The 288,358-nt window shown below is 39.4% G+C and overlaps 14 protein-coding genes across 35 annotated transcripts in view; 5 read left to right on the top strand and 9 right to left on the bottom strand.

The window, feature by feature from the left end:
- clcc1 (chloride channel CLIC-like 1) overlaps positions 1-3,226 on the bottom strand; it is an 11,397-nt gene extending 8,171 nt beyond the window's left edge. For all 5 annotated transcript variants that reach the window (XM_068319971.1, XM_068319972.1, XM_068319973.1 and 2 more), the window contains exons 1-6: positions 2,878-3,226; positions 2,423-2,530; positions 1,872-1,982; positions 1,417-1,638; positions 1,014-1,154; positions 827-926 (exon numbers count right to left, since the gene is read on the bottom strand). In XM_068319971.1, the coding sequence (XP_068176072.1) occupies positions 827-926; positions 1,014-1,154; positions 1,417-1,638; positions 1,872-1,982; positions 2,423-2,530; positions 2,878-3,006 (811 nt within the window). In that variant the 5' untranslated portion in view covers positions 3,007-3,226. The remainder of the gene's footprint in view (positions 1-826; positions 927-1,013; positions 1,155-1,416; positions 1,639-1,871; positions 1,983-2,422; positions 2,531-2,877) is intronic.
- Positions 3,227-6,907: 3,681 nt separating this feature from the next.
- Positions 6,908-14,503, bottom strand: ftsj3 (FtsJ RNA 2'-O-methyltransferase 3). Of its 2 annotated transcripts, none has more exons than XM_068319379.1 (21): positions 14,356-14,503; positions 14,107-14,212; positions 13,508-13,554; positions 13,296-13,375; positions 13,048-13,147; positions 12,149-12,343; positions 11,955-12,070; positions 11,653-11,757; positions 11,367-11,467; positions 10,932-11,018; positions 10,712-10,843; positions 10,260-10,395; positions 9,934-10,130; positions 9,693-9,813; positions 9,468-9,549; positions 9,181-9,331; positions 8,964-9,058; positions 8,529-8,631; positions 7,863-8,046; positions 7,619-7,713; positions 6,908-7,525 (listed from the first exon to the last, which is right to left on the bottom strand). In XM_068319379.1, exons 1-21 carry the CDS (start codon positions 14,420-14,422, stop codon positions 7,291-7,293), a joined length of 2,535 nt encoding a protein of 844 aa, XP_068175480.1. In that variant the 5' UTR covers positions 14,423-14,503; the 3' UTR covers positions 6,908-7,290. The 2 variants fall into 2 exon arrangements, with proteins under 2 accessions (XP_068175480.1, XP_068175481.1); XM_068319380.1 differs by having other exon boundaries at positions 9,181-9,307.
- A 440-nt stretch (positions 14,504-14,943) lies between these two features.
- plaat1 (phospholipase A and acyltransferase 1) lies at positions 14,944-20,056 on the bottom strand. Of its 6 annotated transcripts, none has more exons than XM_068320008.1 (5): positions 19,952-20,056; positions 16,951-17,000; positions 16,374-16,512; positions 15,584-15,852; positions 14,944-15,109 (listed from the first exon to the last, which is right to left on the bottom strand). In XM_068320008.1, the coding sequence occupies exons 2-5, from the start codon at positions 16,975-16,977 to the stop codon at positions 15,008-15,010; spliced, it is 537 nt and encodes a 178-aa protein (XP_068176109.1). In that variant the 5' UTR covers positions 16,978-17,000; positions 19,952-20,056; the 3' UTR covers positions 14,944-15,007. The 6 variants fall into 6 exon arrangements, with proteins under 6 accessions (XP_068176109.1, XP_068176111.1, XP_068176113.1 ...); XM_068320010.1 differs by having other exon boundaries at positions 19,948-19,969; XM_068320012.1 differs by lacking the exon at positions 19,952-20,056 and adding an exon at positions 17,827-18,033 and having other exon boundaries at positions 15,662-15,852.
- Positions 19,470-33,375, top strand: mfn1b (mitofusin 1b). 3 transcript variants are annotated; one of them, XM_068320003.1, is made up of 18 exons: positions 19,470-19,610; positions 20,028-20,185; positions 20,397-20,532; positions 21,033-21,195; positions 22,582-22,706; positions 22,792-22,900; positions 24,397-24,504; positions 24,732-24,885; positions 26,192-26,259; positions 27,914-28,035; positions 29,012-29,138; positions 29,431-29,535; positions 29,672-29,774; positions 30,535-30,761; positions 30,847-31,026; positions 31,220-31,416; positions 31,850-31,984; positions 32,668-33,375. In XM_068320003.1, exons 2-18 carry the CDS (start codon positions 20,038-20,040, stop codon positions 32,735-32,737), a joined length of 2,277 nt encoding a protein of 758 aa, XP_068176104.1. In that variant the 5' UTR covers positions 19,470-19,610; positions 20,028-20,037; the 3' UTR covers positions 32,738-33,375. The 3 variants fall into 3 exon arrangements, with proteins under 3 accessions (XP_068176104.1, XP_068176105.1, XP_068176103.1); XM_068320004.1 differs by having other exon boundaries at positions 20,000-20,185; positions 24,732-24,870; XM_068320002.1 differs by having other exon boundaries at positions 20,000-20,185.
- Positions 33,376-34,981: 1,606 nt separating this feature from the next.
- On the bottom strand, positions 34,982-50,538 carry LOC137599213 (guanine nucleotide-binding protein subunit beta-4). The gene is made up of 10 exons (XM_068320005.1): positions 50,362-50,538; positions 44,876-45,088; positions 44,552-44,590; positions 44,125-44,231; positions 42,211-42,274; positions 40,918-41,080; positions 40,582-40,648; positions 40,076-40,277; positions 39,475-39,691; positions 34,982-38,093 (listed from the first exon to the last, which is right to left on the bottom strand). The coding sequence occupies exons 2-10, from the start codon at positions 44,930-44,932 to the stop codon at positions 37,987-37,989; spliced, it is 1,023 nt and encodes a 340-aa protein (XP_068176106.1). The 5' UTR covers positions 44,933-45,088; positions 50,362-50,538; the 3' UTR covers positions 34,982-37,986.
- Positions 50,539-56,839: 6,301 nt separating this feature from the next.
- On the bottom strand, positions 56,840-60,451 carry aldh7a1 (aldehyde dehydrogenase 7 family, member A1). 5 transcript variants are annotated; one of them, XM_068319198.1, is made up of 3 exons: positions 59,732-59,824; positions 59,233-59,270; positions 56,840-58,872 (listed from the first exon to the last, which is right to left on the bottom strand). In XM_068319198.1, exons 1-3 carry the CDS (start codon positions 59,793-59,795, stop codon positions 57,244-57,246), a joined length of 1,731 nt encoding a protein of 576 aa, XP_068175299.1. In that variant the 5' UTR covers positions 59,796-59,824; the 3' UTR covers positions 56,840-57,243. The 5 variants fall into 5 exon arrangements, with proteins under 5 accessions (XP_068175299.1, XP_068175301.1, XP_068175300.1 ...); XM_068319200.1 differs by lacking the exons at positions 59,233-59,270; positions 59,732-59,824 and adding an exon at positions 60,381-60,451 and having other exon boundaries at positions 56,841-58,872; XM_068319199.1 differs by lacking the exons at positions 59,233-59,270; positions 59,732-59,824 and adding an exon at positions 60,381-60,449 and having other exon boundaries at positions 56,841-58,877.
- Positions 60,452-60,531: 80 nt separating this feature from the next.
- Positions 60,532-71,298, top strand: actl6a (actin-like 6A). Its single transcript, XM_068320287.1, has 14 exons — positions 60,532-60,670; positions 62,534-62,610; positions 63,272-63,446; positions 64,803-64,903; positions 65,212-65,309; positions 67,646-67,740; positions 68,511-68,617; positions 69,146-69,235; positions 69,317-69,378; positions 69,673-69,787; positions 69,911-69,991; positions 70,239-70,334; positions 70,446-70,532; positions 70,659-71,298. The coding sequence occupies exons 1-14, from the start codon at positions 60,646-60,648 to the stop codon at positions 70,737-70,739; spliced, it is 1,290 nt and encodes a 429-aa protein (XP_068176388.1). The 5' UTR covers positions 60,532-60,645; the 3' UTR covers positions 70,740-71,298.
- A 29-nt stretch (positions 71,299-71,327) lies between these two features.
- On the bottom strand, positions 71,328-73,919 carry mrpl47 (mitochondrial ribosomal protein L47). 2 transcript variants are annotated; one of them, XM_068320289.1, is made up of 7 exons: positions 73,784-73,919; positions 73,152-73,255; positions 72,974-73,034; positions 72,797-72,893; positions 72,488-72,618; positions 71,894-71,989; positions 71,328-71,783 (listed from the first exon to the last, which is right to left on the bottom strand). In XM_068320289.1, the coding sequence occupies exons 1-7, from the start codon at positions 73,912-73,914 to the stop codon at positions 71,660-71,662; spliced, it is 744 nt and encodes a 247-aa protein (XP_068176390.1). In that variant the 5' UTR covers positions 73,915-73,919; the 3' UTR covers positions 71,328-71,659. The 2 variants fall into 2 exon arrangements, with proteins under 2 accessions (XP_068176390.1, XP_068176389.1); XM_068320288.1 differs by having other exon boundaries at positions 71,345-71,783; positions 73,152-73,300.
- Positions 73,920-74,154: 235 nt separating this feature from the next.
- On the top strand, positions 74,155-79,832 carry ndufb5 (NADH:ubiquinone oxidoreductase subunit B5). Its single transcript, XM_068319836.1, has 6 exons — positions 74,155-74,281; positions 74,909-74,991; positions 75,366-75,432; positions 75,561-75,622; positions 79,281-79,387; positions 79,618-79,832. The coding sequence occupies exons 1-6, from the start codon at positions 74,164-74,166 to the stop codon at positions 79,736-79,738; spliced, it is 558 nt and encodes a 185-aa protein (XP_068175937.1). The 5' UTR covers positions 74,155-74,163; the 3' UTR covers positions 79,739-79,832.
- Positions 79,833-81,382: 1,550 nt separating this feature from the next.
- On the top strand, positions 81,383-107,306 carry usp13 (ubiquitin specific peptidase 13). 2 transcript variants are annotated; one of them, XM_068319176.1, is made up of 22 exons: positions 81,383-81,411; positions 81,546-81,778; positions 83,646-83,771; positions 86,101-86,161; positions 89,161-89,282; positions 89,949-90,091; positions 91,278-91,462; positions 92,314-92,411; positions 92,501-92,691; positions 93,869-93,940; positions 95,496-95,589; positions 96,692-96,817; positions 98,064-98,217; positions 98,882-99,056; positions 99,189-99,277; positions 99,812-99,934; positions 102,070-102,093; positions 102,486-102,629; positions 104,183-104,352; positions 105,666-105,855; positions 106,842-106,926; positions 107,168-107,306. In XM_068319176.1, exons 2-22 carry the CDS (start codon positions 81,668-81,670, stop codon positions 107,262-107,264), a joined length of 2,580 nt encoding a protein of 859 aa, XP_068175277.1. In that variant the 5' UTR covers positions 81,383-81,411; positions 81,546-81,667; the 3' UTR covers positions 107,265-107,306. The 2 variants fall into 2 exon arrangements, with proteins under 2 accessions (XP_068175277.1, XP_068175276.1); XM_068319175.1 differs by having other exon boundaries at positions 95,496-95,601.
- Positions 107,307-115,527: 8,221 nt separating this feature from the next.
- Positions 115,528-211,098, bottom strand: pex5la (peroxisomal biogenesis factor 5-like a). Its single transcript, XM_068319261.1, has 16 exons — positions 211,029-211,098; positions 210,370-210,488; positions 157,942-158,046; positions 147,408-147,519; positions 144,050-144,262; positions 143,270-143,393; positions 142,285-142,378; positions 141,960-141,989; positions 140,136-140,231; positions 128,621-128,737; positions 127,653-127,796; positions 126,617-126,687; positions 124,544-124,762; positions 122,820-122,985; positions 117,290-117,447; positions 115,528-115,734 (listed from the first exon to the last, which is right to left on the bottom strand). The coding sequence occupies exons 1-16, from the start codon at positions 211,096-211,098 to the stop codon at positions 115,533-115,535; spliced, it is 2,040 nt and encodes a 679-aa protein (XP_068175362.1). The 3' UTR covers positions 115,528-115,532.
- Positions 211,099-225,267: 14,169 nt separating this feature from the next.
- Positions 225,268-228,815, bottom strand: LOC137598746 (leucine-rich repeat-containing protein 15-like). Its single transcript, XM_068319192.1, has 2 exons — positions 228,740-228,815; positions 225,268-228,568 (listed from the first exon to the last, which is right to left on the bottom strand). Exon 2 carries the CDS (start codon positions 228,555-228,557, stop codon positions 225,807-225,809), a length of 2,751 nt encoding a protein of 916 aa, XP_068175293.1. The 5' UTR covers positions 228,558-228,568; positions 228,740-228,815; the 3' UTR covers positions 225,268-225,806.
- A 1,355-nt stretch (positions 228,816-230,170) lies between these two features.
- LOC137598784 (slit homolog 1 protein) lies at positions 230,171-239,888 on the bottom strand. Its single transcript, XM_068319253.1, has 4 exons — positions 239,791-239,888; positions 237,670-239,635; positions 233,291-233,435; positions 230,171-231,896 (listed from the first exon to the last, which is right to left on the bottom strand). Exons 1-4 carry the CDS (start codon positions 239,807-239,809, stop codon positions 230,184-230,186), a joined length of 3,843 nt encoding a protein of 1,280 aa, XP_068175354.1. The 5' UTR covers positions 239,810-239,888; the 3' UTR covers positions 230,171-230,183.
- An 18,117-nt stretch (positions 239,889-258,005) lies between these two features.
- Positions 258,006-277,285, top strand: ccdc50a (coiled-coil domain containing 50a). Of its 4 annotated transcripts, none has more exons than XM_068318460.1 (12): positions 258,006-258,533; positions 260,841-260,903; positions 263,360-263,489; positions 266,557-266,647; positions 267,231-267,333; positions 270,034-270,933; positions 271,424-271,575; positions 273,476-273,523; positions 273,766-273,906; positions 274,045-274,127; positions 274,219-274,328; positions 275,264-277,285. In XM_068318460.1, exons 1-12 carry the CDS (start codon positions 258,479-258,481, stop codon positions 275,281-275,283), a joined length of 1,896 nt encoding a protein of 631 aa, XP_068174561.1. In that variant the 5' UTR covers positions 258,006-258,478; the 3' UTR covers positions 275,284-277,285. The 4 variants fall into 4 exon arrangements, with proteins under 4 accessions (XP_068174561.1, XP_068174560.1, XP_068174559.1 ...); XM_068318459.1 differs by having other exon boundaries at positions 270,034-271,008; positions 271,442-271,575; XM_068318458.1 differs by having other exon boundaries at positions 270,034-271,008.
- Positions 277,286-288,358: the final 11,073 nt, after the last annotated feature.

Here is a 288,358-nt window from a genome sequence, read left to right as displayed (position 1 = left end):
GTTGTATTTGAGTGTAATTTCTGGTCTCCCTGTTTCTTTTAGTTGACTGGGGAGCAGAGCACTTGATGGTGGCAATCAGCCAAGTGTCAGTAGGGCCCTGTGCTGACGCCCCAGTCCCTGGAGGAGGACTTCTGTTCAGTTTGGTTTTCTCTAGCTTTGGTTCGGCACCGCTCCCTCATGCACCTTTTTCCAACATTTGGGTTAATACACTCAACATGCACCCACATACATTCCACTCATGCATGCACACAATACACCACTGATTACTGACTTCCACACCTCATCTGTTTGTTTTGCTTTGATTAATTTGTTTGATTCATTCTTTTTGGCTTATTTAATAAATTAATTTACTATTTGTATACTGTGTCTCCCCTGTTTTGTTTGTTGTGTCTTGGCGCCCCTAGGCCAAGGTGTATCAATCACATAGAGGCGACTCTTCCTGTTTTCTTGTTTTTGTGTCTGATCTGTTCAGGACTTCTTGCGCTATTATTGAGCACAATTAAATTAAACAGGAGATCAAATCAAAGCCAGTGTGTTTACTGGATTGATAGAATACCACAACTACGACTCTTCTGTCAGATGTAACTGTGGTGTATTTTTCTTATACAACTAAAAACGAATTGAACCCTACCAGTAAAATAAGGAAAGTGAGCAAGGTTAAACTGGGCGAGCATCACCCATATTTTTCCTGTTTTGTTTTTGTTATAAGAGGTCCAACAGTATTAATTTTGTTTCTTAATGAGAATGTAGTGGGACATGTGACACACGTTTTCTTAAAGGGACAGAGATGATATCTCACATACATCCAAACACGAACCCGTCTCACCTTTCAAGCTGTCGCTCCAGTCAATTTTCTTCACTCCAGTGCATTTCTCGCTGATGTCGTCCAGCTTCACCAAGTTTTTTTGGTGATCAGCAAAAGCAGTCTGTAAAAAAAACATTAATGCAAACTTCAAAAAATAAATAGTATATCAAAAAACAGGATGAAGGGAATTAAAAGCGTTTTTCTTCACCTTGTAAAGGTAAAACCAGTTCCAGATAATGCTGACTATGAAGCACACAGCAAACAGTCTCCTGAACTGGATGAACCAGGACACCTTTGACCACCACTCAGTGCATATGATGGCCACAGCAACCAGAACAAACAGCCCAATCTGGAACCCAAGCAGAAAATAGCAGCAGCATTTATTTTGTGTTGAAAATGTAACTTTAAAACTGAAAATAAAAAAAGAAGCAAAGTAAGAAAGAGAGAGAGAAGAGAGAGAAGACAGGAACTTAAATCCTTCTTTGTCGTTCTATTGAGGTAGTATTTTATCTATCTTATATTTTACATTAATCACCTGTATCAACAACAACGACAACAACTGTCCTGTGATGAAAGGATAATAAAGATGTCAGACTGATGAATAAGCTTACTTTCAATAGTGTGTTAAGGTCCACACCAAAAGTGTCTTCAAACTGCCACCTCCACGCCTCATAGTCGTGTGTTCTTAGATCCACCAGTATCTGACTGATGGCATTGTCCAGAGCCCCTGTTCTCCAGTTCTCTTCACCCTCCAGAAGTGTTTGAATCTCCATTATAGATTGTCTGGACAGTCTGACTTTGGCATCATAGAACACATCAGCAGAGCCACTGGGCTGAGGAGAAAATGTAACATGAATTAACATGGCAATGCCGTTTTACCGCGTTGTACGTGCAACAATGCTGTAAAAGCATTTAGTCTGAATAGGTTTAAATGGAGCTTGATACATCAGGGATATCACATTAAAACAATGATTGTATAAATGAGAAGCTTCAACAATATATTTAGGATCAGACATGTTCAGAAAAAGACACATGACACAGTCCTCTATGAGAAAGGACCACATACCAAACCAACTCTTTCTATTTCCTTCATCAGTCTGCTGAGGAAACGCTTGAACACCGGGGAGCAAGTAGGCTGCTGAGAGATGTGCTTGATTTCCCTTCTTTGTTCATCAATCTGAATAAAATTAAAACAACACTTGTTATGTGTGACTTATTCTCTGAGTGTAAAGGCTAAAGTTTTAAAAATGTGGAACAGAACTATTTAGCAGAGCTCATGCACATCATTTCAGGGGGACTTTACTTTCTCCCACTATCAAAAACAAGCAAAACCGTGTCTCTAATGTCTCCAGTGCTCATGGCAGGACTTGTGTTTTATTTGAGATTTTTACAATCCCATTTTCTATTTATTATGTGGCTTTCTAATTTATCTTGCGTTTCTTTTGCATGCCTGCACAGCACTTGCAAAAAAAAAAAAAAATGAAGGCAAAGAACACTACATTTACTAATGAAAGATTTCAAGCATGAGATTTCCATCATCTGTTCATAGCAGTGTGAACTAACTGTGAAACTGTTTTTATTTTTATTAAATGCCTATAGTTGCATATTACAACCAACCTGTGCCTGGAGATCCACCAGTTGTCTCTGACATGATGTCTCCTCAGTGTCGATGGAGTCCTGAGAATACTCTCTTCTTTTGGTCGGTACATTGGGGTAGTTTGCTGGCTGTAAGACATACATACACAAGTTGAGCCAAGCAGTTTGCATTTAGAAAGCATTATAGGACTTCACAATAGAGTTTATCTGGATTATGTTATTATTTTCCAGTGACCAGACATTCCCCTATGATCAAGCACATGGTCATAACCGAGGGTGAGACGGTCTTCTATCAAGCAGAGCATAAGGTACAGAGATATAAAGCAACTATAACAGCAGCTATATTAAAAGACACTCACAAGAGTTACAACTTATTATCTACATATAAGCACCTCTAAATAGTCACAACGTGACAGAGCACGTCAACCATTGAGGTGTTGGTAGTAGGTTCATAGGTTAATTGAAGATCACTCGACCTCAGTAGGCTTCCTCATCGTTTTGGTGCTTGCATCGTAGTTGAACATGTCATACGGATCCACCCAGTCGTCTTGGATATGCTCAGTGGCCGTCAGTGACAGAATGACTGCCAGGACAACGGGCAGCATCTTGTCGGGTACGTGAGTAGGTTCCGCCCAGCTAACCCTTCAGTGCCAAGTTGAAAGCTAGCTAAACGACGTCAAACCAAAACTATGGTAATATTAGCGGGTTTCCTGCTGATCTGAGTATTCTGTTGCTTTGCAATTGTACGAGACATTTACTGAATATCAAGTAAACTTAATCAAACAACAACGAGCAGTTTCGACGGGAATACTTTTCAGTAGTTACGACAACACTGAACCAATTTACGATACAAACTGTTCCATCTGCCCATCACAAGTGTACAGTACTTACGACACTACCAAACCAATTTACGACACAAACTGCTCCGCACCACTTTTCGCAATCATTCATGGGGAGTGTAGTTTCCAGTATGGAAACCTCAGGAGAACGTCCCTACGTCTGTAACAAATATTTAAAAAGTGAAAGAAAAGAAGAAGTAACCCAATGGAGTTTTATGTGCAATGTCTGGTATTTTAATGTTTTATCTAGTTGACTCTGGATCGTTTGCACAATACATTTTACAATACAACTTAATCACAACAACATCAACATTCTTTTGGTTTTTAACAACATTCACATAAAGTGAATTATTCACCACTATCCATTGACTTCACCTCAGCAAATTTAAAAACATTCATAACCATCAATTACGTCTTTTTTTTCTTTGAATTTAGACGGAATTTTTATCAACTTAATTTCATCTTCCAAATCATTCCAGAGTTTCACTCCTTGTACAGACACACATCTTTGTCTGACAGTTGTTCTTGCTTTAACAGACTGAAATTGTAATAACCTCAGAGGTTATATGTGCTTTTTCTCTTATTTTATAAAAGGATTGAATGGTTAAAGAAATGTCCTTATTTACAGTTCGAAATACAATTTTTAACATATTTAACTTTGCAATATCTACAAATTTCAATAGATTTGATTTTATGAAAAGTTCATTGGTATGATCATGAAACCCTACTTTATTAATTACTTTTGACCTTTTTTGCAATTTAATCAGAGGATCTATATACAGTATGTTTTACATGTGTTTCCCCAGATTTCACAGCAGTAGGAAAGATATGGAAGCACAAGTGACGAATACAATATGTACAGACATTTCTTATTCAATATGTATTTAGTTTTTATTACAATATACCAAGTGTCTTTGATAATTTCTTCCTGATATACTGTAATGTTGCTTCCGGCAGATCTGATGATCTATGATCATTCCCAGAAACCTTGTTTCATAAACCCTTTCAATTCCAATCCCATTCCAAATCGATCTGACCTCTGCGCTTGACTTTTTGTATACAAAAATCATGAATTTGATCTTTTTCTCATTTAAAGATAACTTATTTAAATCAAACCATTTTTTAAAATTTTATCAGCTCTGACTCCACCTGGGAAATTAACTGAGAAATGTCCGGTCCTGAGCAATACATATTAGTATCATTTGCAAAAATGACCAGTTTTAAAATTTCATAAACTTTGCATATATCATTTAGACACAGAATGAATAATGTAGGCCCCAAGACAGGGCCTTGGGTTATTCCACAGGTGATTTTTTTTTCTGTTGTGATGCTATTCCATTGATTTCCACATATTGATGTCTGTTTTTTAAATAACTTTTCAGCCAACAATTTACAACTCCTCTGATCCCATAGCAGTCGCACTTCTGTAAAAGTAAATCATGGTAAATCGTATCGAACGCAATAAAAATTCCAGTTGTGTTTTCTTTGTTATCTTTGTTCTTTGATACATTCTCAATAAAATCCATTGCTGCAATGGATGTTGATCTATTGTTGCGGAATCCATACTGTTGATCATACAAAATGTTATATTTTTCACACAAAAAAAGTCTAGTTGATGATGATGAAAATTTTTTGTAATATTTTTGAAAATTGATCTAGTAAAGAAACTGGCCTAAAGTTGTTTACTTGTTGTTTGTCCCCATCTTTATAGATTGGAAGGACTTTAGCCAGTTTCATTTTATCAGGAAACATTCTATTTTTAAAAGAACTGTTACAAATGTAGGTTAGAGGCTGAACTACAGAGTGAATCACCTCTTTCATCATTGACATGTCTATATTATTACTCTGTAGATTTCCTCCTCTTGCATTTTCTTATTACAGTACCTCTAACACATCACTCTCACACACTGGCCCAAGATACATGGAATTTGGATTCTTGTGAATGCCAAGATTTTCATTTGCAACCTGTGATTGTGGTATTTGCCTTGCTAGACTTGGGCCTACATTAACTTTCTTTCATTTTCTGCTGTTGGTAAATGAATTTTTTATATAGCATTTTTTTCTTTCTGCATGATTTTTCCAGTCCACTTGTCATCCATTTATTCTGTCTGCCTTTGTGTTTCACTCTAATTTTTTTAATTGGACAAAAATAATCATAAATTGACATAAATGTATCAAGAAAAAGGTTATATGAGTCATTAGTGTCTTCCACCTCACTCCAGTCATGGTCACTGAGTGCTACTTTAAAAGCTTGAATTGCATTATGATGTCTTATTATCTGTAACTTATAAACTTATCATTTATCTTTAATTTAAATTCAAATATGACAAAAACTGGCAAATGATCACATATCTGTCAGCAATAATCCACTCTTAAAATTTTTGGTCAGTTAGATTAACAAAGATATTATCAAAGTTGCACTACTGCTAGTTATTCTACTTGGTTTAGATATTAAAGGGTACATCCCCATACTGAATATATTATTAACAAAATATTGTTTTACATGCTCAGAAGATTTAAGCAAATCAAAATTAAAACCCCCACTTACCAGCAGGCGCAGTGGTTAGCGCTGTCGCCTCACAACACGGCGGACCCGGGTTCGAGTCCCGCTCTGTGCGGAGTTCGCATGCTCTCCCAGTGTCTGTGTGGGTTCTCTCCAGGTTCTCCGGCCTCCTCCCACCTCCAAAAGCATGCGCTTCAGGTTGATTGGCCAGTCCCAAATTGCCCGTAGGAGTGAGTGTGTGTGTGCGTGGTTGTACGTCTTTGTGTGTGGCTCCGTGGTGCACTGGTGTCGTGCCCGGAGTGTCCCCCGCCTCACGCCCTATGCCACTGGGATAGGCTCCAGCTCCCCGTGACCCGCTGCAGCGGATGTAGCGGTGGTAACATGAAAATGACTGACTGACATACCAGCAGATTAGTTTTTTTAGAATAGAACTAATATTTTTTTGTTAAATTCATCAATGCATGATCCAGGAGTCCTATAAATACAACTAATCAATGTAAATCTCTTTACCTTTTCATCTCTTATTTCAACGGTTACATGCTCCATTAGATCATCAAACGAAAAAGTCATTGTGTCCATGACTTTCCACTGTATACCGTTTCACAAATAGAGCAACTCCTCCCCCAATTTTGTTATTCCCATTTTGCTTAAATAATTTATAATCTTCTAAGCAATCATTCAAATATTTACTTTCGCAAAGCCAAGTCTCTAAAACGGCTACAAGACTGAATTTAAATTTAAAATTATTAAGGTAATCCTTCATTATATCCATATTTTTATAGAGGCTCCAGCTGTTGAAGTGAATCAAAGAAAATTGCTCAATCAGTGCATTAACTTCATCTTCAGAGTAATATTTCCAATTCATATTTAAATTATTTGACAGATAAGATACTGCCAACAATGAACCCTACACACTGATAAAATCATTCTTGAACCAAACATGATCAGTGAAATGAGGAAATGTAGGTTTCAAACCCATTTAACAAAAGCTCCATCTGTATACTGGGGGCAGGTTCAACAGCCCCATGCATTTTTCACTGTTCATTCCCTAAAAACGATGTTCAGCTCAGAAATTTGTCTTCTAAAAAATAAATCTACAGTTCTTTAAATGAAATAATACATTAAATATTCAACAAGTTATTTAAACAAAACATTTATTTCAAGATGTGTGTATAATATTAACAATATTATTAGCAACATTTTTGGGAGCACATTTCTTATTATAAATTTGATTTGCTGTATTTCACAGTTCATTTCTATGAAACCACTCCTTTCTTAGACTTCAGCAAGACATGTATAACATGATCTTTTGAATAACTCCTTGTATGGCTTTGAGATGGATCAAAGCCATATACTTTGATCCAAGTGAAAGTATATGGCTTCTGTACATTTATGCCAGCTGGGATAGACTCCAGCTCCCCGTGACCCGCTATGTCGGATAGAGCAGAATAAATGAATGAATGAATGAGCTCACAAAGCTCCACAAACACCTGCCTGAAACTTGAATGTAGGCATGACTCAAAGAAAGGACACAGAGCAGCTCAAATTCATCTTCCTTTGCGCCCTTTACCAGTCTTTGACTGTCCACCTTTTCCTTTGCCCCCTTTAGAACGCTGTTCTTTCCTCTTCATTCCCCGCATGTCTTTTTTCATGCGGCTGTCAACCACTTTGAAGGCTCCCTTTATGCCTGCGGGCCGTCTCACCTTCCTTCCAGCTCCTTTTTTGGTCACAACATATGTTACTTCTCTTTTCTCCTTCCCTAGGCCTGCCTTCTTGTAAATACTGAAAAAATGAGACAAAAAAAGACAAAATGAAATTGTTACTGAATTAAGTGCCTATAAAGAAATGGATTTGTCATTGTACATGAAATCAGACCTTTTAAGCTGAGCCATCTTCTCCCTCTCGGAGATGTCCACTGTGTTGACAACGGCCTCAGCTTTCTTCTTAGCTTGTTCCATCTTCTTCAGCATCTGGAAAGGCCACAGAGAAATGACAGACTTAGATCTACAGATATGTTGTGACAAATAAATGATTTACAGTTTTCTAAAACTAAAAGTCTTCTTAAACTAAGTGAGAAGTTTTTATTCCCCCCCCCAATTTTTCATTTCTTTCCCCTTACCCTCCTCTTCTTCCTGGCCTTGGCTTCAGCTACTCGTTTGATTGGTCGGGCATCAATTTCCTTCCATTTTTGTTTATACTCCTCCACCATCTCCCTGGTGACCGGCACTGGCTTCTTTCTGTGCTTCCGTTCATCATCCAAGAACCACTCTGGCACCTCCCACTGCTGCTCTGAACTAGCAAATCTGTGGGGGAGATTGTATTATCTTAATGGAGAAACCCACAATTATTTAGTATTTTTCCTAAATGTTAAAAAAAATAACAATAAGAAAAATGTGAAGATATGCAGTCAGCAAACAAAAATATTTCTGCTAACCTTCTTACGGAATCAATAGAAGAAAATGTGACTCTCATAACTGTCCAGTTTTCATCAGATTCTGTGCTACATTTGAGGCGGATTTAAGTTTATATAGCAACTGGTCTCAGATTTTCGTAGTAGGGTGGGGGTGACTGAACTACACTCCCATGTTTGTTGCCACAAAGGACACAAAACATTTAATGGCTTTACGCACTGAGCTACACCAGACTTTGGCAACCGAACCTCAAAGCAGAATTAATATTTGCAAAATTTGGCCTTTTATTGAATTTGTTGGCAGTAAGAAACTAGAGAATTTCAAGAGCCTTATATCCTAAGTCCGTGGGCAGGTGGGCTCACCCACAGACACACCTGTGGAAGGAGCTGTCCACCAGGTCTCTAGCTTTCTTCTTAGATGTGGCAATCTGACAACCAAGAGCCAAACCTTCTGCATCCAGGATCCTGGCCTTCTTACCTGAGAGCACATCAGACAGAAAGTTATTCAACAATACGAAACAGAGATATTTACTGGTTTCAAGAGTAAAGAATTTAAAAAAAAAGACAAAAAAAGTTTCCCTTTTCTCTTCAAGTTCAGCAGCTTTCAGAGTGTGGGAAAAGGTAATACAGACAGACAGTGGTTTAATATTAGGATGGGGAAGGTTCATAAACGTTTAAATTACCATAAATAATAAATAGTTTTGTCGCTATATTGCGGAATGTGTTATTTGTGTGTGGTTCCTGGAGGAACGCATTAACCACGAGTAACGACGGCGCACTGTACACGACATATTAACATTTCTCACTCACTGGTTTTCTCTACAGGGACAACCTGGAAGTCATTGTCATCAGTGGCTCCTGGCAGCCTGTTGATCCCCTTGGACTCCTTCATCCTGCTAATCTCTCTGGAACAAGCAGAAAAATAAAGAGAGATTTGTTCAGGCATCATAAATAAAACATGACCCTTTATATAATATTTTGAAAACAAGCAAGCAAACATAGCCATCCATACTATATAATGTTTTACTTTTCATCATCACTGCTATCTGAGTCGCTGTCACTCTCCTGAACTTCCTGCAATGGTCCTGTTTCGTCTTTTGGTGGAGCAGCTTCCTCTTCCTCCACTTCTTCAGCTTTCCTCTTTTTGCCTTTTTCTGCAAGAAGATCCAAATGTCTTTCTACCTTACATTTAGAAAATGTAGTTGAAGAGTTCACATCCTTTTAAAAATGATTATTGTGAATTATGGAAATCTGGATTTAAATTGTTTTGATGAAAGTGTATGAATACATGAAAGAGAAGCAGAGCAAGCTGACCTTTTTGTTTGTTCTGAAGCCACTCGGTCTGTTGGAGCTCGTTCTCAGCGTCTCCTTCAAGGTCGATCTCAGAGAAGATGCCCTGCAGTGACAAAAAGACAACAGGCTCAGAGTCACAGCTTTTTACATTTGCAAACTGAGAAAGGTCAGGGATTATGTGAAGGAGTTAATTCACCATGATATAAACGGAATATTGAATTTTCAACCTGAATTTGTAAAATGTACCTGACTGAACCACAGGTTGGTTTCTCCTTCTTTTTTCTCATCTTTTCCCTCCAGTTCCACCAGCAAACCACTTTCCTGTCCTTCATCCTCCTCCTCCTCCTCTTCTGCAGCGAATTTCACTCTTCATGAAAAATACATGAATAAACAGTTGATAAAAAATGCAGTAATATGACTATTGTTATAATGGTAACCCCTTTTTTAAATCGAAATGCAGGTTTTTCTTTTATTTGAATGAAATTACTTCTTCTTTGGTGCTTTCCTCTCCAGTTCTTTCTCTCTCTGCTCCACATCTTCTAAATCCTCATCATCTAAATCAGAGGCCAAGGACATCTTGTCCTCCTCCCCATCATCCTCTTCCTCTGACAGATGGAGATCGTCTTCTCCATCCACCAGGGCATTAGCATCCTCCATGTCCCCCTTGGATATATCAGCGAGTGCCTGATGGAGAGGGATGAAAACAAACATTAAATAAAACTAGAACTGTAAAATTCAGCTGAAAAAACTAATATCTGCAGATGAACACTTTATCAAGCCATGTGTGAGTTTTTCATGTGTGTCAGTTATCACCTTTTTCTTATTGATGGTGCTGAGGGAGAACATGGATGAATCATTCGTATCGGCGATGGACACACCAGGCAGGTCCATCTTCAGCTCCACTCTCTCCCTTTGCTTCCTCTGCTCCTTCAACAGCTTCCTCTTCTTCCTAATGGAGCAGGACAGTCTCAAGATCTCTCTCTTAAAAGGCATGCAAACTCCAAGAACATAATTCGTATTTTTCCACTAAAATCAACAAGATGCTGGCTGAAGAAACACTAACCACTGTAAGAACAATAGTAACCGCACAACCCTTTCTGCAGGCTCTGTTAAATATTACTGTTCATAGGAAACTACAATAACACTATTTGATGCAAGTATGTAGAAACGTTCCAGAAAATTTAGGGAGAAAATTACCTATGTTTACAAAAAGGCAGCAACTTAACATAGCACAAAACATAAGTCAGGAAAAATTTTGCTCGCACCGTTTCAGCTCAGCGACCTCCTCAGTTTTCAGTTCTGTTAGTTTCTTCTCCATTTCTTCCTCCTCATTGTCCTCCTCCTCCTGTTTCTTTTCATGTTCTTCCTCTATATTGCCCTCTTCATCAGAACTCAAGCTGAAGAAAAAAAAATGAAGGTTTTTTTTCCTCTTTAATCCACTAGCATGTCTACTGCAATATATTTGTAAAATATGTTGTCCTTTACTCAATCGCCTGGTCAAGCTGTTTGGCCTCTGTCCTCAGTTTCTTTGCCAGATATTTCCTCAGCTTGGACCTCCAGTTCAGCAGCAGGCTGCAGATGAAGGAAAAAAAGCAATAGATAGTGTTGAGCAAAACAATTTGGAGTGTGACCTGGCAGTGGTAGGTGACAGTTCACCTCCTGAACCCTGCCGAGGTGCCCCTGAGCATGGCACCGTCCCCTTACAAGTTGTTGGTGTGCCCCACATGAGGGCTGCCCATCGCTCCACCTCCCACAATCTGCATGCCTCAGGTGTGTGTGTGTGTGTGTGTGTCTTGACAATGTGTGATATTAGAGTGGAAAAAACTAATTTTCCTACGGGGATTATTAAAGCATTGATTATTATTTTTATGGTAACAGAAAAATTGTCATTCTTAGAAGTGAGCAATGATAACGACTCACCGGAGATCTTTGCGGCCCAAGACCTTGATGTCACGACAGCATTCCTTTATCTCAGCAGTGGTAGTTGGATGACTCTCCAGTTCTTCATGGTCAAAGGTGATCTGAGTGAGGAAGACAAAGTTGGAGAAAATTGGCAATATTCTTCCACAATGTAATCTGTACAGCAACACAAAATAATGACACTTTCCTCCATCTCCCACCTCAAATTAGATCAAACAGGAATTCTTTATTTTTTTGGCGATAAAAACTTGTTTTTATGTTGGACAAAAGACAGCAGAGTTCTCACCTCACTGGCTTTGCCCAGGAAGTCTACAGCATTGTCTGCTTTCAGAAAAGCTGTCACTGTGAAACTGTGGAAGAGCGTCAGATCACCATCAGTGTATCCCTCTGCCTGGAACACAGAAACAGCTGCTCATCAATACATATAAAACTTTGGAATTAAATATTATTGACTCTAAATCACTAAAAAAAAAACATTGTGAGTGAAAAAGTTCACACACAACAAACAGCATGTTAAGATGGACTTTTACTGCACATCATTTTTTTTACAATGAAGTCATCTGTCTAATATACAGCATACATACATACCTTTGGTTTCTTGACAGGAATCAGCTCTCTCACTGTTTTGGCCTGCACCTCCACTTCTTTGAATGCATGTTTGGGATCGAAGAACTTGCTGTCAATTTTGTCTGGGGCAACAAAACCTGGAAGAGAGAAAACAAATTTGGTCAGATGGAAGTCAATTTTTCCTCTCTTCATCACAATCCATAGATGCCACTGACCCTGACAAATGACGAAGATCTCTGCAGATTCATTCCTAGACGCCTGTGGCTTTGTGGCTTGCACCTTCTTGAAGAACTGCTGAAATATCCAGAGCAGTGGCTGGTAATCTTTGGAGCGGAAGACCTTGGTGATGAAAATACCACCTTTGGTCAGGAACTCACAAGCCAACTTCAGGGCCATGAGGGTCAGTTGGGCTAAGGATGAAGCAGGGAGCACAGTGAGGTTTGATGTAATTACAACAAGTTGCTGTTCATCTTATATTTGGGGCAGCAGTAGCTTAGTCCACTAAGCCTTGGACTGGGGACCAGAAGTCACCGGTTCAAGACCTATGTCGGCCAAAAATATATACATTGTGAGCTGGCAGTGGGAGGTACCAGTTCACATCCTGAGCCCTTGAGCAAGGCATCGTCTCCTTACAAGCTGCTCATGGTGCGCCCCACATGAGAGCTGTCCGCCACTCCCATTATCAGCATGCCTACAGGCCCCATGTGTGTTTGTGTGTGTACGGACCTGCTGATATATATATTTGGAGTGGAAAAGAAGTAATTTCCTTACAGGGATTATTAAAGGATTTATTATTTATAAACTGCAAGGACATACTGTATGATTAGAACCAAAACTTTTCTTGAAATTATTTCAAGAACATTTAATTTTCCCAGATATTATAAGATGCAAATGTGACAAAATATGAATTCAACCCAAGTATTTATAGTATTTCTTGCTCAATTGATATTCTTTATTTAATCTAAGAAAAATGGAGATAAAAAACTTAGGTCAGGAATATAACTTCCTCAATGAAATAGATCAATTACATGTCTTCTTCTTCTGAAAATTTGTGTGTAGTAACTGCATGTTTTTTTCAGTCCAACCTCTTCGTATGTGCGTAGGAGGCACATACCTTGTGAGAAAGCGTCATGTTGCCAGTTGGCTCCCACATTGGGTGCGCCATCATTTAACACAACATCAACCTTCCAAGTCTGCAGCTCTTTTCGTATAGCCTGCACAAGAAAGACAGCATTTTACTGAACAAATTCATTGGAACTCTCTTAAGCCATGAAAAAACTATGTGCATAACTAGTATCTTATATTTATAAGTGTATTAAATGCACCAGTAATATTTAAATTGTGCAAAAGCCTTTGCCTCACCTGTCTGCATTTCTCAGTGGTGATGTCTTCTTGCAGTGTCACCACGTTCGGGATGGGCTTGATGGGCACCAGATCAACACCTGACGAGAGGAGACACTTCACAATTCTGACAGTATTTCATTCATCAAAATTACATTACAATTGAAAAAAAGGAATCTCCTGTAAAAGAAAAAAAAAAAAATTACAATGTGAACTGATGATATGACACTCACCAATAATGAGACTTGATACAGGCATGAACTTAGATGCCACCTGCAACCTGCAGAGAAATTTTCAAGCAAAAGCTGATTAATTTTCTTATTAATGTTACAAATTATATATTTAGTACATCCATCTCCCTCAGGAAAGAGCAAAAAATGGTAGTCCTAGTTGCGATTTTAACACGATTTTCTAATGTGATTCTCTTTTCTGCTGTACACTGCAACAGATCTAATAATAAAAAATTCTTGTATTTCTACAGTCTAAAGTTTCTCCAGGGAAGAAGAGCAGAATGTCTGAGAAAATATGGAATATGAACTTTGGCCTTATTCCAGGCAAAGGTATTTTCATATGTGACAGAAGGAAGACAGATATACAATCAGAAAGAAAATCTTTGCAGGTCCAGCCCTCTGCCAAATACTGTAATTTATATAAGATAACAATGCATAGTGTGTGGAGTGGATCCTCCTGTTCGTGGGGGGCTTTCGCGTTAGGAAGAAGAACATACCAAATACAAATTATCCCCCACATTGAATTTAATGTGTGTAATTACAGCCTTGGGACCACTGTTCATCATAAACTAGCATCTGATCGAGTTGACAAGTAAACTCACCATCCACCAGGAGCAGCACACAAGTCAACAAGAGCTCTAGCCTTCTGTAGAAACTGAAATTTACGGTTGAGCTGGATGAGTTTGAAGGAAGACCGAGAGCGATATCCTGAAAAAGACAAGGTGCATTAGTCAACATTCTAAAATCCGGATCTTTCTGCCATTAATGATCCAGCGAACAGTCCCACGAACCCCACCGACTACATGTATACTAAACATGTAAACGTTTTATTTAGCGGCGTGGTCCGGTACCTGTTTCTTTAGCTAGATGGTAGAACTTATCTCTTCTGGTTTTTCCTACTTTGACTTTCTTCCCCATTTTTATCGTTTGTTATTTTACAATTGACACGAACACAAAATTGTCTTAACCACTCGAACGGCCATGAACATAACACGTGTGGTTTTCTCGGCGCATAAATTATACGTCACTTAACAAATATTTCTTCTTCTGTTGATTTGTTTCTAGAATTTACCAGACAGTACCGCCACCTATTGTTTGTAATAGAGAATGCAAGGAACAGACGTGCTGAAAGAGAATCGTTCGAGTAATAAGAGTCAGAGAAAATCACAACAACAACAACAAAAAGGACCCCATAAATATAGACCTACCCTCGAAGCAGATTAGGTAGTACTTTTGTTCATACGGATTTTGGAATATATAGATTTGTGCTGCACCCAAGTACAAAAAGGAACGAGTGGAATTTTGTTCTTTATGTCCACTTAAATGTACCCAAAAACAACAAAAAACAAGAACAACAAAATAAATCACCTTCTGTATCATATGTTGTTTCTTAGGTTTGTTATTGAACAAATAACACGCTTTAATGCATTGTAATTAAAATTTTATTTTATCACAGCCGCATGAATGTTGTGAGACAAGCCCCTTCAGTGAGGATCACAGCTGTCAGAAAGGTCTGTTTCTGGATCGCGTGTTGATCAGCCCCAGGACAGAGAAGGCACTCGCAGCTGCTGTCACCAAACTGATGGCCCCAATGGCCCGCGTGGCCTGTGGAGACAGGAGGCAGAGGAGGCAGACTGAGGATCGCTGCATAGGAACGCAAGACATCAAAATTATCTTGGAAATTTCACCATAATAAATATAAACAAAAAATATGATCTTCTGTATTCCATTAACTCATAATTGGATGTGAAAATCAAAATGATTTCTTTTGCTTATGAAGGAATCGCAAACCGACAAATGGTTCTGTTAATACACAACACAATGTAAGGTGATATTCAGAGTATAGATGTAAGTTTAACAGTAAAACATAAATGTAAATCCAACCAGACAAGGCAGTCCTGGTAACTGGACTTCACTGACTTGCAGTATATGTTTATATACAGTGTATACAATATATACGGTATATACGGTATACAGTATATACACACACACACACACACACACACACACACACACACACACACACACACATACATATATAACACGCATGTATGAAACAAAATTAAGTGAGTGAGAGACCTGCTCAGACACCCCCTCCCCGTAACGCAGAAGGGTAACAAAGTGCTCGCAGTTGCTCCCCAGCAGATCATAAGACACCTCTTGGCCAATGAGGACTTGTGCTCTCTGGATGATTTCACAAATGGGCAGGGGTGTGTGGTTGTGGTCATATTTGTTGTTGACACGGTATGAGTCGCTTCCCACCACCTCCTTCAGCAGCTGCATGCGCACCACTGCCTTCCGGCTGAAGACGGACTTCACGCTTGACATGGCGGCTACAGGGCCTTCATCTGGAGAGGAAGAAGAACACGGGATCCGTAGTGTGACAACATTGATGACATCTATCCTTTCCAAAGTGAATAATTGGATTCTTGCATCTTATTTCTTGTAGGCGTAAGAAAGAAAGCCATTGTGGGGAGAACCAAAGCTTTATTAAACCAGTCGGTGTGTTTTATGTGCAGAATTGTTGGGTATTGGTTGCTGAAAGATTAGAGAAACACGTTTGAGTCTTGCAGGTTGCAGGTTTGAATCCCAGCACCAGCAGGATGTACTGTAGGTGTATAGGCAGTGTCTTTGAGATGACCCTTGACCCATGCTGCTTCTCTGGGCTGTTCAGCGTCCAGAGAAGCAGACAGCGATTGTACTGAGCCGCTAACTGCTATGAATGTGTGTAACTGTGTGGACGACAGGAGGGCATTCCTAAAACTAGTGACGCTTCTATTGAATCAATTAATGATAATGATAAAATGTCATCTCTTTCATTTAAGTTTGCTCCGCCAGTTTAGCGCCTCACTTTATGGTTTCTACTGACCAACAGGAGTTAAGTTGATGATGTAACCGTCTCCCAGGTAGAGAGCCCAGTGCTGATACGCTGGTCTGAAGATCTCAATCAGGTCACCTGGCTGCAGGTCAGCAAGGGGGTCAGGAAGGTCAGGGTCATTTGAGGCCATCTGCACACACACACACACACACACACACACACACACACACACACACACACACACACACACACACACACACACACACACACACACACACACACACACACACACACACACGCAAATGGAAAGAGATAAAGATAAAGCAGGTTGTATGTAGTAATTCTGTACATTTTGATGTAATACACAGTTTGAAATGGTCCTTTTGTGTCTGTAGGAAAGAAAATTTGGTTCAAAAATCTTGTTTGGATAATGGAATTATTGTATTATTGAAAATACTTAAAGTTGCACTCTACAAATTTAGATTATGTCATACTATTGTGTTAAACTATGACCAAGTCTTATATCTCTTGCTGTGTCTGAGCAGGGTCAACAGGGTCCTTTGTACTGCAAACTTTTTATACTACACTCACGCCTCAGATCACACCTACAGCCTTTCCGTCAACTTACTATGGAGTTTTGTTGTTGTTTATCCATCCCACATCATGCTTCCACAAATTCTGAGGAGAAAATATGTCACAGATCAAACAAACAAACCGAGCTATTTAATGTACAGACAGATGACTGGATGTGAGAACTGTGAAATTATATATATATATATATATATAAATCACACATATAAGCATGAGGAAGAACTAAAAGAGGAAGAGAATGCTGGATAACATTGAACAATGCACCCACACATGCTTTTAAAGACAACACACACTAGCTTACACAGACAATACACACCTGTGGTGCCACAATAGGAGCAACACAATAGGGAAGCCGGCAGAAAAATAGCTGGAGCCCAGGTTATTTCACAAGGGAAAAAAATACTCATAAAAATGTGTATATATATAATTTTCACAATTTCAAATCATGATTTAAAAAAAGTCTCTTGGGTCACTTGCACCAATAACTAATTCAGATTAAGTGAAATTCCACAGAGGCAGACCATAGTTCAGGTCAAAGCTACACATGATGGGATGAAATCTATATCAGCCCAGGAGAGCAATGAGTTTATCTATCTCATCATTAATGTATGATGAAGCCTAGCTGAAAACACAAAGCAACATATTATTTTACCAAACCAGAACTCTGTCAGATATGTTGGGGTTCCAACATTAAAATACACAATGTTTTATATCATGTGTGGAGATCTGGTATTTTTTCGTATAATCATATTTATTTTTAGTATAAACAAAACAATCTATTGAATTAAAATACAAACACTAGAGAAGTTAAGTCCTTTAAGTTCTTTTTGATGTTATAGCCTCACCACATTTAACTGATTCTCAAAGAATGAGTATAAAAAGGCTGAGAGCAACTAAGATACATAATACTTACTCAAACACCAAGAGCTTTTTCTTCCTCACCATCTTAATTCCCCATCATAAATCCACAGATCACCATAAAAATACAGCAAGAAAAGAGAAACAACGGAAAACCTTTCAAAGTTTCTAACGTAATAAATGGTTCGTCAAATATCTCAAAGCTAAACCAGAAGCTGGAGGTCCTGGTGGAGTTATTTCGGGATGTGCTGCTCTAACTGATGGCACTTTGTCAGCTGCTAAGGTCACACCTAATCGTACACCCATGGAGGCGTTTCCTCTCTGGTTCACAGGCTGCTGCTTTGAACAAAAGTTATTGTGTGCTTGTCATGGCACCGCTCACATTTGGTACTGACTTCCCTTAAAGCCAAGGTATGCTCACAATTTCACAGTCTGTTGTTAATTAAAAACATAACATGTAAAGTCATTTTTCTGATGCACTCTTGAGAATTCTTATAAGTGACAATCTTGATTCAGCTTGAAATGCTAATGTGATAGAATCCATTCTCCCTAAATTTTATATTCTATTAAATAGGCGCACGCGCGCACACACACACACACACACACACACACACACACACACACACACACACACACACACACACACACACAGTATAAACTTATTTAATTTATAATTAATAGTTGTTGTTTGCAGTATTAGCATATTTAAATTTCTTTGTTTGATTCCAGGTTTCCTATGTTATTAAATAAAGAACACGTGTCCTTTGTTTAATCACATATGTTCAGTAACAACACCGAATTTGAGTTTCGCCTCCAATAAAGGAGATCCCAGGGGTTGGATGCTGTCGTTGGTTGCTGATTGGCTTGCTAGAAATGTATGTCTCCACCCCCTATTCCGTAAAACGCAGGCGGATGTTGTATCAAGTTGACAAGAGAAAATCTATTTAGAACAAGATATTGGATGTTTGGTTTCAAAATAAAAGAAATGGAGGCGCACGAAGAGAACGGATAATGCGTGGCACACTTTAAATTTAGTTTCATAATGATTTAATCAACAACAATAAATATAGAACAAAAATGTAATTGCAATTAGAAACAATTAGAAGTTTCAAAGAATTATTTATAGATCAAAGCACTAACTTTGATCTATGAATGCACTAGCTTTGATCTACGGTCTTACATTGGCCTTCTCCGTCATCTTCTCCCTCATGATGTCTGAAAGTAGGTCAGAGCACTAGCTTTGATCTTTGATCTGCAAGTAGGTCAGGGTAAAATTTTGAATTTTTTTTGCTTTTGAATTTAGTTGTACTTTTTCCAGATAATGTTCAAATACACAATTTCCTTGAGAGTACCTTTTTATTGCAAACTGTTTAAAATCTTAGCTTCAAAACACATAAAGTAATATGGGTTTTATTAACATCTCAACAGTCACTGTCGGAAAAGTGATAAAAATCTGAACTTAGTTGATGGTATGATGACTCTTCCTAGTTGTTGAAAAACTAACATTAAACTCAAAAGACCCACTTCAAATAAATGAGAAGGCATGAGAAAGTCTAAACTATGTGAGTTTTAAGATAACAGTCACAGTTATTAGCATTAGCTAGCATATGGAGAGAAGCAGGAGCCACGGGGAAAGCTTGGCTCTTACTTTGAAAGTATTGACAGCCGGAAGTGTTAATGCTAACTTGACACGTGCTATTGCAAAAGGATACAAACAGAAGGTTAGCCGGCTTACAGCTGATATTTTTTTAAATCAAGGAAAGTGTTTGTATATACGATCTCAACAGAATCAGCATTGTTTTGTTATGACAAAGCGACACAAGCTGTTGTAGAACTGTGGTAAGAAAACACCGCCGGTTAGCTGCGCTGCTGTTATCCCTGCGCTTTCCACTTGTACGTGTAGCTAACGCTGCTTCAAGTGTTAGCTTGTTTGGTTGGCTCCGCATGCGCTCACTTGTGTACAGTAATTCTATATTGTTCGTAGTAACAATTTGGAAACGTCAAAGATACGTTTGTAAGTTGTATCTGAAAAAAGTTCCCCTTATTGTCATGCTTCATGCTGTCAATTTATTTCGTTCTATGCTACTGCTAACTTACGTCTACACTGACATAACGGTTTGATAACATTTCATGTTTGCATAAGAATTATTAAAAATAATTACGTAAGCTGTCTAACTTGCCATTTGCCCTGAAGACAGCTGTGTTTTCCGTGTTTTTTCGTCGAACAGTTGTTGACCTTCCGGCCGCTCTGTGTAGATTCCACACCATGGCTGCAGCTCCTCCACTCGTCCGATCAGATTCAGCTCTGGGGGAATTTTCGCCTCTGAAACACTTCGTCGTTGCAAAGAAGAAGATCAGCGATGTGTTTGAACAGCTTCTGAACTATGTGAGAGAGACCGCTGAGTTTGTAGAAGGTGATCTCTTTGTTTCTCTCTTTGTCATTTGTCACCTCGGTCTACTAAATAGTTATTTTATTGGAAATCAATAATGGTATCAGTTTTACAAAACTTAATTGCTCCTCATTTCATTTATGTGAAAGAACTTACAGTATATATTCAAAGGCTTGTTTATCACTTGGACTATGCTTTTTCTGCTGAATTGAGTTGTGTTTTCTGTGTTGTACAGAAACCAACAGGAATAAAGCTTTAGATAATATTGCGACTTTGGACCAGAAGCTGGAGATTCAGGCATATGCTGAAAAACTCGCTGTCATTAAGGAGGTGTTGATACGCAGACACATGAAAGTGGCCTTTTTTGGCAGGTAAACACAGCACAACAAACACCATATGTTACTTTCATTTTTAAATCTAATCTTTCTTTTTTTTTGTATATATTTTTATATATATTTTCCATTAATGGACCCTTTTCTGACACATTTGGTAAATTGTGTATAGATGTTGAAATCAAACTTCTTCTTTTACCAGTGATTCAAGTGGCACTTTTCCTTTCACTTCTGATGACTATAATCCATGATGTTGTTCATTAACTCGTTCATTTTCTATTGTTAATATCCAGCCCAGTTGAGACAGATGTTATTTGATCCATGCAATGCTTTCACTGATGTAATGGAAAAGCAATAAATGAACACACACAAAGATAATAGGAAAATATTTCATATGATTGGTTCAGGACCAACTTTCAAATTCCATTTTACGATGAATAATACAGTATGACATCTAGGACTCAACAGTTGTCTGTCTGTAGTTCAAAGCTTGAGTTGATTTATTTTCTAAATTAAAAATATGTTTTCCTTGTTTTTAGGACCAGCAATGGCAAAAGCACAGTGGTCAATGCCATGCTGAGGGACCGTGTGCTGCCCAGTGGGATTGGCCACACAACAAATTGCTTCCTGAGTGTAGAAGGAACTGATGAAGACAAGGCCTACCTCAAAACAGAGGGTTCTGATGAAGAGAAAAGCATCAAGGTACGTGAACCTCATTTAGCACGGAAGGTTCAGTCAGAAACAAATGTCTTCACACATTTTGATCTCTGTAACCTTTGCACTCTTATAAGTTTTTTGGCATAATGTTTCGTAAAAACAGATCTGAGTAACTTAGCCAATCTAATTGGTTGTTAACTTCAATCCATTATTATTCTGTTCTAGTGAAAACACATACTGTATATATTTCCAAATCTGAAAAGCATTGTTGCTATTCCCCACATTCCTTTGTTGATTGATTGTTGTTCACCTTAGGCAGTCAGAACGGCCGGGTGAGAAGATTGTTTCTGTCGTTGTAAATATTTTTGTACGTGCAGTAAATGGTCAGACACTTATGGATAGATGCTGATAAGGTGTGTGTTTTTTTCACCCTGATAACAGAACCATGTTAATGACTTCATAGTTGTTGTATTCAATGGTTTTATAAACAGCAGCTAATTTCTAAGAAATTTTATTAAATGCAACAATAGTAACAATGCTCATTCAATGGCGTTGATAACATGTTGGCTTCACTCACTTATAACTGAAACCCACTGAAGGGTATACCGTTGACAGTTTTTCAACATAATGAGCAGCTTTATCATTAACTTTCATATCTGTTAATGGTAGGACTAGGTCAATGTTATGGAACAACATAGGAAATGGTAGTGCAATTCACAACACTGTTAATTTACTACCTTAGTGGGTGAAACTGTAGTCTTAACTTTCAAGTTTTAAAGGGAAATGCTTGACTTAATGGTACATACGGTATATCTTGCTGTGTAAGTTAGAAAGCCTCTCACTAAAAACTAAAACAGTTCTTGCAAATAGTGATCAGCTCATTGGCTGCCAATGCTTTGTAGCAGTTGATCTCCTTTGGCGGACTTTCTCCTACACTCCAGATATTTATTGGTGTTTTCTTTCGACCGATCGCAAGATGTTTCACTCTGAGCCACACCATGTTCATTCACGGGTGGGCTCTGACATACGCAAACTTTGTTGCGTATCGTAAGTTATCGCAACTTGTCTGTCTTGCTCTGGTTCACCATTCTGTCCTCTACAACTGGATCAGTCGTTATGACTCTAAATTCCATGATTAGAAGCCTGATTTTTACTGACAAGCTCCGCCAGACTCTCTCAGCCCTCCCTGTTGAAAAATGTCAGTGGCAGCCAGGGAGTTAAAGACACAGCCTCGTAGTTCGATTTGCTTTTTACCTTAATCCCATGTTGCCTTAAATAAAGATTTCTGGAACAGTATATCACAAGGTAAAAATTATTTTGTTGGAGGTTTGTGACATTTAGAGGACAAACTTAATAGCTGCATAATGTTTGTATATTACAGAGGAATTATTTTATTGATAGGATAAATTGTCACATCTGTCTCCTCTGCAGACTGTAAACCAGCTGGCTCATGCGCTGCACATGGATGAGAGTCTGGATGCTGGCTGTCTTGTCCGTGTGTTTTGGCCAAAAGCCAAATGTGCTCTTCTTCGAGATGACCTGGTGCTTGTTGACAGGTAACAGAATGTTTCCTGGACAAAAAGTGTGATTTACACTTAGCTGTCAAGAATTTGAGTTTGTGACCCATCTTTCACTCCATAGCCCAGGGACAGATGTCACGTCACAACTGGACAGCTGGATCGACAAGTTTTGCTTGGATGCTGATGTCTTTGTTCTGGTGGCCAACTCTGAATCCACACTTATGAACACGGTAATGATTCTGAAACTCATGTCTGGCCAATATTCCTGAATTTACATATACTGGCAGTTGCTGTTGTTAACCTTCGAGGTTAACTAATGGGGTTTAAAGTTTACCTGTACATTCACAGTACTGGGTTAACAGCTGACTGCAAAACAGTTTTGCACCACAAGCATAAACGATAGCAAGATCTGTATGCTTCTAGTCATGTCAGCCAGCAGTGTTGACTAAACAGGTCAGTGTTGATGTTTTCTATGCTGACCGTCTACAGAGAGAATATTGCTCTGTGTGTGTGTTTCTAGCCACACAGGCCCCGTTCTTGGTTTTTCTGGCTCAGGCATTCATGCAATGTGAAGCTGCACACAGTCAGTCACAGAGCTACTTAACCCAACAGCAGCTCTTAAAGAAGAAGCAGCCTTATGTAAACCATGTCAGATCCAAGTACAGTGGTACCTCTACTTACAAATGTCTCTACTTATGAAATTTTCTACTTACGAAATTTCTGGGGAGGAAAATATTGCCTCTAGTTATGAAATAAATTACGACTTATGTAATGTAAAAATACAGTATCGGCTGATACTCACAGCTCCCACAGGTTCCTGAACGCACCATTCTCATAGCTGCTCTGCCATTGGCTATTACCTAGTATCTTCCTGGCATCCCATTGGCTAACTTTTTGAGTATTTGCTATGGACCACAAGAAAGTGACGTAGAAAAGAGGAAAAGAAAAAACGAAGAAAATAGTTTTTTTGTCCATACAAACAAAGCAAGAGATCATAGAAAAGCATGAAAAAGTGATGCGTTTGGTTGATCTCGCCAAAGGATATGGCCGTAATGCATCTACAATCGCCACGTTATTAAAACAAAAGGAAGTTTAAGGAGTTTAAGGTATTGCGTGGGTGATGGGAGAAATTCAAAAGGAGGACTGGAATTAGCTCTCTGGTTCGGCATGGTGAGGCAGGAGCGCATGAACCAAAAAGGGCAAAAACAATGAGGACAGCAGTTAAAAGATAAATGACCATCATTTTTATTCTTTATTCTTTGTTTTTACGTTATGCACAACTCTCATTTATTGTGTAATAATCTAATTGTAACATGTATTTGTTACATGTTTTGATGCATTTTTATGCTTTATAAAACGTTTATGTTGGAAGCTTGGAACGGATTAGGTCATTTGCATGGAAAACGCGTCTCTACTTACGTAATTTTCTACTTACGTAATTTCTTCCGGAACCAATTAATTTCTTAAGTAGAGGTACCACTGTATTAAAAGACTGTGTAATTCTCATCAGTATTAAAACGTTCTCATTTCAGTAAAAATAGAACGGACAAACAAACAAACAGTGATTTCTGTCTGGGTGTTTAATATACTTTACATTTGGGCAGTGAAATTAGGACTGTTTTGGTCAAATAGAACATTTTTATTTCACAAAATTGTTTTTGGAGAAAAATGACCTTTTTTATTTTCACATGTTTGATTAAACATCTTGCTTCACCTTTCCATCTAGGAAAAGCATTTTTTCCACAAAGTGAATGAACGCCTCTCAAAACCCAACATCTTCATCCTCAACAACCGCTGGGACGCCTCAGCAAACGAACCAGAGTACATGGAGGATGTGAGTCAAACCAAATGTTAAAATACGAAATTATCTTCTCGTCTTAACCACAATAGTGAAGAAAAAAATAATGTCTTGTGTTTTGGTTTGATAGAACACAATAAATCCCAGCGTTGACATTGAAAATAGTAATTTTATCATCTAATTTGAACTGTAATTCTATATAATTTATTTAATTTACTGCAATAAAGTGCAACACAAGAATGCAAGTCTTCTGCTGTCTCCAGGTGAGGAAGCAGCACACAGACCGCTGCGTGAACTTCCTGGTGGAGGAGCTGAAGGTTGTGGATCGTGATCAGGCGCCCAACCACATCTTCTTCATCTCTGCCAAAGAGGTGCTGAACTCGCGCATGCAGCGTGCACAGGGTATGCCTGAAACAGGTGAGGCTTTCACATCACAGTAGACAATAGAGCCACATTCATGAGGTGGAAAAGCGATCACTTGTCTGTGAGTCCAGACGACGACATGCTTGTTTGTCAAATCAAATTCATGTCATATAGAATTTTGAATATTGTCATGAAATTCAAAGTGTTACATGTGTTTCACAATCATCTACCTTTTTTTGAGTTTTTACATTTTGAAACTTTTCTATCAACACTTTCTTCAATTTTTATGGAAATACAGTACAGTAGTACCTTGAGATTCGAGTTTAATTCGTTCTGTGACCGACCTCGTAAGACAAACTACAGGTAGTCCTCAAGAAACAAATATCGGATTTACAAACATTAGTAGATATAAACATGTGTGTGCCGCCATAACCAACTACTGCACTTCCCCTTTCTGCCACAACCCCCGCCAAGCAGCATTGCTGTATATTTGAGTCTGCAACATTCGACTCCCCCCCTTGTCCTTGTGCATGTCTCTGTTTATTGCAGCTGATAAAGCGAAGCCTAGCACTAGTGGTACAGAGGTCCGTTAATTCCTGGAGGTTCTAAAAATGACAATACAGTAGGTGAAATCCACCTATTGCAGGCGTTAACGTTTTCACACTTTTCTCTTGTTTAAGCACAATCTTGATTTTACAATTCCAATATTTCCAGTGGACTGATATAAAGTCGAGTAAAGTGTTGTAAGCTTGATTATTATTTTTCTATGTATTGTTTTGGAAAAACAATATATAATTTAGGACGACGTAACTCAAACATAAGCCAAGGTGTAGCCGTATTTTATTTTATTATGTGTTGTTTTTATGTCCTGTTATTGTTTCTGGTATGTCTTAGGGATCAATATTTTTGTATTTAGAGTAGTAATGACATTTAAATGACCTCAAATGACAATTATAGATTGAAATTTGATAAATAATGTGTTACGAACATCCTCATGGAACTAATTGTGTTCCTAGGTGGAGGACCACTGTACATGTACTCGTAGCTCTAATAAATTTTCCCAATTTAATATACCAAATCATTGTAACTGTTCCAGCCTTGTAAAAAATCCCCAAACATCCTAAATTATAACAAAGAAAACATTTTTAAAAAATGTTTTCAAACAAGTTGTGACAGTGGCAAGAAATTACTGGATTATGTTGTGGAAGATTCGGGAACACAGTGTAAAATATCGGGACATTTGTTTAGCAAATGAACGCTTTATTTATTTATTTATTTATTTTTCTTTATTTTTGGCGACTTGTGCTGTAATGTTGAAGTACTGTACTCTTTATGTCTTTATTCCACTTTCATCCAACAGGTGGAGCCCTGGCTGAGGGCTTCCAGGAGAGACTGAAGGAGTTCCAGAGCTTTGAGAGGAGGTTTGAGGTGTGTGTGTGTGTGTGTGTGTGTGTGTGTGTGTGTGTGTGTGTGTGTGTGTGTGTGTGTGTGTGTGTGTGTGTGTGTGTGTGTGTGTGTGTGTGTGTGTGTGTGTGTGTGTGTGTGTGTGTGTGTGTGTGTGTGTGTGTGTGTGTGTGTGTCGTTGTCATATTTTAAGGCCACTTCTCACAAACATGTCTGAATTCAGTTCAGTCCTGTCTGAAAGATGCATGTTCAGTAAAACCTAGTTTAAAGTTTTGTGGTTAGTGAGTGAATATATTCCTCCCAGCTCTCCGTAGATCCAGTGAGTTGAAATCAGTGTCATATCAGATTGAGTCTAAGGTTTACATGACTACAAGACAACTGTTTCAATTCATTCTCAGCAAAAAAGTGTTTTTTTGCTGAGAATGAATTGAAACAGTTGTCTTGTAAACTGCCTCTAAAAGGACACCGATGCTGATGATGAAGTTATGGATGTTTGGTCATCAGTGGTGAATCAAATCAGTCTGTCTTCAAACTGGAGAGAGAAACCGAACTGGTGTTTCATTCCTTTCTTTACAAATGCAAACACTGACTGCCTGATGAGGTTATGAGCCAAATTTTAATTTGTTGCTCCAGCTATACTTGAGTTAGCTTACAAAAAATCCCTGCCTTGTGTTTATATATGTGTGTTACCAAAGCATGTTGTTAAATAGTAAAATAGAATGAACGGAGAAATGATAACAGGACAAGTCTTCTCTTGACTGAGCAACCGACGCGTCAGACCTGACTTACTGGCTCAGTTTCCTACCAGCCTCGCGGCTTGAAACTGGCCGTTGGGCCCCCCAGACCTCCACTGTCTCTGTGCAGTTTTCCATCAACCTGCGTCTTCATTGCTGAAGTCTAGATTCACTTTGGCGAGGACATCCATTTGTTTTCATTCTAAACTGATTTTTTTTTCTGTTGGTTTTCTTTGGATTTCTATATTTATTTTCCAGTATCAGTTTGATATGTTTTGGTTCTAGCAGCAATGTTACTCTAATGATCTATCAAGTACAAGCACGTGGTGTAAATGATCACTCTATTCCAGTACATTAATATACATTCATAATGAAATTTACTGTACTGTGACAGGGGATGTGAGTATTGTGCTTGTTCACCAACGCACAGTGGGAATCAGGTGGTTTGTAAATGTCCCTTAATGAACTTTCAACAGTAAACTTTCATTCACTTTGCATTACATTATTTAAGGACAGCAGCTTCTGTTTCTGATTTCAGTGATTTTACTATCAGGTTTCCCGATTTTAACTTGAAGCATTAACATTAGCAAATGTTCCATTGTGGTTATTGACATCACTAGAAGTTTGTCGGAGGTCAGTGAAATACAGGACACAAAATATCTGCACACTAGTGTCTTTTTCTATTTCTTTACGTCCATTCTTAATTGTGTACGCTTGATTTTATCATTTTGCTGTGGCTCCACTAACAGATTATTGTGACTTTTCAAAATGTGGGCTCTGGACACAAGATACACACCCTGCTGCTGTCATTTTCACGCCTGTGTTTCTAATGATTTGTTTCTCCTAAGTTCAAGTAGCAGGTGTCTATCTTGTCCCGTCGCATGCACCCTATCCAGAACAGCCCTCACTTCTGTCACAGTAACTGGTGTGTTGTGGCCTCGCAGGAGTGTATCTCGCAGTCAGCAGTGAAAACTAAGTTTGAGCAGCACACTATCAGGGCCAAGCAGATCACAGAAAAAGTCAAGAGCATCATGGATGCCATCAACATCAAGGCAGCAGAGAAGAGGTGAGTATCCTGTTTCATTAATTGTCATCCTCTTCTTTCAGCGGGAGTGTGTTCTGGAGGTAAAACTCTGATGCCGTATGGCAAAACCTTCAAGGGCTAATCCGTTAGGGATTTTTTTTGTGACACATATTGAGACAGACCATGCTGCATGGACTTGCTTTTCCAGTTAAAAAGTTGGTAGAGAGCGGTTAAAGGGAGAACAAATGAATAAGGTGGAGGATTTTAAGTACTTAGGGTCAACAGTCCAGAGCAATGGAGAGTGTGGAAAAGAGGTGAAGAAGCGTGTACAGGCAGGATGGAACGGGTGGAGGAAAGTGTCAGGTGTGATAGAAGAGTTTCAACTAAAATGAAAGGAAAGGTGTACAAAACTGTGGTGAGACCAGTGATGTTGTTTGGTCTAGAGACAGTGTCACTGAGGAAAAGACAGGAGACAGAGCTGGAGGTAGCAGAGATGAAGATGCTGAGGTTCTCTCTGGGAGTGACCAGGAAGGATAGGATCAGGAATGAGTACATCAGAGGGACAGCACATGTTAGAGGTTTTGGAGATAAAGTCAGAGAGGCCAGACTGAGATGGTTTGGACATGTCCAGAGGAGAGATAGTGAATATATTGGTAGAAGGATGCTGAGTTTTGAACTGCCAGGCAGGAGGCCTAGAGGAAGACCAAAGAGGAGGTTTATGGATGTAATGAAAGAGGACGTGAAGGTAGTTAGTGTGAGAGAAGAGGATGCAGAAGACAGGGTTAGATGCAGGGAATTGATTCGCTGTGGCGACCCCTGAAGGGAAAACCTGAAAGGAAAAGAAGAAGAAGAGGACGTCAAGCAAAATAGTCGTGCTGGCCTGGAAATTTATTCGTTGGATGTTTTGTCAAATCATAGAAGAGATGACTTTGATTCTTTTCTTGATCTCTATAATGAAATTTTTCCAATGCCAATGTGCATTTGTGAATTTTTTAACTGTCGGTGGGTCGGGTGTCAGGGTTGCAGCACTGGAGGACAGAGATTATCAGATGGACAGGTTGGAGTTTGTCAAGAAACAACTCAACCTGTTGATCAACGACATCAAGAAGAAGATCCAGGCCATCAGCGAGGAAGTGGCATCTAAGGTAACCATCGTTAGACGAGCTAGTAAATGTCCAGTTGAAAATGTTTTTCATCCACACTTATTTTCATAATGATGTGGGTTTCATCAGCATTTTTATTTTTGATTCCAAACTGATATATTCAAGTGGCCCAACATATGAAGAATTTAAATATTGTAGAAGACCATAGAAGGACATTTTCCTTTGAAAAGATGGAACCAGTCAATTCTGACATTTTTCTTGATTCAAAGGAGTTGTTCCTTTTTCCTAGACTCATGTTGTGTAGCTCACCATTGACTGGTTGGGTTTCATCCAGGTATCCAACGCCATGGGAGAGGAAATTTGCCGTCTCCATGTACTCGTTGACGAGTTCCACGCCGACTTCCACCCATCACCACACGTCCTCAAGATCTACAAATCTGTAAATAGTAATCTGGATTCGCAGATGAATTCCGTGTGATCAAAACTTTCTTTGACACAAGCTGGGACACTGGCTGTTGGAGAAGGAGACCAGAGTTTCTCTGTGTTCGCTGACTGATTCCTGTTGGTTTGTGCAGGAGCTACTTGCTCATGTGGAGGAAGGGATGGGCAAGAACCTGGCCTTCCGCTGCTCCAACGCTGTCGACGCTTCTGTCCAGACCTCTCAGAAATACATGACAGGTATTAAAACCGCTTATGTAGCGGTTTCAAAGAGAGATGAGCATATCTGGTAGTCCCAGTGGATTGTATGTAACTGATGATCAATAGAAGAATTTATGTAACTTGTAATAAAGACTCTGGAATAGAAATTTGCTTGAAAGCTTAAGTACTGCAATTCCGTCGTCATCAAAAATGACCTTGGCTCACATTTACAGTCAACAGTTATTTGTTTCACTTGTTGCTAAACGATTAAATCCTGTTGGTACTCAATGGGCTGCAGCAGCCGTCACTGTGCTATATTAATCTCCCTCATTCAATGCCATCATCCCATGGCCCCATTATGCCTCAGATGCATCACTGGGTCAGACATGAACACAAGCTGTGCCCAGTGACAGTTGTTGGAAAGGTGTTAACGTACCCCCGGAAAAGGACTCAGATGCTTCTGTGACGGTTATTTCTCTTCTATTAAGGAGAGATAACAAGAAGCAGGACAATTCAAATCTAATTCTGTTTTATTTACACGTTACGATAAATATTTTTACTGTTTTTATCAAGCTGTTATTTTTTCGCCATGTAATTCCCAAAAATAAATTTTTGTCCAGTGTAACTAAAAGTGTAATAGGTCATTTTAAATAGCCGATCAGTAAAGCTTTGAACATACTGCCTGTGCATAACTACAGCTTTAGAGTACAAACTCTATGGCAAATAATTCCATGACGTGATGGTTTCCATCTCTACCACTCACATAATTAAAATTCTCCCTCTATTTTCTAATCCCCAGAGACCATGCTCCCTCTGCTTCCCTCTGCGGCCCAGAACCAAGTCCACATGCTAGTGCCCAGCAGAAAGTTTGACCTGAGTTATGACTTAAACTGTGCCACAATCTGCAGTGACTTCCAGGAGAACATTGAGTTTCAGTTTTCTTTGGGTTGGACAGCATTAGTCCACCGCTTCCTTGGATCTGTCAATGCACAGAGAGCACTCAAACTGATGGATCAGAAGTTCCAGGTACTGTTGGCAAAGACCACCAACAGACTGGGATGTGATTAATGTCAGCAAGCTATAAATAAATAACTTTGCTTTTATTACTCAGGCATCTCAACCAGCACTGCCTCCTGCCACCACACCCTCGTCAGGACCCTGCTCCACAGTCGCCCCCGCCAACCATGAGACAGCGGTCATGACCCAGGAGGACTTGATGGTGGCCATGGCAACCAACGTGGCATCCCTCACCTCCCGTACATCAATGAGCATTGTCATTGTTGGAGGAGTGGTGTGTAAAGTTTCCAAAGCAGTTCTTGATAATTTCTGCATTCAGTTTGCAAAATTTTACGATGTAACCATGCACTGCATTACTTTTTATGCTTTTCACATTAGTGGGATCGTCAATGTTGACTTTTTTTTTTTTCCATGAGAGGATGGTGTAAATGTGAAGGTGCTGATTAACCTACTGTTTGTTTTTTCAGGTCTATAAAGCAGTTGGCTGGAAGCTAATTGCCCTGTCAGCTTCACTGTATGGCCTGCTGTACCTGTATGAGAAATTAACCTGGACTACGAAGGCAAAGGAGCGCGCTCTGAAGCGTCAGTTTGTGGATTACGCTACAGAGAAGCTGCAGCTCATCGTCAGCTTCACGAGCGCAAACTGCAGCCATCAGGTCCAGCAGTGAGTTGGATTCAGATTAATTTCATTTCTCAGAAGTCTAAACTAAAGAAAGGAGCGTGTGACACATTTTAATTTTAAAACTTCTTTTTTCCCCCATACACATTAAGATGGTAATTAGTCCAAGATGTTTTCTGGGAGCTCGTTGATTCTGTCTTGACATATTCAGGGATTACATCATATTTTCATCATTATAACAAGTAAAATATTTATTCTACTACCTCTGCTAGGTATCAAAGGTGAATTTGTCCTTTAAAGTGCACCACAGTGTTTATGCTGATTTCTAAATGATTATTTCCCTGCAACGTTGCTCAACGTCAGTCAGTCACCTACTGTTGCTCATGCACACTAAGCCGTGTCCCACCCAGCCTTCCCTTCTGCCATAAGGCTAAATAAGTAAACAAACGCTGAGACGCTGTCCCCTCCGTGTCACCAGGGAGATGGCCACGACCTTTGCTCGGCTCTGTCAGCAGGTGGACCAGACACAGAAAGAGCTGGAGGCTGAAATCTGCCAACTGACAGCAAAGATAGATCAACTGGAGACCATCCAGAGAAACTCCAAGAAACTGCGGTCAGTCTTTGTCCTGCTGTTGGAGGCAGCATGAGGGGTGGAGATGTTGGGGAGATTACATACTGTTTGAAAGACAAATGTCCTAAAATGATATAAATAGTCCGACAGAGAATGCAACAAAAACATCTACACTGTGTGCAATTATTAGGCAAGTGATTATTTTGACAGTTTCATTTTATCAATATTTTCCAACTCTAAGCTGCATAAATTTGAATTATTGGATTTAATGCACATCCGGTGATATGTTTTTGTGTAATGAGGGAGGGTGTGACCTCAGGCTATCAACTTTCTATATTAAGGTGTGCTTAATTATGTGGCAGATTATTCTCCCTAGAAAAAATTGGACTAAATGATATTCTTTTAAGAAAACCAAGTCCTCACTTCTGCTACTTAGAAGTTCAGGATAGAGGGTTTAATATTTTGAATTGATCAAGAGTGTTGCTGTTGTACAACAACATAAATCCTCAAAAATACAACTTGTCCAATAACTGCGCATGCAGTGTAAACAAATCCACAGAGAGTGTTTGCTAATACACAGAAAGGTGTGGCGTGAAAAAAAAGATATTTTGGCAGGTCTAGGAAGGAGCTGTTCACTCATGATCTACACAAACTGTTTAATTCTCTGAGTTTAGGTGTCCGTGGAGATAAAGTGGTCTGAGAATGTGGTTTTCTTTCCTCTGCAGACATAAAGCAACAGCACTGGAGAAACAGTTGGAGGCGTTCACAAACCAGTACCTCCAGCCTCAACAGTGAGTTCCTCCGCAACACTTCCCAGCTGGATTCTTGTTGAGTCAATAAGTCATCCTGCAGGCGCCGCCTCACAGTGCCTGGTCCTCATCACCTAAACTACACCACAGTGTCCCTGCAGAGAAGCGCTGAAAAGAGGACTCACCCTCCAACCAAGAGTTAATCTACAGATATTTTGATAATCAACCAAATGTTAGCTATTTTCAAGAGACGGTTCCCAAACATCTGCAGCCTCTCAAATATGAACTTTTTTTCGTCCTTTTTCTTAACTTTTAACTTTAATCTTTCTTTTTACTTTGTAGACTAGTTTCTATTTGGAGAACTAAATTAATCTGTAGCTTCACCCTTCGTAAACAGAGGAGCATGAAGACCCAGGCAGTATTGTCCTCTTCTCCAGACATTCATGTGCTTCAGAATCTGTAAAAACACAAAAAGACTCGTGCACAGACTCAAGGAGAGATGTGATCAGGGCTGGTACGAAGGGTAAAGCTTGGGTGCTACCTTCAGACACTTCCTAACTTGACATTAAATGTGAAAATGCCTTTTTTTTGGAAACAAATGAGATTTTGTGTCTGCAAGACTGTATATGTACTATATGTCCAAGCAATTAATTAGGAACAGAAAATAAATATATTTAATAACAAGAGGTTTGTTTTTCTCAATTGTAAGAATCCAGTCTGCAGAATTAGAAATTCATGTTTCACATACTAAAATATCTTTTATTTTCTTATATAAAAACTGTATAGAATGATTTGAATTATATTTTGTAATATGCGGTTGTATTTATTCACATAAGGTTTGTGATAATTCACCATTTTGAACATATACACTTCTCATTTTGTGTTTTGAAATACTTCCTAATTTGTCATGTTGAGTTGAATCGTTCAGTGTGAGCGATAATGTTCTCATGATCAGGACGTTTCATTCATACATGAATGTCTGAAGCTCGTGGCTGAACAGGCGGCTGAAGGGCTCTGATGGAGGACACGTCCAGCAAACCAATGTCCTCCTGCAGCTCCTGGAACATTGAATCTAGGCGGCTTTCATCGATGTATGTTTTATGGTTCCACCTCTGAAAGTAATTTGTCAAGCTATCCAGTGTTACAACACAGCTTTTGGTTTAAAGTACAACTTTTTAAAAAATGTTTCTCTGTCAAATAAACTGCTGTAAAAAATTGTCTTAGTTTTAAATCAGGAGCAAACTGCTGAGCTTTTGTAATTTTTACTGTAAAATACAGTACTCAGTTTTGCCCTGAAGTGTAACCTTTATAATAGCACAAATATGAAACCCTTCTGAGGTAAAACATGCTGAAAAATTTCCAAATCATCAGGTGCATGACTTGGATGCTTCATTGTTTTAGACGTAGATGAGTCAACAACACTGTTCACACTTCTATTCAGTCTTCATAAAGGAGGATAGCAGGATGTTTTATTGGTTAGAAGCTTTTTTTTATTGATTACAATAACTCATGGCAACATATTGGTATCACCAAGCCACTGTACAAATACAAAAAAAAAGGTCTGGTGTGAAAAGACTATAAAAATTATTCCGTAACAAGTGATTATAATTCCACACAATAGCACTGTAAGAGTTATCATGGCACCAAGTCCCTGGTCTTAACTGGCTTAAAAGAAAATAAGATTAAACATTGTCAGCACAATAAGCTTTAGAGTCAAAGGGCAGTGCATTATTCCATGATGGTGCGCTTGATCGTGTGACATTAATTCAAGTGGTGAATTCTTTTATCCTGTATAGTTTACCAGAAGCTTAAAACAACTTCTCCAATTCAAATACCAAATCAAAGTCATGCAAATACAGTCCTTCAAATACTGCCTGAACTTGACACTTTTTTTCACGTTTGATATCTGCTTGTTTGACTTCATACTACTGTATACTGTAAATGCACGGAGTAAGCCAATTAACAGAAAAACAATACACCAGCTGTGACTAACAGTTAAAACTGGAGACTTCATGTAAATACGACAGTAATGTAAATTAAATGAAGTCAAGCACCTTTTTTGAGTCGCGATTCTACTGCACTGTTTAGATGAGTGAACTGCACAGGCACATTAAGTGTTCCTATTCCAGGTTCCAGCTGCAAATACTGCTGAGTTAGCACAGAGAAGAAATGGTTGCTTGCTGAATATCACTGTAAGAAAAACACAGTCCCCTTTTCAGCTGCTAAGGGCTTTTGGTGTTTTTGGTTTTTTTTGTGTGTTTTTTTTTTTAATTACAAACTTTTAATTTAATTAAAGGATGGTTACATTTGGGAAATTTGTATATACCTTCTAGAATAGGGTTAACGAATAACGTAGTTGCCACCTATCTTAGCACAAAAATAGCAGGGGGCAGATGGTTACCCCGGCTCTCTCAAATGGTAATAGTCTGCTTCATCTTCTGTAACATTTCTCAAATATATAAAACTATGCCTCTAAATACATTTTTTAATCTGTGGTGCACACGAATGAAACAAACTTAGGCCTACAATACTGTTAATTTAGAAACATTTTTAGGGTTATAGTTAGTGTAGCTTCAGACAAACATCTACTTGTTTGATTGGAACACTTTGGTTGTGAAATACGATACTGTGACTTATCGATGGATATAGAGAAGTCTGGCAGTGGCACTTGAGTAGAGTGAGGGGAAAAAAAGTGTTTTTGTCACATTGATTAGATTTCAGTTCACAGCTCAGGGGTCTGCGGATAACATTGGCACAAACTGAAGTAACACTTAATATGTTACCCACATACATCAGTATACCCCCCCCTCCCCTCCCTCCAAACTGATATGCAATACATATCACATCCTACACACTTCAAAATTAGTCTTAACATTCTTTCAATATGTATTTGTCAATGCAAAGCCAGGTAGAAGCCGCTAAAACACTGAAGAAAGAAAAGGTCACCAGAATCACAGTAGGCCAGAGGGGTTTCATTGACCGCTGATTGAAGCTAAATATATACTACAAACAGTACGGTGGTAGTAGAAAGCAGGATTGTATAAAAGTGATGTAAAACCCTGGTTTTAAGAAGCTGTATGGAGTTGCATGTCATGGTAGTTTCTGTGAGCGTGCTTTTTAGTGTTTACTAGTATCAGACTGTGCTTCTATCTGAAAGACAAACAATTAACCTTTTTCTTTCCAAAAATGTAAAAAGGAATTCTAATTTCTGTAGTCAATGCTAGTATTACCTTTGATTATGAATGGCATCATAAGGCAAAATTAAGAATAGTGCCACATCTCACAAAAGCACAAACACTCCTTTATCCAGCCTATGTGGGTGAAATAGAGACAGCCACCTGAGACAGCTGATGGATAGGTCCAACTCACATTCATTATGTGTTTTTTTTCTTTTACTTAAGCCTTCAGAGTGACCAAAATAAAGCATGATGCATGATGAAATACTTAAACTCAGAAATAACCACCACTGGTACATAAATCACGTGTGCTCAATGGTTTACATTTGTACTACAGCTTGAGTGCATTTCTAGCTCTCTAAGTGTATATTTCTGTCTACAAAGTGTACTTTCCTTACTAGCAATATTTAAGAATTCATAACATTGTATTGGTGAAAGGGAAAAAAAATCAATGCAAGTGTGAAACTTGTTTATAAAATGTTTTCCTCTTCCTTTCTAGAGGCTTGTGGTGGCACTGGTGTGATTTTGGAGTGGCCAGCACGAGTTCTGTTCAGTACAGACACTCCGGTCACACCTCACTGACAGAAAGGATTTCTGGAACCTTCATTTAGAAGGGAAAAAAAAAGAGGCTATAAATGACACGGCCAGTTCTGACAGACGTTGCTTTGTGTTACTTCTTAAGTCCTCAGAGGTCCCCAACTGATTTGTAGCTCTCCTTTGTAGCCCAGTAGCACTCTGACAAAATCGACTGTTCTACCACTTTGTCCATGTGAGTTTCAGCACCGTCACAAGACCACAGGTAAAACATGACCTCTGCTCGTGGAGTCTCTCCATGATGCTCATCTTGACTTTAAAGAAAAGAGCATACTGTACTGTATAGGCCACAGCTGATGGGGTCATTATGATGCAGAAACCCCTCCTAGGACCATTTATGAGTAATTGATCATATCACCCAGCTTTATATATGCATGAGATGGATTTGGTCTTCAGATATTCATCATCCGATGCCATGAAACCGCAATGCATCTCAATAGAGGCGAAGCAGGCAAAGGAGTCGTGTTTCGTTTTAAACTGAGCCTAAAATGAAGTGATTTCTATCTGGTGCTTTGGCTCAATTCAAAAAATTTTATCCACACACTCCCTCTAATCACTGCTGCATCAGTGTGATGTTTCCTTTAAATTAACACTGTGGTGAAGAATCACAAGGGTCATGTTATATAGATATCTAAAAAAAACCCATCATAGTCATCATTAACATTAACACAACTTTTGTAAATACAGAATGCATGAATTATTCCCACTGCCTGCAACTATAATACACAAACACAGGTAAAGTGAGTTTAGCTGGGGCAAATTATAACTTTGCAAATCCTCTGGTTGTCTTATGAATATCCACTTCTTGGCCAGACAAGTGGCTTCGATCGAATCGGTAAGAACCAGAAATCTTTTAAACTCAATTGAGACGTTTGGTGAAATTACGCTGCATTGCTGTGTCGAACTTGTCTCACACTCAATCTGATCTTCAATGCAGACACAATAAGTCCTTCGGCTGTGAATATATATACACATTTGAAGCAAAACATGACACCCCCCCCCCCAAAAGAAAACAACCCAGGGGTGAGAAATTAACTACAAAAATATATACATACACATTATATATGCATATATGATGCATATATACACACATAATGCTATACATATATACTGTCTTTATATATACATTTACATATTACACACCAACACTCTTCTTGCTTGTTGTTAGTCATGGTCACGGACACTAACACCTACTAGAAAACTGCTAAAAAGGCCAAAATCTTTCATCATTTTCCTGATTTTTGATTGTATATCTCCTCTTAATAGTCTTATTTTTGTTTGTATAGTAGCTGGTCAAAAAAAAACCCCAAAGTGGTAGAAGCTGGTCAAAAAAAAAAGTCTTGGTAGAAAGTGTTGGTACTTTCTCACAGGCCAGCAGAGAGAATTGCAGGTGACTTGACAGGATAGCGACTGATGGTGTGGATGCCGCAGGTCCAGCCCAGCAGGTGAGTTGGGATATGTTAAGTGAGGCTGCAGGGAGGACGGTGGCCGGCAGTGATTGAGTACAACAGGGAGGAGGTTTGGTTTAGTTCCAGATCCGGAGGAAACTGTCCCAGGAGCCGGTGGCCACGGCCATGCCATCTTCTGTCACCCCTAAGCAGCTCACCCTGTTGTCGTGGCCTGCTAGTACACCTGGAGGTCAAAGAATCATCTCTTCAAATATACAATGACAGATTACAGAGAACTGACTTCATAATCTCTCAGAATAGGACTTGATTTTCCATTTGACATTGTACTTATTGGTAATTAGACTATCTGTTCATATTTATTCCAGGGGTCAACTTACTTTCACTATTAACCCGAGACAACCCACCAGTGTAACATGCACATTGAATGTCCCTGTTCCATATGGTCTACCTGGTTTTTGTTATAACCCCTATAATTTTTCTTTACAGATAAATGGGTGTGGGGTTAAAGCTGAATCTGTTAGTCAACTTATTTTACCCTCTGTGCTGAAGGTTATATTTTCATTTGCATCCATTCATTTGCTTGCCTGTCAAATGAATTACGCTGAAAGTATTAAATAGATTTCCCATGAGAGGACAGGTCTTTGGCTTGAATAAACCAGATGTCGATGCAGAACAAGCATTTTAATTTCTCACACAGAATGTGTCAATCGTGAAGAAAAACAATTTCTGAACCTTTTATGGGGTTGTTATTTGAATTTTTTTCCAGATTTATATATCTGGATCCACTTGATTTAAAAATGTTTGTTTAAGGTTTCAAGTAAATTGAACTATTGGGCTCAGGCAGAAGTATGTGCTCTACTGAGAGTCATTCCAGTCTGTTGGTTAGTTTGTGCCAGAACTATTAGATTTTGTAGTGAATCTGGATCTCATTAAATTTCTCAAGGAATAATTAACTGAGATTTATAAGAAAATACATATTTAGGACTGAATTATCAGACCCAAATATTGATCATGACAATTTATAGCAAACGATTATCCAAAGATCATTCAAAAATAACACTAAAAGCATCAGAAACTTACCAATTACATAAACATCAACAAACACTAGAATCAACAAACTATAGAATCTAAACCTAACTTCACATCAGAGAGGAAACTAAATTCTGAATGCATATTAAATTAATATATATTTCAATTACTTATTATTTGTTATTACTTATAGTTTAGGTGCGTTTTTCCTCACATTGTACAGTGAGAAATAAAAAAATGTCCTGTTTTGCAGTTGGCAGGACAAAAACAAATTTGAATGTAAGTTTTATTACATTATGTAACTGGTGCTTGAAATCAATATGTTAAAATAAATTAAGTGTTCTTATCAGGAGTTTCATCTGTAATGTAAATGTGGTTTGAAAAGTGGGTCTGTAAACTGTAATATTGCTTTTTTGTCAAAGCAATGAGAATACATTTAAGGCATCAATGGCTTGAAAATGACATCCCTGTTTTGGCTCAAAACTTCCACAAACTAGACTGTTTGACAGAAGGACAGCTTCCCCGTCAGGCACCCAAACAAACACAAAATTGAATGAATCAACTTTAGCTCTCACCTGCACGCTCGCCTTTTAGGGTGTCCCAGACGTTACAGTTGAAGTCATCATAACCAGCCAGGAGCAGTCGCCCACTTTTGGAGAAAGCCACGGATGTGATGCCGCAGATTATGTTGTCATGGCTGTACATCATCAGCTCCTGGTCGGCACGCAGGTCAAACAGCCTGCAGGTGGCGTCATCAGAGCCTGTGCCGAAGGCATTCCCATTGGGGAAAAACTACAGGATTTAAAGGAGAAATTAAATAAATTATGACAGCGATTCTTCTGCATTTTACTTCATGAGCTGCATCACAGATATGCGCTGCTACTTTTGTCAAACGCAGGACTGACGTGGCTTTCTGCTTCAAAATACAACGTGACTTTACACCACTGAATTCAGTGAGGTAGGAAGCCCTGGCACTAAAAGCGCATCAAATGAGACAGGGGTGGTGAGAGGAAGAGAGTGAGAGCGAGATATTTAGGAGGGAAAAAAAGTGTGCCAGAGAATCATCTCAATTCTAAGCAAAACAAATTTAAATGTACATTTTTTGCATAATTTCATAGCCCTAATTTCATTCCATTTATATACAGTGGTGGTGGTGTGATTAACATAGACACTCACAGTGACGGCATTGATATCGGACACGTGGCCGGTGAAGGACTGTCTACACATGCCATCGCGAATGTCCCACAGTTTGGAGGTGGCGTCACAGGCTCCTGACACGAAGGTCTTATAGTCAGGGCTTAGAGACAGACTCATTACATCTCCTGTGTGGCCAGTGAAGGTGGTAGCTTGTTGGCCTGTCTCTATGTCCCACAATGCACTGCAAAACAGGAATTTGACAATGCTTTCCTATAAATGGAAACTTTACAGCAACTGATAAAGCCTGGTCTACCATGACATCAGACATACTATAAGAGCCATAAACAACAGCACAGAGTTGAGGGGTTTTGTAGAATCCACACAAGGGCTTTCAAAAGCAGCAACATTAAAGTCATATTTAAAAGTCACAGAATGGATACTGGAGGGAAACCATGACTCTTTGGTCACATAACAATATTTATATAAAGTGACAAGCATAATTCTTCAAATGGTGCAGGTGGGAACCATTGGGAGTCATTGCTCACCAGGTGGTGTCTCCAGAGCTGGTCAGTATCTGGTTGTCATCCAGGAAACGACAGCAGGACAAGTAGCCTGGAGATAAACATAGTTTACACATCAGATAAGAAAACCTCTGCCATGCCAGTTGTGCTAATCCTCTATTTTAACCGAGAGCTAAAACCATGCAGTCCTTCAGGTAAGGACTACTCATCCAACTGTTAGATGCATACATTGGTTAAAGATGTTATGTTCATCCAACACAGCTGTCTTTGGGTGAATGATACTCGTGACTCTTTGTAAATAAAAATAAATAAGCTATGTTGATATATTTAAAGTGATCTCTTGGTGGGGTCTGTGCCTACCAGTGTGTCCTGGAAGCTCTCTGGTGACACGCACGTTGCCCTCTCGGGTCTTCAGGCTGTAAATGGAGCAGATGTTGTCCAGGCCTCCGCAGGCCACATAGTTCCCAGAGGGAGCATAGGCGCATGTCATCACCCAGGAAGAGCGCAGCGGGATTGCATGCATCTGGTAGCAAAGTGAAATTTCTTAAAAATTATAAGAAATGTCCCCTAAGTTAATTAAGTTCAAAAATTTAAAACAGTCAATTATTGTATTTGAACAGCCACTACAAGAGGACTGAGTGAGAGTCCAGGGTGGTTTGTTTATCCCTTTAAAATCATCAAAGCACTTTCATGAGAAGCCACCCTGCAAGTGAAATTTTCTTTTACACTGGTTATATAGTGATTGTTTCACAATTGTATCAGCAGCAATACACATATAAAGAACATCTAGGTAAAAGAACAAGTTATTTGGATGACAACTTATTGTAGTTTCTAATGTAATTACAGCAACTGTAATGTTCTGATCACAACAATTAATGGAAATTCATACGTGAATTCTTTGTAATCATGTAATTTTTAATTACAACTTATGCCCAATTTCCATTGTATGCTGTGAGTTTCACCATTCAGGTCAGTCACACATTGAGCCATGCCTCTATGCTCCCGCACTAACTTCCATGTTCATGTTTGAGAAGATGTAGACATGAATAGTTCACATGTCCAACAAGAATTATGCCTCAAGATCGTAAGAGGCAATTTCCTGCTGTTCTGCATGAACAAGCATGGTTAAATTATTTTGCACTGTAACTGAAAAAACCCAAAATAGCGCAAAACACACAGAATTGCGGAAAAATGTCAACAAAAAAACAAAACCAACCACTGTAACAGACGCTGCTGTGTCAAGATCAATTGCAAGAAAGAGTCAACATGAGTTTGATTTACTGGCTGTGGTTAGTGATAACATCCATGTAGTATAAATGAAGCGAGTGTTGTGTGAATGCCTGTTTGCATGATAAACTGCTGGTGCATGTTTGATGCATCACAACAGATGAGCAAAGCTGCAGCAAAATAGGGTATTTTAGGCGGCAACAATTTCAAAAAGCGTTGCAAAATCCTCAAGGGACTAATGTTTAAGAGAAGTGGTCCATCAATTAGAGCCATTACTAACTTATGTTGTGATTCAATTTCCATAACCCAAAAGTCAATATAGAAATCTGATAGCAAAAACCCTACATGTGCTGTAAGTCAGATAGTTTTTAATGCACCTGTTCTTGTACACATTGAACGACTAACAGTGATTATCAACCATCTCACCTTGTTTGTTGTGTAGCTGTCCCAGATGATTAGCTTTCCATCTTGTGAAGCACTGACAAGTAACCTGAAAAAAGCAGCATCAGACAAGTCTCTAAAACAGTTAAAAAAAACAAAAAACCTTCACATGATTTAAAGCACATGCAATTAATTCATTAAAAGCAATGGGAGCCAGCCATGTTGCAGACTACTGTGATACACTGAATGAGTATAAAGAGCCCTGGCAAATGGAATTCAGTGTGATGTCCCTACTTCCCATGTCCCCATTTCATATTCTATTCCTCTCCCCCTCCTGGCTGAGGTCTCATCATCCAGAGAAGCCACTTTTAATGTTTCACTTCATCCAATATTCACCACCCCAGTAAACTTAAGTTCCTGACTGTCGGTTACGAAAGCACCACAACAAAGCTGAGGCGGGGCAGCAGAAAAAGAGAGAAGAGGGTAAAGCAGAAACAGTTAGTCAATAGTGAGGGTTTTAAGTTGTGCAGATGCAGGAACAGCTGGAGCCCCTCCTCTCTCTTCCTAACAGGGGTTTCCATCTCTCCAGGGACAGGAAATAATTTGTCAGAATTAAGCTACAATCAAGAGGAGGGCTGTCATGTTGAAATGTCAGTAGTTTATACAAAACAGTCAAGTATGCAAGGTTACCAAGAAGGTTCTAGGCACTGGTGTCTTAAAATATACAAAATTCCACTTTAAATAAATAAAATACAAGATCTTTACTGATTTTTGTGCTCCTAATTACAGCACAAGGAAGCTTTAATTCAGGGATAAAACATGCATCAACAATTTTAGGCCTATCTGGACACAGAAACACATGAATTAATTTTTAATCATTTGGAAAATGTTCTAAATTTAGAGCTTGAAAACTCCATCATTAAGGAATATCAACATAAATGCCTGTGTTTCTGTGCCCAGTCAAAGTCATGAATGCAGTTATGATTTTGCCTGTGTTTCTGTGCACAGTCAAAATCGTAACTGCATTCATGAGCCTGTAAAATAGTGTGCTTGCACAAAAGGGAGGTGTCAGTAGTGAGTGTTACGTAAAAATGGTTGTATTAGTAGAATAACAGTGATAGTCGTAGTGCAATTAGTACTAGTAGTTGTATATCCCCACACCTGGGACTGCCGTCACTGCCCCAGTGCATTGCATTGGGAGACAGATGGACAGAGAGAAAGATAGTGACACAGATGTTGAGATGAGGGAAATAAACTGTTAAATAGTAATTCATGCTGCTGCTCTTAATTGTTCAACTTTATATTTGTAATTAAATATCTAGTGTGGTATTGTATGCCATCATACCTGAAGTGATAGACTGTTTAGCCCAGATATTGTCAGTCAAGTTTGTGGCATTTTTTAGGTACTGACAATAAGAATTTAAGAATAAGAATTTAAAGATTCATGTACGTTAAGGCAAGGATTAAGAAAATGCATCATGATAAATTAAGCTTGTGATAACAGTTGTCATGTTAAGAAAAGAGGCTGAACTATGTGGATTATCAGCATCCCTTTGTGCATTTTATGATGTTAGCATTTTACATGTAGTAAATTGTATAATATATCATTTTTATTATGTTTGTTTGATTTTATTACCTTTATGGGACCCGAGGAAGACTGGCAACCATACGGTGGGAGTAAATAGGATACTAATAAAGAATTTGTGGATCTGCGGTGGACCACGTAATAATTCATGTAACGTAAAACACAAATATGACTTTGCTCCAGTGTTTCCAGGGAATTAAAGCACTAAACGGCAAATTGAGAATGGCTTGAAGGGGATATTTAAAGTTAGATTACATTCTGATTTTCTCTGTAATATGCAGTAAAAATGAGCATAAGAAATATAAATGCTGAACTACAGTTTTTATTTCCACTCCCAATCTTAACTAAGCATGTTGTCTACACAACTACACAACCTGGAATCACTCCCCCAGTGCATTGCATAGATCTTGGCCAGGTGGCCCCTGAGAGTGCGCCGTGTCCGCATCTGTATCCGGCCCACTGAGTCCAAACCAGCTGTGATCTGCCAAAACACAGGAAGAAGAGTTAGCAGCGACACTTGAGGCCAACACAATCACTTATCACCCCAAACACTCATCACTGGACAGCGGAATCCAGCTGAAGCAGCAAATAGGCCAGAATCACTGAACAATGCTGAATAACAGTTGCATCTATATCGATGTGTAATGTCTGTCAACTGCGACTGTACATTCTAGTATATTTTGATTAACCTAACTTAGTTATCTAACATTTGCTACAACTCAAATTTTTACAGGAATAATGATTTATACAACAAGTAAACTACACTACTGCAGCATTGTTAATGTGGACAGGAAGTCTTACCTGTGACAGGGTGGAGTCACTGCAGGCTTTCCTGGCATCCTGCAACACAAGAACTACCTTAACCATTATGCTGACAAGCTCATAGTATCTACTTCATTATATTTAAGTGTCCAGAGGGTCGGAGAAAGTCCGCTGAAGGAGATCAATTGCTACAAAACGCTGCAAGCCAATGACTTAAAGACCAATTTCTAAAACTTGCAAAAAAAATATAAGAAGCTGACAGAAAAGTTATATTCAACATTGGTCACTGCATAACTGTGAGTCATAACTTCTAGTGGCCACAATGTGCAACACACATATGAGCACACACAAATGTTGTCATACCCGGATCTGATTGCGTAGTTGCTCGGCTTCCTGCCGCAACTGTTCCAGCTCGCTCATCGTCCCTCTTCTGTGTTCAGACCACACCCCACTCCAAATACTAACTGGGCTGCGAAAACACACGTGCTTCCACACGCACTCACACACTCACGCACACTCACAAACACACACACACATACACACACACAAGCTCAAATGCGCTTTGTCAGCTGACACCTGTAAGAGAGATAGTGAGACAAAAATACTATAAGTACAGTGTATTTAACAGAAAGTTAAGGATGGGAACTTCCATCCAACAAACAGCAGTATCACTATGGGTTCAGACCAAAGAAGCTGCCATAAAGAGTGGGGCAGGGTGGGGGCCTGGAGGGTGGCCTGGCTCTTCAAATACCCCCAGTCTGGTTCAAAAGGCCATGCTAGCCAGGCTCTGACCTTTCTGACGCCATCAGCCTTTTGTGTTGCTTCATTCAACTGTTTGCTCATGTGGTTGTATACAGTATGTGTCTGTTGTGCAATTTGGCCAGACCTGGATGTTTTATCATAAAATATGTCCAAATGTGGACGGCATATTTGGGGAATTTCTTTTTCTATGCATTATGTGACCATTTCTTATTTATTCAAACATGTCTGGATTCAAGTGTGTCAGATCGTGCATCTGTTTGTATGTGCACACGGGTGTGTGTGAGAATGAATGTTTGAGTGGCCTCTCCCTTTACCTTGGGGAGCGTGAATGTGGGTCACAAAGCACTTAGACACTCCTCAGAAATGTTTGCCCCCCTCCACCCCCCCACCACACCCCACATCACAGTTTGCTGTCCAGAAACCTAACCCTCCAAGATTAAAATTTCAGCTGCATTTTCTATAATTCAACATTTGGGCCAAGTCCAGCTCTTCCTCTTCACAGGAAATCATGCTAATGTAAAGAGGATGTTTGTGCTTCATTTTAATTTTACAGAGGGTTCCAGTCACTCAGCCATTGCAAAATGAAACCCAATTATTATGTTAAACACATATTAAACAACTATAAGATACTGCGTGTGGAAAGGTGCTGGACATTATGTCTTTGTGCTGTTAACAGAGGAGAAGATGCTTTGGACTAATTATTCTGAGTTCATATCTAAATCAAAGAGGCCTCCAACACTAACAAGGCACGAGGTATCAAGGAAATCAGGGAAATGGTTGAAATGCCTTCAGCTGCCCAGAAGAGACGTCATTCTCTCCTCCAGCTGACGCAATCCCTGAAGAGAGGCTCTCAGTAGCGGCTCAAATGTGCCACTGCTCTATGGTCCGTTATGGTGTCTGCCTCTGAAATCTACAGTGTCACGATCACCTCATGGATTATCAAACTGCACAATATGTCGTCTATATGCTAAAAATATACTTTAAACGTTTTCACCCTGAGTTTGTGACGTGAACAAAAGCACAGCCACATAAGCACCGAGGTGGAAAAAAACAGGTTTGATGAAAGAGAAACAGAGAAATGTGATGTGCCAGGGTGCTTTGCCATTACACTAATTAAAACTAATGTTAGTGATCGACAAAAGGTACATGATGAATGGTGTTGTAAACACAATGATATTAATTACTTGTAATTTAGAAAAACAGGCGACCTATACATGATGTATTACATATTAATAGTGAAAGAAGTCATCACACGAATAAATGGCCCACACAAGTTAACCTTCAACAGTGTGCAGTGTTTTTCCCTGTTTTGTGACTGGAATCACACACCCACAGGAACACGGACAACACAAGTACAGCTGTGTGCCAGAAAATGTGTGGCAGCCAGTTATATTTGATAGTGCTGCTTGGTACCACTACAGTTATGTCACTGAGGCTAGCTATGAGTTGCTGTTATTACTACTGCCCTGCTGAAAATAACTAAGCAGTGAACATGGTCAGACATGAAGCTACACACAGCTAGCAGCAGATATGGGACAGAGTGTTTGAGACGAAGATGCATTGTAGTACTGCCTTACTAATCCATTAATGTAATTAATCAGAACCCATCTAGATAGGTGACTGATCATGAAGTCCGTTTTGGACAAAATACTGAAGATGATATAACCATCACAGTAGAGGTAAAACGTTTGTGTATGATAAACTGACATGAAAACTTTCATTTGTTTGATAGTATTTTAGTCACAAAAGAAGGGACTCAGATGTCATGTTCTCCATAGTAAGGTCAATGTAATCAGCTATAGTTCTTGCTTTTCAATAATGGAGATTGGTCAAAAAATATTAGTAAGAGGAGACATTGTCACTGTGAGACATCGTAGTTCATGTCAGAAAATATACAACCACAGGATGTAGATGCTTCCAAAATATATCAAAAGTTCAGAAGCAGATTAAAGGGTTTCCATATGTCAAACCCAAACAACTTGAACAAATGGCAACAAACTGGTGTTATAGTACTGTTTAGTACTCCATGTGGACCACATACAAAGATACAGGAATAAGTTATTCTCTGCCTCAACAAGACACTGGTGACTAAAGCAACAGGAGGGGCAGGTAGTGAGGTTACACACAGGGGTCAAACACAAAAAGAAGAAATTATAAAAAGTCAGATCTGAACATCTTTTAGCGCCATTGTTTGCAGTAAAAATGACAAAGCACACAGAATGAGTTACAGCCAAAGCAGTACTCCAACACAAATTACATTAAAATGGATATTCTACCATTAATGTACTTTTTTGCATAGTAAGAGTAAGTTATTCATTATATATTATGTCAAATTACACATTTGGTTGAAATAAATATTTCACCAGCCTGTTGTCAATTATGTTAAATTTGTCAGAGTGAAACCTGGATGCAACAGGGCAGCTCTACCAGGTGTAAACTTGTTTGGATAACATGGACTATTCAGAACACGTGTAGAATGGAGGAAAGACAGATTCCAGTAACTCAAGCTGCCACATTTCTTCCTTCCAGTAAAGTAATACAATTAAAATAATATCATTTATATGTCAAAAAGCATGACAGGAAATGGAGCCACAACCCTGTGGTTCCTGTTCTAGGAACCAACATGTAGCTATTGAGTTAGATTACAAACCTCTAAATGCAGAGCAGTGACTATTTACTCACTAACATGTAGCTAGAAGTCTGCACTTTTTTTGGTATATGTGCATCATAAAGTTACCAAGAAAAAAATATATTTTAGATAAAATAGGGCATGAATGACAAAATAATGTTAAGTACCATTATCCAAGAACCGTGAATTGGTTTCATTGATCCCAAACAAAATTGAAAAACGATGTATTTTTTTTAGTTTATCATTATTAGCATTTTTCACAAAGCTGGTAAAAAGTGGGTTAAATGAATGACTAATGACGGTGGAACTTCTTTTGATTGCAGGCTTCACCAAACCCACAACAGATAGTTACATAATTCCAAATACAGTACTTCATCAAAACTACAAGAGCTGGATAGGGCATGTTTGGATAAAGCTATTTCACATCCATCCATCCATTTTGACATCCAGTAAGAAAAAAATTTGGCTGAAATGACATTATGGAAAAACTAATCTTTTAATCTATTGCCTGATGTACAACTGAAAATTGTGAAATATCTCTGACAAATTCACACATCTGAAAGTTAACGGCTTTAATTTGTAAGAGCCTAAGATCAAATGAAATCTAAAATTAACAAATCTTCATATTTGCCAGGCTGAGACCAGAGACTTATCTTTACAGACTGATACTTAATTGACTTAAATATAGGAGAGCTAATCAAGATGTTTGCCAATTAATTTTCTCTCTATTGACCTTGGATAAAAGTTATTAAATTGTGCTTGTTTTAGAACTATATTTGTGCTTTTTTAAAATTCCTATATATATGGCACTAAAGATGAAGATAACTGAAAGTCTATCTGCTTCATGTAAGATCTTTGACTTATACAAGACCTTTTCCAATATAAAACCTCATTACCTCCACCAAGTAAGTCACATTTTTGTCACCATTGTTTTCTATGTGTGTAAGTTAGCAAGATTATACAAAATGACTTGACGGATTTTCATGTGACAAGAAAAAAAAAGTTATTAAAACAGTGGATTTAGATGGGGATGGTGTAGGGGTCAGGAACTTCTTTCTAGGACTTTGTAAGATAGTGCGTTTCATTCCATTTTTTTCCAATTACAGTTAAACATTTTTGGCGGATTTCCATGAAACTAGGTAAAACAGTGGAGTATGTGTCACTGAAAATCATCAAATTGTGAAGACAGATCGTGACAGTAATCAACAATGAAACTATTTTGTTAAGTAACTATTAAGACAATTTTTCATAATGAAAGAATCATATGATGGCTAAAAAATCATGACTATTGCTCTTTGGTGTTTTGTTTTGTTTTGTAAAAGTGCACTCTGACTCCTGCGTAATTGGTTTAAATATTTTTTTCTACTTCAACATGACCTACTTTATATGACATTTATTGTTCACATTTGAATTTCAGGCTTTTTGGGCACAGTACTGCTTTATATATGTATAATCATGTTACACATTTTGTAAGTTTACTTTGGGTTACTACAACTTTTTTGTCTGGGTTAGGGTTTTTCATTGAGAGCATTGGTGCTCAAGCTTAAAAACTGGTATATCAATGAATGCATTATTTAACTAAAGTGACATTTCTATTCATCTCCATTCTTAATACACAAAAATCATTTCCCTAGATGTGTGATTAATTCAAATGACAGCACCTACCTGAACTAGTCTTATTACTAAAGCTTGTTGAAAAGTACTAGCTAATAGTCAGCACGCTGTAGGTTGATATTTCATCCCAGCAACATTCCAAACTTACTCTCAAGAACATCCAAGACTGGAAACAATCAGCTAACCTTCATGCCACACATATAATACATGACATTAAAATAATCTTGTGAACTGATTTGAATCCAGATACATTTTTATTACAAGCAACAAACAAATTGTCTTGAGTCGAGCGCCCAGTTGCAGCTCGGATGAAGGCAGTGTGGCATGCATTGTATATATATATATATATATATATATATATATATATATATATATATATATATATATATATATATAAAATGCATTTTATATATATATAAAATAGAAATTTCTATTTTATATATATATAAAATAGAAATTTCATATATATAGATATAAAACGCAGGGTGCCATTTAAACACAAACGGGAAACATCGTGCGAGAACAGATGAGTGAAGTCTCCTAAATAAATGCTTTGCCCCAACAGTTCCGCCTTACAATCATTTGACAGCCTGTTAAAAGGCCTCGTTTGGGCAGCAGTAAATATTCAGCAGTGAAAGCTTGGCTTAGAGGAAAAACAGCACAGGGGTAACAGTGGTCCTGGAACAGTTATATCAAGAGCTGTTCGTTGCATGGCCAACATTAAAGCTTACAAACATTTTAGCACCTATAGCCCTCGATATAAGCAAAATACATCCACCGTGAGCAAAGCAGGAAATAGTCAGGAAGACACCAAAAATACCAAGACAAGACTACTCGTCCTTACCTGAAACAGGCTTTTTGGCGCTTTGCGTCCTTCTAATTGGTTTTAAAGAGGTCCGTTTTCACACGACAACCATGGCAATAACTGTGACAAAAATCGCAAGGGATGACGTGTTGTTTTTAAAGCAATTTACTCGTTTCAAAAAGGCAGAAGCGGACGAAACTCGGGTCGACTAAGACTAAAATTTTCACCAATGCAAGCTAATCACCACACCCATGAAAGTGGGAACATGGCAACAGCCTGCTCTGAGGGGTGGGCGCTGGTGAATTCTAGGATATTCTTTCTAATCTAACAACGTTAACAAGTTTTGAAGAACAAAAACCTTGATCTATTTTTATATAATTACCGATGCTTCATTGCAAACCGCAATAATATTTTGTATTCTAGGGAAATAATATTAAATAAGTTGTGTAACCTACGGGCAAAATGGTATCGTCTATCAACCCCCTCAACAAAAAGGAACCGATTGGGATACAGGAAACAAATATTAGACCTATGAAGCCCGTAGTGGTAGTCGTGATTTGAATGGGCTTCGCATCAAGTGAAGCGACTTTCAAATCAAAAACTCCACTGTTCTATTGTTTGCATAACATTATACTGAATAAACTATTAAAGATATATGCAATATTTATTCAAAGCTGGAGGTGAGGACAGTACAGTACCTTTTCAATGAGGCGCATTGGCAAGTTTTTGGCTTGAGGGTATATCCTTGTTTATCCTGTTCATTTAGCATGCAAAACAGCATATAAATTCAAAATTGTTCATAGATCAAACCAAAATGATCTAAAAAAATATGTTATCTTTAGGATTTGCACTGACTTCCTAGATGCCACTACCACCTTCATATGCCTGATTAGTTTCATCTAGCTCCATACAGTATCACCTGGGAGCCTATATCACCGAATTTCAAAAAGGTTTTTAAATAGTATCCACGATTTGTTCTATAACAGTAATCAAATCTACATTAAAGTCAATAGAAGGTGTAATGTGACTCAATACCCATCCTCCAAGCCTCACTGAAATCAATTTAGTTAATTTTAGTGTAATTCTGCTGACAAAGTAACCGACAAATGGACGCACGAATGAAAACAAAACCTCCTTTTTGGAGGTAAAAATTAGTCAGTAAATCACTCTCATCAGCAATAGTTTGGATATTTTTTGATTAAATTGTTTTGTAACCAGAAATTCAGTGTTTCTAGTGCAAATATGAACATATTCTCCATCTGTCTGCTGCAATGGTGAAACTGAGTGCTTGGGTAGGTGGACGGAATAAAATATTTCTGGATGTCACCACATGCTCTGGGAGCCTTGATTCATTGAAATAGTGCTCAGGTTATTTATTTGGAACAGCCCAATACTGTATGCTCCCCCTGTAAGATTTGTATTGTGCCTGGAGGCAGTTGTGCCAAGCCTCACTTCAGCACTCCACATTTGGCTTGCAGTAGGTTCATTGAAAAGGATCTCTCTCCATTAGGACAGGATGAATTTTTAATGGGGCCAATGAAAGGGATCAGTGGGATAGACTTTTCCATATCTCTGCACGAGTCACAATCAATGGAGGGAAGATGAAAGTTGCCAAGCTCTTGGTTTCCTTTCGGAGTGGCATGGGGTCAGATTAAGTCTAATTGAATTCACACACAGCAGTGGTTTAGGTGTGTCATAACAATGTCTCCCTAAATACATGGTAAGGACTATCATGACAGAAGATTTTGGTTGATTTCTTCAAAGTGCACCCTAGAAATACACTGTTTTTAAAATATGGATCATTAGCAAATATAGAATTGTATATATTGTGGTAAGTGTTAAATCAGGTTTTTATTATAATGTGTGTGATGGAAGAAATGTGAGTCATCATAACAATATTCTTCTGCCCTTTTAGAAAAAACAGGAACATTTAATCTAATTAAGAAGAGAGCCAACTCTTCTGCTATGCTTCTGGTAAGCAAAAACATAAATTTTTTTAGCCATCCTAGAACCAGAGTCAAGGTGTCCAAAAGCACATCCTTAGCCAATGAGGTCCCTTGGTCCATTGCTTGGCAACCAAGAGGGGAGGGACAGAGCAAATTGACTCTGTAAAAATAGCACATCAATAGGCTGCTGTTTGAAAAAAGAAAGACACAAATGTTGGTGAGGCTATAAATAGCCTCCTGGAGCCTGAAACGGTATCCTGTACAATATCTCAGTTTTCCTGTCACTTACAAGGGAAATAATTTGCAACATGGTTTGTGCACAAGTTACTCAATAAAAAGTACAAGAACGTGCAAGTAGTGGAATGAAATTGTTTGAATTGAGATGGTTGTTGAGTTTAGGAGGATTGATAGGAGCTGATCCCATTTTTTATTACAAAAAGGCACAACTCTAATGTCAAGTTAGTATTTGTAAGAACCAGTTTTTTTAGTTGCCATCTGATATTGTGCAAATATGTAAAATTTCATTGACAACTGGTTCAATAATAAACTTGAATGCACTGTAACAATAAGCATTGTGCGTGGACAAGAGGGAATTCAGAGTTCAATGATGTACATGCACACTTTGGATGATATGCAGTCTTGTAATATTAACATGTAATTACATCTCCATATTGTTTGAAGACATTGAGTTGTGTGCTTTACTACTCTTTACATAACCTCATCACAACAGTGGTATATTTTTCATATGGGACATACACATTTGTCCTTTGTGTAAATTTAACAGTAGAGCACAATGTGTCCAAGAATAGATCCATCACGTCCAATCCAGTTTCACAGGACTGCTCAGAAATGAGCCCAATACGTGGGTGATCAAATCAAGTGGAGATAACGGGATGTCAATCTGAAGCAGCTCCTCTGTACCTAATTTTATCTGCACATTCCCATTTTTTGCCCACATGTGGTTAAGCACCCCAATGACCTCCATGTAATACTTCCACTGTATCAAAGGCAATTAAAATGTGTAGCAACAGCAAAACCTTAAAAGGCTTTATCAGGGCTGTCTTATCCACCAGACATCTCCCGGGGAGGTTGGCCGTTGCCAGGGTAACCCTCACAAATGGCAGCTGACGTCAAGAAGGTAGGAGAAATACCAGGGAGAGCCAGAGCTGCAATATGCATAATGGATTATTGAAAAAAGGTCCCTCTTGAAGAGTGTAAAGTGACTTAATATGCCTATCTTGCTGGGCCCACCACTGCTCCTTATTTGTGGTCTTTCTCTGATGAGGAAACTAGATGTTGATATTTTCATGGTTTTACCAGCACAACTCCTCAAATTTAAATTATCCATCATGAATTTAACACTGCTGATGATCTCATCAGGACACATTGTTGTCCTTCTCCCCAGGTTGGACCATGTCGCCCTACTAGATTGTATGTGTTCCTCTATCTAAATGTGATTTAAAAACTGACTCCTACTGTATTTCACTCACTCAGATCGTATGGCTAACTGTACAGCATCTTACCCAGTATGAGAGATCAGGCACATCACCTATTACCTTCCCCTGCAGACTGGTCAAGTAACATGGATCAAATGCAGCATTCATGAGTAGGTTCTCAGAAGTGACAGCTGTTGATGATGTATAAAAATGGTAACTACCATCACATGGGTCTGTACACTGTCTAGATCAGGTAAATATCTTAGTGTTGTAATTGACCAATTAAAGACTTTGTCTTGTATTACATGTTGTTCTATCATTAGCTGTGACACTGATTGTGCTGTCAGGTTTGACAATGACAGTCAAGTGCTTTTACATGCTAAATTAATATCTCTGTTGAATGAAGTGAGCTGAATTTATAAAAAAAATCTTGAAGACATTTCACCTTTCATCCAATAGACTTGTCTGAACAGCTGGAAGGCAGTTAGTTATATTTAATCTTTGACTTTATTCAACATAGAGATTTACCATGACATGGATGACATAATTTTCACAGATATCCAAAATGAATGCAACAAAACAGAAGGAAACACGTGCAAAGGATGATCAAAACTGTGTCCATATTGTGGTATAGGTGAAAAATAATGATTGACTGCATATATCATAAAATCACAAAAATGATTATCAGCATGACATTACATTAAATATTTGGATCATGTGATTAAAAACATCACATTCTAATCTCACATGATACTTTTTCTGATTCTGTAGATTGAAATAGAATCCATATAGAATTAGCACAAAACAAATAACAGGAACAAATGAAAGTTGGTGATAATCTAAAAATAAAATGTTTTTCGGTGTTTATTTTAAAAATGAAATGAATATGTCAATAAACTCATAGATGAGTGATCCTGTGGCTCATAGGATTTTTTAAATTAGATAAAGCACAGAACAACTGAAAAATGAGAGCTTTTAGTTAAAGGTAATCCAAGAGACTTCTGTACACCAGGAGTGCAAGACACGTCAGAAAGCATGAACTAACATGCTCTGAGGTTCTGAAGAAGTTCACACAAAACATGTACTGAGGAAAAAGAAATACAGGAAGTGAGGAATAACCCTTATGTGCTAATACCACACTTTTAAAAGAGCTTGTTACAGTTGCAACACTACGTTACCAGATGATCATTGTTTGCCGAAACCCACCAAGTGTTCTCACAATTTGGTGCACGAGTTTCCAAGCACCAAATAGTTTATGGAAATGACTTACAATTTACCTGAAAGCCAAATACAACTCTTGATACATGATTTGGATTCACACCCATCACTGTTTTGATTTAAATTAGCTTATAGTGTAATTACAGAACATGTATTGGTGCTCGGTGAAAGAGATACTAATCCACATTAAAGGAATTGGCTTCTTTTTGACTTCCTTTTTTTTTGTGTGCAAAACATACAATTTTTGATTTACCTTTGCTGGCACTGTAATTTTCTGTGACAGTGAATCACAGATGAATGAATCCAGAAGAAACGCAGGACAATAAACATTCAACATATACCAAAAACTCAGGAGGTTGAGGATCAGTTAAAGCTTCTGTACCTTTTTCCAGAAGAAGAAGTATACTTTATTTATCCCCGCAGGGAAATTACAGTCACTCAATACATGCTGTTGTGTTAGTTAGTTCTTTTTAACAATCAATGTATACACTGGCCCCCTGAACACAGCACACAAAGGGGCCTGCAAGCATGCAGTTAGTACACATCAAGCAACACACATCAAGCAACACACATCAGGGAGGCAGAGTGACGGGCAGCGGCTTCTGGAACGCGCCCCAATTGAGCAGCTTGTAGGGGGGACGGTGCCTTGCTCAAGGGCACCTTGGCAGTGGCTGGGAGGTGAGCTGACGCCTCCCACCGTCAGCTCACACTCCTGGTGGCATCCTGGCGGGAGCTGGATTCGATCCACCGATGGTTGGGATGATCTGTCTACAAGACGTCTGCTCTACCGCTGAGCCACTGCTGCCCCAGAGATGACATGAAGTCAGTGTTTTCTTCATATGTCGCAAATTGCATGGATTATAATACACAGCACTGTCGTTTCAGTTCTTCATTTCTGCTGAGTGTAGAAACTGCGGGGAGGAGCCGCAAATGGAGAGCGACAGAACTGGATTATGAGGTGGAGCGGGGCTGAGAGAAAGATTGAGCATGTGCACGGTACCCACGATGACAGATGAAGTATTTGTGGAAGAGATCATTATTTTTCCATTGTCGTCGTTTATCATTGAAAGTTACAGAAATTCTGTCCAATGACAAAGTTGTCACACTAGATATTCCTGAATATTTTCATACTAATTGACAATACCTATTAAGCTTTATAAAAATTAACTCCATTTTGCTAACATATAACACAATTTATCTGTAAAAAAAATAATCAGATTTTGAGGAAGAGTAATAGATTTAGTGTGAAGCTGAAGTCTACCTCAGCATGCACAGGGTATAAATTTATGAGACCCATACTGGTGATAATGGCTTGAGCCATGTCTTGAAATGACATCAGTTACCACAGCTGTTCCACTTGCACTCAGGTCACTTTCATTCTGTAAATTGAATTGCATATATTTTCTACTGATTGTATATAATTGCATATAGTTCAATGTTACTTGGCTTCGTCTCTTGAGCACCTGCACCTAATATCTTTTCCCATTGTGGGGTCTATAAAATGCATCTTATATTTTACAAATTCAAATTGAAAACAGTAATCAAGAATTCTGTATTAGGGCTGATCTCGTCCTCCAAGTCAGTTTATAGCTACTGCACAAATCATAACTAGTCCTATTGCCAATCCGTTCAAATAATTTCTTGGTCTTCAAAATGACTAAATAAATATTTCATCTGCAAATTTCAAAAGCAAAAACTTCACCGTGTGTTGCTATGAATATTTGATTTCAGTCTTAGGTGCAGATCCAGATCAGTTAACCCAATCAATAAGACAAATTCACAATGCTGAATGTTAAGTCAAAGAATGAAAGTTGAACAGCTGACACCCACAAATGTGCTTAAGCTCATATCTCACTGGTGTTATGGGACAAGTTTTGTTTCTTACCATATGTGTGTGTGTGGGTAAAGAATATATCTGACAGACAAACAGTCAACATGAGCCTCTTTTTATTAGCTTTCAAATAGTTTCCATGACTTACAATAACCATTCTCGTCAAATTTGACAGTAAAATGACGTATATTATAATTTTAATTCATCCAAACCCCAAACTGATGTAAAAGTGCTTAAAGAAGTGAACTATACCCATTTCAAAACATTGACTTTTTCACATAGCTGTTTTAAACCTGAATCTAAACACAACAAATATTTAAACGATCACACGATTAGAAAAATCAAGTATAAATATATACTTTTTTGTTAGTATTCTAAGTAATCTGAACATCTTAACGTAATGATTAAACTTCAACACTTAGGGTCAGTTATTGCGGCATTTAGTCTTTTGGGCTCATTATGTGTTTCAGCAATAAATCATCTCAAGGTTTCATTCAAATTTGATTCCCTGGGCCAGAGGAAGATCCTTGCTGTAGTTTATTGTGCAGGTTGAACGCCTCATGTACTGCTTCCATGAGTCACTTCCAGACTCTCTTCCACCTCCTGTGTGTTTCTCTCCTCCAAAGGCTCCTCCAATCTCAGCACCGCTTGTGGGAATGTTGACATTTACAATACCGCAGTCAGATCCTTTAGGTCCCAACCAGCGGAAAATGCGACCCAGATCTTTGGTGAAGATGCTGCTTGTCAGACCTTGATCAACCTCGTTGTTCCAAGCAAAAGCTTCTTCTTCGGTTTTGAACTTCAGGACATACAGTATGGGGACAAAGGTTTCGGTTTGGACAATAGGACTATCGTGAGGCAGATCCGTGAAGATGGTGGGCTCCACAAAATTTCCAGGTCGGTCAATTACTTTTCCACCACAGACCAGAGTGCCACCTTGCTGCTTTGCCTGCTCAATAGCTGCCAGATACTGCTCTACAGCTTGTTTGGTGTGAAGAGGCCCATACAAGGTGGTGGAATCTCCAGGGTCTCCAATGCGGACTTGTTTGTAGGCCTTGACAATCCTCTCAACCACTGTGTCGTGAACACTCTCATGCAACATCAGCCTCCTGGTAGTAGTACAGCGCTGGCCAGCCGTTCCCACAGATGCAAAAACAGTAGATGGCACCACAAGATCAAGGTCAGCATCCTCAAACACAATGATAGCATTGTTCCCACCGAGCTCCAACAGTTTACGGCCAAATCTTTCTTGCACCATCATTGCTACCTTCTTCCCGACTTGTGTACTGCCAGTGAATGACAGCAGATCCACACGCTTATCCTTTGCCATGGCTGTACCTATGTCGGCACCGCCGCAGGTCATAGAGCAGATAGCACCGGGCAAATTGTTCCGCTCCAGCACCTCAGCTATAATCTTAGTAACTGCAACACTTGTGAGAGGAGTGGTTGGAGCTCCTTTCCAGAGGCAGACGTTGCCACAGGTTAAACCAATGGCATTGTTCCAGCCATAGACAGCCACAGGAAAGTTAAAGGCAGTGATGACGCCAACAAGACCAACAGGGTTCCACTGTTCAATCAGGGCATGGCCTGGTCTTTCAGAAGGCAGGATGGGCCCCCCAATCATTCTAGAGAGACCAACAGCGTAATCACAAATATCAACATACTCCTGCACCTCTCCCACTCCTTCAATGTAGATCTTGCCCATTTCTAGAGATACAAGGCTCCCGAGTAGGTTAATCTTCTTTCTCAATTCATGTCCAATCTGCCTCACAATCTCACCTCTTTTGGGAGCAGGGACATCTGCCCATACTTTCCAAGCTTCTTTTGCTTTCTGGACTGTTTCTTCATAATCTGACAAAGTTGCCTGAGTTACTCTGGCAATCGGCTCATTGTTGGCAGGACAGTAGGACGTGATGACTTCTCCACTTCCACTCCAGCTTCCATTGTAAACACCAGGGTTGTCCTCAGACAAGCCAAGCTCTTTCATCCAGGAGTATTTGGGCTGGCTGATAAGGAGTCCTGACATAGCTGCTGACTGGTGGCAGTGAAGTGATGCAAGTTTTTTTCTCAAAAGAAGCCTGCTGTGCTGGGCAATGGTCAGAGTGAGGCAACGATGCATCTGTGCTGAAACATACCAGTTAAAAATTAATTTCAAATGAAATTTTAAAAAGGTTGAAGAATATTTTCTACATTTTTTTACTTGATTCAAATAACATGAAAATTTTTGATACTACAAAAACAGGACAAGCAGTAGATAATGTTCACCTTTTAGAACCCTTCCCAAACCATGATCAACAAAAAGTAGAAATAAAATGCTTCATTCCCTGTGGGGGCAGGGGGTGAGTATGTGCTGGAGCTTGACCTTGCAAGTTCAGGCACGACATGGGATAGAAGTCACCATGTTATAACACGGCTACAGACAGAAAGCCAAACCAATCGCACTCACACCTAAAATTAATTTAGTTATCAATTCACCTACTTTGTATGTATTTTTATGGTAGGATGAAGCTTGAGTAACTGGGAAAACAAAAAAAAAGACGTCGCAGGGAGAACATGCATAATTCACACAGAATAGTCAAAAGTCCATTTGACCTTGCAGCTTTCGTGCTGTGATGTAACAACTCTAACCAAATGTACCACTCTTTAATAATTTATTTTATTTATTTATTGACTAACTTCAGGCTCCTTTCTGGGAGGAGCTGTTCAAAATGTTAAAATAAGTTACATTAAATTCCACAGTAAGCAATCTTGTGCAACAAGGAATGTGGACAAACAACAGGTGTGAAACAGAGAAGGGTATGAAAATAACTTTTAAACACTAAAAAAAAAAGATTGTCCTTAGGGATTCAGTCAATTAAACAGATAAACAATACAAGGTTACGCATACACAATTTCATTCTAAATATTTGTTATTTTTATTATGTAAATAAGGCCAAAAGTGAGTGCCTCTTTATTAAGTTTTCTGATTTTAACTATACCTTCTATGAATATAGGCAGCTTTGAATTTTGCACTGACTTGTTTGGAGATGTGCTCTTGATCATTCCATTTTCCTATAGACTACAGCGCAGCCGCACGGTCACTTCATTAAACTAATGTAAAATAACAAAGAGTAGTGCACATAAAAATAAAGATCAGAAACCACAAATTAAACAATACATCAAGGACTTACTGGATGCATATAAATAAATTGGTATCCGTCTGTGCGTGTCATAAAACACATCTGCGCTGGATCAGGTGTCAAACATTTGGTTTGCACATCAGAGAAGTGTATCCACCATTTTCATTACGCAGTTAATCCATCTTTAATCAACCACGAGGCTGTGACGACTGGGATACATTTGTGATTCGGGCATATCTGACATACGAAACTTCTACTAAAATATTACCGATTGATATACATCGAAAAAAATAACGAAACCGTTCCATTTTAAACAACTTTTTTACAAAATAGAATGGTTCTCCAGCTAGGACATGGTTGCTAATGTAATCGATTCTGACCGACTGTGACCCAAGGTCTTGCAGTTATAACGTCTTGCTGTTGTAGATCATGTATGTTCATTACAAACGCTCCAGTCGTTAACAACTAAAAGCCAGTTTGTACCAACACTAGACAGTTTCTTACTCACTTGAACGTCAAGATCACAAGCTCACAACTCCCAAGAATAGACAAGGAATGAAGCATGCGTATACGTGTCCTCTACTAATAATATGGCGTCACTACCGCGACGGAAGTAGAAATGGTGAGCTGCATTCTTATTGGTCAGTCACCACAAGCGGTGTAACGCCTGTTTGGTTCGTTTTTTCAATGCTAACACATTTCCTTTGTTGTGACGACTGTGATTCTGCTGCAATAGACCAATTTAAACAGTTGCTGTTGAGATAATTTAAACAATGAGTGGTGGGGTGTATGGAGGAGGTGAGTGGGATTCATTTTCATTAAACGAAATCCGTCCATGCTAGTATGAAGCTTTTTTAGCATTGTTAGCTAACCTAGCAATGCTAGCTGTGCTAACGATTAAGCAGCTCCGTGGTGGGCGAAAGCTCTGCATTCTCGCTTGTGTTTTTAGTCGTCACATGTCAAAGAATTAATGTACCGGTACCTATGAATACACGTGGAGACAATTAAGTAACTCATCCTGGCACCGGCTAGGGTGCTCGCAAGTAATGGAGAGTCGGTTTGCTGGTCTCATGATCGCATCCCTTCCTGTGTGGTAACTTAATTCCCCAAACAAACGTGATATGCGCTTTGCCTTGCTGCCTTTCACACATTTTTATTTTCAGAATTTTTCAAATTTATATGAAGATTCAAGTTATTTACAATAAGCCTGTGTATCCAAAGCTGTTAAAATCAATCCACTGGACTTAAAGTTTCTTGAAGACGTCCTCTCATCCAAGAGGCTTCTTCAGTTCTCACTGATCCACTCCAGTGGTAACTATGACCTGGATAACTGGAAACCTACACAGACATCAATGAGCCTGTGATATATTTGTCTTCATTGTATTTACCTTTTTTTTTAGTTTGCCAGTCTTGTCTGTAAGCAGAATTAAAAGTTTTGGTTTAGGGGTCATAATTTCACACATGTGACTATTGCGTCTGGGTGAAGTTACTTATTAGTAACTGGGTATAACTTATTAGTAAAGGGATCTGCCTCAGTGGAGGTTTGAGCTCCGTGATTGCTATTCTAGTTAAACTCTGCCTTTGTAACGTACATGTAAACACACACACACACACACACACACACACACACACACACACACACACACACACACACACACACACACACATACACACACTGTACACATTTTTCCTTTCTTTTTTTGTTTAGTCTTGAAACTGTACAATCAAACGTACTTTGATGAAACCAATGACGATTAAAGTAAGTTAAATATTGTACTAAATCGAAGTGAAAGATTAATGTGCTGGCAAAGTCACTCCATGTTATTCAGTTACTTCAAAGAATTACATGTGTAATGTGTAAACCACATATTATGTTCAGATTCAGCTGAGAAGTCAAAGTAGCCATTTTAGTGGCTGCTGAACTGTATATGTGTAGTTTTACTTTGCAAATCTGTAATTAAAGTCACTAATTTTTTTCAATAATATAATTTGACACATTATTTGAGGACTACAGCACAAGCATCTATTTCATTTCTTTCAAATTGATCATTTTGATGGGTTAGGCATTGCTGTCAAACACTAGCAACAAAGGTCGGGAATGCACAGAGGTCGGGAATGTAAAATAGGTTAGAGTTTCTAGGCATGCATGATTTTTATATCCTGCTTCAATCGGGCTTGTGATTTATGGTAGGTAGTGTAGTCTGAGTAAAGACCAGTGATGACTTGGCTTTAAAATCAATGCATACCAGAAATACCAGAAAAAAAGTTCACATCAGCAGATAAAGTGGTTTAAAAAGGAAGTTTGAAGTTTGTAAATATGGTATGTTTTAATTCCTTTGTGATGTGTGTTATTGAAATTATTAGTATTTAATGAGTTGAAAAATATATTGTTCAAGAAGCTAATATTCATGTAATAAATTCAGTAGAAATATATTTGAGTAAGGAGACTGTGCTAACATTCCCCATAAGTGGCCAACTATTTAATGTTTTGCTACAGTGCATTTACATCTAAGCACACCAGATGCATGTATAAAAATGAGAGTGGCTGATATCAGTAGTTTTCCTCTGCATTGTAGATTACTGCATCCACAGCTGTAATCATTGTGGAAATTGATACCTTGATATTTTATCAAATTTCCAACCTTTTTCTCATTTTTGCAGATGAGGTGGGTGCTTTGGTGTTTGACATTGGCTCCTACTCTGTAAGAGCTGGTTACGCAGGAGAAGACTGTCCCAAGGTAAATCAATTTCTCATGGCCTGATTATGCACCCTGTATCCTTCCGTCATCTTCATCTTCCCTTCAGGCTATATAAATGTCACAAAATTAGGACTGTCACCCAGGAGACAGGCAGCATTAATTGAGATCAGGTTGTGCTAGAGTACTGACTTGGTTTGGATTTGTCTGCCTTTTAGGGGAAGATCTGTTTGAGTAACTCATCTATTTCACAAATGAAAGATGGCTGTTAATTCTGTAATTATTAATTTGTGTAATACTGGCCATGTGTAAATTTTATTAAATATTATCAAATATTAAATAACTTAGTGAGTTAGTGTGAGTATATCATTTTTCCTTTATATGTGTGATATATCATAGAAAATCTTGGCACCCAAAACTTTCCTGTTTGTTTTCTTTTTATACAAGTAGGATGCAAAAACTACTGTACTGATTTCTAGAAATTTTGGTGTAGAATCACCATTTTTTTCTTCTCCGCTTTCTTCAAAATTACAAACATACACAATATTTTTCTTATTTATATGTTAAATACTGAACTGATATCCATCAAACTCAATGTATTATTGTGTATCAGTAAGGATTTATTTGAAATGATCTCCTGTGATTGATATTATAAAAAAGGACATGTGGGAATATTGACTTATTTATCTTTGAATGCTCTCAGGCGGACTTCCCCACTGTGATAGGCGTGACGCTTGACCGCGAGGATGGCAGCACACCCATGGAGACAGATGGTGACAAGGGCAAGCAGAGTGGCACCACATACTATATTGACACCAACCAACTGAGAGTACCCAGAGAGAACATGGAAGTCATGTCCCCTCTTAAGAATGGCATGAGTGAGTGAGATTTTTTGAAATATCAGTGTTTTTAGCAGCCTTGATTGTGTAAAATATCAAGAGGGCAGTAAAAGTAGCATAGAGAGTCAATGTCTGTTGGTCAGCTGTCTGTGATGCAAACCTAGAACTGAATATTTATCGTACTGCCTGCTTGATCCATAGCTATAATTGTTCCCTTTTGTTTCGCCTTGCCTATAGACAACCGTCGTTCATTGTGAGCGTTAATGAGATTTCTTGATGACTGTCTAGTGTTTTCTTTTTTGAAGTTAAATCTGACAGTCATCGTACATTCCTGTTCTTTTGGTGTGTTTCTGAACTTCAGATGTGGTTTGCATGTCCATAGATGTTCATTTTGGTGAATTAGTTGGGCTAGAAATACATCACTGATCTTGGCTCGTTTTTCAATGCTTTGGTTTATAACTCAGTTTCCATTTTAGATTTTTTTTCCTCACATCTGTCCCACATTATGAGCTAGAATATCATTGTACATTGCATTCAGTTTGACAGCCAGTGTCTATACCTAGGCATTTAAATTTTCCGGCCAGACATTGGATGCATGCTATTTGTATAAAATGTCACAGAAGATAATTTGGAGTGATGTTAAAATTGTCATCATAGATTCCCTGCAATTGAAAACTTATTTCCCATTTGTTAGAAACATTTCAAGCTACAACATTTTGGACATTTGTGTGATTTATGTCTCCTTTGTGCATAAGTAAACGCGAGTATGGAATGAGTACCCTGACCGAACTGCTGCTGCTCATGCAAATCTGGTCTGGTGGAGTTTGGATATAAGGCTATTTAGAGATGAGTGTGACACCACATATAATTGCAGGAGAAGAGCAACAGGGGACCCCAGACTCCCTCGGAGGACTGACCTGGAACATTGGTGCCTGGTGCTTAAATTATTATCTGAAAAAGCTCATCATTGCTCTACTTTCTTCAACATCTGACCCAGAGATGATGATGATGATAATGATGATGATGATGATTATTATTAAAGATGTATTTTTTTCTGTTTTTAAAAAAAAAATTCTTCACTTGGAGCCACAATTAAAGAATGTTGTACATTTTTCACTGAGCGCCACTGCAATGTTATGCGTTACATGTTATGTCTTTGTGTTTAGGTTTTGTTACATCTGTATGTGTTCATATTAGAGAACATATCACACTAAAATCAATACGACTTATTTTCCAGTTTAGCTATGATGCAGTTGGCATTTTTTTGGTGTGGGTTGTTGAGTTATGCCAAAAAAAAACTGAAGAGAGACAAAGCTCTTGAGTGTTTCAAATGTATTTTCTGTGTGTGAGGGAGTTGACATTTATCAAACACTGCCTTTGTTTTTCTATTTACAGTTGAGGACTGGGACAGCTTCCAGGCCATTTTGGATCACACCTATAAGATGCACTTCAAGTCTGAACCCAGCCTACATCCAGTGCTTATGTCGGAGGCATCGGTGAGTTAGCTTGAGTTACAAGAAGGAGTCTGAACAACTCTCATTACTTAATGTTGAATCATTGCTCCAAGACTAGAAATATTGAATTACATTACTGTAGTTTGAATTTATCATGTAGCAGTGAAATCCCAGAGATTTAAGTTCTGCTTTTGCTTAAATTTTGCATGGTATTGTGAGGCAAGGAATTAGATGAAATTGATTGTCTCTGCTCTGTTCCCTATCACCTAACAGATTCCAAGTTGTTGTGTTATGTTTACAATACTCTTTTATATACTCTAAACTCGCTATTTTTTGTTTTGTGTCTGCAGTGGAATACTCGAGCAAAACGAGAGAAGCTAACAGAGCTGATGTTTGAACATTACAATATTCCTGCCTTCTTCCTTTGCAAATCAGCTGTATTATCTGCGTATCCTTCTCTATTTCACTTCGTCCAGAAAGGATAGGACAAAGATAATGTGGGTGTGTTATGTCTGTGTAGTTTCTCATTCACCATTTTTTTAAGTAAAAAAAAAAAGAGTTCTTCAGTTCTACATGACCGGTAGAGAGTCCACACTTCCCAATGTACAAGTTACAGCATTCTTCACTGCACTGAACAGCATACACTACATTGCACTGTTTGTGTTGTGGTGTTTTGTCCATAGAGTGGACAGACTATTTAGGATGTGTTTCTGCTCCTTAACAAACACACCTGGATTGTTCTTAAAGACATGTGGCTCTCCAAACAGGATCTTTGTCAAGACCAAAAAGTCCACCAACAAAAACAACAATGAAGAGGAGGGGTAAGACAAATGGAAACCTGAGGTCATCCCCTACATTGCTGGTGTTTCAGAAAAATTCAAGAACATTTTCAGGAAACACAAGATTCCCACACCTGGAAATGCTTTAAGACAAAAAGCTGGACCACCCTAAGGACAAAACACCACAAACAGGGCAATGTCGTGAATGTTATCTAGTGCAGTGAGGAATGCTGTGACTTGTGCATTCGGGAGACCAAACAACTGCTTCAAAAGCGTTTGACTCAACACAGGAGAGCCAGCTTCTCAGGATTGGACTCGGCTGTCCACCTGCATCTGAAAGACACAGGCCACTCCTTTGAGGACAGTCATGTCCAGGTTTTATCTGGGAAAACATGTTTGAGAGAAAAGTTGTCATAAGCTTTCTCCAGACTTACAAAAACACAATGCAGCTCTGTCTGGCCTTCTCTGTACTTCTCTATCAACATCCTCAAAGCAAATACTGCATCTTTAGTACTCTTTGTTGGCATGAAACCATACTGCTGCTCACAAATGCTCACTTCTGTCCTTAGTCTAGCTTCCACTACTCTTTCCTATAACTTCATTGTATCGCTCATCAGCTTTATTCCTCTGTAGTTGCCACAACTCTGCACATCTCCCTTGTTCTTAAAAATGGGCACCAGCACACTTCTTCTCCATTCCTCAGGCATCTTCTCACTATCTAAGATCCTTTTGAACAACCCGGTCAAAAACTCTACTGCCACCTCTCCTAGACACTTCCAAACCTCTACAGGTATATCATCAGGACCGACTGCCTTTCCAGTCTGCATCCTCTTCAATGCCCTCCTCACTTCATCCTGACTAATCTTTGCTACTTCCTGGTCCACAACAGCCACCTCTTCTAGTCTTCTAGTTCTCTCTCATTTTCCACGTTCATCAACTCTTCAAAGTACTCTTTCCATCTTCCCATCATACTAGTGGCACCTGTCAATAGACTTCCATCCCTATCCTTAATCACCCTAACCTGCTCCTTCAATCTTTGTCTTGCCAACCTGTATAGATCAGTCTCTCCATCTTTACTGTCCAACCTAGCATACAAGTCATCATAAGCCCCTTGTTTGGCCTTTGCTAACTCTACCTTCACGGTACGCTGCATCTCCCTGTACTCCTGTCTACTCTCCTCAGTCTTCTCAGTGTCCCACTTCTTCTTAGCTAACCTCTTTCTCTGTATACACTCCTGTACCTCCTCATTCCACCACCGAGTCTCCTTATTAACTTTCCTTCCAAAAGACACACCAAGTACTCTCCTACCTGTCTCCCTGATCACATTAGCTGTAGTTTTCCAGTCATCTGGAAGCACCTCCTGACCACCCAGAGCCTGTCTTAACTCCTTCCTAAAAGTCATGCAACAGTCTTCCTTTTTCAGCTTCCACCATTTCGTCCTCTGCTCTGTCTTTGTCCTCTTCATCTTCCTCACCACCAGAGTCATCCTACACACCACCATCCTATGCTGTTTGGCTACACTCTCGCCTACCACTACTTTGCAGTCACTGATCTCCTTCAGATTACACCGTCTACACAAGATGTAGTCTACCTGTGTGCTCCTACCTCCACTCTTATAGGTCACCCTATGTTTTTGCCTCTTCTGGAAGAAAGTATTCACCAAAGCTGTTTCCATCTTTTTACAAAGTCAATCCCCATCTGTCCTTCTACATTCCTCTCCTGGATACCAAACCTGCCCATCACACAATAACTTGAACCCACCTACAATGCAGTATTGATCTCAATCACCAGAAACCAAAACAACCATTCACATCTGAGTACAGCTCACCATAACAGCTCACAGGAGGGTGGGCGAACTGGTCAGAACTGAAGAAGCTTCCTGGCTGAGAGGTGAAAGTCTCTAACTTTAAAGCAAGTCCAATTGTCCAGGTGATTCTTTTTGTGTATGTACTTTCTAAAGTTAAATTCTTCTTCATAAAAAACTCCTTGACTGTAAGTGTCTCAGCTTTGCCAATGGGCGGTCTACAGGCTTGGTCTTGGACAGCGGAGCCACACACACCACAGCAATTCCAGTGCACGATGGCTACGTCCTCCAACAAGGTGAACAATTATAATGAATCATTTATCGTAAGTTGTGTAGTGACAGAAGACATGAAGGTAGTTGGGGTAAGAGAATAGGATGCAGAAGACAGGGTTAGATGAAGGCAACTGATTCGCTGTGCCAACCCCTAAGTTGACAAAATACCTGCAGATTTTTCTTGTGTTATAAATGTACAAGTTAGGGGATTAATGTAAATGTAATAATTTTAAACGCAAAATTGTGTGCTCCTTATCTTTAATTTATGGTGCCACCTGCTGGTTGTAGATTATATTTAATTTTTGCCAAACCAGCATTTCCTTCAAATGTTCTGTTATTAACAACCTCTATCACCATTTTGAAATATTTTTTGGTGGATTGTAAATTACACTTTCCCATCAGGTTTGTTAAAAATGATGATTCCTATTTTTAACAGTAAAGATGCAGATTTCAGAATGAAACTTGAACCAAGGCAGTCATAGACTGCAACATCCCACAACACCCCTGAATTCAAAATTTTAACCTGACCTACTTGCATAAGTCAAAGATCAAAGCTAACCAACTGGTTATTTTAGAGAACTTAGAGTAAGTAAAGGAAGGTATTGATCTTATCGTAGTTTCAAGTAAAATAAGTTTTCAGGTAAGATAGAACTTTATTAATCCTGAAGGATATTCTGGTGCAATTATCTTTGTGATTAATAAAGTTTTATCTTTAAAAGGACGTGTGGTTGCTGTGTTGTGTCATTATGGATGAGATTTACAGTTATTCCTGAATTCCTTTTTTTATTCACAGGGATTGTCAAGTCACCTCTGGCTGGAGACTTCATGAGCATGCAGTGTAGGGAGCTTTTTCAAGAATTAAGTTGTGAAATAATCCCCCCTTACATGATTGCATCTAAGGTATGATCTTTGCTGCAAATGCTAAATTCATCATTTCATAGCTGTAATTGTATATGTCCTAAATCTAACAGATGCAATATAACCTGAAATTCACTGTTCATTTTCTATTTTCAAGATGAACATGTATTTAAAAATATTTTTCACACTCCAGCTATGCTTTCAATGTTATGATAAAAATATATTTAGTTACAATTATGACTGTATAAGAACTGTAATTTTGTCTGAGCTGTCAACCATTTTGGATTAGTTACTGTTGTTTAATCTTAAATAACCTTTTTAAACTGCATGATTATAATTTTAGTTTCAATGGCTCTTGGGTTTCCATACGTGTTGAACAAAATGAGCTGAGTGATAACAGCCTATAGCCAGTTGCTGACAGGCCAAAATTCGTTGAAGAAAACATTACTTCACTCTTTCCAATGTGGGCTGTATTTTATTTTACATTGTGTGCCTACACATCTTATATAGGTCCTCATTGCTATCATTATTCATACCAGAAAGTGTCACTTTATGTGTTTGTCATTGCAGGATGCTGTGCGGGAGGGATCCCCAGCCAGCTGGAAGAAAAAGGAGAAACTACCTCAAGTCACCCGATCATGGCACAACTACATGTGTAATGTAAGTAACAAACTTACTCCTGGTTGAAGTATTCAATGTTATTTTCTTTCTGTAAATGTTTACCAATTTGCCTGTTTTCAGTGTGTGATCCAGGACTTCCAGGCATCTGTGCTGCAGGTCTCAGACTCGCCGTACGATGAACAGTAAGAGCATTACTTTATTAGACACTTGTTTTACACTAGTTAAACTGAGGCACAAGATCTGGCTTTGTGTGGATCAGGAAAACAGTTTGTCGTTTCAAAAGCCTGTAAGCACTGCATTTCAGCAACAGGTTCCTCACCATTGCTGTAAAATGACGTTATCACTGTGGTTTATATCATAATTATCATCTTTATTACCAGATGTACATGATCCTGTACTTTAAGTCTCAACCATTAGATGTACTAATGTCAATGTTTCAACCCCAGTCTAAGATATAACCCCCACTCCTTTATCAGGGTTGCTGCTCAGATGCCCACTGTACACTATGAACTGCCCAATGGCTACAATTGTGACTTTGGGGCTGAGAGGCTGAAGATCCCAGAGGGCCTGTTTGACCCCTCCAATGCCAAGGTGTGTGTTTTTCTAAATATACCACGCAATACTGTACTAAATAAAGAATTTTCGAGACGAAGTGTTTACATGTGTTGCTTTCCATGTTTTTCCCCGCAATGTTATTTGTTTTGGACGCTTTAGGGCCTGTCAGGAAATACCATGTTAGGAGTTGGCCATGTGGTGACTACCAGCGTGGGAATGTGCGATATTGACATCCGACCGGTAATTAGTTAGATGTGTCAAACATGTGTTCCACTGTTTTCTTGGTGGCCGGATCAAAAATGTTATCTTACATTAATTAAATTTGTGAATTTCGAATTATAGGCTGTTGGAAGACTACCTGAACTTAATAATTAAAGATATCCAGACCAATGTCTCTTTTTTAGTCTTGTAGCTTCAATTGAAATGTTAGCATATGCTTTTATTTTGTTGTTTTAGTTTTTTTTTTCCTGTTTCACATGTGTCATAGGGTCTTTATGGCAGTGTGGTGGTGACTGGTGGAAACACTCTCATTCAGGGCTTCACAGACCGACTGAACAGAGAGCTCTCCCAAAAGACCCCTCCAGTAAGTTAATACCTGTACTTCCTTACATTTTCTGGACATAATTCTCTCAGCTTAAGTGTAAGACTTCAAACTCACTGAACACCATCTTCTCTACTTCTGTGTGATTTACAGAGCATGAGGCTGAAGCTAATAGCCAACAACACAACGGTGGAGCGTCGGTTCAGTGCGTGGATAGGAGGCTCCATACTAGCATCACTTGTAAGGACACACACAAGATAAAATGGGAAATAATATGTACACCGTTGTGCGTGATATCCACAAGCTCTGTGAATGTATTTGAATTTATCCTGTATTCAAGTTCAGCTTGTTTCTTCCATCTCCCAGGGAACCTTCCAGCAAATGTGGATCTCCAAACAAGAGTACGAAGAGGGAGGAAAGCAGTGTGTGGACAGGAAGTGTCCATAAATTCAAGACACCCACTAACCAACAACACCCTTTGTCACAGTCTGCCAGAAACTCAACATCACGAGTTGTTGCCCTGATGCCAGACTCAGGAACCTACAAATGATTGCCATTTTTTATGATTTGTTTGTAAATGATTTCTTGTCAAAGTCAGACAAATACATTACCAAGTAAAACATTACTTTGTTGCCATGACAAAATTAGATTGTTTACCTGATGTCTAGGATGGTTGGGATTTTTTTCCAAACATTTTACTTAAGGTTTAATTGCTATAAAGTGATTAAATATTAGAATTTTAAAACATGCGAAAGTTTCCTCTGAAATACTTCCACAGAATACTGAGTGTCAAATCTGGCTGACACATTTGGAAGAATCTCATCTTTTGTGGTGAATGTCTTGTGTCCATAAACCTTGTGTAGAAAGTGAGCCCATCATCCATCAGTCAGTTCTCACCTGTTTATTGGCAAGTATCAATTCATATGAACCTGTATTTCATTTCCACTTTGCTTTCAATGGCTACATCTCTTTTTTTTTTTTAAATAAAATCCCTTTGTTAAACGTGTTTGAAATAATTTTTCAAGTATAATAGCCCACATATGCAGACATTTAAATTCTCTTTAGTTTCCAACAATAGGTGCATAGCTGTTTGAAATTACAGTAAACATTTCTAAAAGCATTCAACGTTCTCCAGAGTTGTACAGTCTCTCCAAACCTTTAATATTTTTTCAGAAAACAAGGTATACAAGAAGTGTGTTTGATATTAAGTATGGAAACTGACCAAAACATTCATGTTGATGAAGCATCATTTACAGCATCAACAACTGCACAAACTACACTCATACATGACAGGGAACAATAGTTTTAATGTTTTTTTAACATGAGCAAATGTATTCCAAACTCACAATAAAAACATGAAGAGGACTTTATAGCTGCCCTGAGGATGCAGGAACTTTCATGTGAGGAAATTTTTCCTTGAGTCTATCCCGAGTTTGTTTCTCTAATGTGGCTTTCCTGGTATTCTCCCGAAGACGTTTCTCTCTACGCAGCCTTTACGACAAGAAGAAAACAGTGCAGTAGGAAATGTCAATTGATAAAAGAACAGTACATTTTTATTACAAGACTTTAACCTTCAAAAAGAAAACAGTGACATATCTTACCTGATGAATGGTTCAACAAACTTGGGTGTGAAGAATGTCTTTCGCTTGTATATTCTATTCATGTACCAAGGTATGGCATACTCCCTGAATCTATACCTGAGACAAAGGAAAAATATCAGGAGCGTACCTCTCACTTTTTGTGTCCAAAGGCTAGCCATTTAGAGATATAGCTACTCTAAAAACCAGCTCTGAACATAAAAAACCTTTGTGACTGATGCCAGCCCTGTTTTTGTCGATGTCATTTATGTGTTTTGTTAGTAGATCTACAAAAACGTTGCTGAGTTGATTTACATTTAACATTTAATTTGGTGTAGATCCTTTTTGATAAAAGGCAAATCCAAGACCTTTTTTTTTCCCAGCTTTGATTTTGGATCAGGCTTGATTGAATTCAGTGGGACTACTGTGTTTTGGCAGAGGTATGCAGTCTACTGAGTGCTGTTCTACTTAAACATCAGTTTGATGTTGAACTGTAGACTTTTGCAATCCAGGAAAAAAAGCTCCAGGGATGCCACAGGGACATCATACAGATGCCATAAGATGTTAATACTAAAACTTCTGCAATATAATACATATGTGTAGATACTGTCATCTCACCAGGACGTGAATCCAAATATATTCCTCCTCCAGGCTCCCGGTCTGCCTTTCTCCCGTCCTGTCTGCAGCAGACGTAGTGCAATCTCTCTCTCTGTCACCACTGAGTCCAGTCTCCTCATCGACTGGGTAACCTGGGATGAGGAAGAAAGCAACATATTTTTAGCTAAGGCTGCTTCTCTACCACAAACACTGACCACAAAATCAACCTTTGTATGACAGAAAACTGTTAAAAGCTGTTGAGATTGACCTGTCCAATGTGATTGGCTATTTCTCCAATAACTGCTGAGATGTCACATTGAGAGCACAAACCTTTGTTAATCTTTCTGGACTTGGCATCATAACGTTTTGCCTTATTGCTTCCTGCTGAAGCGTGAGCAGCAAGTTCTTCTCTTTCAACAGCACATACCTAAGACAAAAAAAGAGCATGACACCACTGGAAATAGTTGCTACCCTGTGAAGTACCAATAGAATTGTCACTGTTCTTACCAGAGCTTGTGTAAATCTTCATTGCTCTTTATTCTCAGTTGCTTGGCGGTCCATGGTGCACCTACAAAAAAATTGCCAACTAAATGTGTGGGAAAATGCGTTGTGGCTACATCTGTGCTACAACACTATATTATATATATATATATATATATATAATTATATAAACTTCAAAAATTACCTGACTTCACAGCAGACTCTCCCCAGTTCTCAGGGTTGTCAAAAAACTCCTCCAGCCCTCTTCTGCTGATTGTTGTGTACAGCCCTCGACACTGTCCCACAGAGCTGGAAAGAATATTCCAAGATGACCCAATGGGCATCAACTTTTCCCTGGTGAGTGAAAGCGAAATGCTCAAAACAAAACAAAGTCATCTAAGAACATTTTTCTGAATCCATACCTCTCAGGTCATCTGCAGCTGGGAATTGAACCATAGACGTTCTATCTCCTGAGTGACAGCTGTGCATACTACCTCTCATAAAGGCTCTTCTTAAATCTGTCATTTCTGCCAGTAGCCATTAGCCTACAGTCCTTTACACCTGACTGATACTGTACGCTTACTATAATCAGTGAATACACAAGCAAACACCTCTCCTAAAATATGTAATGAACGTATTAATCAGACCCTTACTATTGGTTTGTCATTCCTGAGTATTTGTTCTGAAATGTAGCAAATACAACATTTTAGGCAAATGTCAACCTATGCCATAATAATAATCCGGACACTCATCTATAGTCCACCATTACTGGCCTTTGCATGTCTGTTATTCATCAACCGTGAAAAGCTCGATTCATTTTGCCGGCAGGTTTCTTACCTATCAGGACGGAACTTGAACTGCCCATTTATTGCAAGGTTGCGAGTATTTACAGCTGAAGGTATCTTAACGACATTTACAAATTGCTTGCAAAGAGTCAAAACGCGTCCTACTGATGAGGACGCCGCCATTTTTGCCGTTGTCCATCCCACAATACCCAGCATGCATTTCTGTGTCCCAAATTAATATTAATGGTTGTATTTTTTCTACATTACTAGTATTTGTTTGCTGTAGTGTTTGACTTTGTGCCAAAATGTATTATTTATTTCTCCTCCTGTTAAAAACGAGGTATTTATCATTACCAAATATGGCTATTTCCGTTTTACTTTTCCATCAACGAATCAGAGGTCGTGTTGTTAATTCGTCATCACTCAGTTGCAATGGTGGGCATGAGTGTTCTCAGGTCTGCTGCTTCCTTTGCAGCCAGACTGAGTCCTCTGAAATCTGGAAATAATGCGGCAAATTTACTAACCCGAACAATACCACGGGCCAATAATGGTAAGATACGCCATGGTCATTTAGAGAGTGAGAAAGTTTATTAGAAATATGGACGACGTTTCTTTTGACCTTGCGGCGGGGCTTGTTAGCTTGCTAACAGTTACTAGCCGTGTGTTTATCTCTTTGACAACAAAACCGAGTGTCAAACATATTTCAGTAATTTAATCATTACAAATACCTAATGACGGTTACTTACCATATTGTAACCCATTCTTTTATTTGAACAGAAGATAATGCGAACCTGTCTTTACTGAAGGTATAATAGTAATGTTAGGGAAATAATTTTTATTTGTTGTAAACCTGTTTCATTAAAATGATGTATGGGCACTTACCTAACGGGATTCAAATCAGTTTGTCAGACGGATTTAAACCTTATTAAATACCGTTTCATGTTTGCTTCACAAAGTTGCGTTGGCAATAGTAGTGATTTGGTTCATAGTGTCCACTTTTTATTATATACTGTATGTAATACTGTATGTTCAAGACATTGATCCAATCATTAAACCAATTACAGAAGTCAAAATGCCTGTAGTCTTATAACAGGATCTTGATATGATCGCATGTCAGTAGTGCATCAAACAAACTTTGAAATGCAGTCAAGACAGTAAACCATTATTTATCTTGTAGTGGCTGTTCGATGGGGTCATGGAAAGAAATTGTTCGTCGTCAAACCCAGTCAATATTATGACAAGAGATTTCTGCGCTTATTGGTGAGTCTTGTACTGTTATCTCATTTATTGCCCACGATCATTACTAGTTGTGCTATGTAAATAAAGTGGATTGGATTGGATTATTGCCCCATTTGTGAGGCTATTTGTGAAAGAAATCTAGTGCATTAAGGCAGAAATGTATCAAAAGAAAAATGATGTCCTTTACAATAATTCATTTTGACAGCTTGTCAAGTTGTTAAGCCAAACTAAAGATGGGCAAGACATCCGTCAGAGTTGTGGGAAGAGCAGAGGACATCCCCAAATCATCCTGAATGGGGTGTACATAATTCCCAGGATGTTACATTGTGTCCTTCATATGTTCTTCTTTTTATTGGTTACTTAAACATGATTATTTTTCATTTTGTTTTTTCTAGTACTATTACACCATGCTGACAGGCATTCCTGTGACTGCCTTTGTCATATATGTGAATGTCTTTATTGGTAAGTGAGCATGTGTCACAATTGTTGTTTTTCATTTTTTATTTTAGCACTTTCATGAAGATGAGGTTCAGTGAGTAAATCAGAAGATATTACGTTGTGTTTAACGTGAGTGTAATTGTGTTGTGAAGGTCAGGCGGAGCTCGCTGAAATTCCAGAGGGCTACGAACCAGATCATTGGGAGTACTACAAGGTATTAACTTTGCATCTTAGTGTCTTAGTGTGTTTTTCAGTATTGATTTGATTGATTTATTATTTAGTAAAGGACAAAATGCAATTAATTTGGACAACCATCATCTCTTTGTAGAAGTCTGTATTGTATCATATACATACCTTCTATAACTTTTCAGAATAATCTTCTCTGATTGTACTTTAATCTATATTCGCCATTTTAGGTTACTTAAATGTCATCACTACTCTAAATACAAAAGTACGATTACCCAAGACTTACCAGAAACAATTACAGGACCTAAAAACAACACATAATAAAATACAGGCACAGGTCGTTTCAAGTTAAGTCTTCTTGATTATATGTCGGCTTTAAAAAAAATACATGGAAAAATAAGTTTGTCATTTCGCTCAAAATATTGGACTCTTAGATCAGGACAGGGTGCCCAGAGAGGAACTGTGGTATTGTATGAGGAAGTCTGGAGTGGGAGAGAAGTATGTTAGAGTGGTGCAGGACATGTATGAGGACTGTAAGACAGTGGTGAGGTGTGCTGTAGGTGTAACAGAGGAGTTCAAGGTGGAGGTGGGACTGATTCAGGGATCAGCTCTGAGCCCCTTCTTGTTCGCTATGGTGATGGACAGGCTGACAGACGAGGTTAGACAGGAATCTCCATGGACTATGATGTTTGCAGATGACATTGTGATCTGCAGTGAGAGCAGGGAACAGGTGGAGGAGAAGCTAGAGAGGTGGAGGTTTGTCCTGGAAAGGAGAGGAATGAAGGTTAGCCGCAGTAAGACCGAGTACATGTGTGTGGATGAGAGGGACCCAAGTGGAAGAGTGAGGTTACAGGGAAAAGTGATCAAGAAGGTGGAGGATTTTAAGTACTTCGGGTCAACAGTCCAGAGCAATAGAGAGTGTGGGAAAGAGGTGAAGAAGCGTGTACAGGCAGGATGGAACAGGTGGAGAAAAGTGTCAGGTGTGATGTGTGATAGAAGAGTTTCAGCTAAAATGAAAGGAAAGGTGTACAAAACTGTGGTGAGACCAGTGATGTTGTTTGGTCTAGAGACAGTGTCACTGAGGTCAAAGACAGGAGACAGAGCTGGAGGTAGCAGAGATTAAGATGCTGAGGTTCTCTTTGGGAGGGACCAGGAAGGATAGGATCAGGAATGAGTACATCAGAGGGACAGCACATGTTAGAGGTTTTGGAGACAAAGTCAGAGAGGCCAGACTGAGATGGTTTGGACATGTCCAGAGGAGAGATAGTGAATATATTGATAGAAGGATGCTGAGTTTTGAACTGCCAGGCAGGAGGCCTAGAGGGAGACCAAAGAGGAGGTTTATGGATGTAGTGAAAGAGATTATGAAGGTAGTTGGTTTGAGAGAAGATGATGCAAAGGACAGGGTTAGATGGAGGCAAATGATTCGCTGTGGCGACTCCTGAAGGGAAAAGCCAAAAGGAAAAGAAGAAGATCACTAAAAAACCTTTAAAAGCACATAATATCATGTTACTGTACAATATATAAGAGTAAAAACATAATGTATTCAAATACAAACGTATATTTCCAATATCACCGTTAAGCGTCACTCATAAATCACACATTTGTTTTTAATTCAGATTCATTTATGGTAAGATTTTAATCCTTATAATTTAATCCCTGAGGGGAAGGAGAAGAAAAAACTACAAGGTAGTCTTGACCAAAGGGGAACTGCAGGCAATAATAGGGTATGGCTGCGCACATTTGTACGTATGTCCAAATGTTCATAAGTTGAATGTTCCTAAGTTGAGGACTATCTGTACAAGCAAGTCTACTACACAACTTGTTTTTGTTTTAAATTTGCAAAGTTTCAAGGTATTATTATTCCCGCTGCAATTTCAAAATTTGTCTGAAAATTGCAAAGTGTAGGTACATATTTCACACCCTGTTCGTACTTGCAAGCAGCATGTTTTTGCCAGGACATATTTTAAGTGGTACTTGGACCCAGATGTACCTGGGCTTGCGCTAGCCGTTCGCCACCTTGCCATAGGCGAAGTGAATTCCAGAGTGGCTACAAGGTTTTTAGCCTGTATAGCCACAGTGGCGTTCTTATTTTTAGGAAAAAAAGGCTAAAACGTACAACTTTTTTGGACTCGCGAAAATCCCCGAGCGATAACATAAGAAAAAAATAGCATGCGGCTATTTCTGCATGCCGACAGAAATAGCCAAAGTGACCCGAACGCTCCCGATCATTAAATACGCACTCGGGTCATCACCTCCTCTCATCCAATAAAAAAAAAGATTCTATTTTTACAAGCTAAACCCGCGAATTGGTGCACGACAAGGCGAGGACGATTGATCGAAAGAAAATGAGAATAGAGTGTATATTAGATTTCTAATTGAACAACAAATGGTGAATGCTGAGAGGGGGTAGGAGTGGTGACAGACCGGTCAGAAGGTAAATGAAAGATGTTATCAATACTTTTTTGTAGTCTTAGACTTTTGATCCCTATGACCGGCAGGAATAACCAGCGACTCATGTAAATCTGTATTCACCTCACTTGCTATTTTTCATGCTTTTTTGAATTGAAATGACAAATCATTATCGAATTTAAAAAACCCCCAACTAAACTATGGCATACCAATGGTGTTGTCTAAGTCAAAGTTTAAATGTCTTCTAGTCCAAGTAAAACTTACAAGTAAACATTGAGTAATATTTTGTATGACTGTATCTTCACATAGTGAATGCAAGTTTTCAATTGTTGAATCTCACATTTATACCTGTATAAAGAAGGATAGAAATAAAGATGGTTAAGCTTGAACTGTTGACCTTAGTGTATTTTTGTAGGTCAACTGAACAGAATATTTTGCCCCCAGAATGCACTAGAATGCAGGAAAACAATCCCACTTTCCAAAAAAGTTCACGGGATGCCCCCACACACACACCCCCACGACGAGTGTGGTTTTACAGCCCCCAACAATTGAAAACTTGCATTCACTATGTGAAAATACGGTCATACAAATATATTGTTCAATGTTTACTTGTAAGTTTTACTTATACTAGAAGACATTTTAACTTTGACTTAGACACTTTGATTTTAATAAATTTGATTCTTGGTATTACTCAATGTTTACTTGTAAGTTGTACTTGCTGTTATAGCAAGCCGCTGTCTTGGACACAGAATGTAGCTTTTTGTGGGTTACTCAATTCTTTTCCACTGAGCCACAGTGGCTTAGTCATACTACATCGTAGTGCAAGCCTAGTATACTAATGTAATTTTAAATTTAATCAATAGAACAATATAAAGGTTGTAATCAAGGTAATTGTTCAAATGATGTATGACATCATCTAAGTGTCAGTTGTGCAGCATTTTGTGGTATCTAGTGAGCACCCATCATCTCACTATTGTGACCTCATCAGGAGAAAATGTTTGACTTGCCCATTCTGAGCCACTGTAGAATAAGATGGAGGGGCAACATGGCTGCTCTCTAGAAGAAGCTGCCTCTGTAGATGTAAAGTCAGTCCGATCTAATCACAAACACATTTTTCAGTTGATTATATGATGATGATGTTATTGCATATAATACTGTATTGTATTTCAGCAGTTTAAATCCACTGAATACTGTAGCTTGACCAATTCATTTTTGTTCATTTGGATCAAATACATGTACAGTCATTAAAATGTTTCATTTGTGTGTCGTTGAAGCATCCCATCACCAGGTGGATTGTGCGGTACGTCTATGATTCTCCAGTGAAAGACTATGAAAAGGCAATGGCTGCAATCCAAATAGAGAAAGAGAAGGCAGAAGCGAGGTGAGAGGTTGAAGCCATTTTTACTGGTTTTAGGTTGAAGCCATCACCAAAGGCTGTTATGTGTAAAGGCTTGAAGCTACGATTAAACTTCAGCAAGGACAGACATTTGTAACTACATTATATATATATCATTAAAAAAAATTTTTTTCTCACATATCACACACATGGTCTTTCTAAAAGGAAATGTTTGATTTATTTTTAATGTATTTCTGTCTGTTTATTGTCACCAGGCTGATACAGCTCGAGGTGCGTCGACACATGAGGGAGAAAGGAGATGGTCCATGGTACAATAAGAAGACTATCGACAAGGCGTTAGTTGACAACAGCCCTAAGACAACACCTGACAATTGACCCAGAGGTGTCTGCCATCAGTTCGTTATGTGATCTCACTGTTTGTACATTTTTTTGCTTCCTGCATAAATAAATTGTCTATATGCCCTCTTGATATTTTTAGTTTCTTCTTTTAATTAGTGTGCCTGGAAAAAGGCTTTGTGTTGAAAAAGTCCTTAAAATCTTTAAGGAAATCTTTATTTTGGTTGTCATTACAGTGTGTGTGACGCTACCTGCATAGATGGTTCAGGGATAAAATCTGACAGTTGATTCAGGTCTTTGTCGAGTCAGCATATCACCCATGATGTAGACTTGCTCTATGATTCGGATTTATCACAGACTAACAATTAGCACAAACAATCGTTGATATAATGGTAGCCTGCCTCTCATCCATGCAAAAATACTATCCACCCAAAGTTTTATTGTGCTAGTTATGATTACATTCAGACTTTACAACTTGGGTATCATCAAAGCCTAACACAACCTGACCCTTCTGTGGTTTTTAATTTTTTGGTTAGCTGGTGTCAGTTTACAGTTCAATATCCAAAGTTACACAGCACTGTGGAAAGTGGATGTGGTGCACTGAAAAGGAATGTAAAAAACAGTAGAAAATAAATATGCAGTAAAAGAAGTTAACCAGCTAAAAAGATTTTAATGTTTCAAATAACTTGCAATATGCAAAAAAGTTATTAGAATATAATTACAAATAAAGCAATATAAATTATGATAAATACACCGACAAAAGGAGTGATACTGAATTAAATCAGGAGAAGGCAGACTCTCAACAGCAGTTGCACAATATAAAACTAAATATTGTCTGGAAACTGGAGAGACGTGCAAATGATTTACAAAAACGAAGAAATTCTTAATTTGGAAATGTACATTTTAATGCACCATTTCGCTTTTTGGATTTATCGCACACCTGTGGAAACCCCGCACTGCAGGTGCATGGTCATGCTACGTTCAGATCACATCGGAATTACCAGTTCACACTGAAAATAAGATGTTCATTTACATCGAAGTTGCATCAAAAGTCATGTGGGGAAAAAAACGTGAGAATCCACTGTACGGCTTCCAAACAAATGAAATAAACGCGGCATCATAAAGTACTAAACCACCTCTAGATCCACCCATGTCCAGATAATCGATCAGACCATGATCAGACCCTGGAATCTAATTGATCACCCTTAAATAACATGTAACTAAGCTTTCAGTTGCTACGTGGATTTTTTTTTTTGTAATTGAGGAGGGCGTCCAGATGGCGGCAGAGTTGTGCAGATATGGAGAACTGAGGTCTGCTCGACAAAGGATGGTGTGGATATTAAAATATTGAACATACATTACAGTATATGATGCTTCTCTCTCTGTCTCTTCACACAAGTGGCAGCCCACTTGATTCATAATATATTTATTTACTATGCGCGATAAAATATTCCTCCAATTGAATTACATACAAAATCAAAAATGCCAATGCAGGGAATATGATGCATTGATTTTGTCGGGTTTGGATGACACTGCAGTCAGCTGACATTAAACCTTGCAGTCCTGCCTCTGCTGGTGGAGGAAACACGCTGTGGCGACTGTGGCTTTGGGTGGCTTTATGAATCAGGTGGGAGGGGCCCTTCTGGGGGAAAATACACGAGTGTCAACGAAGCGTCACGACAGACAACGACAGACTGGTGATAACTACACTGGTAAAAAAAAAACCTGCTTTTACTAGAAAACAAACAAACAAACAAACAAAAACAACAGCTTCCATAGCCTTTAGCTGTGGAGCCCCTGGAGCAGACTCCTCACCCCTCTGTCATTTTATTTTTATGTTTTTCAGCGTCACATCCCGCTGGCTGGAGGAATGTAGAGACGGAGTGCTTTAAAAATAGCATCCTCTCCTCTGACATCGTTGCTCCGGTGGCTCCGCAGCACTGTGGTGCGAGGAACAGGAATGCGAACATGGCTGCAGACCTGGGAGAGCTGCTCGTCCCGTACATGCCCACCATCAGGGTGCCCAGAACAGGAGATAGGGTTTTCAAGAGCGAGTGCGCCTTTTCCTTCGACTCGCCCGTAAGTGTCCACATCGCCTTAGACGCGCGTTAAGGCGCACCGAGACACCAGCGTGTTGTTCGCGGAGGGGGACGCGCGTTGGGAGAGGGTTGACAAGTCTGCTATGGAGCACACGTGAATCTGCCGTAATGGACGCGTCTCAATGGCTGCGGAACGTGGAATAAAATAAATAATTTAGTGTTGTTTACGTCTCGGGAGTCAGGGATGGAGGGGTTCCCCTTTGTACGTTTAGGCCGCGTTCCCTTTCTAACCAGTGAAACCTTTGAACACATGAGACAGCACACCATGTCGACGTGTAGAGGAGGCTGGTTGTGGTTTTTCTGGGTGGTTTTACCCTGTTTGCCACTCATAACCCACCTGAAATGGACCTGAAGTGTGTCAGGGTCACGACATTTATATTATAGTGTCTTATTTGTGTTTTTAACCTGAGTACTCTTATCGTGAATACTTGGTGTAGTTATGCAGGTTAAATTAATAATTATGTAAATTTACAACAATGAAGTGAAAAATCATGCTTTCTCTTATACTAAGATAAGATAATATAACCTGTATTTGTCCCACAGTGGGGACATTTGTGCGATAATATATTCATAGTGTAGTGTTTTTATTATGTGGTTGGTTGTTTTCAAAGCATGGTGTGTCTGATAGCATAATTTCTCTCTATAATCAAGATGTTTGTAATTTATTTCGCCATTCCTGCTTCTTCCACCCAATGGGATATCAAAAAATTTGAATTGTTTTACTAATGATTTCAGCTTACAAGCACAGATTTGATGCAGACTTTGGCCTTACCTGAACATGTAAAATATTTTTTTTACTTTTAGCACATTTTACTTAGAAAAAGACAGAACTACTGTCTCAACTGAAACTGTATTTAAAGGTGAGTCAGCTGTCTGGAGTTCATCATGTTGGCCCTAGGACTGGTTTATTTTTATCCTTGCAATGGTGAAGCTCATATGTCGCTCTGGGCCACTTAAAGGTTTATCACAGGGCTAATAAGACCAACACAACTTTTAGATTTAAGTTAGATTTGATTGATTTTCTTTCTAATAGTTCATAACACCGGATAATGAGGGTCCCTGGTCCCATATGGATCTCTTTAGAATATGACAAAAAGTTTGACTCTGTTGTGTTAGATTACGTCCATCCTGATGTGACGTATGTGACTCAGTAGTGCTTTTATTTAATGGGATTATCATGTTTTAATATTTGAGTGAAGCCTGCAGACACCCTGGGCCTCGAAAAAATGGGTATTACATGGTCCATGATGCAGCAATACTTTTGTTTTCATGGCAAACATGATCTTTAAAATTGTTTTTATGATTTTTTAAACTATTCCTTGGCTAAAATTACATTTAAAAATCAGCTTAGAGTATATACAGTCACAGCAGCAGGCCTTTTCACAATTTACGTGAGAATTGTCTTGCTGAATTAGAGCTGGAACTGATTTTTGACAAGATGCAAAACATGTCAGTAATTGTACTTCGTGAGTCATTGGAACAAATCTCTTACTCGTGTTTCCGTTTGAGTACATTATGTTGAGCTTTAATATTGTATTTTAAGTGTGTCAAGTAGTATGCAACAAAGTGTTGTCTTAATGAATGCAGTCATTTTCCATTACATAATTGTTTTTTAAAGGAGCTAATATTCTGCTTTTCTGCTGTGTAGCTTTAGAAACACTAGTGAAGGGATAAACAAACAGAGCACATTTACCTTTGATCCACTCTGAAATCAGAAAAGATTAAAAAAACAGACACATTCTCAGGCCTTGAATGTTGTAAGTTAACAAAGTATTTAATGTGCTTAATGTACATGTGTTGTTTACCTTCAGCACCTGATCATTGTTATGGTTTGCTTCCACCTGTAGGAGTCAGAAGGAGGACTGTATGTGTGCTTGAACACATTCCTGGGCTTCGGACGAGAACATGTGGAGAGACATTATCGCAAGACAGGACAAAGTGTTTACATGCACCTCAAACGGCATGTCAAAGAGGTACGGTTACACCTCCATGGGTTTTGATGCCATTCCGTTTTATAATATTAGATCATGTGATATCAAGGATAAAACAGAAGACAAGTAAAAGTTGGAGGTGCTTTAACACTTTATCTGCATAACAGGTATTATCACAAAGATTTAATGAATGGCTTTAACAAACTTAAACGTTGCTGTAAGCCGATTTAATACATGAATATTTTATCTGTATAAAGAAATAAGTTTTTCAACCCCTCCCCCACACAGCTATTGAACAGAGGAGGTTGACCTAAATAATAATAAAGTGCAGCAAAATTATAATGCAGAAAAATTGTCTTTGTAGCAGTAACATGTCACCCAATCTGCAAGAACTACTTGACCACACTTAAACTGGCAGATCTTCCCATTAACATATGTAGGGTTTCAGGTTAAGGGATGTAACAATATAAGCTACGTTAGATTTTTTTTAAAAATTCATAGTGTAAAGTGAATTGTAAATATCACAATGCCTTTATTTTAAACATTCATTTACTTTTTAACCACTGTTTCATTAGTACAGGATATGACATTTTTTCATGTTCAAAAAGACATTCCTTTCAGAGTACACAACACAAGCTATTCAAAATTTGTTAGACAGGACTCATTCTTGACAATGTCATCTATCATTTGAGAGACATGGAGTATCAGGATCCTGATTTTTATTGTGCTGGTGACCTTTTGAGTGGCGACATTAATAATAGAACACATCACATGTATATAGTGGAGGGTGCATGGATCAGTCAATCATTCATTGTCAAGTGTCACCACCATTTGCTTGATGCTACACATCTCTGTCTCCGCCATGTAGAATTAATCATGTTGATTGAGTGCTGTGGAATGTTGTTTTACTCCTTAATACTGGATGTTGGTAGGGGCTGGAAGACACTGCCATACAAGTCGATCCAGATTATCACTGTATGCACAACTGGAGACATATCTGGTCTGTATGTGTGAGTGTGCAGGTCATACTAGAGGTGTCTTACTCAGGAATTGTTTAGTTTCCTGCCATGAGGTGCAGGTGAAGAGATCAGGCTATGAATATCCTGGTCTGGTCCAGTTCAGCTTGTAGCGGTTTGGAAGGTTGGTTAGATGTACTTCTAAGTTCTGTGAGATCATATTGACGATGTCTCGTTGTGGTAAAATGAATGCACAGCACTGGTCGATGTCCTGCAGCCAAGATGCCAACTGCTCACAGTCAAAATTTTGTAACATGTGTAATTGAATAATGTGATAAAGTGAACAGTTTAACTCACCTTTCATTGTACCTCATCTGTACCATAACCATCTTGTTTAATCAGCAGCTTGACAGGCCACAAGGGGATTGATCTTGGTAAAGGAGTAGTGCTGAGTAATGCCGATTTCAATGACTTTGTGCTTTTAAATGTGAAACGAATTATGAAGTACGAGTCAAATAAGAGATAATCTACAGTATTTGGTTATCCATATCACAAACCCTGTCAGCATTCCACTTTCTCAGAATTTGTTATGTTAGTATTACGTCTTGTAAATGCAATGAAGCATGACTGTCTAAAAATCAGCCCATTAATAAATAAAAAATAAATGAATAAATAAATTGATGTTTGTGAAGCACACACAAAAATGAGGGGAAACAACAAAAGCTTTAGTTGCCGCCCTGCTGGCTCTAATTGCTCTCAGATGAGTTCTGCTTTGTAAAGAGCTGCTATTTCCATGCCTCGATCTGGACAGAAACAGCTGCTTACATTCTGCAGGCTTCTGTGTCTGCTGTTTTTTCCCCATGAGTCTACTTGATTGCAAGTGTGTCAGCATTCTCTTTCTGTCTGCTGCCCGTGTCCTCCCCCCACCGAGGGAACAGGAAGTAGGCAACTGAACTTGATAGTATTGATATTTAACCAGTTGGTTACTGAATATATTTATTTATTAGTCATTTAGAGATCGAGGATCTAACTGGAACTTCCTGTAACTCTGGAGTGAATGAAGTGTAGATAGAAAGAGAAAGATTACACACTATGCTGTCAAAGACCAGATCAGCATATGACTTATAACACACTGTAATTGATACCAGTCGAAGTCAGTGCAGTTTGAACTGTACAACTTAAGCAGTTTTATTTATTATTATTTAAATTTGAACATGACATGGAAAGGGGTTTTTCCACATGCTTTGTAACCTGACCTGACAAGTAAAAGACCAAGGATCTATTTCTACCAAAAGCTTTTTACAGGATTTAGCAAAGAACATCTGTCAGTGGACAGTATTCCACATCTTTTAAGTTGGATGAGGGTGTTTTTACCCAGTTAATTTTTTTTAATTTTTTTTAATGTTCTCCCACAGAAAGCCACAGGAGCCGCAGGCGGTGCCATCCCGAGAAGAAGGAATGGTAAAGTGTTTTTGGGTAAGTTATGTTTGACTGTCAGTTAGAGGAAGTGGCTGTACAAGATCTCTCATTTTTCACCAAAATGTAATTTAAGTTTAAAAGGAAATGTAGAAAGATAGTCACTGCAGGGGATTTTCATATACTGTATAGCATTAATAGATAAGCTTTGGTACATCAGTGTTTGTATGTTAGAGCTGGTGGAGTTGTCTTAATTTGTTCTGTTGTATTGGGCACCTGTGATGTCTGGGAACTGTTGTCTTATTCTGTTCGGCAGAATATAACATGTAACAGATATAAGACAACATGCGCTGAACTGATCTGAATTGCCTCCTTGATGATGGAAAAGCTACATATGCAATATAATCTTTGGACTTTACTCAAAAGTTTGCTTTTTTTGTTGGAAATATTGAAAGCTTTATTGGCCCTGAAACAACTCCAGTCAGAGGTTGGAAAATACTGTTTTATAAACAATGAATTTTATTTGATATTAGTATGGATTCCTAAAATAATTAAAATTTTAATTTACATCTGACTATCACTCCCAGATATTTGTATTGGGAAAAATCTAGTAAAAATGTGTTACGTGTCATGATTCAGAGGTTTAGGGTTAGTATTGTGATATATTGTGATAAAGTGAGTTGATCTGATGTGTCATTGTTGTTTGTATTTGTGTTGGTGATAAAACACAACTTCTATCTGAAGAGACCTTAAGTTGAAATGAAAGAGTAAATGGCTTTTGATAAATGAATCACAGCGTTCTAACTAATAAGTAATGAAATTGATGTAAGGTTGTGAATCGGTTATTTCACAAAAGAGCATATGTCCGTGTATGTAGCAAGTAGGTGTATAAAATGACTTGAAATGGAATAGTAACTTCAAAATATTTTGTGTTTCTAAGTGATGTGTAATAATGTAATATCTGTCATTTTTGAGCTCTGATATTTTCTTGACAGCTCTGGTATTTTCTTCACTGCTCTGGTATTTTGGTATTTTCTCTGGTATTTTCTTCACAAACATTTCACAGTTCCAAATTAAATTTTGGATTTTCTTACTGAGTAAATTCAAAATTTGTAGTCAGAAATACTTCTGTTTGCCAAGTAATGCTATCCTCAAACATGAAAGAAGTGAGTCTCAAAAATTATTTTGTATTTTTCCACAAAACCTTCACACAACGGCCTATTGAAGTGGTGCTTTTTGTTATTTTGGAATTTTAGTTTTATATTTCTTGTGTTTCTTTCATTATTTATTTGGTTTCTATGGTTGCAGTTTTTAATTGTTTTTCATGTTTCCATGGCTGCAAATGGGACTTGGGCCCCTTATGGTGGGAGCAGATCTGATACTATTCAAAAAATTTCAACAAAGGTTTCGATATACAGAAGCATTGACCTTTTTGCTGTTTCAGGTATTTTATTTTCTGTGATTACACATCAGATTTTGGTTCATTCTGTCAGTGTGATTTGTCTCAAAAGTGTGTACACACCTCTTGTGCTGGGCAGCTTCCTTCTGGGAATTTTGGAATAGTAAGCATTTTATCTAATTACTAATCTAGTGTAATTTTGAAAATTGAATTTTCAGATATGCAACTAAGAACAGGGACAGCAAAACCTCTCCCCTCTAACATATTTCTTCAATGAAATGTGCCAGTGGTGGGGGACTCAGACATCTTTGTGTTGTTGATTGTTGCACTGTGGTGACCCATCAGCTGCCCCTTCAGCTGGCCTTTACCCAAAGCGTCAAATATTTCCCATGATGAGAACTCTCCTGTGCTCCAAAATTAGCCCATTTATTTGTATGTGTGGTTGGTAACTGTTCTAAATCAAAGCCTGTCCTCCTTTCTCCCTCCCCTCTCCTCGATGTGGTGAGGGGGTGGCCAGCCATCAGCCTCTCAGCTGCCACCACCTGTCAACCCACGCTCAAGGCTGACACACTTCCATTGCAGCTATGACGCTGCTTGTAGAGGACCAGGTCTCTCTCCCTCCTTCTCACCATCTCACCCTCACAGCTGGCCTGGCAGGGGAGGAATTCCTTCCATTCAACCTCAGTTTTTATTGGCCAGGGTTTCACAGACTTTTGTCTTCAATCTGATGGCTTTACATGCGATTACTTCTCCAGTGAACATCTGACTCTGATCGACATATGTTTGCATCTATGAGATTGTATTATGTTGCTGTTGCCTCTTTTGTATCATTGATGCGACAGTGGGCATTTGAGTGTCTGCCGTCATCTCCATATCAGACCAGTGATCTAAGCCGAGCGCTAGCTGGCCACATTGGATGGTACCATGAAATCAATTGACACTACAACAATGTCAGGGATAACCTACTTGCCATGAGTTATTACATGACCTGTGGCTGAAGTGGAGGAGGGTTTTCCAGATTTCAAAGATCTCTTCTTGATATGATTTTGAATACATCTGAATGTGGATTTTAACTTTCCATTGACTAACTGAACCAAGCTTATAATTATGGCAACAAAAACAGCAAAAACAAGATGCATTTGACTTGAGGACTAAAGTTATTTTGCTGTCATCTTATATATGGTGTAATATTATTATATAAGGTACCAAATTGTACCTTATTTGACAAAGTAAGGTACCATTTGGTTGTGATGGCTATTATTTTATATTTTATAAAGTGAGTGAGTAGACAAGAAAACACGTAGATGAATACTGTACATTTAATTTTGATAGTGTGATGAATGACCTTAGCATGTAAAGCCTCCGCGCTGCTCAGTAAGTCTGTAAGTTGCTGGTGATAAGAGTGTGTGATAAATTCCCAATTATAGCTCCACATGGATTGTGCCTGAAGATGACTGTTGTATGAAGTCACCCTGTCACTCTAGTACAAAATGTTGATGATCATCTTCACCTTCAGAATTACATGTTACAGACTACATGAACTAATCTACAACATTTACTCGAACATAAATACATCACAAACAATAAGACCAAACCTTATCAGGTGAAGTCTGTCACTGTGTAACAGCGGCTGATTGGATGTTTATTTCCTGCCCTGTAGACTTAGAGCTCAACCGTGATTTTAATGGCGAGGATTATGAATACGAAGATGAGGCCAAGCTCGTCATTTTTCCAGACCACTTCGAGATACCCTTACCAAATATCGAAGAGTTGCCCGCTTTGGTCAGTGAGTTTCTGTCGCATGGCTTTTTATTAAATGTGTTTCCATGCTTGTATGTGGGGGTGAGCACCCAGTGAGGCACCAGTCACTCTATTAGCTCAATCTAAATCCCTTGATTTGATTGGGTTTCACACTTGTGAGCTGTGCCCTCATCTTTGGTAGTTAGCTGACCAAAGAGTTGCTAAAGATTCAGTGGCTGTTGGGTGGGGGTTTTTTTGCCTTGAAAATTTTCTGGGAAACCAATCGGATGCACATACTTAAGATACCCACCGTAATTTCTGTGTGTCATTCACTTGTGAGGCGTTTAGTGGTAACATTGTACTCCTGTTTATCCTAATTTGCAGAGAGCATGGGCTTCAACATTGATCTGGGCATCTTTTTGGCATGTTGTGCATATTATTTATAAAAAAAGTATTTTATGCATGTGTCTTTGAAGGTTGTAGTGCACACATTGCATTGTTATTGGTGATTATCCTTTTTGTTTGAAAATTCTTTGCATGGTATTTCCAGTCTCCCTCACCCTTTCTTGGCTGGATCATTTATGTTGCACATTTCACACTGCATAGGTCTTGCATACTGATGACTTTTTATGGTTTTTTAGGACCTTTCATTTAAGCTTCATGGATACATTACAAATGTTGTTGTTTTTACATTCGTCTGATGTTCAGGTGACCATCGCCTGTGATGCCGTACTCAATGCACCTTCAGCTTACAAGAAGCAGGAGCCTGAATCCTGGGAGGAAGAGATCCAGGTATCCAAACATGCCAGGAGCCTCAGACAGCTCGAAAATGGGGTCCGGATTCCACCCAGGTAGGAAACGGACACTGATCTAACTATTTGTACTGTGGGCCTTTTATTCCTGGAAGGCAAGAAGTCACTCAGGACTAGATTCTTTCTTAGCAAGTTAACCTTTTGAAACATCTTGAAAGTTTTTCTTTCACCATTGTTTGTTAATGTCAGTAGAGGTAGCTTTTTTCTAAAGGGTTAAAGTAGGAAGAAATAGATTAAGTAACTGTTTTTTTCAAAGAAAGTTATGTAAACAACTGTTGGGGAGTAGAACAACTATAGCACTGTGTATACGTGTAAACCTCATTGTTAGGGCATTGCACTCTGTCAGGAGTGACCAAGAATTCTTCAAAATATTGAATGTTGGTTCAGACTCTCGGTTAAAGAAGTTCGTAATTTTCCAACACATTGATCTCTTATTTCACTTATGACCAGTGAGATTTGGTGACTAGTGGGTGAAATAAACCGGTGTTGGATGGTATTAGTTCTGATCTAAATTTTTTTTTAATACACTGTTATAACCCCCATAGGGTAAATAAGAACGCATGCTCTACTGTCAGCTCACCTCCGGGTGTTTTTAAAAAATATTTGGGCGGGAGCAGGAATCGAACCGCCAATCTCAGAACATTGGATGACCCGCTCTACGGTCTGCTTTACCACTGAGCCACCCCAAAGGTGTTCATGTTAGATGTTCATGTTAACTTTGCAATCCGACATCCAGCCTCTGGGTTCGGATCAGATGTTGCGCTTGTTCCCATACCTTGTTACCTCCTTTGTGCCACTGGACAGCAGAGTTGGAAAGCCTTTGAGATGGATCTTTGAATTGACCCAGCTGTTAGGAGTGGGCTTGTTGCAAGCATGAGGTGGCAGGTGGCGATGGATCAATGAACACACGGTATTACTGATATTGATACAGGAGAAGAAAAGTTTTCCTTAAGTTAGAAGAGTTCAGTCTGCTGTCATAAACTGAAGGGTGTTTTGCTTGATTGTGTTCTTCTTGCTGTTCAGGGGAGAGTACCTTTGGGATGATGGATAAGTGTTCCAGTTTATATAATAATAAACTGTTTGTCTTGTGCAGGAGAAACAGAGAGAGGATTCCTGTGGTCTTTTCTGAAATCATTAAAATCTTAACAAAAATACTACTTCAGTCATTCATCTCCCCTGTGTTTTTAGACATCTACAGATGAATCTCTGTTTCTTTGTTGTCAAGTGGCTGGAAGTGTCAGAAGTGTGAGATGAGAGAAAACCTGTGGCTGAACCTGACGGACGGAGCGGTTCTTTGTGGGAAATGGTTCTTCGATGGAAGCGGAGGAAACGGCCATGCTTTAGAGCACTACAGAGCGACAAATTACCCCCTGGCTGCCAAACTGGACACCATCACCCCAGATGGAGCAGGTTTGAAACATAGTACATCATTCTCTAGATCTGAGTTACGTGTTTAAGTGATCAGGGCTCCTCTTAACTTGTTTTCATTTGCTATCCATATTCATCATAAGCACATCAAACAATTTAAAGAAGCTGCTGGTAATGAAATCCTTGTTCTCCGTTCCCTCCAACAATTCTCAGACAGCACTGTTCAAAGAAAATCATAGAAAAAAAAAAGAGAGTTAAGACAAAAAAACTGTAAAGTTCAAAGTAGGCATGACAGAATTCATTCATTCATTCATTTTCACAACCGCTTCCTCCACTGTTGCTGGTCGCGGGGAGCTGGAGCCTATCCCAGCTGGCTTAGGGCGTGAGGCGGGGGAAACTCCGGGTGCGATGCCAGTGCACAGTGGAGCCACAAAGGGATGCAGACAAACACACACACTCATACATACAGGAACTTTGGGACCGGCTAGTCAACCTGAAGCGCATATTTTTTGAGGTGGGAGGAATCCGGAGAACCCGTGCAAATATGGGGAGAACATGGAATGATAGAATGCGATGCAATAAAAGAAACTTGTGTACCGTAGCTCACATTGTGTAATAGTGTGTTTTAATTAAGTTTTAATCAACTGTATAGACATTGATCTACCAGATTTGATGCAACACTGCAAAGCAATCTTGTTTCTGTAATGCAGTGTAAGTTTTCATTTTAAAGTGACAATTTGAAATGATTGGAATGTAGATTGTGTCCATTGATGTTTGTAAAAATGACACAACTGACCTTATGATGGTTCAGTATGGTCGTTGATTTACTGACAAGAACTTTACCGGTAGAACATTGTAGTAAGAACATTAATCCCCTCATGTTCTGGGTTCAGACGTCTACTCGTTTGAGGAGGAGGAAGCTGTGTTGGACCCCCACATATCTGAGCACTTGTCACACTTTGGAATAGACATGTTACAGATGCAGAAAAGAGTAAGTTGTCTCAGCTGAACAAAACAATCAAAAAGTAAAGTGAAAGACTTCTACAATAGAAGTTTTGCACTACGTTCCCTCTTCTTCAGACAGAGAATGGTCACCACACAGACAACAACTCCCGACCTCGGGTGAGTGAATGGGAGGTGATCCAGGAGTCTGGCATGAAGCTGAAGGCGGTGTTTGGTTCTGGATACACAGGCATAAAAAATCTGGGCAACAGCTGCTACCTCAGCACAGTGATGCAGGTCCTCTTCAGCATCCCAGACTTCCAAAGGATGTAAGTACATTGATATGGAGCCTCACTAGACATAATTTTACACCATAATCACTTAGAGCAGTGCTTCGCAATTATTTTCTGTTGCGCCCCCGTAGCAAGAAGAAAACAATTTGCGCCCCCCCACTCTCTGTTGTGACTATAATTAATATCATTTTTCTGTAAAATTGTTATTAGTACACCTCTTCATAACCTTGTATCCTCATAAAAGAAAACAAAAAAGAAATATAGTTCAGTTTATAACAAAAAATAATATTATTTTTTATGTATAACAGAAAAGATTTTAAGTGCATCACTTCGCCTGAAATTAAAAAAACCCCTTGTTTAAAGTGTAAGCGGTTTTGACTAATTTATTTTTTCCATAGATAATTCGGTGTTCTTGGGAATTATAAAGAACCAAATACAAGAGCATAGGCGTCAGCCTGCTGAAACTTGAATGGGATGAAATTCCACTTTGAAAACTTCACAAGTGTCTTCTCTTCCTGAATGCTCATGGGTAGTTGCTGACATTCAGGGTCATGTTTTGTCTACATCAGCACAAATAGTCTTTCAGTCGGGGGAGGATTTGTTTACTTTTAAAGATGTAACAGGCATCAAATTCAGAATGAGCTTATATTTTGTAAATAATTTTGTAAATATAAAAGTGTGTATATATATAATATATATATATATATATGTGTGTGTGTATATATATATGTATATATAATATATATATATATATACTGTATACACACACACACACACACACACACACACACACACATATATATATATATATATATATATATATATATATATATGTGTGTGTGTGTGTCTGTGTGTGTGCTTTATTTAGTTACATTAGGGTAAAAACAGATTTTAAACCATTCTGTTTTACTGATCTTCACATAATGTTCTACTTTCTTAAGGTTTGTAATACTACTTTAGTTCAAGGTTAATTTTTCATGTTTTTGTTTGTGTTTATAATTTAAGCGTGTGTAATTTGTTCTTATTTATTGTCTAGCTCTGGATTATGCGAGGAAATAAATACAGAGTAACGTTACAAATTATAGTAGTTAGTGAATCTGTAGTACTGAAATGACTAATACGGCTGCCAGCAGATGTGAAGCATCTTCTCAGTATCACCTTTCCACAGGTCATGTGACTGTATCTGACTTATAAATGACTTTTTGATATTTAGGTATGTGGGTAATCTTCAGAGGATATTTGACTATTCACCCCTTGATCCCAGCCAGGACTTTGCTACACAAATGTAAGTTGTCTGCTATTGCTAGATTAAAATACTCAAGATGTAAAATGTCAAGGTTTTTTTTGTTATGAAATGCCAAAAAATCTCAAATATGGTTAACAGACTTTTTGTTTTAGTTAAGCTAATAAATCATTCGTATTTTTGGGTAAGGTTTCCTCATATTAATCTAATTTAATTTAATACACTGTTATAATCCCCGAAGGGAAATTAAGAACGCACGCTCTAGTTTTTGTTAGTCAATCAAATCACATGCATGCATATTAGTGTGTACAGGCCCCTGTAATACACACACCACACACAGGGGGGCCTGTAGGCATGCAAGGGAGGTAGAGTGGCAGGCAGCTCCTTTTTCGTGCGCCTCAAATGAGCAATTTGTAAAGCTCACCTCCGGGTATTTTTTTAATTTTTATTTTTGGGCGGGAGCGGGAATCAAAACGCCGATTTTGAATCATGGGACGACCCGCTCTACCGCCCGCTTTACCACTGAGCCACTGCCGCCCCTATGATCTGGTAAATACTCCAAAAATAATTCCGGTTTAGTTTTTCACGTTAGCCGGTGTGTTGTAAGAGGCGGTCAGATGTTGTACACGTGATGAAAGGTAGAAAGAGTCAGGCGATGACTATCGGTTTCATAAGTGAAAGTGTGTCACATAGCCAGAAAAACATGTTTGCATCCTTCACTATATGACCCCTCTCTTAAGATCCACAGTAGATGGTACCAGATGGTAACCGTAACCCTAAATAAGCTGCCAAACTAGTTAACATTAATGTATTTTAATTCATGCAGGCAATTCTTTATTGATGTAAAAACAGTATTTTGCCTGCACTTGCAATAGGAAGCTGCTGTATTATAACAATATAATATAGTAGTGTGTTTCCCCAATGAAAACATTAAGTGTTTTAATTGATATTACATCTTTACTGTTATTAGTTCAAATCAATCTTTTTTGTGCAATATTCAGCAAATTCATAGCTGATGATATTTAGTTTATTCATTTTTACAGCTTTGACCTGATTTTTTTTGTGAGCCTACTCCAATTGAAGTCAATCCAAATCTATCATTGCTTTGTTTATCTTGTTTTTATCTACAGCATATATATTTTTTGCTGTACTGTATATAGTTTTAATTAATCTTGTCGTTTGAAAACACTGATATTCATGAAACGTATCACTCTGAAACGGCCTGTTGTGCTGCCCCCTGCAGGTCATGTCTAGATTGTCACTTTTCTATAATCCTAAAACAGAACAAAGATCAATTTGATGAGTTAAGGAGAAAATAGGATTGGAGATGTAAAGTGTAGGAGTATCAGTGCAACCATGGATTAAATGACTAACACCGAGAATGGGGAAAAACTATAAATATCTAGAAAAGGATATGAAATATTCCTGAAAGGGCAGACAAATCTCATCTGTGGCATGCAGTTTTTAAAAGAATTAGTTTCACAAGTTAAGACAGGCATTACTTGAAGATGGGTCATATCAAGGATCCCAATAAGCCATTAAAGCTAAAAGACTGGTGGTGTGCTATAATGTTTATGGCTTTGGTTTTGTCCGACAGGGCTAAACTGGGACATGGACTGCTCTCAGGCCAGTACGCCAAACCACCCATGAAATCTGAGCTCATTGAACAGGTGATGAAAGAAGAATACAAGGTATTAAACTGGGTATGTTGACCTCCCCAACTGGGTCCATAACCAACAGAAGCATGTTGATGCAATTGTAGCAAAATAAGGTCATTTCTAAGCAGTCTATAGGTTTCTGCCTATCATTTTGATATTAAACATGAAGCCCTTTCATAATGTGACATTTGTGACATTTTCCCATTATTTTTAGATATTCTTTATTTCTAATTTTGTTTTAGTCTGAAAATAGCTGCAGACCCAAATTTAAGACTGATTGTTTCCTAGGTCATCTTTGAGTTGCTTTGACTTCCACCCTGCACCTTATAATTCTGACCAATATGGGCTGTGCTTGATTATTTTGCGTTTCCTGAGATCTTCGTAATTCGCAAACCAAATAGTGATTAATTTTGCTATTTCTTTTTTGTGTTTCGCTTTACTAGTCAAAATGCACATTATATGAAATCACCCAGTAGACAGCTGCCAGGAACTAAGAGGGGAAAATCATTAGTGCATAATGGGCCTCTGCTGTAGGTCTGTAAGCTGCAGACTTCTTTTAAGCCTCATCAGCCACAGTAACGGATATGGCAGGGCTGTGATCCTGCACTTCCTACACATGTGATGCTGCAGTCAGGTTTTGATGCATGTTGACAGGTGGGAAGGATATTTGGGCCTTGACTTGCTGTGACCAGTTTGTACTGAGGAAATATTATCCACTACAGTTATACATTCCCTTTAAAATGGACGGTTAAGTTTATTAACCTACAAATAATTGTATGGGCTCATTTTTGTTTGCCGGGCTTTATCTGCAGTCAATCAATATGACATATAATCTCTTTAGTTATTTTATTTCTATTAATGCTGCACAAAGTTTCAAAGAGTTGAAGCCAGTGGCACTTTCTCAGCAGAATTCTATGAAACCCCCTGAAGGTACGAATATGATGTCTCATCACTGGGATTATTAGGAACAATAAACCAGTTCTTCAGACTGGATTTACTGGTAATTCTCCAATACATACAATAGCACTGGCACTTCATTGGAGTGACGTAGCCACTAGTCTGCTATGTAGTCTTACACTTCTCTCTATGACAGGTCATAGTCAGTGTGTGTGACATTTAAATGTTGTCATTTCAGCACCAGCAAAAGGGAATCTCCCCACGCATGCTAAAGGCTCTGGTCAGCAGGGGACATCCAGAGTTTTCCTCCAACAGACAACAGGACGCCCACGAGTTTTTCCTGCATATGATTAACCAAGTGGACGTGAGTGATGATAAAGATGTTAAAGAATAAACACCAGTGCACGCCACATTCTAGTTAGAATGTACAGTAGGTGATTCAAAATTATTCTTATTCTCTTTGTTAATTTTATATACACATTCACTGTAGTTCATTTTAATGATGTGAAAAATGTTATGTATAATAATGCGTCCTATTTTTGAATTTTTCCATGAAGGTATCCTTTTTTAACATCAAGATAGATGTTCAAGATGTTCTACTGATTTAAAATTCAGTAGAACATACCGCTGCTGTATGTCTCAATTTTTATAGAAACTCTTCAAGCTGCTTGAAGATGGTTTATTTGAGCATTTATTTTATTCGTCCCCCATTCTCTACTGGCCTCTACACCTGTCTGCAAACGCGTTTCTAGTATAGCTAGCCAGACATTAATTAGGTGACTAACGCTGTCACCAGCAGCAACATTTTCCCCTTTCTGCATCAGCCTGCATGCTTAGTCGGAGTAAAATTATAACTTATTCCTGTGGCTTCTTAGAATAACCAGGCTGAGATTCAGAAGGACTGCGGTGCATGTTGGCGTTCCAGTTGCCATGCCATCTTTCATCAATGTCTTCAAATAAACAGTGTAAATGTCAGTGACCCCTACTGTTCATAGACGACAATGATTAATGTGTCTGTGGTTAGGAAAGGGTGTAACGCTGTTAGGTATTAGGGGTACAGTTTATTGAGGTGGTTCCTAAATTAAACATGAATTGTACCTGACTGTACTAAGAGATCTGAGTCAAACAGCAAACAGCAGTTGCCTCTGTCGTACCAGAGGAGGGCAATAGACCATAATAATAGACAGAGATACATGTCATGTAGCACTTGAGCTCACTATCAGCATGACCAGAAGCGATAGTGCAAATAAATTTGTTAAAGAGTTGAGTCAAAGTGAATGCTTATTAATTAATATCACAGCCTAATAAATATGATTACAGTAATGGTGTATTAGTACAGGGTACCATGCGAAATAAATAATATGCATGAAATGTCTGGCATCATGATTTTATTTTACTCATTAATGTGTAGACTAATAAAAAAATAAAAGAAAATGAATACTGTAATCAAAAAGCAAGAGTTTCTCAGTGTCCCTTCACTTCACTCAGTGTTGGACCAAATCACTGTACTATACTGTCCAATACTGAAATAAGAGCCTAATCTCACGGCATGCTTTTGTCAGTGATTCAAACTTTCCTCACCTCATCCTTTTTATATTTTATGTTTACAGAGGAACAGCGCAGGTTCTGAGAATCCAAGTGACGTCTTCCGGTTCCTGGTGGAGGAGCGAACTCAGTGCTGCCAGACACGGCGGGTTCGTTACACCCAGCGGGTTGACTACTGCATCCAGTTGCCCGCCCCCATGGAGGCAGCCACCAATCGAGGTGGAGGAGCTACCCCCCCCCCCCCCACACACACACAGATGTTCTCTTTCCACTGTTCTCAGCATGAGGTCACGTCTGATTCTGCTGGTGCTCAGGTGCTTCAAGCTGCTGGGAGCATCAGCAGGTGGTCCTCTGAAAGGGCACAAAAGGTCCTAACTGTGTAGTTAAGAGTGAAAAAGTGTTCAGAATGGGTACTGCAGTTACATCCTGTTTAAAGCATAAGCAGAAAATATGCCGTGTCCTAAAGTATGGAGCCCTTCCTGAAAGTGATACGAGGTCTGAGCTATTTAAAGGACAGCTTTATGCAGCGATTCATTGTCTTATTTTCTTATTTCTCATTTTTCATGTGCAAGTTCTTCCAGTAACTACATTGTGTACCTGGGCTTTTTGCATGGTTAATTTTTTTTTGTCTCTCTATTGTTTGTGAATTTCAGATACATCAAGTTACTAGTGTCCTCAATATTTTATTGTAGAACACTTAAAGCTACATCCGTTGTATGAAAAGTGTTCTATAAGTAGAGTTTACTGTTATTGCGGGACCCAACATTATAATGGCATGTTTGTACCAATTTCAGTCAACAACATTAACAATTTTAAAGATATTTTTTTTAAATTATCTGAGTGTGATTTACCCAGCTCATAGTCTCTGTTTTTTTCCTTTCAGAGGAGCTGCTGGCATATGAAGTGAAGCGGAAGGATGCTGAGGAGAACATGCGGGCTCCACCTGAGCCGGTGCGAGCACATATCCCGTTCACTGCATGTCTGCAGGCTTTTACAGAGCCGGAGAACGTCCCCGACTTCTGGAGTTCAGCGCTGCAGGCAAAGTCAGCTGGAATCAAGTAAGCAAAGATCCACCTCATCCTGGGTCTGGAATGACTATCCTGCAGCTAAAGACAAAAGAATGTGTATAATTTATATATATATCTATACATTCTTTTTGAATTCTCATTTTTAAAAAATTTCCTCCACAGAACCTCCCGTTTTGCCTCCTTTCCAGAGTATCTGGTGTTGCAGATCAAGAAATTCACTTTTGGGGTTGACTGGGTGCCAAAGAAACTCGGTAAACATCTGGAACCATTAACTGCTGTCAATGTTGATTGGTACTTGTAGTGCTCTGAAGACCCAGCAGAGGGCACTATAAATCTTCAGTTCACCGCGCAAGTTATAGCGGGAAAATGCTATTAAAATGCTATTTTTTATCCGACTAATGCAGTTTCTTGTGCAAAAATCATAAACAGCCCAAAACACTCAAAGACGACTCGAATGGTTTTCATCAGTTTAAACTATTTAATATTTAAAGTCTTGTGATATGGCTGTGCAATGGATAAACCGCATCAACCTGTATTTATAAAATCACTATCAGTACTGTATTATATTTTGAAGTTTATGTGAGGCCCACCTGCAGATTTCCGTTTTGTTCGTTATCACTGTCAGAACTAGCAGAGGATGGGCTATGTATATTGTTTGGAATTCATTCCTGTCGATTTTTAAAATCTGTGTGTCAAAACCAGTGTATTTCCTTTGGTAACCACATAAACTGCAAAATATCATGTGTGCCAATGCAGTTAAGTTTTGTTTGGCTCTTCCTGTACAGACTTGGCCATAGACGTTCCAGACTTTCTGGATTTGAATCGAATGCGGGCCACGGGGCTGCAGGCAGGGGAAGAAGAGCTGCCTGACCTCATGCCTCCCATCGTGCTCCCTGAAGACACCAGAGGTACGGGACAATTTCATTATGTGTCGTAAGCTGTAAATGGGATCTGCTTTTATATGTGTGTGCATGAATTAATCTGAACCTTGATAAACATTTACAAACACAACATTTTGTTCCTAATTTATTTTTACTACACAAATTAAGCTAACCTTCATACTAACCTTTGTCTCTGCCTCAGATTTATTCTGCTGTTTTCTGATGAGACATTTTCTCACTGAGAACTGTCCCCTGGTCACAAACACTCATGACTCACCTGTAATAGCCTACAGGAGCTTTTGCATGCTTCCTTAAATGCAAGTACCAGCAGTGTTCTTAACAACTGTGGGCATGTTTGGCTCTTCGTGCTCATGTTCACAGTCAGCTAATTAATGTTGAAGGTCATCGTTTTCTGCAGGGCACTGCTGTTGCCCAGATACCCATACATATTTCATTCACTTTAATGATATGAATACGTTATATGGAATATTGGAATAACTTCTCTCAGCAAATGAGACAGTATTTATCCGACTTCTCTGTTAATACAGTGCTAAATGCTTCAATGCTTTGAGTACTTACTTAGATGTGTGTTGTTCCAAAGCTGCCACCTGACATTGTTTTCAGGAGAGTGGTGTATTTTTGTGACACAGACAAATGATCCATGAAATTGTCTCTAATATGATGTTGTGCTCGAAGGCACCCAAGTTTTCTCTTTAGGCCATATTGAGTAGTGTCTGTCAGTAAAGACATGCTTACTCAATTACAGTACCGAAAGGTTGTTGTGTTTACAGTGTCTTTAAATACTTCGTACCATTACTTTATGAAATGCCCTTAATAATTTATTTCAAATTTATATGATGGGCATTGTCAGTTAATAATGAACTAGTGGCCCATTATTCCCTGGCTGGCATCAGCAGTGATTAATCATCGGTCACCCTTCTGTCTCCAGAAGGCTTCACTGCCTCTCATTCATTACACTGCACTGCACAAATATGTTTTCTTGTGCTGCTGGAACCACATTATACGTACAGTTATCCATCCACTCAATGACTCCAAGCATGCAGCCAAAACAGTATCATGTTTTTTATATTCCTTGTAGACAATACTCTGCAGCACAAAAAACCAAAAAAGCCACTGAAAACTGCTCAAACATGCATAGAATATTTTTGGACTTTGGTTTCAACATTCAGTCATTTCTAAACTGAAAAAAGACACTGAAGCTATTAAAAATGAGAGAGAGTAGGTGAATGAGAAAGTGGGCCTAAACAAGCTACAAATGAATTTATGTGGTATTTATGTTTTTAATAATGTATAATGGTTACCAAGGCGGGGTATTTGCAACAAAAACACAAAAATGTCATTTCTAATTAAGATTTGGAACAAGAAAGCTGTGGACATGCGATTAAATTTCATTTTGTTCAGTACTATCTTTCCAACATCTTGTAATTTATTAGTGAGCCTCCTGATGAGTGTTGTGTGACGCCACCAAGATTTCATCGTCCAACTTAATTGAAAAGACAAATCAGACCCGTTTGACAGGAACAAGCTTCTTGTTGTGATCGCATTGCTTGAGAACAGCAGAGGCTGATGGGTTTCCCTGGGGGGGAGGACAAGTCCGCTCCAAGTGGATGTTTTTACATCCTTAGTGTTATTGATACAGTTATTGATCAGCAGCAGCCCCTGTCCTCACAATTAAAGGACAACAGTAAATGTCCATCAGTCCACAACACTGACATGGAAAATGAAGTCCTAAAGTCAGGAGGTTCTATTTTTATTTATGTATTGAAAAATGAGCAAACAGGAGTTATTGTCATATCAAACTTTTTGTTTGAAAAAGTGTCACATTTTCAGTTTTAAGACAGTCATTATTTCTCATTTCTATGTGATGTCTAATATTTCAAAAGAAAATGCAAAATTTGTAATATAAATATTTTATTTCATCATTGCAGTCATGAACAAAATGTATTGGTGGTGTGGAGGATAATTTGAAGTTAATAGTTGGCCTCTTCAGTCGCTGGTGTCACCAACACAGAGCCTCCTCTTTCTTTGACTGAAAAAAAAACCAAAGGAAAAAAAAAACCTTTACAAATAAAAGTAGTACACAACAGCAGTGATGGATAATGTGTTGTCACCTGAAATAAGTTTTTTATTTTTCTTTACAGACAACTCAATGAGCTCCATAGATTGTGAGTATTTCATTCCCTTTCTCAGTTACTACTATGTTAATGAATGTGCAACACTTCTGTAAGTTTTTGCTGTAGGAACTGTATTTTGAGGACAAGGCAGTAGTGATGAATCATGTACTGTATGTGAGAAGGTGCTGCAGCTGCTCTTTGATTCCAAACTTTACTTTTCCATGTGGTTTTAGTTTCACCCAGACCCGTTTCTCTCTGAGATAAATCATCCTCCAATAAAACTCCTCCCGAGGGTCCATTCTCCTCTGCTCTCTTTTTTAATAAGGCCCAAAGAGAGAGCCACACCATCGCTTGTTTGGTTGTTTAAACTAGGAGGCTGCTAGTACTGCTGAATCAGTAGCTGCTCTGTTTTAGTTATTGATGTTGGTTTGTTGTGTCCCCAGCTCCGGAAATAGACGAGGTGGCAGTAATGCAGCTGGCAGAGATGGGCTTTCCACTGGAGGCCTGCAGGAAGGCGGTCTACTACACCGGCAACATGGGCCCCGAAATGGCCTTCAACTGGATAATAGCACACATGGAGGAACCGGGTAAGGGAGGATTCTATGGAGAAGAAGGATGGAGGTTGATGGAACGTCTGAAATAATGCAGAAATTCATGCTAGATCGAAAATGTTGTAGTCAGACTAGTGATGAACAAAAATCTTAAGAAACAGGGCGTGAGAAGTTGATGTAACCCAGGGAAACTAAAATTACAGGTTTATTAGTTCAAAATGTGAACCAAGCTTCAAGATCCGATCAGGAAACGTGTTGACTGGGTTCAAGACAAGGAGGAAGAGAAAAGCAAAAGAGATGCTGCGTTAGACCTCACACCATCACACGACGTTTTTCATCAAGTCAGCTCACATAATCCTTGTATTGTGCTTTTTAAAGCTGGATAAGGCTATGTCTGCACAAATCTGCCAAATACATTTCTGTAGCGAGTGTACAAAGGCAAGGCAAGTTTATTTGTATGGGACCTTTAAAACACAAAGGTAATTCAAAGTGAGAGACACATCACATCTCCAGCTCCTCCACAGAGAGAAATCTGAGTCCAGTGTCTGACTTTGGTTCCCTTTGCGTGCTGCAGGTGTTTATCTCGGCGTGTCTGTGCATGACATTGTCACCAGACTTTTTTTCCGAGCCAGCTTTGACTCTTGTAGAGTCGACCAGCAGCGCGGACGTTCCCCCGTGGCGTTCTCTCGTGTCATCTTTATTTCCCTGGTCGGCTGTAAAGAGCCTTTACAGTGGGGGGAATTAGAGCAGCCTTCTGTCCCAGCCGCATTCAGTCTGTAAAAATTCACCCCATGTTTGTTTGCTTTCATTGCTTTCACATTATTATCATTTCACCTATTGTTTTTCACAAAAAACATTTTATTTTGTCTGTCTCTCTGTCTCTTTGTCTCTGTCTGTCTGTCTGTCTGTCTGTCTGTCTGTCTTGTCTGTCTCAGCAAACAGACAGTTTTATAGTTTTGTAAAAGAAAACTATTGTATTTCCAAACTGCTGTCCAGGCAAAGCAAGTAAAGAGTAATTATTCTTGAACAAGTTGAACAGTTTCACTGTTATTTAACTCACAGAGCAAACATGTGCTGTCCAGACAGCTTTCCTCACGTTGCATAAAAACAGCTGCTGTGGGCTGTAATCTAAGGAGGACACGGCACAAACGTGCTGCGGTGGGATTTAATGGCGAATAAACTGTCAAACGCTCGACCTGGAAGCGGTAGTACAGCACTGAAAGGAGGAGTTCTTTGGTTCAGGGTCACTTGAAATTAAATATGCTCAATGTGCACAAACCATAGCATTTCACTTTGAAACTAGTGAGTTGTGGATGCTTCCTGAATTGATATGAAGTAATGAAATATTCCTCCAGTATGCTTGCAGCATTAGGTCAGGGTTTCTTTTCTGAAGATGTTCTGTTTTAATGAAACACTCTTTAGATTGAAATTTAATAAATTAATATAACAAAAAACTGAAGAAGAAAATTTAATCAAGACCAATCTGATGACGACACCCCTAACTCTGACCCCCCTCCCTAGACAACTGCTGACACATTCAAAATTTGTTAGTGACATATCCATCATTAATTCCTCCTCTTCTCTCTCAGACTTTGCAGAACCTCTCACCCTGCCCTCCATGTTGGATCCTGGTCCATCCACCAGCGAAAGCCCCGTGGGGGCCACCCCGCTCGACAACTCTCCCCCTGAGGAGAGTATCGCCATCCTCACTTCGATGGGCTTCCCCCGCACTCACAGCATCCACGCTCTTAAAGCCACGGTCAGCCTTCTGCCCACTCTGTTCATTCTCAGTGATCAATTACTTTACTCCATTAGCTTGATCAAGGCTTTACTCCTTGGTATTAATTTATTATCACCTTATAGGTGATAGTTAAGATGAATCTCTATCCCCTGTATTTCAGATAAAGAGATGTCTGTGTACTTTATTTTTACATGATATTCGACAACTTAAACATTCTGCTGCTCACAAACAGATGCGTTGCTTTAGTGGTTATTGTAACAAAGGTTTTCTGGTGTGATGATCAACGTAACTGGACTAACAAAGGAAGGAACGTTGCTGCCAGTTCATGACACAGCAGGAGGTTAGCAAGAAAGGAGTTTGTGACTGAAAATAGGGCAAGGAAAGGGTAGATGAGGAAAACCAAGCTCTGTTTGTAATGAATGGGCTGGGTTGGCCTAGTTTGCCTTCCAAATTGCAGATTTAATAGGCCCTACATGTCAGAGTGATTAAAGATGTGTCCTACAAGGTGTTTACTAACAGTACACACTGCTGCTAAGGCAGCCTGTCAGGTTCAGGTGAAGGATCTGCTGTGGTGTTGAACCTGTTTCCTCATCGCACCTGCATCATATGTACAGTACAACAGTATGAGTTTTTTTTAGGTGGTTTTGTGGAAATGTGGCTGCAGCACATGTATTTTGCACCCTTGTATTGAAATGGGTCCCGAGTCTCAAATTCAATACAGTATTTCAAACAGCCCTCCTTCAGCAGAAATATCTCAGCTGACTGTTATAAAGACTGAAAACTGACACCAAACACTCTTGTTTACGATGCCTGTTGCCAACAGATTGAAATGAGGAAAAACAAATGCGTTCTTTACTGGACAAAGTGGGGGTCTTACGATAAAATATTGGTTTAGAATGTTTTAGTCACACTCACCGACCTGCAGGAGGACGAAAAAGCATCCCTTTTCACTTACAGAAACCGAGATGCATTCTCTAGGAATCACACCTTTATTTCCAATGGAAAAAAAAAAAACCATCCTCAGGAGACATCTGGCACAGATGGACTCCTGTCTGCTTCACAAGAAATGATTACTCATTTTTAGAATTTTCAACATTGCTTATGTCTTTTTGAGGAGCTAACCAAATATACAGCACGGGGGGATGATAGAGCTGACCTATTTCCTCACAATATTTTTCCAGAGCAGATACTCAGTACGATCATAAGCACGGATCATCAGTTCACTTTTGCACTTCGAACCTATTTATTAGGGGTCAAATATGAAAACTTTCCACATATTGAAGGCATCTGGTTTGGGACATCATCCAACTGAAGTTAAAACATGTTTTCAGAACAACAACCTAGAGCGAGCACTCGACTGGATCTTCACCCACCCGGAGGAGGAAGAGAGAGACGCCGTTTCAGACATGGCTGACACGGAGCCCAACAACAACGCTTTCTGCAACACAAACTCACACAGTGACTCCACGCTATCCCCAGACAGAGACACCGCGGGCCCACGGATCAAAGACGGACCTGGACGTGAGTCTCTCATTTAACAGATTGTATCTGTCGGTTCTGCCTCTGTTTCTTTCCGTACTGATACTAATTAAATAATCAGACGTTGATTTTTATTAGTATTTTATTGATAATAAGTAGAATTACATCGTTAAACACAACGTCACAACACAAAGCTACAGTATATTTCCTATAAAATAACACAGAGTCAGGTAAAAAGTGTCCAAAGACATTTTTAATTCCACCTGCCTATTGTGAACTCTAGGTGACCCTTGGCTCCAGCTGATGTCCGATGCTGTTTCATGATGCACTCTGGTGCTGCTGGGCACTGACCTGTTCTGCCAGACCAATTTAATGCTCAGTGGCATCAAAAACATGGTTCAGAGCTTAATGCTTCTCCCAAATAATGTGTATAAGATTATTCTATAATAGTACAGTATTTTCAGCACTATAAGGCCCACCTAAAAGCCTTAAATTTTCTCAAAAACCGACAGCGCGCCTTATAGTCCAGTGCGCCTTATTTGTGAAAAAAAGTTTTGAAATAGGACATTCATTGAAGGTGCACCTTATAATCAGATGCACCCTAAATTCCAGTGTGCCTTTTATATGAAAAAGGTTTAAAATAGGCCATTCATTGAAGGTGAGCCTTGTAGTCCAGTGCGCCTTATAGTGCAGAAAATATTGTACATCTGCGTACTGTAGATGCAATGGATGGTGTCTAAAAAATAACCAGGCAATCCCATTAGCAAAGCAGACATAATTTTCATTTATCATTTTTAATTTAAAAGCATGTCCTGTGCCATTCCAATAACACAACCCCTTACATGTCATCATTATAACCTGTGTGCTCCCACGTTTATCTAAAAGCTTTCAGCTGCTTTAAGAATCTGTTTCCCTTAATGCTCAAAATGTCCTGCAGAATTGTGCATCCCATTAGTTTGACTTTTATTACTCATGAAACTCTGCTTTATTGTTTGATCTGGATGTGACTTGAGGTGTGTTGTTTTCAGGTTATGAGCTCTTTGCTTTCATCAGCCACATGGGCGCGTCCACGATGTCTGGGCATTATGTTTGTCACATCAAAAAGGAGGGGAGGTGAGTCACGTACAGAATCACAACCTCATTGTCACTATGTTGTTAATGTGTATTAGTGTATTAGTTCGATCATCTCAGGAAATAGATTTCAGAAAAGAATACATTTTTTCACCAGAAGTTAAAAATAAAATGTTGAAAAACATCTATTTTGTAGATCGAATGGAAAAAAACAAACCGACCCCTTTCCTGCGTTTGACGGCAGAGATTAGAAATAAATGTGAAAGGTTCTTTCTTTCCACAGGTGGGTAATCTACAATGACCACAAGGTGTGTTTGTCAGAAAGGCCTCCTAAAGACTTGGGCTACGTCTACTTTTACCATCGACTGTCTAGCAGTTAAAGTTACCCCCACCACCTTTTAAAGAACCACTATCGTTCACCCCAAAAACTGGCAGACAAATTCAATTACAGCTACAGAAGAAATGATGGAAATAACTCCTCAGACGTGCTGCCCGCCTCACTGTGATGTCACTCAGTGAGCAACTAGGAACATTGGTGAGAAAAGGAAAGCAATGTGCTTTTAGAGCATTTGTGTTCTGTTGTGCTTTAAATGTAGATGTCAGTGTTCATGTTTAAGATGGGGGGGGGGATACAGCGGGATGTGTGCAATTTCTACTTCTGGAGTGGTCTGTACACAAAATAAGTTCACATATCAATTCTCATTGTTCCTTCTCTATGCCTTCAGCCGCTGTGCCGGGATTTTCAAAGGGGTACATTTTATAAGTTTGTATAAAAATACGAGTGCTTCACTGCCATCCTTGAGATACTGAGAGTGCAGAAACATACAAGATTATTGTACCGCTGCTGGCTTTGCATTTTACACTGAAAATAATATTTTGCATCCATGGAAAAGGGCACCAACAATTACAAGTTTTTGATTGTGTAGTGAGAGAAAATTCTGCCATATTATATGCAGGTTTCTGACTGAACTAGAACACCTGAAGAGGTGACGCACATTGTTAAAAATACAGTGGAATGGCCCCTTTTTATGAGAACCCTTTTGATCCACACTGGTTGAGTTCTCCAGATACTTTTTGTTTATTTTCCCTGAAAGCACTTTTTCACTAGAACAAGTTCATATTTTGCACCCGATGCAGTTGAAGTGGACTTTTGATTCACCAGCTGTCAACAACTGAATGTGATATTGTAAATATCAATGTCAACACTGCTGATCTTGTAAGTCCTTGAAGTAGCCATTAGTCAACCAAGAGAAGACGGTATTACACGTAACTGATGCCGTTGATGTGCTTACTTAAGTAAGAAAATAAGTATACATGAAGTTCTCAATGCTGCAGTTGACGTTTTCATAAATTATGAAACCTCAAATTACAGAAGAAAATGTATGACTCATAGAATCCTGTCAAGATATTTCACACCCTGATCCCACTGTTAAAATAATGTTTTCTTCTGATTTTACTCTTGATTTTTTGTTTTTTTACCCACTTGTTATAATTGCTATAAAGTCAGTTATGCATTACATCTGAAGCAATATACAAACCACAACCAAATTTACCATTGAACGTCTGCATAAATAAGCTGTACAGTGAGCTTTTTTCCCTCTGACATGCACATTTTTGTACTACGAGACATGCTGCCAGGCTGAATGTATCTATTTGGTGCTCATGGTAACCAAATGCTCCTATATAACATTAATAACATTAACCTCAGTGAGTATAGACGCTGGATCTTTGCTCTTTAGTCTCTATAACAACAACATAATGCTGGATTATCTAACAACTGCACTCATATTTACACAGTATGTTGAGAATGTAACTTTACATTTAATGTAGATGTGTTTTTGAAAACATTTGTGAAAATACAGCGATAACTGGAACAACATCTCAATATCATGGTCCATATATTTTATTCAAAACATAATCAACATATACCTGGACTTAAATTTAGTTGTGTCTGCTGCATATCAGTGTATTTGTTTAATGTTGTTGTTGCCCTTTTAGGTGCATGTTTCGAAGTGGAGGTCTGCTGTAGATAAACTCCCCAGGTTTTACAGTGCTCTGCAAATTCCATGCCTTATTGATTTTAAGTCATCACATCTCATATTCAAGTACAATCGTTTGCCATTTGTTAATATGATTGAAAGAAGAGCAGACTTCTCTGCATATCTATTAGCATAAAACCCCGTGGAAGGTGGTGTGGTAATATGATTGTCTTTTAAAAGTCTTTCAACAAGTGATGCCCTTCTGTAAAGTCACAGGAGTGTCTTTCCCGGAGGGTTAATGTCTTTATGGAAGCTCTCAGACAAATATCCATCTTGCAGAATAACTTGAGCCACACTGTGCCTAAACATCACTGGGTTTTATTACATCTCAACCCATCATCCTCTTCAGATATGACTTGATAAACTGCTGCACCGTTCACTGCCTATGCAGTGGGGAATTGTGTAAGCTCTTTCTATGCAAGTATTATGTTCCTGCTGTTCTTCTTGTTTTGGTAAAAAAAACAAAATCTATCTTGCTGTCAGTCCCTTGTCAGTGTTTCTTCTCTTCATCAGTGTATGGGTGACAAACTTCATCTCACCCAATAACCTTTATTCGTAAATGTCTTCAGATGTTGTGTATGATTAATTTTGTTTCTGTGCACTTTTTGCTGTCACACGTATAGGTTATTTTATTGTATTTGTATCTTGTTGTTTCTGCTTTCCTGCCAGCTTGCTCTCTTTCAAGCCTTTTCTCCATGTTGTTAAAACACAATGATCCAATATGCCACATAAACTCCTTTTCATTGTCGGCATGTGCACTAGAGGTTGACATTTAGTCATTGGGATTGTACCATTGTTGAGTTCTAATATTTTTCATTTAACTAAATGTCAAATAAGGTTCTTCATCTGTTTTTACTCTGTTGCATTTTTTGCAAACACGTTTGTGCCAGTTCTGTAGTTTTCATTACAGTTTTCCTAAAGGGATTATGTTAAGTTGACTTTTGTAATGTATGCATTTACCCAATATTGCTTAGTTGTATGTGACTAGAGTAATGAAAGTATACGCAATGGCACCGTTTACTGTTTGGATAATTTAATAAACTACACCTTTGTTGAGAATTTGTCTTCTTTAAGAGTGATAAAGGAATTGAAGTCCATTTTCAGAAAAAAGACACAAATGCATTGAATATATAACAACAGTTTATTTTAAAAGATTACTTTCATATTGTATATTTCAAAGGTGCAAAGTCTTTGCTTGCGATTATACAGACAGAATATATGCATTATAGTAGGTTTTTCAGTAAATGAGTGACTGTGTATAAAGTATAGAATTTCAAAGTTCATAAAAATAATTTATTTGTATGCAATGTAACAATAAATAAACCAGAGCAACTGTTTTTCTACATGTGTGGCATTAAAGGAGTTAAGAAAGAAATGTCCACATCAAGCACTGGGAGTTAAGAACCTCAGCCAGTGATGCAGTAAATAGCATTTCTAGTTGCTAAAAAGAACTTTGCATGTAATGCAGGATGACTACCCAATCAATAAACCATTAGTTTGCTTGAAAAGGCTTCATGCTTCATAGACAGATATCGAAATAAATAGTTCGGACTTGAACGTCTCAGTGAAGTGAATCTTCCATTAAAAATGATTGAATAGGTTGAAAAAGACTGGTTTGTCTCTCTTCTTTTTGCTAGTAATAAAACTTGTGTCAAATTTATGAGATGTTAAACTTTCAACAGTAACACAGGTTTAGTCAGTACCAGACGAAGACCTGCAGCAAACACTGGCCATATTCCCTTACAAAAACAATATGCATATTATATAATATGTGATTTAAAATTAAATAATTCCACATGTCATTCCTGACTGCTTTTCCATCAAACCTTAATTTTGGCTGGTATGATTGCAAAACAGTATTAAACCACTTTTTATATGGTTGAATCTGCTGAAACAATGAAAAGCACACAGTATAATCATGAAATACAAATACATAAACTTAATCATGAAGCATATATTAGCATAAATCAGTACAGATTTAAAATAGCAAAATGTTATTTATTCACCAGGAGTTGACTTCTTATTTGCTGCTCCTTATTTCAAAATATAATTTTTCCAGTTTTTACTTTCCCTGTCAAGTCAGGTAAGTTATGTGATTGGCTGTAACTTTTAAATAGTCAGCCAATCCGATTAATCACATGTTAAATAGAGTGAAATAAGTTTCCATTTTTAACCTCAAGCAGAGGGGTCATGGTTAACATCATTAGAGTCTGTGGTCATAAAGACTAAGGTTTGGATTATGCCACGCATTATTTATAGCTTCATATTGTCTTCTGTGTTATTCATGATCAACATGATTACTTAGTTCTTAATGCCGTGTTTTTACATCCGCATCTTTTTTTTTTCCATCTATGAAGCACTATGAGCAAAGCTGTCTAAGATCCTAAACATATGATAGGACACAATATACCAGTGCTTTAAAATGCAACAAAACTGTGGTGCTTCAGAGTCAATATAACATAACTAGTTTATAGTAGCTTTGAATGCATGCATAACAATTTTGATATAATGTTAGGCAATATCAGTTATTGGCAATGAAAAGCATTTGGTTCATTGACCGGGATCACTGAGAGTGTTTCCAAAACATAACTGATATAAATCACATTCTCAAAACTTTCTACAGCATATATCTATAGTTAGTCAGCTCTGTGCCCTACTAGGTCTATGTCAGAAAAACACCTCTGTAGAATATGCATTGAATATATACATCACTTTTTGTCAATGTTAGATTTTCAAAGCGCTTTGTAGAAATATGGTAAGGAAAATTCAGGATAATATATTTTTTATACAGAAACATTATAGCAAGAAAAAAGCATTTCCATGTATTTCATGCGTACAGATGAAAGCAGCATTCTCAAAAAATGAACGTGGAGGATCTAGCATGCGATTAACCTGGATCTGTCCCTCAGGACCACTTGCTATGCTGGGTCACCTGAGGAGGTACAAGGGTAGGCAGGGTTTACAAAGTGTCACCAGGCATCCTATCTCAATGCACTGCAGCATAACGTACATAATTTAAGTTTAGATTTTAAACCAGCAATTTAAGGTTTCTTTAAAAAAATAGGTTTTTCCATTTTCAACACAACTACAGTATCATCAAATGCAAAAGCAAAGGCCTACGACATCATTGGGAAACTAGAGTTGATTTTGGAAATAAATATTGAACAGACATCAAGTTTGCAGTTTCTACAGTTTGTTGTTGACACAAAAGAGCTGAGTGGACAAAGGGCTGAATATCTTTGTCATCATGTAAATGTGAAGCTATGCTGGCATGAAGAAAAAGCTCCTGTCTCCCACAAAGAAGATGGAAGTTTATCTTCGACAGCCTGAGAGTCTGAGCTGAAGTCAAAATGAGATATTCATGAGGAGATTGCCCAACATGAATGTCTATTGTTTACCTGGACGGCAGCAGTAGTACATATAGCATAGGTGAAAAGATGTCAACAGATACAAACACTGGACCAAATGTAAGTGACCATTCTAGCATACTGTAGAAGCACACAAGACAGAGTCGACCACCTTGCTGGTGGGTCTGTGTGACTGAGGCACTTCGGCTCAGTGTGGCTCACAATGATGCCAACAAACTGATTCAACAGGGGTGATGCTTGTCAGAATGCAAACACATGATTAATAGCAGGGCACACAACAGGGCACCTACCTCCGTAAAGGTGAAATCTAAGAACACATGAACTTCAAAATGACCGCCTCAATCAATAAATGCATACGAATCATGACTCCACTTATTTATTCAGATATTCTTTAAAATTTGACAGGTTCTCATCCACAACACATCCAACACTCCAACCAAGTTTCATGAAAATGTGTCAAGTAGTGAATGTGTAATCCTGATAAAGGTTCTAAGAGGTGAAGTGATCTGTTAGGTTTGTTAGCAGACTTAAAAAACAACAACTTGGATTTAGATTTTGGTGAAAGAGTGAAACTGCATGGATGAGTGGATTTAGATTTTGGTGAAAGAGTGAAACTGCATGGATGAGTCTGCAAAGACAGAAAAACAACTAAATTGTGAATTGTTTTAAAACTGCCATTAACATCAGGGGCCATCTTTACATCACACGTCTTTAGCATTGGAATGTCTGTGTGCCACTCTGTTGTCAAGTAATTAATTGAAAAAGCAAACTTCAAACCTCTTAGGCAGAAGATCATAGGATCAATGAAGAACAAATGTTTGAGGATCAGCAATCTTTGCGACTAATTTTAAGGTAGATAAATGAAATGAGATAAGTGGTTTGATCCCAGCTCTCCATTATATTACATGTCAAAGTATCCTTGAGCAAGATTCTGAACCCCAACATGGTCTTCAGGGATGGGTCAGATGCAGTAAAACATTTCCCCAAAGAAGTATGTACAACATAACTCAGCTAGACGTGTTTATAATTTCAATTTTGATGATATATTTGGCAGGACATCGTTATGCATCTGATTGCAAATTTAGTGAGATTGAAATGGTGGGAGCTCAAAGAGGAATGACTACACTACAACTGTATGACAACTGCAAGGCTATACACTTTAGGTAGATGCTGCTTGTGTGCGTGCTGCGACTGACCCATGCTTCTAATTTGAGACGGGACATTCTTTTTATTCTCTAGTTCTCTAATGAAACAGACAAACCATGGCATCACAGCTGTACAGTTTGGAAGATGAATGGCTCCGGTACTGGCCTCTGCTTTGCCATGATAGCATTCTTTCCAAGCACATAATCAACCCTTCCTTTTGGTCAGCTGAGGCAGATGGGGACAAGCTGACAAGGCAGAGTAGCAACATAAAACATGACCTTTTGCATAGGATCTGAGAATAAAAAAAACCTACTGTTTGAATCCTGCTCAGGCTCTGGACACCTCTGTTAAACACCAAGATGCTGAGGCATACAGCCCAGTAGATTATAAAGCATTCACTGTGTTGCAAAGAAATACAATGTACACAGAGTGACTTTCCAAGTAGCAAAATTAATGCAAGAGAGGCCAACATCAATAAAACCAAGTTTTAAGGAAAAGTTTTGCTTTTGAGGTAACTGATCAGGAATAACTGTCCTTACAATCATGTTTTTAGCTGAAGAATGTGATATTTTGTATTGTTGAAATTTGTAGGTGGTGGTAAAGTATAAAGTAACTTTTTTAAATCTAGGTGCAGCATTCTGTCCAAAGCTTATATATACATTTGAATCATGCATGAAAAACTGAGGCTAAAAGGTTTCATTAGGATTTAATTAGTTTGGCTGCCCATGAAAGCAAAGATACAACTGGCTGCTTTAGGAAAAACCCAAAGCTCTCTTAGGTCTTGGCTTTCAGCTACACATATTTAACCTCTAATTTTTTTATATACTACTGAGATGAATGCAGTCAGGAAGATAATGCTAATTAACTAATCCCAGGACCTCATCCTCTCCATTTTCTTTTGGCATTTCTTGTTCGGATTCTCCACAGCAGATCATCTGCCTCCATCGCACTCTGCCCACAACATCATCATGTCTTTCCTTGCAGCTCCAGCCTCCTCCTCCTGATGGATCCCTCATCCCTTTTCTACATTTGAATCTCAGCTCTCATATTTTGTCACTGAAGCCAACCCAGAAGCTGAGGATGAAAAAGTTATTTATAACAATATTTTCACATCAGAAACTTTTAACAAGGCTTTTTGTGTGTATTTGTCTGACTAGTCAGCATAAAGGGAACAAAGACAAGCTAGAAGTCAAGACCAAAATACAAACCCAACAAAATAAATATTAGGGGCTCTAAAAGCTCCCAAGTTCAGAAGTTGGGAGATATTTAAATAAATTGGTCTAGAACCAGTCTAAAATGGCTTAGTATTTTTGTGTAACCATAAAAATAGTATAAATAAATGTTGTTTACATGCATTCGCATAAGGCTTTACAACCTGGCTTGCACATTCCACTTGTGTTGAGGAACTTATTTGTCTGAAGTGCAAAAAGGAAAACTTTTAAAAGTATGTAAATTTTAAACAAGAATCCATTTATGAAAAATGCTTATTCATGCAGTATCATTATAGTCCAATGAAAGAAGATGAAAACAAGCCAGGAACAGAATTTGGATTTCCAGGTCATATGCTACAGTTTTAATAAAGTGTTCACCAAGTCCATTATTCAGGAGGGAGAGGCAGTCTTGAGTCTTTGAAAATAATTGGATAATGAAACCTTTTTTTTCCTCATCTTTTTCTTGCAAACAGCAATTGAAGGTTCCTGTCTGACTCTCAAACTGTCTGCCTGTTTCTCCGGGCTTAGCTCTGTTCCACTGGATGAGCTAGTTTTTAATTGATGTGTTCTCTAAGGCATTGCTTGTACAATCTTTGCCCGTCCTTGTGCTCTTCGGGGAAATCACAAATTGCAGTGCAAATCCATCACAAAGCTGTCACTTCAAGCACTTGGAAGAACCTGTCATCAAACCTGCTTTGAGGAACTTGGACAAAAAAAAAAGTGACAACTCTGATGCTGCAATTACTTTTGACAAGATGAAGCTTACGTTGCAGACTCTGAGATCAGATCCAATCCATTCCAATGGGCATACTTTAGGCTTTTGGTTATTGGGTACAAATCTAAGGGCAGGTGAAGTAGATGTTATTGTCACTAAGTTCCGTTCCTCAAATGTCCAGATTGAATGCCCGCATGAGGAGATCCAGGTCTCCAATATTTGCAGCCTGGAAGAGTTCTGGCTGGTCCATCATGGATAAAGCTATCCTCAGTGCGGCCCAGATGTTTCCAGACATGACCTGGTGGGACTGCTGGCGACTCCGGCTTTTCCTCTGAAGGCTTAAGGCAGTCAGGAAGTTAGTGGCAGCCTCTCTGTGGAAGCAGCAATAATAGGAATCAGACATGCAGTTTGTGGGTTGGGGAAACTTGCAAACCTTGGGCACCAACAGTGATTATTTGGACAGCCTGCTCAAATCAGCATTTGAAATAATGGAGTCACTGCAGACAGTGGTTTAGCTCATAGGGTTAAAACACTAACAAAACATTTTTGAATGTGTTGCTCTTCGAGGGCACTGAAACAAGTCGACAGCAGCACCACTCAGCTCCGAAACCAGTTATTTGGATTGAGCTGGTTCCTCAAAAACTCTGGATCACAGGAAGAAAAAAAACTAGTTTAAAAATTGATACAACAGAACTTTACTGGATCTGCTTTCTAATTATGGGTCACCAGTTATTGATCCCTGCTTTGATTGTATGCTGCGATTTTAATTTGAATGACACATTTATTAAATGTGACTTTGAGTGCTGCGTCAATTGAATGGCTCCAACAGTCTAATAATCTAATCACACTAATCATGTTTGCACCACAACAGAGGCCAGTTTTTGTTTCACCATTATTTTAGCATCTTCATCTGTGTCAAAACATGAATTCAAACCTGAGATAATTTTCCTGTCTGGCATTGAAGAAACTCTTGCTCCTGAGGATTCCATTTCTCTCCTCACCTCTATAAATTTGTTTGCTGTTCTAATAAGCTAGGCTGAACGATACCCAACTGTTTGGCTTACTTCAGTCAGGTTGTTGACATGACCATGTCCTGGCAAAATGATGACTTATTTATCATTGCATACTGTATTGATATTAGCCTCTACGTGAACAGGTTTGTTTTCTTCGGAATGTTTTAAGTCTGCTATTACTTAAAGTTGAGGTAGTTGTAAATTTTAAATACAGTAGTAGCTCGACATACGAGCTGCTCGACGAGTTATACGAGTTATGAGTTATTTGAGATACAAGCCGTCGTGTTTTCCATATTTTTGTTCGACATACGAGCCATATCCAAGAAAAGAGCCATGCTTCAGGACACCGCCGCTAGTTGGTGGATGGATACAACATCAGCTGAGACCGGATCTCGTTCCCGTTTGAGGAGTAAAGATGAAGCTCATGTGTTCCTGAGACGTTTGGGTTTCTTTTCATACCTTATCATAGTTTATATAACTAAATAATTGACTATGCACAGGGAATGTATGCACTGGTTGATAAAAGTTTTTTTTTATGACTTGGAGGGGTTTTGGGCTACTTTACAAAAGTGGAATTGATTTAATTATTTCAGTCATTTTACGAAACGCATTAAACTTGTGTTTCGTGGTACTACTGTAGCCTGCTAGCATTTCTAAAACACCTTATAAAGTTATTTAATTAGTTTTGTAGTTTATGTTTTTCTTTCTCATAGCCAAAGTTTTAACTTGAAAAGTGGAAAAAAATTTTAGGGGTAGCTGTGGTGAGAGCAGTGAGTATTTCAAATATCATCTACATAGTTTCACTTCATTCTTTTCATCCACTTCCATCATTGATGTTAGCCTTATTACTTCAGCTTTCTGCTTGAAACAAAAGTATAAAAATGTCCAACTTCTTCAGCCCCAGGTCACTCACCTGTGTGCCCCTAAGTTAATACAGCTGATGCCCAGGTTGTAGCGCGACCTAATAAAGCCTGGCTGCAGCTCCAGGGCTCGCGTGTAGGCCTCCACTGCCTCCTCACTGCGGTCCCCATTCGCCAGCGTGGCCCCCAGGCGGTTCCACAGCAGGTAGTCCTTGGTGGAGAGGGTGGGAATCACATTTCTGATAGTAAAGTTCTTTGTGAAGTGTGTTGGCACATGCTGTCAGCCTTGATAATGTGATACACAGGTAATCATCAAGATACGAACATCTGACTTACGAACATTCGTAGATACAAACAACCAAATGCCGCCATATTGACTACTGTATTTCCCCTTTCTGTTGAAACCCCCACCAAGCAGCACTGCTCCCTACGTGCACATCATCTCCAACTTGTTCTTGTACGTGTCTCAATGAGAATTAGATGCTTTACTGTTTATCATGCCTGACAAATCAAGAGCTAGTGCTGGTGGTATTGGCAAAAAGCACAAGACAAGTGATAATAGCGGTAGCGGTAAAGAATGTGACAATCTCTCCGACAGCTCTGCCTATGACCGACAATAACTCCTTCTTCTTCCTCTTCCTTCACTCTAAGGCTGTGGTCCCCAACCTTTTTTGAGCCATGGACCGGTCTCACGCCAGACAATGTTTTGATGGGCTGGCCTTTAAGGTGTGGTGGATAAATACAACAAAATAAGATGGTACGACCAGCATAAAAGATGACATTTTGAAGCTTTCCATTTCATAGTTTCTTCTTTCTCCTCCTCACTGGCTCTTTTAGAAACTTTCCAAAAAAAATTTTTTTTTTGTTTTTCTAACTTGGGAGTTTCAATTTAGCAGTAATGTATTCTGTGTTAACAGCTGGAGCAGCCCGTTTAAAAAGGTAGCCATGTGACCGAGGCAAGCATTTTGCATCAAGAGTGACTCATGGACAGAAGTGGAGGAGAGAATCCAGTAATTTTCCAAAACAAAACATCTTTTAGAATCAGATAATAAATTAAATGAAAATACTGTAGTTTAAATTATGTATTCTGTCTGTGTAGCCTGGTACTAGCTGACGCACCAATTTTGCTAAAACATTTTGAAATGCAGAGGTTTAAAATAGTTCAAACCTGAATTTGTTGAAATTTTGATGAGTATGGTTTAAAGATATTGATAACCCAAAATTCAGTGTCTCAGAAAATTTCAATATTACATAGTGAAAAAAGGATATTTTTAGCAGAAATGTCTGACTTCTGGAAGATATGTTCATTTCTATACACTAAAAATTCTTAATACTTGGTTGGAATTCCTTTTGCATGCATTACTGCATCAATGCTGCATGGCATTGAAGTGACCCGACCGTGGCACTGTTCAGGGGTGATGGAAGCCCGGGGTTCTGTGATATAAGCCTTCAGGACATCTGCCCTAGATTCTCTATGGGGTTCAGGCCAGCTGAGTTTGCTGGCCAATCAAACACAGTAACACCAGGGCTAATGAACCAGCTTTTGATACCTTTGGCAGTGTGGGCAGATGCCAAGCCCTGCTGGAAGATGAAATCAGCATCTCCAAAGCTGGTTAGCAGAAGGAAACATGAAGCGCTCTAACGTGTCCTGATAGATGGCTGCGTTGATTGTGCATTTCAGAAAAAACAGTGTACAAACACCAGTAGGTGACATGACCCAAATCACCACTGAAACTTCACATTGGACACAAGCAATGTGGGTTCTCTCTAGTCTTCCTCTAGGATTGGTCTGCGTTGTAGCTCTTGATGCTTTGGCTCCAGCCTCAGTCCACTCCTTGTGAAGCTCCCCCAAATTCCTGAATGGATTTTGCTTGGCTATCGTCCCAAGGCTGTGGCTATCCCTTTTTCTAGAGCACCTTTTCCTGCCACACTTTTTCTTTACACTGAACTTTCTATGAATATGCTGGGATACAGCAGCCTGAACAACAAGCTTCTTCAGTGATGACCTTTTGTGAGGGTGTCACTGTCTGTCTTCTGTACATCCCTCAAGTCAGCAGTCTTCCCCAAGATTGTGTACTGACCCCCACTAAGATTCCATTTAGACATGCAGCAAAACTTTGGAGGTATGTTCAGGGTGTAATGGTATGACTTTTCCGATATTGAACGTCTAATTTTCTGAGACACTGAATTTTAGGTTTTCATCATTTGTAAGAAATTTCAAGAAATAGAGGCTTGAAATGTGTTACTAAACTTAAATGAATTTATATAATTTATGGGTTTCACTTTTTCATTATAACCTTTTTAATAAATAAATAGGTAATTAACACACACACACACACACACACACACACACACACACACACACACACACACACACACACACACACACACACACACACACACACACACACACACACACACACACATAACTTTTGAGAAAAAAGTGCAAATGAAAAGTCTTCTGCAGTGACAGCGTGACAAAACTGGTTAAGTTGGCCAGAAATCCACAGCTCCCTGCTCTGAAGTAATGAAACTCAGTAATTCAAGAAGAACAGAGTTACGTCACACAGAATGTCCTTGCTGTTGTTTCCCACCTGCAGGTAGGTAGATACACACAGAGGTCATGGTCTGGTACAATCTAGGAGTCCTTGGACTTTGCCTAAGCCTGGCAGCAGGATGTAAATTTCTCTGTGTTCAGAGGTGTTTTCCAGCAGGGGAGCAAATATTACCAAGTCAAATGGGGGAGGCTGGATTTAACAGTGAGGATTGTTCCTGTCGGCCTGGGATGGCGCTTGGAGGACAGAGACTGATTTGCATGAGGGTGATGCAGGCAAAAAGTTTGTTCCTGCAATTGTGTGTGTTCATTTATTTTGTATGTTGTGTAAAGGAGTGCTGCAGTATATGAGAGCATATTTCTAATTTTAAATGAGAGAGTACTCTTACAGGTACTGAATCTGCTCGTCAAAGGCCAAATCCATTTACTGTTCAGTAAAAGAAAAGACACAACAGTCAAATACCTTAGTATTTAAATTTTGAATTTATCATCATGAATTCTGTAGTTAATTAAGGGATTTTTAATATACAGTGATACCTCTACTTATGAATGTCTCTACTTACGAAATTTTCTACTTACGAAATTTCTCAGCAGGAAAATATTACATCTACTTACGAAAGAAATTTCGACTTACGTTATGTAAAAACACAGTATCGGCCGATACTCGAATCAAAACACAGTATCGGCTGATACTCGAATAAAAACACAGTATCGGCTGATACTCGAATCTCCCACTGGTTCCTGAATGCAACATTCTCATAGCTGCTCTGCCATTGGCTATTACCTATTACGTATCTTCCTGGAATCCCATTGGCTAAGGGGGATGCCACTCCACCTCTGTGTAGAGCTAGAACGGTGGTTATGGAGTGTCTCGACCCGTGAGGTTGTCTGATAGTTTTGCACAAATATAATAACTTTGTCCGTACGTATTCGCTATGGACCCCAAGAAAGTGACGGAGAAAAGAGGAAAAGAAAAGACGAAGGAAAGAGTTTTTTTGTCCATACAAACAAAGCAAGAGATAATAGAAGAGCATGAGAAAGGGATGCCAAAGAATATGGGCAAAAATGTACAATCATCACGTTATAAAAACAAAAGGAAGTTTAAGGAGAGAGTTTAAGGCATCATTATTATTCTTTACTCTATTCTTTGTTTTTTACATTATGCACAACTCTCATTTATTGTGTAATAATCTAATCGTAACATGTATTTGTTACATGTTTTGATGCATTTTTATGCTTTATAAAAACATTTATGTTGGAATTTTTGTTGGCTTGGAACGGATTATGGTATTTGCATGGAAAACGCATCTCTACTTACGTAATTTTCTACTTACGTAATTTCTTCCGGAACCAATTAATTTCGTAAGTAGAGATACCACTGTATTCTATATCAGCTTTTTGTTTAAACATTCACAGTTGTGAAAAAATTAAACGTAAAAGTTTGGATACGCCAACACAACTGAGCTCACAGATTAATTTTATGAAGGTCTCATACCTTAATAACCTCATTAGAACTTTGTTTATAGTCATTGTGGAAAGACCAGGAGATGCAAATTTCAAAGCGCTCTTAATATTCCTTCTTTTTAAACCTATTTCCAACAATCAGACGCCTTGGGCTACCCTACACTCTAATGATTATTCCAGTAATTAATGCCCAGTTAGCAGGCAAATGCTAGGATTAGAAGGTGTTTTCTTAGTTTAATGATAGTAATATATGGTATTATCAGGAAGGATTAGAGGACAGTATCAAAGTCAAAGAAAAACTTCAACAAATACTTCAACAAAACTTCAACAAATACAGCCTTTGTGCTCAGAAAAATAAATATAACATCCAAATAAGCCTACGATTGTTTTGGAATTTTTGAAGCCTCTTCTATTTGATGTTTTTAAGATTTCTGAAGCTTGTTGCAAGTAGAACAGTCCCTGCTGGTGTAAAATACCAAAAAAATAATTAATTATTAATTACCCTAAATACACCTCAAAATTCCCAAGTGACTGTCTTAAAGGGTCCAGGATGAAGGTTTCAAAAGAGCGGATGGACCAAATACAATCGTGATGGGCCAAGAAACTCATGAATCAAGAAGTATTTTGAAAGCACTAATCATTAAATACCCACCAAAAATAATAGAAAGCCTGACTGAAAATATTTATAAATGCTCCAAGAGTGGTGTAACAATACTGGTCATGTCAAAACTTCTGCATCTGGCATTTTACCTGTTGTCAATTTAGCTTGCTCAGCCCTCCTTAACTTCACAGTCACAGAACCAGAGAGAGTCAGGAAGGATTTGTGTTAAAGAACGCTGTTGAGTTACTTGAGTGAAGCACTAACCCATTTTACTACAAAACCTCATCTTCTAAACGGTTAAAAACACTTTAATTTAGAAAAAAATAGAATTTTTCAGTTATATTTTTATCTGGAGCGAGGCATGGTACAGTGTTTCATGAAAGATGTAGTTTACATCATCAGAGCTAGTTGGAGTCGACCAGCTCTCAGACACATTATCTCTGCAATGAAAACAGTTCATCTGTTTTTGTCCCAAACTGTGGCTAACATTCAGCAAGTCAGGTTGCAGATCTGGACCATGCTGTTGTACCTACACTGTCGTACTCACTAAATGTGCACCAGTATACCATTCCTTATTGCACAACATACATGATGATGGAACCATCAGAACATTGAGATACTTGTGTAATTGCCATAGATTTATGAATGTGTCAGAGGCCGGTATGCTTCTTTTTTAAATAAAAACAACATTCAAAAAGATAAAGCATTAAAAAAAAAGTATTTCTATCTCCAGGTTAACTTAAGATTCAGAATTTGTTTCTTTATTAAATTTAAGCAATTTGCCTGATTGAATCTTGAATTGATCAGTGAGACCTCTAAGTGTGTGTGTGTGTGTGTGTGTGTGTGTGTGTGTGTGTGTGTGTGTGTGTGTGTGTGTGTATGTGTATGTGTGTGTGTGTGTGTGTGTGTGTGTGTGTGTGTGTGTGTGTGTGTGTGTGTGTGTGTGTGTGTGTGTGGCTCCAACCTCAGGCCTGACTGACAGGGCTGTATTGAAGGCCTCCACAGCTTTGTTGAATTCTCCGCTGAGGTTGTAAAGCACCCCCAGGCCCGTTTGCAGATCTGGGTCGATGTTGTCAGAGTTGTGCTGAACTGCTTCCAAGAAGAGCTCCTTGACCTCTGGCTGCAGGGAGCTGTGGGCGCACACACGAGGATTAGTGCGACTTAAGGCTGCTGCGTGAGCTCTGTAAAGATCGTAGCACTACGATGTCCTGCATGTCAGCTTTTATTCATAGAGGGAGATTGGCTGACGTGTGAAGGAGTGATAAATGGAGAAGGAAAGATAGAAAGTGAAGAGTGAGTTGATTTGAATAAAAGAGAGGCCGGTTGTAATTAGGTTTTTTATGTTGGATGCCTTAGAATTTTGTTCTGTTTTTATTTGCTGATGAAATGAGAAATGTATTGAAATACATTTTACGTCTATTAGACATCTGATGGTGGAGTGATTGTGCAGAGAGAGCAAACAGGAGTGAAAAGAAAATGTATTTAATCCAAAGGCCACTAAGACATCCATTTATTATATAATTACCATTCATAAAGTTGGACAAATACACAATAATGCAATAAACATTGTACATTTTCACATGACCCAGGATCCATCCACTTCAATTATGCGGTGTGGTGACATATCTCTCACAGAGGACTTTTCCCTTCGAACCAACACTTCCTATAGCAACAGTGACCAACCACAATGGCATTTTTCAATTTGCCTTGTGTTCATCAGCTGATGTCTCTCTACTAGAATGAAATCTATATGATCACCTCTCAGCTGCTTCTGCCAACATACCGTCCTTTAGAGGTCAGCTTCGCTCCAGTCTTTTTTCACTAAGTGCAATGTGACACTAAACCTTTGAAAAATGTTGCTTCACGTGAAACACTTCAGTGGTGGACAGTTCAGTTCTGTAAGATCAGACAACTATAGATACTGGACATATTCTATACTGCTGGCTGACTGACAACTAATAGAATACAATGCATTTTATTGTGAAACAATATCTGTCTATGTCTCATCCATTTTAAATCCCTTTATGCACTTTTACTACTTTACTTTACTCCTTACTTCCTTCCTGAAGGGGCTTGACTGAGATTGAGAACTGATGCAACTCGGACAGTTGAAAGAGAGGAATGGGGTAACCAACGGTAAACAGATACTAAATGGATTAGAGGTCTTCACAATGACTACACGATGAAGTACTGCTTTAACTTGGAAGCAAAATTAAACCTTTCCAATTTGATATACCTGATAGCTTCATTTTTTCTGGCTCGAGATAACATAGATGGTCTTCCCTCTGCAGCAGTATGACTGATTTGACAAGATGGATATGCGGCAAAAGTAATTATACCAATACCATCTGTGGCTGAGAGACTTTGAAACATGTTCTTGCTTTCCCTGACAGAGTATGGCAGTTTAATTTAAATAGGTGACAGCTACAAAGACTGTTAAGGTCTGTTTTCTGAAGCACAAGCCTTTTCATGTCTGTCAGTTAATGGATGGGTCAGAGCTGTCAGATATATGCTTGAAACAGATAGTTGAGTTGACCTCAAAGTATTTACTTCTTAAAACCTTTGACGTCACTATTATTCCAGATATTGATTAGTTTAATAAGCATAAAAATAATGTTACTCTTACTGTAATTGTACAGCCCTCTTGTCCAACATCAGTCATTTGTCTTTTCAGTGTAAATACTCCACCTTTCATGTCTGCCCATATTTGCCACATAAGACATCCTGCGCTGTGAGTTTGGAGATCCCATCAGGTGAGGCTTGGCCTTCAGCAGGTGCTTGTACTTTGGATTGTGTCTCATCCAGCGGAGGAGAGCATCACAGGCATCATTTCTCATACCGGTGTTGGTTAGGCTGACTGCCAGAGCCATGAGCGCTGGGAGGTTGTTAGGGTGGATCTCCAAACACCTGGGTGGAGACAAGGAGGAAAATATGTGTGTGTGTGTGTGTGTGTAGTAACCGGAACAGGGTTAACAGGGGGAGCATCAGGCAAAACCTGAAGATTGTTGTGTCAGGATGGGTCAGTGGCATGTTTCCTGCTTTGCATGCTGCCTGCAGCATCAGGGTAAAAGGATTTGCATTTAGATCTGCATTCAGGGAAAAAATTCCTTTGATGATTGTTCCAAAGCTAGAGATCGAAACTGTGTCTGTACTTTGTGCTAAAAATGCATCATCACTTATGTCACTGGAGCTACTGCCACTAAGATCCACGCTGACCTGTGAGAATGAAAACAGGAGAAATGTTGGATGTACAACCTGGATTAGTGAAGAGACTCGAAGAGCAGCCAAAACAAGATTTAACTTTCAGAAAGATAATTGTCAAGACAGATTTGCTACGGTTGATGTGCCAACTTCTTTAACAACCCCATAATCTCAGATTAAGAATATTATTTCAATCCCTCACTTTTAAGAAATCTGGTTGAAGATTACATAAACCCTATGCATGTATGTGAGTGTCTGTCTGTCTGTCTGTCTGTCTGTCTGTCTGTCTGTCTGTCTGTCTGTCTATCCATCTATCTATCTATCTATCTATCTATCTATCTAGAATTTTTATGAGTTTTTGGTCACATTAAGTGTGAGATTATTTAAGAGATATGGGACAGAGCAGTCCAGCATCATGAAGCTCACATCTGAAGTGATGCCAGTGTAGCAACAACAAAACTAATGCCAGGTAAACATCTAATCTCACTTCATACCCAAAGAGTACCCTCACAGATGGAATGGTTACATAATAATAAAAAAAACAACAACAGTAAATGTTGAGCCAACTACACAAGCTGTGAATGGTGTTTCACAATATGAATAAATCTATTGGATTGAGTGACATTCCATCAGGGATCGAAAGACAGACGTTTTAAGCCTTATGGAGCAGTAGTGGCTCAGGGGTAGAGCAGGCTTCCTATGATCAGAGATCGTTGGTTTGATTCCTGCTCCCGCCCAACCATGGGAAGTGACAGCTCACTTCCCGGTCACTGCCGATGACCGCCACCCTTGAGCAAGGTGCCGTCCCCTTATGAGCTGCTCAGTTGGGTCCAACACCAAGTCGCTGCCCATCACTCTGCCTCCCCCTATACTGTACTACTAATTGCATGCTTACAGGCCCCTAGTGTGTTGTGTGTTTGTTTCAGGGGCCTGTACACATATTGTATTGTATGCAAAGTCTAACACATATATACTGTATGCATGTATATGTATAACAAGTATAGCCCGGGTGAGAAGATAATTTCCCCATTGGGGACAATAAAGTTGACTTTTTTCCTTCTTTTCACAACTTTTGTAATCCTATATATCCTGGGGAGCAATTAAATATTTTACCTTATCAATTGTGATGATTTTACTTCACAAAATAGAATCATTTGTCTTGAGAAAAACAATGAGCTTCATTTATTTCTAGATTTGAGTCTCTTGTTTCTATTGACTTTTCACGTCCAAAATCTCACACCGGTCCAATCTTTGGTTTCAGTATTGTTAGGAATGAAACTGTGCCACCTCTCATTGTGGACTATCTTCACACCCTAGCTCTGTGCAGTTTCTTCTTATCTCTATTTTAGGGATGGAAATTATGGAACATTTCTAATCATTCGCTGGTTGGTGAAATAAAACGGTGCTACCATTTTTTCCAGACCCCACAAATAACAAATTTGTGGGGTCTTACTTCACACACTGGGCTTCAGTCCCACTTGTACAAACATATGGCGTCCCTGAGCAGTAACAGCCCTCGGCTAACGCGTCTGAGAGTGACTTTAGATTTTTTCTGCGTACCTCTGGAGGGATACAATTGCAGCCTGTTCGTTCTCATTTTCAGCCTGTGTGGTTCCCAACACCTGCCATGCCTGCAGGAAAACAAAATACAGGTAACAGTAAACAGGAGCCCGTAGCCAGAGCCTCAGTCAGGTTGAGTGATGCTAATGTTTCAGACACATTCAGAAAGAAGCCAACAATTCAGACCTAAATAGGAGATAAAAGCTTCCTTTGCACTGAGGTTGATCTCTGTTCTGTCACCGACAGGAGCATACAAAAGCAAAGTACCTTCATCAACACAAGATAGCAGACAGTGTACTACTCCTACCAAAAAGTGATATTAGACGATTACTTCTTTGTATTTTTAGTTCGTAAGGGCACACTTAATAATCTCTTCTAAAGATAATCTTTGTAGATCTGTTTTTGTCCCACTGTTTGAAACAAGAGCGGAACGTGTTTCCAAATAATTCAGAGGTCTTCACAGTAGGGCAATAAGCCACTGAGAGCCCTAAGAGGAATTTTGAAATCGCATTAGTTCCGTACACTGTGGGATAATCCTCTCTTCTGAACAACTGGCACATTTCTGTATATTCCAGGGAGTTCTGAAAGTACTTTGTATGACATTTTTTCTTTTTCGGGTTGCAAAGAGGTCACTCCTATTGAAATGGAGGGTACAAAAAAAAGAGGATAAACCTGTGCAATGAGCCAGGGAATTTGTCATCAGGTGTATGAGCAAGTGAGTATTTTTGCTGAAGTAAAAAAAAACAACTTAAAATGTTCTTTTGCCCTTTATAGGCAATCACTGTCTGAATTAACTTCACACAGACTGTGGGCAGTCAGGCATTCTTCTTCTACAGCTTAGGGCCAATAAGATGCAGTTAAAACCAGTACTCCAGTCGGGTCGACTGACACAGGACTGAAGTTTTATGGACTCAGTCTCTTTTTAAAATACAACCCCAGCTGTAAATTGTTTTTAAAAAGGAATTCAGGTACCTGGAAAAAACCCAAACATTTTGTGTGACAACATACTTGTATGTGTGGACCAAAATAAATTCACCTCTGAATCATGAGGGTCCTGCAAGACAGCTCCTTCAAGCAAAAGCACAGCATTTGGCAAGTCTCCCTCTCTAGACTTCTTTAGTCCCTCTTCAAATGCGTTTGGCAAGTCCTTATAGGGATTATCTGTGTGGAAGTAGTAACCCTGTCAGCAAAAAAAGGGGTAAGGTTTCAGTCCAATGTGAATCCTCCATATTCACATTCAAACCAGACCAACTGCCCTGTGTGTTGGTAATTATAAGCAAAGCACCAGCCTTGGAAATTGATCTTTCACGTCAAACCCAGGCTGGGGTTTGTTTGTTCTCTTCAAATGTTAAACTTTGCATTTTTCAAAGTGCGATGACCCTGGTGGGTTGTTGATTGCTGCTGAGTGTGGAGACACTGACACAGCTTTACTAGGAGAGCTTGGCTTTGAATCCAATCATTAAACCCAAGAGCCTGATATTTTATGATTTCTGTATGAGACTGTCTGCTGACTGCTGATCTGCATATTTTACTGCTCACAAATATTTATGTATATATTAAAACCCCACCCACTCTATAAGAAACCCACCAACATCTCTTTGAAACATATGCTGCTCGGTGTTGACTGACAGTGGGCTTTTTTAAAGTTACTATAATAGCAGATCTTCTGAGAAAAAACAAATTATGCAATTCTGTGCCTCAATTCAAAGTACTATGGAAGCACTTTTGAAGCACACAACTAACTTCTGGTTGTACTTCTGTCTCCTTGTGGAATTTGCACAGATGAATGCATTATAATCTAGTTATCATTAAAACTCTGTGTGTTGATTAAACAAACAAGACCTTACTTGTTAATAATTAAGTTTCATCTGGGCTGAGTTGTGTGAACGCTATGCATTGTACACTATATTGTAATTCTTCACATGCATGCGTTGTATGCTCCACAGAGGATGCCCATCTATCTCTGTGTATCTCTGCATCTGATTAATCTTTAATGATAATGACCTTCTCATGAGGAGAGACACTGGAGGGAATCTGTGCCAGCTCGTTTTCTGTCAACCAGTTCCGCCGAGCAAGCTCTTCCCACTCAGCCTGCATCTTATCCCAGAATTCAGTGTCTGACTTCAGATAGAAGAGTGAGAGAAAGGGAGGGAGGGGGAATGATAGATAGTAGAAGGACAAGGGAAAGAATGAGTGATTAATAAACAGTAAAACAACAGTTCTTGCAATTTCGAATGATGTTACTGTTTAAAAATGTGACATATGTTTGTACATTATGGACATTTTTGTTGTGATTTGCAAGTAAAGTCAGAGATTTAATGAACAATTTACACACCAGATGGAAAGATGTCAAATTTGGCAACACCATAAATACGTATTCAGTACATGTGATTTTAATGTACTTCTGCTTTCAAATGAACCCAAGAGGTCTTTTAAAATGCTGAAATGTTTATGGACATAAAGTTGTGTTTTTGTGATCAGCAGGAAAACAGGCCTGTATTTTAAAGGAATGACAAAATGTTAATATCAGCAAACTTTTCAGTCACATATTTACCAGGTAATTTCTGTAGTGAACTGCGATATCAACCTCTCTGTTACTTTGGCATTTAACTGCTACGTATTGGCATTTAACTTGCAATTAGCTGACTGAATCCTTAGAAGGTTATCACAGACGACTAATCAGTTAAATATGCCAGTCGACCTTCTGGAATAATGTTTATTTTTACAAGTATCAGAAAAGTGAACACTACTGTCAAGTAGACCGATTTAGCAGAAGCCTCTTACCTTAATCTTCTCATTAATGTATTTATTCAGTTTTTAATTTAATTTCTACAACAACTAAAATGAATGAATTTACAGGTTTACCTTCTTGCATATCAGCTTTTACACTGGATTTAAAAAGTGGGCTCTTAGTATGAAGGCAAAGACACTTTGAAAAGTAAACTACTGTCTGAGATCCACATAGATGAGCAGGTTTAATGTTCACAATAAAATTATTGGACTGTGAGTTTGCTCCAAAGAGAAAAATTATCTCTACAAAGCCTGAAGCGTGAAATACTTTCCAGTGTTTATTGAACCTTCTAACATGAAAATAAAAAAGAAGAAGAAATGAAATATCAATTTGTGTAATCTTTCCTCCATCCAGCATTTTTGTGTGTGCATAATGCAAAAGCTTACCATCTAGAGGTCTCAAAAGAAAGAAGGGCAACTGAATGACAAATAATCAGTGGCACAATTTTCCTCTGGAAAATGCCAAATAATAGGTTATAGAATACTTGAGATACACAATTTCCTTCTTACAACTGGACTGATGTTTAATTGTGTTTACGTGGTAACAAACCCCACAACCATGTGACATTTATCATGGAGTAGCTTCTGATTGTAATCACTTATATTTATTGTAAGAAATAATCAGATTCTACATCTACTCATACCTTCTGCTCCACTAATGACAAGTTATTTGCTCTTTCAGTTAATTCAATCATGCGAGACATTTTCGTTCATCACTTTGCAGATGACTTTAAATTGTCACTCAGTCCAAGCAAAGAAATATGTTCAACATTAGTTTTAATATTAAGCATGTGACATTTTAAGTACTTAAAAATAAACACATCAAGTCAGATTTTTCTGTTGAGATGAAACGAATATTATGTGTCAAGCCACTGTCACGCTGCAGTCCAAAAATGGACGACTCTGATGAAACACAAGCAGTACTTTTGAAAGCTGATGCTTAAAACACGAGCTTCAGGAGGGCAGCTAAAAGCAGAACCATCCCCAATTTTTGTCATAGAAAGAGGATTAAAGATGCTTTTATCTGCTCTCTTTGACAGCAACAACAATGTTTATCAGATGAAGCCAAGAGGGGTTGAAACAGATTGAGCCTGTTCAAAAAAATAATTAAATCAAGAGATTTCAATCAAACTATTTAAAGTCTTATTCAGACCAACTAATTCACCAGGAATTGAAATGTCTTTAACGTGCAGGTTTGCAGCTTTCAGAAAACTTGCCAGTTCACACTAACACAAACAAATGCACAGTACAGGATGTCTTTACTTCTGCTTTCACCTCCAACCTCAGGGGTTTTACTCCTTTCAATAGTTCCACCATCAGACTCCAAATGTGCAGTGTTGGGTGCAGTTCATTATGTTTGCTCATCATTCCACACTGCCTCTATGTGAACATATCTGTGGGGAGTGATTAAGGCCAAAAGTCAGATGCCAAGCCAAAAGTATTTTATGTTCTGCTGTTGTGATAATAAATATTTCATACTCATGTCAGATTGAATTGTCCCCAAATACATTTTAGAGGTGATCCTTTCTTTACTGCAGTCAAAACTATGGTCTGAACTAATTGAATCATGAGCTGCTGTTTGGCTGTTAACAGACAGCTTGCCCTATATTCTTAAACTAGCCGCAGGCGACACCATCATCTGGCTTGAATTAATGAATCTGAATTTGGCTACATAATACCACGTCAATGCTCTTTCACTTTCTATTCCATAAACCTTTATGTAACTGAGTTTTTATTTTGTCTAAACAGATTATCAAACAGATTTATTCATGACTGATTCCAAAAAGTTATCTTATGAATGCTGACATATTCAACTGAATACAGCACATACAGTATATAGAAACCTTTCATTGATTTTTAATTTTTTTAAATTTATGAATATGTCAAAGAGATGTTGAATGGCTTGCCATGAAATCTGATACAACAACTCATGTTTTTGTAACTTCCTACTTTTGATATAGTACCACCATTTGGTCAAGACGCTTTTGTTCATGACCTCAGATCTTCCTGATTTCCCAATAAACCTCATTTTGTGTTTTTTTGTGGCAAAATAGCAAATGCTAGTTCAAGATTGTGACTATCAGCATGTTAATGCTGTCACTGTGAGCATATTGTTTTCATGTTAGCCTATATCTCAAAGCACCACTGTGCCAACGTTCAGCCTTACAGAACCATTACCATGGGTGCAGACTCTCGGGGCTCCATTTCTGTGTTGTTATGGCAGGCACAACACATTATTGCACCACTGAACCTGCATTTCCCCCGGGGTGCACCAAGGATATTTTTGCCACTGCTGATTTGGTGATTTGGTGACATGTTGACTTGCCATGTGCCACAGTTGAAGAAACAGAACACTGCAAACATGTTGGCACGAACCGATGTCTCACACATTCAGAGCGGGTCAAAGTTGGTTCACTTTTGCTGACATGACAAAAAACATTTTATTTATTCTTGTTTGCATTGCTGCTAAAGATGCAGTGAATAGCATGCATGTTGATCATGTTTAACTTGAATTAATTGTCAGACAAGTGTTTTTCCACCATTTGGTTGAGTCCATGACTCTTAGCTGTCTTCCTGTCGGAGGCAGTGCAAACAGGGAGGAATCATGCCAAACAGAGCAGAATAGCCTCATGTAACTTAATAAGTCCTCCATAGGCAGAAACTAATCAAAACATTACAGTACTGTATACATTAAGTATGTGTCGTGTATGTAGAGCCACTACAGCGGGTAGCAGGGTCAACAAGATCTTTTGTAAGAATGCGTGTGTGTCTGTGCCAAAGGCATTTTCATCTCCACATCCTAGAGGCTGGTGATTGGCACGGAGGCCACAGCATAACCCCTGTTGATGAGAGGTGGCAAGTAATTGCAGGGTGCTGACTCTCAGATAAATTGCCTCAAGGTGATTACCTACTGTCAGCTGCGTGAGGAGGAAGTTCTTTATGGACTTGCTACATGACAGCTGGTGATGTAAATAATCTGGTGAAATAGAAATTGGGTATCTTGACTGCAAATTGTGACTGTTAATTTCTTGTTTAATGATGCCTAAAAATGCACGAGTGAGTCGCTGGATTTGGTTCACTCATATCTTCCTAAATCATGGTTCAAGAGACCTAAAATTGACAGCTTATCTAGTGAGTGTGTGGAGTATAAGGGGGAAAAAAATTAAACAGGTGAAGTACAAAGAACATCTTGTTTACTGTAAGTACACTACATAGTTTAATGTACATACATTAGTTACTTTACATCACCATTCCTGCAGGATTCTTTGCAAAGAATAGTTATGTGACAAACTAATAGCCTTACAGCAAAATTGTTAGTCAAGCGTTGCTCGTGCATTCTTCACATTTATGCTCATGTGGATGATTCTCGGGCTCCAGCCGTTAAGTGTATTTACATAATACACTCTAGTGATTTTTTCATTATTTCTCTTCATGCTGTGGGTCTGTATTTGCACTGTGACCTATCAATCATCTCATTATTAGTGTGCCAGACAGTGATGTGTCTGCCTCCTGACTGCACTGCAGTTGAGAAAACATTGCTAATGGAACTGGAACTGGAGTACCACATTTTTAAGTTATAGGAAATTTAATCTTTTTTTTTGTTATATTGTGAAGGATAATGTATTTTCACATTGACGTTGGTGGTTTAATTATGCAGAACAAGATAAACACACAGCAAAGTAAATATTATCCTGCATATCAGTGGAGCTGTGCTATAATTTCAGTAGCTCTAATGACATGTTATGTGAATTGGATTGAATCCAGAGTATTTCCTGCTGCCAATTTTGTCAGTGGTGTTTGGAAACTGGATTGGAGGAGAGCTGGGGATTCATTAGTTACTTCAAGAATATATTAATGTCAGTATAGATAATCATGGCAGTTCCTATAGAGCTAACAAAATACCCTCTGCCGCTGGTGTCAGCCAATTGTAGAAAAAAAATATATTTATATTTTGCCTGTAAAATCCATTTAGTCGTTTTTCAGTAGTAGTAGGGTAAAAAATACATTGGAAATAATTTTTTTCTGCCAGGAAAATAATTTGCAAGGTAGTAGTTCATGCTAGGTCAGCTAAGATACAGAAATTGATCCTCCTGAAAACGACTGGTGCAAAGAATTAATTTAGCAAAAATACTAAAATGTAACCTGACCAGGATATATTGTAAATATATGATAGATAGATATGATAGATTGTAAAAAAACACACAACTCTTCTGCTAAAAAAAAAAGATATGAATAAAGTAACTATCAGATACTGATAATTGATAATTGTTATGTTTGGATATAACATGAAAAAAAATATTGGTAAAAATGTGTTGATGATTCTGTTTTGAAAGTGTGAAATAATTTCTAGTGAACTATAGTACAAAGAGTAATGTTGGCCTGAAGCCTGTTAGTTAAAAGCAACCATGAAGCCAAAACCAAGAATACCAAGCAGTGTTTTGAATCTGTTTGTCCTGAAAAAAACCCCCATTGTTTAGACTCTCATTTGTTGAAAATCAGGAATTTCGAATTTCTATTAGTTCCAGTGTTTTAAATTTTTGGTGTATTATTAAACATTTAGATCTCAATAATAATGCTTCTCCAGTGGTATCTTAACTTGAAATGTTTATGCCAGCTTGAGCTGTGTTCATTTGACACTCAACCTCAAGCTAAGATTACATAAGTCTCATTATTTACCACTGACATAGAACAACCTGAAAATGAAACAATCCCCTCTTCATCTGCAGAACAGGGCCAGCCTGTGTTTAATGAGACGCCCACAGGCCAAGTCCTCAGTCAGTGAAACAAAAACAGGAAGTTGGCCTCATGATAATGTCACTCAAAAGATAATATAAAATAAACGTCAGCTGACAGCACTGTGATCACCTATTACATGTACGTCAGTGATAAGAACACCCACGGTCGCTGCAGTCCTACTTTTGTATGACTGACTGTTAAACATATAATGACAGTAGTAGTATTTTATGTTACCTGGTAATTAGAGGCTAAACTAAAACTTTATCCATTTTTGATGTAAAGATTCTGTTCTCAATTGTTATTGTCTCTGCAAGCATCTCATGCCTGGCTTCACACCTTGGATACTTTACTGTGTATTATGGATGATAAAGCAAAGGCTTCACTCTAAAGGTAAGCTACATGCTACGTGCTACATGGTGCAGTAACATGAACACCTGTTGTTGTTGGATGCGTTTAAAAACTGGTCAAGAGTCCTTGAAGTATTTTCTTCTTCTTTTAACTCTTGGTGTAATATTGAACATTTAAATCTCAGTAAAAAGGATTAAATTATAAGGAGTAAAATCTTACTGTATACTAACCTGAATTCAAAGAAATCACATGGATTATGAGTGACGCTAAACTTTAGATATTGGAACTATACAGTACATACATATTTTAAAATTACATGTTTTTATTCTTATTCATTGTACAGTAACATGATATTACGTACTTTCAAAGGTTTTCTAGTGATTTCAAGAGTCTAACATATGAAATTACGTTAACTTGATTTTTTTTTTTTAACCGACATATAATCAAGAACGACTTAAACGACCTGTACCTGTATTTTATTTTATTCTGTGTTCTTTTAGTCGTCAAGAAGTCCCTCTGCAGGAACTAAATGGTGTAGGAACCAATCCTTTCAGGTTAGGTTTCTGCCCAGAAGCATTAACAGTTTTTTGATCACTGAACACTGTACTCTGAATGTTTTGCTATTTGATGTCAAGTTATCTGAGAAATTCAATATAAATAAACCTATGTAATCAAACAAAGTGGCATGTCACACTTTTGATTACCAGGAATTACATTAGCTCACCATTGCTTAATTGCAGTGAAATACCTGTGTAGCCTTAAGCTTGACTTAGCCCCTGCATCTTCGATGATAAAATGTATTCAGCATAGGAAGAGATGTAAAAGTTGCATTGCGTACTTCAGTGTTTTATTTTACATGTTGTTTGTATGTCCTGTAATTGTTTCTTAGGGAATAGTACTTTTATATTTAGAGTAGTAATGGCATTTAAATGATCTCAAATGGAGATTATTGATTGAAATTTAATAAGTAACAACTTACAAACAATTCAACTTACAAAAAAACTCTCCAAACCAATTATGTTTGCGTATTGAGGACTACCTGTACATAAAATACAGCAGGTTTGATGAACATTAAATAAGCTGACATGTTTTCTAAAGTGGTTCAGTAGCACTTGAAAGGTCATAATTAAGTCAAATGAACCTTTATTAACATAGTATTCATGTCATTATTTTTCCAATAATACATAAAATGATTCCACTTGTTGGAATTTGCATTTCTTGGTTGTAATTAATCAGTCGATCCCTTTGTTCAGCTGTTGTGTTGCTATGACGATTTTGTAAGGGCCACCAGTATGGGTGCTATTGTAGCGTAACCTGTAAACTAATTCAGACAATACAAGAGGATGCATCACAGAATGTTATGTTCTGAATTAAATCTGCTGCTATCTTTACTTTATGAACCAGTCAAGCATCAGTGCTAAATTTTTGAAATTGAGAATGCTAATACGTTTAACTCACTCTGGCCTAAATGCCATATTTTTCAGAAGCACTTTTTTTTGTTGTCATTCTAAATGAACTGAACCAAAAAACAAAACAGACAAAAACAAGACAGAAAGCCTAAGGTTCTTTTTAACTAAAATAATAAACTTTCACACCCAGAGTGGAAGAGGAAACACTTTTCTTTGATTCCATTGTTTTGACAAATCTGTTATTTTTCTTGCTATATTTTCTGCATTGTTGTCATGTTCGTGCTATAATCACCCCTCTATGCATGACTGACTAACTGAACTTCCTTGTAGGGATAATTTAAGTAAAGTTTAATATATGATTGTGGTCCTTTAGTAGATATCAAGTGCATCCCCTAGTTTCAGACTGGAAACTTTGCAATGCCAGTGGAGAAAGGTTTGTCCTGTTGTCTGCTCTAAGGCACACTGGATGGAAGCTATTGAGGGAAGCAAGAGTGCATTTTTAAAACCCCATCTTCATTTCTCCAGCAGGTCTACGGATTAAAGCCACTGACCTTTTCACAAGCCTGCATGTCAAACTTCTTGACAACTACACTGCCTTAGTAATTTTTCACCCGGAACTGCCAGACAGAATTAAATGCAAGATAAATGTGAACTTATCTAGATGCATTTTCAATCAAACAAGATGCCTTTATTGCCTCTATGCAAGAGCTTTGTCATGTCCTATCACAAAAACACTGTTCATTGAAGCCATAATTTGCCCTGCAGCTGTTTAACTGGTTCTTTAATAAAAGCATTACATTGTCAGCTTGGAGTAATTGCCGTGTTCTCATGGGACACAGACAATCACTTACCTACTCTGAAATTATGTCTTTATCAGCCTCTTTGTAAATGAATTCAAAGCTGAGTTCCCTTTTCTACCCTTTTGTCATTTCATCTTTCCTTTAAAGGATTTTTATTTGAAAGTAATAAAACCTACATGTTCTCCTCAGTGCCAGCTCAGTAAAATAGATTGTATATGGGAGCCTAATTCCTTGTCTACTCCCTCTGCGGGTCCTAATTTTCTTACAGTTCGCTGCTTTATCTAATTAAATGAATTGGAAGAAAGGCAGTGTGCTGATTTAATATGCTTATCAGTATAAATGATCATGCATATGCATAGCTACTTAAAAGGAAATGATCATTGACAGATTTAACACTGGCAGTGGAAACCAAACTGGCTGACTATTTCCATCAGAGCTCCTGGACATAAGAACTCGATCGAAGATCCATCCATCCATCCATCCATCCATCCATCTTCCACCGCTTATCTGTAGTCGGGTCTCAGGGGTAGCAGCTTAAACAGGGAGCCCCAAACTTTCCTTTCCAAGGCTACATCCAAGGTGTTTCCAGGCCAGTGTTGAGATATGATCCCTCCACCTGGTCCTGGGCCTGCCCCGAGGTCTCCACTCAGCTGGATATATATATATATATATATATATATATATATATATATATATATATATATATATATATATATATATATATATATATATATATATATATATATATATATATATATATATATATATATATATATATATATGAGTGTGAATATACAGTGGAAAAATTATTTCCCCAGGGAGATCATTAAAGGTTCTACTTCACACACAAAATATATATACAGTATACAGTTATGTGAAAATTTAGGACACTCCATTTAATAATCAGCTGTTTATTCAGAAATGTTACCATTACTCAACAAACATAAGATATGAACAAAAATGCGTATTTTAATGGAGGAAAAAGCCCAATGCACTGGCGGCTTGTCTGGAGTGTCTTCCCACCTGTCGCCCATTAGTCTGCTGGGATAGGCTCCTGCAACCTTCATAACCCACGAAGGAGAAGAAGAGGTTGGAAAATGAAGGACTCAGTTACCCTGTAATAACTACTGTTGGCCCCCTTTGCTGAAATAACTTCAATAAAATGCTTCTTGTAGCCATCAACCAGTCCATCTGGAGAAAGTTCAGCTGTGAGATTTTTGAAGGGTTTCATGCATTTAGAACTCGTTTCAAGTCACCACGCAGCATCTCAATGGCATTAATATCCAGGCTTTGACTTGGCCATTCCAGGAATCTCCACTTATTATTTTTAAGCCAGTCTTTGGTGAATTTGCTGGTATGCTTTGGGTCACTGTCATGTTGCAGGGTCGAGGTCCGCTTCAACTTTATTTTTTTTCTACAGGTGGTTTCACATGTTCCTCAAGCAACCTCTGATACACAGTAGAATTCATCATTGATTCTATGATGGGGAGCTGGCCATGTCCTGCTACATCAAAGCATTCCCAAACCCTGACACTGCTACCTCCATACCTCACAGTCGGTACAAGGTACATGCAGGAAGCAAAAGGAATCTTCTAGCACAGAACACAACGAGATGCTTGCTTAAAGTCTTTGGCTGATCAACCTGATGATAGTCTAGATAGTCATGTTTTTCTTAGATAATCAAGGTTTCCTCCATGCACACCTCCCATGAAAGTCAAATGTGTCGTCTTTCTGTTAGTAAAGTCATGCACTTTCACATTGACAGTAGCATGCTGTAGATCCTGTGATGACAATTTAGGATTTTTGATGACTTCTTTTAGCATCTTGCAATCTGTCCTGAGGGTGAAATTGCTTGGATGACCAAACTTGGGCAAGGTGGCAGCTGTATTGAATGTCCTCCACTCGCAAACGATTTTTCGGATTGGTGGAATGGCTGCTGTCAAATCTTTTTAAATCCCTTAGCAGATAAGCAGCCACAATCTTCTTTCTGAGGGTATCAGGCAGCTCTTTGGACCCCACCATGGTGCCAACTATCAACTGTCAGGGGCACACCAAACTAAATGTCTGCAGTTTAAATAGCTTAAAACTCCTTCAGAATGTGCGTGATTTTAACCATTTTTTGTTCATATCTTTTGTTTGAGTAAAACAAGGTTAATTTTTGTTGCTTTTTGTTGTAATTAAATCACTTCCCGAAGTGAATAAAAACAAGTTTGGACATTGATATCCAAACATTTCTTAATCAAGAGCTGATTATTTAATAAGGTGTTGTAACTTTTTCACATTACAGTCCAACCTGCATGTAATATCTATTGTCATTTAAATCAGCTTAACACAGGACATGTTTTTGATTCATACTATTTACTTATTTTTAATTTTTTTTAATATGATATGTGTTCTAGGTTCTTTGGTTTCTTTGACCTCTGATAGAGATACATTGTTCCATCAGCGTAGTTCTGATTCTTGTTTCTGAATAAATCTTATTTTGTTCTACATTATAAATATAAAGGATTATAAGAAACTTGAACACTGATGTTTGATCATTTTCTCCTTCTATTGAATCTTCTCTCAGTGAATTTTCTACCCCTTTCTCGTTCATTTAAGGAATGATTTAATGGCTGGGATTTTGTTAGATTTTTCTGCAGAAAAAGCAATCAACCAAAGCAAAGAATAATATTATGATAAATCACCAATGTTACATGTCAACATAGTCCATGTGTGACAGTCTCGTTTTATGCATTGGCTTTGGCATTCTGTCTCAATGTCATTGCCTCGTATTAAAGAATTTAGGGATGTGGCTACTCTTTGTTAAGCCTTTTGTTGATTATGCATTTCAAGACTGAACATGAAGTGGAAGAGCCTTGAAGAGTCTGAAAACACAACGAAATACATACATACAGTACATATTACAGCAGAGCAGGTCATAATGGGATGTCTGTTTGAAGTTAAAGGTGAAAGGTGTGTGTTGAATCCTAATACCAATCCCAATCGAAAACATTCTTGTACTCTCTATCTACCAGGACATAGGGTCACATCTGGAAGTACAATATCTGTAACAACACAAGTTCCCGTATTAGCCTTGCTGAGTTCAGGAGGAGGTGAAGGAGACTCACCCTAATCCTTTCCTTGACTCGGGACAGATCACGATGAGATTATCAGTTTAACCACAGTGCTTGAAGAAATGATGGTTACATGTTTCAAAGATGAAAATAGTTAGGTGGTTGTGGTTAACTAAAAGCCAAGTACAAGTAGGGCTAAGGTTTGATTCATATAAGAATGCTTGAGCTGATGAGGACAGTGCACAGAGGAGACAAAAAACCTTCTGTTTGATAATGAAGCACAAACGTGGCCTTTCCTGTTGAATCTTGGTAAAAGTCAGCGGTGGAGATGACTCCTGTCAGGAGACAGACGGAAGGCACTAAGCAGCACTCTGCTTACCTCGACAGCAGCCTTGGCTCGCTCAAACTCCTCCTCCAGGGACTGATGTCTGGACAGGAGGGTGCTGCCCCACCGCTGCTCCTTGCTTAGACGAGCCTGTTACACGCACACACACGCGCGGCATCATTGATACAAGTACACACACAAAAATACATTGCATACCACATCACACACACATCACATATCAGCCGCAGGGAGAACAGGCAGAGAGAGTGTGCAGGGTCAGCCGTCTCTGTTTCCTCAGGACCGAGTAAATATCCCTGCCTTGACAAAGCCTCTGACATGCTTAGGAAGGCCAGCAGAATCACTCCTGACAGCACCTCACCCCACCCCTCAGTTGACGTTCATGCTCCTCATCTGGCCCCTCTCAGTTTCAACCCCCCAACCCCCAAAACCTCCTCTCTATTATCTTGTATCTGCACATGCATCAAACTAAACTGTGCTGATAGCTTCTTACTTACAAACCAGCATATTTCTCCACTTGCTGTGAAAATGAAAATCAACCAATTATACGCATACGGTTTTGCATTATGAGAGTGCAGTGTTGTTGACATGATTCCACATTGCACGTACACCTTTAGCCATGAGGGGTTCATGATTTTCTAATACTCCTACATGCTCAGATGTGTTGTGGTACTAGATTTACTGTAATTGAAATAATTGTATGAAATCCAAGGACCTGAGAATAAATTGCTGGTCACTGACTAGTTTTTGTTGTTTGATGTGATGAAACTACTTTCGTTGGTAATCTTGAAGGAAAAATCCACCCGACCAAAACCATCATTGTGTGATTTACAACAGATTTTGGTGTGTTTGTGACGTCACTGATATATTTCACAGTGATTTCCAGTCCAGATGTGAGAACATGTCAGTGCATGATGTCAGTGTTTCAGAGGCAAAGAAAGCTTCCTTCTACACATTGATTTAGATTATCATTAAATACTGATGTAAGTTATCATTAAAGATGCAGGGACAACCACTTTTATGTAGTTTACTGCTGTGTACTCCTGTGTGTATTAATCAGTTGGCCTGTTGCTCTGTTAACGTCAGTCTGTGGATTATGCAGAAAATCCAACATCATTGTTAACTATTTAATGTCACAGCTATGTTCAGCTGCTCTATCTGCTTGGATGAAAAAATGCCTCAAATCATGATGCTCAGGCCCCATTAGGGCTCGGTTTTGTCCAGCCTGCTGCTGGGCTTTCATTACGCTGGCCTGTATTGGTTAGGCCAAACTAGTATCTAACACTGCACAATTACCTGTTTTCACATATTGTTTTTGGGTATTCAGACATCTAACACCACACATCTCCTTTCTTTGCACGCAGATTTTGTTTTTTGTGTGTGTGTGTGTTCATCGCAGTAACCGTCAACTACAACAGAACTCCTAAACAAAACAAATGCAGTCTCCATCTTGGGGATTTATCTTTAATCCCAAATCTATTATTTATCACAGTACTGAAAAGGTGATGTATGTTTAGCTGCTTGGTGAGATCAGTACTAATGGGCTCAGAGTGAGGCTGCTGAATAATGCATAGGCTATTAATCTAATAATGGCATCTGGAAACATGACACCTTATGCAGGCCTACATAAAGACATCAACTCAGGAGGAAAGCACTTGACATTTGGACCTTATAGCACCACAAAGGAGCGATCTCACTACCAACATTATGGATTTCCTGAAAGGTGCATTTTGGTTTATACACTGCTGGTTTTTTTTTTGTCTTCTTTAGCCAAATTTGATGAGGTGGAGTGATGCTTTTTTCTGGTGCAAATGTAGAAGTCTTTCAATGTTACATGAAAGGATGCATAGGGAGGCTTACATGTCTTCCACTAATATACTGTCTGTTGAGCTGAAATAGAAGAATTGTAGGTGTTAGGACAAACTAACTGGTAAACAGTCAGACAACAGTGTTTGTCTTATTAGAAATATTGGTATTTGGGCCACATTACCATATACCAACATGCAGTTGCAAGATGACCAAGATTTATTAATCATTTCATAATAATAAAGCAATAAACATGACATTATTATCGAGGCTTAAGTATCAGAAGAGATGTGCGGCATTCAAAAAATGTAAATTTCAAGTACAGACAGTGTAGACATGATGATGATTAGTGCATTCTTAAGTCATACCGAGCACTTACTTGAGATGCGAGTGCAGACTCCGGCTCAACTTTGGCATTTCCATCCAAGGAGTTCTTATTTGATGGCTCTAATTGGGTTTTACAGTCTATGGACCTACAGCACAAGTGAGACAGGTGGTTTGTGTGATGCAGACTCAGTTTTATAAGGCTGAAATATATCAGACTACAGTATTTTCATAATGTATGAGGAACAGTATAAAAAATGTACAAATTCATCTGTTAGCCAATTTAAAAGAGAACGCCAACATTGGGGAATTTTGCTGACCCTAAATTCAGGGACATCATGCAACCCTCAATCAGACGGTGGACAAACTACATTATGAGCTTTGGAAAACATGGAATCTAATTCATAGTTCAGATAATGTTCTCTCTCACTTTTACTTTCATCAGAATCACCCATAATCTCATAAGATTTAAGTTGAGTAAACACAATAGTGCAACATGTGTTACTGGATGCAGACCCCTAGACATTGGCCAACAGATAACAACATCAGACGCATAATGTTACCTCAACCATCGTTTAGGTGCAGAATGTAAATCCGGACATGTGGAATTGCCCAATGTGGATGTCATTTATTTGCCACTGAAAACATTCATTCATTCATTTTCCAAACCACTTCATCCGCTGTCGCCGTTTGCGGGGAGCTGGAGCCTATCCCAGCTGGCTGCGGGCGTGAGGTGGGGGAAACTCCGGGCGTGACGCCAGTGTGCAGCCGGGCCACACAGAGAGGCAGACAAACACGCACAACCACACTCACTCCTACGGTCAATTTAGACCGGCCAATTAACCGGAAGCGCATGTTTTTGGAGGTGGGAGGAAGCCCGAGAACCCGGATAGAACCCATGCAGACACAGAGAGAACATGCAAACTGCACACAGAGCAGGACTCAAACCTTGCTATGAGGCGAGAGCGCTACCCACTGCGCCACCCTCACTGACAACATTATCAATATATTGTTAATAGTTTTAAAGAAACCACACTTACCACAGAAACTCATTGGATGCATTTTTAGAAGAACGTTGTCTCTCCAATTTCCATTTTCTGTTGCCGTTCCTCTCGGGATTGGGATTCAGCTCTTCCCATTTATCTAGAGGTGAACCAATGGGAACTGTTGACAACAATGAAAATAATCATCAAGAAAATTGTGACAAAAACACAAAGCTGACTGAGTTGATGGAAATGAATCTGTTACACATGGAAAAAATCCTTACTTTTGAGCAAATTAATAAATCACTATATTAATAAATCACAACAAGATTCACCATTCAAGACAGTCAAAAATGTTATGTATTTATTTCAGGTTGTAAAACGCTGCTACAATTTTTATTCTATACTCAGTTAATTTACTCCATGCGGTAAATCCCAGAGATCAGAGGAAATTACTTTCTCCTTAAATAATAAGCAGCAGACACTGTTTGATTTTCAAATGCAGATTGTAAGCTGTTACATTTGGAAAGGTTGAACAATATAGCTATATTCAGACAAAATATAGCTATATTGCAACATAACATTTTTAAGATGATCCTTTTCATTACAGTAAATTGGCTTGATCCCTCTTTGGCCTTTCTTTGGCCTTTCTTTTGACCTGCTAGAGGTCAGCTCCCTGTGGGATGATGAGAATGGAAATTGTAGAGTTATGTGAAGGTTAGGGTTGGTGGGAGCTATCCAAATATGCCACCTGCCAAATGGTTTTCAGGAAGGAACAAGGAACTGGTAGTTAGTCTGCAACACTGCCCAGAAGGAGAACCAAACATCATAGTAAACCTGAGTCCAGTGATGCTCTTTCTGGGGTTCTCATGCTTGTTCCAGTCTGTTCGATGTCCACCTGGATCAGCTCCGTTTCTTCCGTTCTCTTCTTGTGAGTGTTGTTCCTCTGGCTGTTGCCCAAGGATGAGAGAGGACTCTTCCTGTCGTTGCTGTCTTTCCTCCTGTCGCCAGGTTCACTGAGATCCAGCAGGTCCAGTGATGGAGACAGAACTGTAAGTGTTTAAGCATTTCATCGCTGAGTATGTGCTCCATCACAATGCAGCATTCTGTACTAAGAAATACTTGAAGTTTTAAATTCTCTATTCTTTTGTTGGTCTGTGTTTCAAGGCAGTTTTCATTTAAAATTGGACTGATTGATTTGAAATATTTTCCCAACACATTTTTTGTCCCATTGCTCTCTTTGTGTGTGTGTGTGTGTGTGTGTGTGTGTGTGTGTGTGTGTGTGTGTGTGTGTGTGTGTGTGTGTGTGTGTGTGTTTCTCTGCTCTGTGCTATGTCTTTTGTCCTCTGTAAACTAAAATTTACAGACACATAACTTCATAATTAGAACGCGACTGTTTGACGAAATCCAAGTGAGATATTTTTTTAACTGGAATCTCCATGTAATTAGAGTACGCTTGTCTTCCATGCCTTGCGCTCTTTAGTTGACAAGTACAATTACAAATTAAGGGAGATGCACTCATAGGAAAGCTTGTCTGAAGAATTTTCAGCATAAATGAGAAAGACAACCTTCTCAAGAAAAGATAGTTATGTCCAAAACATTTTGGTACGTTGAAGTCTACTTGACATAATAAGAAAACAAGTTCTCACACAGTGTTTGTGTTGTATATTTACTGGATGTGTGTGCATTGTATTATTATTATTCAGCAGATATGTAATGATTTGGCTTTTGGTCAATGGACTAATACTGAGCATACCAATATGAGCATTGAACATTTAATTGAGACCTCATGCTTTACATTTCACAACATTTATTACACAGTAATAAAGACTGACATAGAAGACAAGACGTTACAGGGGGGTGGGCATACTAATACTATTAATACTGCTAATACTACCTGACAGAGGAGTGTCACTGGATCAGTTTCTTTGATTCTTTTATTGTGACTTTGCAATCAGATTTTGCTGCTGTTTCTATTTCTAATACCACCACTGACTACATTACTATTACTATTACTTTAGTACTGTTACTGTTATTTTAGTACTATCGCTATCACAAAAAAATCTCACGTTGCAAATTTTTTAAGCCTCATTGAAACAAAGGAAGACAAAAGCAAGGGTCTCATTAACCAGCCTCTGCTGAGTCTGTCTTTGATGTTGACTAATGAGCAAATCAGTATAATTCTGTATCCTCAGATTACATGCTCCCTACTTAGTTTTCAGTTTGAGTGTATTAACATGTTCGCACTAACGAGTATGTCAAAATATAGTACACAATGAATATTCAAAAGAGATTACAAGATGAGGGTGGAATAATGGACACAAAGGGAAGGGAGAGGACGGTTCAAACTTGTGAAAATGACGTTGGAGGTGATGATAGTCACGGCTGAGAACAACAGCACAACAAATAAATATAGGTTAATGTTCATTTGGCAGAATTTGTATTTTATATTGTTCACTTTTATTGGAACAGATTCTCAAAACACCACTCATTCATGAGCAGTTGTGAAGAGAACCAGCCTTTTGAGCGATGATAAGTGCAAAACAAAGAATTTTCCTGAAAGTGTTGAGGATGGGCCCTGTGCATGGAGGGGGAGTAATGAGAGAGACTCCTCTTGACTAAATGACTTTCAGCCTTCATCTGTTAATGAGTAGATATGAATGGGAACGTCACGATGCTGCTAAGTGTTCTGTCAGCAATTCTTGGTTTCAGTAGGGGCAACCGGCTGATTGGGCTGGTTTATCTTCTGAGTTGTGACACTTCTCTTGCTTAAATAGAAAATTTAAATGGATGTGCAATATGAATAACAAGTCTGAAACCCAGGGAACCACGCTATAACCAAATTATATGTTCTGATTGATTTTTCAAAAATTAAAGAAAAGTTTATCAACCTCAAAATCAGACAAAGGTAACAGTTTGTGCAACAGACACGTTGTAGGTTTGATGTGGATCAGCATATTATTACCAGGTAATTAACATTCGTCACTGACTTTCTTTACTCGCTCATTCCTATTCAGTGTTACTCAATGCTGGAGTCTTTTCCATTCTATCACAGCATGAGAACAGACAGACTCACACATAAAATGCTTTTCACATGCAAGTGCTTAGAAGGAGGTAGAAAATCAGAGCATCTGGATGAAACTCAATTAGGCATGCAGAGAATGTGAGAACTCCCTGAAGAAAGGATTTATCCAAAACCTTCACATGGTGCCATCGTTTGCGCAGAGACTAATATAACAGTTTTTTTGTTTAAATCTGAAATTCAAGACCAATTATTTTAGCCAAACATCACTGTCAGTTGGAACAGCAGGAGGTATTGTGGAGGCAGTAGGTGGAAAGATTCCCACAACAGTCCCCCATACTTTGCCCAGCTGAATTAGCACAGTTAGTGGCCATTTAGGAGATGACACATGTCAGCTGTACAATCTGGGCCCACAAACCATCAGTCAAAAGATGGTGCAGTTCAGTGATGAAGGTCTCATCCATGTAGAAAACAAGATGGCACTTGGCATTTGTTAAACATTTCAGCCATTGCTGTGACTGCAATGTGTTACTCAGTGGGCTGTTTATAGCAATGATGTATTTTTACCAGTCTTATCTAAAAGAGAATTGGCAAATTTGCACAACAGTAAGAATAAGAATCAAATGTCATATTTTACCTGGAAAAGCTACATTTATTGCCTTTACTAATATTTAACAACATGTTTTCTCTAAACCTGAGTACAGTATTACCTAAGGAATAAAAATATTTATAGTGTAAATAATAAATGTAAATATACATTCAATAAGGGACGGCAGTGGCTCAGCGGTAGAACAGGTCATGAGTGACTAATGGACTAACTAGAGTGTGCTTCTAATTTCCCTTTGGGTATCTACATATATATAAACAAATACATTTAATATCCCAACTCAAATTATGGGCTGTTCTATTTTAACAATAAAATCAGAAAAAGATCCTCCATTCTCTTGTATTTCGATTGATGGCCCCTTCTGAATTAAGAAAATAAATTGGATATGTGTTTAATTATGTAAATCAGGTTACTGCATTTTTTACAGGCAGCCATTCATAATCGTGTTCACATCAAACACAATTCCATTGAAAAGCGGTTGCAGCAGAGGTTGGATCTGTATTTACCAAGAGTCATCAGATAAATTGCTCTTTCTGAATTACAGTAGAAATATTATTGCACTGTACCAGCTGTGTTAGAGGTCACTGGGCGGGAAAGTCCATCACACTTGGTCTCACAAAGGAAATCATCAATGGAAGGACTTAGAAGCGGGCGGCTCTCTTGTTGCTCACTCACCAGCTGTAAGAACAAGCAGAAAAAAAGAGTAATAAGTCAAAAAATATGTTCCAACATCCACTTTTATAAGTGAGCCTTTAACTCTGATTACATTTAAGAAAGATAATAGAGTAGAATATAGTGCACCTACTGAGAGAAACCTAGAGAAACACAGAGGATGTGTCCAAAAATAATTGCTTGGCCATCATTGTTTATCTCACTATCCAAACTATGAAAATGGTAATCGCTCTGCTTGCAATGAATTTGTAGGCCTGCCAGTGCAGCTGCAGAATAGTTCATGTCCTGTATATTATTGACACCCTGAAGCCTTGGCCCTCCTTGTGCAGTTGGCTGTAATGTATCAGCCAATGTTCCATGGATTGGAGGTGTAAACAGTTTTTTCTTCCAAGAACGGGGGTAAGCTTCAACTGCTGTTGTCGGCCCATGCAGCATGTTTCTAGTACTGGTGGCAAAAAAATGTGACATTTGCTATTGCTGCACTTCAGGCTGTGCCCGCAAGCTGAATAATGAAGGGTGCTAACCGTTTAATTACCACTCAAGAATGTACTGTACACAGCCGGCAATATCCTTGATATCATTATTCTAAAAATAAATACGTAGAAGAATATTGAAGTGGAAATACTTCTTTTTGCCTGAGGTTGCACAACTGATGCAGAAATTAATATTATTTTTATTACTGTTATTGTTGCTGTCAATCTACCTTTAATGATATGCATTAGGTGGACACAACTATGGAAATGCTTTCCATTAATAATCAATAATCAATAAAGTTGATTACATTTACATTTATACTGTACTACATACAATTTCCAAAATCTGTCTCTTTTCAGATGACCATGATGTTGAATCATCACCTCACTGGAATCACTTAAAACAGTTAAAACATTTTTTTCATAGATTAGAATAGAAAGCATTTATTGTCACTATACATATTACAATGACATTTTGGGCAGCTCCTTACAGTGCAATAATTTTACAAAGTAAATTACAGCATTGATAAGTATTGATAAGTATCTGATTACAGTATTGATAAGCACATTAATCTGTGTACCAGTATTATTTATCTCTCGTTCTAACAAAACATTCATCCATCCATCCATCCATCCATCCATCCATCCATCCATCCATCCATTTAACCTACAGAACTCTGCGATTGCCAGGAAGTATCCCATTCTGTATGCATATTTATATGCATATTGGTCTGTTTATACTCTATTTATACTTGGTATCACTAAGTTTTTATTGGGTTGCATACAGTGTGTGAGTAATTGAAGGATGATGATGTTTATCCTTTACAGGGAAGGATGACCGTGGCTTCGGGTACAACTGGATGTTATGTTTCTGATGACGGCTTATCAGCCAGTCCAATCCTACTATCAGCCACCACACACACACACACACACACACACACACACACACACACACACACACACACACACACACACACACACACACACACACACACACACTGAAATGTGTGTGACAGGGTGTTGCTGGGGGGTGTCACGCAGAGAGATGATGTTTGCTTTCGTGAAACTTAAGCACCCTCCATGTCGGACCTCTGGAGCACTTCTGTCAGTCAGCTGAATAAGCTTTACTGGAAGACTGTTTGGGGTTGCATTTAAATGTAACCGCAAGAGGGTACAAGCCAGTGTCTTATTGTGCCGGTCCCAACCTCGGATAAAAACAGAGGGTTGTATCAGGAAGGGCATCTGACATAAAACTTTTGCCAAGTATCTGATTACAGAATTGATAAGTCATAGAAATGCGAATCAAACCTATGACTTCCATACCGGATCGGTCGAGGCCCTGGTTAACAGTGGCCGCCAGGTGCTGTTGACCTACAGGGTGCCGGTGGAAATTGGACTACTGTTGGTCGAAGAAGGAGAGGAGGAAAGTGTGTTCGTAGGAAGAGAGAAAAGAGGAACGCCAAGAGCATAGGACTGAGAGTAGGGACGTTGAATGTTGGAACTATGACAGGAATCAGTAGAGGGTTGGTTGACATGATGCAGAGGAGGAAGGTAGACCAGGTGGAAAGGTAGCAAGGCTAGAAGTTTAGGAGCAGGGTTCAAGTTGTTCTATCATGGTGTAGATAGGAAGAGAAATGGAGTAGGAGTTATCTTGAAGGAGGAGTTTGTTAGGAATGTCCTGGAGATAAAAAGAGTGTCGGATAGAGTGATGAGCCTGAAGCTAGAAATTGAAGGTGTGATGTTCAGTTTTGTTAGTGGGTATGCTCCACAGGTAGGATGTGAGCTGGAGGAGAAGGAGAAATTCTGGTTGGACTTTGATGAAGTGATGCAGAGCATACCTAGAAGTGAGAGAGTTGTCATTGGTGCAGACTTCAATGGACATGTTGGTGCAGGAAACAGAGGTGATGAGGAGGTGATGGGCAGGTTTGGTATCCAGGAGAAGGATGCAGAAGAATTTAGTGGTTGATGGTGGTTGAATTTGAAAAAAGGATTGAAAAGGCAATAGTGAATACTTTCTTCCAGAAGAGGCAGGAACATAGGGTGACCTATAAGAGTGGAAGTAGGAGCACACAGGTAGACTACATCTTGTGTAGATGGTGTTATCTGAAGGAGATCATTGATTGCAAAGTAGTGGTAGGCAAGAGTGTAGCCAAACAGCATAGGATGGTGGTGTGTAGGATGACTCTGGTGTGAGGAAGATGAAGAGGACAAAGACAGAAGACGAAATGGTGGAAGCTGAAAAAAGAAAAGTGTTGCATGACTTTCCTCATCTCCTGAGGAAAAGACAGGAGACAGAGCTGGAGGTAGCAGAGATGAAGATGCTGAGGTTCTCTTTGGGAGTGACCAGAATGGATAAGATCAGGAATGTGTACATCAGAGGGACAGCACATGTTAGAGGTTTTGGAGATAAAGTCAGAGAGGCCAGACTGAGATGGTTTGGACATGTCCAGAGGAGAGATAGTGAATATATTGGTAGAAGGATACTGAGTTTTGAGCTGCCAGGCAGCTCTTAATTTCATGTCCGTTTATCATTAATAAACAAAATAATTGAGAACACTGTATCCCACATGTTAATGTGAACTGAGCACTCTGACATCCTGCTAAATGGAATGAGGGTTGAGCCAGACAGACATGATGACACGATTGTGTTATTATGAATGAAGCTTCACAAATTTAAACACTGCTTTGTTGCCAGTGATATCTAATAGAAAGATAGTTGAAATGAGGAGAAGATGATGACTACTTTGGTATAAGATTTCATATCTCCTACATAAAAGAGGGAAACATAAACTTTTGTAGAGGACAGAAATCTTTGAAAAAAGAAGAAGTGTATAAGTTATATCCAGAAGAAGGGGTCATTATTTGTGGAGTATGAGTTTTTGCTACACTGTAAAAATGCTGACCCAGTACAGGTAATTAGAGTTTTTGCAGTTCTGGAGTCAAAATAAAGCTTTGGTTCAAGGGAAGTCTCACAGTGTGAAGTAACCTGATTATAACCTCTGCTGCTGCCAACCCATGCATTTCCCCCTAATTTTGGACAACAGCGACAAATCATAGGATGGGAATACACAGAGGCTGTTTTTAAGGTCACATTTATTCAGTGATTTATACTTGTTAAGGAAAGGGTAAATGAGTATGAGTGAAGCTGAGCTATCATTGACTACCTTACGCTGGTGTTGTGACAGAGGTTAAGTCCACCTTTATTCAGGGCTACAAAAAACATGAGTAACAGCTACTCACCCATTGGACTTTAAAGAAGAAATGATTAATCTCAAAAACCTGATGCTGCCTTAACTTTGATGATTTTCTTTCATCTTTAATTAAAATCTACTGAATAAATTTACATTTTCTGGAAATATTACAATTGATAGACTCAATCTGAACAGAGAGAGAGAACAGGTTGGGATTCATCAAACAAATATAGCAGCATCCATCCACTCTGCTATTATTATTTACCACATCAAAACACTTTTCCCTTTTACCCTGTCTGGGTTTGTAGTCAGTGGGAAAATTACAGTATTTTCCGCACTATAAGGCACACTGTACTATAAGGCACACCCTCAATAATTTGTTTGTTTTATAATTTATTTAATACATAAGGCGCACCGGATTATAAGGCGCACACAATAAAAATAAATAAAATGTATTTGATAAACTGCAGCGGCTGTAGTTGAGCATCCGTCCACTAGATAGAGCCGCCCTGCTCAGGCAGTAATGATTGCATTCATGACTTCCTGACTACCTTTGATTGGCCCCTATTGTTATGTCAATAATTCATTCTGAGGCTCATCAAGGAAACTTAATCACTTTGCCATCTTAGGAAGAAGTCAACACGCATATTAAAAAACCTGACATTAAAAACTGGTTAAATTCATTACGAGTGCAGTCAGTGCGAACAGAGCGGATTATTTCCTGATCTGAAGTTCGAAGCAGATATTTAAGCTCCGACGTTTGTCCTCGTTTGTTAATTAAAAATTGTGTCGATCGATGGGTAGTCCAGTCGGAGGTGAGGTGCAGCTATTTGCTGCTGTGTGTCCTAAACAATTTTTTAACTAGTTTTTAATGTCAGGCTGCTAATTTACTGGCCAATATGACGCTGTTTTACTCCTAGAACTGACTTTAACGTTGGTGTCTCACCACTGTGAATCTCACCGCCGTGAATCTCACCGCACGTCGCTGCAGACAGAGTACACAAGCCTGAATGCGCCCCTCCGCCGCCTGCCCAGAGCTATCAACTGCATTTGTAAATCAATTTGCAGCACACCCGTTGGCACCTTTGTCTAGCAGTGACTCTGCTCTTGAAATTTCAGAAAAGGCTGGAAGTTCAGCTTCGAGGGTCTTTCATTCACCTTTATGCCAGTTTCTCCGTGTGTTTCCACAGACTAATAGAATGGACTAATGGAATGGACTTTTAGGCAAACCTAAAAGTAACGAGTATTCAAGAGCCTTCTCAGAAATTAGCTCGAGTAAGAGTAAAAATCTTTGCCTTGAAAAAGTATGAAAGAATTCTAGTATTTGAGTAAAGTAAAAATCCTCATAATCTGTACTTAAGTACAGTACTTTAGTAAATTTATATGTGTTTGTGTGTGTGTGTGTGTGTGTGTGTGTGTGTGTGTGTGTGTGTGTGTGTGTGTGTGTGTGTGTGTGTGTGTGAGACACACAATTTTTTTCAAAGAAATTTCTGATTTTTGACAAATCAATCAACAAATCAAATGTTCAAATGTTGCTCATCAATCCATACAAACACCAGCTGTGCTGTGTCAATGAGAGAACTGGAGGGGAAAAAATCTTTGAAAATGTAAATGATATTCATAAATGCATACGTTCACAGTAAAGCTGCAAATGAGAAGTGGAGAAACATCTGAGAGAATAACATTTTTTTGATGCCTGAAAAGTATCTGTGGCATCCAAGCCTTACTGTCTGCATAAAACACACATCTCTAGATATATTCCTCTGTTGTCTGTGTAGTAGGCCTGCTGATAAATGTTTCTGGATTCATCCACTCGGTTTATTTAGCAAATGTGTCAAGCGAGCTTTCCCTAAAAGTCATTATTTTTCATACTATTATTGGGAACATTCATGCAGTATAAAGTATATGTATGCTATATCATTAAAATATAATATGCTGTGTTATTATGTATTCTATATTTAGTTATATTTGAAATGAGAATAATATAATTAAAAAGATTCAAAGAGTTTTAGAAAATAATCTGATGTACTAAATGATATTATTATTATTATTATTATTATTATTATTAATAATAATAAAATCATACACACAAAAATTATATTTATATTGTATATATATATATATGAATGAATGAATATATATATATATATAATTTTTATTTTTATTATTATTATTGTGGGGAATATTCTTGCTTTTGCTCAGGACAACCAAGTTAACATTCAGGGTTTCAGTGAACTATAACCACATGTGTAAATGGAGTTCTACAACATTCCGTTTAGACATTCACTTCTCATGTATCTTCCAACTCATCATCATTTTCTGAATGATTTCAATATAATACTACAAATACTAGCATGGTTGTATCTTTTTCATGATATGTTGGGACATGCATTTCACAATGACACGTTTCCATTGTTATTATAAGCCTATTAGAAAAATGATGCTAGAAATTTATTGTAAGCACCCTCTGTGGTTACAGTGTCACAGGGATATTATCGTCTTTCAGAATGAATTATATTTGCTGTCGGTCTCATCTACTGAGACAGAAACTGTTTATGTATTCCACTGGCTTTGAAATGACAGATAAGTGGTGACTATAGAAACAGGATGTGGTTGTTCAACTCTGTGTGCCATGCAAAAGATGGCACTGCTCTGTAGACTATGATTATCGTACATTTCTTTAAAATCACTGCATGATTGTTATTGGGGCCAATTTTAATGAATGGGTCTGAGGCAAATACTCCCTTGTATTTTCCACTTTGAGTAATCCAAAAAATAGCGACAGGAGGTCAGCCACATTATCTCTGTGGAAATGCATCAGGTACTTTCGGCGCAGGATACATTCACATCCCAGTTATAGGTTTACTTCTAACCCAAGAGAGGAGCTCTCTGTGATGCTTGCCTATTATTCTCACTATAAGGAGTTTCCATATTCCCTTAATACCATTCTTCCCCTCCTCTGCTCCCCACTGTATTATACCTTTTTTCTCTTCTCGAATGCAAAACACCTCATCTCTTTGTTTACATCTACTTTAAGGAGTCATCTATAAAATCATGCCATAGAAAACTTCTGCTAATCATGCCACTTGGGCTTGAATCCAGGAGTCTCACATGTTGCTGTTATGGGAGCTGTCTACCACTTAATCTTGTCAGAACTTTGAAGAAGGGGAGGTTGAGGTGAGGACAGGAGGAAGAGACAACTGAAAAGACTCCATGAAGGGAACGATGGATAAAAAATGAGCTCATAACATACAATAGTAAAAAGTAAATAAGGATAAAACCCTTAGGCTAGGTTTTAAGGGACTGCCTTAAATATAATTACAGCCAACATTTTTCAGAATATTTGCTCCACATCTAGAATATGCTGACACTAGGAATGATGTCACAATTTTTAATGCTACACTTTTTTTCCTTGATTCTGATATATTTTTCATATCTGTAAAATGCTGCAGGCTGTTCACTTATTACAGTTGTTTTCATGTTTTTATTTTGTTGGACATAAACCATTTTTGTTGCCAGATGGATATTTTATAAGTTTCCATAGTACTTTTGAATGATCTCTCCTTATGTTTATAATTGAGAATTAAATAATTAAAGAGGTTAGCTAACACAAAATGTTCTTCTATATGAGACAATTATTATGTACTATTATCTAATATTCAGCAATCCCCAATTCCCCACTTTGTGTGTGTCATTCTGCTCCCACTTTATTAACTCCCAAAGAAAATGAAAGTGTTTTGAAGCATGTAATGGATATGTTTTAATCAAAAAAGGCTCTAAATAATATTTTAAATGTATTTTTCATCAAATCCTCTCAAACTGGAAGGAATAGTTAATTTGCCTTGGATATTTTAGGGATGGATTAATAGACATTTGACGATGTAAGTATTTATAACACCAGAATAAAGACCTGCAACAAGAACAGTAACTGACGTAGCCCAGAGAAATAAGGCATATCAGACTCATGCTGCACAGCAATAATGGTAAAACAATTTTTTGTGTTTAAGTGGGTCTTTCCATAGAATTGTTAACAGAATTATAGAATATTCTAAAGATTGTATTCAATCCCTGACCTCATGTGAAGTTTAGTTTGATTTTAGTGAGGTTTGTGAATTCAGGATGTGGAAGCTGGGGCTATGGTAACTTTTATAAACAGCCTCATCCAGTATTTTTGTCTTATTTAATTTTCAGTTTTCTATGACAAAGGCAACTGATCACATTTGGCTTGATACAGATGTGTAGAAGTATAACATCACTTACTATCCGATGTCAGCACACACATTTCCTTGCTGGAAATTTCCTGCTTGCTGGTTGAATGTGATTAGACGGTTACTGCTAGTTGTAGCAGTTTTGTAGACAATTTATCAAAATTGTAATATGAGGGCATGTAGCTTAGCAAGAGTTCCAAAATATTAAGTTTGGTGTATTTTATTTATGGCAGATTTAATAGTATAAAAAAGATATTTCGATACATTTCAATTTCAAACCAAATAATGCTGTGTTTGTTGGCTGTATTACTTACTGTATATGTGCATGATGGTGCCTGGCTAATACATGCAGAGAATATCTTATTGTGTTGAGTGGTTCACCTTCAGTTGTGTTGATGGTGAATAAATTATTGTTACATAATGACAACATAAAACACTTGGAGCAATTCCCGTGAACACGACCATTTTTCCTGGAAAAATGCATTGCTGACATAAAAAAGACGACATAATGTTTCAATTGCTGATGTGCTGCAAGAGTCACAATGTAATAACACAGATATGTACTCTACATGGGTGTATTTTCAATCTGTCACTGATTTTGTTCACAATAATAATGGATTTGATTTATATAGCACTTTTCTAGACACTCAAAGTGCTTCACAGTGGATCCATTATTTATTCACTCATTCATAGCTGATGGAAAACTACGTACATGTGTCATCACTGCTGCCCTCCACCAGATTGATGGAAACTTGCCATTGGCCTCTGACTACCAGCGGAACATTCACACACATTCACACACCAGTGTGTCCCTGGTGGGAGGGGGATTCAAACTGCCACTCCTACGATCATTGGACAACCTGCTCTACCACCTGAGCCACTGCCGCCCTTTGAGGGATCAATACATTGACATTTGTTTTTGGTAAAAGGTCATACAAAAGGTTGCAAAAAGGTAAGATATGACAGCCTTTTGTCTTCATAATATAGATTTTTGTAGGAAGCAGCATCCTAAGGGAAACCACAATATTCATTCAAAATGTGCACAGATATAAAAGCTTCATCCATAATGTATTTTTTATGACTTGTGAAGGGTTACAAGGGAATAGAACCTAATCCAACAGACAATGTGAAAGTGCTAGGATACACCTTTGACAAGGCTGACAGCAAAAGACAGTCATTCACAACCACTTTTAAATCTAAAATTTAGAGTCACAACTTTCCACCACTTATATTACATGTTTTTGTGACGCATGAGTTCCTAAAGGCCACCCACTTGAACATGGAGAGAACCTGCAACCTCCAAAGGCCACAGGTCTCCTGATGGATTTGAGCCCAGTACAGTTTGGATGTAAGGTGGCACGTGATGTAAAAAATACGTGTAAAAAGATAGTAAATAAATCTAGTCAGTGTAAGAAAACAAGCTGAGGCATAATTAAATCCTTTCCTCTTGAGAGGCAGCATTATCTTTTCTGTGTGACAGCTTTTCAAACCCGACACTCTATTAGGAAGTCAGACGAGTTTAGAACATGCTGCCAATCATTAAAACACACACGTGTCAGAGGACACACACAGTAACAGTGCTACCATATCACGCACGCATGCACATACACACAGACACACCTACACACAGACACACACACAAACACACACACACTGCACATAAGGTAATCAGTCACAGAGCAAGGATCTCACTGCCGTCTGGAGTGTTGTCTATTAGACTATTACACTTAATGAGGAAAGAAGTGCACATTTTATCCTAATTTGGGGAATGCATTCTTGTCCTGTTTGTGTTGAGGACTGGCTGTTCATGAGGCGTAAAGGTTCATGAGGATGTTTTTACTGACCTGATCAGTAAAAGGAGACGAATTGCACATGAACCTCTGGTTTATCCCACACAGACAACACATAGAAGTTTCTTGAAGACATTTCACCTCTCATCGAATAGACTTCTTCAGTTCTAGTGGTGTTGGTCTTGTCTCAGCTTCTAAACCATGTGAGGTGAGGTCTGTACTATTCATATTCCAACGACCGTTGCCAAGACCCGTTGCCTCACAGTGAGGTAAGCGGAGTGCCAGGAAGTGTCAATGGGGGTCGTTGAATTGCGAATTTCACAGACGTCACTAAGCCCTCACATGCTAATGGTGGTCATTAGCAGGAGCCACTTCACATGAGTTAATCTGCTCAGTAGTTCTTTTGGGGAGTTTTGATAGGACCTCATTGTAAATATGCAAAAATGATGTCGCAGACAATTTAAAAAAACCCAATGTGTTATTGGAGCCAGTTGAAGTTTCTCTGAAAAAAATTTGTAAATTTTTGCAGAAATATATTGAAATGGTAGGAGTGTTTTATACCCCACGGAGTAGCTGCAAATGAATGACTGTTGCTCCTGATAGATACAGTCAAGGTTTAAGGAGTCAGTTACTAGACAGTGAGGGTCAACTAGTGGAGAGTCAGTTTTGCTGCTATAGACCAACATAGGAGAACGCTCAACTTGGAGGCAAGGGGACGGGGGAACAGGTATGGGAGTGTGGGGGAGGCTGAAATGGTTCTGCCCACCTTGGTAGTCACTGTGAGGAGGGGCTTCCCTTCTGATGACGCCTTACTTGGTATCTCCTTCAGGACCATGGCAACAGTCTTATCTGCAGCCCTAGAGTCTTTTCCCTACAACAGTGAAATCAACAATGACTTATGTCAGGACAGTTGGACAATTCATTTCTTTTTGCCCCCATCTAGGGCATCTTATAGAAGAGACTTTATGTTATGGTGATGGCGGTACTCTGTGCAGCTGTCTACAGTAACACAATATTGACTACAGACATTTCCACAAGATTATGGCAATGAAACGAGGGCCACTGCACAATGTTGAGGGTTGATTGTAGACAGTGATGAGTATGGTTGTGCAAAACAGTTTATCCAGTACATATGATGAGAGGACGTCATTATATAGACCATATATTTTACTACAAATATGCAAAGTGTATGGATATTCATGTCTGCTACCCAGCTGGCAGTTATAATTAGCATGTGTGTGGTTAGGATTGTGGTGATTGTTAAGATAAATTACATGTTGGAATAATGACATAAGAATGACCAAATAACACCTCAAGACAAACAAGAGAAGAGGGAAAGTCTGAAGAAAATCTTCTGAGATTATTTCGTATTTCAGGATTTTTCCTTTCAGGGAGAGCGCCTGGTCTGGTCTGTGTTTTCTGTGTAGCATTTTTAATACTTGTCTTTCTCTGTCCACTGATTTGCAGGCGGCTGTAACCAGCTGGGAAATAAAGTAATGTGTTCTAGAAAGTCAAGTCTTGTAGAAAGTAAATAAAAATGAAAAAATACAGTTTTCCGATGAAAATGTCAACCAAACACTGCAGAGCACCCAAAGTTACTGCTTTTTACCACTCATCTTATCAACAACCATACCTCATGTTACATTCATTTATTTTTTTAACAATAGAGTTGGTTTTCAGCCCACATAGCAGTTCTGGGCTCGAGGCCAGACAAGTTGCACCTTTGTCAAACAGTGGGATTTTATTAGACTCACATTTTTATTCAGTTATCAACAAATATAAAGGTTATTAGTGAGTTGAAAATATCTCTCTCTCTCTCTTTCTCTCTCTCTCTCTCTTCTCTCTCTCTCTCTCTCTCTCTTGAAAACCTATGTTATGACTGAGACTGTATTGTTACAAACCACAATCCTTTCACGTACATCTTACTGAGCTTTCAACAACTCCTTTCACCACAAAACTGAATTGGGCTTTTTTTCAGCTTGTTTTTCTTCTCTGATAATGCAATACAATGCATGTGCATGGCCTTGGGGGAAATTTCTCCATAGCATAATGTTCCCAATAAAATCCCATAAACCATTACTCTCTAGCTTACCCTCATTCAGTGTAAATGAAAGGCACCTACCGCCATGACAATGTCAGTAGTTAGGGGGCATTCATTTATCCTAATATGATTCAGAAAAGCTTTAGCCGTCCCTCTGCTTATGAGATGATGAAATATGAAAAGTACTAAATGCTCTATCACAGGCACATGTGGAGGTGCTGTATAGACAACAATGTCATGCATATTGTTCATCAGGCATGCAATCAGTTTGCATTGGTTAACATTTTTGGCTGGATGACTGCGGTGTTTTGTGTAGATATTTTCTCAAATAGCTCCTTCTTCTCCAGAAATAAGAATACACTTGTTAACACACAGCAGTGATGAGGGAAATAGAGATCTCATAGCTGTAATTTCTTTTACGTTATTTCATAACAAACATGCCTTTTTGAAAACTTGACAAGAAAGTGACAAGAGGATAAATATTTTTTGAAAGTTAATAAAACAAGTGTTTGTTTAAGAGTGCATGCTGCAAATGTAGAAGTATAAAATCTAGTCTGAGACTATATGACTTCAGTGCCAGAATTGAGTCCAACATAAATCAGATATTGCCATCAAATTTTCCTAATACAGCAGATTTGGTTGTTCTTAGAGATATAATTAAAAATCTAATAATCCACAGCTGATGGAATTAAGTCCAACATCATGTAAACAGTTTAATCAAGTTTGTAGTTGCAACTATTGCCACAGAACATTCATGCTGAAAAACAAGCTGAAAAAAAGCCCAATTCACTTTTCTCAAGACAATCCATTTACAGTAGAATATTCTAGCACATTAATTCCCTTTAACCAATATATTTGCTGGTACTACACAAGCAGTCTCATTGGGAATTCTGTATCAGACATTTCATAGCAAAGTTAAAACTAGAAGATGCATTATTTTTCGACAGCAATTAATAAGATATTCTGTTTTAATAAAAGAAATGTTATCAATAACCAAATTGACAATTTCTTGCTGCTTTCATTAAACTTATTGTGTTATATAATGTATTGTGTTATATACATAACATTAGTTGAAATAGTTAACTATTTATGACTAGTTGGCTTCATAATTTTTGAGCAGCCATCTCTCCTCATCTCCCAACCAGATTGTTCAGTGATAAAGAAGTCAAAACTCAGCCCAGCCCAGAGAAACCAACTACTGCACAAAGTGGGCTTACTGATCTTACATGGTTGTGAATGGAATGTGATGTCAGACTGCATAATCAACTTTAATTAACAACTCAAGTTAAAATTATTGTTATATAACACCTGCTCATATTAACATGGAAAGTCACCATACCTTCCTGGCCAGAAATGGATTCTTTCCAACATTGCTATAGCCTGTTTGAATATACTCATTTGCTTCATTTGATCACCGTCTCTTTTACTTGTAATAAATTGTATTTGTTATTCTCACAAGACATTTTCCAGTGCTCTTCCTCCACAAAAAACAAATCAATGGACCATAGTAAAATGACACCAATTGACCAACATACTTTTTGGAAATTTCACTTTACACTTCTGATGGAATGTGGTTCTCTAACAATGAGGTTTAGAACAAGATACAATAACCTACTTATTTCCCCAACATAATGTTTCAGTCATGCCACAAACATCATTAAATAAATTTAATACATGACCGAAAAACTATGATGGAAGTGGGTCCTAGCTTGAATTCAACATTTAATTAATAATAACAAATAGACTGAGAATAATTCTGAGAAAAGAAGTCTGACTGTTTCCATTGAATGTAAAACAATATACTGTCTTTTTTTTTCTTTGTACTTTTCTGATTTTAAAGTTGGAGTTAGTATTTGTCAGCACAACAATAATCCCCTCCGATCAAGTTATATGAGATTTCAGACAGTTTGTTTTAAGTTGACATGTTATATATTTAGGAAATGCATGTTATATATTTTGTATTATATACTTTCATTTTAAAAGTTACAATTGTTTTTTATTGTACACAAGATAAATGACATACTGAAAAATATACATACTTATCTTTGCCTTTTCCCAAACCTATAGAGTGTATGACACACAAGGAATTAACCTGTGCAGTATATCGATCTTACTGAATAAGGAACTGTGCATGGATGCTGTACATATACCTGAGTTTCTGGATCTTTTTAGCTCAAAATGTTTTGGCTCCAGGCCAAAGGAATTCTTATTTTAAGTTTTGTCAATGTCTGTAAATTACGTAATTAATGGTGGATTGAAGTTTTGTGGGAACATAAAGGAAACATTTAACAAAATCAGAGCTGAAAAATATCTAAATGTTTCACAGTTTTGGAAAAAGTCCAGTACATTTCACAAGGGAATCCCATCTGCTCAAATTCAAGGCCCTTCCTATGGATCTATTTTAAAGTATTGCACATATAGTAGTTTCAAACAGAAAACTAGCCTTCTACATCTTGTGCTTCTACTCAGTTGCAGAAAATAGCAGCTTAAAAAAGGAATATATATATATATATATATATATATATATATATATATATATATATATTTTTTTTTTTCATTTGCTCTCTCATATAATATTAAAATAGGAAATAGCATTGATTCCTCATTTAACTGCATTGACAGAACCTCGAGGACAAACTGTTTACAAGGTTGGTCTCATGCCATAATATCAGCTGGCTGTAATAATGCAACATAGAATTTAATGTGTCTACTGGCTCTCCTGGCAAACGTCTAGTGTCTCCCAACGTGCCTGATTCAGTGTTTGCTTCTTAGTTGGGAAGCTTCTGTCCAGCTGGACAATTTATCACAGTCAAAGATCAGCATACACTCCGAGTGGTACAACACTGGCTGTAGTGAGCTGCTATTCACTGGCTTAGAAGAAGAAAGTTGGGCTTAGGATATTGTTTCATTTATTATATTCTAGGGATAAAACTGGCATGTTTAATATTGTTGCCTTTACAGATAATCTGTGATATTATGAAACTTTTAACTTGGAAAAGATGGTTGTTTTAACTTTCTAATTTTCTAGCAGAGCATTAAATTGCACATATTACATCTAAGGGATGTGAAATTATCAAAAAAGCTATGAAATTGGAAAAAATATTTCTGCTATACAAATGTATGTTTTTCCAGATCTGTGGCTTTTTTTAAAGTTAATTATTGGGTAATGTTCTGCATTTTCAATCTTTTAAAATATTATTTTACATTCCACACAAGACATTAGGAGAAAGAAGAGTTTATATAAGTACACATGCAAGCAAAAATAACTTTATAACGAGGTCAACAGAAACAGTCAGATAAGAGTAATTCTATGAGCAAATAAATAATTATGCCCACTTATGCGCATTCACATAAACACAATGAAATAATGCTTTCTGGCTCATCTAATGAAAATGGACACACTCTATAGAAGTTAAACCCCAGATACAAATACAAAGTCAGTCACTGTCAACAGTGTCGCTCTCATATGTTACTAAAAACCACAACATCGTGCAGTCTTGAAAAATCATTTGAAGAATTCATCACACTTATGGCTTCAATTATTCACTGCCCCAAAATATAATTTTGTAAACAGTGTCACATGAGACAAGACACTTATCCAATAAGGATGGAAAATAAAAATAATGTGGAATTGAGGCACCCAGTGCAGTGAAGGAGGATAATTAACAATCATGTACAAAGAGCTTATGCCAATTCACATTTCACGAGGATACACTGAGCACCCACTCATTCCAAGGGTGTTTTTTAAAGTGACATTAAATTATCATCAGTTGAATAAATATGTCCGAGTAGGAGAAATAATCTGGTTCTCAAAGGCAAAAAACATTTGGCTCAAGACGTAGTTCTGTTTGTGATACAATCTGCCTTTATATTCTTTAATTGCAATTATTCTAATTTGAATATAATTATAAACTTACAAAACAGCATGCAAGATTAATTTCTAATCTCTAATAATTTTTTTGATTCCTTGGTTACTTCACTGTCTCCACAACAAAAGGGCAGTGCAGCAGAACTAATTAAAGGCATGGGAAGAAGCAGCAAAGTTGTCTGTTCTTAATTGTCTTTCATATGTGTGTGATGTTATTGAGCGCAGAATAATGCTGTAGGAAAATATTAGTCACTGCTGCCAGAGGCTATCAGAGGTTGAGTAGGACTTCAATAACATCATTAATATGAAGTTTGGCATTTTAGGAAGAAATCCTGCCAAATGTTTGATAAAGTGAGGGATTGTAGGAAAAAATAACAAGGGGAAACAAAAAGCTCAATTCTGTCTTTTAGTAATATAATTTTACCACCAGCAGTTGTAAAACTCCCATAACTGACACACTGGTGCACTCTGTTTGTCATTGTTGTCATTTAGGTAAACATTGGATCCTTCAGAAGTCATCAGGGAACTTCTGTAGTCGTTCCACTTCACGATTGTGTCTCACATGTTGTTGATTCATGAAAAACATTTTCATTTTCAAACAAGTTTGAAGCATGAAATGTGGCAAAATGTCAAAAAGTTCTTGTAGGGGGCCAATATTTTCGCAAGGCACTGTAGGTGTCTATGCAGCATCCTCGTCATTCGGCTCTCGATCCATGACGTGTTCTGATAGTTCTACGTAAATATACCGGAACTTTTAGAGTAAATATTCGCTATGGACCCCAAGAAAGTGATGGAGAAAAGAGGAAAAGAAAAGAAGACGAAAAGAGTTTTTTTGCCCTTACAAACAAAGCAAGAGATCATAGAAAAGCATGACAAAGAGATGCATTTGGTTGATCTCGCAAAAGAATATGGACGTAATGCATCTACAATCGTCATGTTTTTAAAACAAAAGGAAGTTTAAGGAGTTTAAAGCATTGCGTGGGTGGTTGGAGAAGTTCAAAAGGAGGACTGGAATTCACTCTGAGTGAGATGGGAGCGCATGTACCAAAGAGGGCAAAAAACAATGGGGACAGCTGTTAAAAGGTAAATGACCATCATTATAAATACTGTATGTAGAACTAAGCTCTAACAATCTGAAGAGAGTGCATCGGGAGAGTAGTCGGAAAAAATTAAGTGACACTCTGGGAAGGCAGACTGCAACGCTTTATAATGGGAGTAGAGAGTGAAAAACTGTCCCTGAGGTGTCACAGCCTGCCACTCCATAGGACTCCTGAGCAAAATGGACTTGGACAGAAATCAATACAGAAGCATCACCGAGCCTAGTATGCTCTAAAGTCTAAACCCACAAACCAACCTCAGTTCCTACCATTAGGAAACATCACCCTGAGCTGCTGCCATTGTCACAATGACAAATCTGGTAAGGGGCCAGCAGGTCGGAGCAACACCAGAACCCAGAACCACCTTGCTGTGCTGCGACTACCCACGGTGCCGCCACCGTGGGTAGTGCTGTCAATCAGTCCAGATAAAACCATTTGGACAAGAGTTTGCGAGATACCCGAGCAGCTCAATGGGTGGAGCAACTGATCTGGACCTCATGTTCTTTTGTCTGTTAAATATCTGCTGTATCTACATAGTTTGTGTCATGGTGTATTTCATCCAATTACACTTAATTGAACATTACAGGATACCATTTATGAACTAGAACCAAGGCAGTCAGAGACTGCAACATCCCGCGACACCCCTGAATTCAAAATTTTACCTTGACCTACTTTCATAAATCAAAGCACTAGCTTTGATCTATGGTCTTACACTGGCCTTCTCCCTCGTCTTTAAATCTTTTCCGGTTCCTGAGTGTAAAAAAGATGAAATTTGACCTTGACCTAGTTTTCTAAAGGTCAAGGTCATCATCTCATTTTCATAACCTTTGCTGCCCGACTAATGTGCTTTTGTTTCATCTTTCTATCTGCAGTGGTTGCAAAGATATTTGGTGGACAAACGAACAAATGGACAAACGAATGGATGAACATGCGAACACTGACAATTACAGGATATTACTGCTTCTCAGGATGTAAAAGCTCCAATATCCCTGAACTACTGATGATGAACGTGAGTCACACAGTGGGAGCTGGTTTTCTGGGTTAAGGAATTATAATAATGTCCATATATAGTCATTTTACCTTTCTTCAGCTTTCAGACATGATTTCACCAGCAAAGAAATCTGTTCTGATAGCTTTGTAGTTTGTGATCCATCCTGAGGCATTGGTTAATATCCACTTTGACTTAGGGAACCAGTACTGAAGCTGAAGCTCCAGGTAATTGCTGTGTGCCGCTATGGATGAGATCTAATAAGTGACAGCACACATACAAGCAAAACTTTTTTTTATAAAAGCACTAGCAAACCTATAAACAAAAAGGCTTTTTATCAGAGTTGAACAGTGGTTTATTTTCATCTGTATTTTAGCCTCAACTGTTAATGATTTTTGATTTATCCTCCCTCCAAAAAAAATAAACAACCTTATTATAATAAAAAAAGCACCCAGTTTTATGTAGTCTCCCTTTTCCCCAATGAGTTGGGTTATAACAAGCTGGCACAGATAAATCTTTACTCCATTGAAAGGTCAGCATGTAGCAGCATGTTAGAAAGACGTCAAATAAATATCACATTAACTTAAATTACCCAAGAGAAAACAGTTACAACAGGTCTCATCACAGAGGCTGATGTTACTCGATTGTTGTGAATTTGAAGTTCAAATCACAACATACTTGGGGCGGTAGTGGCTCAGCGGTAGAGCAGACGTCTTCCATCTAGACATCGCCCAGACATCGGCGGTTCGATTCCCGCTCCAGCCAGACTTTCGACATTGGAGTGTGAGCTGACTGTGGGAGGTGTCAGCTCACCTCCCAGCCACTGCCGAGGCACCTTTGAGCAAGGCGCCGTCCCCTTTCAAGTTGCTCAGTTGGGGCACTACATGAAGTGGCCGCCCTTCACTCTCTGCCTCCCCATGTTCTGTGATACTAACTGCTGTAATACTGTTGTGCTGTGATACTAACTGCATGCACACAGGCCCCTTGTGTGTTTCAGGGGCCTGCACAAATACACTGTACATATCCTGCATGTAACAAAAAAAAAATCATGTAGAAAAGAGAGTGAAAATAGTAATTTCCCTGCAAAAGGGGATAAATCAAGTTCTGCTTCTTCTTCTTTACATTGAAGTTATTTTCTGTTTTTAAGAAATCATGCTAGTGTTTGAATGGAGAATAAGAAGCAGTAAATGTAAAAGAAATGATAAGCCCAGTAAGACAGCACTAGTAGAGCAGACTAGTGAAATTCTGACCTTTTTAAAAGCGGTTAATATTAAACGTGTGAATCTTACTCAGTGGAACGATATCACACATCGTGTCTAGTGTACACAAACACTTGGACCACAGTCTGAACATACACTGTTCTCTTGTAACTATGTATTTTTCATGTTTTTATTAGGTCATATTGACCTAATATTGAATTGAATATTGAATTCTTCAAGAAAAGGGAGTAAATCATTATAAGACCCATACCATAAAAATAAAATGTTCTTCTTCATAATCATTGTGAAGTGACTGTTAGAATTCCGTCATTAGAGGAAAGAGGGTTTTAACAACAAATTCTGGGTAGAAGCTATCTACAGGTATTTCTGAACAGATGAATACATATTGAGGTAGGAGCACTATGAAAGGATGGAAATGTCCTTTTAATTGGAGGTGTGGTGCAGTAAGCTTTGTCCCAGTAGTTAAACAAGATAGTAGAGAGATGTTAGGACTACAGCCTTGATACTTTAATTAGATAAATAATGCAGGTCTTTGGCCTTGGTTCACTTTTATGCTTGAAACATGAATTATTTAACCTTTCAACAGGCCTTCTATATACTACTGGGAAGCAAATAAAATCGCATAGGATGCAATCAATAAGTTTAAATATGAGGCTGGGTGACATGGTACAAGTCTCATTCTATTAATAGTATTTTCACTTCATTTTTCAAAACTGATATTCATTTCAAAAAGTAATATTCCACCAAAATCACATATTAAATATTAACCTAGTCAAGCCTTCTGATGATATTTAAAATGTAAATCAAGATCCTATTATAGAAACTACTAATACAGAAACTAATTATAGAAACATGATTCTGCTGCCATCATTAATGTGCGATGTTAATCTATAGACTTGAAAAATCAGTAACGTTATTCTTACACACACTGTGGGAAATGTCAACACCTCGATACCAGCACATAGTCAGTATCTGCACATCAAAAATGTTGTGACGGATTATTTCTAAATAATGTTTTGACACACACTGGAACACCTTGAACATAAATTCATAATTCATGTCGATGAAAAAAGCAGTCAATAATTTCAGCAGAATCTGACATTATCCTTGATCCCTACTTCATATTTTGTAACACATTATCTTTTTCTTTTGCTTAATTTTGCTTCAATTTAATGTCGGGGGCTTAGGGTGCAGAAGATCATTTATCATTTCCTCAACATAGACTGAACATCATTGTGTGTACAGTGTGTGTGTGTGTGTGTGTGTGTGTGTGTGTGTGTGTGTGTGTGTGTGTGTGTGTGTGCATTTGTGTAGTCCCCATGGATAGTGTGGGTCCTTTTTGAAACATGAACATGAAACACAGGCTGCTGCTCATAAAACATTGACGATGGATCACAGAGCATGTAAATAGCATGTCAGCCTCAACTTGGGTTATACAAGATCCAACTCCAAGGACACTGACATCCTGCACCTCAGGTTGTATGTTTACTCATTTATATTTATGCACAATCGACACATGCCACTTGCTGAAACCCTTGTGAGCTGGTGTAGCTCAGAGAATGTTGGCATTATAGTAAATAGTGTTGGCTGATATTCATAACTGCTTTCAGCCCCTTAACAGATGCTGTATTTTTGGGAGTTATTATTTTAATTATATCATTATTGTTATTATTGGTAGTAGCAGAGTTTATTTATTTATTTATTTATTTTACCATAGAATAATCCTATTAATTCAACCTTTATAGTATGACTCCCTGGTCATGAATATCTATAATTGTAATCTTGAGAATTAGTTTGAATTTCTTGTTCTATTTTTCTTCAAATTCACTCCAGAATTCAGTGGGTTCTCTTCTGTGTTATGCCCAACCCTCCTACCAATGTTCATGAATATCTGTTGAGTAGGTTTTGTGTCATCTTGCAAACAAAACAAGACCGTTACCGCCTTGGTGGAGGTAAAAACACAGAAATGGCATCCACATGGCTTCAGTGCTATAGTTTGCTTATGTTACCAACGCCAGTACTTAATGAAATTGTCTAAGCCAACATCACTTCCATATTCTATTGTGTTTTTTATGAACCAATCAGCCACAAGAACATGGAACAGACTTCCTTTACAAGCAACAAACGAGTTAATCCAACTGTTGATGGTGAAAACCAGAGATCGCGTCCTGACGTAGCAGTCACACTTTGTAGGAATCAGTTCTTCAACCTTTCATCAAACTGACGAGTCCTCTGTGAGCTCCTGCTCTTGTTTGGTCTCCTTTGAAGACACTTTACATATCAGACACAGCTTCCAAATAGGGACTGCAGCTCTTTTGAATAACAAGCTAATTAATTCAGGCTTGAAATAATGACAACTTATTAATTTAGGCTTAACTGGTGGGCATACAGTACCAGAAATGTTTCATTCAACCAGATGCCAGACAGCAAAATACTGCATTTTCCTTGTTCCTAGCTTTTTAATTAACCTCTCATCAGTTCTTAAGGAATGCTCCATTTTTGGTCAATCTGTACAATATGTTATTAGGGTTTGTTCTTCATAACACAAAGCTTTTTTCCACTCTGTTCTCTCCTTGCTGCAATCTGGACCCATCATTCTAATGTCCTACAGCCTAACCTTTGTCTGCTCACTCCTGCTGCCTCGGTGTGCATTAGTGATCAGTGTGTTTATGGTCAAGGCCACAGACCTCCTCTGTAACCACCTAAACCATAGAAAAAGGTCAGCAATGAAAGAGGGAGCAGGGGTAACCCGCCACTGAAGTTTAATGAAGTGATTGTAAAATTGTAATTGAAGTGTCAAATATTGACCTCTGTAATTCAAAATGTTCGTTCGCACTGACCCATTTAGTTTCAGCTGCTTTTCCCTGCAGATTATGAAACCTGACATGGACAGTAGTAGAACAACAATAGGCACATTTTTCAAAAACCACAACACCTACAAGCAATTTAAAAGAAACTTGTAGGAATGCTGCGGCCGGGGGAACATAACTGCAACTATGCCATTGGCATGCTGGAGGCCGTCCACCAGACAAGTCACCAGGGTGGTGAATGTACAAAATTCCAGGTGTTATGTTGTCATAGCAACAGCAATAGACTGCCTGCCCATTTGTAAAGACCCAAAATCAGGATACACATTTCTGCTGTCAGAACATGACAGGACTTAACTCCTGTAACAGAGACAAGTCGTACCAATAAAAGTGTACATGCCAGAAAGGACAAGGAATTGCATGTAGTATAACGTCAGGGTGTCACAATGGCACAGTGGGTAGCGCTGCTATCTTATACTGTAGCAAGAAGGTTATGGTTTGAGTCCTTTCTGTGTGAACTTTGTGTGGGTACTATCTGGCTTCTACAGAATCATCCAATCTCCCAAAACATGTAGCTTAAATGAATTGATGTGAGTGTCTATGTGAGTGGTTGTTTGTACATCATGTGGCTCCATTATGCACTGGCAAAGCATCTGGGGTGTGCCCTGTCTGTTGTTTGTGGTCAGCTGGGACAAGCTTCAGAAACACCTGACCCACAAAGCAGAAAAGCGACTGTATACAAGACAATTATGTTCATTTTGTCTACAGGAAAATGGATGGACAGGCGGACGGACGGACTTCCACCCTGACCACCTTCTAGCATACTGCGTTGTGCTGCTATTGAGCAGCCTGGACTTAAATGTCATTCAGACCCTGTGGGTCTGAATGACTCAGTGTGATGCCAGGAACTTCCTCCTCAAAGTCAGCAGCTCCACAGCCTTGACTGAAAAGTAGCCAACATCACGCAGGATGACCTGCAGGGGTTGCATCAGATCATGAGAGTGGGACTACTTTTGCAATCCCCGCTAATGGGAGGCACACTGGGTACTACTTATTTGATACTAAATAAATCACAGCAATCATTAAAAGTAATTAAAGAACAAAATATAGGATGTTGTTTTCATAGGTAACAAATTCCAAATTACCGTATCAAGATTTTAAATCTTTTGACTAGTCTCATTAAATTTGAGTACCAACACAAGTAATATAAAGAAGCACATTTTTCAGATAAAATGTTTGTTTACTTCAATGCATTATGAACACATTATTGAAAACTCTGTAAAGGCGATTGCCTGACATGTATTGAGTTTGCTGCTAATTTCCCAAGAGCCTAAAGGACCAAAACTAGCTGAAAACTCTGACATAGCAGTAAGTGAAGCAGTGTCTGACACAAATGAGTCAGCAATCTCCCTAATCATTCTATGTGCAGCTACAGACACACGAGACGTCTGTGAGCCACTCACTGATGGGATGAACATGAAATAAAGGCAATTCAGCAATTATTCTTTGTTGGCTAAAACTGATAACATGCAGCATCAGCTCATCTTACTTTAAATACACACATAGTCGGAACTCCTCACTGAGTAACATTGTTGTTTTCTTTAAGTTTATCATGTGGTTTTAAGCAATACATTGATGACATTTGGACATCACATGTTTTAATTGGAGTTCATTGCTGTGTAGGGTTCCCCTGTAAAGTGACAAATTTGGGTTTTCTGTGCATTATATCACAGATGAATAACACTGCTGAATGAATAATATAATCAAGAAGCATCAGAACCAAGTTTTTTATAATTTCCTAAAAGCAGGTAGTATCTTCTGCTGTGAAACTGGGAAGCTGTTGGTTGAAGGTTCTGAAGCCACAGCTGAATCAAGAACTCATTTCAAAAGTTGTTTAGTGCTCAGTCAAACCATAACCATAGTGGATACATCATTAAACAGGTTTATTTGAGCAGTGGATATGTGCAATTTCCTCCAGGATTAATAAAGTATCTATCTATCTATCTATCTATCTATCTATCTATCTATCTATCTATCTATCTATCTATCTATCTATCTATCTATCTATCTATCTATCTATCTATCTATCTATCTATCTATCTATCTATCTATCTTCCATTAGTGAACTTGGAACATATTTGGAAAAAGCTGCTACATAATGTAGCAGACAAAAATAAGATGATGTTTAGGGCGGCAGGGTGGTACAGTTGGTAGCGCTGTCGCTGCACAGCAAGGCGGTTCCAGGTTCGCGTCCTGCTCTGTGCTGAGTTTGTATGTTCTGCGTGGGTTCTCTCTGGGTTCTCCGGATAGATGGATGGATGATGTTTATAAAATACAATTGGGCAGTTGACACAGGACTACGACTAACGCTGCAACAGCCTAAAGTTTTTTGTCACTTCAGAATCTTGTTTGGAGAGACAAAATATTCAACCAAAATTATGGCAAATAGCTTGAGGTAAATCATCCTCAAGTTTTAGCTCAAAAAATATGATCTTTTAGCTTTATGTGTTTATTGTTTAGAAAGCAAGAATGGCTGTAGACGATTAGGAACCTACAGAGAAAATGATATCTCTTGATTTGTATTCAAAATGTAAGAAACTCTTGTTTGATTCATGACAGAACACTGACTGCACTGAGGCAGGAAAGGTTTGAATGGAGTAAAACACTGATCTCAGATTACTGATCTTATCTGTCATGAGACAAGAGCCACGGTCATTGATCTGATTTGATTGTTTCTGTCCATCAGGATCCTCCCAATCAGAAACAGAAAGGGGAGCTAACGAATAAATGCTTTTTCATCACTGTCTTCCAAAGAAAAGTTAATCATAAAAACCACTCACACAACCCACAGACTGTTAACCCTAACTCTTGCTACTGACCCAGACCAATCCATTTACCTTTTCACAGCTCAGACTTTCAGGGGTTCTGTCAGTGTTGCTTTTGGAGTTATAATGCCTCCAACAGCGATACAGTCACAAACTGGAGCAATATAAGTGAAACAGATTATATCCTTACATAGTGCATCATCTGTCTAGTACTGTGGTTCTTAACCTTGTTGGGGGTACCAAACCCTGCCGGTTTCATATCCTCATTCACCGAACCCTTAGTAAAAAAAAATATATACTGTTTTTTTTTTTTAAATTTAAGATATAAGTACAGTATGTTTTACTGGTGTATTTAATGTATTGTGCATTAATGTCACCTTTTTTCAAAGAACAAAACCAAGACAGTGCATGAACTCACATGAAATGACCTACCTGCAAATCAGAGTAACTTCTGCTGTTGTTATTGAGAGACCAGTTCAGATGTGTGTGGCTTCACCTTGTCCAGCGCTACTCTGACGTCATTTTCACAGCAAAGTCTGTTTCTGTTGTTTTCCACGCAGCTTAAGGAAGTGTTGCTTTATTTTTGCCAGTGCGAGACTAGCGTTGCTCAACTTGACATTGCAAATCATGCAGAACTCTGACTCCCATCACGTTCAGATATACAGTACATGTGAATTCACGTTAATAATAATAATAATGGATTAGGTTTGTATAGCGCTTTTCTGGACACTCAAAGACGCTTTGCATTGGATCCATTATTCATTCACTCCTCATTCGTACTTGGTGATGGTAAACTACCCATGTAGCCACGGCTGCCCTGGGGCAGACTGCCGGAGGCGTGGCTGCCAATCCGCGCCTCCAGCCCCTCCGACCACCAGTGGAACAATCACAAACATTTGCACACCAGCGAGTGCCCAAGAGGGGTAAAGTGTGTTGCCCAAGGACACAACGACAAATGACTCGGCGGGAGTGGGAATCGAACCACCGATCTTGAATCGTTGCTCTACCACTGAGCCATGGCCGCCCGTTGCACATATTCGTCCGACCACTTTCTTTTTTTGCTCAACATAGATACTATGAATTAAAATATTAAGAAAGCAATCAGATGGCATACCATCATGACGGACATAAATCAACTACTGAGTGTGCAAAATCCCCTGTAGCACAGCTATAGGGGACACATCGTGTCGGCTGTTTTGTCTTGACCTCCGTCTCCACCAAACCCCTGAGACCGACTCACCGAACCCCTAGGGTTCGATTGAACCCAGGTTAAGAACCACGGGTCTAGTATAATCAACCTTCAAGGGAAAGGAATGCAAAAAAAGCAAGATCATTAATTTTGTAGAACATAAAAAAAGACTTCATTTTGAGTAATATTTAAAGTCCAAGACTCCACATATGTTACATTCATCCTGGCTCCTTTCTTCTTCCTGACAGACACATTTGGGATGGAGCTTTAAAGCTATCAGGAGTGGCCTTAATGAGAGTTCGTGATTGAAGGATGAGGGCTGGTTATAGCAGCTGGGTGATGTCGCCCTCACACTGACCTCTCCCTCTTTGATATTTCCTTACATCCTGCAGCAGAACAAAAGCATCTCCCAGGTCCTAGCAGCCAATTTCCTCTTTTCCTATCACCTTCCCATTAGAGAATGTGTGGCGAGGAAGACACTGCTTTCTTCTTGCAGTTCCAGCCCAAGTCATTACTTACACAATAGCTGTGCTGTACGTGCAGCTTGGCCAGGATTTGCTAATGATGAGGGATGGCTGTGAAAGGAGGAGGATCCCCTCTTATCGCCGAGCTGAGCATGAGGGTACAGAAACTCGATTACTAATGACTACCTGGAAAATGACATTACATTCTCAGTGCAGACCAGTTTCTCACTTGACTGTCCTAGATCTGGATGTCTTTCTTGGTCAATGAGTTTGTTATTGTGATTTGTATGGAGCTGTTATGTGCATGGCTATGAGCAACAGTCATGCCCCAAGCGCTTTGACTGCAAATTATTATGTCCTCTTCATGCATTACTGTTCATGTCCATCATGATGTGTTTTGATTTAGTTATCTGCCTATAATAAGGGATGCAGGTTAGGCTGCATGCATTAAGTACAGGATTAAAGCTTAGATGTGAACAGCAGAAAAAGCAACATATTGTTCAGTGACTCAGGACTTTAATCCAATAAGCAGTTTTTATTAGTTGGATACCTTCAGTTCAGTCAAAGCCTGCTCATCTGTCTCTTTTGTCTCAAGTGTGAGGTACTGAAATAAACCCAGAGCTATTTATGGATAAGGAGGGAGGAAGAGGGAAGGCAGAAAGGAGAGAGGTAGAGTGAGAGAAAAGAAGACGAGTCGGGGACTGACAGTCTCACAGACATTCGGCAAAAACGTCTGAGTCTGAGAGTGCACTGTCATGCTTCCTGCCTTGTGACAATGCATTTAGGCACAGTAGTGATTGCAGCTCAATGCTAAAGTCAGCATGAATATGTGCTTATAAAAACAGGCAATGCTGAGTTAAAAGTAAAGGAATCCCCCAATAAAAATCAAGGGATGTGACAGAATGGACCATAATTCATTGTAATACATCAAAAAGTGTGTCCTAGCGTGTATGGAAACAGCGTGTGTGCAAAAATTCCCCCCAGCATTTTGATGGTCGCACACATCAAGAAAATGGTCTATCATACACAGCTATCAAAGAAAGGTAATTTCTGCTGCAAATTTGTAATTTCTGTTTGGGTGTCATGTGTTGCAGGATACAAAACATCAAATGTTCATGAAAGATAACTTTTTAGAATGTAAAAGTGATCCTTGTGGCAGCACTATAAGATCAGTCATAAGATCACATAAGTAAAAAAGACTCATCCCCTGGGATTCATGATTATTTTTGAAACAAATTTATGCTCATTAGTGGGTTCCTAGTTTGATTCCTTTCTGTGCAGAAATAGCATGTTTTTTCTCTGGGTTTTCTGGCTTCCTCCCACCGCCAAAAACATGCATTTTTAGTGAACTGGTTGCTAAATTTCCTAAATTTCCCAGTTTGGGATAAATAAAGTATATCTATCTATCTATCTATCTGAAGATGTGAACAATCATGAAGAAGAATAAGAGTACAGGGCTTGAAATCGCGACCATTTTGGTGACATATGCGCCCAAATTTTTATCAGTGCAACTATTAAATATATTTGGAAGCACCGGTGCGACTCGGGATAAAAATCTGGTGCGCCTTTTTTTTCCTCTTCTCTCTCGCTCTTTCTCTCTCTCTATAGAGCAGGGGTCACCAAATAGTGGACCGCGGTGCGCATTCGGACCGCGGTCCGAATGTTTACTAAAGGCATGGTGGAGTTTGGGGCAACATAAAACATCTTTTAGTGATGTTTTAAAATACAAAACAATCCAATATTAACCAACCTATTTAAGCCACAGGTAGTGCCTCGGTTTGGCCCCTGACTCAGAAGGGGACCAACGCAGCATCCTCAGGTGAGCGTCTCTCATACAGTTTTGTGCGGATGTGGGGAAAACGCGTAGGTGCCGAGACAGTTTGTTTGATGCGGACACATGAGTGTGGACCTGCCGGAGAATGTGCGTGAAACAGTCTGAGCAGGACCGCGGTCCTGCCAGGAAACAATGACAGCGCAGCTGCGGCTGCTCTCCTGGGCGAGGGAGAGAGGCGTGCGGAACGGAGATGGACGGAGCGGCCTCTATCGCTCCGTCACTGCCTTGCTTTTGGGTAGGTGCTCCTTAAGTCTTTGCTGGTGCTACCAACTTCTAAATTTGGGAGCACCAGTGTTACCAAGAAAAAAAGTTAATTTCGAGCCCTGGAGTATTCTAACTAATGCATGTAATCCTGTGCAGCGATTCTTAGTCAGGGATGTTGCAATATTTTGCAGAGGAATCAGATCACGGCGTGCCACACTATTTGTATTGCAATACATTGCAAGATGACAATTCATTCATTCAGAAAACTCTCCCCAAGGAATTATCAACTTGCAAAATTTGCTTTTCCACTTTTCATTGTTTTTTGCAATATTTCACCTAGTGAGACATTTATTTACATGAATAACCTGTTTGAGTAGACTAGAGTAGAGTAGGACTTTATTCATCCCTTCAGGAGGTTCCATCAGGAAAATTAATTTCTCTGTCACACTACACACAGCACAGTGAGTACACAGAAAGAAAAGACACAGAGAAGGTAATGCCAACACCAAACAGAAAGAATAATAAATAACCCACCAAATAAAAAGAATGTAAAAATACAGAGACATAAATGGGCTTAGGAATAAGAGGGCATGAATAAATAAACCTGGATAGGCATGGGTAGTGTGTGTATATTGTTTAAATTTGTGTTGTTCTTTAGTTTTCTCAACACAATTCTGACAGTGAAACAGGATTTTAGATAAATCCAATTCTTTTTTGTTTTCGTTTTTGTCACTTAATTATTTTTGACTGCAGTTCCCCAGTGGTGTTACCTTTACTCAAACGGTGCATGAACAACAGTCACTGTGATAAACACCCATGCAATTATCAGGATAATCAGCCCATGGGATCTTGTTACCTTCAATATCTTAAGCCAGTTAAAGCATTTGAAAGGAGCAGGAAAATAAAACTGTTGGGAGAAGGATGAGGGATCAAGGCTTTGTGCACAAGCATCAGCACCGCATCAACCTCCCAGTCTGCTGATCGTAATCAATATCCAATTCAACTCTGATCCTACACACCAGTCAGTTCTAATCTTGATCTCTTTGACATCCTCATCACCAAGTTCGTTATTCTGTACATGCTTGTCTGTGTGCGAATTGACTGCAGCCTTAAAAGCCAGGAGGACAACCTCCAAAGCGCTTCTCCTCCTTTCAGTATGAAAAATGGGTTAATGTGGAATGAATACCAGTGCTAATAAACAAGTGTAGGTCAGCTGGAGGTCCCCTGACATTATTTCATGCTTTCCTGCCCTAGCTATGATCCATGTAGTTTCACACTGCCTCTCTGAAAACACTCAATCCCACTTCCCTGCAGTCAACCAGACCCCCTCTTGTTAGTTAGTCCTCCACTTGAATGGATTGAGGTCCTGCTGAGCTAACAAGAACGGCCCGTAATGACTTACAGTATTGTTTGGGAGGCTAGCCCTTAATTGTGAAAGCAATTTACATATAAAAAGATCTGACTAGTGTTTTTTGTTAGTCATTATGTGGTTTTATTCTAATGGTAGGATATTTGTGATTCTTCTCTGTGAATTATTATGCTTCTTTGAAATAACAAGTGCTAAATTTTACAGCTAAAAAAACTTCCTTCAACATTATATCTTTTAATTTTAAGGAATTGATATTTTCTTCCACACAATCTGTTTAAAGAACACTGTCTGCCTACTCTTCTTCCTTTCCTTTCGGCTTTTCCCTTCAGGGGTCGCCACAGCGAATCAGTTGCCTCCATCTAACCCTGTCTCCTGCATCCTCTTCTCTCACACCAACTACCTTCATGTCCTCTTTCACTACATCCATAAACCTCCTCTTTGGTCTTCCTCTAGGCCTCCTGCCTGGCAGTTCAAAACTCAGCATCCTTCTACCAATATATTCACTATCTCTCCTCTGGACATGTCCAAACCATCTCAGTCTGGCCTCTCTGACTTTATCTCCAAAACCTCTAACATGTGCTGTCCCTCTGATGTACTCATTCCTGATCCTATCCTTCCTGGTCACTCCAAGAGAGAACCTCAGCATCTTCATCTCTGCTACCTCCAGCTCTGTCTCCTGTCTTTTCCTCAGTGACACTGTCTCTAGGCCAAACAACATCACTGGTCTCACCACAGTTTTGTACACCTTTCCTTTCATTTAGCTGAAACTCTTCTATCACACATCACACCTGACACTTTCCTCCACCCGTACCATCCTGCCTGTACACGCTTCTTCACCTCTTTTCCACACTCTCCATTGCTCTGGACTGTTGACCCTAAGTACTTAAAATCCTCCACCTTCTTGATCTCTTCTCCCTGTAACCTCACTCTTCCCCTTGGATCCCTCTCATTCACACACATGTACTCTGTCTTACTGCGGCTAACCTTCATTCCTCTCCTTTCCAGGACAAACCTCCACCTCTCTAGCTTCTCCTCCACCTGTTCCCTGCTCTCACAGCAGATCACAATGTCATCTGCAAACATCATAGTCAATGGAGATTCCTGTCTAACCTCGTCTGTCAGCCTGTCCATCACCGTAGCGAACAAGAAGGGGCTCAGAGCTGATCCCTGATGCAGTCCCACCTCCACCTTGAACTCCTCTGTCACACCTACAGCACACCTCACCACTGTCTCACAGTCCTCATACATGTCCTACACCGCTCTAACATACTTCTCTGCCACTACAGACTTCCTCATATACCACTTCCACTGTCTGCCTATTAATATTACTTAACCTAAATTTCCTTTTTAACACACATTCTCCTTACACACAAAAATACATTTTCTTTCATGAAATACCCACCCTTATTTGCAGAGGTAATTCACCACAAAGTTGGCCTTTGAACTTTAACAAAGTGATCAATTAGAACAGCTGCAGAAGAAAAAAATCTGTTTTCAGCTGTTGCTTTTGTTGAGCAGCAAAATTAATTATGTGGGCTGTGATAGACTCTGGCCAAATATGCGCTTTCACAATTCCCTGACTCATAGAAGCACAAACATTATTAAATTAGAATTTTTGTAAAATAATTAATAATGAATTATAATGTTATAATTATTACATGTCTAGAGGATGCAAAGGCATTAAAGGAAATGTAACCTTATGATTAGTAGGAGGCCATTATATCCTACATTTGTTCCCGCTGATGTTTTAAAGAATTTCCTGGACAAATTCAATGAGACGGTCAATATCAGTTAGTCTTATGAGTCAAGCGGATGGCCCACACCTCCTCTATGACACAGAAAATTTGGAGTTCTCTTGACACAATGAATTGAATGTCTGAAAACTGTTGCACAGTGACACTTACTGTATACAGCCTTACATTTGAAGAGGAAGTGCAGTTAGCAGTCAAATAACACTGTTGTATTAGTACATATCCATCAAACCCAAATAACACCAATAGTGGTTCTTAGGGGATCCTGGATTAACTAGAATCTGATTTGCAGACAGTTCATAGACATAGACATGCTTTCCAACAAACAGCAGCTTCCCTTTCTGTGTTTCTTTGTGGGTGTCATAGGGTGGATAGATAGATAGATAGATAGATAGATAGATAGATAGATAGATAGATAGATAGATAGATAGATAGATAGATAGATAGATAGATAGATAGATAGATAGATAGATAGATAGATAGATAGATAGATAGATAGATAGATAGATAGATAGATAGATAGATAGATAGATAGATAGATAGATAGATACTTTATTAATCCCGGAGGAAAAGGTGCACAGATTAGTCTTGGTCCAACTGTGTGTGGGACAGAGAAATTGTGACAAAGACAGAGAGAAAAGGAAACACCCACAGGCAGCTCATTACCCTCCCAACAAAACAACAAGGAGTTTGTCAGAAGATAAATGCCCATTCACATCACCATTGATCTCAATGGAAGCAAGCCATCAAACTCAACATGAAAGACATTACTGACTAACATTCTTGGTCTTCCAACAAACTGTCTCTGGCCAAACCATGGGGGTTATTCACCCTTCACTCTTAAATTCTTCAGGTAAGACATTTTAAAAGCAGGGCCACACATAGACATCTATGGTCAATTTAGAGTGATTAGTTCACCTAAGCTGCATCTTTTTGGAGGTGGGAGGAAGCCAGAGAACCTAAAAAGAACCCACACAGACATGGTGAGAACATACAAACTCTGCACAGAAAGGAATTGAACCTGGAGCCTTTTGCAGTGAGGCAACAGCACTACCCACTGCATCGCTGCCTTTAAAAGTCATGATAAATTGTGCATCTGATTGAAGGACACTGTGATCAAATACATTTGTTGCAAGTACAGGGTATAGTATAAAAAGTTTGCCCCAGTGTTGCAGCTTCTATTTTTGGTGAAAGATGGATTTTCCCCTTGAATCCTTTATCGAATGAAGATTAATGTTCTTATATTTCTGCAAGAACTAATCCAAATGTGACAAGATCAGACTTCAGGAGGCTGTGGCCAATCATGCAGAGCAGCACTGCTAGGTGACATACTGTACACAACAGCTTTATTGCTAGCTATATCTAATTGTCTGCATGTTGGCATTTTAATGCAGATTTAGACATACAGTGCCTTTTATACTTTTCCCTTAAGGCATTTCTCTTTGAAACTTACCAGCAAGCAAGATGGCACTAATTTCATTCATCAAGCAATGACGGCAGCCCATTAGCACTACATGCAGTTATGCTAATCTGTCGTGCTCTCACCCTTTGGTAAACACACATACAGCCCCACTTTGACAGATGTTTCTCCATGCCTGGGTTGATGTGCTTGTTCTGTAAAAATCAACATAGCATTGCATCAGCATGCTAGGTCAATTGAGCCAAAAAGTCAAACTTGCTATTCCGAGTCCCTCCTGTTTGGCTGCTAAAAGAGAGAAGAAACATGACAGGATTGTTATTTGTAGCCCAAGAAATTCTTTTAACCAAATATCCTGTATGTCTTCACAAAATAATAATGGAGAAAAAAGACATTCCCTGCTGGGAAACATAAATTATTGTAGGAGAAAAGGAAGAGATTTCTCAGTACTACAATTTGCAGTGTTTTTGCCAAACCATCAATTGATGGTTGATTAAAAATTTTTTTTCTTATATAACCAACAACTCAGATTTTTCAAAGATTTCTTCCACACAAACTTTTTTACTGAAATATCTAACTTGGACAGTCCCCAATTTGGATCAATCCAAAATTGTAACTAAAGACATGTTCTTTCTTACTTGGAGGTCCATAAACAAGATGTCGGTGCACTTCAAAGTAGACTTTCAAACACACACTTGGTGAGCCAGAACTGGCATGTCACAAATCTAAAAGCAAATCCCTGTTCAATCATCAAATAGAACTACTGCCAATGAATAGGAAAACTTGGTTGGCCATCAAGATGTGAATACACTAACATCAAGGCAGACATTACTGTATGCTTTACTAATATCAACAAGTGATGCAAACTACACTTTCCATTTTGGCTGAAATCCTTATGACTGAGTTTGGGTCTGGGCGTAATGACACAGCGAAATCTTTCATGTACAGTACAACCAGCCATTAGCACTTTTAGTAAATGGGATGCAAAATCCTGACACATTACAGGATTTGTCACTGATGGAGTGTCAATTGCAGGACATTTCACATGTATAAAACATGACATAAAGGGAACTTCATATTTTCATCAAACCATCCCTTAATCAGCCACCAGAGACCTGCTTGATCTGGCTTTGGATCCTTGAATATCAGCAAAACACTCTAGATAATAACAGACTGGAGACCTCCCATGACTTATCAATCAGAGTAGAGCGCTGGCTTCATCAGTGCAGAAAAGAAGTATGATTGTCTCATGTGGGGTCATTCAGAACCTCAAGCTATTATGTCCAATGAAGGAAAGAAACGTCTATTTTAGCTTTACTAATATAAAATATAATACCAAGCTGAATTGATCAAAAGGCAATTTTGTTTTTGTACTAGTTATTTAGGATTGACTGATGTGTGAGTGTGTGTTCAGGATGGGGTGGGGGTGGTGTGGCACTCTTCACCTAAGATTTGATGTGAGTATGAGTGCCTGATTACACAAGGGGCAGCGAGAGGCATGTAATCACGTCATCCAGCTTCGTTTATTCCCACATCTTACCCTCTGCCACACTGGAGAATTTCCATCTCCGTCTCGCTCCTTTTGAAAACTTTGTGCTGCAAGTGAATGTAGAGAGGAACAAACTGTGATAATGAGCACTCTGTGAAGAGGCAACCGACATCTAGTGGATGATTTTTTCTCTTACACGCTCAGGCTGTTCGTAGAATGGATCCCGTTGGCCATAAAAGAGATAACCCACAGTGCTGTGAACCCACTGCCACATTATCGCACGTTTCAAAGCACAAACACATCCTCTGTGGTGCACAACTGCTCCATTTATGTTAACAAAAACGAGAAGCTAACGATTCAATAATGGTGGTCTGACAGGATTGATGGGTCTGTCACATCTTTCTAATGTTCCGTTTGTCTCTCTAGACAAGTTCCAACTTTGAATTTGCCAAATAAATATTTTCACTGCTGTCTGTCAAGGAAGTATGGAGGAACACCTGCACATAGAAGTCCAGTGAAGTTACAGTACTGTACCACTGTTGGCCAAAGCAGTTCATCCATCCATCTATTTTCTGTCGCTGTATCTGCCGTAGCAGGTCACGGGAAGCTGGAGCCTATCCCAGCTGGTATAGGGCGTGAGGCGGGGGACACTCCGGGCACGACGCCAGTGCACGGCAGAGCCACACACAAAGAAAGACAACCATGCACACACACTCACTCCTTTGGGAATGGCCAATCAACTTGAAGCGCATGCTTTTGGAGGCGGGAGGAAGCCGGAGAACCCAGAGAGAACTCACGCAGACACGGGGAGAGCATGAAAACTCTGCACAGAGCGGGACTCGAACCCAGAACCACCGTGTTGTGAGGCGACAGTGCTACCCACTGCGCCACCGTGCTACCAAAGCAGTTCAAAGAGGATTTATTTAATTTAACAAATCTCTAGGAGTACACATAACCATGTCTAAATATTCTTTTTGATAGTATAAAATTGTATGAAACTGTATTTAAGCATTAAAACAGTATTTTACCGAGACCAGCAGCTGTTTTTGAGTTAGGTGCCTTTATCAGTCCCAGTAAGAACGCTTTACTGTCTTCTGGGTTTTCATTTCTCTCAACAACATTGTTGAGAGAAATTGTTGAGAGAAACAGTGGCTGACCTTTCTGAAGCAGCCTGTCTAACTACCCTGGTGTATATGATAGCTGGAGGACAGGCTTTAATTGATGTGATAACGTTCTTGAGGCTGGGCAATGTGAGAGAGGAGTAGGTAGAGAGGAATGATGAAAGTAGAAAAGATGCCCCTTGGAGTGGTTCACTCAAGGTTGGAAAGGTCTCTTCATGATGACAATGAGGAGATCAGTTTCTCTATGTAATTTAAAACATTTTTTTGCTGGCAGTGCTCCTATAGGAAGATAAAGTCTTTGTTTGTACTTTGAAATGAGGTTGTGTGCGAATGTTTGAAAGTGTTTGGTTCTCAATGAGGTGTATTTTCTGTAATGACGACCTGTCAGTACTTATGAAAGTCACTTTGAATTTATTCAGGAGACATATTTCACTGTCTGAATGTAACCAATTGAGACTTTTCTGTTTTTATTTTTTTAAGGTATGCAGAGATTAATCTCTTGTTGAACTTAAAAATAAAACAATGGTACTATGCCTGAGAAAATACTTCACTGACTGCTGGATATATAACTTACAGCGTACAGACACTTTCATTACTCTCTGCATTAATTATTATACAATGCAGATTATTTATTCATGAGAACTGAATCTGCAAACAATCAACCTTCCAGGAACAGATCCTTGTGGTGCTATACATCTGACAATAAACACTTGCTCTTGAAATTATGAGAAACTCTGTATACAGTATAAAAGTGTAAATTATTGAAATGTGACATTCATATAAATGAAATACTGAAATATAACATAAAATAGATGGCAATGAGATCCATCCATTCATATTTTTGTAGATGAGACAATCGCAACCGTCTCATCGACAGTCGCTTTTGTGCCTTTTCTGCTGGAGCCTCTACAGGCAAAAGACGCCGGATGAGACGCCAGGTAACCGCGGAGCTGGGTATAAAATATAATGTCATGACTGACTGGCAACACGCTGAACATGTGAGCATCGATAATACTTTTCTTAACTGAATGCACAAACATCCTATTGTAAATACAGTAAATGTGAATAAGAAAACAAAGCAGTCACTCTGCTATAAAATCTTCAACATACTTGAAAATCATAACTGGATCATAGATGTTGGAGTTGTTTGTCTTAAACAGACTTGATGCCTTTGAGGCCCTGCTGGTGTTTTGTTGAGTGCCCCATTGATAAGTAGCATGTGCACTTTCAATTAAATGGATCAATAGGAAATGCCTTCACAATTTGCTTTGCAGAGGATGTAGCACATTTATTATTTAGAACTTGACAAAGGTGACCTACTATTCTACATTTTATGAGTTTTACCTTTCCTTTAGTGTGGTATATAGACTGCTGGTAAATGTAAATGTTGATAGCTTTACAAAGCCCATGACATTATTCCCTCCTAAGAAAGTTACTTTTAGTGAACTGCCTGCGGCGCCTCTGCAGGAACCCAGACTCTATGTTTCTGACTGAGTTAAGTGACTACCAGAGATGGCGTTTTGTAAAGAAAACAAGAAAAAAGCTGCACCTTTGTCAACTTCCTTCCTTTTGTTCTTACCTGAATGTAATCCCTAAATATAAAAGTATATATCCATTATAAATATTCACACCCACACCATCCTTCTAACTGTTTTAAACTGCTCTTAATGCTAATTTGGTACATAGTAGAGGGAGATACGAAGACCAAACCACTAATATATTATCCATCGATATATATACCATATATATATATATATATATATATATATATATATATATATATATATATATATATATATATATATATATATATATATATACACACACACACACACAGATATCTTGACATCAGTGCCTTGCAAAAGTATTGCCCCCCCCTAGAAGTTTTTGACATTTTGCCACATTTCAGGCTTCAAGCTTAAAGATAACAAATTGAAAATATTTTTCAAGAATCAACAACATGTGAGACACAATCGTGAAGTGGGACCAAATTTATTCAACATTTTACATTGTGTTTACAAATAAAAAACTAAAAAGTAGGATGTGCAAAAATATTGGCCCCCTGTTCTCTCATCTCAGCTAAACAACTCCAGAAGTTCCCTGATGACTTCTGAATGATCCAATGTTTACCTAAATGACTAGCAATGACAAACAGAGTGCACCCGTGTGTCATTTGGTCTCACATTTGCACATCCTACTTTTCAGTTTTTTATTTGTAAACACAACATAAAATGTTGAATAAATTTGGTTCCAATTCACGATTGTGTTCTTGGGGGGCCAATACGTTCGCAAGGCACTGTACATGACTATACTGCCTCAGGTTTCTGAAATTGAACAAATTAGTTCATACCCTTCAAAGGAGAATGGTTGATCCTACAAAAATAATACAAACTGATCCGATGTCAGTTTTGGTAGGAAGAGGCCATTATATCTTCAGGGTGTACAAACAGTCTCAGCTTTCATACCTGAGCAGTTCTCTCGACTGTAACGGTCACACAAAGCCAATTACAGATCAAATTACCTCAGCAAGTGGAAAACTGGTTCTCTTTCAACAATAGCTCCTTATCCCTCAATAGGAAGTACTGCACTGTCCCCAAAAAGCTACATCATACTATAGAAATCTTGACTTGCAGGAAAACATGACATCTATTCCCTGAAGAATGGACGTACTTGTACCTGAAGAGCCTGACATCTCATCTCGGTCTCAAGAGCAACCTCTCCAAAAACAGGAGCAGCTTGTAGCATTACTTTATCACATAGTGAGGAATTACAGGACAGCTCCTTACACGTCTGGTAGGAGCCGACTGGGATGAACAACTTTATACTAAAACCCTGCTCACCAACCCTGACAAGCATGACGCCTGCCTGATGGCGGGACATGTTGACGTCTGGTGGACAGCTAAGATTCAAGCGATGACTGTTTGGCTCAGTTCTGAAGAAGTCAAGGAGGATAACAACCCCCTTTTTCCACCCACCAGCTGGGAAGTGTATTGGTCATATGCACAGTTGCTGTCCAACCCTCCCTGCCAAAATGGACCTGCTTGAAGCATTTAGGAGCAGTTTCAAAGCTTTGGAGTTGTCCTTACACCACAAAATAGGCTGAAAATGTTAAGGAGGTCACGTGTTCAGTGATTGTATTGCAAAGAGAAGGAAGGTCAAATATACGCTCTCGGATATAAGCAATGCTAGATAAGATGCTTGCATCATTATATGAACACACACACACACACAGTATGTGTCATCACTAACTCGAATGTCAGGACATATTCTCATTCCCTCCATAGATGGAGTGAAGTCGGGGGAATGGGGCCTTTGACCTCTTGCCTTACACACAGCTACATCCCCTGTCATTCAGAGATATGTGAATCACACATCCCTGCCTCAACTCCGTACATACACTCGTGCTGACATGTCGGTATGCTCATGGGCATGCAGACGCACACACATACAGTACATTCTAGCATAAAGACATTTCGTGCATGTTAAAACCACAAATCTACACCTGCTAACATACAGGTGTAAACTGAAGCCTGTGGGACTGCTTGCCCTGCTAGCAAAGTTTTGTATATGCCATTTGTACTGCCAGCTCCTCTCTGCAGATTAGTCCTTAACGTCATGGAATTCAATGATCTTTATAGATATGCAAGACACTCCAACATTCAAAAGACAAATTAATATAGAAAGCTACGATGCATGGACACTCACAGGCATGCACACAAACACACACTCATACCTACACACACAATAAATTGGAGCTATCCTTCAGAAACAAACAAATTTGACATTTTTGTTTTATTTCCCATGTTTTCATTTTGGTATAACTGCTAAATATCCATCAACCACTAAATAACAATAAACAAATTTCACATTTACATTTTCTGTGCATTTAATTAATTTCAACCTTTTACCACAACAGCATCATTATTTTCCTACATCCTTCATTCAGTAGTTACAAATTACATCAAAGCTTCCAATTTCCAATCCAGCCTGACACTGGAGAGCTGAGAGGAGGCAAATTTGTTGGCTCATGCTACAAAAAACCTCTCAAAATTAATTTAAGAGAAATTAGGGCAACTTTGGTGGATGATTCATTATACTGACTGCTCTGCAAACAGCTTGCTTCCCCTGCTGAAGCTGCAAAGTGCTGTGACAACGTGTTGAAATTGTCATTAGTGACAATCTTCAGAGATGTAATTGATATTTGTGGGTAAACAGCAATTGCTGTGATAATATGCAGATCTTGGATTTTTTGCGGGAGCACTGTCCCACAATTATCTAACAAGATCACTGGTTCCAAGACAAAGAGCTTTTGTGGAGGCTGTGGGTCAAGATAAAGCAGTTCAGTTCACATCCAGTGACAGGATGTCAAGAGTCAGGAAAATTCAGAAGATGAGCATCTTTTCTTCAGGCACAGTAATGAATAGAAGAGCAATGCCTCACGCAGAAAAAGCCTTAAGAAACACCTGACTTCAAAGTGTGAATCTGACCTCACCTTCCATTTTCATCTTACTGTATCTTCTGGGTCCATCAATCAAACTTAAAATGCAAAAGTGCAGATGTTGTAACAGTATTGAATTCATGCAGTTAAAAAAGGAGATTGGAAACAAAAGGAAATGAGACTGATTGGAAAAAAATACTTTCAGTAAAATACATATATACTGTATATATTTTTTTCTAAACATTTTCATACATATCTAAATATTTTATTGTAAATTATTTTTCCCTACTTTCATAATAATTTCTCTTTCACAAACTGCCCGTTGCACATTTTACATGAAACATGCACTAATATACTTTATTTTTGTATGTCACATGTTTTAGATCCATCCATCCATCTAGTTTACAGCCGCTTATCCGCCTTGTGCGTCAGGGGTCTGCCACAGCCTATCTCAGCTTTCGAAGGACGAGAGGCAGGATACACCCCAGATGATCATCGCACAGCCACGTGAAAGACAAACAACCATGCATGTTCACCCTCACAGGGAGAATTCACCTAACCTGCATATTTTCTACAGGAACAATTCTCCACACAGAGGGGGAACTGAACCCGGAACCTTCTTACCGTTAAACAACAGCTCTTCCCACTGTAACATGCTTTAATCTGGATTCTTTTTTATATCTTTTAATAAACTAAATAAATGTTCTCAATTAAAATTACTTAATTCCACTCCACTAAAAGCAATTAGAAAAATGTTTTCACCCTACAGTCAGCTTGGTGGGTTGTTGGATAGCTCTGTTGGCTCAGGGAAGGAAGGTTTAAGGTTTGGATGCTCTCCCATGTCTGCAGGCATTCACTCTATTTCCTCCCACAGTCCACAGACGTGCAAGTAGGTGAATGTGTGACTTTAGTTTGATTTAATATTTTAAATTGTTAAATTATCAAACAATTGACAAGCACATTTAGCCAGAGCTGAATATTCATAAAAAATATTCATCTGGATCTCAATAAAATGACATCATGCATTTCGATATTATCAAATCGGGTAAATTCAAAGAAGGAAGAAGCTCTGCTTGCTGTTAAGATTTCCCATTCATGTCCTCTATGCTTCACATATTTGTAATGCACAGCGCTAAATAACCAATTTAAAATGGTTTTTGAGGTACTTAAATAGGATTAGTTTGTTGTGAGGAACAGCGTAAATGACAAAAGGAGTACAAGGTGAAAGCTGAGGAAAGTTTGTGATTATGGTAGAGATCATTTGTCCATCTCATCGACACTGTTGGGACAGATGTGGGTGAAACGTTGTGTACCTGAGACTTTGATCAAAGTCTCAGGTACACAACGTGAGAAAAGTCTTTTTAGAAAGAAAAAGTCAATTATAGTGACAAACAGCAGCACATAAATACATGTAAATTATATAACAGTTCAAATATGAACCACAAAGACGACCCGGAAGACAGTTTGTTTCTCTATAAATAAACAGAGTCACCACTACCTCATCGAATCTGAAAGTCATGCTCACATGTGCCACACTGTGAAGCATATTTGTTTATCCTCAGCTCCCTTCCATGATGGCTTAGCTCTCCCCAGAGGACCAAACACATGCTCTCTCCACTTCCACACGGAGACACCTGGTTTCTGGAGCAAATTAATTCCCAGTTGGAGAATGACTGTTATGAATGGGTTGGAAGAGAGAGAGACGGATGGGCTACCCATTTCTCTGCACAGCCCTCTGCTCCCAGTAACAGAGATGCTTGGGCTTGGCCTACTTTTGTGAAAGAAAGAATGTGGCTTTATACAGTAGCTCAGGGGACTCTCCACGTGGAGTTAGGAGGGCTGCTGTGTTAACGTACTTGGAGCAGAAAGATGCCCAGAGGAAATCTACAAACAGGGAGAAATAATGTGGAGCTGTGAAGCTGTTAATGCTGGTGTCTCTCACTACAAAGATTTTGACACATGGATTCTTATTTGATAGAGGATGCAATGCTATGTTGATATTTGTCATGTGCATGTGGTCAGACCAAGAAAGCCTCAGGACATTCAGTCTATGACTTTAATTTTGTGCAAATTAATTTTGTGAACTGCTATAACAAAACAAAGATGCACAAATTCAATTGAGAGCGAAATAATCAAGATAAATTAGACCTACAGCGTGAGATATTTAATCATCTTTCAAATGAGTATGGAAGGATTGACGTGCAAAGACTTGCTTATCTGGTGAAAAATATTTATTCAAAATGTCAAATCTTCAGATATAAATTAAATGAGAGGAATAAATATTATATAAAGTGGGACTGCAAAGATTCCATAAACCTCATAATGATACAGAAAATGTATTTTATTGCTGCCTATGTAGGGAATGTAAGTTCACCAGAGGCTGGTGAACATTTGGTTGCTGGGTAAAATATTGTAATGTTGGAGGTAACCATAATTTATATATCCTTTCAAAATATTGGAAAATAATATTTCTTTCAATACTTTACAATTTCTAATAGCATTAAATTAAGTTCTGTGTTGATTTACATCAAAATCTGCCATTTCTCCACCTTGTGAAACTTCCTCAGCATTAAAACATGAGATCACACTTGATCACATCAATAATGTGGCACTACAAGTGTGATCTCATGTTTTAATTTCTGAAATGCTGACATTGCTTCCCAAAATACCTCGGTTCTGTTAAATTAATTGTCATGCTTCTATAACACTCACAAACGTGTTCAAGTAAAAACATACTGCCTCCTGAGAAAAAAAATTCTACTTCCCCACAGGCAAATTGCAATGCAAACATGATAAGTTAATTGATGTGAAATGACCACAAACACTAAATTCCTCAGGTTTATATCTGTTTCTCAGTCAAAGTGATTAATGGCAGCCAGAGAAAATCTATAATGTAGGTCAAACAATAATAACCAATAACACAATAAAATTGCTAATTGAGAATGAACAAAGATTTCCATCCTCCATTGAGCTGTGGGAACCTTGAGCATCAGTGATCTGTCAATAGTCCATAGAAAGTTGTTAAAATGCCATTAGATTTCATGCTTTAGTTTTTAATGTTTTTATGTTTACAGTGTCTTAGTGACGACAACAAGTATAGCAATAATCAGCCAATCTTATTCAAGAGATGTTTTGTTCCTCCATGTCAAGGACAAAAAAAAAGGTTTGGAAAAAAACAAGCTCAATCTCACACCACCAGCCTGGATTGGATTCTTCAGCAGGAGTGAAAATCTGGCGCTCGTGTACACACACACACGCACGCACGCACGCACGCACGCACACACACACACACACACACACACACACATAAAACCTGGTCCAGGTCCTGACCTAAGCTCATCCCAGCGAGACAGCAGGGGTTGCCATCATGAAAGTTATGATTAAGTAAAATTATTGTGAGCACCATCACAATAATGTATCTATCCTCATAACCACTTTCACTCACACCCACATCTGTCCCTAATGCACATAGTTGTAATTATTTTACATGATGAGTGGGTGTAGGGAGAGTAGAGTGCAGCTGACAAAAAACGGCAAACAGTACCAAATTCATAGCCCCAATCAGCTTATAGCACAACTGCTGCTGATGTATGCTTGAATCCCTCTTAGTCTCCCTCTGGTCCACGTTACAAGCTTCACAAGCTGCTCAGTCTCTCTACGGAGCTTAAACGACCCAACTGGGAGAAAGGAGAAATGTCCCCCAGATGTCACTAGTGACTGAAGACTGAATGACATCCATCCTGGTCATGACAATTACACAATGCATATCCTATGCTGTTGTCTGTTGGGCAATTTCTCTGTGATGACAAGGTTGCACGCTGCACATATGAGATAAGTGGAAAGCATTAAAATACAAAGAAAGACAGTAAGAAAATAACATAATTCTGGTACAAATAAACAGGTTGTGAGAGGCTGTGATAAAAAGCTGCACATTAACTTCTGGTGCAGTCAGCTGCTACAGATTACATCTGGGTGTAAACAATCACAAGATCAACCTGCGCTCATGGTTTCTCCCCTTCCTGCCATGCTTGACATTATTCTACTGAAGTAACAAAATAACAAAAAATTTTTTGGTGCAGCTTTATCGCCTCAGTTTTCATGTACCTAATGTTTGTCACCATGCTTTCTGGAGATAAACAATGAGAATTTACTTTTTTATTATGTCAAACCAAAAAAACAAAAACAAACAGAAAAACCAACATGTCCCATTTGTGAAGAAATGTTTGTTTCTCCAATTTTATATTTTAAGATGTTTCTTAGTTCCAACAGGTTCCTAAAGCGATGGCTCTGAAAGGTAGCGGTTGAACAGAACTGAGTCTCCAAAAAGAAGAGTATTGCCTGTGAAGCTTTTCTTCCATCGCAATACCTCCTAATTCCATTCATTATCCTGGATCCAGAAATAGTCAATCCTATTAAATCTTGCTTAATCAAGACAATGGTTCATTAAATCCAAGAGACTTTGTAACAGTCCCCGTGAGAAAAGCATTCAAGACCCCTCGATCATGTATTTGGATGACCACCAAAGCTGTGAGTGAAGACTCAGAACACCACAGTGAATCAAGAAAAGATTTTTAGAAGACGTAAACTTGAGAAAAACACCCAATAAAGACATCATTAAAGATTATGCTACTATGATTGATGATTAATTTTATGTATGTCTCCTTCTATGTGTGGTTTACTGACGCCTGGCGATGCTGTGATGAACTCTTGACTGGATTATTCAGCGACATCGCATCAAAAGTTTTCCCTGCATTACACAACTTAATTTTTCATTTAGCATTGATTAGAATATTTTAAATAATTAGGAGTTAACATACTAATTTGCATTTAATTCATTCATTAAATACATTTGATTGTGCTAATTAGCATTGTAAAGCAGCAACATTGGTGAGGATATCTCAGGAAAGAGATATGAGAGATATGACCTGGGTTGTGACAAATATCCACCACACAAAATGGAAAAGAGATAATAGTAATTTTATACTTGCCAATGGTTTGTTTACTCTAACAGGGTGCTGCAAGACAAATAATCTTTCATCCAACAAACTCAGCTATATAAATTATGGAGTTAATGGAAACAGTGACTGACTGAGATCTGCACTTGATTAACGATGGCATCCGTTATCCATCCAAGATTTACCCCAGGGATTTGGAATATGGTAATCAAATTGTGTAATCATGTTGCACTTAACAGAGCAAATATTCGAAACCCCTGAAACATCACTTACAGTAAACCATGATGTATTTTATACACACAGAACGATCACTCGTGAAATTAGATTCATTTTTTACATGAATGCTGCAGCCACCACAGGAGTTGCACAGCAATCGATAATGCAAGGAAAATTCCATCTGGACATATGGATGGTAAGTCTTCCCATATCTAGTACATCAATGAAAAATATACAGTACACTACCTGAAGCTATATCTCTTGTGTCTTTTTGTTTGAATAAAATGAGCAGCAGTGCTGAATCACCTCACCTTTTATTTTCAGTCGAACGTAAAGAGCAATGGAGCTGACATCCACGCCTTGGAGAGGCAGTGGTTTGACTCCATCAGTCTTAGGCTTGATAGTCGGTTGAAGCTGTGCTCATGAGGAAGATGCACTTTATTTCCAGCACAATTCAAACTGGCAAAGACCACAAGGTACTAACAAGACTTTTATTAGCATGTCTACGATTTCAAAAGACTGATTAGGGAGGTCATACGTATTGTTTTATCCAGGCAGCACTGGTCCACCAAAATGAGATATGATCTTTGTAGAGCCCACCCTACACAAGCCAACAATAAGAATAAAATTTGGCAGTGACTGTGAAACTCTTGCCAAGATATTTGATCCACCCAATATTGCATCACTGTATGCCAGTGCACACAAATTATGCAAATATGTTAGTGTGTTAATAGAATAATGTGTTAATAGAAATACCAGACACTCCATAAATAACAACACCTCATCTGCTCGCATGCAACGATGCACCAGGTCAGAAAGAAATTTAAAGGTAAGCAAATGAAAAAAAAAAGAATGAAAAAAGAGAGAAAGACGGAACATTCTTATCTTGTTCCCACAGCCAACCTATCTGAGCTGCTGCAGCTGACAAATCATTCCAACGAGCATCACGTAAGAAAGAAGATTTACAAAGGTGTCTACTAAGATGAAGGAAATCAGATCGCTCTGGATGTGACTATCTGCATTGCTATTGGATCAAATGCTCATAGTATGAACTTCATTTAAATTCCAGCCAGCAGAGACTTACAACCGTCCATGATTCTTGCATTCAAACACATCGTGCATTACATAAATACGTATATTTTATGGGGCATGCTCATCATTGAAGTCAGTTTTAAAGCAATCCACATTCTAACTTTAAAGATCCCAAAAACAATAACGCTCATATTTCAGCGATCATTTCAGGAAACCCTTTCTTCCTAATGCTTGAAACGTCACTGTTTTGTTTCCAAAGACATCAAAATAATAGACTATGAATGTGCATATAAGCATGAAAAGAACAGTTCAATAGAGATCAGTTGTAAAGTTTTGGAAATTTACACATTTGTCTGCAGCTGTTACAATAGAGCAAAACACAACCATTCCCCACTTCACAAATACACCATTTTCCATTCTCTGTGTGGCAATGAAGGAGAAAATGTCAAAGTGTCAAGAGCAAGACGAATGCATTGCTTACACATGTGAGCATCACAATGAAAGATCCAGTGCTGACGCACTTTCTGCCTCGCATCTACTTTACTGCTTATTTAAGCATATGGAATGGTTATGAAAGAAGGTTTGATGTATAATGGGATCAAAGCACAGTGCAATGACTTACATACATGTAATAAGCTACACATATAGAGTGAGATAGTTGAAGTAGAAGTTGAGATTAGCTCATTCAGTAATGTTTCATAGAATATGGAATTTTGGTCTTTAATTTTCCCCAAGCATAATCAGGAATTTTCTGACTCAACTGTCTGGGAGTCAAAGCATCTCAATAAATTATCATCAATCCCTGTCTCCAAACAAGAAGCAGGCTGTCATTAACCAGTGGTGAGGGATTACTGTTTTGTATCAGAGCCCATTGTGCGGAACTGACAATCTGATGATACTGCACATCAAACAGGCAGTGGGAGCTCAGGGGAGCAGTTACATACTGTACTGCTCTTACTTAGCAGAGGGAAAATAGCTGAGGCAGAATCAAACTGTTCATTGTTCCATCATGTTTAGATCATTTTAGGAGAAACCAAGCTGAGTTTAAGTCTCTTCTCCTGATGGAACACAAAGTCACAAAGCACTGTATGAAAACTGATGTCAGATTTCATGACATCACCTGTACATAGGCATGAACCTCAAGAAATTAATGGCTGTTTTTTTTTCTTTTTCTAGTGTCAAGGATCTTCTGCTTGGCCAAGGTTTCTAATAGTCTTGCACCTGCACAAGCATCGTGCACTCTACTGGACTCATATCTTCTCTTCTGGACTCTATGCTCTAATGAACTCTCTCAATGAATGTTTGAAATATGCTTTTATAGCCTTGCCTTCCTATTATTTGAAGCTACTTTACCAACCCCCAAAAGCACTACTAGTGTTCTCAGGCTCAGCTGATCAGATCCCAACTCCACTAGATTGGGCAAAAGGATAAAATAAATACGTTTTTCCGTCCCTGAAAATATCGTGGATCACTTTATACCCCTTTTAAAAATGCCCTTGACTAGTAAATATAGAGCAGCTCGCCCCAGTCGCCTCAGTTAATTCTATGGCATCTCGAACAGTTGCTTTTCAGGGAAAACGGACGATGGAAACAGCCCCGTCCTCACCTGTAAATGCCCCTGGTACATATTGAGCACACAGTCAGTCGCGGTTCTCTCCTTCAGTGGACCTTCAGACTTTTTCGTGACTTGTGAAGCTGACTGTCAGGCTGAAGTGTTGGCATGAGGAGCGACAGCAGAGTTTGGGGGAAAGGGGTCCAGAGGAGCACAGAGCGGAGTTCTGTCCTCCCGCAGCGCTGAAGCACACACACGTCCAGGATCTCCTCCTTTACGCGTGGACGCCGACGCGCGCCGGGCGCAAGAGCAGTCCGACGTTGGAGCGCACTTTCCCGTCAGAGGATGCTGACGCTGTATTACAAAGTACTCTTTTTGGTATATTACACAGCCGCCCTGTGGTCCGCTCAGGAATAAAATTCAACGTAACGAGACTTCATCCTGAAGGCTTTGCTTTTTTCCACGTATTTTCCTTCTTCCTGTGACTCAAGTCGCCTCTGTGTCCCTCTCCTCTCCGCTCCTCTCCTCTTCTATGACTGGTTTGACTGTTTAGTTTCTCGAGGTTCATTCTCTTATTGTGCGCTCCCTGTTTCCCTGTTTGCCAACTACTCCGATCCAGCCCACCGGCGCCTCCTCCTGCGCGCTGACGTCCTCCACTCACGAACATTACACTTGTCACTGTAGAATATGTGCAAACACAGAAAATAGGATATTTCTAAGTAAATTCTATTGAACTTGTAGTTTCATTAGCGATATTATTCCCCATTTTATGCTTTAAATAATTCGCCTGAAGTATTTGTCAGAATTGTTTTGCATTCTATATTTTAGTGAGAGTTTACACAAAGTGTAGTGTGGAAAAATGTTTGCAATTGTAAAGTTTTAAACAAGTCATAAATGTATTGACTCTGTTTCGCTCAGTGCTATTTAACGCTATATATATATTTCAAATCTACATTTTATGTTAGGATCATCTGTATTGGATTGAAGTTCTCTTATTTCAACTCATTGTTTGAAAGAACTCGGTTTTTTGGCCTTCTTTCAGTTTATATCTTTCCTTTCACTTGGAGAACTCATAGTGATCAAAGATACTGGAAAAATACACCATTATCATTATTAAATGTACACAGTCAGACTGGTATTCAAACAAGAGTATAATATCAGATTAATTAGTCAAGTTCAGTATGTAAAAATAAATTTGCTTCAATCTAGTATCTTCTTTTTCCAGTTCTTGATACCATCATTCATGGCTTCCTCCTGTCTGAGATTTTTACCAAACACTCAGTAAGTAAAACAGAAGGCAGCATTTCTTATGGGTGAATACTGTAACCACATAAAACTGACACCATTCTGGTGGAGGATTTAACTTGTTAGGACCCGTGTCTTCTCTAAATTAGAAGAAACATCTCACTGGTCTGCTCTCTTCTCCCAGAGACTCTTAATTCTCTTTAAATTGTGGAAATAATCAAACAGCATATAGGGTATTATTAATACCGTAGCATGTAGTGTATTAATAATACCCTATGTAGTATCTACATATAGTAGGATAGCATAAGTTATAAGTTAACTGTGTTCAAGCCACACTACATTAACACACCTCAAAGCATCATACTAACTACCTAAATAAAAACCTCAAAGTAGATAGATAGATAGATAGATATATACTTTAATGATCCCAAGGGAAATTCAGTTCATAAGTAATCTATGAACAGCATATTTCATGTGTGAAAGAGTGTGATATCTTCATTGTATGCACTAATTGTTTGTTATACCCAGCTGTCCAGTTACTGGAAGAAACTATTATATAACCTAAACTGTGTTATGAATCACATGCTTTCCATGTAATTATGTAGGAAAATAAAATAAAAAAACAGCTGTAATTAAGAAATATTTAACTAGGATTTTATCCTGAAAATATGAAAGAAATAAGAAGCAGGAGTAAAGTCTTTTGACGAGTTTTCATCATCTAGATTTGTCTTTTGCAAATAAGTCACACATGATTAGCATCAGCCACAAGTAGCTATTATTTCTATTTCATGTTAATGTTGGACTCCCAGGACCAGGATGGAAACTTGTCCCAGGCTTACTGCTGAGCAGAGCAGCCAAAAACTGTCAGGGTTGCACAACAGAGAACATGTGAGACTGCACCAGCAAAAGGATTCATGTTTTATACAAATTTGTTCACAAAAATGTTGGAACACTGTGTAAATGTAAATAAATACAACATGAAACTTTAAATGTAACCAAATATAACCCAAAGACAACACACCGAATGTTGAAATGAGTCAGTTCATTATTGTTTAAAAATGATGTACAAATTTTTAATTAATCACCAGCAACAAGTTTAAAAATTTAAAAGAAAACCACAACACTACCAACAAAAGACTGCAAAAATTGGAGATGGAATATAATTGCTTGCAGGATTTGACCCATATACTGCTGTTAAGGGACCCCAGAACTTGTCTCTATTTTTTTCTCTTCTGTTTGCAGAGTAGTAGTGCACACATTTTGCATAACCTTTTCTACATAAAGAAAATGAGATCACATGAGCTCACCATATGATCTACATGCAGCAATAGCCATACTTTTTTCTGTTTAAATGTTGCAGCTTCTCATTAGCTTTAATTTAGTACAAATGATCACACAATTTACCACCATCTGGACAGCTACTATCATCCAGTCTGTTCAGCTTAGGTGTTATCATAAAACTGTGGGTGAAAATTAATACAGCATCAGGCAAGTTTTCGCACCACCACCCAGTGCCAGTCAGTTATACTGGGCTGTAGAATTAATGAATGGACAGCCTGGATGATAGGTAGCTCAGAGAATAGAAAAGTGGACCAGTAGTCAGAAAGCCTCATTCACTGAGAAGCTGTCCCCACAGCTCTCCCCAATATTTCCAGAATAACAATGCAATATATTTAAATCTAATCTGAAAAGGAGACAAAGGAAAAAACCTGGAATACAGACATTAAAATAATACCACTGGAGAAAGGTCTGGACAGACGGACGGACGGATGTATTCCAGGTTTTTTCCTTTACTCACTCCATTTAGAAAATAATTTAAGCCTCATTTCTTAAACAACGATGGTTGTTGCACAAAGAATAACCATTTAACATTTCCTGCTTTCAACCATTGAACATGGACTTGGGCTGCCTTGTCATACTTTAGTCTGTGTCAAGCAGAGTTACAACCTTCTGTAAGTCTTTCAGGAACACTGTTGTAATTGTGAATTTCCCCGTTTTTTTGTCAGTTATGGTGTCACTAACCAACAACATTCGTTTTCTCACTCGATCTAACCTTTGATAAACGTCTATGACTCTGGCTAGCTTCCTTTCGTTACCTGGCGAGAGATCATACTGTAGAATAACAATATTGTTGACCTCCAAGTCCCTCCTGTTGCTTTGCCACTTTTGTTTTGGTTGTAAATTACTGTAAGTTCAAAAGATATTCTCTCATTCACCAAGTCCAAAACTCATTAGCCAAAGTCTGCATTTGGTACCATCTTTTCTGTACATAAAGATCAAGATCTTCTCTATCAGTTTGTCCAGATGGGGGAAGAATAATCATAAAATTAAAATTGCTTGCAAGTTCTAACTTTGGATATTTCCCTTCAGATCATACTCAATATATAAAACACTCAAATTCTAACCCAAATCTTCAATATCCAATCGCACATTATTCCCATGTATTGGCATACTCCAAACACACTTCAGATGTGACAATAAATTTCCCCTTAAACATTTCTTCATGATATGCTTCAATTTAAAGATGCACAGATGTTGACATTCACCACATGTAACATAACAGCCATCATTACAATAAAAATGATTTCAAATCCACTTTCTTAGACTACCCTTGACTTAAGTGTCCATGTTCTCAGTGGTTTTCTCTTTAAAACATTGCTTCAAAACTCTGCATGTCTTCTTAATTGTATATGCATCTCATGTGGAGTGTATGTCTTCTCACTCATCTGTTAATAATCCAAACATTTTGAGTTTGCTGCACTGCTGATTCATGCCGACTCATGTTGATGAATAGTCCCAAGTTTTGACTAATTCCTTCAAAGCACAGACTGACAGGAAGTATTTTCTTTCTTACAACTGGTTAAATTGCAGACTTCTTTCTAAATCCATCATCAAAATTTGTTGACTGATTGGGAATGTTCAAAACTCAGCATCCTTCTACCAATATATTCACTATCTGTCCTCTAGACATGTCCAAACCATCTCAGTCTGGCCTCTCTGACTTTATCTCCAAAACCTCTAACATGTGCTGTCCCTCTGATGTACTCATTCCTGATCCTATCCTTCCTGGTCACTCCCAAAGAGAACCTCAGCATCTTCATCTCTGCTACCTCCAGCTCTGCCTCCTGTCTTCCTCAGTGAATTTGTCTTCTCACTATCTAATATGTTGAACAACCCAGTCAGAAACTCTACTGCCACGTCCCCTAGACACTTCCAAACCTCTACAGGTATATCATCAGGGCCGACTGCCTTTCCACTCTTTATCCACTTCAATGCCCTCCTCACTTCATCCTGAGTAATCTTTGCTACTTTCTGGTCCACAACAGTCACCTCTTCTAGTCTTTGTTCTCTCTCAATTTTCACGTTCATCAACTCTTCACTCTTTCCATCTTCCCATCACACTACTGGCACCTGTCAATAGACTTCAATCCTCCCTCCTTACTGTCCAACCTAGCATACAAGTCATCATAAATCCCTTGTATGGCCTTTGCTACCTCTACCTTCACCTTACGCTGCATCTCCCTGTACTCCTGTCTACTCTCCTCAGTCTTCTCAGTGTCCCACTTCTTAGCTAACCTCTTTCTCTGAAACACTCCTGTACCTCCTCATTCCACCACCAAGTCTCCTTATCTACTTTCCTTCCAGATGACGCACCAAGTAGTCTCCTGTCTCCTTGATCACATTAGCTGTAGTTATCAAGTCATCTGGAAGCACCTCCTGACCACCCAGAGCCTGTCTTAACTCTTTTTACCTCAAGGACATTCCTAACAAATTCCTCCTTCAAGATAACTCCTACTCCATTTCTTTTCCTATCTACACCATGATAGAACAACTTGAACCCTGCTCCTAAACTTCTAGCCTTGCTACCTTTCCACCTGGTCTCCTGGACACACAGTATGTCTACCTTCCTCCTCTGCATCATGTCAACCAACTCTCTACCTTTTTCTGTCATAGTACCAACATTCAACGTCCCTACTCTGTCCTATGCTCTTGGCGTTTCTCTTTTCTCTTACTACGAACACACTTTCCCCCTCTCCTTCGACCAACAGCAGTCCAATTTGCACCTGCACCCTGTAAGTCAACAGCGCCGATGGCGGTCGTTGTTAACCTGGGCCTCGACCGATCTGGTATGGAAGTCATAGGTTTAATTTGCATGTTTGATTTGGCAAAAGTTGTACGCCGGATGCCCTTCCTGAGGCAACCCTCTGTATTCATCCGGGCTTGGGACCGGCGCAATAAGACACTGGCTTGTGTCCTCTTGCAGCTACATTGAAGGCCTGCTATTACATAGGAACTAAATTTGACACAGTTCAGCAGGGGACAAAGGAGCGAATCCTCTCCTATAAACAGTCATACACAATGTCACTTACCTATGTCATGCTCCGGAGGCGTTTCGTTGGAGTTCCTTGAGCCACAGACTGATCCCTCCAAAATGCAGGACTGAGCAATATAGAAGCACCTCCCTCATAGCAACCATCAGACATTGTTATTCGCTTGACTCCATTTAATACTGAATGTAAATAGATGAATATAGGTCATGCAATTAGTTTTCACTACAACAATATGCATGAACTGAGGGACTTTACAGCCCCCAGCCTCTTTCTACTCTATACTTCAAATAATTCCCTACTTGCCAGCATAAACAGATTTTGAAACATCAGATTGTCATTTTAGTTATTTACACTTTTCTTAATTAAATTTGAGGAAAAATGACTATTCAATTACTATCATTATCCAGTATTTTTTCTTCAATTTCAGTTTTATTTTTAGATGCTCTTTTTGAGTGATTGCTACCAATTGGCAGGAAAAAAAAATCAAAGACCCCATATTATGCATTCAACAGCAGGAAAAAGAGACAGTAGCTCTTTCATTCTCAGTTCTTTCATTATCTTCATCCCACATAGAAAATAAGTAGAAATGGCGGTCTATAAATAGGTTGTCAGTCTTTCATACCACCTATATATTTTAATCAGCAAAGAGTAACACCTTCATTTGAAGTGAGATGAAAGTTATGCATATGCTTGCCTTTGAGTTTCTTTTTATGAATGAGATGAGTGGATTTACTTCTTCATTCAAGACAGCAGGCGTTTTTCTATCTCTGATGGAAAAAATAATTTGTTGAATTGAAATGTTTTATCTGCTTCAGAAGTGCAGCAACTTGATCTTGAAAATTAATGAACCCCCCCCCCCCCACAAAATTGGAATCACTGAACGTTAAATTCTCCTTTCTATGATATTCCATCTGGAACTCATAACAGCTAAGGGCCTGTTTTGGGTTTTAAATAAAAACGTAATGGTCTGTTTATTAGACTAAAAGAGAAAGCTGTAATGAAAGACAAAACTTTTATGTTAGTGTTGGATAATAAAGCAAAAAAAGACAACAATTTGCTTTGTCCACATCAGTTCCATCCCGATTTGTCAAAAAATTTAGAAATTAAGTTTCGAAGAAGTGAATGACTAGTTTAGCTCAAAAGCAAGAGCGTTGTTTTTAGTTCCAAAAATCCAGGCCCGTTCATCTTCTGCTTTTTTGACTATATATTCAAAGTCTTCACACCACCAGAATTCAATCTTTACCTGACAGCTCTAAAAGTCACAGATGGTGATGCTCATTTCTGAATAGGCCTCCCAGAACAGGTCTCTGAATTTCAAAGATACAATGAAGATGATAAATGAAAAATCAGAATACAATGACTTCACAGAACTTTGGTTAAGTAATGTCTGATGATCATGGCAAAGAACAAAGATAGATGCGCTTTGCACATTTAGCACGTCCATTAATAGCAGACACACTGAAGTCACTGAATAGATTTGCTGATTAAAATTTTAAACCTCAATTTCATCTCATGTGTCACTATTGGCTGATATAATTTAAGTCAGTTCAAATGGGGGCAATGTAGTCCAATTAAGTCTTAGAACAGGTTTAATATTTTAGGCAGAGGTCAGGTACCGGGTAATCAGTCCAACATCCAAACGACAGACAAACAGGCAGAGTCCAAAAACCAGACGAGGTCGTACACAGGAAGGTCATTCGAAATCAGGCAGACAAATCCAAGGAGGGGTCGACGAAAGGCAGGGAAAACAGGCTGGGTCAGAAACAAGAATTGTAACAACAGGCAGAAATCATAGGCTGGAGAGTCAGGGCGAACACTAAACAATCTGGCAGAGAGCAGAAGGTTGAGCTGGCACTTGTAGTGGGGGGACAGATTGGGGAGTGGCTGTTGGTGTGTGGAGAAACGGCAGGTGCAGGGAATGAACTGATTGAAGATGAGACAGGATCTGGAATGATATGATATGTTAACAGAAAGAAAACAAACAGAAACTATTAGACCCGAGATGTGACAACTGTCTTCCACTGAGCTGATCCTACTCATCCTTGCTCCTGCCACTCAGACCTTAACAAATTTGCATCACATACATAAAGCACTGTCAAGTGTCGTAATCTGCACTTGGGAATTACTGAATGTAATTCGTAAGAGGAAGTCTTCCCAACAACATGCATGCACAGACATGGGCATGTCCATGCATGTTGTACCTTGATACTGTAATTTCTCAAGTGAATACATATGTTAAAGTGAAATGGCCTGCACAGTCTTGTTTAAAAAGTGATTTACAGAAAGTCGGCTGTTGTACAAGCAGGACAACAAGTCACAAGTGTGTGTCAAGAACACAATAAAAGATAAAATGGAAATTATGGTCATTTGTCCTGGTCATTTGTTTGTCATGCTGTGAAATGGATTACAATGACGTCTCTTTCATGCTTTGTTTGCACGAGACGAGTCTGACCTTCTCTGTCTCTGAGCAGTTTGAAGGTACCTGTGTTTAAGCATCCTTATTAAGGGAGATTAGTGTTATTATTTGTTTCTTGATGACCTTACAAGACTTTAGTCCTGTACTTTTTAATATTCAGAATGCTGTATTTAAGATAGAACAACAGCACTAATGGTTTGTACACCACGGTGATGTTGTTGGACTTTTTGTTTGGTCATACAGCAGATATTTTCCTTTTTTCAACATCAAACCTAGTTGCTGAAAAGAGCATACATTCCATCAGGTCACCTCAGACGAAATGTGATTTATTGTGATTTATCAGATGGCAAAACTATCAGAATAACACCTAATCTGATGTCCAGAGGACATGTCAGTGAATAGGTGCAAACACAACACATAGCTGAAGAGGGGAATGACAAAAATAGAGCAAATAAAATCTATAAATTGATCAGTAAGGACACAAAAGATCGGCTTACAACAGACGTAAATTCTTCAAATGTGTATTACTCCTATTGAATTGTTTCACATCTTCAATTATGGAGGTTTAGATATTTCAGATTGCAAATACAATTCATCACTGTGAGACTACAAGAAAAGTAAGAGAACCAGGAAAGCCAGTTAACATACATCCTTTTGCAGTCATAACTAAAAGTCAGACCATCTTTGAGCAATACTGCTGCTCAGAAGGTTGTTTTTTTCAGATCCCTTTGAAACCATCTGGGATGAGAAATTATCCAGTAATAGTCAGCTGAAGTATGCTAAAAATATGCTTATGAAACTGACTGATGCTTTCATTATGCAAACAGGTCCTGAAATAACCTGTGTAACTGCTCATTCTGTCTGGTGTGGAACTAAATCTAGAATGATTTCATCAGTCGGTAATCAAAATTGGCGGTGAATTATAATATTATAAATTACTGTACATAACAGTGTATCCAGAATGGTCGAATCATTTATGGAATGAACTCAAGAATGAAATTGTAACTATAAGAGTTCTTACAAATACCGAATAAATTAAATTTTTTGCCAAAAACGTGAAAACATAAAACTCTGATTCAGTTTTTCAAGATGGAAAAGTTTTTTCAAAATTTAGTGTTAATGATACTTTTGACTCTACGACTAAAATACATGAACCTAAACCTAAAATCGAAATCTTAAATGTTTACATAGCACAGAGACATAAAGCTGTCATCAGTCTTATAGTAGTTATAAGAGCTTTAATGGCATTCAAGTCAAGTTTTGGTGGTATAACACTTCTTTATTGGTATCTGCTGTACTCCAGTTGGAGTTTGATTACTGTAAATATACGGTCTTGGTCAACCAAGACAGACGGGAGGCGTTGTTAGGCATTTCTCGCCCCTGGTAAAGGACTTAGATGTAGCCTGACATCATTGACAGGATAAGATAAAGATAAGATAAAGTAAAGCTAATGTAGAGAAAAACCGGACAATAAGCCTTTATGGAGTTTATGCAGTAGATACTGGCTTCTTATCTTCAGTAGTTGATACTGCCAGGGTTTTATGGTTGTAACATGTCTCATGTATGTGTTATGTGATATAAATGAACTTATCTCATATATATCCAATATCACTTGCATCCTAAATGTATGAAAAATTAAGAATGTAAGATTGTTTTTTAGGGAATTACAAAATCTTCAGCGCAATAGTGTCTCTTAGTACGTTAGTCTTGCAGCTCTTGTTTCTTGCAAGCATCAGTCCTGTAATATTGGTCAGATAATTCTTTAATGTTGCGCTGTGACAAGGTCTGGTTCTTTAATGACCAGATGACATGTCCAGTTGCTCTGCTGGCTTCACTGCTGCGGTGATTTGTGCATGACATGGGATTGATGATTTATGTCTCTCAAATATTCCTCCAGATGACTAGAGCTCATGCACAGACCCCATTCATTTCCGAAACCCTTTTCTCAAGTGCTCCAGATTAACCAGACTAGGAATATTCATGCAAACGTATTCACATTCATCAGTAAATGCAGGATTGTCTTGATGAGAAGTAGATCAAGGGGTTCATCAAGCTTTGATTTCACTACCCACTGATTGTTAAAGTGTTCTGCTTGCTTTTACTGTATTTAGTTATTTGGTGAGTGATAAAAGCAGGTTGTATTTAGCCTGCTGAACCAGACCACCTTCAAACAATGATGACCCCTTTTTTCATTTGCATGCTTTACTATATGTGTCCAGGTGAGTAACTGCAGCAATAACAAATTTTACATTTTACTAAGCTTCCACTGCACACAAATAACAAAGGTTAAATCTTTTCCTCCCAACATGGCAGAAAGCACAGAAAACAGTTCTAACAGAAGGGTGGTATAAACTAGAAGCACCAAGTGTCTTGTACAGTATTATCTTCGAATAAATTATTTTTCTAATTTATCGGTATCGCTTATCGGTAACAATACAGGGGAACTTGTTTCATCCTGAAGTCCTGAAACAGCAAGATAAGTGAATGCTAGAATGAACATGTAATTGTCCAGTGATGTTACACTGATTCTGTAGTGTAACATCACTTCTGAATTGTAGAGTGTATGTAAAAGTGCATCACTTGGTTTAATTCCAACAATCAAGTTGTCAAATATGATCCCAGAGGTTTCCGATCTGTTTTTGCATGAACAACCTGCACCTTGGTTTCATTAATGGATAATGTGAACAGTCCTTTTGGAGATATACCCTTGGAAAATGTCCAGCTTCCTCTACAACAGTGTGCCACCAGTCTGCCTTATTTTAAGTTCCATATGCATCTGGCCTTTGAGCTCACTCATATTCCACATATTCAGACTTATGGAAAATTCGACTAAATGTTCATGTTTAGCTTCATAATGATGTTGGTGCATATTAGACACATCAGCCACTTAGAGGTCTTGGCAGAAAGAAAAAATGAGGCCAGTTCAGACCAGTAATCCTGGAAGACATTTCAGTAGACAGTTTTCATTGTCAAATAATTTTTATGAATCCCATCTTTCACGCTGGTGTATGTTCTGCCATAGCATAAGGACATAAATTACAGGGCAGCCCAAGAGCATTAGTACCCATTACCATGCAGAGTACTCCGCTGAGCTGTTGTCATGAATACACAGATATTCCTCGGCAATATCTGGTACAGCAAACAACCAAACTGTCTGTTCTCACAAACAGATTATATGAACACCATGAAAGAGTTTCTTTTTCCTTGACTCACAAAGACTTTGACGTGTGTGGTAAGTCTTCCTCATTTCATTTTCAAATGTCACAAGTGCACAAACAAACAAACAAGGAAGCAAACAAACAAACAGAATCCGGGTCCATAGGCTTAAATCAGAAAATCATAGTCTCTGTGTGTACAAGTATATACACACTGTGTTGTGAGTGCCTATACATACGTAGTATCTACATTTGACCTCATCTTGTGTAAACTGAAAAAGCGGATTTCCAAAACTAGTGTTAATATAGATAGATTTACTTTACAAATAACTTGTTCACGCCTTGTCTTCATTGGACCCACTCCCTGTTTTAAACATGTCAGTCATCATTGTGTGTAGCATACCGTGTGTAAAATTAAGATAAATGAAGCTGCTGTGCACTTCTTTGTTTAGAACTGAAAAAAGCTTTTGTAAAATCCATCCATCCTTCTTCCACCGCTTATCCATAGTCAGGTCACGGGGGCAGCAGCTTCAACAGGGAGCCCCAAACTTCCCTTTCCCCGGCCACATCCACCAGCTCTGACTGGGGGATCCCAAGGCGTTCCCAGGCCAGTGTTGAGATATAATCCCTCCACCTGGTCCTGGGTCAGCCCCGAGGTCTCCTCCCAGCTGGACGTGCCAGAAACACCTCCCTAGGGAGGCGTCCCGGAGGCATCCGCACCAGATGCCCAAACCACCTCAACTGACTCCTTTCCACACGAAGGAGCAGCGACTCTACTCTGAGCCCCTCGCGAACAGCAGTGTTTCTCACCTTATCTCTAAGGGACACACCAGCTATCCGTCCGAGAAAGCCCATTTCACCCGCTTGTATCCGCAATCTCATTCTTTCGGTCATGACCCATCGCTCATGACCATAGGTGAGGGTAGGAACAAAGATTGAATGGTAGATGGAGAGCTTTGCCTCTCGGCTTAGCTCCCTCTTTGTGACAACAGTGCAGTAAAGCGACTGCAATACCGCTCCTGCTGCCCCAATTCTCCGTCCAATCTCACGCTCCATTGTTCCCTCACTCGTGAACAAGACCCCAAGATACTTAAACTCCGTCACTTGCGGAAGGACCTCATTCCCCACTTGGAGAAGGCAGTTCACCGGTTTCCTGCTGAGGACCATGGCCTCAGATTTGGAGGTGCTAATCCTCATCCCCGCCACTTCACACTTGGCTGCAAACCGGACCAGTGAGCGCTGAAGGTCACAGGCTGATGACGCAAACAGGACCACATCATCTGCAAAAAGCAGCGATGCAATCCTCAGGCCACCAAACTGTACAGCCTCCTCACCACGACTACGCCTCGATATCCTGTCCATGAAAATCACAAACAGAATTGGTGATAAAGCACAGCCCTGGCGAAGGCCAACAGCTACTCGGAACAAGTTCGACTTACTGCCGAGAACCCGAATGCAGCTCTCACTTTGGGCATACAGGGATTGGATGGCCCTGAGGAGAGGCCCCCTCACCCCCCGCAGTACTTCCCACAGTATATCCCTGGGAACTCGATCATACGCCTTCTCCAAGTCTACAAAACACATGTAGACTGGATGGGTATACTCCCAAGCCCCCTCTAGGAACCCCCTGTGAGAGTAAAAAGCTGGTCCGTTGTTCCACGACCAGGACGGAACCCACATTGTTCCTCCTCAATCTGAGGCTCGACAATCGGCCGGACCCTCCTTTCCAGCACCTTGGAGTAAACTTTCCCAGGGAGGCTGAGGAGTGTGATGCCCCTGTAGTTGGCACACACCCTCTGGTCCCCCTTTTTAAAAAGAGGAACCACCACCCCAGTCTGCCACTCTTTCGGCACTGTCCCAGACTTCCACGCAATGTTAAAGAGGCGTGTCATCCACGACAGCCCCTCAACAACCCCTTTTCCTCCTCCTGAGGTGTCGGACAGTCCTCCAGAACAAATGTGGTGCCGTGCGATAGTCCTTCTCCATGGCCTCTCCGAACTCCTCCCACACCCTCTGTTCTGCCTCCATCACAGCCGAGGCTGCAGTCTTTTTGGCCTTTCAGTACCCTGCAACTGCAACTTCAGGAGTCCCCAGGGACAACATGCCCCTGAAGGCCTCCTTCTAGAGTCGGACGGCTTCCCTGACCACCGGGGTCCACCACGGTGTTCGAGGGTTACCGCCCCTTGAAGCACCCAAGACCTTGAGACCACAGCTCTTAGCTGCAGCTTCATCAATGGAAGCTTTAAACATCGACCATTCAGGTTCAATGCCCCCAGCCTCCACAGGGATAAACGAGAAGCTCCTTCGGAGGTGTGAATTGAAGGCCTCACGGAGAGAGTCCTCCTCCAGACGTTCCCAGTTCACCCGCACTACTCGTTTGGGCTTACCAGGTCTATCCAAAGGTTTCTTCCACCAACGGACCCAACTCACCACCAGGTGGTGATCAGTTGACAGCTCTGCCCTTCTCTTCACCCGAGTGTTCAAAACACACGGTCGAAGGCTTTTGTAAAATACAATAACAAAATAAACCTGAGTCAAATATGCTTATTAGCAGCTACTGAAGTGTAACACATGGTTTAGGCATTTGAAATGCAGAGCAGGTACTGCATTTTCAGAATTCTTTATCATTCATTGCCTGTGATAAATGTTGCTGGTTCTCCTGATATTTTTGCGCATATCTCAGGAACCGGATAGATAGAAGAGAAAGACAAAACAAAAGGCGTTATATTCAGGGAGGCAAGGGTCATATTTTAACTTTTATACCTTTTCAGGGTCACATCTCTAAAACCTCATGACAAATACAATGCACAAGTTACATGTTGGATTATGGGTAACATTTTAGATTCAGGGGTGTCGGGGGATGTTGCAGTCTCTGACTGCCTTGTTTATATTGGGATTGACAAGCATGTGAAGATAGACGTATAAGTGAGAGCTGAGGGTGGTACATTTTATAAATTCTATATTATACAAAATCATAAAGTTATTATACTTATTGGTCATAAAAACACAGTGGAGCTAGGACTGTCAGATTGGATCCAATGCTGAATACTTGACTCTTCTTGTTTCTTCTATTAGTCTCATGCCTTGGTCCCATGCTACTCAGTTGAAGGCTGTTTTCTTCCACGCTAAGCTTCTCAGAGATTATAAGAAGAGGTGCTCCTTTTATTAAATGCTAAGAACATCGGTCATCTGTCTACAGTTGTTCAAGTTACAACCAGACTCCTGACACGTGATAGATAGAATCCTTGCCAAGAAGCGGGGACTGAGAAAAGAATAAAAGTGCCAGAGTATTTAAAAGAGCACTTTCTTATGTAACGCAAACAAATCCCTTATGTTGTTGTTGTTGAAGGAGTTAATAGTTTTTCTATTCTTTACTTGGAATGCTTAAGTGTGTGTACAACAATAGACTTTCACACACACACACACACACACACACACACACACACACACACACACACACACACACACACACACACACACACACACACACACACACACACACACACACACACACACACACATACACACACACACTTAAGACATTCTAGTTTCTATTATACACCCAGCACTATGATGAAATATAAATGGTAACATTCTCTTTACAAAAATTTAGGAAGGCCACTGAGTATCAGATGTGATGACCTTTTAGGTCTTGCTGTACTTGATTTTATATTTTCATTCCTTTGGTGATTTAATATAAAATGATGGAGGAAATCTTCAGCATTGACGCTGATGGCTGCGTCTTGATTAGACACTCTTGCATCATATTGTAGTGTTTGAGCAGCAGGTGGATGTTTGAGTTTCATGTGTGAAAAGTGAAAAGTCCAAATTGAATTTTAATACAATCAGGCTGTTGTGGCTTCAGTTTTTTGCAGCAGAGTATATCGATTTGAATATTCCTCCCATCCATTGAGACATTTTTCACAATACCGTCACTCCCCTGTCCTTCATATTTTATCTTGATATCAAGAACACCTTCATTCAAGTTTGGCAAAAGTTCCAGTGTTATGTTACAAGTTGGATTTATTGCTTGTCCTCTTTAAACACACCATTCAAAAATGTCATAAGTTGTACAGACAGAAAAACGATTGTTCCTGATGCTGTGGGTAAGGAAGCCACCAGTGATATAGTAAAACTTTACTAGCTATAGTCACTGAGGTTCAGAAGTACAGTGCGCCCTCGGTCTTTGCGGTTAATGTGTTCCAGGAACCACATGGAATTGAGGAATCTGCGATACACAGAGGAAGCAGAGCCTGAGGTCTCAGAGGGGGACTCGTCCATCACCAAAGCTGAAGTCACCGAGGTGGACCTTGTCAGACTTTGGCAGGGCTGCCCTCTATCACTGATTCTGTTCATAATCTTTATGGACAGAATTTCTAGGTGCAGCCAGGACCGGTGTATCCGGTTTGGGGACCACAGGATTTCATCTCTGCTTTTTGCAGACAATGTTGTCCTGTTGGCCTCATCAAACCTGAACTTTCAGCGTGCACTGGAAGGGTTTGCAGCTGAGTGTGACTCAAGTGGGATGAGGATCAACACCTCTAAATCCGAGGCCATGGTTTTCGACCAGAAAAGGGTGGTGTCCTGATGTTCCTCTTCTGGTTGGTGGAGAGTCTTTGCCCCAAGTGGAGGAGTTTAAGTATCTTGGGGTCTTGTTCATGAGTGAGGGAAGGATGGAACGTGAGATTGACAAACGTTTTGGTGCAGCTTCCACAGTGATGCAGTTGCTGTATTGGTATGTCGTGGTGAAGAAGGAGCTGAGTTGCAAGACGAAGTTCTTGTAGAGTGGCTGGGCGCACCCTTAGAAATAGGGTGAGGAGCTCAGTCACCAGGGAGGAGCTCAGAGAAGAGCCGCTGCTCCTCCGCCTTGAGCGGAGCCAGCTGAGGTAGCTCGGGCATTTGTTCCAGATGCCTCTTGGACACCTCCCTGGGGAGGTGTTCCGGCCATGTCCTACCGGGAGGAGACCTCGGGGAAGACCTAGGACACGCTGGAGGGACTATGTCTCACGGCTGGCGTGGGAACACCTTGGGATCCCCCCAGAGGAGCTGGAAGAGGTGTATGGGGAGAGGGAAGTATGGGCATCACTTCTTAGACTGTTGCCCATCCGACCCGGCCCTGGTAAGCAGTTGAAGATGGATGGAATGAATGGATTTTACAGGCTGATGAGTGAATAGCTGGCATGTGGCTGCAGCTGAAATAGAACTTGAGAAATGATTCATTTTTCTCCATTTAATGAAAACAAAAGAAAAAAGCAGATCACTGAGAAAATTCTTCATACACATCATTTCACAATATCTTGAAATTACAGTAAAAGGGTTACCCTTTAATTTTACTTGTTAGACATTTCCCCTTGCAGTTTACATCTCAGCTAAAGTCTGCAAAGACTTCTGATTACATGAGAATTACATGAGCATAATGTAAATCTGAATATTCATACACTGACAATATATTTTCATATTTACTGAATGGATACAAATGATACTTCGACTGATACTTGCGATACTTCTGTCTTTCAGTTGTGTACTGTTGTCCCCTCTCAGGGGTTTTTGTGTGCTTATGCTTGCGTGTGTGTGCGTGCGTGTGTGATTTTTTTCTTGCATCTATTTTTTTGTTTTTCTTTGTTTCTAGCAGTGCTATGATGAATGATTTGCATATATTTCCAAATAGTGTTTTCATGTTTATTTTTGTAGAACCACAAACATTTGTTAACACATTTTTATATTGTTGAAGTTATTCCGTATTGATATGGAGGATACTTTTGTTTTTCTTACGTGTGGAGGAGGAGGTGTGCAATCCCGGTCTGAAACACAAATATTAAATGTAATGTGGCAGTTAGTGAGCAGCATAGACGTGTACTCTGAGTATGCAACATGCTCTGATGATCGGGTCCCCACACAACACTACGTTGGCTCATCCAGTTACTGTATTCTACATCCTGCATCACAGAAGGCTGTAACATATCTCAACACACACTGAGGAAAAACATGTATTGACAATAAGTTGCATGAATGTATAATCATCCTATAGATTGTGAAATCTAAGACTTAGGTACAGTAATGTCAGTGCCTGTGAAACAACAGGTTTGTGGTTTGAAGTGAGATATCAACACTGATGGTCACGAGCGATGAGACCCTGGATAAAACTAGCCGAAATGGGCTTTCTCAGGCGGACAGCTGGTGTCTCCCTTAAAGATAGGGTGAGAAACACTGCTATTCACAGGAGGCTGAGAGCAGAGCCACTGCTCCTTTGCATAGAAAGGAGTCAGCTGAGGTGGTTTGGTCATCTGGTGCGGATGCCTCCAGAGCGTCTCCCTAGGGAGGTGTTCCTGACACGTCCAGCTGGGAGGATACCTCGGGGCAGTCCCAGGACCAGGTGGAGGGATTACATCTCAACACTGGGCTGGGAACGCCTTGGGATCCCCAGGTCAGAGCTGGTTGTGGCCAGGGAATATGAAGTTTGGGGTCCCTTTTGAAGCTGCTGCCCCACGGCCTGACTATGGATAAGCGGTGGAAGATGTATGGATGTATGGATGGATAAACACTAATTCACAGACCATCTGACAAGGATCTGCAGTGAAAGCATCAGAATGGAAGAGGGAGGATTAGTGAGTGTCAGAGTTAAGAGATGGGATGAAACAAGGAGTGTTCATAAATATATGAGGCTTGATGTGCCTCCAATAGCAGCAGACAGAAGTTGAGGAGGACAAAGAAGACAACGGTCCTCCATAACATGAATCACAAGAAGATAGAGCAAATGACTGGACATCAAGAAATCAAACCAGTGGCTGGAAAAAACTAGCCTAAAGAAGAACGCAGAGGCTCGTAGGGATTTGCGTTGTATCTGCTAACACTATAGCTGTTAAATGGTTTGCTCACTTTTGGAACGTTTGTGTCCAGTGGGGCTTGCAGAGAATTACTAAACAAGGAGAAAGGAGCTGACTCTTTCTCTTAACTCACGTTGCCATCCTGTCCCTCTGCTGTTCGAATGAATTATTTTTGTTCAGTTTGTCGATGAGGCTTGCTTCAGCAGCTGCCTTGCAAAGGCCCGCATAATGACATTAAAATGGGGATGGACGTTTTTAAAAGTCACTTTTGATTCTATACTTATGAAGCATGTTTGAAAAACTTGAAATTCTCAGTCGTCCAGGTGGAGGTAAATCAAGAGTAAAAAAAAATCAACTGCACTAGCTTAAATAAGGGGGGGTTGAAGATATTTCACATCTCATCCAAGAGACTTCTTCAGAACTAAAGACTTGAATGATTTTTTACTGCTGGAACCCCATCATTGACTTCATATTGTAGGTCAGGGGACTGTATGCTGCCTTTGACAAGTAGGCTTAAATGTTGTTTTGATTGTTTGGCTGTCAGTCGGACATATGCCAGAAAAATTATTATCTTCTAGAGCAGGGGTCACCAAATGGCAGACCGCGGTCCGGACCCCGTGATGGTTCTATCCGGACCCGTGACCACACCATAATAAATTCACCAGTACATTTTCTTGGTGCATTTTTACTGACGGTCGAGGCTACAGATGGTGGGAGCTGCTACTACAGTTTATGCGGTAAAAATGCAAACAAATATTCACTAAAGGCATGGTGGATTTTGGGGTAACATAAACATCTTTTAGTGATGGGAGAGTTGTGAATAAGTGCTTAAAAGCTATTATTGAGACATTGTTTGAGGGAAAACAAAGATGTGTGGAAAAACTCCCAATGTCAGCTTCAACAGCAACCAGAAAATCAGAAATATTACAGCTTGATGCAGCTATTCAGAGAGCACCATGCATATCTGTGGCCACTGATGAGGTGTAGCTTTTGTGTGTGTGTCAGGTTCCTTCACAAAGATAAGGAGCTCTTAGCTGAGTGTAACATCACTATGAAAAACACACAAGAGGAGAGGGCCTACATGCAGCAATAAAAGAGATGCTGGCGAAGTCCAGTGGTCTCTTTCACCACACATGACAGAGACCACCACTCTCTCTTTTCCCACCACCTTGTTATGGTGGGCGAAGAGAAGGGGGCTGTGCCAAACAGTCAAGGTGCCTGTGTATGAAGTTACTTGTGTACTAGTAAATTACTGACAGGTCACATGCCCCTTTCTCTCATGAAAAAAGTTCTGTTTGCATTTTTTCCCCTGAAAGAGTCAGTTTTTATTCATGCTTTCTGAACATGTTAGTCTGGACTGGATCTCTGTGACTTTTAATTGAATACCCCTCTTCTAGCGCCTACGTCTTTGATATACTGAGTTTTAAACAATCTCTGGTAACACAATTTCTATCAATTGCCACTTGACAAAAGTATACAATACAAAATAACAGACACATAGATCACAAATATCTGCAATATTGTTTTACGTTCCCAGGATTATGTCCTCACAACAACCAAGGGATCCTTGCAGCCGTGGCTCTTTCTGTCTCAGGTGAAAACATGTGTTGTTTCCCTGCAGTCTACTCACACTGAGAAGATTGATCTTCATTTATATTGCAGTCGATTGTTTACACCCACTGATTGTGTGGTCAGCTCAGGGGACACTCCTTGTCCAGTCAACAGAAAGGACATGTACAGTAAAAGGACTCGTTGGGGTCAGCTGAATGTCGGCAAGAAAAAAACCCACTAGTGTATGTGTGTCCTGGTAGATCCAGAGACAATGATGGAGTGTGTTTTGGTGAATATTCTTTTCTTTTAAAACATTTCATCTAAATATAAAGGAATGATGATTACTGGAATCTGCTGTCACAGCACTATTTGGTTCAGTTTTTGTGTCCTGTCTGTCAAACAATAACAGCAGCTAAAACAAGTGTTTGATTTAGTGAATCCAATTTAGTGATGAATGAATGAATGAATGAATGAATGAATGAATGAATGAATGAATGAATGAATGAATGAATGAAGGCGACAGAACCGGTGGAAAGCTTTACAGCCCTATTTAATTTGAGGTCTTTGAGAGCAACACATTGTAAAAGTCATAACTGTCACAAAGCATCTGCTTGAAGCTCATTATATCATGTCTCGTTGACACTTTTAACAAAGCCTCTTCACTATTTCCTGAAAACCTGACATTTGGCTTCAGAATTACTTTTGTTTGCCAAATTCCTGTGCTTGTGAAATGTAAAAATGATATGCAGAAACAAGGAAAAAACAACGAAAACAACCAAAAAAAATACACACCCTCTCATGTGTGTTATGACTTTTGTCCGGAATTTCATTTGACTTCACTTGATCTCAGTTTCTCTAGAGGTTGCCTCTAAATACAGTAACTAATAGACACTTTTTGAAGCCTTAATAACTGTGTATCTCCACACAAGTGAAAGTATGAGGGTTTCCATTCTTTCTTTTTTCATAGAAAATTCAGTTCAGTTATTTCAATTCAATTGTTGCGCTATTTGATGGACAAGCCAGTGTCAACTGCAGGCCTGTCTCAAGTTCATACATATACAGAGGTGACAGAAAGGGGAATCAAGGAAAAACAAATATGAGGGTTCATCTAAAGAATTACATACTAGATCGAATGTGACCCTTGTTAACAATATCCGCCACCAGCGTAACTAACCTAAAGGGTATCGATGTAAATTCAGTCACTGTGGGTAGAAGACAAAGGAGAGGTGGATGGATGTAGTGGGGGAGGACATGAGGGCTACAGGTTAAATGTGAATAGTTTCAACAATGTCAACTGAAGTTGTTGTGACAAGTTTTTAAAAGAAGAAAACCCTCATAAACACATATATACAATACTGTAAGATGAGATGAGTTTAGTGTCTGAGTGTTGTGTTTGTCACTTTCCTTAGGCAGCAAGGTGGCACAGTGGTTACCACTGTTGCCTCACAGCAAGAAGTTCATGGATTCTAACCCCAGCATTTCCAACATGGCTTTTCTGTGCCGTTTGAATGTTCTCTCTTTGTCTGAATGAGTTTGCTGGGATTCTCTGGTTTCCACCATCATTACGAAAAATATACGTCCAAGGAACTTTAGGCTCCATTGGCCCATAATGGCAGTGCATCCAGGGTGCAGCAACTCCCCATCTTATCTTGTAATATTGTTGTACAATTGTTGAATGTTAATAACAGCTTCTTTCTTTCTTTTCTCTGTCATACTTTGAGTCTATCAGTTTATCTTTGAAAAGAGGAAATTATTACATATATGTCTATACAGCAGGCCCTACTGCTCTGTGTTGTTGAAAAGCCTTGGATCGATCTCCTAATGTTTTTCAATTGCTTAGACTTAGCAGATTTTCATTTAGAATTGTAGACTGGCTGCATATCTGTGGGCTATTTTGATAACTTTAATGTACCTAACGTTCTACTAATTAAATCCCCTACTGTCTTTGTTTAGTTCTTGACCCACTGAGCAGTCCTGTGGGGTAGGGAAACAGAGAGGAGAGAAGTGCTCACATCCCAAATGGCCAATTAAGAGTCAAATACTTTGCTCATGAATCTGGAAGCTGAGTCTGTCCTCGTGCGTTCTGTACGCTGGGCCAATGGCTCACCATCTACTTTGAGTAAAGAAAAGGTGAAACTTTTCATTAAGCCAATGACACCATCATCACTGCTGTGTTTTACAATGATATCATATTCCAGTAGATCACAGAATCTCTCACACCTCTCTCTCCTCCAAATTGCCTTGAAAACAATAAAACAGTTTATGACTTTGCGGACTGAGCTTTCTTATTTGATTGAGACCAGAAGTTTAAGTCCAGTTGTCATAGATTTTCCTCACTTTCAAAGCTGTCGCTCTACTATTCAAAAGACCCTTTTGCAGTTGGATGAGATCTCCTACTAGACAACTAAGGAAGGTAATATTTTACTAAAATTAGACAATGAAGCAAAGGGCAGGTTAAAAATAGGCATTTCTTTTTTTTCCCCAGCTATTTCGGTCTCTTTTCTCATACATATCCCAAAAAAGTAATTATTTGAAGCCATCATTGCTCTTGTTTTGACAGCTGAGCCATGGCTTTTCTTATTCAAAGCCCTTAAAAGATTTATCTTCTCAACTACTCAGGTTGTTTGAACCCTTTTTTTCCACCTACAGTTCTAAAAGTTCTCGTTTCATTTCATATCAATATCTGAGAGACAGGAGAGTCAGGAGAGAGATAAGGAACAAAAGGCTCAAACTTAAAACAGGATCCACAGATGCTTTAGCAGGTTGACTATATGCACACCCAGCATCTCATAATGTTTACATGGTTCCACAGTAGAGTTCATGGGACGTTCTGTGTTTTTACATGAGTATTATCTCAGGAGGAATCTTGGTAGCCTCACCTTTTAACTTCTATACCTGCTACCATTGACAAAATTGAAATGCAACAGTGGCAATATTCTCTGTCTTGGCCTGAAAAATGCCATTTTATTTCAGGTCATCTCCACCTAAAAAGTTTTTAATTTTCTTAAGTATAGTGAAATTTTTGTGAAAAGCAATCTGTTGGCATTTCAATAAATAGAGAGCACTTAGAGAGGATGTGTTTATTGTCATTAAATTTTTCATAACGTCAGATCTGGCTGTATATTTCATGTAGATTTAACATCTAACCTTTCACAGATTCTTCATCGTCTTCTCCTTGGAAGTCCAGCTTTTATCTAAAATCCATTTGACAGCGATTTCGATGCCTTGTGGATGAGCAGACAAACAAAAAGATAAATGTGAGCAAACCTATAACATCCTCAAACTAAGAACACAAGTTACTTTTTTTTTCTGCTGCAGATTAAGTGGTTTGTCATGTACAGCTGGCCTGTATTTTATTTTTTTTATATTTTCAGACTGTAGAACCAAACTGAAAAAGAGTAAATCCTTACTTCTTTACTACACCATGTCCTCCTTATAATGCCATCTTCAAGCAATACTTTCTATTTAGCTAAAGGTTTTTATACTCCCACCATCTGAGCTATGTTTTTTCCTCATTAGCAAATGTTAACATTCTAAACGTGTAACTGAGGATGGTAATTATTATACCTGTACTGTGAGCTTTTTAGCATTCTGGCCGTAGCAAATCACTTCTCTTAAGTACTTCTTGCTACCGTGGCTATAAATAAAAAGTATTCATTGTGTGCGTGTGTGTGTGTGTGTGTGTGTGTGTGTGTTTGTGCGCGCGTGCGCGCGTATGTCTGTGTGTGTTCTCTGCTTGTCCTACCTCGGCGATCATCCATGCCAGGTGCTATAAATGTAAAATCAATCACACACAGTGACAGGATTCTACAGGGGAAATGTTGTGTCTTTGGGAAAGCCTTAATATTCTATTAATCCCCTGAAGGATTGTCTTCAGAGGATTAATTCAGAGGAAAATTATTTCATAAAAATAAGTTTAAAAAAATATTTAAAATGCTGTCTGTCCACTAATCTTCCATGTGGTGCTACACCATTCAGTACTGACTGCTGCCATTTTTAGTATGGCAGGTGTCATGGTGATTCCAGCTCTACAGTGCTGCAGGCTGTGAGGCTGGAGACTGGACTGAACTGACATTACTGGATGAGAAGTTGAATTTGGGGTTTAATTTTTCCCTACACTTGAAATGAATAAATACAGAAGTTTAGCTTTTGAGGATTCATTGAAATCAAGTCTGATTTCATCTCATTTAATATACAGTATCTTGATGAGTGCTGAAGCAAAACACGAGAAGTACTGTAAGGAGAGACAGGTGTTCTGTTTCTGCATGAAATGTAACTCTGAGTTAACTCAGGCTGTGTTCAAATGAAGTCCTTACACATAAAATACTAATGCTGCCAATATCAGGTAAACACTAATCTAAAATACCAGATGGACATCACATTTGGCCACTTTGTTCCAGGCTGTCTTCATTACCTCTGTAAAGCACAACACGATAAGTCCCAGGGGGCATGTAGGTGTTGCTCAATGAAGACTTCAGGGCAGCATCCATAACCTGTGGATGTCCTGAATTCTTTTATTTTTGAATTTTGTCTCATTTGTGTTTTTACACTTCAAAATATCCAGAATGTAGAAAAATGTAAAAAATAAAATAAAATTCAGCATCTTTTGCCAAATGTGTGTGTTCATACCATCAGCACCCTAGACAAGTTCCTTCTGGGTAGTTCTCTATGGTTCCTTCTGATAGCAGTCGGTCTGCAAGCAAAACACAACGCAAACCATTCCATTGCAGTTTAGTGTTTATTCTTAATGTGATTAGCAGCTTTGGAATTCTTCTCTCATAACAGGGATTAATTGAATTCTATGCAACCTTTAATGCCCATGAAAAAGAAAGGGTTAATTATTTGGAAGAAACTGTGTTTAACTTCATCTGTTGTTAGATTTCTGTTCTGTAGCCACTGGTGACCAAGAGCTGAAAATGCTCAAGTGCTTGTGTAAAGAAGAGCAATAAAAATCAGTCAGTCTCATTTCTATTGTATGCTGCACATTCTCTATATTCTCTATATTATGTCTCCCCATTGGTCATTAACTGCAGGTAATAAGCTGTGCCATCCCAGCTTTAAATTGACCTGCTCACTGGAAACTATTTTCCAGCTGAAGCGTCTTAGTTTGGCTATAATGGGCTCCTCCTCATTTCACAGCCTCCTGTGTTCTTCAAGCCATTGCCCTTCCCACACACTATTACCTCTTCAGCTCTGTTTCACGGTCATTAGTGGGAATTGAAGGATTATCCTCCTTTAATAGCAGAATTTTGAAGGGATGTGACACATTCTTTTGGGAGACAATTGTTTAGTCCATTTTAGGCTGTGGGATTGTAAAGTCACTAAATCTTTAAATGGAAGGTTCAAGTGAACCAAACTGGGTAAAGTTTTCTTATGGCAAACCTGTGTGGTAACATCAAGGCTCGACAAAGGTGAAGTGAAAGGACAAAATCAAACTATCCAGTACTTTCTTGCTTTGGCTACTGATGCTGTTTTGAAAATTTTTAGTTTTTCATGTGTTAGATCTGGAAATATTAATGAGTTATCTACAGTATATGACATACTGTAAGTTTAAATTAGACGTTTCAAAAAACTCACATGAGCAGCAGTCTCAAGGTAAAATCCCTTTGCCCATTGGGTTATCATCTACTCTGACCCCAGCCTCCCATGAATAAAGCTTGCACTAAGTCGCTTGCAGAGATGACATATCTTTCTTTTTTACTGGTAGGGATAAGGTGACCTCTGTTTATATTTCTGTGGAAAAGATCAAGTGTTTAATGTCACATATAAGCACATGGAGCAATGTATCAATTACATTCTAATGGGAACATTTAAATGTAGATTACTTCAGAGGAGGGTATGAAACCCCATAGTCAGCAAGTAGCTCCCACTCGTCATTTCAGTCATATTGCCTCACCACAAGGTCACCTGTTACCTTCTCAGATACAACAGACCATCTGATATCAATTCTTATTGGCTCATTTACATGTAGTTGTGGTACAGTATTCACAACTAAAATATGATGATTAAATCAAAAATAAAAGAATAAGATTAATTTTGTACATTCCCCAAGAACTGCCATGTTATCGTGGTGGGGGAGTTTGAGTGTCTGAATGTTCCCAGGAGCTATTTGTTGGGGGCTTTATGCTCCTGCTAGGGTCTCCCTTGGCAATCAGGTCCTAGGTGACGGGTCAGACTAAGAGTGGTACCAGAACCCCTATGATGACAAAATATCAAGGACTGTGACATTGCCCGGAATGGCGCAACCGGGACCCCACCCTGGAGCCAGGCCCAGGGTTGGGGCTCATATGTGAGGACCTGGTGGGCGGGCCTCTGCCCACAGGGCCTGTCAGAGCTCAGCTCGAAAGGATGAGCTGTCAACCGGTCATCACCTGGTGGTGAGCTGGATCCACTGGCAGAGCAGGGGGCTGGACAGACTCGGCAGGCCCAAACATGTTTTGACAGTCTGCTGGGAACGTCTGGCAGAACCCTTTGTCAGTGAGGTCTGCAACTCCCACCTCTGGGAGAGCTTCTTCCAGATACCGCAGGAGGCTGGGGACATTGCTTCAGAGCGGACCATGTTCTTCACCTCCAATGTCAAAGTGGCTGCTCGGAGCTATGGTTGCAAGGTCTCTGGTACTTGTTGCGGCGGTATGACCAACTGACAGAGAAAATTTCTGTTCTTTAAACCTAAAATACACAAAAAGCAACATTATAGTTCAAAAAACACATCTGATATAAATGAGTCATCTCCTTCTCTGTCTTACTCTGTCTCTATTTTTCTGCGCATGTGTGTGTGTGTGTGTGTGTGTGTGTGTGTCTGTGTCTGTGTCTGTGTTAATGCTGTGTCTTGAAAAATATTAGGACATTTTCTTTTTCAGAGTGGATATTTTTTATATGTTTTTGTGTCATAAATATTGACTTAGAGCTGATCCAATTTAATTTAATGAAAACATATTTAAATTTGATATACAGTATAACTAGATTCTGTTTCCCTCCTGTCACCTCACATGGATCCAGATCTGTCTCTCCAACATATTATATATACTATATAAGACATGGGTTTAACCCCTATCAAAATACAACATACATGTGGTAGTCAGATGTTTTTGGTCTATTATACTTCATGAAAAATGAACCAGTTACATGGGTCATTTCCTGGAGTTTGTGTTGTTATCTTATACAACACTACCATCTAGTGAAAATAATTTAAGAATACAATATGTACAAAAGTATTTGGACACCTCATCCTGCATTCAGTTACTTTAATCAAATCTTCATTTAAATTCACAGCGCTCCAGTGCAAACGCGTTCACGTAGGTGCTCAGCTATGTAAACTCCATTCCATGAAGGTCCTGGGACACTGATTCTTCTTCTAATAAAGTCAGAGGAATTTTGGTATCTCTAGCTACTGGAAGGAGAGTTTACAATTTTTATGGCTCTCATCACCAGTTGTGGCCACTTCCAGCACATGGTATCATTATACGGGTGACGTGCGGGGAGGTCCATGGCTGGTGGGGCATTGATTTCATCACAATTAGATTTACAAAAATATGAATATACAATTTAGCTTATTCACCATTTAATTAGCAGCATGTCATTTTTAAAGTCTCATGACAGAATTATTTACACATACAATGTAACACACAATTATCACATTTGATTATAAAAAAAAACATGTTTACTTATAAGTTACGTTTACTTATAAATGAACACCATGTGCCACTGCTTCTGAACAAATGCATCGAAAAAAATTCGAGTTGAGCTATGTAATCCTCCATTTTTATAGTAAGGCAAGGCAGACGGAAAACAAATGAATGGCTACACTTGACTTGCTGACAGATTGTAGTTTACTCTCACTTCTTCTGCGGCTGAGGAAGAAGATCCCTCGGCCGAATCCCTGGGATCACCAGCGCACCCTACCATGAGGCTGGGGAACTATAGTATGTGTCTCACTTCATGCCTTTTCCAAGCGGTTTCAGGACCGCTCAACTCTATAAAAGACGTTACACACGTGCCGTTGTTGACAAAAAAAACACTGTACATTATATACATTAGCTAAATTATGGAAATTTAGTTAATAAAGCACACCTGCTTAAACATTTTAATAGCAACTTATAGAGAGATAGCATTACGGTCTCACTGAACTACATGCCAGCACAGCTAAATACTGGATAAATATAACCATTTAATTTATTTTTTTCAATTTTTTCTTTCTTGATGGCAGGTGAGGCTTTACCCAAACGTGTTTTGACAGTCTGCTGGGAACGTCTGGCAGAACCCTTTGTCAGTGAGGACTTCAACTCTCACCTCCGGGAGACCTTCTCCCAGATACCGCAGGAGGCTGGGGACATTGAGTCAGAGTGGACCATGTTCTACGCCTCCATTGTCGAAGCAGCTGCTCGGAGCTGTGGTCGCAAGATCTTTGGTACCTGATGCGGCGGTAACCCTTGAACTCGGTGGTGGACACCGGAAGTAAGAGGGCAGGGCTGCCCTCTATCACCGGTTCTGTTCATAATCTTTATGGACAGAATTTCTTGGCGCAGCCAGGGTCCGGAGGGATTCCGGTTTGGGGACCAAAGGATTTCATCTCTGCTTTTTCAGACGATGTTGTTCTTTTGGCCTCATCAAACCTGGACCTTCAACGTGCACTGGGACGGTTTGCAGCCGAGTGTGACGCGAGTCGGATAAGGATCAGCACCTCTAAATCTGAGGGCATGGTTTTCGACCAGAAAAGGGTGGTGTGCCCTCTTCATGTTGGTGGAGAGTCCTTGCCCCAAGTGGAGGACTTTAAGTATCTTGGGGTCTTGTTCACGAGTGAGGGAAGGATGGAACGTGAGATTGACAGACGGATTAGTGCAGCTTCAGTGATGCAGTTAGGTGTATAGGTCCGTTGTGGTGAAGAAGGAGCTGAGTCGTAAGACGAAGCTCTCGATTTACTGGTCAATCTACGTTCCTAGTCTCACCTATGGTCATGAGCTTTGGGTCATGACCGAAAGGACAAGATCCCGGATACAAGCGGCTGAAATGACTTTCCTCCATAGAGTGACTAGGTGCACCCTTAAAGATAGGGTGAGGAGCTCAGTCACCAGGGAGGAGCTCGGAGTAGAGCCGCTGCTCCTTCGCCTCGAGCGGAGCCAGCTGAGGTGGCTCGGGCATCTGTTCCGGATGCCTCCTGGACGCCTCCCTGGGGAGGCGTCCGGGCATGTCCTAGAGGAAGACCTAGGATACGCTGGAGGGACTATGTCTCTCGGCTGGCCTGGGAACGCCTCGGGCTCCCCCCGGAGGAGCTGGAGATGGTGTCTGGGGAGAGGAAAGTATGGGCATCCCTGCTTAGACTGTTGCCCCCGCAACCCGGCCCCGGATAAGCGGTTGATGATGGATGGATGGGTATAGAGTTTAACTCAAGCTTTAAGCCACTAACGCATTTCACCACACTTATAATGACATGCTGCTGCACTTCATTGTAATCCAAGTCCAAATGTCACTTTATGCTTTATTACTATTTAATTTTCATTGAGTTTCTTGGCTAGCTCGACCATTGGTTAACATCTTATTGCAAAACACTCAGCGTTTATGGTTCAGTAGTTAATGCAGAAACCTAATCCGGCCAACATTGGTTTATACATCAATTAGCTCCTACAATAATTTAAAAAGACATGAAATAACAGATAGGTTGTGACAGATTTTTTTTTTCAGGTATTCTATTGTCTACATTGCTGGCTCTAGCTTTCAATCTAACCTGAACTGTTTGCACTCTTTGTGAACATCCCCATGCACATAAATATATTGTGCGTTCTTTCCCTGCTCAGAAGTTCCCGAAGATGTGGATAAAAGAAGGACGAAATGCTCCAGATGAAGTGTCGACAGGAAAGCTACAGGAAGTCCAACAATAGAGAAAACTGTTCACTTAGTCCTACATTGCTGAGTTATTTTGACAGGATGTGAAATCTTAATCTATGGAATGTTAATGTTACGCTGCTCAGCTTTGATTGCAACTGAAAGAGTTGCCGCCATATCTGGTTACAAATGTTTGTAAGTCGGATGTTCATATATTGAGGACTACCTGTAGTTGTTTCTGAAAAAAATTAAAGAAAATTGAAGAAGTGAATCATACATTACCTACTTATGTTCAAAACCTTACCGACACTCCCACTGCCTCAATGATGACGGATTTTTGCTGAAATGTCCACATGACCAGGATGAATAAATCAAGGCATTTTTATTATTTTGGAGTTTCTTTCTGATTTTTATGTGTATATGTAACTCTGTCCAAAAGTGCAGCACAACAAGCATAATATTACTTTTAAATTTTGTTATTGTTCACATTAACAGACAAACGACACACAAACTGGGTTAATTAATCTGGCCTGCTGTTGCGTTCCTAAACTGTTCCCAATGGCAAATTTATTTAATGCTTTTAGCCTTAAGATATCATCCAGAAAACCCTGTGAAACAATCCCTGCTTCATGTTTCACACTCTACATCTTGACTGATTTGTGTGTTTTGACTGACCTTTAGAGAAAAATTCAGCACCATATTTTAATACAAAAGCTAGTTTTATAATATTGAACTAGTGCTCAAGTAACAAAGTTTGTTCATTCTGCTATGATGCCATGGAGAGAAACATATTTCAATCAAATGTCGATAGTGTCACAAACCAGAATGCATGGACATTTTTTGGAGGCAAAAAAGGGAGACGTACACAACGAAGTCATGAAAAAAAATATTTATTCATAAAAGCGTCCCCTGGAGGCCACTATCCCATAAATATCCATCGTTCAGGGAGAGATCACTGCCATCAGGGAATACCATTTCCATAAGAAGGTGTGCAGTATTTCAATGCTGTTCCCATTCCCTCCAGCTAGCCAAAGAATCTAATAATGGTTGAAGAATAGGATTCCCATATAGCTCCATTAAAATTTACAATTGACATTTTCTTACTGTGTTTAGATTCTTGTCAGACAGCCAACGATGAACTAACAATCATCAGAGAGCAGATTCAGTCAATAAGTCTTTGCAGGTTTCTTTTTAATGTTTTAACTTTTTAGTACTGTCACTTCACAAATTATCATTGCAAAATCAATTGTTAAAGCTGCTTGGAATCTTACATATTAGTAGATAAAAAAGGTAAGGTTTTAGTGACTTAATGAAGAATGCTTTGGCAGATCTTCTGATTGTTAATCTGTCAACGAACTCATCTTCAATTGTGTCAAACATGTGGATGTTGTAGTGCTGTAGAGTCACTGTCTCTCAATGAGGCCTTAGGTTGACATCCCTCCTGTAGGAGATGAGTCTGATCCTGTGATCCACATTTTTACTTTGCTGCAGCAGACTGTAAAGAGACAACGTGAACTTAGCCAGTACCAGTGTGCATATGATCTCCACCACCAGCAGTGCTGAGTAGATCATGACCTGCATTTTGCAGTGTTGGACTTTGTTTCTGTGCTGATAGGTAAAGGAAGATGATGACTCGATAGTGACTTGCTCCATCGGACAAGTGAAGATCAGTGGAGTTGTTTGTGAGGGAGGTGTTGTTTGGGTAGTAGGTGGTTGAAAAGTGCTGAGGGTAGTGGTTATGGCTGTAGTTGTTGACATGGACACAGTTGTTGCTGCAGAAGAGGTAAGGACATTTGTTGTGGGCACATTTATAGTCGTAGGTATGACTGCTGTAGTTGTCAAAGTGGTTGTTGGTGTAGTGGTAGGAAAAAAGGTGTTAGTTTGACCTGTGGTTGGCAGTGTAGGTGTAGGGGTGGTAGTTGTAGGAGGTGTAGTGGTGGGTGTGGTCGTTATGAGACATTCAGTGGTAGTGGGAGGTGTAGTGGTAAGTGTAGTGGTCGTGAGAGATGTAGTGATGGGTGTGGTGGTTGTAGGAGGTGTAGTGGTAGATATGGTGGTTGTTGGGGGTATGGTGGTGAGTGCAGTGGTTGTAGAAGGTGTAGTGATGGGTGTGGTCGTTGCGAGACATTCAGTGGTAGTGGGAGGTGTAGTGGTTGTACGAGGTGTAGTGGTAAGTGTAGTGGTCATGAGTGGTGTAGTGATGGGTGTGGTGGTTGTAGGAGGTGTAGTGGTAGATATGCTGGTTGTAGGGGGGGTAGTGGTGGGTCCAGTAGTTGTGGGAAGTGTTGTGGTTGTTGTGAGAGGTGTAGTGGTTATGGGAGGTGTTGTGGAGGGTTTTATGGTTGTTGTGGAAGGTGTTGTGGTTGTTGTGGGAGGTGTTGTGGTTGTTGTGGGAGGTTCTGTGGTTGTTGTGGGAGGTGTTGTGGTTGTGGGAGGAGCAGTGGTTGTGGGAGGAGCAGTGGTTATGGGAGGTGTTGTAGTGGTTGTGGGAGGTGTTGCAGTGGTTGTGGGAGGTGCAGTGGTTGTGGGAGGTGTTGTAGTGGTTGTGGGAGGTGCAGTGGTTGTGGGAGGTGTTGTAGTGGTTGTGGGAGGTGTTGTGGTGGTTGTGGGAGGTGCACTGGTTGTGAGAGGTGTTGTAGTGGTTGTGGGAGGTGCAGTGGTTGGGGGAGGTGCTGTAGTGGTTGTGGGAGGTGTTGTAGTGGTTACGGAAAGTGTAGTGGTTGTGGGAGGTGTAGTGATGGGAGTGATAGTTGTGAGAAGTGTTGTAAGAATTGTGGTTGTTGTGGGTTGTGCAGTGGTTGTTAGGAGTGTTGTGGTTGTGGTGGGAAGCGTGGGGCAAATGAGCTGATCTTCTGTTAATGATTGGATTTCCCTTCCTTTTAGACCTTCTGGATCTTCACAGAGAACAGGAAACACAAGTTTGGCAGAGTTTGCCTTCATCCAAAGATGGAGATTTATCAAGTTGCAGTCACAGAGCCAAGGATTGTCATTGAGGTAAAGTTTTTGGAGTTTTGACAGAGGTTCAAAAATATCCCCAGGAAGTGTCTGGAGGTCATTGTGAGCTAGCTTGAGTGTGGTCAATGATTGTAGATTTTCAAAGACATTTGCTTCCAGAAAATTTATCTTGCAGTCCAGTAAATTTAACCCTATGAGGTTATCAAGGCCTTCAAAAAACTCAGTGTGCAGTGTGACAAATGGATTGTTGGACAGATCCAACTTCTTTAGTTTCTTTAGAGGACTGAATATTCCTTGAGGAAGAGCGCTCAAATTGTTATGACTTAGACTCAACTCAGTCAGTTTCATGTCTCCAAAAAGCACTGGTGGTAGCTGGGTCAGTCTATTCTTCTTTAGAGTCAGTGATTTAAGCTGAGGGAAACCAACAAAAAAATCTGGAGGTAAACCAGTCAGCAGATTACTATCCAAAAATAGTTTAATGAGTTTATCTTTATGTGGAAATACATCTGGAGGCAATTCTTTGATTTTGTTTCCTTGCAATCCAATTTCCTTCAAGTTCGGCAAATTCTGAAAAATGTCTCCAGTGATGGTGGTCAGCTGATTCTCATACAGGCGTAGAGTCTGTAGCTTGTTTAGGCTTGAGAACAACTCAGCAGACACAGCGGAGATATTGTTTTTAGCTAAATGAAGGACATTAAGGTTTTCAACATCATCAAAGGTCCCGTCTTCAATAGAATCAATCTCATTCCCATGCAACTGGAGTTCCTTCACATTTTTCAAACTCTTAAACAAGCCTTTTTCAAGACTGCGGAGCTTGTTAGACTTCAGTATAATCTTCTCCAGGTTGTTGAGGTCTGTAAATACACCCACAGGGATTGACGTCAATGGTGTTCTGGAGATCTCAATATGCTTGAGAGCTACCAAACCTTCAAAAGCTCCCGGTTCAATAGATGTCGTATTAGTGTTCATGAATTCCACTGTTTGAAGCTGGGGATTCTCAACAAAGGCTGCTTTCGGGATTGTGTGAATCTGGCTGTCCAGAAAGAAAACCTCTGTGACACCTTGTCTCAGGACTCGTGGAATTTCTGTCGTGGAAGAACCAAACACATCTTGGGGGCAATCTGTCTCTTCGGCACATTGTTTGTTTTCATAACATGAAAATTGAAATGGTAAAACCAGAAATAGGACAATAACTTTTCCTCTTGACATGATTTTTTTCACTACAAAAGAAGAAAATGTGTAAATTGAGTAGATTACATTTTGTTTGTGTGTGCGAAAAAGGAAACATTACACATGACCTTTTTGGAAGGAAAAAATAAATACACATTCCATATGTTTAAAAAAAAAGTACTCCAATGATTTTAATTACATGTAAATTGATATTGGCCTACCTTGTTTCCTTTTTTATGATGAAACAGTTCACTCCAAGGAGCGGAGGCACAAATAAGCTCAGTGTCATCAATTACATTAGATATTGCAACTGGCCAGCAAGCCCATGAGAGGTGTGGCGTGTAATACACGTCTGCAGCTTGAGATAAGACCAAGGTGTGTGTGTGTGTGTGTGTGTGTGTGTGTGTGTGTGTGTGTGTGTGTGTGTGTGTGTGTGTGTGTGCGCGCGCGTGCATTCGTGCGTGCATGTGAGCAATTTGTTCATGCATCTCTTCCTACATAACGAAAATCAGGAACAATTGAAAAAGTCTTCAAAAAGTATATCTAAATTTCACGTATCAAACTTTGGTTTGTTGATTATGTCCTGTTTATTTCACTTGTTGTCAGGAAACAATAATATGTAGATTTGTGACTTGCTTATTTCATCAACATAGACATGTTATAGACATAATGGGGTAGATATGCGTAACTGAAGTTATTACCAATATGTTTTAGCAAACAAGAACACTTTGCCACAGACACACAAAAGAGGACATAGTGCTTCAACATCAGTTGTTTGCCCTATAAATGATTTTCTCCTTCATCCTCATCAACAGGACCTCTATAAAACTACTCAGTCTGGTCTTCTGATGTTCTTTTGGATGCTACACAATCTGATAGATTCAAAATAATCTATTAATTTCAGTGTTCAGTTTTACAAACTTTATTTTCAGTAGTGCTGTAGAATCCAGTCAGATAAACAAATAGACAAATAAACCAAACTAACTCCTTCTTGGCGTAGTTAATTATCACAATATATGATTGCTTCCACTACAAATAGTGATTTTATTCACTGTATAGTCACATTTTGCATTGTAAACGAAGATACATCGCAGCCAGTATGAAAGGATTAAAAATGTCTCCTAAATGTAGTTATTATAAATGCTCATTATCAAACTGCATTACTAATGATGAAAAGTGGAAAGTATTTGACAAAGCATGTTTTTCCCTCTTCAAACATTGAATCAATGCACCAGAAATTACATTAATCAAAATGTCCTCAACACATACAAAACAGCTTCAGTCATATATAGCAGATATCAGCTGAATGTATTAGCTGTAAATCTACTGCTTAAATCTAGCAGCTAGCATTCTTTTACTTGTGCAGTGAAAAGACAACAGACATTGTGCATACTACCTTACCGTCTTGCAGAAATTCCCGGACATAAGATGTACTTTATTTTGAAATTTCCGAGTGTGGGCTAAATGAAGTACATCTAATGTCCTGGAATTTCTGCAAGACAGTAAGGTATTACACACGATGTAATACCTTACTGTAATACATCACTGGCTGCTAAATTTCGGCAGTAGATTTACAGACAATAAATTCAACTGATATCTGCTACATATGACTGAAGCTGGTTTTTATATTTCTGTGTTGATGGGATTTACAGTAGGTGGTCTATATTACAGAACAAAGTTCTTAGTTCTACTGCCTATATCTGCCCTGCCTCTCTTGTTCCTCCTCCAGCACACACAGCTGATAATGATAGCGGTGATGATGACAGTGGACACTACCGCAATAACAATGAGGATGACTGAAGTATCATTATGAACAGTTTCCTTGTCCCTTTCATCACCACTGGTGACCCCCTCATGCTCTGAAGTAGGGGTGGTCTTCGCAGCTGGTAAAGATGTGCTTAGTCTGACTGGAGGGGTATTGGGTTTCCTCTTCTCTGTTGAGTCCAACACAGGCTCCAAAGTAGAACTGAGAGGCATTAAGACTAGGTCTGTCAGCATGGTGATCATCCCACCATTCAAACTTGAAGGTGTTTCACAGACCATAGCAGTTACGTTAGCTTTGGTAGGGTTCTGTATCAACCAGTCTCTAAGTGGAAGAATGTCCTTGTCACATCTCCAGGGGTTCTGCTCCAGGCGTACTTCCTGTACTACATTTAGAGCATTTAGACTGTCCAGTGGCAGGTTGGGAAAAGAATTATTTCTCAGGTCTAGCTGTCCCAGATCGTTTACACCTTGGAGAAACCCCAATGGGATCACATTGATGAAGTTGTTCTCTAAGGAGATGTGGAACAGATTAGGTAGACCTTGGAAAGTCCCAGCTTGTAAAGTAGTGAGCAGATTTGTGTGAAGTGAAACCTCGAACAGTTTGTCCAACCCACTAAAGGCCCTTGTGGATACATGACTGATCAAATTCCGACTGAGTACCAGGAGATGCAACTCAGTCAAATTCTTAAATGTGTCATCCTCCACGCGACTCAGCTTGTTGTCATATAGCCATAACTCCCGCAGGTTCATGGGTCCAAACACTCCTGGTCCCAAACTCTCCAGCTGGTTTTCATACAAGGAGATCTGGGAGAGGAGAGGCAGGTTTAAGAAAATACCTTGTGGAAGAGATTTAAGCCTGTTGTGTGAGAGGAACAGCTTCCGGAGTAGGACGTTCTTGGAGAACAAGTCATTGGGTAGATGAGTGATTTGATTGTCATGTAGGGATACCTCCTCCAGCTTTATAAGGTCATCAAAAATACCTGTGGGGAGTTCCTGTAGTGAGTTTAAGTTGAGCCGTAAGGTCGTCATGTTAGAGAGACCCTTGAAGGTTTCTTTAGGCAGTTGACTGATATTATTGCCTGAAAGGGAAAGGAACTTCAGTTCAGCAAGAGGGTGAAAAGTTTCCTCAGGTACATTAATGAAAAGGTTCCTACTGAGGTCAAGTGATTCCAGCACTGTCAAATGGGAAAACCATTTAGACTTGAGTACCGAGAGTAAGTTATTTCTTAGATTCAGAGACCTAAGCTTCTTAAGATTTTCAAATATGGGCAAAGGAAGATCCCGCAATTCAGTGTCAGTAAACAATAAATTATCTAAGTTGGCAGTGGAATCAAATGTGCCTAGGGCCACTGCCCTTAAAGGTGAGTTTCTAATCATAAAAATTCTGAGGGTGTTTGAGAAAGCATCCACGTTCTCTGGTTTTATAACATCAATACTGCAGTTGAACAAGTAGAGTTCAGTGGTAGATGAGGGCACTGCTACAGGGAACTCTGAAGAGCCAGTGCAGAGGATTTTGTTTGCTTGACACTTGCATCCCTCTGGACATGTCCAAACCACAACGTTGAGAGCACACAGAAGCAGGACTACATGAAGAGTCATAAACAGATCCATTATCTTCCTAGAACAGAAGAAACAGCTGTGTTACAATAAATGTGGGTCACCAATCTTCCATCAGACTGAGACTGATGAATCAGGGCTCTGTGAACATTTAATTGTTGTTATGAACTATGTGACCCTCCGGTTTTTACATATAAGAATTATTCTACTATGCAGTGGAACTACTGGGACTCAGTTGACTCTAGAGGCCCATGTTCAAGAACTAAAAGAAATAGAAAATAAAATAAAAATAGATTTTTCTGTCTGTCTGTCTGTCTATCTATCTATCTATACTGTGTGTATGTGTGTGTGTGTGTGTGTGTGTGTGTGTGTGTGTGTGTGTGTGTGTGTGTGTGTGTGTGCGTGTGCGTGTGAGTGTGTGTGTGTGTGTGTGCGTGTGTGTGTGTGTGTGTATATATATATATGTATGTATGTATATATATATATATATATGTATGTATGTATGTATGTATGTATATAGTATACACACATATACAGTATGTATATATACTATATGTAAAATTTCGATTTGGAGGATATTTGTAACAAAATATTTCTATACATTTAGCTGTAAGTTTTTGAACTCATACTCCAGAAGTTTGCTACACAATGTTTGTGTTTTTAAATAAATCTCGAATCTTCAAAGGTGTCTCCATAGACAAAGTTTCTCCAGATATTTAAAGGTCCCTCAACATGAACTCAGACTAACCACACTTATTTTGTTACACTAAAATTATGTACAATTATGTACAATGATATCCTTCATATTGGTTAGAGTTAAATCTACTTCCCTTTTACTTTCGTTTTGAAGTGAAGGGCCAAAGTTCACACACATATAAGTCAGAGATGTTCTGATTACCAGTAGAAACCCACAGGACATTACAATTAAGTAATGTGTCTGGTCCACTTGCTTTAAAGATGTTGAAACTGAATCACTGCTTTTGATTGGACATCCCTGAGAATGAACAGCCCGCAGTACAGATTAAATAATGCTCGTCTTGACAGCTCTTCCCTCTGTGACACATCACGTAACTTTCTAGTCCAACCAAAACCACTGTTTGCTGTCAGCTTTGTCAAACTGTTAATTACTGAGGCATTTCCCACTCAACATTCAACAACAACAATACTTTTAGTTTTTTACAGAGGGATCTGTATTTTGTAAGAAAAAGATTAAACTGGCAAAGTTGGAAACTGTGCTTCTGTAGACCAGCTGTCAAGCCATCAGGATTAAAAACCACTCAGGCTCAGACTATTCCAATTAAACCACACTTTTTGACTAAACTGAGTGGAATTTCCAAAGCATGTTAGCATTTCGGTATTTTACACAATACACATGTTGGTTCAAAATAAATTTTAACCTCAACAAGCATGTTACAAATTTAATCAGCTGTCAACCCTTTTGCAGAACTTACCTCTCGTAGGGGCTGATGATTGAGTGAACAGAAAGTTGGTGTGGTTGTCTTTATATACGTCCTCCCTACTTCCTCAGTTTTGCAATTTCCTGTGATGAAAGTTTCCAGCATAATCCAAACTACTACTTCATCACATTTTCCTGTTCTTAATCATGACCTGATCAATCTTTTTTGTGTTGGGTTCCGTTTTTTTGCCGTGAGCCAATGGATTCTGTTGGATGTAAGCGTTCAGTAGAACTGCTCGGCATCCTGTCCTCTCCCTTTTGTTCCTTTCTCACACTCACCCTTGTTGTTTTTTTCCCCTGCTAAATGTGATGGGGGATTAAACAAGTTGAAGCCCCACCCTCTAGTAATTTGAGTTTACAGGAATGTCGGAGTTTGCTTGAATGCATGTAATCGTTTGTGTCAGCAGCGTTTCTGCTTCATCTATGCATATATTCTCCATGTCCTGTGTTTTCCTCTTTTGGATCCAGGAAAACAATCGTGGGTGGTGAGAGTTTGTTTGATGAGAGACAACGAAAGTCCAGTTTTTATTTGTGATGTTGTTCTACATTTATGTTTCTTTGGGTGTGCACATTTTGGTATCTGTTGACCATCCAGTGGCATCCTTGGTATGCATGTAAACTTCTGGCTTATGCAGTTGGCAGACATGCAACCTATCCTCTCCTGTTGCAGAAATAGCAATTTTTCTGTTGTTGTTGTTGTACATTGAACTCACACGCAGTAGTAGTAGTAGTAGTAGTATTCAGTATTGTTTTAGTATGTGAACAGACTTTCTGTTCCGTAACAAAATATTTCCATGCATAGTCTGTGGGAATGTAAGACTTTACATTCAGAGAACTACAAATAGGCTTATGTGAATTGTAACCCAAGTGAAACTGTAATACTGTATAGAAAATGTTATTTAGATTTGATTCTAACTAACTGGCAGTGTTTATTCCAAATCAGTGATAAATGGCTGAGCAGGGAATACTTCTGCACTTTTAAACATTCCTGTGTAGCCGTTAGTAAAACCATCTGATTTTGCAAAAGGAAAAACTCCCTCCTCACCACAGTAAAGAGATAGTGAGGGTGTGGTTGATGCATAGAATGTCGTTGCTGGCCTGAAATGTGTTTTTTTTTTTGTGTGAAGTTATTGTAAAGTTACTGTAAAGATACTGAAAACACAAAAAAGAGAGAGAGTCCTAACTGCTGCCGGTTGTACCAGTGTTTTATCACAGATTCACTTCAGCTGATAAAAATCATTATAGAATTTTTGCATCATTAAGCTGCATGAAAGAAAGAAGAAATAATCTATCTACACTATGATATCAATACAGTAGTTTCAGAACAATTTCTCTGATAATTCCAGCACCGCATATCCACATTGAGCCATGATGTTGTGGTAAATTTGGCCTTCTGTGACAGGATGGTTGACTCATGAAAGATAAAAGTTAGTTGTGTCGTGTGTATCAGGCTAAGAAGAGATGTTACATTAGTTTACCTGAAAATTACCCGTGGGATAGTATGACACCTGGGAAGGTGTTAACCTACGAATTAAAGACTAGTGATGTCTTATTTCCCCTGTGCTCAGCTGACTGAGTAGGAGCAGAGGGGAGCAGAACATATAAATGTTAGTTTCCATACTTCACAGATACTTGGACTTTCTGCTTGTGTCGCTACAACACCAACATTCTATACTGATGATCATAATGACAATAGTGTGAAATTCAAACAGGTATGACACAGATTCCGTCATATAGTGATTGGCAGAGATGGAAAATAAAGACATTATAATGATGTTGTCATAGGTGTTGTCATTGATGACGATGCCAAATGATTGGCTTAAGTTAAATATTAGACTGACATGAAGAGAATTATTTTTCTACCCTACAGCCGACAGTTACAAATATGCTAGAAAATCCCACCTGACAGGATTAAAATAAGTTACTGTAATTGTCCAGAAATAAAGGTCACATATTTAAGAATTGATTGGTCAAACTTTCCACTTGTTTTGTAACCTGGTTTAATCTTCTCTATGACCCCTGCAAAGTGATTTCCTCTCCCCAAACTCCCCCTTGTCCAGTAAGTGTGTGTGTGTGTGTGTGTGTGTGTGTGTGTGTGTGTGTGTGTGTGTGTGTGTGTGTGTGTGTGTGTGTGTGTGTGTGTGTGTGTGTGTGTGTGTGTGTGTGTGTGTGAGTGTGTGTGTGTCACCACTGTTGTTTGGGCTCAGCCTACTGGAAAAGCTTAATCACACGTTGCCATAGCAATGAACTTGGGTGCTGTTCAACATTTCATCTTCTTTTGTTTTCTGCTTGTTTTTAAGTCCAATCAGTTTGCGGAATTCAAGGCATCCAAAGTCATTTTGAGAATGTTTGAAAGCCTTGAAAACTCTCTTGAGTATTCTCTACTGTTTGACCTCCACAGAACAATATTAGGGATATAAGAGCAAGATAGTTCATTGTGATTCTGTCAACAAAAGTGATTTAAAAGGAAAGTTACATGTAATCTTCCCTCCAGAGTTATCACAAAAACACATTTGTAGTAACTTTTCAGATTAAATTTAAAGATCCTTCCTTTTAATGCCCCTTCTCTATGCTTTGTTGTGCATGTCACAATGTAAATACTGTAATTATGATAACTTCAAAAGAGAAGCCACACACATAGTTTTTTTTACATCATAATGGAAACCTACAGAGTCATTGTTTTGTAAGAGAATACTTAATCTTAATGGTTGTTTTGTTTCCTGACCTCATGAAATCTGAGAGGTGACTTGAGTCAGAGTTTCCTGTTTTGGAAGGCAGTTAGAGAGTTAGGAAGATTTCTATCAAGAATTTTTATTTTTCGCATTTTCTCCATTTAGGGAGGATATAAAATATACGTAGGAGTGTGAGATAAGAGATGTAACATTCCTCTCAAATAAAACAGTTGCTCTGGTACAGGTTTATTAATGCACTGAGTTGCCAAAAACAACTTAATAGTAAAGTCTCTTTAAAATAAATTGGTAACTAATGAGCAACTGACCACATTTCAATAAATAACTAAGCGGCATTTTCCAAATAACAGAGTGTAAATGTGGTTCTTTTTTAATACAAGGTAACCACTGCACTTGATCACATGGACACATTTAATCTGTACTATAATACTGTAATCTCATTTACTGATAATAGGTGGGATTAACACCACCATTCCTTAGTATAATGGCATTTTATTCCAGACCTTCTACAGAAGGAACCATGTTGTGAAAAACATGGTCAAAAAAGAAAGTTGCATGGGATACGTATGATTAAATTTATTCAGAATTACAGTATATAAACAGTAAATGATTTAAGGTTTTTACATCATTTGCAGTTTGAAGTTATCGCCATTGGAGGGAGACAAAGCATGACTCATGCAAGCTGACTCATCTTTTCTTAGTAAAAATACGTGACTTAAAGTGTATTTATTCATTCATTCATTGTCAATACCGCTTCTTCTGCTGTCGCCTATTCCTTCTGACTGTAGGCGTGAGGCAGGGTACACCCCAGGCGCGACACCAGTGCGCCTTGGAACCACGCAGACGCCGGGAGAACATGCAAACTCCACACAGAGTGGTACTCGAACTGGGAACCGCCTTGCTGTGCGGCGACAGCACTACTCACTGCGCGACTGTGCCACCCAAATCGTATTTATTTATTTGTTTGTTTGTTTTAACGTTTCAGTTTACACATCAATATGACATAGCAAGCTTAGAGATTTGAATGCAGTTTTATCGTATACATTTATTTAAAAGTTCACAGCTTAATCCAAAATTGACATGACACTGATTGTTACCATTCATGTTTAATATGCTTTGGATCATTTGTTTGTCTATGAAATATGTAAAAGTAGAGATAAATATAAAGCGAAAGATATCAACTTTTTTGCTTTATGTTCTTTGACCAGTAACCCAAAACACAAATATCTGATTTTATTTTACACAAGACAAAGACATGTAACAATTCCTCTTAACTGAGAAGCTGAAGTTAGCAAATGTTTTGTAGAGCAGATAGAAAAATGATTGAAATAACTGAGAAATGTTGTAAATAATTACATCTGTTTGACAACTGATGAATTCAGAAACAGATGCAGCTCTACACAAAGTTAGATATTTCAGAAGAAAAAGCAAGTAGTCTATTAGTAAAAATTACAGACTCACAAGATTAGATTCACAATTTGAGTATATATTCTCTTATTTACAGTACTGTACTTGTTAATATAAAATACTGTTGAACATTCTTAGCAATCATTCATCATTTTTTATCCAATATTGTAAGTCTAAATATCCTATCGAAAGCTTAAGTATAATATGTCCTTTACTGCGACTTTTGGAAAAAAAACAGTTCATCTTGGTATCCAGAGCACCAGGTTGTGTTTGTTACCCTGCTTTATTTACAGAAGCCTTCTGAGGCCCATTCATGGTCTTGTTTAGGCGATACATGCCATAAATGGTGGCAAGAATGAGGAAAAAGCCTGTGGTAACAAGAAGGATGTGACAAAACATGAGGAATCCTGCCATGGCCTTACTTGACGGCAAAAACCACACATACACCCAGCCGTTGTGGCGGTTGTAGTGAACAAACTCTGGCCTCTGTTCAACCACCAGTTTGTCATAGAAAACAGGTGGCATGTAACGCGCCAATGGAGTCTTACTAATGTGAACCTCATCGAGCAAGCTGGTGGTGGGAGTTTGGACAGATGCTGATTGTGTTTCCATATCTAAGATGGATACTGTAGCTCTAGCTGGGTCGTTTGTTGTGGTGGTGATCCGCTGGGATGCCCCTTTGGTTGTAGCTGATGTTATAGTTGGTGTGGTTGCAGAGATACCCGGTGATGTTTTTTCATTGGTTTGGATTCTGAAGGATGCTTTTGTAGGCTCATTGAAGTTATTTTCCTTCCCTGTGCGAAAATATCTTTTGACCTCCTCAGCGTCACAGAAATCAAACTCCTCTTCAGGTAGAGAACCGATGGTACGTGCAAATTGGTAGACTGGACTACGACAGCGCACATTATCTCTGTCAAAAACCACATGCTCGTTATGTCGGATCCATTTAGCAATTCCTCTGATGCTACAGGTACATTCCCAAGGGTTACCACTCAGACTAAGTGACCTTAAGATGGTATTCGACAAGAAGATATCTCCTGGCAAAGTCTTGAGGTGGTTATTCTTCAAATCCATTGTCAAAAGTTTTCTAAGGCCCCTATAGATGTTTTCTGGCAGGCATTGTAGCTTATTGTCATTAAGAAGCAGTATGCTCAGTGTGGTTAGCTTGGAGAACAGCTCCGGATGTAGATAAACAAGGCTGTTGGATTTCAGTGAAAGCTTGTGAAGGTTGGGAAGGCAGCAAAAGAGGTCTGAAGGCAACTCGGATAGGCGTTTATTTAAATGTAAGTTAAGATTCAAGAGCCCAGACATGTTAGCAAACAGATTTCCGGGAACAGTGGTGAGATCAGTGGAATACAGATAAAATTCTGTAATGTCAGGCATGTGACCCATTAACTGGTCTGGTAGCAATAATAAGGGGTTATTGTAAATAGTAAGCTTTTTAAGCTTAGGCATGTAATAGAAGCTCTTCTCTGGGATTGCCTTCAGTCGATTAGAGGACAGGGTAAGAATCTTCAAGTTAGACAGTGGCCAAAACACCTTTGGAGGGAGACTGGTTATCTGGTTCTGGTGTAGTTTCAGTTCTTCAAGATTGTCCAGTCCGTCAAACATCCCAGCTTCTATCACCTGTAGCTCATTGTTATAGATCAGGAGTTTCTGAAGTTCATTTAGGGAATGAAAGATGGTCAATGGAAGCTGCTTTATGGAGTTCCTGCCAAGGTTCAGAAGGCGCAGTTTGGTCAATCCTTGAAAAACATCTGAAGAGAGGTTTCCCAGTTTATTCTGGCTCAAATCCAGATCCAGCAGCTCAACCAGTCCTTTGAACATGTTGGGAGATATGTCCTCCAACTGGTTCCCATCTAAATGCAGCTGTTCCAGCAAGGTCAGTGGACTGAAAACCCAAGCGATAAGGGTAGAGAGATCATTGGATGAAAGCTTGACAGACTTGAGCTGTGGAGCGACACGGAAGGCGCTGGGATGGATGGTACGTAGATGACTGTGAGTCAGGCTGAATCTTAACAGGAGGACCTTGTCTGCCAAACTCTGCTCATTTATGATGTTCATTCTTGTGTCATTAAGTTGTAGTAGGTATGTGTGGACAGGTAACTCCTTTGGTATGTCTGTGATGGTGTAGCCAATACATCTTACTGCACCTTGCGAATGACACTGGCAGCTGCTGGGGCAGACAGTGTTGTAGGTGCGATGCACCAGCGTGAAGAGGATGAGAATCATCCACAAGATTCCTGCACAGTTGAAGTTAATACAGTGGAATTCCATTATTGACATAGAGCAAAATTCTGACACTATAATTTAAAATAAAATCAACAATATTTCTACTAATCTACTCTGATTTGACAGTAAAATGACTAAATCTACTATCACCTTATGAAGTACAAACCTCTGCAGTAAAGGTCCATCCTCAGTTTGACACGATGACTGTGATGCTTCCCTCTGTGCTGCTTATTTCTCTTGAGGTCGATCTTGAAATGAAGGAGTTCTCAAGTGACCCTGTGCTGTGTTGGAAAATGCCTGCCCAAAAATCTTCCTTCCTCTAACTTCTGCTCTACTACTGTCTTTAAAAAGCACTGTGTGTTACTTTTACCTCTTAGTCCCCAGTCTTTTTCTTTAAACAAGTATCATTGCCAATTAAAATGGGATGTAATTTATGCAGAAATATTGATGGATCACTTTTAATGATCCATCAACATGCTCATTGTCTTTCTTATGTACTCTTTGATTTTAAAGAGACAAGCAACAAAACGAAATATAAAGTTACTCTAGATAAAATAAGATTTATGAGGTTTAATGAAAAAATTTGTGAACATCCCTACAATTTGAATAACAACTCATTGACATAAAAAAACATATTGACTTGAGAGGTTTCTGTGTTTTGTCAGACGTGGGGAGAACATGCAAGATCCATACAGCGCTACCCACTGCGCCACCGTACCACCCTACGTGAATTACATTTAAATTTAGACTGACTGTAATCGTGATCACAGTGTGCATGTGTGTGTGTGTGTGTGTGTGTATGTATGTTCACCAACTAATATACCTGTCATTTGGCTGTGCATTACGAACTCTCTTTGACATACTTCAGTCTGTTCTAATGCGCCCACATTAACTGTATGAGTGACAGAGAAAGAATTGCTGGTTCATTTCCTGTGGACGTATCTCAACAGGATGGTCCGACCTCAGTCTTCATTTGCTCCAGTTTGTCGACTGAACGGAAACAGATAAGACCCACTTTAAGCCAGAGGCTGCTTTGTGTCTGAGGTGATAATACCATTAAAACCGGCAGCTTATTGCAATGAATTGGTTAAGAGATTAAATTAAATTAAGTCAACAGTTGTAGTTGTCTGTAAGTACTTGACTTGGAGACCAGAGGGTGGCTGATTCAAATCCAATGTGGACCATTCCAGTCAGCTGGAATAGGCCCAAGCAATACCTGTGACCTGCAAAAAGTGGAAGGAGACAACAGAGGTGTCTCATATACATGTAGGGATGGAGTTCATGTGGCTTTACTCTCAGTGAAAATCATAATACCAATATTTATCAGCAAACAATGAAAAAATAAAAGATGTGAAGTCAAACATTTTATAGACGAATAGCAAAATCTTTCAGTCAAATCCTGCACTGGTTTTCTTGCCCTAAAAAGCTGACTCATGTTACCACATTACTGAAAACAATTCCAACAATTTCCACACTTGTATTACTATGTTGTTCATTTTGATAATAAACTGCCATAACAATGACATTTTCTGTTGTTCATTATTATGTTATTTTATGGCAGAGATCTGTTCACGATGATGTCAGATCCAGTTCACATCCAAAAGTGAATAAAATCTAAATTGTGTGAATAAGAACCTTTACTCTTCAAACACTGATCCAGCTATTGTGCCTCTTACCACCATGTCTTATGGTGGTGGTATTTGCTTTGATGCTGCTGTGAATGCAGCTTAACTCACATATTGTCTGGTTTCCCTGAAGCCTTGTGTGTCACAGAGCGTTGATTCAGATCTGTTCGCAACCAATTTAGACTCAGATTCAGGAATTCATCTGTAACAGTTTAATGAACCACATTTACTTAGATTCTTATTTCGATTTTATCAATATTTGATAACTGAATCAACAGCTTAAAGGTAGGCGGAAGTCTTAATATTATTGATATGTTGTCCACTAATGGCTTATTGATTTTGAGTCTCTTTTTTTTTACCTTTTAAAAAGGAGGTGGTTCATGGACCAAGTCATTTCATGTTCATGCAATTTCTGTTTACATTAAAAACACAAACAAAAAGTACGGAATCGTGTAATAATACATTTATTTTGTAAAATGTACAGTTGTGACAGATGCGATGGGGCGTCATGTTCCTAAAACAAAACTGTTGCTGTTCCCAAATCTACCACCAGAGGGCAACATGTACAAAGAAAGTCCCTGTTAAAATGACGCCTTGTCAATCAAGTACATTTCGTCATCTGACCCTCAAGTATTTCCAGTTAGTAGCTGATTATATACAGATGGGTGGAAAAACCACAGTCCTTAGATCTCTGGTGAGACCCCTTCAGACAAAAAGTGTTTATGGATAACTTTGACTACAACTCTGTATTGCTGGATTAAATACAATGTGACTACATTACTGGTGTTCTGAGTCTTAAGGCTATGTTGGACTTTGCAGCAAGATTTCACAGTGTTGCTTCTCTTCTTGCATCCTCATCAGACACAGTACTTCCAGAAACAGGCTGAAGACAAAAGGAGGTAAAGATATATAGAGATTTAGAAAAATATGAATAATTGCATAAATGAATGAGTTTGCATGGTAAATAAAAATGCCTGTCTGACTTACGTTCAGCCCTCTTCCTACTTATGGATTTGCTTTCTGCCAAATTGGCTGTGATCTCCCGTTCCAGCTCCAGGTCCTCTCTGAGCATCTGCATCTACAGGTACAAGCAGAGAGCAGAGTGACAAAGCACAGTGAGACGTGCAGCTTTCAGCTCAATGTCAATACACCCTCTGTTCAGGAAATGTGACAGTTTTGATACACATTTTGAGTAAACATGATGTCCACATTTGATTTATACGCTAACAGAATCACCTATTTATTTAATTCACATGGTGATAATTTAAGGTGAATCTTAAAATATGTGCTTACCTCCTCTAATTTTGTTATTTTTTGGGCCAGTTCAAGACCTGCAGATAGGAAAATAATTAACCACAATGACAAAAATACATTTGGGTGATCTTAATATGTTATTGCATCCTTACCAAGAGGATCATCCTTTTCAACAGGAACTAAGCTCTTCTGTAGCAAAAGTGCTAGAATCTTGCTCTGGGGGTCTATGTCATCTCTTGGAATTAAACCATTGTTACCTATACAAAGCAAATGCAAAATGTACTTTAATGCACTTTAAACAGAAAAAGCAAGAGGAACATAAAAGTAAATCACGTCTACATTATGTTGTAGTTTGCCTCTTAACCTGTTGCACATTTGACAGTAAAGCACTCGTTTCAGGGGTGCAGTGTTTGCATCCCCTGCAGCAGTTCCCTTGAATGAAGGTGATGACAGGATACTCACCTCGACTAAATATGCTTCTCCCCTCTGCATCTAGCACACCCTGCAGTAGCAACAGCCCCAGTAGTCCCAAGCAGTAGTTCACAACTGTTGCTTTATCCATAGTAGTCAGTATGGTCAAAAACTCACGCTGCACTTGAAGTCCTCCTTCAGGCAAGTTGAGCGCTCCACTGTCTGCGGTCCACCCCATCAATATATTTATCCTTTCAAAGGCCAGGAGGAGGGGCCAGTCAGCCCCCTGTCTCCTAAATCAATAACTTGTCACAGTGTTCCATCAATAGGCAACCTTTTCACATGGACCATGGAGTGTCTCAGTGAAATACAGTGATATGACGCAGGCGAAGGCCAGTAACCCTACATCACTCTGACATGAGCTAATCAAACAAAGAGAGGAAGGTATCAATCAGCCCATTGGTTATGAGACACCAGCATCAGATGTTCTTGGCATTTTTCTTTCACATTAATTGCTTCTTTAAATAATAGTGTGTTGGTCTGGGTAAGGAAGGGGAAGTGAATTACTTCAGACTATAAGTGCACCATAGCCCGTGATGGTCTCCTCGGTCTTGGTCTCTATGCTGGTCTGAAGGTAAAAGTACTTCGCAATAGCCGAACCAACTACCAAACACCTGACAAGTTGTCGATGTCTATTTAGTTAGAAAATTACATCTCACTCCTCTGTCAGAGCAGCAGTTTGTAAGAAAGAAGCAGGTTGGTACCTAGAGAATTTATAAGGATCTCATAAAAGAGCTACATTGCAACTTGTCAGAATTGACTTAAGAGCCTGTTGATGTCTCGTGTCCAGCATCCGTCAATCCATCACAACATTAATACATCACTCCTGATTCCGCTTTTCAGTCCACAACAGTTCAAGGACTTGGTCAATGATCCAACTACAAACGTAGAACTAGAAAGAATCGAGTCCTGGGCATGTATCGGAGTGCCCAAACAAATTGGACATCACTACTAAGAAGCTGAGATGTGTCTGGCAGACCTTCATCGTGCCCTGAGTGGCAGTCAGGCTGCAACAAACATGACCATCGATCAGTGAATCAATTGGTGAATCAATCGATGAATCAATCGGTGAATCAATCTGTGAATCAATTGATGACTCAATCGGTGAATCAATCGATGAATCAATCAGTGAATCAATCGGTGAATCAATCGATGAATCAATCGGTGAATCAATCGATGTCGGTCGCGAAAAGAACAGCTCGTTCACTTTGAAGTGAATGACGGGAACCGGCTCCTCTGTGCCTCGGTGTCTGCGCTTAGTGAGCTCATTGCGCTGAGCAGAGGAGGGACAGTTCTTATAGTTTAGTTTTCGTTTATTTATTGTTGCAGTGAAGAGTAAATATTTTTAATTTAGAATTTTTTGTGTTGTGTGTTTTTAAGGAATTCTGTGTTGCTTGACTTTAACTTTTGAGAAATACTGATCATTTCCAATAAAAGGATGAACAAGTCAGTAATAATAAATGATAATAATAATTACAATAATGAGAATTAATGGTTGGGGACCGCTGATCTAGGAGTAATGGATAGTGATGTCGGTCACGAAAGTAACGGCTCTGAAAGCAGGCTGAACAATGGGAACTGGCTCTTCCTCTGTGCCTTGCTGTCTGCGGGAGGAGCAGTTCTTATAGTTTAGTTTTAGTTTATTTATTAATGCAATGAAGAGTAAGTATTTTTAATTAAAAAATTTTTGCGAGTTTTTAAGGGATTCTGTGTTGCTTGACTTCAACTATGTATGTTTGTAAATATAATTATGATGAGATCAGTGTCTCACCAGGCATGAACCTCACCGCACGTCACTGGTACATACCTACAGTCCATTTGGGAGCGGCAAAGTAACCTGAAGGGCATGTTTTTGGACGTGGGAGGAAGGCGGAGAACCCTGAGAGAATGAACGCAGACACAGTGAGAACATACAAACTCCTGTGACGACTAGCGTCACATGTCTGGGGTTTGGTCCCTTGCTCCCTGTTTTCTGTATGCTCATTGTGGTATGCAGATATGAAGATTAGCTTGTGCCGTCGCCCAACGATGATTGGGGGAGCGCACCTGTTTGCTCTTTTGACTGGCTGCACCAAGGCCTTACCGGGTATATGAAGATCGAAGACGACAGTCCCTGGCAGTCCTTGGTGGCAAGCAGGGTGTCAGGCAGTGGATTCTCATCCTCTCCATCTTCCAACAAGCCACATGCCATTTTGTATGAACTACTGAGTCACATAAAATGTCGGTCACAAATGTAACGGTCTCAGAGAAGGTCGCGAAGAGCCGGCTGTCAGAGTCGGTCGCGAACGTAATGTCTCACAGCCAATCGCGAAGAGCCGCCTCTCAAAGTCGGTTGCGAACGTAACGGTCTCAGAGCCGGTGGCAAAGAGCTGGATCTAAAAGTCGGTCATGAACGTAGCGGTTTCAGAGACGATCAGGCAGAGCCGGCTCTCAAAGTCTGGAGCTGGTATTGTAGATGGATGTTTCTCATTCAGTGCCTTCTATGTTTTACCTAAATTATTTATTTTATAAGGATATTCCTTAGTTTAATATCCATAGATCGTTTGAGATACATAATATATAAATATATATTTATCAAAAACGTTCGGGCTGGGTTGGAAGCCCGAGCCCGAGTCCAAAAAAAATCCAGCCCGACCCGAACGTAATTACTGACTTTTTGAGCCTGACCCGGCCTGAATTTTGCGTCGGGTCGGGCTTGGACTCAGGCTCGTGCTTTAGATCTTACCTCTACTCCTAAGCACTCCTAGACAGGGCGACATGAACGTAACGGGTCTCAGAGCTGGTTGTGAAGAGCCGGCCCTCAGAGTCGGTCGAGAACGTCACTTCAGATTAGGGCTGTTAGTTTAATGCGTTAATTAGATTAACGCTGCAAATTATCGCGCTATAAATTATTAACACAATTAATCGTGAGTGTCAAGTCAATGCACAAGCATTTTAAATTTGGCCTTTCAGTGACCCGTAGGCTGCAGTGTTACGTCACTTCGCACCTGCGCCACTAGTCAAAAGCAGGGTGACTGACAACAGAGATGGACGCGACACAGGAGAGGGAGGCAAGCCCACTCGGACCTTTTGGCGGAAAGTTTATTTATAAAACGAACAAAGACGGGACTATCAACAAAAACGCAGTGATTTGCACCTTTTGTAAAAGAGAATTTTCATATCACCTAAGGTGCTCCAGCCTAACGTATCATTTAAATTCAAAACATGTCAAGGACACAGAGTTGTCTGTTGTCAGTTCCTGTAACATTAGCTTACCCTTTTAAAGGAAATGCCTGTTGGCATCTTGCTATTGATTTTGCCTTATTTAGAGGTATGTTATACTATTCATTTCAAATTGCTGTATTGAGTCAGCTTTAGTATTCATTTTTATTGAGAGTCTGCTTATGTACCTGTTTGAGACTCAGCCTTATTTTATTTATGAATTTTATTTATTTTAACTGTATTTTTATTGTATTTTTGAGAAATGCACCTGGCCTAATTGGTTTTCTGATGTGCTTGACCTTTTTGCTTTTGAATTTCATTTATAAAACACACTTAACCAATAAAAATGTGGATTTCAAATCTTCTCTTGGTGTATTCTATTGATTAGTCATGCACTACATTCTTGTAATGTCCTAGAATTCAAATTCTTTATTTGGGGGCCTTTAGCAGGTATGAGATTAAAATGCGATTAATTACATTAATTACAAATCCTGTTATTAATTATATTTTTTTTAATCGCCTGACAGCACTACTTCTGATCGTAAATTCTGATCTGAGACTTTAAAAATAACCCACTCACTGTTGATAATAAAATGGTGAATAAGCTACACTGTAGGTTCATATGTTTGTAAATCATATTATGATGAGATCAGTGCCTCACCAGCCATGAATGTCACTGCAGTAGCTAATTTGGTTGTCATCAATCACTAAAGCACAAAAAAGAAATGATTTGATCTGTGTTTGAGCTCTCAGGCTGCTGGACCAGATCATGCAAGCAAATTCAGAAAGACCAGCTGAACTGGTTGAAGGAGGTTGATACGCACTGGCTCCAGACTTTACTGTTTATTAATTGTTTGTTTTTTATCCATTCATTCATTCATGGCCACTGAAATCTGGTCACGTGTTTACTGAAGCCTATCCCAGCTGACTACGAGTGACAGGTAGGATAAATGCTGGATGAGCAACCATTGCAGGGCCACACAGACAAACAATCTTTCACACACTCACTCATACCTACAGACAATTTAGTGTAAGCAACTCACCCGCTAGCGTTTTTAGAGCTTTAAAACCAACAAAATAATGTCTTCTAGGACTATGTAAACACTATTTAGACACAGTTGTTAAGTTTTAGTTTTTGGTAGTAGCACATGGACTGGTTTCACCAACAACATCAGCTCTTGACAAAAAATAAATGAAAATTTAGCTTTTTGTGAAAATCTGCGTCAGCACAACAGTGACTTTGATGCTTCTTTTTTTTTTTTTTTGCTTTATTAACACCACAAACATTTAGATGTTAGTTTCCTTCTATAAAACAAAACCATCACTGAGAAACGGATTGTGATGGTAATCTACTTACAAATATTTTATATATATATATATATATATATATATATATATATATAATTGTTTGTCAAATGTAGAGGTTGAGCATGTTTATAAAACATGCTCAACCTCTACATTTGAAAAAAGTATTTTTTTTTTGCTTTTACCACTATAAGTAGAAGAAGAAAAAAGAAGAAAAGTCTCTTATTATGGCGGCACAGTGGTGCAGTGGGTAGTGCTGTCTGAGATCGAGCCCTTTCTGTGTGGAGTTTCTGTGTCTTCCCAGCATCTGCGTGGGTTTTCTCTGGCTTCCTCCCTCTTCCAAAAACATGCACTTCAGGTGAATTGGTCATTCCAACTTGACTTCACATGAGTGTGAGCGTGGCTGATTGTTTGTGTTTCCAGTGGCTCTGCCATGCTCCAGGGTCAGGCTTGGAGTGTTCCCAGCCTCTTACCCGTAAGTCAGATGGGATAGGCTCCAGCAAACCCTGTGACCTGCAAAAGCACAAAAAATGGATAAGAAGATGAAAGAATGAATGACTTTGGTTATTAGCTCCTCAGCGGGGCAATTAGTTTCTTCACTCAGCATTCTATAGGGTGTTGCTTGTGACGTTTGGGTTGGTTTGGAAGATGATCTCATTATGCTTCAGCGCCATGGATGAGGACTGATCACGCCAATGTGGTGAGAGGATTTAGTCTAATGCAAACGGTTTGTAAAATGTAACATTAACACCATGCAGACATCACACACCATGTCAAAATAACTCAGTAAAAATAAAACCAAGAGAACAGTTTGCTCTGATTTCAGACTTCATGTGAGTTATCTGGTTTCCTCCCACCTCCAAAAAACATGCAATTTAGGTAATGTTGAAGTGGAGCCAAATAATATGGTCCTAAAGACCCTTGGTCCTCCAGCTTCGTGTTCGTTTTCTCTTGGTTGTGGACAATTTCTGAACAGAGTTAAATAAACAAAACACTCAGTGAAATGTCGAAGCTTCAAAGTTTATTTTTCAATTGCAAAGAGAATATTCTCGGCACTTTGTCTCATGGGAGATTACTCCCTGCAGAGTGCGAGGATGCACTTGCAGCACATGGATTTTATGCACATCAGAAGGCGGGGTTCACCTGGTATCACAACAGCTGCAAGATAGCAGGCAAGACAGTGGGTTACATTCAGGTGATGTCATGATGCCCCAATTATCTGAGAAGAAAGAGGAAGACGGCCTTGCAGACGGCCTGGCAAGAGGTGATAAGCAGACAGGTCATGAAAACTATCGTAGCTATACGCCAATTATCTAAGAAGATATACACCAATTATCAGAGAAGAAAGAGGAAGACGGCCTTGCAAGAGTTTCTGCTCGACTAGCTGTGCAAGCAATTTAGCATAAGTCAGCAGTTCTAACTGTCACGTGATGTGACCTAAGATGAACTTTAAGCTCAGTAACTTTCCACAGCAAAATAACATAAAAAGATATAATTCCAACATAACATAAAAAGATATAATTCCAACAATCCCCCTTTTGGACTCGAAAGAGTCCAACACCTAAAATTAAATGTAGAAAATCTGTAGAGCAAAACCTGCTGCCGGGAGAGAACCTTCCGCAGGGTTCCATAACACTAGCATGACATTGAGATGTTGGGAAAAATAGGGGTTTAATGGACAGAGTTAAAGGATTACTTGTGGGGGAGTAATCCCTTTGCAGAGAAAAGAAGGAGCCCAATCCAGAAGTGGGGGGCTGGAACCCATGTTCTGTGGAATACCAAACAGAGGACCAAGAAGCACACCACGGGTCATTAAGGGAGTTGTCACTGTGACCGCAGATGTAAACATCATAGTGTCGCCATGGTGCGCCAGGACCCCTGCAGTTAATTACTTTGCAGAGATCAAAGGTATAAGAAGCTGTAGCCCCCTCAGTGTAGCTAAGCGTTAACCCACCATACTGTTGTAAACATTTGTCAGGAGAGGATGCAGCAGTGACAGCCAAAAGACTAAAAACAAGGAAATACAGCATGTTTTTTTTTTTTTTTTTTTTTTAGACTGAAGATAACGGTTGTTGCTTGTAGAGAGGGAGGTCTTGCACCTTTTCCTCTGGGTTGACCCCTCTGGATACTGGCTCGTCCGGACGCTGGTTGAGAGCGATGCTCGGGAACGCTGCACCGTGACCGCTGGGGTCTCTTCAAAAGCTTAGGTCAGTTACTGAACGTAATTGCCTGCTCTCGGGTTGCTTTGTGACTTTACGCCACGTTGAACAACCACTCACTCGATGTCCTCAGTTGGAGCCGTTGCTCGATGTCCTCAGTTGGGGCGGATGCCCTAGTGGTCGTCACCACTATTAGCAGCTTTCGGAGAGGGGAGAGCGACTCCCGTTGGGGTCTTTGCAGGCCTGGTGGACGTCAGATGAAACCACGTGTCCCCTCTTCCTAGAAGCCGAACTGCGGTTCCGGTTCTCTCAATGACTTGATGGGGACCTGTCCACCTAGGTTCAGACCATTTTCGTTTGATTACTCTCAGCCACACCCATTCACACACATTCACACTTTTTGGTGGTTTCTCCTGTGGTTCTGTGAGATGGGAAAAATTGACTGTTAGTTCGCGGAGGCCTTTTGGGCCTTGGAATCCGGGAACTGGTTCCAATGGAGCTGTGGGAGCTGGAAAAGGTCTGTTAGTGTGTGCCTCAAATGGGGTCCAACCTGTGGATGAATTCAATGACATTCTGACATTCAACAGAGCCACAGGGAGGGCCTGTAGCCAATTCATCTTTGACGAGGCCATGGATTTTGACAATTTTTCTTTGATGTTGCGATTCATTCGTTCGACCTTTCCCTGTGACTGAGGGTGATACACAGCGCCAAAAGTGTGTCTCAATCCCAACATACTTTCCACCTGTTGTAGATGTTTGTTTTTGAAATGAGTTCCATTGTCTGACCTGATTTTTCTCGGAAAACCATGAGTTGGAATGTAATGGTTAACCAAATGTTTCACTACAGAAGCTGCTGTCTCTGTTCTGCATGGATAAGCCTCAGGCCATCCTGAAAAAGAGTCAACAATCACTAACAGGTATCGATACCCATTAACCGATTGGATCATGTCGGTAAAATCCATTGAAATTACCTGACCAGGTGCTGTCACTTCCTGGTCCTGCACCCCTGGAGGTGGTTTAGTTGTTGGCAGGCAATTATGCCTATTGCAAACACTGCAGTCCTGCAGTTCACTTTTCACAATTGTTCTCATGAACGGATGCCACCAGCCACAGAGACGTCTCAGTGTTTCGTCCGTGCCTACGTGGCATGGTCCATGGGCTTCTTGAATCAAAACTTTCAATTGTTTTTGAGGCGGCACAGGTTTACCTTCTTTGTTCCAGATTCCTTCATCATTCTTTTCACCCCCTTTTGCCTTCCACAAACTCCTTTCTTCTGGGCTAGCTTTCACCTGCCACTCTCGGATCACATCATTCGTTATTTTGCAATCAATTTCTTTGTCACTCACCGAGAGTTGGAGTGCTGGCTGATAACCTGCCACCTTTTTAGCAGCTGCATCTGCTGCGGCGTTTCCATTTGCAATCAGGTCATTTTTTCTGGAATGACCTGGACACTTGATAACAGCAACAGCTTTTGGCAACATCAGCATTTCCTGGAGATGCATTACCTCTTTCAGGTGTTTAATTGGACTTCCTGTTGCTGTCTGATAATTGTTCCGTTGCCATTCACTTAATGCAGTATGTACAACCAAATGAGCATAAGCAGAATCAGTGTAGATATTTACAGTTTGGTCTTTTGCGAGTCCTAGAGCTTCTGCGACTGCTAGGATTTCAGCTCTCTGTGCTGACTGTGGTCCGTCCAGTCTGACTTCCTTAACTGTCTCAAAATCGTCGTTTTGATGTTGAACTATGGCAAAACCTGATTGCAGGCCATCCATGCCTTTAAAACAACATCCGTCGGTGAACAACGTCATGTCGGGGTTAGTCAATGGCTGTTCGTACAAGTCATCTCTGAGTTTTGTGTCGTCTTGGACTTTTTCTGTACAAAAGTGTGGGGTACCTTCAATCAGACCATCAGCCATATTGATCCCTTCATGGATGAAGATGATGTGTGGTTGAGTGATGACCGATTCTAGTGCTGAGGCAAAAGATGAACAGGGCGTTTGGCGTTTTTCATAATTGTCCAATGGTGTTGAGACATACATACAGACGTTTCGTTCTCCTCTATCCCCCTTTTGAAAAAGCACAGCAGAAACACTGCTTGCTTTTTCAGCCACATCGAGGAAAAACATCTTATTGTAGTCAGGAATGGAAAGAAATGTAGCAGAGGCCAAACATGCCTTAAGGTGAGAAAAGGCAGCATCAGCGTCCGGAGTCCAGGCCAAAGCGGCTGAAAGGTTCCGCATGCCGACTTCCTTGACCATAGCACGGAGAGGATGCGTGCACTCTGAGAAGTCAACAACATGATGGCGAGAGTAGTTACACAACCCCAGAAAAGCTAGCATTTGCTTCACGGTAGATGGACGAGCAGAGTGTAAAATGTCTTCTCTGTGCGAGGAGGAGAGGCCTGTGCCCATCCGGGATACACAGCGACCAAGGAAAGAGACTTGAGTTCTGGCAACTTGAATTTTGGATTTAGAAACTTTAAGGCCTACTTCATGGAGACGAAGGAGCAGAGAGTGAGTCGTGTCCAGACAGGATTGCTCTGATGGAGCCGCAACCAGGAGGTCATCGACGTACTGGACGAGGAGCACACCGGGCGGAAGAGACAAAGGTTTCAGAAGCTCACGAAGATGGACGTTGAAGAGACCAGGAGAAAGGAGGAACCCCATGGGCAGACAGTTGTAGGAGTATCTCCTTCCATCCCAGGTGAAGGCCAGATAAGGTTTCATGGATGGATGAAGAGGAATACTGAAAAAAGCATTAGCCAAGTCGATGACAGTGAAGTGAGTGTGAGAGGGCGACAACAGTGAGAGTGCAGCATGAGGGTTCGGGACCGGAAGGGTGGGAGTGGTGACTGCAGCATTTATAGCTCTCAAATCATGGACCATCCTCCATTTGCCTGTACCTTTCTTTTCTACAGGGAGAATGGGTGTATTAAAAGGAGAGCTTTCAATTAGAGCAAGCACACCAGCTTCAAGCAACCCGTTTATGGTCTCAGTTACACCGGCCTTACCCTTCGCAGGAACCGGATATTGAGGAACCCAAATGGGACCCGGTTTCATTTGAAACGTGACTGGCGTGACGTCACAACGACCGACATCCGTAGGACCCTGGGTCCAGAGGGAGTCGGGAAGAGAGTCAATCAGCGCAGGTGCCAAATCGCTGTCGGATGTTTCTCTGCCATGGTGCCTGTCCAGGACGCTGTGTTCTAGGACGGAAGGGATCACAAATTCTGGAGACAAAATGCGATATGAGTCAAGAGATGCAGAATAGTGCAAACCAGAGTAGAATGTCGGCTTCCAATCATCAGCATCGATGCAAGCTTTCACGAAGGGACCCAAATCTTTCTGTGTGTGTTTTGGGGAGACAGCCAAGGAGACATGAGGATAGCAAGGCGGCATCGAAGGATCTGGAGGATCATCCATACGATACCACTTCTGCTGTTCGGGCGTCAAGGATACGGCCCAAGCCACACCCTGAGGTCCTACGTAGAGATCTTGGAGAGAGAGATCCCACGGGAGTCCTTCCACCTCCTGGAAGGCTCCCAGGAAAATTGTGTCTTCCATCCTGTCATAATACAGAGTACAATGCAAAGCGTCAGAGACCAGATCATAGGGGCGTAGGTGACGGACCCAGGGCGACCACTTTGTCCAGAAAGTCTCAACAGGAGTCCACTGTCCAGCATCAGTGTCCATCACAACCCAAAAGATGTCAGCATACATGCACACCACAGCAACTTTGGCATGTACCGGAAACATGGTGTTGACGGGGTTGGTGGCAGACAGGCACAGTCGGGATGATCCATCCGGAAACATCAGTTGCAGGCCGTCGGCAGAACACTTTATCAAAGGACACAACTTGCACATTAAATCACGCCCTAAAAGATTGGCAGGGCTGGAGGGAGCCAGGATAAAGGAGTGAGTTAATAACTGGTTGTGTGCAGAAACCAAAATGGAGGAAGTCTTTGGCAGGGCAATTTCTTCACCCTTGAACCCAACTAAAGGAATTACGTCATTGGTGACATAGGCGCCAGGAGGAAGCCGTTGGATGGTGGAATAACGGGCACCAGTATCAACCATAAAAGGAGTTGACACTCCTCCTACCGTAATGGTGATCATAGGCTCCTGCATGCCTATGTCCGTGGGTTCAGGGCATCTTCATTGTGAGAACTGTTCACCAGGGGGCAGACGCTGGCGATTCGGGACGGGCGAACCTTGGTTGGAGTCCACTGGGCGGCGCTGTTGGTACTGCTGCCGATCTAGAGACTGCCACCGTCCCATGTCTCTGCCACGTCCACGAGGGCGTTGGAATCCACGACCACGCCCCCTAGGTGGGGGCCTCTCGGGGCAATCTTTGACCCAATGACCTTCTCTGTCACAGCGGAACGTTGAGTGTCAGCCCCACCCCAAGATCGTGGCCCCGACTGATACATCATTCTATCTGCATCATCAGGTGGAAGAGCAGAGGCAGGAGAGGAAACAGAGTCCTCTTTCTTCTTGATGTCCTGGATCTGCATGACGGTCAATTGAGAAACAGCAGTTTGATGTTTTTCTACCTTAGTATCTTTTCTTTGGCATGTCTCCTCAGAAAGTGTCTCAGGCAGGAACACCACCGGTCATCCGTCATTTCAGCCAGATCTGGTATGTTTTCCATGGCGGTAACCACTGTTTTGGGAATCCCCTTCAAAATGGAAGCTCGAAAGACTGAGTCATGGAAAGGCGAGGTATTATGTAGAAAACCTGTTTTAATGTGATATTCAGTTTTGGCCCGATCAACGTAAGTAGTCGCGTCCTCTCCAACTTTTGGAGTGAACACCATGTCATGGACAGCACACAGAGGCAAAGGGAAATGTGCGTTAAGACCTACGTCAATGCGGTCCAAATTTTCGTGGTCTAGAGGTTCATCTTTAGCCATACGACCCACCCCTGTTTCCTCTAGAACCTGTGGTAAGATAGACAAAGGACATACTTTAGTTAAAATCATTTGCATGTCACCACCACACAAGTCGTGGCCCATAGCCTGACGCTGCACGGATGCAAACCAATTGCGTCCCCCCGATGAAATAGGTGGCAATGTCTGAAGCATGGCATTGAGATCTGCTGCAGGGAAAGGGCGGTAGACGGCAACACGCCGTCCGGAGTTGGGGTCCACTGTATCCATCAATGGAGCTTGTACAGCGGCTCTGGATCGAGTCACAGGTCCCTCTGAGGTGGGCTGACAGGGAGGCGGGGTTGGAGGCCGGGGAGGGAGAGAAGGGAGGGGAAGAGCGGAGACGGGAGGTTCCACTCGGGAAGAGAGGCGACAGAGCTGTTCCTGAAGTGCAGCCACCTGTTTCTGTAAAGTGGAATGTTGTTCGTTGTCAAATGATACCTCATGATGTTTGAGTGACGTCTTGAAGTGTTCCTCCGCTTCTTGTTCTGCTTGTAGGACCCTCTGACGGAGTTCGTCTCTGACGCTGCGGGAGGCATTCCCTCTGCGCAGCAGCTCCGTCTTGAACTCACTCAGGGCAAGCCTCAGGTCCGGATAAGTTTTACTGGTCCTGAGGATTTCTTCAAACTCATCTTTAAGCTGTTTGTTAGCTCGTTCACAGGGCGCGGCCATGATTCTGACATGTTCCGGTACCACTTTACCTTCAGTCGCGGGTGTGGGCGCGGATGGGGCGGTCTGATCCATGTGCAGTTTCCCGCTGGTGATGTTCCAGACTGGTGCCTGGACGTATAGTGACGGCGGGTCTGGTCTGGTCTGAGTCAGAGTCAGAGTCTGTTGTAATTCTGCATAAGGATTACTGGCAAACGGGTTAGTTTTGGAAAAAACAGATGCAAAATTCTCCCCCAGTTAAGGAGGCGGGTCAGGATTATTCCAACCACACTTTTCTTTGACCTCTTGTCTACTTACTCTGACTGATCCTCCCATTGACAGCAATCGTACATGTGACTTAACTTTTTCCACCTTTACATATGACTCTCGTGCCCGCCTTCCTGGAATACTGATTCTATTTGTTGCAGAGACAGTTGTGGCCAGTACATTTAACTTTTTAATGCATGCTTTTTCAACCTCTTTCATCAGTAAGACGAATGATTTTTTGGATGTTAGCGGTGGTAACCATCCTTTTTTACAGCAATCTTCAAACCAATCTTTCATTTCAGACTCCGTCTTACTGCGGATCTTTGTGGGCAGTCCCTCGGATGCCACTAAAATAGCAATTTTTGCTTGATTTTCTAATGGTGCACCATCTGGGTCGTCTGGAATTAAGTTCCAGTTGAACCAGTCTGTTTCCCGATCGAATTCACCTTCCATTGTAAATTCTATTAGGCCTTTTCCCAATTTAGTTAAGAAAATTCGGCGTCGTTTCCTCCGAGAACCTCAACACGGAACTCAGTATCACTCGACCCACGATCCCGGATCGTTTCACTAATATTCCCAGACGGGCGTCCCAGACGCAAAATCTCTAGCGCGCAGGATGTCCCAGACAATCCTCTCAGTCTACTCAGTTATGGAAGAATTTACCAGACGTTTTTAGCCAATAGTTTGCTTTAACCTCTACAGCCTAATGTCATCAGCTGGGGCAACCCCACAAACTCTTTGAGCAACCGCAGCATTAAAACAACTAGGTTTGAACGTCTGTAAACCTAGTTGAGTGTTCTTACTGTAAGAATAATTTAGGTGTAAGAACCACCAGACGCTGACACAAAGTATAATTAAAAGACCGATCAATCCAAACAGCGTCCGGTTCGACATTCACAAAAAGACGTCTATTAAATCAAATCACTGGTGTTCGAGTCAATGATTCTAGAACGTTTTCCAAATAGGGAAAGACAGATTTTAACCTTATACTGACAGGCAGAGACAAGGCCCTAAGAGGCAAAGTTCCTCTTACCTTACAAGTCGGGGTACCCTTTGGAGTTGTCTCTGTCCGGCAGGAGTCCAGCCAAGATCACGTCGGGGTCACCAAATGTTGAAGTGGAGCCAAATAATATGGTCCTAAAGACCCTTGGTCCTCCAGCTTCGTGTTCGTTTTCTCTTGGTTGTGGACAATTTCTGAACAGAGTTAAATAAACAAAACACTCAGTGAAATGTCGAAGCTTCAAAGTTTATTTTTCAATTGCAAAGAGAATATTCTCGGCACTTTGTCTCATGGGAGATTACTCCCTGCAGAGTGCGAGGATGCACTTGCAGCACATGGATTTTATGCACATCAGAAGGCGGGGTTCACCTGGTATCACAACAGCTGCAAGATAGCAGGCAAGACAGTGGGTTACATTCAGGTGATGTCATGATGCCCCAATTATCTGAGAAGAAAGAGGAAGACGGCCTTGCAGACGGCCTGGCAAGAGGTGATAAGCAGACAGGTCATGAAAACTATCGTAGCTATACGCCAATTATCTAAGAAGATATACACCAATTATCAGAGAAGAAAGAGGAAGACGGCCTTGCAAGAGTTTCTGCTCGACTAGCTGTGCAAGCAATTTAGCATAAGTCAGCAGTTCTAACTGTCACGTGATGTGACCTAAGATGAACTTTAAGCTCAGTAACTTTCCACAGCAAAATAACATAAAAAGATATAATTCCAACATAACATAAAAAGATATAATTCCAACAGTAATCATTCCAAATTGTCAGTAGGTGTGATTTAAACTCGTGGTTTTGCATATTCTGACATGTGTAGCTGTGAAGGTCCTGATGCTCCTGAACTTAAGGGTCTGGGTTACATACTGTACAACATGTCAAGATTGAATATCAGTGTTAAGACCAGATAGGAGCAACTATCCAATATGCGTCAGGATCATTCCGCATTGTCTGTAGGAGGAAAGAAATAAGTGAAAATCTCCTCCCAAAAACACTCAAACTTCTTGATATGCTTTAGATCTGATGCAGACATATTTGTCTAGGGTCGTTTAAAGAACACACTGTCCGGGTAACTCTGACACAGTGTGGGGGATGTGATTCGAACCTCCATCCCTTCATCCTCTCTCATTTTTTCCTCAAGATCGTGACCTTCTTTCTCCACGAAACATTCTCACGCACGACCGTGGGCTGCCTGAACTGACCCGACGTCCAAACCTTCCTTCTCCTGATTGTCTGAGACTGTCGCTTCCTGTCTTCTTCTCATGTAATGGAAATTTAATTTTCGTCCTAAACATCACTGCTGCCACCTACAGGAAATGAATTAGATTGCAACTACACTACGGAAGAAGTCTAGTACTGGTAGAGTTTAATAACGTAAAGTTAAATTAATTTAAGCATTGATTCTAGCACTAATAAATGAATGACGGTAAAATAAAATGTACTAATACAGTATATATCTCAGTTTCACTTACGACCTTTTAAATCTCTGCGTGAATTGTTTTTACCTGAACTCCAGACAGCTTTCAGCCATAGTACAGATCAGGTGATAGTACTCTACACGTGTCTGGACAAAGGAAGATCAATACCACGGATGTAACGCATCTTTTGACGGATATGCGATAATGATCACGTCTTTGATTTTGAAATGCCGAGGCGGAAAATGAACGCTTAACGTTCGTTAGCTTTTTCGGGCTGATGGCGGAACGGCAGTGGAGGAAGCGGGAGGAGCGAAGGCGGAGGAGGGAGGCTGCTCTCAGCCCGACCACAGCTTCAGTCGTGCGGGGCAATTACGGCAGCGACGTATCGATGGAGGGCGGCCACCGAAACTAATCAGAAGAGCCGAACAGCACCAGAGCCATCAATCGTTTTGATGACGAAAGGCGATCGATCAGCTGGAGGTTAACCTTCGGGGGGAAAAAACAAACTCCGGAGTGTAATTCAACGTCAACGGATTTATTATTATTTTTTTGATTGATTGATTATCGGTGACAACATGGCTGAAAGTAACATTAGCATCGACCAGAAAAAACTACCTGGAGTGAAAGAGGGTAATGTTTTCAGATATTCATCAACTAAATGCGGAAGTGTTATGTTTCACATGAATTAAGCCGGGCCGAGGTGAATGCAGGTGTTTCTTGTTGGTTTCATGGTTCTTACTGATGTTAGCACGGCGTGCTAGCCGATGCTAACACGGCTGCTGGAGGTGCTGCAGCCTGCAGTGATTACCAATGCCTGGCTGTGGACGTCCCTCCAGATTTTTGTGTACCCGATCGATAACCTTTTCCCTCCAAGGTTGGATAGCAAAATATTAATTTTGCAAACCAAAAATAATTTTGTACACTTTGCCGTGTGGTTATTGCATAGCAAGCTAATGGTTCATACCGGTGGCTGTAGCCACTGAGGCACAGCACCAGCGTGTGGAATGAGTCGTTTGATATAATGGTTTACATGTTTGGCTGCTCTGCTTTGAAATATTATCTATTAAAATCACAAAACATAGTTTTTATTTACAGTACACCGAAGCAGATTCTGGATAGGATCCTGTGTTGGTGGAAAGAATTCATCCTATTAGTGTAAAGCAGCTGCCCAGCAGGATGCTTGTTATTCTGGTCAGCAAGAGATTGAACATGCATTTCCACAGCTAGGCTGGTCTGCAGAGAAAAAAACCCAAGAAACCAAGCTGCTGGACCAATTGTAGTTCAATCCTTTGTGTGATGGGAAATAATGAAATATTACCCTGTTGAATTGTGCAAACACTTGACTCTTGTGGATTTTTTTTTTTGGCTGTGCCACCTTGCTGTGTGTCTGAAAGTGATCAATGAAACTGAAAATTGACAAGTGTATTCATCACTCTATCAGTCGGATCACTGGTGTCTTGGATAATAATCTTAAACACCTCCAATCCAGCGCAGACAATGTGAACCACTTGTCAGGTTTTTTTTTTAAAAACTTTTATTCTGACATGTTATTTCTTTGAGAACGACACTGGCAAAGTTTATTTTGTCAGCGCTGTGTCTGATACATTCCACATTCCATCACAGACGGGTCTTGGTTAATGTTTTTCATGTTGATGGTCAGTGTGAGGTATGTGAGTGTGGCGAGGCTCTGTAATGAAAGCTACAGGAGAAGACTGAAATGCATGAATAATGGCATGGAAAGCATTTACATGACTGAATAGACATGTAGTATGATACAAATAACTCATTTGAAAAAGGTATAGTTTAAAAAATACTACACTAGTGTCATTTTCTAGTTGTCATTTTGCATAGTAGTGCACATTTGATGCATGACATTGAAGGTGAGAATAACTTTTCCACTGCGGGTGCTATAATTGGTATTATGGTGTGAAAAACAGGTTTAATCTGAACCATCGACGCAGATGCTATAACCGACATCTGGTGCTATAAGTTTCAACTCTACGTTTGACAGAAGCACAGATGAAGCTGTGAACAGGCCTGTTTTGTTTCTGGATTTTCCTACACAGGAAACTGTCAGCATTCAATACCCAGCATCTGGATATGCCAATGAAAAAACAAATGCTATTTGTCTCCTCTCAGAACTTCTCAGATTAATATGTGGTGAAATCCCCTCCAGCAACAGTTACCTCAGTTGTTTCTAGAATTCACTTTGGAACAAATGTTAAAACCATAAATTGACTTTCTTTTATACAAAAATATTCTTGCTGTCTGCAAATTGTGATCATCCTTTGTGGATAATTCAGATCATGATGTAAGTTGAGTCATGTAAAGATTTAGTTGTTATGCAATAAACCTCAAGAAGACAGTCGGCTGAATACTTGTGGTCCAGAACAAGTCTTTTTTATAGGTTATTTTGTTTTTTAGGGTGAAAGATAGTTCCCTGTTCTCAGTTTCACTTCATGTCTTTACAGATGTTAAATTAAAACACACACACACACACATGCCACATAGCTAAGATACTGTGTGGCCCAGCTTCTAATTTGTGGAAAATATTTTCACATGTCTCATATCATTTCAACAAGTTGGTCATTATGTGTTAAAAGATCTTTTTAAATTTCAATATTCAGGAGTGTTTTAGCTCAAATGGCAAAGTCTAGAAGAACATTGAGAGCTGACAGTTGTGGTCATGCTTATTAAAATAACCCATGTGGCTTTACTTTCATTCTGGTATAGATGGCATTCACAGCATCTTCAGCCCTTTGCTTGTTCTTTTTTTTGTTGGTTTTGAGCTTCTGCAAATGAGTTTTAAGTACCTGAACCATAAATATCAGATTGACCAAGAACGTGTATGACTTGAGGTTCATTCAGCACACAAACATGAGGCTGAATCTGTTTGTTTTTTTAGTTTTTTATTTCAGTCTCTTTTTTTTATAACAGTGTGCAGAGACTTTGCTGTGCTGGAAGACCACTGCCTGGCCTACAACCTCCAGGAGCAAGAAAGTAAGTATGGTTTTGATTACCGGTAGTCCCTCCTGGCTGGCTTTGTAAAGTGTATCTCCTCTTGTTCTGAACAAAGGAATTCAGCTTTGTGCTTTAATGAGACTCGTGCGACCTCTTTTGTTTCTGATTGACTGCGCAGCTTTCTACTGATCAGCGGATATCCACCAAGTTTATTTCAAATTGATCATATCTGTGAATCCTTTTTCAGAGGGGGGGGTTAGGTACCTTTGTCAAGTACACCACAAGGAATTAAAGAGGAAGGGTTAGTGTGCACAAGTTGGCAGAACTTGCAAAGAGGAGTTTTGAAACTACAAAATTCTATTGCGAATTGTAAATAAGAATTTAACCAATAGCTAGAAAAGAATTCTTGAACTGAAGAGAGATGTCGTGTTCTCAGAAGCCTTATGAGAACAAGTGCAATACACTGAAGAAAAATGTGAATATATTTTCAAAATAGTAAGTTAACTCCTCTGTAAATATGTTGGCTTATTTTAAGTCTTATGTATTTTGTTTTTCTTATCAATTTCAATCTGAATCAGTTAAAAATGACTGAAAAGCTCTCGGCTTTAGGGGGAATAGCCCCCTGAACCCCCGTCATCGGTTCAACATTATTGTTCAAATGGAAAAATATTTTCTTGTTGCCATCCCTGTGTCTGTTTGAACTCTAAAACCATTTGTTTCTGCATTCCATTACGGTTGCTTTGCTGCATTCCCACAGTAGGTCACATCATGCTTACTCTGCAAAATGGCAAACTATGAAATCTGTTTTCGTAGTACAAAAGGTGTAAGGTATGTATCCAAGGTTATAAAGTCCAGCATGCTGACCTGCAGAGTCAGTGGCTGCAGCCTGATTATGTCCACATAAACCCAGCTCCAGCTGCACCGTTACCAGTGGGAATCATGCAGGATACCACAATAGTGTATCAAGGCAGACCTACTACAGCGGATTGGTGCATTCACTGCAGCACAGAGAAACCCTCAGTCTGACACTGAGATTATACGACACTGAAATTATACGACAGTCTGCTTAACAGTAGTGTTTATATGGAGCCATGTGATTGCATGTTTATGCATGCATGTTGCAGAGGCTCCTTCATGAGTTTCATTCAATAAGATTCTTTTTATAATTTAACATGATGATTTTCACTTGAGGCCTTAATGGGTCTACTAGAAATACTCACAGTATCTCAATACTCAATCTCTTGATTGAAAGGGTGTATCCAGCGAAGAGGCAGTGACAGACAACACTCAGACGTGACCAAGTCTTCCTATCATCAGACACAGTGACTTATGGTTAATGGCCATAGCGTCACCACGTATCGTTCACCTGCTCTCACCCCTGAATAAATGACAGGAGCCAGCAGAAAGACAACTTTTTATTTAGAATACAGTTAATCTGTAGGTTTGTTGAACTTTTCTTTAAAGATTGAACTAAAAAACACCCCATAACATTTTCTCATTGTGATTACTTCAGGTTTGTCTGACCTGTCCCTGTTTTTCCATTAACCCTTTTAAAGCTTTGTGATCCATAAACAGTTAATCTCCATCTGTTCCCCCTGTCGCCACAATAACTGATGTAGTCAGAGCTGATGAAATATTAATTTCACTTTTGGCCCTGGAGGAAAACTGTAAGCAGTCGGGGATTCCATCATCTGATCCCAAAGAGATTCATCTCACTTAGTCATTTGCTTCTAATGTCAGATCTCTGAGAATCCAGATTATAGAAGCGTTCTTAATGTATTTAAAACACTTTATTTTAGTTTTGTCTGTGCAGCTTGTTGAATCTAAAAAAAAAGTTGGTGACCTGTGTTTTTTTTCTTTTTCTCCCACTGACGTGAGAGATTAATCAACAACAAATGTGGATAAATAATAGCCTTGGATTAGACTGTGACATTAGTTTTGCTGCAATTTTTTTTTGTGCACTGTCATAAACTTAAACAATTTATCAGTGTCATCCATCAAGTTGCCATAGCAGTGACTCAGTTTCTTGTCAGAAAGCAGAAACTTTATGGAGTGTGTCATGGGGGAAATTGCCAAACGTAATTTGGTCCTTTTCACACGAAACCCTGGAACAGATTGATAGCCAGGTGAAACAGAACCAAGAGAGTGAGTGATGTGCTCTAAGCTTAGCGGATGCCAGAAGTGCGTCAGCAGACAGACTTTTATCATCTAGGATTCACAGCTTTCCATCACATAACCTTGGGAATGGCACCTCAGCTGTGAACAGTCATTTCTCAGTCACTAAGAGTCTCTGTTTATTACCAGAGGCCAAAGCATCTGTGCCCTTGACCTTAATCATGCTCTCTGCAGGCCGTCTAAATAATGCTGCTGTTTGTCAGAGAGGAAATCATTAAGGAATTGGAATTAGGCCCCTAACAGTGTTCATCGTATTCGTCATCATTCCAGTTTGTTTTTGAACAATTTTTAGCACAACACTTATGTGTTTGTTTTTGCAGTTGAGAGCCATTTGGCATCCAATGTCAACAAGAACCGCCTGGTGCAGAAGGACCTGCAGGTGGCCAAGAAGCTGCAGGAGGAGGAGGATCAACTGGCGAAAGTTCAGAACCAGAAACAGCACAGAGACCTGTAGGTGACACACGAAAAACAAGCACTCTGACCATGATTACAGTCGGCTTAGTTGTAATTCAAGTGTTGGTAACAAAGATGTCTAGGAAAAATAAAACCAATCACACACACTTTTGATTTATGTCCATATCAAAGCAAAAGTCCAGAAACTACAGTAGTACCTCGAGATACGAGCTGCTCGACATATGACTTGTTTGAGATGCAGGCGTGTGTGTTTGACGAGCCGTGCTAGGGACACCACCGCTAGTTGGCGGATGGATAAAACCGGATCTCTCTCGTGGAGTAAAGACTTATCTGTTCTCATGACTTGTGCATTTTTCATTCATACTATGTCATATTTTACATGCTTATATATAATTATTATGCGCAGGCAAAGTATGCATGTCTATTGGATAAGAAATGTGTTTTTTCATTACTTACAGAGTGTAGGGCTGATGAAATGTTTTTTGTTATCTCAAATATGAGCTCAGCCACGGAATGGATTAAACCCGTATCAGAATTATGCTGGTCTATCATCTAGTTATTAGTGGGTTGCCTCTTATCAGCGTTTGTTCTCATCTTTATTAAGTAATATACTATTTAAATTTTATTGTTATATAATTTGATTCATGTTAAGATTTGACCAATAAAATGACCCCTGCAAAGGGATCATTTTATGCCTCCTCTCCAATGCTTTGTCATGTGTTTCTTTTTCTTCATGACTCACCAGTGCTAACACTTTTTCTTTCAAAATAATCACTGCACTGGCCTCCTCGTGTGCTTGAATATAAAATGTCAACTTCATGACTAATGAGTAGGAGTCGACACGTGACAGCAATGAGGCTGCTTTTCATTTTATTAGTCACACATGCACGCACGCACGCACACCTGGCATCTATGGTTGGGGAAATTTTGACAGGGTTGTCACAAAAAATAAAAATCAGAGAAGAGGACAATTCTAAGAAAATATGCCTCACAAATGCAAAGACGTGACCAGAGCTCAAGGAAAAACAGGCTAAAGAAATCTGTTCTATTAACAGTATAAGAGAGAGCAGCGGAACAGTTTGAGCAAACCAGTAGGGATTGTTTGCCTGACAGGAAAGAGGTTTCAAAGCTCATCAAAAAGTCATATTGAAACCCCATGTACGTGAAAAACTTTCGCCTCAGACATTAATAGTAATCTGTTTCTTGCATGTAGCTGCATACATGTGACCACATGGTTTTGGTCAGCCTGTGTTCAGTAATCACTCCCCAACGTTGCATGCCAGATGTGTGGTTCACTAGTGAGTTATAAGCCAGTGAATGCTCTCCCATTGGGTTTGCTTCAGCGTGGTGGTGTGTTTGGTGGTGTTAGCTTGTCAGGAAAGTCGTTTCTGCTTACAGACAAGGACGGGATTGCTGAGTAATACTTTAGTCTCAGTAGCCTTATGTTCCTAGATGAGTAAGTGATAAACAGTCGTTGCTATGTGGAAAAGATTTGCACCACTAAAGGTTTTAGTGGATCATAAAATAAACAGTCCCCCAGTTTGACATATGTTGGCATGTGTATGTTAGAAAAGTCAGGTTCATTCAAACAGGTCCTGTGTTTGTGCTGCTTTCTAGCTTTAAGCAAAACTTGTAAATGCTAAAAGTTGTCCTAACAAACACAACCAACAATTTCTGTATGTATGTGACTTAATGCATGTGACTCACTCCTGATGGGGTCATCGTTTGCAGGACTGTGTGTGTGTGTATGTATGTGTGTGTGTGTGTGTGTGTGTATTCCATGGAAGATTCAGTATTGACACACCTGAATCGACCTGTCTGTCCTCAAGAGGTGAACGTAGTAACATTTGTGTCTCACGGAAGTCCGAGACTCACCGAACTAGCGCACTTCAGGATGCCGTCAGCCAATACAATGCATGTACGGTATCACGTGACTGCCTTCTAAAAATCTGCGATAAGGGGAAGCCGCAATCGTTGATGCGCAATGGCGCACTGTAATTTGTTTTGTGAACAGAAGCTGTTGTATTGTTTCCTAGACGGTGTGACCAGTAAATCTTTAAAGGCTTTGGCGTGTGTACACAATCTTACCAGTGTTATCAGTCTTTCCAAGCCTTGTGCAAACAGTCACCTTATTTTACAGTTGACTACAACTCAATGTATCCTTGACGAAGGACAGGGTTTTGATGTTTGAAAATTCCAAAACAAAACTACCAGCAGACGCGATTATCAGAAAAGTTTTTCCTTTAAATCTTCTCTGCGTCTGACAGTCATGAAGCGCTACCCCAGAAGGGGGCGCTGACACACCTACACGCCATCTGCGATCACTATTAACAAAAGAAGAAGAATGTACTGTGACCAGGAGGCTGACAGAAGTATGCCAGCTAGTCTAGTGATGAATACTAATTAATTAGTGGCTGATTAGTGCTGATCGATCAATTATATTTCCTTTTGATATGCCCAGCCCTACTCGTTACATTCCTGACTCTCTTGCATTACTTCACTATAATCAGTTTGTTGTACTCCTGCGTTTGTTGTGAGGTCTTGCCCAACGTCCCAACAAGGACGACAATGGCAGCTGCCATACTTGGCTAAATGCTCTGTTTCACTCTCCTCACAATTTTTAAATACAAACAAAATTAGTGACTCACAGCTGAGTGAGGTCACTATTTTAAACCCACACGGACAGAAAGCTCCATTAGTGCTATTTCACCCTGACAGAGAGACCAGATGCTCCACCAGGGAAGCAGTCCGATGCTGGGAGCTCGCCCGGTCATACTCTCACCAGTCAGAGCTGTGAGCTGCTTTGGTCAGATTTGTGCAAAAGAGAAGTTGAGATTTTTGTGCTTTTTATAAAAACAGAAAAGTAACCAGAAAGTGAGAACAGTGTTGAGGATGGGGAAAATCTCAACAGAAGCATCAGTAAACACTTTTAGTTTCTGCAGTCATAATCATCCAAATTTCTGTTTGCATATTCACTAACATTTATAATTAGTGTTAGAAATTGTGCTCCTGGCGTGACTAAATACAAATGTGTCATTCATGTTTTGACCTTCTCCAACTCTTTCTCCTGTACTTACAAACAAACCACCACCATGGGCATCAGCGAGCGACAAGATAATGAGATCGCTCAGGAGATTCAGGATCAACTGGTCCGACAGGCAGAACAACAGCGGCAGCAGGAAGAGAAGGATGCTGTAAGAAACACAAACACACTCTGCCCATTCGTTGGTTGGACTCACCTATCACAAGTGGATTATTTTACTTGAGTCAAGACCTTATTTTTGCCTATAATTGTAATCATGATTCATCTCTGTTTTGTTGGCTCCTTTTCTGCATCTTTATATGTATTTCTGTGGTATTGTTATATTTCCGAGGTCAGCGTTGATGCTTTACCCCTTTTAAGAGCTGTAGTTCGATTTCTTTCCATCCATAATCCATCACGACTGATTCCATGACATCATTGCACAAATTGTCATGAAAGATGAATTGTCAGTAAGACTTTGGAAAATACTTTTTGCAGCAACTTTTCTCATCTGTAACTTTGGCGTTTGAGAGAGAGGAGTTTCATTTCTCTGTAGTTCTGTGACAGCTTTCACCACAGCACACGCTTCATCGGTAATAAATCTGAGAATGAGGCCTCTTTACTTTAATCAGATACCTGTGAATCTGCATCTCAAAGCAAAGCGACGTGTTTGTTACAGAGCAACCTCAAACGCACACATGGGAATATTCAGATGAATATTCAGAGATGTTTCCTGTGTCCTGGTTTATTTATAGGCTATAGCGCGTAAGATGCACGAGAAGGAGATGAAAGAGGAGAGGAGGAGACAGAAGCACCTGGAAGTCAACCTGGAGGAAGAGTACTTTGAAGATCATGGAGGTGAGGAGAGGACCACTTGTGTGCTTGGAAGAGTGTGTGTGTGTGTGTGTGTGTGTGCGTGTGATGATATGAAAAGATAAACCTCTTATTTTCCAGCTGTTGATGTGTAAGGTTGTACTTTCGACGCGGCACAGACCTGAACACTGCGCTGCTGTCATTCTTAGATGTTGTAGCGTATTAATTAACTCACTAATGCTGAAAGGAGGCTTACCACAGAGCACGTTTTGCTTCTGTTCAGGAGTTAACACCACAGAAAATCATTTTATTAGTTCTCTAGTTTGAAATGAAACATAAATTTGTTTTAAAAATCTCAGATATCACTGATCTCTGGTCAGTGGTTCACAGCTGTGTTAATATATCAGCTGGCAACACAAGCTTTCTTGAAACATATTAGTTTTATGTTGCCTCTATAATATGTTGGTGACCATTAGCAACATCTTCATGTTCTGTTCATGTCATGTCATCCGACTCGGGGCTTTCTTCTGAAACAGGATTTGACGGCTCATCTCAAGATCATAGATTTCACATTCTGCTTCATTTCCATGCTGACAACTGTAGGTTCAGTAATATGTTGACATACATATGGTGTAGGGCACATGTGTCAAACTCAAGGCCCGGGGGCCAAATATGACCCGCCACACTTGGATTCACTTGGCTAGTTTGATCCTTGATTGATGGAGGTCTGTTGGTTTAATAACCTGACAAATGAAAAGGATTTATGTTTTACCAGAGGAAAAAGAAAACATATTTGTAATGTTTGTAACTTGAATAAGTAATAAATTATTATTTATTTAACATGAAAGAGTAGTTACATTTATTTTACATTACATTGAGTTACATTACTAAGTTACATGTGGCCCTTTGAGGACAGCCATGATGCTAATGTGGCCTTCGGTGAAAATGAGTTTTAGAATGAGGTCTAGGGAGTCAGTTTGCCAGCTTTAGCTGTGATACTGATGTCTGAATGCTTGAGCCGTAGGGGTTTCAGTTAGTATGAGGAGGAAGTGTATTTCCTTTCTTCTTATTGAGCATTTTTCCCTCCCCATTTAGTTTCTCCTGGTCATTCTACTCTGACACAGTGACAACCAGTTTCCACCTGTGAACTGTTGTACATGTTGTATTATGGATTATTTTCTTTAAAGGCTGGCATGTCAACACGTTTCTGTCTTCTGCTGTGCACGTTAATCCTTTTCACTGTCAGGGCACAGTTGTACTTGACTGAGTGACATCACAGCAGTTTTAGGTCATCGCACTGCTTTAAGCTTTGGATGGAAGTTTAACATGTGTTACAAAACACAGGAGTGATGGAAGGGAAAGCAGTGAACTGATGGCAGCTGAGACACAAAAACATGTCTGAGAAAGTCTGTCTACCTGTCATCATGTGTCTGTAAGGTTCAGTACACACAGCAGGTGTGCGTGCGTGTGTGTGTGTGTGTGTGTGTGTGTGTGTGTGCGTGCGTGTGTGTGTGTGTGTGTGTGTGCGTGCATTAAGGGGGCACACACACACACATGATTCAGCACCTTTGTTTGCCCTGCAGCTAATGCTGTGAGGGACTGATGTCACAGGTAGCAGTAACCAGATATGTGTTTATGAGCTTGACTGTGTGTGTGTGTGTGTGTGTGTGTGTGTGTGTGTGTGTGTGTGTGTGTGTGTGTGTGTGTGTGTGTGTGTGTGTGTGTGTGTGTGTGTGTGTGTGTGTGAGATGTTTAATGGTATGCACGTTATTTTTTTTCTTCCCATGCGTCACTCTGCCTCAAATGGCATTTTAAACTAACATTTAGCATGACATCTGAAATTTTATTAGAACATTGGAACTTCATGTTTTCTTGAAGAACATGAGTAAAAATTCTTGCATTACACGTTTAAATAAAAATGGAGAGCAAATTAGTACTTGTGGTTCCTGCAAATGGAATCATTAGGCTGCATTTTCAGTAACCGGGTAGATATCTGAATTCCATTTGGCTGACTGTCTAGTTCAGAAAACCTGCTGTGTGCCCAGCTCCACTGTTTATGTTCAAGCCTTTGTTAGTTACAGGTCAGATCCCAGCAGCAGGGTTTGATTCCTCAGCCTGGTCTTTGTTGTCAGTTATGCTCTGGTTCTCATAGTGTTTGTTTGCTGTCCTGTCATGAAGAAACTTGTTCTTTATTTAAAGGTGTTTCTGTACATGTTGGTTAGTTCCTCGGTCACAGTGTGTGTTTTGGCTAGGAATGCAACAAAGTCATTCTATTTATTATACGATCCTTACTTTATTGAGGTTACATTTTTGGAACATGCTGTTAAAGTATTGCTTTTTGATTTGTTTTTAAAGAGCCTTTTTACTAAAAACTTCCACTTAAAAATAATTGGATTAATCCTGTCGAATTAAGTCTTTGGTTAATGGTATTAGAATAATTATAAATAGTGTTACTAAAAATTGTTCTAATGGTAAAATGAATGTGTTGGATTTGGGAGAAATAGATACCTGGACATTTTGGTTGCAGCTAACATCTCCACCCTTGGTATTTGTCGCATGTGCTTTGTCTTTTGGACCATTACCACCCTAACAGATGCTAATAACTTACTAACTACTTCGTCTTATACTCTTCCTCTGTTTTTTTAGTTTTCTTTCACACTTCCATGTTCTCATGTATATCATTTGTCATCATTCTCTCCACATTGTCTTCATCCCACCGTTTTTCCTTCATCCCTACACTGTCAGCTCCCAGAAGGCCTCTTGACGTGGACAAACCCATGCGTCATACATCAGCCTCCCCAGGCCCGTACAGCACACACGCTCCAGAGAGCCCACGTCGTGATTACTCCCCAGATTATGACTCGACAGAGCCCAAAAGGAGCAGGTACCCGAGACAGGACCCTACAGCACCCCAGAGCCGCTCCAGATACCCGGAACACTACCTAGTGTCAGAAGGGGGGAGGAGTAGGCATGCAGATCCATACCCAGACCACCTGCTGCCTTCCAGAGGCAAGCATGGGAATAGATACCCAGATCATGAGCCCACAGAGACTGGCAGATATAGGGGTCCAGTGGGGGAGGACATGGACAGAGGGGCGAGGAGGAAGGAGCGACCAGCCACGCCTCCTATGCCACAGAGCCCCATAGAAAGAGACAAGACCAGGGACAGAGAGAAGGCCAGGCAGCATGAGAGAGACAGGTTTAGAGAGGTAGAATTGGAGACGTATATGGAGAAAGACCACAGGAGAGACATGGACCTCAGAAGGGTGAGAGGAGGAGGAGGAAGAGACAGGGAAAGGTCCAGAGATAGAGGCCAGAGCGAGGACAGACACAGAGAGAGAGACAGACAGAAAGATCGAGACAGACACCAAGCCAGAGCCAGGAGCAGGGAGAGGGAACTGGAAGAGGAGCCAAAGCACGGCAGAGACAGGCCGAGGAAGACCCGCACCTCTGGGGAGGACGAAGTGGACGATGTTGAGAGGGAGAGGAGGGCCAGGGGGAGGCAGCGGGTCCAGTCTGGTCCCGATGAGGTGTTTGAGGAGCCCAGGACCGAAGGGAGAAGCGGCAGCAGAGAGTTCCTGGACGACCAGCAGGGGGAGTATTCCAGCAGGAAACGCTCTCATACTCACCCCGACGAAGAGACAGGTACCACCCTGAGCCCCCACCCGGGGCTCTGTGGGGGTGTTTGTGTGGTGTGCTGGAGTCGGTCTCTCTCAGGTGGTGGGTTAATCTAATACTAACTAAATTCTAACACCCCTCCCCCCCCATACATGCTGTGGGACTCATTCTTTGCATTGTCTGACTCATGCTTGTTGCATTTACCGCTGAAATGATTCCACTGTGTGAATGTTGATTGTGTGCTTTGTTCTCCGTTTGGCATTGTTAAAGGGCTTCAATGCTGTTGATGTGTGTTGTTTCATCCCAAAGCTTCAAAGGTATTAAACACTGATGAACACCAGTGCAGATGCATTGCAGCTCTTTCAGTTGCCTTAGGTCTAAACTGACAATCAAACTGGGCTCTGATGTTTCACAGTTTAATAACGCTTTAGTCTGAGTAGATCATTTCTTTTTTAATGAATCTAATTGCTGTTTGTCGTCTTATCGTGCTCTTGCAATGATCCGCCACTGACCACAGGACGTATTTTGCACAAAGGGAGTGGAGCTATTGTTGCAGAAACGGAGTACGGCGTGAACGAGGCCACCACGGGGTTAACGAAGCTGGATCTCCGTGAGCAGGAGCTGAAGGACTTGGAGGTGGCCAGGCGAATGCAAGAGGAGGAACTCAAAGTAAGACGGACTGGGTTTTTTTTTTTTTTTATGTTTTAAGTTCAACATTTAAATGAACATAAAGTAAAGAAATACAGGCAAACCTCGGTTTCCGACCACAGTTCGTTCCGGAAGGCTGTTCGAATAGCAATTTGTTTGAATTCCAAATACATTTTTCCCATTACAAATAATGTAAATGTCTGAATCTGTTCCAAGACGCAAGAAAACTACCTTTTTTCAACATAATATGTTATTTCATAATGTCATTTATGTATCAAATTGTATAGTAATGAAACATTAAAGAAATGTAAAAGAAAGAAGCAAACACGACAAAGAAAGAAAAACAAACCTACGACGTAATCAGGTTAACCTAAGATACGAGTTACCATCGTCTATTGGACAGAAGTTTACGGTACCGTTACTCACACCATAGGCAATGGAACGCAAAGTAAGTGAAAAATTATTGAATACTAAAACACTAAAATAAACACGAAATTGGCTGCGAGAAATAATAATAATAATGATGGATTAGATTTACAGTATTTTCCTCACTATAAGGCGCACTGGACTATAAGGCGCACCCTCAATAATGTGTTTGTTTTATAATTTATTTCATATATAAGGCGCACCGGATCATAAGGTGCACACAATAAAAAAATAAATAAAATTTATTTGATAAACTGCAGCGGCTGTAGTTGCGCAATCCGTCCACTAGATAGAGCCGCGCTGCTCAGGCAGTTATGATTGCATTCATGACTTCCTGACTACCTTTGATTGGCCCCTATTGTTATGTCAATAAGCCTGAGCCTCATCAAGGAAACCTGATCACTTGATCACTTTGCCATCTTAGAAAGAAGTCAACACGCATGTTAAAAAACCTGACATCAAAAACTGGTTAAATTCATTACTAGTGCAGTCAGTGCGAACAGAGCGGATTATTTCCTGATCTGAAGTTCGAAGCAGATATTTAAGCTCCGACGTTAGTCTTCGTTTATTAATTAAATATTGTTTCGATCGATCGGTAGTCCAGTCGGAGGTGAGGTGCAGCTATGTGCTGCTGTGTGTCCTAAACAATTTTTGAACTAGTTTTTAATGTCAGGCTGCTAATTTACTGGCAAATGTGACGCTGTTTTACTCCTAGAACTGACTTTAACGTCGGTTTCTCACCGCCGCGAATCTCGTCGCTGCAGACAGAATACACAAGCCTGAATGCGCCCCTCCACCGCCCGCCCAGAGCTACCAACTACATTTGTAAATCAATTGCAGCACACCCGCGATCATGTTTTTAACCAATATTAAAATGAATATTAATCCATATATATCATTCAGTTCTCATTCATACTTGGTGATGGTAAGCTAGGTGTGTAGCCACAGCTGCCCTGGGGCAGACTGTTGGGGACGTGGCTGCCAATCTGCGCCTACTACCCCTCCGACCACCAGCGGAACAATCACAAACATTCACACACGGGCGAGTGCCCCACTGGAGACAAGGGGGGTAAAGTGTCTTGCCCAAGGACACAACGACAAATGACTCGGCGGGTGCGGGAATCGAACCGCCGATCTTAAACCATTGGACGACCCGCTATACCACTGAGCCACGGTCGCCCCAAAAAGGCCTTTGTTTCGCGTTCGACTTCCAACTTTTGTTCAACTTCTAAGACAAAAAATTGCGAAATTTTTGGTCAAATTCCGATTTGTTCGAAGTCTAAAGCGTTTCGAAAACCAAGGTTTGCTTGGATGTTGAAAGAGGGCACAATTTTAAAGATCTTTTGAAACACATTCACTGTACATTCAGAGTCTTCCTTCAAGCCTGACTCCAAGTGTTCTAGAAGTCCTCAGCTTGTTTGTTCGTTCCTTCTTGTTTGACCAATGTGTTCCAGTCTAAAGAAGATGTGACTCTTCCTTTGTGTTCTGGTTCCAGGCGAGTAAAATGCACGAACGCGCCTCAGCCCAAGTAGCACAAGATGAGGTGAGCGGACCTGAAGGCTGGAAACTCTCCTCATGCCGTCCATCTGCTTTTTATATCCTTTCATTTCCTCAGCTCAGCAAATCTTGTTTGTCATGTGCGTACTTTCTGACCCGAGATAAAGTATAAAGTTATTTATCGCCACAGAAGTGATGTTAGAATGATTTAATGCTCATTTTCTGAGTGACGCATCACGTAAGACGTGGCTGTTCTGAGGGTGACGTCTGTTTTTCACCCCTTGGCAGGAAATCGCCCGCCTGTTGATGGAACGAGAGAAAAGGGAGTACAGGAAGATTCGAGAACGAGAGCACGAGAGAGAGCGGGAGAAGGAAAAGGAGCGAGAGAGGGACAGAATGGAAAGGAGGCGGCAGGAGGGAGACTACAGGGTAATTTTCCACAGCAGTGCTTGTTTAAAATGCGTACTTTGGAGTGAAATAATTTTGCCTAGGACTGCATTCGATATATGTGTGTTTCCACTGTGGTAACAGAACCGTAATTTTAGAAGCTGTAATTTTGATTTCCAGTCACAGGCAGAGGAAATCGTGCGGCCCAGAACACGAGACGAGTATGAATACCAGAGGCAGAAGAACCACAACAAGCCTACCAGGTACCAGAGTTTGTTGAAACCTTGAAATGGAAGCTGTAACGAAACGGAAACTGTCGAAATGTTGAACACTTTTGTGGTCTGTTGGTCTCAGGCCTCCTCAGCCTCGTGTACCTGACTATGAGAATGTCAATTCTGGCTATGGCCACTGGGAGCACCCCGCCCCCCCTCGTGTTCCTACCAGGTCTGAGGCTGCTCATAAAGGTATGAACCCTTTGACAGGGAGCTTGTTTACTTCATCCTAACATCAGGTTCAAGGGCTGTAACCTAATTTTAAGTAGCACTCAAGGCCTTTTTTCTTTGTTGCAAATGAACCACAAATTGTATATTAATATTACTTTGTGTGTATTTATTTGACTTTACCCTCGTGATGTGAAGCTAACTGAAGAGATATAGTCCCCCCCCCCGCCTGTTCTGAATCTATACTTCATCCAGAGCATCTCTGACGAGTCAAACACTTTGGTTTCATCAAACTTTATGCCCACATTAAACATCATGGGATTTTAAGGATCTGTAATTCTTTTAATCTTTCCATGGTAAGATTATGTTGACTCTGAAGGTTCGTCATCTTTTCTATAGGGCGTGTATCCCAACCATAATGACTTCACAATATTATGGGAAAGAATACGAATTGAATGATGTAGAATTTGCTCTTTACTGTTATTTAAATGCAAATCTTTAACCCCTTGATATTCTGGATGTTCATTACCTCCACCAGGATCACACAAAAACTGCAGGTTTTTATTGAGGATAAACTGGAATGTAAGTTGTGGAGAGATGTTTCTCTGTGCAGGGGTCAGCCAATCAGTCGTTTAGGACTTTGAAGGAATTTATCAGTGTAGATTGAGTTAACGCATACTTTTACGTTCTATTTTTTATACCCACTATGTGTGGCTCCTCACTGGTGACAACTGTCGCTAGACGTCTTCAGGTCGTCTGTACATACAGGATGGGTACGTCTGATTCTCGTGAACATGCCGTCTCATGAATCCTCAGGAGTTTTTTTCACAGTGTCGAATCCACTTGGCCTGATGGATGAGCCATTTGAAAGTGCAGCACAAACACACCAATAGGACTTAGACTGCAGTGTTGTATATCAAGCTGCTGATTGATTTCTCCGTCTCCTCAATCTTTTCCAGGTGCCTATTACAAGCGGTGACTCAGGCCCAGGCAATGCCGCGTCTACATATGCTGACAGTCCTCCTTAGCCCCCCCACCCCTCCCTTGATGTTTTCATCCATTTGGACTCTGTTTACCAAAAGCCTCTGGACAATCTTCTGGAGTTGGCAATGGGATTGCTTCTTAATGTCATCCAAAAATGGGGTCCTGACAAGTTAGTGGGTCTGTTGGTACTGAAGCCACGCTTATCCTTAAGTTATTTCTTTGAACTGTCGTAACATCTAGACGGGCTACAATATCAGCCTTGTGATATAAAGCATCCTGAGTCCTAAGCTGTTAGAATCCAGGAGGTGCCTCATCATCTGCGGTGCTGATGGTGGTCCCATCTATGGACCATCCCAAGGACTCAAGGCCTCCTTGCATGTAAACCTATCTCAAGACTTCCTCATGGGCCATGGTGGGATGTGCCTGTCTGCTACAGTGTTTTAGATACACACGACTACGGCTTTGTGCAAACATGCTGCAGTCCTGTCAGGCTAGCGGTCCTCATGCCATGCAGGTTTGACTCCAGAGGGATGCTCTTCTGTTGCTGTACTCAAACAAAAACAGAAACTAGCCTGCCTTCCAGTGTGGATCCATGGACGTCCGATTAGCTGTATGTCTTTTCCTGCTTGATAGGGGCACATTTTGACCCCATCACCCTCAAACTGAAGGCAGATGTATGATGTTCTTTGTAATACTCACTGCTTCTATGTGCATGCTTACTGAAAAGTGTACAACTGTGTACATGCATTTCAACTATATATGAAATGATGCGTCTCCTCCGTTGTCCCAGAAAGGGCTAAAGCTGCAAAGCTAATAATCTCTTCATGAACGTGTTTCTTCTGCACTGCTGTACAATATGTCGTCACTGCTATTTTCCTTCACACTGGCTAACCGCGTGCAACCTGAAAGTTGTCCATAAAGGAATCCGGGTCCAAATGAAATGCATGTACATGGCTGATGTGTTTATTCTTGTGCTTCATGTTGCATTCTTTTACTCTTTTTTTTTTTTTTACCTTGTGCCACAAATCATAGTCCCTGTTTTGGAACGCAAAAGATTTGCTTTTTGATCATTTTATCATGCATTCCACTTATCTTTGATAAACAAGAGAAGCCTTACATTTTTTATACAATATTGGTCTTTCCTTTGATTGTTTCCCTAAGTTTATTCTCCTGAGCTTCCCACACATCACTTTTCTTTTTGTCTCAAACTCAAAGGCAGATATTATTTCCTGTCTTCAGAATAGGCAAAAAAAAAAAAAACTGCACGGAAAATGTGCACTTGAATGGAAAGGAACCAGTCACAGAATCACAAGTCATTATATACACAGGATATTATTTCTGCTCAAAGGGACGTCAGTGTTTTTATTGCTCCCGGATCCAGTCCCTGTTCATATTGAATAAGGATAAGGAGGCGATTGAACTTAATACAGATTTTAGATTAGAATTTTTGTTTTTGTTTCTGAAATTATAATTTCCAAAATAATTCTCCTGGTATAGAGAAAATTGGCAGGTTCCATATTTAAGTGTGATATGGTTGTGTTGTGGAGGACAAACCAGGACTTACTGAATTGTGCTAGTCGCTGTTGACGGAATGGGATTTGTGCCAAATATCTTTTTAATTTTGTCAGGGACTTGAAAATTAGAAGTTTAGAGTTGTGGTTGAAGCAAAGCCTCTGCTTCTAATATATAATGTATTCTTTGGTGAGAGCACCACCTTGTGGACGTTTTGACAATTTATAAAAGATTGATCGGGCCAGGATGTGCTTGTGACTGTGGACGTTGAGTGTCCGATGTTATTTGGGAACATCAGGTGTTTTTAATTTTTTTTTTTTTTAAATTCTCGGGCTTGTATGCAATCTACAAATCATGATTCATGATTTATATCATGACATATGTGTTGGCACATGCTGTAACAACTTTTTTTTAAATGTCAAATTAATGAATTTGCTTTTAATTGTACCATCTCGAAATGTAATAAACTGAACATTTCCACTGTTGACGAATGAGATTCTTTTGTTAAATCATCTAAACATAGGCTGGTGAACAGGTTTAGGTCTCAAGGAACTTTCAGGACATTCCTCAAGGCTTGTCAAGGTTGTTTTTTTTTTTAACCGAGTCTTTATTCCAGACTGTCACCAAACCACAGAGATAGTACTTCACCTACTGGCACTACAGGTTTTATGCTTCCCAAAGACTCCATTCTCACACATCCATCAGTCTGTTTGTATCTCCCCCTCCAGCCACTGACCTGCTGCAGCTTTCAGAGGAGAATCTGCGGAGCAGAAGTCATGTTTGACCTGAATGTGATCCATCACCACCTGCTGAACAAGATTCACTCAGGTCAAGGCCAAAACAAATGGAATGGAGCCTGAAGAAACCTGTTTGAGCGACTGTGCCTGCAGACCTCGAGCTGTTTTCTGCATACTAACATCAACTGCAACTCATTCAAAGCTGAAAGACTTCCACATCACAGTAACTACCAGACAAGCATTGGTTTCTCCTGTTTATTTTGTTGGAACAGACAAGCATATGATATATTCACACAAATCAAGAAAAGAAAAGAAAAAAAAGCACAAGGCGGTGTTCACTGATCCTCCTTTTCCTTTATGCTCCGCTGCGTTTTCAGCGTAATCATTTCCTTCTGTGGGGGTTATTAACGTCAGAAGCTGTCTTGACTTAGTGTTGGCATATGAAATCATGCCACTCAAGAAATGTGCAGTTACACCCATAATGACTGTACGGCTGAGCAGATCTGGTTCACCGACATACCTGACATACTGATGCTTCGTCTGCATGTGGTAACACCGCTGCCATGCCCTGCGTGGGATATGTCACAACCGAACCACTGCAAGAGCAACACCTCCATTACGCGCGGAGAGCTATTTTTGGTGCGCCCTGGCGCATTTTTACTTGACAATTTCGACAGCACCGATGCACATTTTGATCGCGCTGAGCTCAGCACTGTCACAAACATTACAATTCAGTTTTTAAAAAGTCTGAAAATGTCCAACATTTCCTTCACATGTCTCCCAACAAAAGAAAAAAAAAAATGCATCCAAATCCCGCCGTGAAGCCTCCGGTTTGCCTCGGCTGCACGTCACACACACGACCAGAAACAATGACTGAAATTGTTGAGCATACAAATTCCCAGGCAAAGTTTCCAGCTGAGCGGGTAACAGAAAAAATTGCAAAATTACCCTGCAAAGAGAATCAACAAGTTGTTATTTTTGCATAGGTAACATATGTGTGGGTGGAAATGAAGAGTAGGCATGTTTAATCGCTCTGTTTTTAGTGGGTCTTTTCATAATACTCCATGTAACAATCCAATTATATTAAGTCTATTTATAAATGTTTAACAAACTCTAAAAATAACTTAATTTTTTTTTTAAATGTCCGGATGTCTGTAGATAAAAACAGACGCATCGTTTACCGACAACTGTCTCACCACCGCCCGGAGCCCAGACAGAACCAGGCCCGTCCTGGAGGGCCTCACCCCGTCCCCGGCGGGGCCCCTGAGACCCACAGTCACCTGTTCCGAACCAACCTGTCCACATGTTACAAAACAAGGCTTCTCTCTCCTTGTTTTTTGTTGTTGTTGCTGTTGCCTGTCATAACGTGGTTTGGTTGGAAAGCGTTGCAAACTAATAATAATAATAACAATAATAACTATTATTAATAATCATTCATTCATTCATCGTCTAACCCGCTTAATCCGCAAACGCAGGTCGCGGATTAATAATAATATTATTATTATTATTATTATTATTATTATTAGTATTATTATTAATAATAATAATAATAATAATATTATATCTCAAAGGATCGAATCTCGTGTCATTGTGTTTTACAGAGCGCCACTTTCCTGTACGTATTTAAGTTTTAAGAGAGAGTCAGAAGGATTTCTGGGTGGGACGAGCCCCGATGCAACAGGTGTTGTCACTGAAAAGTGAAAAAAAATAGTGACAAGCGATCAAGATAACGACGCTGTCGAGAAAGCGTTGCGTAACCGTGCAGACTAAACAGAATGTGCGTTCAGAGGGAGCCCACTCACCTGTGCTGGTCACTGACATCCAATCATCTCCGTGGGCTGAGAGAATGATGAGAAGCCGCCGTGTCCGCTGCACTGAGTGAAATTAGGTGTGAGGACTGACTGTTGTTTCGTGTCTCACCTGGCAGGTAAGAAAGGTGAGTGCAGCTGTCTATCAACTGGAGTCTGCCGTGTTGAGACACGAAGACACACCCACTTATTAGACGGAGGCACGGATCGAGGCCAGCTGCTCCACTCCGTGGGCTTCCTTCTGACTTCACCAACATCTAACACACTGAGAATAAAAACATTCACATGCCCACGTTCTGTGACATAAAATAAAAACACCTCTATTATATTTAGTCATATATAAGTGTGTGTTTGTGCGGATTATGATCAGTATTGTCACGTTTTTCGTCTCTTTTTGGCCTGCGTGGGGTAGCCTGGGGCCATTCTTCAGGAAAAACCGGTAGAGGTGGTCAGAGAACTATTTTGTCAGACATTAAACAGATCCAACCCTTTAGCAGATGAGAGCCAGGTTCTGTTTTGTTTTCTGAGGGAATCGTTTAAGACAGTGACAGAATAAATACAAACTCAAATAGGAAAATACCATTTAACACATATTGTTCTGGATAGTAGAGAAAAGCCTAGAAGCTGTTTAAACACTATATTGATTTATTGCTATGGTTTGTCTTTTTTTTTTTTAAACAATTAAACTATTAATTTTACACTTGCGGGCTTGCATAAGTAGATTTGCATCATTCTTTTCGCAGCCATCAAATGATTGATCACCGCTTTTAGTGTTGCCTTTCTAGAATCCAAGAAATACTCGATCAAGACACTCACTTCATTTTACTGTATGTCATGCAAAACAGACATACAGTTTTGCATGGGCATAATGTTGAATAATGTTATGTATTCTTTTCTGACTTATTTGTACTTCAAATGTGTCCTATGAACCCTGTAAGGCCAATAATTCTGTCTCACCACCTCAGAGGAGTGTCTGTCATACCTTAAAGGTTGAAATTAAACTACAGAGCATGACAGATTCTTAATGCATCCATGTGGACAAAAGCAAACATTCTCATGGTTAGGTGTAAAAGTTAAGTAGGCCGTTTGGCCCCGGGCATTCTGCTGCTGTGCCTGATGCAGGAATGACATCGAACTGGTTTGTAGCACCACCCAGGCCCGTCTGTGCAGGGAGTCACCCCTGTGCGAATGCCCCGGCAATCCCCAGGTGCTTTGTTTAAGCTTGTGTAAAAAGGACTAATTTGGTCCCCTGGAAGGGTTGCACTTAAAATAAGAAGCACTAACATTGATTTGTAATAAAAAATTACATTTGTAATAGTACAACATGAATTTTGGATGTTCTAGGAACAGTCTGATTGGCTTTCAGCCCTGTAGGCCTTTGCCTAGTGCAGGCATGCTAGTAAAATTTTGTCAGATGAGGACGTCTGACATGCCACAATAGCAAATGCACAAATGGAAAAAAAACAACTGAATTCTGTGTGGTTGCTTCAGTGTCAGGGTTCTGGTCTTATAATTAAATTACTTTGGTAGATTTCAGCCAGGATTAATCATCTGAAGGCCCTACAGACAGGTAGCATGTTCTGGGTTCACGCTGAGCTGCTTTCATGGACAGCAAAGATGTTAAACTACCTCCATGACAGCTTGTAAAAATGGCATGTGGTTCATTCACATTAGTGCCAGTACAGAATGAGAATTATAGTCCCAGACTATTCAGGATGGCATCTGCCTTACAGCGCTTTATAACATTTATTAGGTCAGAGAGGGTCATGCTGACGGGTGTTCCAGTTTAAACACAGTGGTAGTGAGTAGCTTTACTCCTCTTCTCATATTCTTTCAACAAACACGTTTCATTTAATGTCTCGAGCGACTGTAATCTCTACCAGCAAGAATGAAGGCTGAAATATATAAACATAAAATGTCAATCCTGGATAATTTAAAGAGAAGCTATCAAGGCTAATTTCAGCTAAAGGCTACAGTTTGCATCCTCCTCTACAATTCCACTTTCAAATTGTATCTGAAATATTAATGTTTGGATGACATTAAAAAAATGTTTCTAGTTTAAAGAGGATTGAACTGAAATGTTAGGAATGTTTAGTAATGTACTGTTGCTCAGGGAGGTTCACTAGTCACAGAAACAAAAGTTAACCAGCAGTAAATCTTGTGATCTTTAGACATGAATGACTCATCTAGAGTCGTCACCTTTAAAACCTATCCAAAGTGTGAACATTTTGCTTGTTAACAACACCTAAAAGACAAGCATACCTGTCAGTTTCTGTATTGATCTTAAAACTACTTTACATACTTAAATACAAACTTCTTTTTCCTCCCCGGGTGCTCATAAGAGATGAACCGGCGTGACGACCGAGGTCGTCTGACACCAGCTGCAGTCGAATGTTGGAAGATGAATCTTTTGTTGAGCTACGTTTGAACTTTTATGCTTTGAGCCAGTAGAACAGTCTGAGAATCTGAGAGCAGCTGAAACCATTAAGAAACCAATTCAGACCCTCCCTTCAGCCTTTGGATGGTTCCTTCTGAAACACCATTCAGCTCCTTGTCTTCTGTTCCATGTCTCATTTCTCTAAAACTTCCCCTGCTACTACTACTACTATAGTACTATAACTACTACTACTACTATAATACTATAACTACTACTACTACTACTACTACTATAGTACTATAACTACTACTACTACTATAGTACTATAACTACTACTACTACTACTACTACTACTACTATAATACTATAACTACTACTACTACTATAATACTATAACTACTACTACTACTACTATTACTACTACTACTATAACTACTACTACTACTACTATTACTACTACTACTATAATACTATAACTACTACTACTACTACTACTATTACTACTACTACTACTGATACTATAATACTACAACTACTACTACTATAATACTATAACTACTACTACTACCACTACTACTACTACTACTACTACTACTACTACTACTTCTACTACTACTACTTCTACTACTACTATAATACTATAACTACTACTACTACCACTACTACTACTATAATACTATAACTACTACTACTATTACTACTACTACTACTACTACTACTACTACTACTACTACTACTACTACTACTACTACTTCTACTATAATACTATAACTACTACTACTACTATTATTACTACTACTACTACTACTACTACTACTACTATAATACTATAACTACTACTACTACTATTACTACTACTACTACTACTATAATACTACAAGTACTACTACTACTACTACTACTACTACTATAATACTATAACTACTACAACTACTACTACTACTATTACTACTACTACTATAATACTATAACTACTACTATTAGAACTACTACTACTGCTACTACTACTACTACTACTACTATTATTAGAACTACTACTACTGCTACTACTACTGCTACTACTATTATGATTACTACTCCTATACTACTATTACTACTAGTATTACTACTGCTACTACTATAGTATTGCTATAGTACTATAACTACTACTACTACTGGGCGGCAGTGGCTCAGTGGTAAAGCGGGCGGTAGAGCGGGTCGTCCTATGATTTAAGATCGGCGGTTCGATTCCCGCTCCCGCCCCCCCAAAAATACCCGGAGGTGAGCTAACAGTGGGAGGTGTCAGCTCATCTCCGGAGCACTGCCGAGGCACCCTTGAGCAAGGTGCCGTCCCCTTTACAAATTGCTCATTTGAGGCGCACCAAGAAGGAGCTGCCTGCCACTCTACCTCCCCTGCATGCCTACAGGCCCCTTAGTGTGTGTGTGTGATACAGGGGCCTGTACTCACAAATATGTATGCATGCGTTTGTAATCAGTAGCTAGAGTGTGCTGTCTTAATTTCCCTTCGGGGATCAAACCAGTATATAAAATTTAAAAAATTTAAAAAAAACTACTATACTACTATTACTACTATTACTATTACTTCTGCTACTACTACTATTTTGACTGTAATGGTAATTAATTACCATAACAGCTTACATTACTCGCTGTCTCATATACTTTAGGTATTGTAAAGAAGTCAAACGCTACCTCCTCCTAGTATTTTTTATTACAATACAAATGTGGTCTGTTGTCTGTTCAGCTGTCTGTGTCATCCAGTGTTTGACCCGTAGGGCGACACGGTGGTGCAGTGGGTAGTGCTGTCGCCGCACAGCAAGGCGGTTGCGGGTTCGAGTCCCGCTCTGTGCGGAGTTTGTATGTTGTCCCTTGTTCTCCGGGTTCCTCCCAAAAACATGCGCTTCAGGTTAATTGGCCGGTCCCAAATTGACCGTAGGAGTGGATGTGTGTGTGAGTGTTCTTGTGTACGTGTGTAGCTCCGTGATGCACTGGTGTCACGCCCGGAGTTTCCCCGGCCTCACGCCCTATGCCAGCTGGGATAGGCTCCAGCTCCCTGTGACTTGCGCAAGTTTGTGAAGCAGGTTGAGAAAATGTATGAATGAATGAATGAATGAATGAGCCATTGCTTTCTTGAGATTCTTTGGTGTGTGTGATGGCGGCTGCAGGCAGCAGAAGCCCTGCTGTCGGGGTCGGGCGCTGCTGCTGCTCAGACGACACACTAGATGGCAACTTCTTCATGTCTGTGAGGGTTGGGTGTTCTGCTTTGAGGAGCTTGATAGCTCTGGTTTTCAATGGAATTAATGGGTGGTGGCTGATTTTTGTTTTCCACTGACTTGACAGAAAGGCATATGACTTACCATAATTTCGATTCGGTCTTGTCCACTGAGAAAGAACACTCTATAAATATTTGGGTGTAATTACCATGGATGGCCGCAAGCCTTTCCCAGAATTGAAATGGCATTGTCTCGTAGTTACTTCCCACTGCTTCCTCTTAGGGTGACAATGGAGCGAATGACACAGCAATTGCAGTAACACACAACCATCCGCCCAGATAATGTTCTTGTTTATTTTTTTTCATTTGTTTTCCTCTTTAGCAGGAAAAATTATTTTAACGGACTTGCCATGATAACCCCTATTTACTGTAAGTTCATTATGTCGTTCTGAGAAATCTGTTGTTTTTTTTTACAAAGGTTTTGTGGTAAATAATCAAATCAGGATGTATTTTTCTCCAAGAACAATTTCCCAAAACGATTCATCAAGTTTAGCATGTCTGGCTTCAGTGTGGATGACTTCATCTTAACGTTTAGAATGAGATGTCTCACTGTGGGGGTATAAAATACACGCTTAAACTTAGATCGCCTGTGACACATGAGAGACACAAAATAAGTCTCCAGTTTAGAGCGGACAAACCTCCGATTGGTGTAATCTGCACGTTAGCACCCTAGCAGAAAAGAAGCACAGAACATAAAGCTCGACAAGAGTCAAGTTCCAACTGGTCTGATGACTTCTTTCCTGTCGTTTTGAACACCACACTTAACACGTTTTATATTTGATACAAACACCAGGACATTGATTTGTTTTTGATGAAGCCTGGAATAAGTTTCCTTTGTTTGGGAGGTCAATTCAAGGAATGTTTTTGTGGGTGTTATTGTCCCTGTGGGACTGAGAGAAAACAATTCAAATTTACAAGTTATAATGTTTTATGATAAAATGTTGTTAGCTTAACATTTTACAGTGATCAGAAGTTATAATAGATAAATATTGACCGAATTAACTTATATGTATCAACAGTGTAAAAACATGTTAGACACAGTGCTATTAAATGCTTATATGCTTATAATTACTATACTAACAAGCTGGTGCTGAGCTGGAGTTTAGCCTATAAACATTCACTGATTGCCACTAACTATTAAGTAGTGTTGAGTTTGATTAAAATAACAGTTAGTCATAAAACAAATGATTGAAAGCAATAACAAAACAAAAGAAAATCCAAGAACAACAACAAATGACGAGAAATGTTAGTAGGATAATATTTCTGTTTCACCTAGTTAAGAACATAAATATTTGTACCAAATTTCACCGAAAAACAGAATTTTCAACCACTTTTCAGCTAAGGAAAGAAAACTATAGGATCACCGTTAAATTATTAAACTTCAGATTCACCATGAATTAATCTTAACCCGTCATCTTATTCATTATATAGCTTCGACTTGCAGAGATAATAAAGGAATTCATATTTTAGATTTTATTATATTAAAATGTTTAGTGATAATAGTGGTAACATTGTCCATATTTCTCTAGTCTCTCATGTACAATATTTTACTGTTGTACATTATTTTTGACGGTGATATTTGTTGTTTTTTTAAATGGATGGTAATCTTTCTGTTGCCTACATCTCAGACAGATAAAAACTGCTTGATGATGGTAATCTTAGCCATGCTGGCCAACCTGTCTTTCATCTGAGCAGAAATGCAATGATCCTTGCCTTAATCTGAATCACTCGATGAAACCTGTCAAACCTGAGGCAGAAAATTCAAGACAATAATTCAAGACAGGTGTCTCGATGCTCAAACCTCAACTGTTTTACCTCTGAGAAAGACATAGAGACACAGAATCCCTCTGCTGGTTTCTTCTGCACCATTCTTGAGACGCCACACAGTAGTAATAAAAAAAACAGCTTTTTCAGGAATTTTAAGTGAAGGAGAAAGTCAGGGAATAGTTTTAAACATTCTTTTCTGTCAATGCTCACCAAGTCTGACTGGACACACAGGCCTGAGCCGGACCTGGTCAAACAGTGAGGTCTCTCATTCTGCAAAATTCATTTACAAAAATGGAAGAAATGTATCAGGGTTTTTTTTTTTTGTTTGTTTGTTTGTTTGTTTGTTTTTCAAAATTATTGTCATTTCTGATTAACTGTCAGACATACAAACAGTGGGATTTTTTTGTACTCTTCAGATTTTCAAAAAGAAATGTACTATTTTTTTGTTTTTTATTTATGAACCTACTAACATAGAAGTAAGTCAGTAGTAAGGTAAACTTTAGTATAGTTTTTCATTATCTGTTTAAGAGGACATCTTACTGCTGTCAACAATAGAGTAGTACTCTTTCTGATCTAGATACTTAATCACTGAAAATAAATCATAATAAAATACTAAAATAAAAAAAAAACATCTCAGACTATGAATGTTGTTCATCAGAATATTTAGATGCATGAAGGAAGACTACCAGACTAGCAGAGAACCCTAAGATATATTCATCAGCTTTTATTCATCATTATTATTATTATTATTATTATTATTATTATTATTATTATTATTATTATTATTATTATTATATATTCTCAAATGATTCCCTAAGGGAAATTAGTGGCACACTCTAGTGTTAGTACACATGAATATACAGTATATATACAGTATATATTAGTGTAGAGGCCCTGAACAAACAAGCAACACACAAGGGGCCTTAACGTATGCAGGGGAGGTAGAGTGTGTCTTTATGTCTCTTTTCCTCCTGTTTCTAAATCTTCTAACACACACACACACACACACACACACACACACACACACACACACACACACACACACACACACACACACACATTCTGTTTCAGGAAAAACCTGAAAAAGAAAAACAGTCAGGTCCAGCAGGTATTTTCATGTGGACTAGATGTCACGTCATCCACACACACACACACAAACACACACACACACACGCACGCACGCACGCACGCACGCACGCACGCACACACACACACACACACACACACACACACACACACACACACTCTTCCTCTTCCGGTATCATGACTACTATTCTGAGGATCATGGGAAACAACATTTCTAGTAGTTAAGAGAGATTTTCTGCTTTTTTTAAAAATTGCAATAAAGTCACAGGTGGCAACTGGGGAAAATGTGTGTATCTATGTCGCTCCAAAATGTGATGTTTGGTTCCATATTTGTTTTAGGAAACATTAGGGTTAAAGTTAGGAAAAACTTAGTTTCAGTATGTTGTAAAAAATTTTGCTGAATGCATTTTAACGCTGACAACATTTAAACTTAGAGATTTGTGTACGTGGACATAATTTCTTGTCAGTTTACGTTGACAGCCCCATTCTGTTGATGACTCCGTCACCAACTGAAGACGTGCGTTCAGTCAGCAGGGTCGTGCTATGAAACTATGAGCACCGCTGCATGAATGAGGAAGGGTTTGTCATAAGCATCCACCTTCAGAAATCCATGGACAACATAATCTAAGTTGTGAGTGTATCTGTATAAACTCTGTGTGAGGGGTTCTTCTTCATCATGAGCTGGGATGAGTTTCTGCCCCTCAACCTCATAATTGAAAGGCTAGGTGTAGTTTATTTAGGCTTTCATACCATGAAGCTGTAACAACAATGATTCAGTTTCCGTAATTCATAATGTTGTCAGCTCATTGTCTCTCCGTGTATTACTGTATATTTTTGGGAAAGTCCCTGAGGATTTGGCTCATGTGTTTGGACAATGCAGAGTGAACAGCTGGTTTACAAATACTATTGTTCACATAAGAGGAAAGATGACATCTTTATTTTTACGTCACTCACACAGTCCCTGAGAAAACTGTGACGGTAACTTTGATCTGACAGACTCCAAATGGGAGTGAACTACAGTAACTACATTTCAATATGAGGGGCATTGGTGAAATTCAGACGGGAGTTGTGACTTAAATTGTTCTCAAGTATTTTGATGGAACCTTCTTTCAGGAAAGGGCGTTCACTGATCCAATCTAGCGGATGAATGCAGTGTGTTTACAAACTGGAATCCCTTCACCAAATATGGTCATGATTTGGTAATTGTTGGGTAAAATGAAGATTATAAGATTGCTGTTATTGAGGAAAGGAGTGAAAATTGGACATGTGAACCTTACCTTGTTTTATTGAAAGAGGTTTTATTTGTTTTGGGGTTTTTTTAGTAGTAAATGTCACCCATTTCCCTTAGACTCAATATGTAATGACAGTTCCTTAATTAAATGCTGTCCTACAGTGAAATTTTAGTAATACCATAATGTGACCATGCAGGCTCATTATCCTTGCTTTCTGATGAATGAGGTAAATTGATAATGGTGTGGGTTTATTAGTTACTAATCTATCAGTAATTTTTAATA

This window comes from Antennarius striatus, chromosome 7 (genome assembly GCF_040054535.1).
Source record: "Antennarius striatus isolate MH-2024 chromosome 7, ASM4005453v1, whole genome shotgun sequence".
Classification (NCBI taxonomy): domain Eukaryota; kingdom Metazoa; phylum Chordata; class Actinopteri; order Lophiiformes; family Antennariidae; genus Antennarius; species Antennarius striatus.
The sequence above is the reverse complement of the archived record's forward strand: the minus strand, read 5'-3'. Positions and strand labels throughout refer to the sequence as shown.

Excerpts from the sequence above, each read along its gene's own strand:
- ccdc50a (XM_068318458.1), top strand. The coding sequence starts at position 258,479 with ATGGCTGAAAGTAACATTAGCATCGACCAGAAAAAACTACCTGGAGTG. Across the intron at positions 263,490-266,556 it reads CAGAAACAGCACAGAGACCT|CGAGCGACAAGATAATGAGA; the intron begins GTAGGTGACACA and ends CATGGGCATCAG. Across the intron at positions 271,009-271,423 it reads GAGTCGGTCTCTCTCAGGTG|GACGTATTTTGCACAAAGGG; the intron begins GTGGGTTAATCT and ends CACTGACCACAG.
- mfn1b (XM_068320003.1), top strand. The coding sequence starts at position 20,038 with ATGGCTGCAGCTCCTCCACTCGTCCGATCAGATTCAGCTCTGGGGGAA. Across the intron at positions 26,260-27,913 it reads GCTTTGAGAGGAGGTTTGAG|GAGTGTATCTCGCAGTCAGC; the intron begins GTGTGTGTGTGT and ends GTGGCCTCGCAG. Across the intron at positions 29,536-29,671 it reads TCCTCAAGATCTACAAATCT|GAGCTACTTGCTCATGTGGA; the intron begins GTAAATAGTAAT and ends TGGTTTGTGCAG.
- actl6a (XM_068320287.1), top strand. The coding sequence starts at position 60,646 with ATGAGTGGTGGGGTGTATGGAGGAG. Across the intron at positions 69,236-69,316 it reads GGCACAACTACATGTGTAAT|TGTGTGATCCAGGACTTCCA; the intron begins GTAAGTAACAAA and ends GCCTGTTTTCAG. Across the intron at positions 69,788-69,910 it reads TTGACCCCTCCAATGCCAAG|GGCCTGTCAGGAAATACCAT; the intron begins GTGTGTGTTTTT and ends TGGACGCTTTAG.
- LOC137599213 (XM_068320005.1), bottom strand. The coding sequence starts at position 44,932 with ATGAGCGAGCTGGAACAGTTGCGGCAGGAAGCCGAGCAACTACGCAAT. Across the intron at positions 44,591-44,875 it reads AACTACGCAATCAGATCCGG|GATGCCAGGAAAGCCTGCAG; the intron begins GTATGACAACAT and ends CTTGTGTTGCAG. Across the intron at positions 38,094-39,474 it reads CCTAAAAGGCGAGCGTGCAG|GTGTACTAGCAGGCCACGAC; the intron begins GTGAGAGCTAAA and ends TTTGACCTCCAG.
- aldh7a1 (XM_068319198.1), bottom strand. The coding sequence starts at position 59,795 with ATGATCAAGAGCACATCTCCAAACAAGTCAGTGCAAAATTCAAAGCTG. Across the intron at positions 59,271-59,731 it reads GCTGCCTATATTCATAGAAG|TTACTCAAGCTTCATCCTAC; the intron begins GTATAGTTAAAA and ends TTGTTTTCCCAG. Across the intron at positions 58,873-59,232 it reads ACCATAAAAATACATACAAA|ATGCATCGTTGCCTCACTCT; the intron begins GTAGGTGAATTG and ends GTTTCAGCACAG.
- pex5la (XM_068319261.1), bottom strand. The coding sequence starts at position 211,098 with ATGCCCGAGCTACCTCAGCTGGCTCCGCTCAAGGCGGAGGAGCAGCGG. Across the intron at positions 141,990-142,284 it reads AGTCTGCACTCGCATCTCAA|CTCAACAGACAGTATATTAG; the intron begins GTAAGTGCTCGG and ends CTTCTATTTCAG. Across the intron at positions 140,232-141,959 it reads AGTATATTAGTGGAAGACAT|GCTCGTCTAAGCAAGGAGCA; the intron begins GTAAGCCTCCCT and ends TGCGTGTAACAG.
- LOC137598784 (XM_068319253.1), bottom strand. Across the intron at positions 233,436-237,669 it reads GCTTCTGTAAATAAAGCAGG|AACAGGAAAATGTGATGAAG; the intron begins GTAACAAACACA and ends GTCATGATTAAG. Across the intron at positions 231,897-233,290 it reads ATCATCAGCCCCTACGAGAG|ATAATGGATCTGTTTATGAC; the intron begins GTAAGTTCTGCA and ends TGTTCTAGGAAG.
- mrpl47 (XM_068320288.1), bottom strand. The coding sequence starts at position 73,914 with ATGGCGGCGTCCTCATCAGTAGGACGCGTTTTGACTCTTTGCAAGCAA. Across the intron at positions 73,301-73,783 it reads TTCAAGTTCCGTCCTGATAG|GGAAAAGTTGATGCCCATTG; the intron begins GTAAGAAACCTG and ends TTCACTCACCAG. Across the intron at positions 71,990-72,487 it reads ATATTTGGATTCACGTCCTG|GTATAGATTCAGGGAGTATG; the intron begins GTGAGATGACAG and ends CCTTTGTCTCAG.
- LOC137598746 (XM_068319192.1), bottom strand. The coding sequence starts at position 228,557 with ATGTCAAGAGGAAAAGTTATTGTCCTATTTCTGGTTTTACCATTTCAA.
- plaat1 (XM_068320008.1), bottom strand. The coding sequence starts at position 16,977 with ATGGATAAACAACAACAAAACTCCATA. Across the intron at positions 16,513-16,950 it reads AACAACAACAAAACTCCATA|ATGGCCTCAAATGACCCTGA; the intron begins GTAAGTTGACGG and ends GTGTGTGTGCAG. Across the intron at positions 15,110-15,583 it reads GGGAGGGGGTGTCTGAGCAG|GCCACGCGGGCCATTGGGGC; the intron begins GTCTCTCACTCA and ends CTGTCTCCACAG.
- ndufb5 (XM_068319836.1), top strand. The coding sequence starts at position 74,164 with ATGGTGGGCATGAGTGTTCTCAGGTCTGCTGCTTCCTTTGCAGCCAGA. Across the intron at positions 74,282-74,908 it reads AATACCACGGGCCAATAATG|TGGCTGTTCGATGGGGTCAT; the intron begins GTAAGATACGCC and ends TTTATCTTGTAG. Across the intron at positions 79,388-79,617 it reads AAAGAGAAGGCAGAAGCGAG|GCTGATACAGCTCGAGGTGC; the intron begins GTGAGAGGTTGA and ends TATTGTCACCAG.
- usp13 (XM_068319175.1), top strand. The coding sequence starts at position 81,668 with ATGGCTGCAGACCTGGGAGAGCTGCTCGTCCCGTACATGCCCACCATC. Across the intron at positions 86,162-89,160 it reads GAATGGTAAAGTGTTTTTGG|ACTTAGAGCTCAACCGTGAT; the intron begins GTAAGTTATGTT and ends CCTGCCCTGTAG. Across the intron at positions 104,353-105,665 it reads TCCACGCTCTTAAAGCCACG|AACAACAACCTAGAGCGAGC; the intron begins GTCAGCCTTCTG and ends ACATGTTTTCAG.
- ftsj3 (XM_068319379.1), bottom strand. The coding sequence starts at position 14,422 with ATGGGGAAGAAAGTCAAAGTAGGAAAAACCAGAAGAGATAAGTTCTAC. Across the intron at positions 13,555-14,106 it reads TGTGCTGCTCCTGGTGGATG|GTTGCAGGTGGCATCTAAGT; the intron begins GTGAGTTTACTT and ends ATTTCTCTGCAG. Across the intron at positions 12,071-12,148 it reads GATCTTCGTCATTTGTCAGG|GTTTTGTTGCCCCAGACAAA; the intron begins GTCAGTGGCATC and ends TCTCTCTTCCAG.